This window comes from Heptranchias perlo, chromosome 18, assembly GCF_035084215.1.
Source record: "Heptranchias perlo isolate sHepPer1 chromosome 18, sHepPer1.hap1, whole genome shotgun sequence".
NCBI classification, from domain to species: domain Eukaryota; kingdom Metazoa; phylum Chordata; class Chondrichthyes; order Hexanchiformes; family Hexanchidae; genus Heptranchias; species Heptranchias perlo.
In genome coordinates, this window is record NC_090342.1 from 32,040,043 (window position 1) to 32,328,400 (window position 288,358).

Below are 288,358 nucleotides of genomic sequence, written 5' to 3' on the forward strand. Positions count from 1 at the left end.
TTGCTCTTATTTGAATAGTGCTATGGGATCTTTTATGTCCACCTGAGAGGGCAGATGGGGCCTTGGTTTATCGTCTCATCACAAAGACGGCACCTCCAACAGTGCAGCACTCCCTCTCTCGGGTGAATAAAAGGTGCGGGGAGAGTGGACCTGAGCAGTGAATAAAATGAGCAGGGAGAGTGGACCTGAGCGGTGAATAAAAGGAGCAGAGAGAGTGGACCTGAGCGGTGAATAAAGGGAGCAGGGAGAGTGGACCTGTGCGGTGAATAAAAGGAGCAGAGAGAGTGGACCTGAGTGGTGAATAAAGGGAGCAGAGAGAGTGGACCTGAGCGGTGAATAAAAGGAGCAGGGAGAGTGGACCTGAGTGGTGAATAAAGGGAGCAGGGAGAGTGGACCTGAGCGGTGAATAAAAGGAGCAGGGAGAGTGGACCTGAGTGGTGAATAAAGGGAGCAGGGAGAGTGGACCTGAGCGGTGAATAAAAGGAGCAGGGAGAGTGGACCTGAGCGGTGAATAAAGGGAAGCTGGAGAGTGGACCTGAGCAGTGAATAAAAGGAGCAGGGAGAGTGGACCTGAGCGGTGAATAAAAGGAGCAGAGAGAGTGGACCTGAGCGGTGAATAAAAGGAGCAGAGAGAGTGGACCTGAGCAGTGAATAAAATGAGCAGGGAGAGTGGACCTGAGCGGTGAATAAAGGGAGCAGAGAGAGTGGACCTGAGCGGTGAATAAAAGGAGCAGAGAGAGTGGACCTGAGCGGTGAATAAAAGGAGCAGAGAGAGTGGACCTCAGCGGTGAATAAAAGGAGCAGAGAGAGTGGACCTGAGCGGTGAATAAAAGGAGCAGGGAGAGTGGACCTGAGCGGTGAATAAAAGGAGCAGAGAGAGTGGACCTGAGCGGTGAATAAAAGGAGCAGAGAGAGTGGACCTGAGCGGTGAATAAAAGGAGCAGAGAGAGTGGACCTGAGCGGTGAATAAAGGGAAGATGGAGAGTGGACCTGAGCAGTGAATAAAAGGAGCAGAGAGAGTGGACCTGAGTGGTGAATAAAGGGAGCAGGGAGAGTGGACCTGAGCGGTGAATAAAAGGAGCAGGGAGAGTGGACCTGAGCGGTGAATAAAAGGAGCAGAGAGAGTGGACCTGAGTGGTGAATAAAAGGAGCAGAGAGAGTGGACCTGAGTGGTGAATAAAAGGAGCAGGGAGAGTGGACCTGAGCGGTGAATAAAAGGAGCAGGGAGAGTGGACCTGAGCGGTGAATAAAGGGAGCAGGGAGAGTGGACCTGAGCGGTGAATAAAAGGAGCAGGGAGAGTGGACCTGAGCGGTGAATAAAGGGAGCAGGGAGAGTGGACCTGAGTGGTGAATAAAAGGAGCAGAGAGAGTGGACCTGAGCGGTGAATAAAGGGAGCAGAGAGAGTGGACCTGAGCAGTGAATAAAAGGAGCAGAGAGAGTGGACCTGAGCAGTGAATAAAAGGAGCAGGGAGAGTGGACCTGAGCGGTGAATAAAAGGAGCAGGGAGAGTGGACCTGAGCGGTGAATAAAAGGAGCAGGGAGAGTGGACCTGAGCGGTGAATAAAGGGAGCAGGGAGAGTGGACCTGAGTGGTGAATAAAGGGAGCAGGGAGAGTGGACCTGAGCAGTGAATAAAAGGAGCAGAGAGAGTGGACCTGAGTGGTGAATAAAGGGAGCAGGGAGAGTGGACCTGAGCAGTGAATAAAAGGAGCAGAGAGAGTGGACCTGAGTGGTGAATAAAGGGAAGCTGGAGAGTGGACCTGAGCGGTGAATAAAGGGAGCAGAGAGAGTGGACCTGAGTGGTGAATAAAGGGAGCAGAGAGAGTGGACCTGAGCGGTGAATAAAGGGAGCAGAGAGAGTGGACCTGAGTGGTGAATAAAGGGAGCAGAGAGAGTGGACCTGAGTGGTGAATAAAAGGAGCAGGGAGAGTGGACCTGAGCAGTGAATAAAAGGAGCAGAGAGAGTGGACCTGAGCGGTGAATAAAGGGAGCAGAGAGAGTGGACCTGAGTGGTGAATAAAAGGAGCAGGGAGAGTGGACCTGAGTGGTGAATAAAAGGAGCAGGGAGAGTGGACCTGAGTGGTGAATAAAAGGAGCAGAGAGAGTGGACCTGAGCAGTGAATAAAAGGAGCAGAGAGAGTGGACCTGAGTGGTGAATAAAGGGAGCAGGGAGAGTGGACCTGAGTGGTGAATAAAAGGAGCAGAGAGAGTGGACCTGAGCGGTGAATAAAGGGAGCAGGGAGAGTGGACCTGAGCGGTGAATAAAAGGAGCAGAGAGAGTGGACCTGAGTGGTGAATAAAAGGAGCAGAGAGAGTGGACCTGAGCGGTGAATAAAAGGAGCAGGGAGAGTGGACCTGAGTGGTGAATAAAAGGAGCAGAGAGAGTGGACCTGAGCGGTGAATAAAGGGAGCAGGGAGAGTGGACCTGAGTGGTGAATAAAAGGAGCAGGGAGAGTGGACCTGACCAGTGAATAAAAGGAGCAGAGAGAGTGGACCTGAGCGGTGAATAAAGGGAGCAGGGAGAGTGGACCTGAGCGGTGAATAAAGGGAAGCTGGAGAGTGGACCTGAGCGGTGAATAAAAGGAGCAGAGAGAGTGGACCTGAGTGGTGAATAAAAGGAGCAGGGAGAGTGGACCTGACCAGTGAATAAAAGGAGCAGAGAGAGTGGACCTGACCAGTGAATAAAAGGAGCAGAGAGAGTGGACCTGAGCGGTGAATAAAAGGAGCAGGGAGAGTGGACCTGAGCGGTGAATAAAAGGAGCAGAGAGAGTGGACCTGACCAGTGAATAAAAGGAGCAGAGAGAGTGGACCTGAGCGGTGAATAAAAGGAGCAGGGAGAGTGGACCTGAGCGGTGAATAAAGGGAGCAGGGAGAGTGGACCTGAGTGGTGAATAAAAGGAGCAGAGAGAGTGGACCTGAGCGGTGAATAAAAGGAGCAGAGAGAGTGGACCTGAGCGGTGAATAAAGGGAAGCTGGAGAGTGGACCTGAGCGGTGAATAAAAGGAGCAGGGAGAGTGGACCTGAGCGGTGAATAAAGGGAAGCTGGAGAGTGGACCTGAGCGGTGAATAAAAGGAGCAGAGAGAGTGGACCTGAGTGGTGAATAAAGGGAGCAGGGAGAGTGGACCTGAGTGGTGAATAAAAGGAGCAGAGAGAGTGGACCTGAGTGGTGAATAAAGGGAGCAGAGAGAGTGGACCTGAGCGGTGAATAAAAGGAGCAGAGAGAGTGGACCTGAGTGGTGAATAAAGGGAGCAGGGAGAGTGGACCTGAGCGGTGAATAAAGGGAGCAGAGAGAGTGGACCTGACCAGTGAATAAAAGGAGCAGGGAGAGTGGACCTGAGTGGTGAATAAAAGGAGCAGGGAGAGTGGACCTGTGCGGTGAATAAAAGGAGCAGAGAGAGTGGACCTGAGCGGTGAATAAAAGGAGCAGGGAGAGTGGACCTGTGCGGTGAATAAAAGGAGCAGAGAGAGTGGACCTGAGCGGTGAATAAAAGGAGCAGAGAGAGTGGACCTGAGCGGTGAATAAAAGGAGCAGAGAGAGTGGACCTGAGCGGTGAATAAAAGGAGCAGAGAGAGTGGACCTGAGCGGTGAATAAAAGGAGCAGAGAGAGTGGACCTGAGCGGTGAATAAAAGGAGCAGAGAGAGTGGACCTGTGCGGTGAATAAAAGGAGCAGGGAGAGTGGACCTGAGCGGTGAATAAAAGGAGCAGAGAGAGTGGACCTGAGTGGTGAATAAAAGGAGCAGAGAGAGTGGACCTGAGCGGTGAATAAAAGGAGCAGGGAGAGTGGACCTGAGTGGTGAATAAAGGGAGCAGGGAGAGTGGACCTGAGCGGTGAATAAAGGGAGCAGGGAGAGTGGACCTGACCAGTGAATAAAAGGAGCAGAGAGAGTGGACCTGAGCGGTGAATAAAAGGAGCAGGGAGAGTGGACCTGAGCGGTGAATAAAAGGAGCAGAGAGAGTGGACCTGTGCGGTGAATAAAAGGAGCAGAGAGAGTGGACCTGAGCGGTGAATAAAAGGAGCAGAGAGAGTGGACCTGAGCGGTGAATAAAAGGAGCAGAGAGAGTGGACCTGTGCGGTGAATAAAAGGAGCAGAGAGAGTGGACCTGAGCGGTGAATAAAAGGAGCAGGGAGAGTGGACCTGAGCGGTGAATAAAGGGAGCAGGGAGAGTGGACCTGAGCGGTGAATAAAGGGAGCAGGGAGAGTGGACCTGAGCGGTGAATAAAGGGAGCAGAGAGAGTGGACCTGAGCGGTGAATAAAAGGAGCAGGGAGAGTGGACCTGAGCGGTGAATAAAGGGAGCAGGGAGAGTGGACCTGAGCGGTGAATAAAAGGAGCAGAGAGAGTGGACCTGAGCGGTGAATAAAGGGAGCAGGGAGAGTGGACCTGAGCGGTGAATAAAGGGAGCAGGGAGAGTGGACCTGACCAGTGAATAAAAGGAGCAGGGAGAGTGGACCTGAGCGGTGAATAAAAGGAGCAGAGAGAGTGGACCTGAGCGGTGAATAAAAGGAGCAGAGAGAGTGGACCTGAGCGGTGAATAAAGGGAGCAGGGAGAGTGGACCTGAGCGGTGAATAAAAGGAGCAGGGAGAGTGGACCTGAGCAGTGAATAAAAGGAGCAGAGAGAGTGGACCTGAGCAGTGAATAAAAGGAGCAGAGAGAGTGGACCTGAGCGGTGAATAAAAGGAGCAGAGAGAGTGGACCTGAGTGGTGAATAAAAGGAGCAGGGAGAGTGGACCTGAGTGGTGAATAAAGGGAAGATGGAGAGCAGGGAGAGTGGACCTGAGTGGTGAATAAAGGGAAGATGGAGAGCAGGGAGAGTGGACCTGAGTGGTGAATAAAGGGAAGATGGAGAGCAGGGAGAGTGGACCTGAGCGGTGAATAAAGGGAAGATGGAGAGCAGGGAGAGTGGACCTGAGCGGTGAATAAAAGGAGCAGAAAGAGTGGACCTGAGCGGTGAATAAAAGGAGCAGAAAGAGTGGACCTGAGCGGTGAATAAAGGGAAGATGGAGAGCAGACCTGAGCGGTGAATAAAGGGAAGATGGAGAGCAGGCCTGAGCGGTGAATAAAGGGAAGATGGAGAGCAGGCCTGAGCGGTGAATAAAGGGAAGATGGAGAGTGGACCTGAACGGTGAAATCAAAAAAATCAAGAAAAAGAAAAAAATTGACATCACAGAGGAGCACCGACAGTAAGTGTAAGTATTTAGTTTATTGCGAAGTGCTTTTAGTAGTTATTGTGTTTAATGGTTAGTGTCTTTAGTGGTGGTTAGTGTTTATAGTAGTTAGTCTGTTAGTGTCAGTTAAAAAGCCTTAAAACTAAACAAAGTTAAAAAGAATGGGAAACTAGTTTGAAGTAGATAAATTAATTAGTTTTAAAAGAAACTAAGAATTAACCGAGTCAATTAATTACATAAAAAATTTGACTAATTAAATATATAAAACAAGATTAGATAGGGATGGTAGGGCAGGTGGTGTGTTGTAACTGCAGCATGAGGGAATTGGTGGAGACCAGCGAGATCCCGAGCAACCACATCTGCAGTAAGTGTCTGAAACTCGAGGAACTTTGGCTCAGAGTTGTTGAACGGGAGTCCGAGCTGAAGACATTGCAATGCATCAGGGAGGGACAGAGTTATTTCGATACTTTGATTCAAGAGGCAGTCACACTCCTTAGACTAGGTAGTGGTTTAAATTTGATCAGTGGTCAGGGACAGGAGGATGTGTCTGCGAGTCAGACAGGTATGGGGGCCCAGGGAACCTCAGCCTTTGACCTTGTCCAACAGGTACGAGCTACTTGCTACCTGTATGGATAAGAACAAAGACTGCAGGGAGGATGGGCAAATTGACTATGGCACCATGGTATAGGAGGCCATTCAAGTGGGGGGACTAAAAAGGAATGTGGTAGTGGTAGTGGATAGTATAGTCAGGGGGATAGCTACTGTTCTCTGCAGCCACGATCGGGAGTCTCGAAGGCTGTGTTGCCTGCCCGTGCCAGAGTTAAGGATATCTCCTTACAGCAAGAATAAAATGTGGAGCATGAGGGGGAGGACCCATTTATTGTGGTCCATGTAGGAACCAATGACATAGGTAGAACTAGGAATGAGGTTATGCTGAGGGAGTTTGAGGAGCTAGGGTCCAAATTAATAAGCAGAACCTCAAAGGTAATAATCTCTGGATTACTACCTGAACCATGCGCAAATTGGCATAGGGACAAACAGATCAGAGAGTTAAATGTGTGGCTCAAAGAGTGGTGTGGGAGACAGGGGTTTCGATTCATGGGGCACTGGCACAGTAGTTGGAAAAAAGGGAGCTGTTCAGTTGGGACGGGCTCCACGTAAACCAGGCTGGGATCAGTGTCCTGGTGAATCGAACAACAAGGTTGGTAGATAGGGCTTTAAACTGTAAAGTGGGGGGGGGAGGTAAGAGTTCAGGTGAGGGTAAATTTATCAATTTAAAGAGAAAAGTCAAGGCCATAGAGCAGTGTAGCGATTTGGGTAAAGATAAGTAGTGTCTCAGGAAGGTCAGAGAGTTTAACGGTAATAGTGCATCAGTGAATAAGGTCAAATCAGGGAAAAATAGTAAAAAGTTAAAATTAAAGGTGCTTTATCTGAATGCATGAGGCATTCGTAACAAGATAGCTGAATTAATGGCATAGTGATAAATGGGTTTGATCTAGTAGCCATTACTGAGACATAGTTACAAGGTGACCAAAGTTGGGAACTAAATATTCCAGGGTACTTGACTTTTCGAAAAGACAGACAGACAGAATGGAAAAGTGGGGGTGAAAGGTTGGGGGCGGGGGGTAGCCTTGATAATAAAGGATGTCATAAAGACATTAGTGAGAAAGGATCTTGGCGCGGAAGATCAGGAAGTAGAATCAGTATGGGTGGAGAAAAGAAAAAACATGGAGCAGAAAACACTGGTGGGAGTAGTTTATCGGCCCCCTAACAGTAGTTATACTGTTGGACAGAGTATTAATCAAAAAATAAGAGGCGCTTGTAACAAAGGTAATGCAATAATCGTGTGGGACTTTAATCTTCATATAGACTGGGCAAATCAAATTGGCAAAAGTAGTTTGGAGGACAAGTTCATGGAATGCATTCGAGACAGTTTCCTAGAACAATACGCCATGGAACTAACCAGGGAACAGGCTATTTTCGATCTTGTCTTGTGTAATAAGACAGGGTTAATTAGTAATCTCACAATAAGGGATCCTCTGGGGTAGAGTGATCATAATATGATAGAATTTCACATTGAGTTTGAGATTGATGTACTTAAGTCCGAAACTAAAGTCTTAAACTTAAACAAAGCCAATTACATAGGTATGAGGGACGAGTTGGCTAAGGTAGATCGGGAAATTAGATTAAGAGATACGACAGTAGATAAGCAATGGTGAACATTTAAAGAAATATTTCATAATTCTCAATGAATATACATTCCATTGAGTAATAAAAACTCCAGGGGAAAAGTGATCCATCCATGGCCAACCAAAAAAGTTAAGGATAGTATTAGTTTAAAAGAATAGGATTATAATGATGCCAAGAAGAGTAGTAAGCCTAAGGATTGGGAAAGTTTTAGAAACCAGCAAAGGATGACCAAAAAATTGATAAAGAGGAAGAAAATAGAAAATGAGAGTAAAGAAATATAGAAACAGATTGTAAGACTTCTACAAGTATGTAAAAGGAAGAGAGTAGCAAAAGTAAACATGGGCCCCTTAGAGGCTAAGACAGGAGAAATTATAATGGGGAATAAGGAAATGGCAGAGACATTAAACAAATATTTTGTATCTGTCTTCACAGTAGAAGCCACAAAAAACCATACCAGAAATAATGGGGAACCAAGGATCTAACGAGAGTGAGGAACTTAAAGTAATTAGTATTAGTAAAGAAAACGTACTGGAGAAATTAATGAGACTAAAAGCCAACAATTCCCCAAGATCTGATGGCGAACATCCTAGCATTATAAAAGAGGTGGCTGCAAAGAAAGTGGATCTTTGGTTGTGATCTTCCAAAATTCCCTAGATTCTAGAACAGTCCCAGTGGATTGAAAGGTAGCAAATGTAACCCCGCCATTCAAAAAAGGAGGGAAAGAGAAAACAGGGTACTATAGGCCAGTTAGCCTGACATCAGTAGTCAGGAAAATGCTGGAATCTATTATTAAGGACGTAGTAACGGGATACTTAGAAAATCATAATATAATTAGGCAGAGTCAACGTGGTTTTATGAAAGGGAAATCGTGTTTGACAAATCTATAGAGTTTTTTGAAGATGTAACTCGCAGGGTAGATAAAGGGGAACCAGTGGATGTAGTATATTTGGATTTTCAAAAGGCATTTGATAAAGTGCCAGACGAAAGGTTGTTACTCAAGATAAGGGCTCATGGGGTTGGGGGTGATATATTGGCATGGCTAGAAGATTGGTTAATGGACAGAAAACAGAGAGTAGGAATAAATGGGTCATTTTCAGGTTGGCAGGCTGTAACTAGTGGGGTGCCGCCAAGATCAGCGCTTGGGCCTCAGCTATTTACAATCTATATGAATAACTTAGATGAAGGGACTGTGTGTAATGTATCCAAGATTGCTGATGATACAAAGCTAGGTGGGAACATAAGCTGTGAGAAGGACACAAAGAGTCTGCAAAGGGATATAGACAGGTTAAGTGGGTGGGCAAGAAGGGGGCAGATGGAGTATAATGTGAGGAAATGTGTGGTTATTCATTTTGGTAGGAAGAATAGAAAAACAGAATATTTTTTAAATGGTGAGGAACTATTAAATGATGGTGTTCAGAGAGATTTGGGTGTCCTTGTACATGAAGCACAGAAAGTTAACATGTAATTAGGAAGGCAAATGGCATGTTGGCCTTTATTGCAAGGAGGTTGGAGTACAAGAGTAAGGAAGTCTTGCTGCAATTGTACAGGGCTTTGGTGAGACCATACCTGGAGTACTGTGCACAGTTTTGGTCTCTTTACCTAAGGAAGGATATACTTGCCTTACAGGATGTGCAACGAAGGTGCACTAGATTGATTCCTGGGATGAGTGGGTTGTCCTATGAGGAGAGATTAAGTAGAATGGGCCCATACTCTCTGGAGTTTAGAAGAATGAAAGGTGATCTTATTGAAACATGTAAGACTCTGAGAGGGCTTGACAGGGTAGATGCTGAGAGGTTGTTTCCCCTGGCTGGAGAGTCTAGAACTAGGGGACATAATCTCAGGATAAGGGGTTAGCCATTTAGGACCAAGATGAGGAGAAATTTCTTCACTCAGAGGGTTGTGAATCTTTGGAATTGTCTACCCCAGAGGGCTGTGGATGCTCAGTTGTTGAGTATATTCAAGGCTGAGATCGATAGATTTTTGGACTCTAAGGGAATCAAGGGATATGGGCAGGAAAGTGAAGTTGAGGTTGCAGATCAGCCATGGTTTTATTAAATGGCAGAGCAGGCTTGAAGGGCTGTATGGCCTACTCCTGCTCCTATTTCTTATGTTCTCTTTATGTTCTTATGCTGCTCTGAAGCCTAGGTTATGTGCATAAGTCTCTGGAGTCGGACTGTGAGCCCACAACCTTCTGGCTCAGAGACGAGAATGCGACCACTGAGCCACAGCTAACACTGTGATTAGGTTAGCAACGCCAATCCCAATAAAAGTCCATTCTTGCTGCTTAGCCCTCCTTTGTAGTCAACGCCGATCGCAAAATTGCTGGATCTACACCATTATTTGCGCCGCAGCCAGTTAGACTAAGAAATAATGGCATGGGTGACCTGGTAATGACTGTCAGCCTGGGAGGCCAACAAAGGGACCATTAAAGCTGTCCCGCCTCACCTCAGCAGTCTAGAAGTTGTTCTAAGAATATATTTTAAAAATTAAATCTCTCATTTTTGGCAGTTTATTCTTGCCAGCTTTGTCACCCAGAGTCCTGTTAGTGTCTGAAGGCGAGTACATTAAGGGCCCCCACCTATTTCTATAGTAAAAGCATTAATGTGGCCGATTCACTGAGTATTCCCCTGTTCCTGATTATTATGGTTGACCAGGAGGAAGAGCCATGAGAGCCTAAAGCCGTGGTCCACCTCCCGCAGGGCCACATTAGTGACAACGAAGCTGATAGCGGTCCTCAATTTCTATGGCACCAGTTCCTTCCAGTCAGTACTGGAGACATTTGTAACATCAGCCCAGGAGCTGTGAGGACCTGCATTCAACAGGTGACTGGTGCTATCTCCCGCAGTTTGTCTGACTTCATTAAATAAGACATGTCCCCTGCTCAACAAAGAGGCAGGTCCATCAATTTCTACAGGATTACTGGCATCCTCAGGGTGCAGAAGGCTATCGGTGGGGCCCACACGATGCTGAAGGCTCCACTTAAGTGTCACTTTCATCAACAGGAAGGGATATCACTCGCAGAATGGTCTAATTGCGACCGATGCCCAGCTGAGGATTCCGCATGTAAACTCCGAGCATCAGGGAAGTGCTCAGGCTAGAGATTACTTTTTACAGCCTTTTAAAAAACCTTTTAACTGTGATTAACTTTTTAGAGTTGATTTAAGTTGATTTCAGAAGTTGCAGCTCATATACCTCCAATTGCCACACCTCAATCTAACTTATGGCGTCTGTCCTCAGTTGTTTATAGTGCCATGTGGTTGGTTTGCGGGGTCAGCGATTAGATACATTGTCCACGAGGTCCCTGATTTGCCATTGACTTCGCCGTGGCGTAGATGGATTGGCGTTCCAGCAAATTACGCTGTAAATATACATTGATATGAACAGTGAGCTGAAAAGTCCAAATAACAGCGTGCGTGATTAAACACACCGTTCCAGCAAATTCAGGCCCAATGTCAGTTCATTCTGCTGACGCAGTAACTCTTGCTATCATATCGGTTTGCTGTACTTCAGTGCTACTCAATAAAGTTAAATTTAGATTTTTTTTCCCCCCACTACTATAGTGTTCCCTGCACCTGCCCAATCTGCACCTGGACCTGTGAATAATCATGGAAATTGTTGATCCATATAACTTAAGTGTTTGTGAGATTGGCACCAGCTCTTAACCATTTGCAACTGACATACACCAGCAAAAGAAAATCAGCATCACCATGTAAAATGACATACACCCCATCACCTCCTTTTGGGATGTTATCGCCTCAAAAAGGTCCATGAGTTTGATTCGGCAAGATTCACCTTTCTGAAACCATGTTGGCTGAAGCTATCTAGGAATATAAAAAGAAATACTAAAGTATTCTACAGACACATAAATAACAAAAGGGATAGGGCCTCTAAGGTAAACAATAAATTCACAGATAATGACAGCGAAATGGCAGAAATATTTAATAATTACTTTGCCTCAGTATTTACGAGGAAGACTATCATGATAGGCATGACATTAGAAGAAGAGATCAGAATAGATATAAGAGACATTTAAGATAGAAAAGGGGGAGATAATTGATGAACTAATCAAATTTAGAGAGGATAAAACCCCTGGTCCGGATGAATCGTATCCGTGCATATTAAAAGAAGGTAGGGAAGAGATAGCAGAGGCTCTATTACATATATATATATATAAATTCATTAGAAAAAGGAATAGTGCTAATATGATTCCTGTACATAAAAAGGGAGATAGAACCAGTCCAGGGAACTATAGACCAATTAGCTTAATGTTGGTGGTAGGAAAGATAATAGAATCCTTACTCAAAGATGAAATAGAAAAACATCTAGAAACCAAAAATATAATAAAGAATAGTCAGCACGGATTTCAAAAGGGAAGGTCATGCTTGATCAACCTTATTGAATTCTTTGAAGAAGTAACAGAAAGGGTAGACAAAGTTTATGCAGTAGATGTAATATATTTGGATTTTCAAAAGGCCTTCAATAAGGTACCGCAAATTAGACTCGTGACTAAGGTCAGAGCATGTGGAGTCAGGGGACAAGTAGCAGAATGGATAGCAAGCTGGCAACAAAATAGAGTCCTGTTAGTTTCAGAAAGTAGGGGTTAAAGGTAGTTACTCAGACTGGCAAAAGATGGGACGAGGTGTTCCACAAGGATCTGTGCTGGGACCATTGTTGCTCACCATTTACCCTAACGGTCTGGACTCAGGAATCGGAAGTACAATTTCAAAATTTGCGTACAACACCAAATTTGAGGGTATAGTTAATACTGAAGAGGACTGCGACAAAATACAGGAAGACATTAATAAACTTGCAGAATCGGTGTATAAATGGCAAATTTCAATATAGGTAAGTGTGAGGTATTACATTTTGGTAAGAAGAATAAGGAGGCCACACACTGCTTGGATAATAAGAGTCTAAATGGGGTAGAGGAGCAGAGGGATCTGGGACTACAGATACACATACCACTAAAAGTAGCGATGCAGGTTAATAAGGCCAAGTACTGGGGTTCATTTCTAGAGGGATAGAAAGGATTGAAAAACTGTGAAGTTATGTTGTATAGAACCTTGGTTAGACCACACTCGGAGTACTATGAACAGCTCTAGTCTCCATATTATAAAAAAAATAGAGGCATTGGAGAAGGTACAAAAAAGATTTGCTAGGATGATACCAGAACTGAGAGGTTTTGCCTATCAGGGAAGATTGAGCAGGATGGGGCTCTTTTCTCTAGAAAAGAGTAGACTGAGGGGTGACCTGATTGAGGTCTTTAAGATTATGAAAGGGTTTGATAGGGTAGACTTGGAGAAGATGGTTCCACTTGTCGGGAAGACCAGAACTAAGGGCTAAATATATAAGGTAGTCACTAATAAATTCAATAGGGAATTCAGGAGAAACTTCTTTACCCAAAGAGTGATTAGAATGTGGAATGCTCTACCACAAGGAGTGGTTGAGGCGACTAGCAGAGATGCATTTAAGTGGAAGCTAGATAAACAAATGGGGGAGAAAGGAATAGAAGGATATGCTGATAGGATTAAATGAAGTAGGGAAGGAGGAGGCTTGTGTGGAGTATAAAGACTGGCATGGACCTGTTGGGCCGAATGGCCTGTTTCTGTGCTGTAGATTCTATGTAAATTATTAGGTACAGATGCTCCTCTGTTGTGCTTTTGATTATTGATTCCATTAGTTTTTCAATTACTAAGAGTGTGCTAACACTCCTCAAAATGGCCATCGATAAGAGGAGCAAGAAAATGCATTTATGTAACACATTTCATGACCTCAGGACATCCCACAGTGCTTCACAGCCAATGTCGTACTTTTGAGGTGTAGTCACTGTTATAATGTAGGGAAACGCAGCAGCTGATTTGAACACAGCAAGGACCCTCAAACAACAATGTGATAAATGACCAGATAATCTGATTTGGTGGTGTTGGTTGAGGAATAAATGTTGGCCAGGACACCAAAAGAACACCCTTGCTCTCCTTTAAATAGTGCCGTTGGAATTTGAGAAGGCAGAGCCTTGGTTTAACATCTCATTTGGAAGAAGGCTTCGCTCTCAGTGCAGCACTCCCTCCGTATTGTATTGAAGTTGATTATGTGCTCAAGTCTTTGGAGTAGGGCTTGAACTCATGGCCTGACTCAGAGGCTAGAACTTCCTTGACCTCTTTTATTGCAAAAGTTGTTTTAGTCTGTAGTAATCTGTCAAAGCAAATCACAGCAAAATGAAAAAAAGGAGATTTGAAATCACAAAATATATAACTTTATGATATTTATCTCTCTTTTTCTGGTGTCCCCACTCAATGCACCGAATTTGGACAACTGGCTGACATTTTTCACCAATAATGCTGATAATGAGCCAAAGGGAGGTGTAAAGAAGCATTTATCTCCCACCTGGCACCCCACACCAATGTAGATCATTGATCAGGAATGGGTATTAACCCACATGTTAGCATTCTGTGGCACAGTTTGTGCTCTGATACAGTGTGCCCCATGCTGTATTGTAAAATCTGGTATCTGAATATCTGACTGATGACTAGGTTAAGTACATTAATATCTGAGCAATTAGTAAAATTGATTGAGTCACGCACTTTAATTGTTTCTAATGTAATGTTATTTGTATTGAGGCATAAATCAGTTGTCGTTGCAATATTTTAAACATTTTACTGTGTTTTGTTGCTGCTAAAGAAAATAAAATGTTCTATTTTTTAAGTGAGTGGACCTTCACAAATAATGCTAAAATAAAAGATCAGACAGAATTTAGCAACAGTTGGCACATACCATATGAATAAATGTCACAGCTAAAATAAAAAGACTAATATTTTGAATTGCGGGTATTAAAGGCACTTCAGATGGTTAGACAGCAGTAAATATTTTAATTTACAGCTCAGGGAGGAAAGCTACAAATTCTGATATATTGCATTTTAGTATACCACTGTGATAAGTCAGAGAATCATTGAATCATACAGCACAGAAGGAGGCCGTTCAGCCCATCTTGCCTGTGCCAGATCCTTGAAAGAGCTGTCTAATTAGTCCCACTCCCCTGCTTTCTCCCCATAGCCCTGCAAATTTTTCCTTTTCAAGTATTTATCCAATTCCCTCTTGAAAGTTACTGTTGAATCTGCTTCCAACACTCTTTCAGGCAGTGCATTCCAGATCATACAACTTGTTGCATGATTTTTTTCCCCTCATCTCCCCTCTGAGTGGAGACACTCAATCAGCACAAGTCACAATAATGATAGTTTAGTACCTGAACATGAAGAAACTGAAGCACTTGATCCTGATAAGTTACGGGGCAGTAATGACGAGTGGCCGAGTTGACTGCAAAATACTACACTACACCATGGGACAGAAAACAAGGAAAGCCCAATGCAGAGAGCAGGAGATGGCGTTAACTGTGGCAAAGGTCATGGACAGAATTTTAAAAATGAGGGAAAAGACATATGAGGAAATAATGATTAGGGGCACAAAGCTCGGGTTCTAATATGCTATACATTGTTGGAGGAAATGAACAGTAAGGGAGATAAGAATTTTCCAGATGCAAGTTAAAAAATGAGTTGGAATAACAGCAATATGAAGAGTCCAATGTGCAAATATAGAAAACAGAAAAAAGGGTAGCAGAATTTTTGTTTTCAGGTTCCACACAGGTGTAGTGGTCAAGATGCAGTCAAAGACCATCAGTACTGATTCTGTCAATGAGTCCTGAAAACATGCATTATAGTTTATAAAGCACACTGATACCACCCTGTGTTTGAGGTCTGGTACTGCAACTGAGAGCCACGATTCTTTTTACATTACGCAAGAGTTGCAGGGGCTGCTTCAGACTCTGTTCTAATCACTGGTCTAATGTCGTAATGTTTTAGGACTTCAAATTCATTGTCAGGCCCCTTTACAAGGCAAAGTTGTGTATGACACAGCAGGCAACACCAATTTTTGACACCTGGTCTGTCTGTACTGTAAGAACATAAGAACATAAGAAATAGGAGCAGGAGTAGGCCATCAGGCCCCTTGAGCCTGCTCCGCCATTGAAAAGATCATGGCTGATCTTTTACCTCAACACCATTTTCCTGCACCATCCCCATATCCCTTGATGCCTTTACTATCGATCTTTGTTTTGAATATACTCAATGACTAAGCCTCCAAAGCCCTCTGGGGTAGAGAATTCCAAAGATTCACCACCCTCTGAGTGAAGAAATTTCTCCTCATCTCAGTCCTAAATGACCTACCCCTTATTCTGAGACTGTGACCCCTGGTTCTAGACTCCCCAGCCAGAGGAAACATCCTCCTTGCATCTACCCTGTTGAGCCCTGTAAGAATTTTGAATGTTTCAATGAAATCACCTCTCATTCTTCTAAACTCTAGAGAATACAGGCCTAGTCTACTCAATCTCTCCTCATACAACAATCCCGCCATCCCAGGAATTGGTCTGGTGAACATTCGTTGCACTCCTTCTATGGCAAGTATATCCTTTCTTAGGTAAGGAGACCAAAATTGTACACAATGCTCCAGGTGGGGTCTCACCAAGGCCCTATATAATTGCAAATTGTAAACAATTTTACAACACCAAGTTATAGTCCAGCAATTTTATTTTAAATTCACAAGCTTTCGGAGGCTTCCTCCTTCCTCAGGTGAACGTTGTTGGAAATGAAATCCTCGAAATGAAATCGCATACACAGGATCTGCTCAGACGAGGAGGAACGCGATGGACACCTACAGACGCTGAAAGACGCCCTAGTAAGAACGGGATATGACGCTCGACTCATCGATCGACAGTTCCGACGGGCCACAGCGAAAAATCGCATAGACCTCCTCAGGAGACTAACACGGGATGCAACCGAGTACCCTTTGTCGTCCAGTACTTCCCCGGAGCGGAGAAACTACGCCATGTTCTCCGCAGCCTTCAACATGTCATCAATGACGACGAAAACCTCGCTATGGCCATCCCCACACCTCCACTACTCGCCTTTAAACAGCCACCCAACCTCAAACAGACCATCGTTCGCAGCAAATTACCTAGCTTTCAAGAGAACAGCGTCCACGACACCACACAACCCTGCCACGGTAACCTCTGCAAGACATGCCAGATCATCGACACAGATACCACCATCACACGAGAGGACACCACCCACCAGGTGCATGGTTCATACTCCTGTGACTTGGCCAACGTTGTCTACCTCATACGTTACAGGAAAGGATGCCCCAGAGCATGGTACATTGGCGAGACCATGCAGACGCTGCGACAATGGATGAACGGACACCGCGCAACAATCACCAAACAGGAGGGTTCCCTCCCAGTCGGGGAACACTTCAGCAGTCAAGGACATTCAGCCACCGACCTTCGGGTAAGCGTACTCCAAGGCGGCCTTCGAGACACACGACAACGCAAAATCGTCGAGCAGAAATTGATAGCCAAGTTCCGCACCCATGAGGACGGCCTCAACCGGGATCTTGGGTTCATGTCACGCTACACGTTATCCCACCAGCGAACAAATGTTATCTGTTTTTAATATAACGGGTCAGTTGCTGTCTTTTCTATGTTTCTACCTCTCTATCTCTGTTTTTTTGTTTTTTTTTGGTGATTTGTATATTCTGAGACCTGGCAGGTAACACCTGTCTGTCTGCACACTGATTGCCTTGGCAACGGGCAGTTGAAAAAACTGTCTGTTATCACCAAGCATTGTTCTGTGATTTATAAATGCGATTTCATTTCGAGGATTTCATTTCCAACAACGTTCACCTGAGGAAGGAGGAAGCCTCCGAAAGCTTGTGAATTTAAAATAAAATTGCTGGACTATAACTTGGTGTTGTAAAATTGTTTACAATTGTCAACCCCAGTCCATCACCGGCATCTCCACATCATGACTATATAATTGCAGTAAGACATCTTACTTCTGTTATCAAATCCTCCTGTAATAAAGGCTTTCAGTGACTCCTGTACAAGAACACCCAGGTCCCTTTGAACGTCAACATTTCCCAATCTCTCACCATTTCAAAAATACTCTGCATTTCTGTTTTTCCTACCAAAGTGGATAACTTCACATTTTTCCACATTATATTCCATCTGCCATGTTCTTGCCCACTCACTTAGCCTGTCTATATCCCCTTGAGGCCTCTTTGCATCCTCCTCACAACTCACATTCCCACCTAGTTTTGTGTCATTTAGTAACATTCACCTGACTGGTCCAGGCACCTGAATCTTTAAGGATGTCAGTGGTGTGCAGCACCAATGCCCTTGTAGCTTGGTCCTGCTCATTAATCAAAGTACATTAAGAGATAAATAAAGGGTGGAAAATCGGGAGACCCCCTAACCGGTGTGCAATTCCCCCTGTCCAATTTTCCTCTATCTGCTGTGTCCAGGCGATCCAATATGCCAAGGCACAAGAACAGAACTCTTCACATTGTGGCTATTCCAACTCAAGAATTTTCCAGGTACAGATGAAAAAATGAGTTAAATCTCCCTTGGACTTAATATAATACACAATGTAGTAAATGAAAATGAAAACATCCACTGAATGTTCACTAAAATTAATTTTAGAAATGTCTCCAAGAAGTTTCCCTTAGATAAGTCTGCCGTTGTGTCTGGAGCATAAAGCTTGAATTGGACGTTTTATATGAGCTTTGGTGCTGGAACATCCAGTTGATGTTGACAAATTTGTGTTTGTGAGCAAAAGTTGCATCATGGGAACTGGTGCTGAGCAACGACAGTGTCCAGAGTATAGAATGGCAATCCAAGCTACATAGCAACCAGGTAGAATGGGCCAGAGAATTCTAGCTCCTGTTCAGAAATTCTGTGTGTGTGTGTGTGTGTGTGTGTGTGAGAGAAAGAGAAACGTGCCATGAATGTTCAGCTTTTACCCTGATTCTGAGGAACTACAATGCCCACAGGCTGCAGTGATCTCACCAACTGAAGCTCGCCTCGTCTGGCATCTATGTCCTTCAGGACTCAACCAGCTTGTTCAGTGATAGTACTACTCAGCCATTCTTGGTGGTGGACATTGAAGTCCCCACCTAGAGTACATTCAGTGCTCTTGCGTCCTCCACATGTTGTATAACATTTGTATATCATGGAGGAGTACTGATTCATCAGTTGAGGAGTTGTGGTAGGTGATCAGCTTGACTTGAAGCCACGTGTCTTCATGGGGTCTGGAATCAATGTTGAGGACTCTCAGTGCCACCCCTATTAGACCATGTAGCAAGTACCCCCATCATTGCTGTGTCTATCCTGCTGGTGAGACAGGACATACCCAAGGATTGTAATGAAGGTGTCTGGGATGTTGGCTAATAAATATGATTCTGTGAGTATGATTGTGTCAGACTGTTGTTTGACTAGTCCGTGGGACAGCTCTCTCAACTTGGGCATCTGTCTCCAGATGTTTGTGAGGAGGACTTTTGAGGTTGACTGAGCTGAGATTGCCTGAGCTTTATTCAGATGCCTGAGTCATTGCTGATAGGTCCACCCAATTTTTTTTCATGTCAAAATAAAAAGATGCATCTACCTGAATATATAATAAGATTTTTCTTTGTCACCTACACTTGGTGACAAAGGAGAGGGAGGCAGTCATGAAATTTTGTTGTCGCCTTGAGCCAGACCTTCAGACAAATTCTACAACAGAAATGGTTCTGCTAGTCACTGTCAAGGTGACCATAATCTTGAACTTTTGTGCTACAGATTCTTTCAAGCAAGAAGAGGGAATATATGCTAACTTTTGATGCATAAACTGAGAACAGATGCCTTTTTGCCTTCATTCCTTTGTCCATTGAAAGCAGTTAACAGCACAAGAGAGCGGTGCAATTTTGCCATGTGACAGGCTTCCCAAAGTGCAGCGTATTATTGATGGTATACATGTGGTCATTCAACCCCTACCTCCAACCCCATAGCTTTGATGAACAGAAAGGGGTTTGAGTCCTTTAATATGCAGTTGGTTTGTGACCACATGCACAAAATTATGCCTGTGAATGTCCACTACCCTGGCAGCAGTTATGACACTTTCAAGCTATAACACCTCCATTATTTGAAGGGCTGGGAAGACTGGACAGATGGACACTCACAGACCGAGAGTATTGGGGTCAGTAATGCATTGGGCATAGGTTACCTATATTATCAGGTGTTAAGCACCAAATAGGACAATCCTCCTCAGGGGATGGGATCATAGAATCATAGAATGATACAGCACAGAGTGAGGCCTTTTGGCCCATCGTGCCTGTGCCAGCTCTTTGGAAGAGCTATCCAATTAGTCCCACACCCCTGTCCTTTCCCCATAGCCCTGCAAATTTTTCCCCTTCAAGTATTTATCCAATTCTCTTTTGAAAGTTACTATTGAATCTGCTTCCACCACCCTTTCAGGCAGTGCATTCCAAATCATAACAACTCGTTGCATAAGAAAAATTCTCCTCATCTTGCCTCTGTTTCTTTTGCCATTTGCCTTAAATCTGTATCCTTTGGTTACCGACCCTTCTACCACTGGAAACAGTTTCTCCTTATTTACTCTATAAAAACCCTTCATGATTTTGGACACCTTCATGGGGTAATTTCCATATTTGGGGCAGGCAGCCCGAACTGAATGCAGTAGAAGTGCCCACCCTGACAGTCATCGGAGCTGCTCCAGTGGAAAAAGAAGTGGCCCTTATTAGGCCAACAAGGTGGGGCAAATTTTCTCCTTTCTTGACCCAGAATGGACACCAGAACAGGTCATTAAAGGTAATCAATCACACCTCAGATTGATCGGGGGTGAAATTGGGCTGTGTAGCACCCGTTTTGTAGGCACTACGTGGACACCTAAGTCCCGAAAATGGCGTCCGAGACGCGTGCGCACACTTCTGACAGGAAGTGCATAGGACACCATCTTGCTAAAGGTGTGTGCACGCGCACCTAACGACTGCTGGCAGCATGTAGAGTAGGGAGATTATGACGTCAATCAGTGTGCTACACTGATTTGAAGCAGCCGGTGATATTGTGGAACTCCATACTTCAGCCAATGCACTGCCTTAACCTCGCACAGCTGAACAGGATTTATACAGCACGAAAGACCCCCACCATTGCTATTTAAAGGGATCATGAAGTACTTACAAGTTAGTTTTTGGATTTGTTATTCTGGCTGCTAGTGCAATTGGATGTATTTTTGGAAGTTTCCTATACTTGGTAAAGTTTTAATATTTTATAAAGAGTGATCTGGCTGGCCTTGCAGTACTCTTAGTGGCATTTAAAATATTGTGCTGAAAAATGTTGCTTCCAGACATGGGTGGCCTGCTAGGGCTTCCTCTGGGAATTGAACATGACTGGGAGCGTGACGAGAGGCCACGCAGAGCAGGACAAGCTGATTAAAAAGGAAGGAGAAGGAGAAGGTACAGGGGACTTAGCAGGAGGCCACATCCAAGGAAGGCCTTCAGGGACCAATTCTCTTACCTCAACTTCAGCCACAGCCAGTGCATCAGACATCTATGGTTCACTAAAGAGGTCGTGACTGAAATTTGTCAACTGCTGCAACCACAACTGCAGCCTCAGAGCAGGGCAAGGACAGCATTGCCTGTGGCTGTCAAGGTAACCATGGCTCTTAATTTTTATGGCTCTGACTCCTTTCAGGCTGCTGCTGGAGGTATAAGGAACATCTCACAGTTTGCAGTGCACTGCTGTGTAAGGGAGGTCACTGAGGCTCTGAACGCAATGAGAAACAGGTTCATCTTATTCCCTCTTGCCAGAGACAAGCACAAGGGTTTGCTTGCATTGCAGGCTTCCCCATTGTGCAGGGTGCCATTGACTGTACACACATTGCCATGCGTGTTCTGAACTCGGCCATATTTATGAACAGAAAGGGATTCCACTCCCTCAATCTGCAGCTGGTGTGCAACCACAGGCAGCAAATCATGCAGGTGAATGCCCGCTATCCTGGCAGCAGTCATGATTCTTTCATTCCGCGGCAGTCCTCTGTTCCACCTGTATTTCAACCAGCATGGCAAGTCAAAGGCTGAATACTGAGCGACAAGGGTTATCTCCTCATGAAGTGGCTCATGACTCCGGTCAGGAATGCACGCACACATGCACAGGAGGCCTACAACGTGAGCCATGCTGCCACACGGAACATTATTGAGCACACCATAGGTGTCCTCAAGCGACATTTTTGCTGCCTGGACCACTTTGGAGGAGCCCTGCAGTACTCAGCTGAGCGGGAATCATGTTTTCGTTGTATGCTGCATGCTGCACAACCTGGCCATTATAAGGGAACAATCCTTGCCACCGCCTATCAGGCGAGAACCTGAGCAAGAGGAAGAGGCAGAGGAAGAGGACGAAGAGGCAGAGGAGGAGGAAGAGATGGAGGAGGAAGTGCAGCAGGAAGTGGAGGAAGAGGCAGGGAGGCTACAAGATAGACAGGCCCTGTCTGCCAGGACTCTGTATGATGAGATTATTAATGAGCGATACCAGTAACCTCAATGACACCTCCCCATTTACCAACAGTCCCACACTCCTTACCTTTCCTCTCTCACATGACCATCACATCGTCCTCCTCATGAATACACATTGCTTTCTCCCTCAGCTCATCACAGAAATAAAAACCAACACCAAATGCTAATTCAAATCCACATTTATAAATTAACACATGAAATTATGCAAACAAAATAAGATTATTAACCCACATGCATTCCCTTAGTGCATGTCTTTCACGTGCCCTTACCTGTCCGGGTGCTCCTACGAGGTGCATCCCTAGTGGCTGGAGCATGGGTGGTGGAAAGCTGCTGACCTTGAATTGAGGAGTGTGCAGATGGTCTTGCAGGATGACCTCGAGCAGCTCTGGACCAAGAGGGCCCTGCTTCAGATTGCACCATCTCGGCCTGGGCTACAGCAGCATGGGCTGGCTGGCTGGCTCTCAGGCAACAGCAAGGGAACTGGCGGAGTGGCAGGGGTGGGAGCAGAAGTGCTGTCGTCCTGAGAGAGGACAGCAGGTTCGTGTTCCATGGAGCCACTGCCACTCTCCCGGGAGGGCGCCTCAGCAATCCTGGTGATCTGCTGGAGAACAGATGGCTGGACTGCTGTTTCACCCTGGAACCCAAAGCCACAATATCAGCAGTCTGAGCTCCAAATGCAGCAGTCAGACCTTTGATGGCAGATGTTTGTGCTGCAATGGAAGCTGTGACATCAGTCATCAGACTCTGCATCATGGTGGGTTCCACAGGGTGCTGATGGAGGTGACCACCCGTTCCATGTGGGAAAGGATGGGCTCCAAGTTCCGTGAAAAGCCCTGTGCCAAGTTGGAGCTGGACTTCTCCATGCTCCTTGACATTGTGTGCAGGCTTTCTGGCAGGCTTTCCAATGCACCAAGCATTTGGTTGCGTACACCTATCAGCGTTCTTCTGTAGCCTGGCCCATTGAAGTCATCAACTGACTTCTTTGCAGCAGAACTAGCGTGTGACCTCGCCCTCCAGCGAGCTGGCACCTTCGGTATCCTTTCCCTCTACCCTGGTTCCTGTGCACTTCTGACAAGTGTCTCACTACATGCAGATCCCTCCTTTATCCTAGCCTCTAAAGTACACGCAGTGTCAGTATCTGAGCTGGTGGCTACGAGTGTAAGATCGAGTGACAGTGTGTCTTCATCATCACTGTCTTCTTCCTTTGCCTCCTCTGATGGTGCAGGTTCCAGGTCTTGGGTATCTGAAATGACAAAAGGACACGGGTTGGATTATGGTGGGGGAGAGGAGAAAGTAAGACGTGCATACTTACACCATTTGCAGCTCGTGAGTCGGAAAAGATTGCGAGATGAGGTAGAAGTGGGAAGCGAGAAGGAGGATTAGGTATGCAAAGGCCCTCATTGTCGATCTCTCCAGCACTGCCAGTGGCCACAGCCTCAGCGATGGTCCTTCCAATGATGGACAACACTGTCTCCTCCATGGGAGTTAAGACGTGTAGGCACACTTGTCATCCTCCAATTCTTTCTTGCTGTTAACTTTTATGCGCCACCTTCTCCTGTGAGTGTCCTGCAAGATGTTTGGGTGATGTAGCTGTCATGGTTGAATAGCTGCCAGTGTGTGTGACCTGTGAGTTGTGGGTGTGCAGCTTGCAATAGTGGTAATGTGTGAGCGTGAGATGAAGTATCTGATTTGAACGGTTGAGTACTGATTGAAAGATTGTTGGTAGGTGGGTGATGGGGGGTGTAGTGCAGTGAGCAGTGGATGAGGCTAGTAGTGCAGTTGGTACGATACGCCACTTGAAAGTTGAACTCACTCATCTTGACAACTTGTGTTAAATCATTGAACTTCTTCCTGCACTGCATCCATGTTCTTGGCGCTATGCTCCTGGCATTGACCTCGTCCGCTACTTCCTCCCACTGAGCATATACCTGCCCCCTTGCGGATATAGGATGCCCCTCCTTCTGTCCACCTCTTGCACCAAGGCCTCTAGTGCACCATCCGAGAACCTTGGTGCATGGTCTCTCGCAGGCACAGCCATTCTTCAAAGTATCACAGCGCAGGAATCACTTCTCAAACAACTCCCACCACTTCATGCAGTCGCAGTACACCTCCCCTTTAAGAGGTGCAGGCTGCCTTTAAATAGCGCTAGCCACACCCAATAGTGGGACCCCCCCTTGCTGATGAGTGCAGCCAATCAACAGTGTAGGTAGCGCTGGCTGCACAAAGCAATCATTGAAATCATCAGGCAGCACGAATGTTACGTTTTCGGGGATTATCCAATTTAACCCCCATTTGTCTGCTCCTCCTCTGGAACTTGGCTTGTACCTCAAATGAGGCAGAGCCCCAATAGTTCCAACCCAAATGCCACCTCTCCCAGCAGGTGATGCACCTCTCTATGCCCTCCCTGGCCCCTTAGAGATCAAATTATTTGGAGGGCTGCAAGTGAAAAGACACTTCACATCAGATTATGGCACTAACACATAGCTTATCAGTTGATACTCATGTTATGCTGACAGATTTAGTGTTGCTGATAGTTTTTGATTTGAAGCTGGCTGAAAGTTTAGTGTAAAATCTTTTCAAAGTGTTAGTGACTGAAGTCTGCCCTGGTATGTAAGCGATATTTTTTCGTTTTAAAATTCCATCCCTTGATAATGTTTTTCTGCTTCTTTGGCAGCATACAATAGAAGGCAGCAAGAGGAAGAAGGTAAAGGGTTTCGCAGTTTGATCAGGCGAGCATGGAAGTGCTGCTGCAGTGCTGTACCCGCAGCGGCCAAAAAAGTTTCAAAAACAGCTAGGCACAGTATGTGGCAGCAAATAGCAGAGGACCTGAACTCCAGCTGTACCATACACCGCACATGGATGGAGTGTTGGAAGATGTTCACAGACCTCCTCAGAAGAAGCAAGGTAGGGCACCGGATGATGGCAATTTCTCCAAGGAGAAGGTGATTGTTATGTGCACCTTAATACATTCTGTCCCCCACGATCTATCTCTTCTTTTGCACATGTCCCGAAAGTCTCCTGTCTTCACTCTTCTAAATCTTGTATTAGCACTACTCATTCTCAAGGCGCAAGCAGGTCCACTGCTAAAGTTCCCATATTTTAATGCCTCCCCATCTGCATGAAACACTTTTTCCTCTTATCAGCCCCTCTTCTGACTTGGACTGCTTCAATGTCACTCCTCGGTATGTTATAACCCTTATCCCTGTTTCAATTCTTACAGACGAAAGCATGCCAAAACTGAAGGCAGCACCTGACAACGAGAGGATCGGGCCCTCTGCCTCCAAGGAAGGAGGATTTGGGAAATGGAGAAGCATGTCCCAGCAAGGGGTTAGTATCTCAACGCTGTTTCCAGAATATAGTAACATAACATCCTACCTGAAGGATATCTTTCCAGGGGCACTGCAACATGTGAAATCCTTGCCTATGCCATTTCCAGGATGATCATTCTAAGTTCTTTGTAGTGACTTTGTCCTTTAAGTGTTCTTGCAAGATCTCATCAAGCTTCCATAACTGCTCCCTACTGGGACTCATCTGTCACAAGGCCCTCGAGAAGTAGCAGCCCACCTAGTTTCCAGTCACTACAATGAACTTACATACTCACCAGCTCAGGGACATCTACCCTGGAAGGTTTAGAATAGGAGGACAGCACAAGTGATGAATCACTGAGCACAGGTAGAGAACAGCAGGAGGAAGTGTTTTTTTAAATTTCTGGATCATCAGGAACTCCTTCTGGTGAGCAACCCAAGCCATAGGTTTCTGTGTCATTTTCTCTCCTTTGTGCCCGGCAACTGAGTGTTCCCCAGTTGCAGTGAAGGGGAAAATTAACCTTAATCTCTCTCAGAACAGCCTCAGAACAAATCAACACACATTAAGAAAGCTCACACTCAAAGACTATAAAGTTAGTTTCATAATGTGTCAGTTTTCTTACTTGCCTATGGTGATGACACCATTTCTGTGGGGCAAAATCAAGACTTGGGCAGCCCTATCCATCTCTTCAGTATAATTTTGGAGCCCCTAATGAATGACCTTGTGCTGAACCATCGAGACCCTCTACGACAGTAGCACAGGCCGATTGCAAGAAGCCGACCTGTACAATCCTAGTGCTTAGTAGGAACAAGGCCTACTCCCAGGATATTTCAACTGCTGCCCCTGCACTGGTGATGTACACATGCAATGAACACTTTATATCGCGGGATTTACCCTTTTGTGTCTAAAACCAATTTTCAGAACAGTATGAATCTAGGCACTAACTTTTTAGAAGTGCATATTGTATTGTACATTCATGTTTATCCTTGCTTCTGGCCTGACTGCCCTCTTTATCTCTCTTTTAACCAGCTTTCTTTTTGTTCATTTATGGACCACTTAAAGCCACGTTTTACTGTAAGAAAGACTGTTTTTGGATTTGCCATTGGAGTGATTTCTTTTCCAGCGAAAATATAATTTTGGTACAGACACAATGGGCTAAATTGCTCATTGTTAAGTGGGAAGTTATTTGGGAAGGCCGTTGAAACAGACAGTATAAATGAGGTCAGCATGCAATTAGATGAGTTTTGGAAGAGGAAAGGGATTGAGGGATTTTGTAAGAAGGTAAGTAGGTGGAATTTGCCTATTAAAAAGGAATGTGCTTCTTGATCTTTATCTCTTCCCAAAAATTCTTGTGTTTTCATATAATCCTTTCTGTCCAAAAAAGCTGATCCACACTAATCGATTTATGGTCACATTTTATTATTCATTAGTCACCTGTTTCTGCATCAATCCTCCTCTTTTCACCTCCACTATGCATCGGAGGTCAAAACCCACCACAGCACATATTTTGTAACTTCTGCGAATGGCTTTATTCTTCTGAACGTATCCCCTCATCATTTCCCAGGGTTTAAGTCGGTTGTCCGCAGGGCACTTGACATCTACCGTCCGCTTTGTGTTTGGTTCATTTCTCTAATGTGCTTCTTGTCGGCAACTGCTGTGAACCTGATATTCTGGAATATTTCAGAGAAAGTTTAAGCACACTTTCATGTGAAAATAAGATAACCACTGACAGTAACCATGAAATCAAACAAGCACTAACATCACTGTTAATTATTACTTTCCTTTGTTTCATGATGTGCTTTTCAATAGCTTCTGTGCTAAATAAAAACAGTTTGTTCTGGGATTCTGTTCACATAGTGTTTCAGGCTAGAAAATAGTTAACTAGCTCCTGATGACTAAAATGGGGAGAGACTAAAATGGATTTAAAAGCATTTATTGGACTATGCTGCCCCTTTGGGGTCTTGTTCTGAGCTTCATGTTACTAGAGCCGAAGCTTTCACCTTGATCCCATTTGAAAAATGCACCGATTGCTGATCTGATTAAAAAGTTTGGGAAACATTGTGAGTGTTTGCGTTACTGACTGTGCACTGCAGTTGTAGTGCTGTCTTGTGGAATCTCCACCAGCCCCACCTCTTCTTTCTCTCAGTTCCAATAAGAAGTACATATCGGCTCGCAGTTATTTTGACATCAGTGTTGCTCTACCAATTGTATCTGATTTCTGTGGCTGCAACGGGCTGCAGAACCTGATGTATATATAATTACCAATGTAAAACTATCACACTGTGCAACTGGAAGAAAGATATAGGAATTGGAATGGAAATTCTCTCTCTTTACATTAATTACATTTAAAGTCAAATTAATGTTAAGCCTTTTTCTTTCAATTTAGTCTCCGAGAAAAGAACTTCATGCTACAAACATGATATTGGGGATCGTTTTCCTGATCAGTGCAATGCTCTTCATTGATGCTTCAGGTAATTTCAGCAAGATATCCGGGATCATATGTTTACTCTCTGCTAATTTTTATGAAAAAGTAGATGTGTGTAAATAGGAGTGCAATACTGGTTAGAAAATGATAATGGACTGTTTGTTTCTTCGAACCATCACATTAAGTTGTCTTCTGCCATCCTAAAATGGGTTCACAAAAATTGGCAAAGCAGAAAGGTTAATTGTGAGAAACGTGTGCAGACGTAGGCAGGAGGAGGAGAGGGAGAAGGGAGGGGCGATAAAAATAAAAAGCTAGTTTTGATCTCCAGGGCCCTACGTTTCCTTGGGATGTGATCCCAGCATTTTCAAGGTCATTTTCAAGTGGCAAGACATCTAATTTGCACGGAACAGGCAGACGGAAGTGCCACGACACCTCCAGTGCATGCTCACCATTCGAGGCGGCATTGCCAAGGCCCCACCCCCCCTCCGCCCCCCCCCACCTAAGAGGAGAGGCGATCTGCATTATTTTTAACAAAAATTGGGTGCTTTCTTCAGGTATCGAGGCTACTTCCAGAGGGCCCCACTTCACCAATGTCAAAGCCAGTACACTTCACCTCACTAGACGTACCAGCCTCTACAGCTACATTGGGTTCCGACCAAGCCACCAGAGCAGGAAATCCCTGTGTAGGGAACCTCCATCCCTGACGGCATTTACCTTACAAGGGGTGGGCAGAGGTCCCGTAACTTACAGAGCAAGACAGAGACTCCCCGAAATGATGGGCACCCAACGCAACTGGGTCTCCAATGTTTTCCGGGGGTTCCAGAGTTATGGCAGGAGACCAGTGGACCCCTGAGGCATTTTGTCCCCCACGTCACACCTGGCATTATTCAACTTAACAAACTGAAAGATTTCAAACTATCACTAACTGTCAGCGACAGGAGTCATAAAGGTTAAAGTCAACAAATTATACTACATAATTTTCCAAAAGGATTCTGCGCATAGTATAGACTACTGCTCTTTTGTCTTGTATTAAGCTGAATATAAAAAGTATGCTTCTGCAAATGAGCATTACAGGACAGAAGTGCCGATAATAATGGACCGGATTTTGGTCTGCACTGTGAACGATCGGCGCCCGCTGTTCTGTAGACTTGGACTTGCCCATAGGCTTTTCATGGGCTTTTGCAAGGCAAGGCCCTCTCATTGGGTGCTCAATCCAATGTGGCGCCCTCTCCCGGGGGACTGGGAGAATGGGGCAAACATCTGTCTATCCCCTTTACCAATCAAAATGAAGCATGTTACTAAGCCACACAGAGTCCCAGGAAATATAAGTTGGAATAGTGAATTCAATGTCAAATCAGTTACAGAAAGCAAAATAGAAGGTAAGAAATATTGATTTATAAGACAGAGATAAAAGAGACAGAAAGAAAAAATAAAAATATAAGTTTTTTTAAATGTGCAACAACAATTAAAATCTGAAGGAATGAGACTCCACACTTATAAAAGTTCATTTTCAGTGCCAGAGAGGTTGTTTGGCAGTAATTAAGACTTATCACACTGTTAAAAGTGTGCTTACACTTAAACAAAGTGACGTATTTTTTTTGGAGAGATTACTTCATATCCGTCAGGTCAATGCAAGAACTTCATGCCGTTCCATTCATCTGAATGGTGAGTCAGCCAGCGAGATGTCCTTCCCGTGAAGCTTACGGAGGAGCAGGGCATCTGGTGCAGCAACTTCTGGATTTCCGCATATGCGGTTGCCGAAAGTTGCTCTACCATTTGCACTGAAATAATGGTGAGCGCTGTTATTTTCAGAGCAAAATCCGACCCATTATGCTTGGATTGTAGTCTGTGTGGCAGAGTAACTGCACATTGTGGAGGAATCAGCTTTTGTAAACTTAGAATCATAGAATTATACAGCACAGAAGGAGGCCATTCGGCCCATCATGCCTGTGCCAGCTCCCTGAAAGAGCTATCCAATTAGTCCCACTCCCTGTTCTTTCCCCATAGCCCTGCAAACTTTTCCTTTTTAAACATTTATCCAATTCCCTTTTGAAAGTTACTATTGAATCTGCTTCCACCACCTTTTCAGGCAGTGCATTCCAGATCATAACAACTCACTGAGTAAAAACATTTCTCCTCATCTCTCCTCTGGCTTTTTTGCCAATTATCTTAAATTTGCTGTGCCATATAACGTTGTTAATTTAACTTTTCTGCTTCTGCACTCGCAAGCTCATGAGTTACCACCCATGGAATATTGTGGGTTGTCAAGTACAGAAGCAGAAAACCCCAGCTTATGTTTCTATTTCCCGAAAGCTGTATGCATTGGAATGTATAGAGCATCATCTGCAAGAAAAATAGCTTTACTTGCCTTTTTTTAAAAACAATCCATTGTTCAGGAAATTGGTACGGCCAGAGAGGGCGGAAAGCCTGATTGTTACCTAAATGGGCCAGGCAGTTCAGGCAGAACCCGGACCTGTCCCGGCCCAATGTTCTGGCTAACGTTTATCCCTCAGCTTCACCACCAGAAAAAGAATGGCCAGGAAAATCCAGAACTATTTGCTGCGGCTCTTTAAATTCTGGTGGGGGTTGACGCCATGGGCAGATCTTATACCCACCCCCATTATGTCAAGGAGACATTTTCGGGGGAGTTAACGGGATTCCCGAGAAATTGTGCTCCGTGTGCCACCTTGAAAGGCCAAACAGAACTTATGCTTGCTGAGAACAGGTGTAGGTACATTATGAGTCTAGTGAAGGCCCCGAGCCTTTACTAGAGTAAAGTAATTGATCCCAGACCTGACTCTGAAGACTCCAATGGGAACTGAAGACTTTTTTAGGATGTTTTCTTGAGCCCAGACGTGCCTGGCTGCAACTAGGGTGGAGTGCCTGTGGGCCCCTTTGCCTTCTAGAGAATGCATCAGGGCCAATGCTGCTGAAGTAACCCTTGCTAGTGTGATGTACCTGCCCCAGTTATACAAATGATCACATCCCTGGGATTTGGGACAGGGTCTCTGTCTTTGAATTAGGACAGATAAGGGTTCTGCTCCAATGCTCCTGAACCAACGGAGCAGACCCCCAGGAATTTCTGGGCCATTATGTTTAAAAAGAATATTTCCTTTTTCAGGTCCAGTTGATCGATTACTACATGTAGGGCCTTGTGGGTAAACCTGGATTTTCTCATTTTACTTGGACCCATTAAACACAATAATTTCATCCTCCACTTACATTTATTACATTGCTACAATGGATTACTACATTTTTTTGTCACTTATATTGATTAATTGGCTATTTAGTTGAGTGAGAAATGTTATGGACCATTATTACAGGTGCATTATGATTAGCTAGTTGGTTGGTAATTCTACTGATGAAGCTGTATTGCTAGAAATTGCCATTTAGTCTGTAGGTCATAAAAATATCTGAACATGGGTATTTAGTGTTTATTATGAAAAAATAATGAGATATGGCCACTAGCATTTCAAAGGGGTTTACTTCTGTAAGGTGAAGATCATGATAAGTGGATGGCCTGTTGCTTGTAAACTTCATTTAGATAACAAGACTTATTTAAAGCCACACAAACTCAGTATTTTCTCTATTTAGCATCTAACCTGGGCTGACACTTTGGTGCAGTACTGAGGGAGTGCTGCATTGTTGGAGGTGCTGTACTTCAGATGAGATGATAAAAAGAGGCTCCGTTTACCTGTTCAGGTGGATGTAAAACATCCTATGAAACTATTTGAAGAAGAATAGGGAGCTCTTCCAATGTTCTGGCTAACATTTATCACTCAAGCTTCACCACCAGAAAAAGATTAAAGGTTAAATTTTTATTTACACTAACATAGACAAGATCACTTTAAATTAATGAGTTTTACTTGCCTGCTTGTGGATGTGACTTCTCTTAGAATCATAGAATCATAGAAAGGTTACAGCACGGAAGGAGACCATTTGGCCCATCAAGTCCGTGTCGGCTCAATGCAAGATTGACAGTTTCTGTGGGCCTGGCTTCCATTCCTATGGAGTCAATTGGTACAGAGGAAGGTGCACTGATATCACAGCGCTGAACTAAAAAAAAACTTAAAATGGAGCAAGTGGACATCGGAGACCACAAGGTAAGTATTTTTGTAGTCTTTGTCCACAGGATGTGCGAACAGCCTTGCCATTTCGGTCGGCACGTGTTCCGGCCCATTATCTGAGGAATTGCAAATATAGCTGAACACTGTGCGATCATCAGTGAACATCTTCACTTCTGACCATGTGATGGAGAGGAGGTCATTGATGAGGCAGTTGAAGATAGTTGGGCCTAGGATGCTGCTCTTAGGGACTCCTGCAGCAATGTCCTGGGACTGAGCTGATTGGCCTCAAACAACCACAATCATTCTTCTTTGTGCTAGGTATGACTCCAGCCACTGGAGAGTTTTCCCCATTGACTTCAGTTTTACTCGGGCTCCTTAGTGCCACAGTCAGTCAAATGCTGCCGCGATGTCAAGGGCTGTCTCTCTCACCCCACCTCTAGAATTCAGCTCTTGTGTCCATGTTTGCACCAAGGCTGCAATGCGGTCTGAAGCCGATTGGTCCTGGCAGAACCTAAGCTGAGCATCAGTGAGAAGGTTATTGGTGAGTGAGTGCAGCTTGATGGCACTATTGACCACTGTTTCCATCACTTTACTAATGATTGAGAGTAGTCTGATAGGGTGGTAATTGGCTGGGTTCGATTTGACCTGCTTTTTGTGGACAGGATGTCCTAGAAATTCGATCGGGCTCAAAAGCAGGCATGGAGGCGGTGGGGCGCGCATGTGAATGTTTCTGTTCACGTGGTCCCAGCACGTTAAATTAGTGCTTGGATCTAATTATAATGCATTCGGCATGCAGCCAGCGCTACCCATACAATTTATTGGCTGCACACCTGTTTGGAGGGGCCGGAAATCAAGCGTCTCTGACCCCACTCAAACGCAGCCAGCACCTCTTAAAGGGGAGGTGCACTCTGGCTGCAGATAGGAGTGTTCACTTCTGAGGAAAGAAATGGCAGGAAGAAACAGTGACAGGGCACCCGGATTCTCTGATGTTGCCATGGAGGCCCTGGTCCAGGTAATGGACAGGAGGAGGAAGATCCTGTTCCCCCCAGGGGGTAGAAAGCCTTCCAGGCAACAACTCCACCGCCAGTGAGAAGACATCGCAGAGGACGTCAATGCCAGGAGCTTAGCTCCCAGGACATGGCTGCAATGCCGAAAGAAGTTCAACGACCTCACCAGAGTTGTCAAAGTAAGAATACTGTTCTCCTACTCTCTGGTCACACCTCCATGACCTCCAACCTCACTACTCACAATACTCTCCTCCCCCACTTCCCTTCACTCTCCTTGAATCACTGCATCACACTTCACTCCACCTCCTTCTCCTCATATGCACACACTCAGACTCAGCACTTTTGCAAGCCTCACTTCCCCACATCTCACATCTGACACACTGCATTCCAGTTATTCCACTACAACAGGCACATTCTCTAAGCCTGTCACTAACACAGTCCCTTCTTTCTTGCAGAAGGTCACGCCCAATTTCAGACAGGAGGTTACCAGTGGAGAAGACCGAGCCTGCCTGCACACCCTGTCCCCCCGCGAGAAAATCATGCCAGCCTTGATGGTCAGGGAGAGTCATGGCCGTGGCGACTGGCAATGCTGGAGGAGACGTCGCGCAGGGTTTTCTCAAACCTCTTTTTCCCTTCTTACCTCTAACTCATCCTGATCACTCTGAATGACAAACTGCAGATGCTTTCACCTGACACTTCTCTCTCTGCTCACCCTTTGCACTAAAAGGTAATCCTTGTCCCTCTCTTTAATTTCAGGAGCTTAAGGTGTGGACATACCTCTGCCAGTTGAGAAAGAGGAGGCCAGCCTTCCCGAAGCTGCAGCATCTCTCGATCTGACCCTCGCAAGCACCAACTCAGAGACTGGCACTGTGCACACTTTAGAGGCTAGGCTAGAGACTGCTCTTCACATTGTGACTCACCGGGCACAAGTGTGCAGGACCTAGGGCATAGGGATAGGACATCACAGGTGCCAGATCGCCGGAGGGTGAGATCACATACAAGCTCTGCTGAAGACAACTCAGATGCTGACTACGAGTGCCCAGCCTACTGAAGAAGGCTGTAGGGGCATAGTCCAGGGTTAGGTGCACTGGGCAGCCTGCCAGCGAGTTTGGCACAATGGCTCAGAGCATGGAAAAGTCCAGCTGAAACTTGTGTCAAAGCTTGCTTCGTGCAGAGCATGGAGACCATTCTCTCCAACATGGATCGAGCAGTCAGCTCCATCAACAAAACAGGGGCGCCCGCCTTCCTGGAGCGTCTTCTGACAATTCCCACAGCTGCCATGGGAGCTTGGACAGCTGCCATCTTGGCTTTGGGGTCAGTGTTGACAGGGACCGATGGGCCTTCCTGACCCTCCCTCCCAACCACTGACTTGAGTGCCAGGGACCATTCCTTCAGCCTCCTGCTGCCTGACATCCTGATCCCGCCCGCCATCCTGCAGCCGCTTCTCACTGGGTTCAGGCGGGAGACTGACGGGGACGATGCAGATGAGGCCTGGGAGTTAAAATCTCCCGGGCTTCACACTGCAGAGGACCAGACGGTTTGCTGTCCATCTCAGCTCCTGCCCACACAACACCCAAGTCCCCTCTAGTTAAAATCGGCCCTTTACTGTATGAGAAAAGCCAGAATATGAAAGCTTCAGTTTTGCCAACATTCACAATTATCAAAGGAAGTCCCGTGCAGTAACCAAGTAAGGATAAGACTCCTGATCCAGATGGATTGCATCCACGCATATGAAAAGAAGTTGGGAAGAGATAGCAGAGGCACTATTACATATATATAAAAATTCATTAGAAAAGGGAATAGTGCCAGAGGACTGGTGGACAGCTAATATGACTCCTATATTTATAAAGGAAGATAGAATCAGTCCAGGGAACTATAGACCAATTAGCTTAATGTCGGTGGTAGGAAAGATAATGGAATTCTCACTCAAAGATGTAATAGAAAAATATCTAGAAACCAAAAATATAATAAAGAATAGTCAGCATGGATTTCAAAAGGGAAGGTCATGCTTGACCAACCTTAATGAGGACAAGTAGCAGAATGGATAGCAAGCTGGTTACAAAACAGAAAACAGAGAGTAGGGGTTAAAGGTAGTTAACCAGACTGGCAAAAGGTGGGAAGTGATGTTTCACATGGATCAATGCTGGGACCACTGTTGTTCACTATTTACGTAAACGATTTGGAATCGGGAATCAGAAGTACAATTTCAAAATTTGAGGACAACACCAAATTGGGGGGTATAGTTAATACTGAGGAAGACCGAGAGGAATTTCTTCACTCAAAGGGTTGTGAAACTTTGGAATTCTTTACCCCAGAGGGCTGTGGATGCTGAATCGTTGAGTATATTCAAGGCTGAGATAGATAGATTTTTGGACTCTAAGGGAATCAAGGGATATGGGGATTGGGCAGGAAAGTGGAGATGAGGTTGAAGATCAGCCATGATCTGATTGAATGGTGGAGCAGGTTCGAGGGGCCATATGGCCGACTCCTGCTCTTATTTCTTATGTTCTTTTGTTCTTATGACTGTGACAAAATACAAGAAGACATTAATAAACTTGCAGGATGGGTGTGTAATTGGCAAATGAATTTCAATATAGATAAGTGTGAGGTATTACATTTTGGTAGGAAGAATAAGGTGGCCACATACTGCTTGTATAATAAGAATCTAAATGGGGTAGATGAGCAGAGGGATCTGGGGGTACAGTTACACAAATCACTAAAAGTAGCGACACAGGTTAATAAGGCCATAAAAAAAGCAAGCCAAGCACTGAGGTTCAATTCTAGAGGGATAGAATTGAAAAGCATAGAAGTTATGTTAAACTTGTATAGATCCTTGGTTAGACCACACTCGGAGAACTGTGAACAGCTTTGGTCTCCATATTATAAAAAGGTTATAGAGGCACTGGCGAAGGTGCAAAAAAGATTTACTAGAATGATACCAGAACTGAAAGGTTACACCTATCAGGAAAGATTGAGCAGGCTGGAGCTCTTTTCTCCAGAAAAGGGAAGACTGAGAGATGACCTGATACAGGTCTTTAAGATTATGAAAGGGTAAGAAAATGTTTCCACTTGCGGGGGAGACCAGAACTAGGAGCCATAAATGTAAGATAGTCACTAATCATTAATAGGGAAGTCACTAGAAGGATAGTCACTAGTCACTAGTAGGGAACTCAGGAGAAACTTCTTTACCCAGAGAGTGGTTAGAATATGGAACTCGCTACCACAAGGAGTAGTTGAGGCGAGTAGCGCAGCTGCATTTAAGGGGAAGTTAGATAAACACATGAGGGAGAAAGAAATAGAAGGATATGCTGACAGGGTTAGATGAAGTAGGAGGCTTGTGTGGAGCATAAATACCGGCATGGACCTGTTGGGTAAAATGGCCTGTTTCTTTGCTATATATTCTATATAATTCTATGTAAGAGTCTTGAGGTAATTGAAGAAGAGAAAAATGCTCTTTTAACACAAAGAGAACTGTGCAGTACTTTGGTGAAATTGCTGAGCATCAAGATCATAAACTAGTCACTGACTGCCCTAGAGAAAAGGCAGGACATTTTCAGTGTTGGAGGACAGCTGCCCAACAAGCATGTGAACTCAATGGCCAACACGATATGGACCTGATGGATAGTCTGGTAATCGTGGGACGTTTTGAGAAACAGCACAAAGGTAAGGCATGAACAATACTGTAAAGTAGTCGCACAGATCATGTATGGAACGTATATGGAGAGTCTTGGTTGTTAAACAATTACGGAAAAATTGATCTACTGATACAGCAAAATGTTAACATGGATGCGGTAAGGAAGACAGAAGGAATGAAGATAGCAAACATATTCTAATTACAGGGTAGATTGAATGAATTAGTGTGCCAGGTGCAGACCTATGTGACTGGGGATACACATCATAAATCCAGGTGCAGACCCCACAGTGAAGCGCTGCACTGGGATTGCAGATTTGTAAAATCTACCCTCACATGAAGACCAAGGTTTTCTGGTGCATCTTCAGAGGAGCGGGAATTCCAACTGACAAGTCCTGAGCCCAGCCTATCTTCTGTGGTCAGGCTATTTTGCATAACTGAGATAGGCTCTGTCGGGGGGTTCATGTGGGAGGGTGGATTGGAAAATGACTGTAGCAGAACACGGAGAATTTTTAAAGCATTTTCAAACTGTGGGGCAGGGGAGCTGAATCTCTCCTCCACTGCTCATAGAAATGCTGGAGACAGAGATTCCCTTGTACCCAGCATTACAAAGGCACAAGTGACGGGAAATACATCTAATTGAAGATGTAGTCTCATCATTTTCCACAATCTTTCAATCCTCCTTAGATATGGGAGTGGTGCCAGAGGACTGGAGGATTGCAAATGTTGCACTCCTATTCAAAAAAGGGGAGAGGGATAAATCCAGCAATTATAGGCCAGTTAGCCTAACGCTAGTGATGGGGAAACTTTTAGAGGCAATAATCCAGAACAAAATTAATTGACACTTGGAAAAATATGGGTTAATAAATGAAAGCTAGCACAGATTTGTTAAAGGCAAATCGTGTTTGGCTAACTTGATTGAGTACCACATAACAGACTTGTTAGCAAAATTAAAGCCCATGAGATTAAATGGATAGTGGCAGGGTGGAGATATAATTGACTGAGGGACAGAAGGCAGGGAGTAGTGGTGTGTGATTGTTTTTCAGACTGGAGGGAAATGTGCAATTGTGTCCCCCTGGGGTCGGTGTTGGGACCACTGCTCTTTTTGATATACAGTATATTAATGACCTGGACTTGGGTATTCAGGGCATAATTTCGAAGTTTGCAGATTGCACGAAACTTGGAAATGTAGTAAACAATGAGGAGGATAGTAACAGACTTCAAAAGGACGTAGACAGACTGGTGAAATGGGCAGCCACATGGCAGATGAAATTTAACACAGAGAAGTATGAAGTGCTTCAATTTGGTAGAAGGAATGAGGAGAGGCAATATAAACTAAATGGTACAATTTTAAAGGAGGTGCAGAATCTGGGAGTTTACGTACACAAGTCTTTGCAGGACAAGTTGAGGAGGCTGTTAAAAAGGCATAAAGAATCCTTGGCTTTATAAATAGAGGCATAGAGTACAAAAGCAAAGAAATTATGCTAAACCTTTATAAAACACTCGCTGCATAAATAATGTTTCCTCATGTCGCCTCTGGCTCTTTTGCCACTTACCTTAAATCTGTGACCTTTGGTTACCGACTCTTCTGCCATTGGAAACAGTTTCTCTTTATTTATTCCATCAAAACCCTTCATGATTTTGAACAGTTCTATCAAATCTCCCCTTAACCTTCTCTGCTCCAAGGAGAAAAACCTTAGTTTCTCCAGTCTCTCCAGTATCTGAAATCTTTCAGCCTTGTTACCATTCTAGTAAATCTCCTCTGCACCCTCTCTAAGGCCTTGACATTCTTCCCAAAGTGTGGTGCCCAGAATTGGCCACAATACTCCAGCCGGGGCCGAACCAGTGCATATTAGACACCTATGTCTGTTCCGATGGAAAATGCCAGGAGTGCGGAGCTGTCAGAGCAGCCCTCCAAAGAAATTCCTGCCAGTGTTAAATTGGGCAGCTAGAGTAATTTGAGTGGAAAATCCTGCCTGATATACAATTTTGAGTCTTTTATAGAAACATTTCTCTCTTGTTATCGCTTTTCAACTTTCAAATGCTGCTCCAGCTCCAGCTCGCCCTCTCTCACACACACTCGCTCTCCCTCACTCTCTTTCAATTCTGAGTCATCTGCTGTACGTCTGGATATTTCAACTGCAGCAGCCCTTTTAACTGCAACAACCTGCCCCAATGTTCTTCTTTTCCAGCAGTGATGATCCAGTCAGGAGCAGGATTGTTGATAAAAATCCACTCTGCATATTAAATGACTGCCCCACCCCCCACCCCAAGAAAAATGGAAAGTCCTCCTCCACCATTTTACTGACAATGACTGAGCTGTACCAAATGCTCATACAGAACCTAGAGCCCATCTCTGCTAGAGGCAGTGAAAGTAACTTCAACCTTTATGTCTCAATGTACTTTCAGGTGCACAGGGGGACAGTTGTCTTATCAGCCAATCATGTGTACATCACTTTCTCAAACAAATCACTGATGCACTGTTTTCTTGAATTGGGAAATTCATTACTTTCCTTATGGACATTGTCCATCAGTGAGAGAGGGCTGTCCAATTTTATCAAGTGGCAGGATTTGCACATGTGTAAGTTACCCACTACATATACTTCATCATCTGTGCTCCTTTCCAAAATGCCATCAATTTACTGACTAGTAAAGGGTTTCACTCGCTCAGTGTTCAGCTGGTTAGTGATCATCACGTCATATTGCTTGTGAATGATCCATACCCAGGTAGCTCCATGATTCCTTCATACTGAGGCAGTCCACCATACCACCACACTTCACTGCTGAAAGGCAGGTATCTGGATGGCTCTTTGAAATAGAGGCTATCTTTGCAGCAGTTGCTGATCACCCTGTCTGGTTCCCTCATAGGAACATAGGAACAGGAGTAGGCCATTTAGCCCCTTCAGCCTGTTCCACCATTCAATGAGATCCTGGCTGATCCCTTAGCCCCATATCCCTTAATACCTTTGCTTAACAAAAATCTATCAATCTCAGATTTAAAATTAACGATTGAGCTAGCATCAACTGCTGTTTGCGGAAGAGAATTCCAAACTAGGCGTGTAGAAGTGTTTCCTAACTTCACTCCTGAAAGTCCTGGCTCCAGTTTTTAGGCTATGTCCCCTGTTCCTAGACTCCCCAACCAGCAGAAATAGTTTCTCTTTATCTACCCTATCAGTTCCCCTTAATATCTTGAAAACGTTGATCGAATCACCCTCATATCCCAGGTGAGTACCAATATAACATGGTTCCTGCTGCAACCAGAATTATCACAGAGACAGTTGGGATTCTGAAAGTATGCTTCAGGTGCCTCAACAGATCGAGGGAAGCTCTTCAATACAGTCCTGCTACTGTGTTTCATATCATCATAGTGGTATGTTATGTGCTCCATTATTTGGCACTCTAAGGAACACTCCAGGTTCAGGTTCCTGCCTAAGAAGAGGAAGAGCAAGGAGCACCACATTTTTAAAATTCATTCAGGGAATGTGGGCGTCGCTGGCAAGGCCAGCATTTATTGCCCATCCCTATATGCCCTTGAGAAGGTGGTGGTGAGCCACCTTCTTGAACTGCTGCAGTCCGTGTGGTGAAGGTTCTCCCACAATGCTGTTAGTTCCAGGATTTTGACCCAGCGACGATATATTTCCAAGTTTAAGGTGGTAAATGGGGTGCCAATCAAGCGGGCTGCTTTGTCCTGGATGGTGTTGAGCTTCTTGAGTGTTGTTGGAACTGCACTCATCCAGGCAAGTGGAGAGTATTCCATCACACTCCTGACTTGTGCCTTGTAGATGGTGGAAAGGCTTTGGGGAGTCAGGAGGTGAGTCACTCGCCGCAGAATACCCAGCCTCTGACCTGCTCTTGTACCCACAATATTTATGTGGCTGGTCCAGTTAAGCTTCTAGTCAATGGTGACCCCCAGGATGTTGATGGTGGGGGATTCGGCAATGGTAATGCCGTTGAATGTCAAGGAGAGATGGTTAGACTCTCTCTTGTTGGAGATGGTCATTGCCTGGCACTTGTCTGGCGCAAATGTTACTTGTCACTTATCAGTTCAAGCCTGGATGTTGTTCAGATCTTGCTGCACGTGGGCTCGGACTGCTTCATTATCTGAGGGGTTGCAAATGGAACTGAACACTGAGGAATCATCAGCAAACATCCCCACTTCTGATCTTATGATGAAGGGAAAGTCATTGATGAAGCAGCTGAAGATGGTTGGGCCTAGGATACTGCCCTAAGGAACTCCTGCAGCGATGTCCTGGGGCTGAGATGATTGGCCTTCAACAACCACTATCACTACATGGGTGGAAGGGAAATGCTATGTTGCTGCAGCTAGTTTACTGCTGCAGCAGCAACAGATTTCCCTTCCACCTAAATGCCTGGTGCACTTCCGGCAATAAATCTGGCACAGAGGGAAATCTAGCCCTACATTTACCTGGCATTGTTCTCTCCATTTACATATTTTGTCTAACTCATTTTGCAGATGCAACAATGAGGCATTTTCCCCCACCCTGATGTTGTAAGAGCAAAAAGGTGCAAAGTGATTTTATACTTTAATTTGGGGAAATGGCTTTTTACCTCCACAAGGTTTAATTTTATGTTTAACTTAGTGGGCTCTTTTTCCTAAAGAAACTTCAGGCACTAACCATGGCTTTATGAAGAAAACAATCATTTTTTATACACTAGAAATATTGACATTAGAATTAAACAACATCTTGGGTTTATGCATGACTTAGAATTGCTTTAACAACACCATCTGAAGTCCCAAAATGCATAACCTTTTGGAAATCAAATGTCTATCTTAGATTAATCCCCATAACAAAAGTTATATCCTCATGGTTGGCTCAAGCTTGTTGGGAAGATTCCAAGTACTTTGATGCATTGTAGTGTAGCATAGCCTTCTCTTGACGCCAGGTCATCTGCTTCACAGGTAATCTGTAAGCCTGCATCGAGGCATGAAGCTGTGAGGTAGGGAGCAGTAACGAAGATTACAGGTGAGCTGGTGCCACTAGGAGGCGAAAGGCGAGGTAGGAACAGTTGCGTTGGAGTTGTGTCTCTCTACTCTTTAACTTCTGCCTAGCTTTAAAGTCTTTTAATTTGAACCACACCTCTAGGGCGGTGGCTTGTCAATAATAGGATTGTCCAAATACAACCCACGATTGATTGACATTTCACTTGTTCTCTCTCAATGTCCACGATGTAATCAATGTAAGTAGGCAGTTGTATAAACGAACTCCAGCCGTCATGGAGTTGAGTTCTTGTTACTATGGTCAAGTTACTATGGTGATCTGTCCTTTGCTGTGTTTTTTACGACGTGTAAATTAACAATCCTTTTAACTGTCGTTCAACCTTTTTAAGAGTATGTTTCTTTCAGCATGCTGAAGCCGATTTAATACCAAGTTTTATCAGATGTATTTTTACTACAACACCTATCCCCTAACAAGTACCCACCTCCTACCCTTTAGCCAATTTCTTATCCACGCCCAGGTTTTACCTTGAATCTCCACCATTTCAAATTCAAGCAGCAACCTTTTGTGCGAAAGTTTGTGAAATGATTTTGGGTTAGTCTGGGGATATTATGTGATTTTCTTTTACAGTCTATTTGGGATGTTACAATGTCAGGTTTCACTGTACGCTGACGACACCCAGTTCTACCTCACCACCACCCCTCATGACCCCTCCACTGCCTCTGATTTGTCATGCTGCTTGACGGACATCCAGTATTGGATGAGCAGAAATATCCTTCAACTAAATATTGGGAAGATCGAAGCCATTGTCTTCAAACCGTGCCACAAATTCCGTTCCCTAACCACCGACTCTATCCCTCTCCCTGGCCACTGTCTGAGGCTGAACCAGACCGTTCGCAACCTTGGCATCCTATTTGAACCTTAGATGAGCTTCCGGTCCCATCTCCACCCCTGCCTCAGCTCATCTGCTGCGGAAACCCTCTTCCTTGCCTTTGTTATCTCTGGACTCGACTATTCCAGTGCTCTCATCTCCGGCCTCTCATCTTCCACCATCCATAAACTTGAGCTCATCCAAAACTCTGCTGCCTGTATCCTAACTCGCACCAAGTCCCATTCACCCATCACTCTTGTGCTCACTGACCTACATTGGCGCCCAGTCCGGGAAAGCATCAATTTAAAAATTCTCATCATTGTTTTCAAATCACTGCATGGCCTCGCCCTTTCTTATTCTGTAACCTCCTTCAGCCCTACAACCCTCTGAGATCTCTGCGCTCCTCCAATTTTGGCCTTTTGCGCATCCCCGATTTGAATCGCTCCACCATTGGCAGCTGTGCCTTCAGCTGCTTAGGTCCTAAGCTCTGGAATTCCCTCCCTAAACCTCTCTGCCTCTTTATCTCTCCTCCTTTAAGATGTTCCTTAAAACCAACTCTTCGACCATGCTTTTGGTCACCTGTCTTAATATCTCCTTATGTGGCTTGGTATCACATTTTGTTTGATAACACTCCTGTGAAGTGCCTTGGAACATTTTACTACATTAAAGGCACTATATAAATGCAAGTTGTTGTTGTTGTTGTTGTTGTTGAAAAGTCACGTAAGTTGGTAAGGCAGGATCTTCCCCTGTAAATCCATGTTGACCGCTGTTTACTGGATTATTATCATAGAGGTAATTTTAAACTTACTGCCAAATGGATCACAATGGCCTTTTCCAGTCCTGTCCAATCCTTTGTACCTAGTGATATGAGACTGATGGGTCTGTAGTTACCTGGGTCTGCTTTGTCATCCTTTTTGAAAAAAGGGGGAACCATGTTTCCCTGTTTCTAGTCCAGCAGGAGCTTTCCTGCATCTCACTCATAATCAGCACAAATCTGATCCCTTGACTTTTACCAGCCTAGGATAAATAACACACATCCCTGAGGATTTATTTGTTTTAAGTCTTTGTGACCTGTCTGAGACCTTATTTATGGTGAAGTCATTAATCCTATTTGGATTATGACTAGTTATGGAAGACATGCTACTCATGATTTCGCTTTTAAATATTTAGAGGAAATAATTATTTAGTATATTAACCATTTTATGTTCATTCTTATTTTTAGGCCTTTTGAGATTCTCATCTCTTCTCTGATAACTAACACCGTCTATATTTGCACAAGCTGCATACATCTCGAATTTCAGGATTTTTTCTAAATGCTCTTTGCATTGAAAAGAAAACATTAAGCTTTATAATTTAATATCACATTCTTGATCTAGGTTTGATTGTACAATGGATTATTAAGTATAAAACACCCCATTAAGTAGAGACCACCGTGTTTTCAAACCATTTAATTGATCAACTCCTGCCAGTCATTTGTCAATTAAATTTTAACTACTAATGATAAATAAGCAGAAGTGTACCTGTGTAAATGCATGTGCCTGCGTGCATATGAGTTGTATGTATGTGTCCCTTGAACTCGCTGAATATTGTACTTTCTAGAAGTAATATGAAACATGCTTCAGACTTTATTATTAAATGCTTAATTATGGAATTAATAAATGTTCAATCATGAAATTAATCAAAAAGTTGCATCAATCATATCTATAAATTCTCTTGCAGCTAACATTTTGATTCCCCTTCTAATAGGCAGTTTCTGTTGTCTCTGAGACAGACACTCTGCAGGTGTTTCAAAATGGGACTGTTTAAGTCACATCAGCCTATGTTTTTACCTCAGAACATAAGTGATGATATTTGTGGGGATTTCTGTTTGTGATTATTTCAGCTTGTTTATCTAATTTAACCACAGCTTCCAATATTCAGAACTTACTGGGTGTGTTGAAGAAGCGTCAAACATTACAGGAACTTCATCCAGAGAACAAGAAACTTGTGAATCCTTATCATAATCTTGAAGGAGCACAACATCCATTTAATGAAGAATCACCAAATCCTTATCCTGAAGTAGGACTTTATCATGATTATGGAGACAATCTACAAAGTTACCCTCATCTTTATCCTGGCAGAGCATCTTATCCTTTTCCTGAGGACAAGAAATTAAAGGAATCCTATACTTTTCCTGAAGTAACACATCCTCTTCATCACATGGTGGAATCTCTTCCTGATCCTGAAATTGTCCCATTCCCTGATCCTGAAATAGTCCCTAGCCCAGATCCTGAAATAGTCCCTATCCCAGATCCTGAAATAGTCACTATCCGTAATTATGAAGTACAGCATCAGAATTATCCTGAAGTACTATTTCCGCCTTATGTTAAAGTGACACGTTTGCCTTATCCTGAACGGGCACCTCCGCCTTATCCTGCAGTGATGTCTCAGCCTTCGCCTGCAGGGGTATTTGTGACTTCTCCTGAAGTGGAACGAACACCTTATCCTAAAGAAGCACCTCGGCCTTATCCTAAAGTGGCATCTCCACCTTCACCTAAAGTGAGATCTCCGCCTTCACCTGAAGTGAGATCTCCGTCTTCACCTGAAGTGAGATCTCCGCCTTCACCTGAAGTGAGATCTCCGTCTTCACCTGAAGTGAGATCTCCGCCTTCACCTAAAGTGAGATCTCCGCCTTCACCTGAAGTGAGATCTCCGCCTTCACCTGAAGTGAGATCTCTGCCTTCACCTAAAGTGGCATCACCACCTTCACCTAAAGTGGCATCACCACCTTCACCAAAAGTGAGATCTCCGCCTTCACCTGAAGTGAGATCTCCGCCTTCACCTGAAGTGAGATCTCCGCCTTCACCTGAAGTGAGATCTCCGCCTTCACCTGAAGTGAGATCTCCGCCTTCACCTGAAGTGAGATCTCCGCCTTCACCTGAAGTGAGATCTCCGCCTTCACATGATATGAGATCTCCACCTTCACCTAAAGTAGCTCTTCCGCCTTCACCCAAAGTGGCACCTCCGCCTTTACCTAAAGAGGCACCACCGCCTTTACCTAAAGTGGCACCTCCGCCTTTACCTAAAGTGGCACCTCCGCCTTTACCTAAAGTGGCACCACCACCTTCACCTAAAGAGGCACCACCGCCTTCACCTAAAGAGGCACCACCGCCTTCACCTAAAGAGGCACCACCGCCTTCACCTAAAGAGGCACCACCGCCTTCACCTAAAGAGGCACCACCGCCTTCACCTAAAGAGGCACCTCCGCCTCCACCGAAAGTGGCACCTCCGCCTCCACCTAAAGAGGCACCTCCGCCTCCACCGAAAGTGGCACCTCCGCCTCCACCGAAAGTGGCACCACCGCCTTCACCTAAAGTGGCACCTCCGCCTTCACCTGATGTGGCACCTCCGCCTCCACCGAAAGTGGCACCACCGCCTTCACCTAAAGTGGCACCTCCGCCTTCACCTGATGTGGCACCTCCGCCTTCACCTGATGTGGCACCTTCGCCTTCACCTGAAGTGGCATCTCCGCCTTCACCTGAAGTGACATCTCCGCCTTCACCTAAAGTGACATCTCCGCCTTCACCTAAAGTGACATCTCCGCCTTCACCTAAAGTGGCATCTCCGTCTTCACCTAAAGTGGCATCTCCGTCTTCACCTAAAGTGGCATCTCCGCCTTCAGCTGAAGCAAGATCTCCGTCTTTACCTAAAGTGGCACCTCTGCCTTTACCTAAAGTGGCACCTCTGCCTTCACTTGATGTGGCACCTCCACCTTCACCTGAAGTGGCATCTCCGCCTTCACCAAAAGTGGCACCTCCGCCATCACCTAAAGTGGCATCTCCGCCTTCACCTGAAGTGAGATCTCCGCCTTCACCTAAAGTGGCATCTCCGCCTTCACCTGAAGTGAGATCTCCGCCTTCACCTAAAGAGGCATCTCCGCCTTCACCTGAAGTGAGATCTCCGCCTTCACCAAAAGTGGCACCTCCGCCTTCACCTAAAGTGGCATCTCTGCCTTCACCTGAAGTGGCATCTCCGCCTTCACCTGAAGCGAGATCTCCGTCTTTACCTAAAGTGGCACCTCCGCCTTCACCTGAAGTGAGATCTTCACCTTCACCTAAAGTGGCACCTGGGCCTTCATCTGTAATTATATCTCTACCATATGTTGAAATTATATCTCCACCCTATCCCGAAGTGGTACCTCTGCCTTATCCTAAAAGGTCACCTCCGTTGTCGCCTGAAATGGCACCTCCGCCTTATCCTGAAATGGCACCTCTGTCTTATCCTGAAATGGAACCTGCACCTTATCCTCAAATGAAATCTGCGCCTTATCCTGAAATGGATCTTGCATCTTATCCTGACATGGAACCTTCGCCTTATCCTGACATGGAACCTTCGCCTTATCCTGACATGGAACCTTCGCCTTATCCTGAAATGGAACCTGCACCTTATCCTCAAATGAAATCTGCGCCTTATCCTGAAATGGATCTTGCATCTTATCCTGACATGGAACCTTCGCCTTATCCTGAAATGAAACCTCCGCCTTATCATCAAATGGAACTTGCGCCTTACCCTCAAATGGAACCTGCGCCTTATCATCAAATGGAATCTCCGCCTTATCCTGAAATGGAACCTCCGCCTTATCCTGAAATGGAACCTCCGCCTTATCCTGAAATGGATCTTGAACCTTATCCTGAAATGAATCCTCCGCCTTATCCTGAAATGGATCTTGAACCTTATCCTGAAATGAATCCTCCGCCTTATCCTGAAATGAATCCTCCGCCTTATCCTGAAATGGATCTTGAACCTTATCCTGAAATGGAACCTCCACATTATCCTCAAATGGAACCTTCGCCTTATCCTCAAATGGATCTTGAAACTTTTCTTGAAATGAATCCTCCGCCTTATCCTGAAATGGACCTTGAACCCTATCCTGACATGGAACCTCCGCCTTATCCCAAAATGAAACCTCTGCCTTATCCTGAAATGGAACTTGCACCTTATCCTGAAATGGATCTTGAACCTTATCCTGAAATGGAACCTCCGCCTTATCCTGAAATGGATCTTGAACCTTATCCTGAAATGGAACCTCTGCCTTATCCTGAAATGAATCCTCCGCCTTATCCCGAAATGAATCCTCCGCCTTATCCTCAAATGGAACCTTCGCCTTATCCTGAAACGGAACCTCCATCTTATCCTCAAATAGAACTTGAACCTTATCCTCAAGTGAATCCTCCGCCTTATCCAGAAATGGAATCTCCACCTTATCCTGAAATTAAATCTGCGCCTTTTCCTGAAATTGAACTTGCACCTTATCCTGATGTGGAATCTCCGCCTTATCCTGAAATGGATCTTGAACCTTATTCTGAAATGGAACCTCTGCCTTATCCCGAAATGAAACCTCCGCCTTATCCTCAAATGGAACCTCCACCTTATCCCGAAATGAATCCTCCGCCTTATCCAGAAATGAAACCTCCACCTTATCCTGAAATGAATCCTCCGCCTTATCCAGAAATGAATCCTCCGCCGTATCCAGAAATGAAACCTCCACCTTATCCAGAAATGAATCCTCCGCCTTATCCTCAAATGAAACCTCTGCCTTATCCTGAAATGAAACCTCTGCATTATCCCGAAATGAAATCTCCGCCTTATCCCGAAATGAATCCTCCGCCTTATCCTGAAATGAATCCTCCGCCTTATCCTGAAATGAATCCTCCACCTTATCCTGAAATGAATCCTCCGCCTTATCCCGAAATGAATCCTCCGCCTTATCCCGAAATGAATCCTCCGCCTTATCCTCAAATGAAACCTCCGCCTTATCCCGAAATGAAACCTCTGCCTTATCCTGAAATGAAATCTCCGCCTTATCCCGAAATGAATCCTCCGCCTTATCCTGAAATGAATCCTCCACCTTATCCTGAAATGAATCCTCCGCCTTATCCCGAAATGAATCCTCCGCCTTATCCTGAAATGAATCCTCCGCCTTATCCTCAAATGAAACCTCCGCCTTATCCCGAAATGAAACCTCCGCCTTATCCCGAAATGAAATCTCCGCCTTATCCTGAAATGAATCCTCCGCCTTATCCTGAAATGAATCCCCCGCCTTATCCTGAAATGAATCGTCCGCCTTATCCTGAAATGAATCCTCCGCCTTATCCTGAAATGAATCCTCCGCCTTATCCTGAAATGAATCCTCTGCCTTATCCTGAAATGAATCCTCCGCCTTATCCTGAAATGAATCCTCTGCCTTATCCTGAAATGAATCCTCCGCCTTATCCTGAAATGAATCCTCCGCCTTATCCTCAAATGAATCCTCCACCTTATCCTGAAATGAATCCTCCACATTATCCTGAAATGAATCCTCCGCCTTATCCAGAAATGAATCCTCCGCCTTATCCTGAAATGAATCCTCCGCCTTATCCTGAAATGAATCCTCCGCCTTATCCTGAAATGAATCCTCCGCCTTATCCTGAAATGAATCCTCCGCATTATCCTGAAATGAATCCTCCGCCTTATCCTGAAATGAATCCTCCGCCTTATCCTGAAATGAATCCTCCGCATTATCCTGAAATGAATCCTCCACCTTATCCTGAAATGAATCCTCCGCATTATCCTGAAATGAATCCTCCGCCTTATCCTGAAATGAAATCTCCGCCTTATCCTGAAATGAATCCTCCGCCTTATCCTGAAATGAATCCTCCACCTTATCCTGAAATGAATCCTCCGCCTTATCCTGAAATGAAATCTCCGCCTTATCCAGAAATTAATCCTCCGCCTTATCCTGAAATGAATCCTCCACCTTATCCTGAAATGAATCCTCCGCCTTATCCAGAAATGAATCCTCCGCCTTATCCTGAAATGAATCCTCCACCTTATCCTGAAATGAATCCTCCGCCTTATCCAGAAATGGAACCTGCACATTATCCAGAAATGAATCCTCCGCCTTATCCTGAAATGAATCCTCCACATTATCCAGAAATGAATCCTCCGCCTTATCCTGAAATGAATCCTCCACCTTATCCTGAAATGAATCCTCCGCCTTATCCTGAAATTAATCCTCCGCCTTATCCAGAAATGAATCCTCCGCCTTATCCTGAAATGAATCCTCCACCTTATCCTGAAATGAATCCTCCGCCTTATCCTGAAATTAATCCTCCGCCTTATCCTGAAATGAATCCTCCACCTTATCCAGAAATGAATCCTCCACCTTATCCAGAAATGAATCCTCCGCCGTATCCAGAAATGGAACCTCCACCTTATCCAGAAATGAATCCTCCACATTATCCAGAAATGGAACCTGCACATTATCCTGAAATGAATCCTCCACATTATCCAGAAATGGAACCTGCACATTATCCAGAAATGAATCCTCCACATTATCCAGAAATGAATCCTCCACCTTATCCTGAAATGGAACCAAAGTCTTATCCTGAAATATCTTTTCCATACCTTTCTGCTGAGAACCAGAAACTGGATGAATCTGATCCTAATCTTGACGTAATGCCTGATCCTTATCCAGAAGTACCAACCCAGAGCTACAAACGATCCTGTCTACCTGGATGGACTCATTATAATTACTTATCTTCCTGTTATCAATTCTTCCCCAAGATGAAAATAGCCTGGATAGAAGCTGAGGTAAGACAAAAAATATTTCAATTTAAATTTTTAAAAAATGTATATATTCATTCTTGTGATATGGGCATCGCTGACAAGACCGGCTCTTGAGAAGGTGGTGGTGGGCCTTCTGGAACTGCTGCAGATGGTGTGGAGAAGGTACTCCCACAATACAGTTAGGTAGGGAGTTCCAGGATTTTGACTCAGTGGCAATGAAGGAACGGCTACATATGTATAGTCAGGATGGTGTGTGACTTGGAGGGGAACTTGGAGGTGATGGTGTTCCCATGCATCTGTTGCTCTTGTCCTTCTAGGTGGTGGAGGTCAAGGGTTTTGGAGGCGCTGCCGAAGAAATCTTGGCGAGTTATTGCAGTTCATCCTGTAGATAGTACACACTGCACCCACGTTACACCGATGGTGGAGGGGGTGGATCTTCAGGCTAGTGGAGGAGGTGCCGATCAAGCAGACTGCTTTGTCCTGGATGGTGTTGAACTTCTTGAGTGTTATTGCAGCTGCACCCATCCAGGCAAGTAGAGAGTATTCCATCAAACTCCTGACGTGCCTTGTTGGTAGTGAAGAGGCTTTGGGGAATCAGCAGATGAGCCACTCGCCATAGAATACCCAGCCTTTAACTTGCGCTGGTAACTACAGCTTTTATGTGGGTGGTCCAGTTGAATTTCTAGTCAATGGTGGCCCCCAGGATGTTGATGGTGGGAGACTCAACAATTGTAATTTATTCAGTGGTACAGTTAAGAAAGGGACATAAATTGTTCCATATTCCATTGCCTCTACATAATGATGTATGTATTGATTCAGACATCAAATGCTATGGTGACAAAACATGGCAGTTATGGTGGGTGTCTCACCAGGTCTAAAAATATGTGGCATTAGTGAGGAGGCTTTGGTGAGTTCCCATACTTTAAAAGATTTTAGTTTTGACAAATTTTCTTTTATTTGGTTTTGCAATCTCTCACAGAATGTTAACCTCACTATTAGCAGAGAAGAAATTCCCACCAGGATCCTAACCAATACAATGCTGACAGGTACATGGCAAGTCCTGGGGTGGCTGGTTTGCTGTTTGCTTGGTTAGTTTTCAGTTCACTTACGTGACGATAAAAAAATGATTGAGTTTTCAGAATCACCCTGTTACTGTATTTCCCCCTTCCAATTTCTCTCCTCCTTTCATGCAGCACGGAGTCATGAAATGGTATAATTTCAAAGGCTGTTCTTCATGCATTAGCAACCGACTCACCCATGGGGGCCATCACAGCTGAAGCTAATCATTCTCGAACCCAATGTCTATATAAATGCAATATGTGAAAACAAAGGACAAGACCAGCTGGTCCATCGAGTATGTTCTATACTGTCATGATATAGCCTCTGCACACAATGACCACCCCCCCCCACCCCACCCACCCTTACCCAGCAGCTACACAATTTCCTTGGCGATGCAAAAAAGAACTAGTGAAAAAAGACCTTAGGCCAATTTTGGAATAAAACGCCAGGAAGTTTCACTCTGACCCCCGAAAGCAAATTCCAGGAGACCATGGTGACCAGTCCCCCAATACCAACCTAACTTCAATACGGAATTATGTTGACCACACTCAGTAACTCACCCAGCTCCTTTTTGAATGTTTGCAGCGAATCCACACTCACTGCAGGAGACGACAACTTGTTCCAGAGAGCGACGATTCTTTGCAAAAGGAAGTACCTCTTGACATCTAGCCTAGTTTTAAACTCATGTCACCTAGTTCTCCCCAACCTATCTAATTCAAATAGCCACACTGACCGAATATAATCCTTTCTTTATTGTAAAGACCTCAATCAAATCTCCCCAAAGCCTATGCTTTTCTAGAGTTAAAAGACCTAGTTCTCTAAGCCTATTATAGTAACTAAGGGCCTTTAAACTAGGTATCAGTGTAGTGGCCCTCCTCTGACTGCTTTCCAGGGCCTCTATAATCACTCGCCTTGTGAGGGGAATGAAACGGGACACAGCAGGCGCAATTTTAACTCTCCTCGAACGGTAGGAAAGGAGGGTTGGAGCAGTTCAAATGGAGCAGCTCCTTTTCCGCTAATTCCCTATTTTAATGCTCCTGGTTTTGGCGGCCTTTGAGGCTCCCATCAGACTCTGGCGAGAGCCCAAAGGAACAGTACAATGCTCTTGAGTGGTCACCCACCATGGCCGCTCCATTAGAGAAGCCAGTTAGGCACTCTAAGGCAAGTCCTCCGAGTCCCATAAGGAAAGTCCAGGCCTCTGCTGCCCCAAGCTATCCGCCTCCCCATTATGAGACCCTCGCAACACACACCTCACAATTAAAATCTACCGGGCCTCTGACAAAGACCCCCGCACAGGATTGCTGCCTGCTCCCACTAGCTTCCCACTGGGAGTTTAAATCGGCCCTAATATTCTAGATGAATATTAGACTAACCAAGGCTTTTAAGTCCATTAAAAACATGTTCACATGTACCAGCAGTTCCAGTTATGCCTATAGATGGTGATGCGATAGGCCTTTTCTCTGTTAAATATGTAACATTAGGTTGAAAAGCAGGAGCTGATACTGTAATCTGGTAGTTCTGAATGTTCATCCAGTTCCACACTCTGGTCTCCAGGTGGCTCTGCATCAGTATTTTAGTCCCAAAGGCAACTTTCTCAACTATTATGTTGAAGTGGAATATTGGGATGAAGATAATAAATCTGAATTAAGATTTTTGTATACTATTCACCCCAGACCAACTTCCACCCCACTTAATTCCTTTCCTCGACCTTTGAAAACTGCCACTGCAAAACCCTCCATTCTTTCTGAGCCTTGTGTCCTATATTAAACTTGCAATGTTAATCTTGCAGCTTAGTGGTTTGCTACTTCCCTGGCCATCGTTAGGGATGCGAGTGCAACATCCCGCAATTATTAATAGTCCCAGCTGTTACGAGCCCAAACATCCCCAGCATCACTCTGACCAATTCTTTAGGCTTAAACTTCCCCTCATGCTGTGACTCTTTGCTGATGTTCTCCCCAGTATTCCCCTGGTAGTGGTGGCTTCCACAGCCTATTGTCGGCATCCAGTTTTGGAGTCATAGCACTGTGGCCGATCTCATCTTGACCCAAGTAGCAGAAGCGCAGCACAACCCATTCCTGGCCAATTTGAAACCCTGGCCTTGGAGAGGGGAGGGGACCATTAATCCCCACCCCCCAACCCTCTGCTCTATCTAAGAGGAAAAACCGGCATTCAGAATGGATGGGGAGCTCACCTCAACCTCCTCCTCACCCCGCCCCTCTTAGACTGCACTCTGTGCCTAGTGGAGGGAAGTTGAGCTCATGGCAAACTTCCCCCAATCCTCCTTCGGATGAAGACATTAAAGACGGATGTAAAAGATCCCATGGCAATATTTTGAAGAAGAGCAGAGGCGTTTTTCCCAGTATCCTGCACAATATTTATCCCTCAACCAACATCACTAAAACAAATGATCTGGTCATTATCACCTTGCTGTTTGTGGGAGCTTGCTGTATGCAAATTGGATGCCGTGTTTCCTGCATTACAACAGCGACTACACTTCAAAAGTACTTCATTGGTTGTAAAGTACTTTGGGATGTCCTGAGGTCATGAAAGGCATTATATAAATACATGTCTTTCTTTCTTTTCTTTCCCTTGCTGAGATGATAAGCTGGATTAGGTGGAAGGAAGGGAATCTTACTGGAACCTCCCCCCAAGAACATTTGCTGGTCTCCCTTCCAAACAGATGAGGTAGTTTCCCTGTCTTTGCCTTCCCCACCCCCATCTCCATCCTCCATCCCCTCCACCCGCTCCTGCTCACCTGCTGTACTCTTCTCCTCCTTCCCCTAACTCCCTCTCTCCTCCCTATCCCCTTTCATACATGCCTCCCCTTTTCACTGCCTCTTCCTCCTCCTCTGACCTCGCCCTTTCTCTTTCTCTCCCCTCCAGCTCCCTCTACCCTCCCCTCTTCTTCCCCTCCCCATTCACCACCTCATCATTTCCCTTTCCCTTCCATCCCTCTTCCTTGTCCCCATCCCATCTCTCATTCCCTCCCTCTTCACTCTCGCACTCCCCCTCCCCCTTCCCCTTTTACTTCTCTCCCCCTTTACCTCCCTCCTTCTCCCTCTCATCTATGTCCTCCTTTTCCACCTGGGTCAAATTACTCCCTGCCTTCTAACCCTGCTTGGCATACATATCCCACTATCTGGAACACCATGGGAGATTAACTATTTTTAAAACATTACCTATGTGTTTTAAAGGGCAGATTTCCAACCGTTAAAGAGCCTAGATTCAGGAGACCAACACAGTTTGCTCAGGGATGCGACTTGCTCAATCTTATACAAATAAATTTCATCATGCCACCTTTAATCCAGGGACGCCCTTGATGCACTGCTCTTAGGGTCCACAAAAATAATCTGGGATGTGGCCGCTCCAGGATCCCTGCCCTCCACGATCATGATCCCCGTCTCTCCCGCAACTTATCTTGCTGGTGGCCGCCCCGGCCTTATCTTGAGGCCTCAATCTGGTGAGCTGCAATGGTGCTGGCACTTCCTGTTTGGCACCCCACAGCTCGCCTGCCAAATTTAAATGAGGCAGGGGCCTCAAAATCGTGGGGTCCACTTCACCCTCAGAACAGGCGGTCAACCAACACGCTCTGCTGGTCGGTCGACCAAAGGTCAAAATCGACCCCACTGAGTCAGTATTGCCCTGGATTCATTATATGTTGGCCATTTCAATCTTCATACGACCGAGCCTTAAGATATCTGAAAAGCCTTTGATAAAATGCTGCTAAATAAGATTAAAACAATTTGAATATAAAGTGAAACCTGGAAATATATTTTAAAAATTGGCTGAAGGAAAGAAAGCAGTAGATACTTGTTAGTGAGGGAAGTCTGGGTCATGGGAAAGTCCTGAGTGGAGTGCTCCAAGGTATTCTTTCTTTTTTTTAATTCATTCATGGGATGTGGCGTCGCTGGCGAGGCCAGCATTTATTGCCCATCCCTAATTGCCCTTAAGAAAGGTGGTGGTGAGCCGCCTTCTTGAACCGCTGCAGTCCGTGTGGTGAAGGTTCTCCCACAGTGCTGTTAGGAAGGGAGTTCCAGGAATTTGACCCAGCAACGATGAAGGAACAGCGATATATTTCCAAGTCAGGATGGTGTATGACTTGGAGGGGAACGTGCAGATGATAGTGTTCTCATGTGCCTGCTGCCCTTGTCCTTCTAGGTGGTAGAGGTCTCAGATTTGGGAGGTGCTGTCGAAGAAGCCTTGGCGAGTTGCTGCAGTGCATTTTGTAGATGGTACACACTGCAGCCACAGTGCGCCGGTGGTGAAGGGAGTGAATGTTTAGGGTGGTGGATGGGGTACCAATCAAGTGGGCTGCTTTGTCCTGAATGGTGTCAAGCTTCTTGTGTGCTGTTGGAGCTGCACTCATCCAGGCAAGTGGAGAGTATTCCATCACATTCCTGACATGTGCCTTGTAGATGGTGGAAAGGCTTTGGGGATTCAGGAGGTGAGTCACTCGCCGCAGAATACCCAGCTTCTGACCTGCTCTTGTAGCCACAGTATTTATATGGCTGGTCCAGTTAAGTTTCTGGTCAATGGTGACTCCCAGGATGTTGAGGGTCACCATTGACCAGAGTTTCTAACTGATATCAATGACTTGGATTCAGAGGTCAGGATTCTCCTCCACCATCCTGCCTGAGATCGGGCGTAATTGTGGTGGAGAATGTTGGAAAATGCGGGAATAAGTCCCACCACACCTTCACTGCTCCAACTAGGATTTCCCTCCCCATTCAGGACCTCACTCCTTCACTGCTCACTATGTGCAAGTGATGGCAGGGCACAGGCCCCGGCTACCTAAAGGATGTATCTGTTGTCCGCACTACATACTGTCGATTCCCGGCGCTGCCATGAGGAAGGCCCTGGGAAATGGCATTAATGGTCCTGGGTTCCCCCAGAGGAAGGAAAAGGCCTTGTAGTGCCCTTCTCTCCCTTCCATATGGTCCCCAATTAATTACCAGCGTAGGGCTCTGTCAAGGCATGCAAGACTGCAGTTCCATCAGTCTTCGGGGCATTCCTGCCCCTTTAACTCCATCCTCGCCTCTCCGGATACTGCATGTGGAGACTTGTGCTCCAGAATTAGCCACGCCTCTAGCCAAACTGTTCCAGTACAGCTACAACACTGGCACCTACCCGACAATGTGGAAAATTGCCCAGGTATGTCCTGTCCACAAAAAGCAGGACAAATCCAATCCGGCCAATTACCGCCCCATCAGCCTACTCTCAATCATCAGCAAAGTGATAGAAGGTGTCGTCGACAGTGCATTACCATCGACGAATCCCCCACAATCAACCTCCTGGGGGTCACCATTGACCAGAAACTTAACTGGACCAGCCACATAAATACCCTGTGGCTACAAGAGCAGGTCAGAGGCTGGGTATTCTGCGGCGAGTGACTCACCTCCTGACTCCCCAAAGCCTTTCCACCATCTACAAGGCACAAGTCAGGAGTGTGATGGAATACTCTCCACTTTCCTGGATGAGTGCAGCTCCAACAACACTCAAGAAGCTCGACACCATCCAGGACAAAGCAGCCCGCTTGATTGGCACCCCATCCACCACCCTAAACATTCACTCCCTTCACCACCGGCGCACAGTGGCTGCAGTGTGTACCATCCACAGGATGCACTGCAGCAACTTGCCAAGGCTTCTTCGACAGCGCCTCCCAAACCAGCGACCTCTACCACCTAGAAGGACAAGAGCAGCAGGTACATGGGAACAACACCACCTGCACGTTCCCCTCCAAGTCACACACCATCCCGAATTGGAAATATATCGCCGTTCCTTCATCGTCGCTGGGTCAAAATCCTGGAACTCCCTTCCTAACAGCACTGTGGGAGAACCTTCACCACATGGACTGCAGCGGTTCAAGAAGGTGGCTCACCACCACCTTCTCAAGAGCAATTAGGGATGGGCAATAAATGCCAGCCTCGCCAGCAACGCCCACATCCCATGAATGAATTTTTAAAAATGACAGTCCCGCTGAGGGTGCGTGTGGTTATGTGTTCTGTGTTATTTCCCTCTCTTTTCACTCCCATACTGCCCAGAGAAATAAAGACACTACAAAGATGGTGGTGTAAAGGCCAGTGCAGTGTCCCAGAGCCAGAAGACCAAAATTGATGCCATTGCTTCAGGAAATGTTTAATACCTACAGATCTTTTACAGACTGAGAAGGGACAGCAAATTTTGGAGACAGTTTAAATCTTAGGCACATAACAGTCCATCCAATCTTGGAGAGAGTACTTAAAAATGTTAACAGTTTTGGGGAAAGTAATAGATTTCCTCTGGGAATTCCCTTGTTCCTGTGTTTTTAGGAGGAGGATGATGAGGATATTGAGAGGAGAGGATGGAAGCAAGGAGAATGAGGCATTACAGAAGGCATCAACATGCTACCCATTGATACCCACTCCACAGGATATACAAGCCCAGGAGGTCAAACCATGATTTTTCACAAAGCAGTCCAGATGCAGTTGTGGAGTTATGCCAGCTGCTGACTGTGGACTTGCAGTTCAGATCAACAATGGGCACTGACTTGTAAGTGGCCATTAAGGTGACCACAGCTCTGAATTTTAACACTTCTGGTTCTTTTCAGTCAGCCTTAGGTGACCTCAGTCACATCAAGCAATTCGCTGTGCACTATTGTGTAAAGGCCACAGATACCCCTTTGAAGCTGGCATGTAAATTTGTAATCTTCTAAATAGGCCTTGTTATGCAGAGAGAGTGAGTAGCCACCTTTTGTAGACGAGCAGGATTCAGCCAGCTACAGGTGTCATTGGTGGTCTCCACATGGCATTGTATGCACTGTATGGAAACCCCATCAATTTCATCAATGGGAAGGCAGATCATTCTATTAATGTGCAGCTAGTATGTGATGCTGATCCCATAATTTTACACAATAATGTGTGCTACCCTGGGAGCTGCCATGATTCATTTGTACTTCAGTAATCAACAATTTCTGAGCCAGAGCACTATTTCCAGTTGGTTGAAGGTTGAAGGTTACACCCTGCAGCCTTGGCTAATGACACCTCTCCAAGATCAGCAGCAGAGAACAGGTACAATGAGGCCTTTTCAACCACTTGCATTCTAATAGAGCAGACAATCTGGATTTTATGGTCCCTTTTCAGATGCTTCCATAGATTTCAGGGGGCCCTAAGTTAAAGCCCAGCAAGGCTTTCAAGAATTGTCATGGCATATTGCATGTTTCACAACTATGCCATTCAGAAAGGGTTTGTCCTTCTAGGTGCAGATGGGGAGGAAAAAGGAAGAGGCACCCCATCATTTGATCATGCAGAGGTTGATGAAGATGGAGATGAGGACATTCAGGAGAACTTATTGCCAGCAGCTCGAGATTATCAATAACTGCTTTCAGTAGATTGGACTCATGACATACAGCTAAAACTGTATGAGCCTCCTCATTGTCCAATAATGACCACTGTTCCTCAAATCAGGAAATCTTTGACCATTTTAGGGAGAGGTCCATCCCTCATATTATAATGACAAGGGGAAGAGTTCAGATACACTGACAGAAAATGTACAAGTAGAGAGATCATTTTCCAGTTTACTTATATTAGAGCCTCAGAAGCACCTCCTTCTACTTCTTACCACCATGTCTACCTCTTGTACCTAAAACCTTGCTTACCTATGATCCTACCCTTTTACTCCAACATGGTGCTTCCTGAGTGTCAGGAAGTTGAGAGGTGGTGAGTTGGTCTTTTCAGCTAGGGCTTTAGAGCACTGAGGTGACACTCGCTTCAGTGAAGCTGATGTCCTTGAAGGACCTGCTTCCAGCTTATGCTTGCAATGGTGGCCTGGCATTGCCCCAAAGCTTTCTCATGTGCTGGCATCAATGGGGGCTGCAAGGAGGGAGCCGCTGGATCAATTTTCTAAGAGACAGTGGCATCTTCAATTACCATCCCTGGCAGCCCACTGATGCTGGACAATGGCTCAGTTCGGCTCACGATCGGCGGGTAAACATACTGAATGGTTCCAGTTAAGTCTTGGAAGCCCTGGTGCTGATAAGGACTCAATGAAAGTAGTCGCAGCTGCCATTCCAGAGTCCACAACTGTCCTTAAATCCTCGTCCTGGGACCTTGCAGCTGTAGATCTCTCTCGAACTGCCACATACTCTAGAGTAGTCTTCATGGCACCACAAACTTCCTACATTGTTCTCCAACTGTGGGTAGTCGAGTCCTCCAATTTATCCCCGCCTGCAGCAAATTCATGGAAACCATCTCCACTGCCTGCACGAATTTTATGCTCCTGTATTGTTACCCATTTGAAGAGGATGCCCCTGAGATCTCGGTCCCTAAGCTGCTTGGCTGAGGGCAATTGTTTGTCATCCCTCCTCCCAGGTAAGAATTACTTTCCACTTCCCTCTCCTGCTCAATGGTGTTCTGTGCATCACCCTATAGTATTCCCTCTGACTCACTAAGAACATCCTCCTGAGTGAGTGTATCTCAGCTGGTGCTTAAGTAAGGAGCCAAGATGGTGGGACTGAGGCATGCTTGAAGAGGTGGAGGTGCCAGTCTGCTCTTTAACAATGCTCCAATTACCACTGAGAATTACCTCAAAGGAGAGAAATTGGAGGATGGGGAACACTCATCACTAAAGTTGACAATGGTTATAAGCTCTGAAACCATGGCCCTGAATTTCCTCGTACTTTCTGCTGCTGTGCCGTGGTAACTTTACTGAAAGTGCAGCAGAAACCTTGAAATGACGATGACGAAGTGGGAGCATCTCCAAAGAAATTCCTAGCCCATATAGAACCTTATTGAAACCACAGCTGAACTATTGTGTGCAGTTTTGGAAGGATATTGAGGCAATAGAGAGGGTACAGAGCAGATTCAGTAGGATACTTTTTTTTTTATTCGTTCATGGGATGTGGGCGTCGCTGGCGAGGCCGGCATTTATTGCCCATCCCTAATTGCCCTTGAGAAGGTGGTGGTGAGCCGCCTTCTTGAACCGCTGCAGTCCGTGTGGTGAAAGTTCTCCCACTGTGCTGTTAGGAAGGGAGTTCCAGGATTTTGACCCAGCGACAATGAAGGAACGGCGATATATTTCCAAGTCGGGATGGTGTGTGACTTGGAGGGGAACGTGCAGGTGGTGTTGTTCCCATGTATCTGCTGCTCTTGTCCTTCTAGGTGGTAGAGGTCGCGGGTTTGGGAGGTGCTGTCAAAGAAGCCTTGGCGAGTTGCTGCAGTGCATCCTGTGGATGGTACACACTGCAACCACTGTGCGCCGGTGGTGAAGGGAGTGAATGTTTAGGGTGGTGGATGGGGTGCCAATCAAGCGGGCTGCTTTGTCCTGGATGGTGTCGAGCTTCTTGAGTGTTGTTGGAGCTGCACTCATCCAGGAAAGTGGAGAGTATTCCATCACACTCCTGACTTGTGCCTTGTAGATGGTGGAAAGGCTTTGGAGAGTCAGGAGGTGAGTCACTCGCCTTAGAATACCCAGCCTCTGACCTGCTCTTGTAGCCACAGGGTATTTATATGGCTGGTCCAGTTAAGTTTCTGGTCAATGGTGACCCCCAGGATGTTGATGGTGGGGGATTCGGCGATGGTAATTCCGTGGAATATCAAGGGGAGGTGGTTAGACTCTCTCTTGTTGGAGATGGTCATTGCCTGGCACTTGTCTGGCGCAAATGTTACTTGCCACTTATGAGCCCAAGCCTGGATGTTGTCCAGGTCTTGCTGCACGCGGGCTCGGACTGCTTCATTATCTGAGGGGTTGTGAATGGAACTGAACACTGTGCAATCATCAGCGAACATCCCCATTTCTGACCTTATGATGCAGGGAAGATCATTGATGAAGCAGCTGAAGTTGGTTGGGCCTAGGACACTGCCCTGAGGAACTCCTGCAGCAATGTCCTGGGGCTGAGATGATTGGCCTCCAACAACCACGACCATCTTCCTTTGTGCTAGGTATGACTCCAGCTACTGGAAAGTTTTCCCCCTGATTCCCATTGACTTCAATTTTACTAGGGCTCCTTGGTGCCACACTCGGTCAAATGCTGCCTTGATGTCAAGGGCAGTCACTCTCACCTCACCTCTGGAATTCAGCTCTTTTGTCCATGTTTGGACCAAGGCTGTAATGAGGTCTGGAGCCGAGTGGTCCTGGCGGAACCCAAACTGAGCATCGGTGAGCAGGTTATTGGTGAGTAAGTGCCGCTTGATAGCACTGTCGACGACACCTTCCATCACTTTGCTGATGCTTGAGAGTAGACTGATGGGGCGGTAATTGGCTGGATTGGATTTGTCCTGCTTTTTGTGGACAGGACATACCTGGGCAATTTTCCACATTATCGGGTAGATGCCAGTGTTGGAGCTGTACTGGAACAGTTTGGCTAGAGGCGCAGCTAGTTCTGGAGGACAAGTCTTCAGCACTACAGCCGGAATGTTGTCGGGGCCCATATCCTTTGCTGTATCCAGTGCACTCAGCTGTTTCTCAATATCACGTGGAGTGAATCGAATTGGCTGAAGACTGGCTGCTGTGATATATCAGGAGGAGGCCGAGCTGGATCATTCACTCGGCACTTCTGGTTGCAAACGCTTACAGCCTTGTCTTTTGCACTCATGTGCTGGACTCCGCCATCATTGAGGATGGGGATGTTTACAGAGCCTCCTCCTCCGGTTAGTTGTTTAATTGTCCACCACCATTCACAACTTGATGTGGCAGGACTGCAGAGCTTTGATCTGATCCGTTGGTTGTGGAATCGCTTAGCTCTGTCTGTAGCATGTTGCTTCTGCTGTGTAGCATGCATGTAGTCCTGAGTTGTAGCTTCACCAGATTGGCACCTCATTTTTAGGTATGCCTGGTGCTGCTCCTGGCATGCTCTTCTACACTCCTCATTGAACCAGGGTTGATCCCCTAGCTTATTGGTAATAGTAGTGTGAGGAATATGCCAAGCCATGAGGTTACAGATTGTGCTGGAATATAATTCTGCTGCTGCCCCACAGTGCCTTCTTGGATGTCCAGTTTTGAGCTAGCTTGATCTGTTCTGAATCTATCCCATTTAGCACGGTGGTAGTGCCACACAACATGTTGGATAGTATCCTCAGTGCGAAGACTGGACTTTGTTTCCACGAGGACTGTGCGGTGGTCACTCCTACCAATACTGTCATGGACAGATGCATTTGCTGACAGGTATATTGGTGAGGACGAGGTCAAATAAGTTTTTCCCTCGTGTTGGTTCACTCTCCCCCTACCGCAGGCCCTGTCTGGCAGCTATGTCCTTCAGGAGAAGCCACCCTTAGTGATGGACATTGAAGTCCCCCACCCAGAGTACATTCTGTGCCCTTGCTACCCTCAGTGCTTCCTCCAAGTGGTGTTCAACATGGAGCAGGACTGATTGATCAGTTGAGGGAGGACGGTTGGTGGTCTTCCAGCAGGAGGTTTCCTTGCCCATGTTTGACCTGATGCCATAGAGATTTCATCTCAGGGGTCCAGAGTCAATGTTGAGGACTCCCAGGGCCACTCCCTCCTGACATGTATATCACTGTACCGCCACCTCTGGTCGGTCTGTCCTGCTGGTGGGACAGGACATACCCAGGGATGGTGATGGAAGAGTCTGGGACTGTTGGCTGAAAGGTATGATTCTGTGAGTATGGCTATGTCAGGCTGTTGCTTGACTAGTCTGTGGGACAGCTCTTCCAATTTTGGCACAAGTCCCCAGATGTTAGAGAGGAGGACTTTGCAGGGTTGACTGGGCTTGGTTTGCGTTTGTCGTGTCTGGTGCCTCGTGGTCCGTCCGGTGTTATTCTTATTATGACTTTTTTTAAGCAAGATTTTACAACTGAGTGGTTTGCTGGGCCATTTCAGAGGGCAAATTAAGAATCAACCACATTGCTGTAGGTCTGGAGTCACATATGGGTTTTTACAACAATCCAGTAGTTTCATGGCCACCATTACTGATACTCATATTTTAATTCCAGATTTTATTTAATTAATTGAATTTAAATTCCCCAGCTGCCGTGACGGGATTTGAACGCATGACTACTGGATCACTAGTCCAGTAACATAACCACTGTGCTACCGTATCCTGTGATAGGGAAACATGGGTTCCTTTCGATGGGCTGAAAAGTCTCCCTCATCTATATTTGCCGTAAGACCTTGTGATCAACTAGCTAAAAAAATTGGAGCCAGCTTTTAATCAGAGGCCCAATATTTTTGATACATATCCAGTCTCCAAAATAGACTCTGCAAAAAGTACAAAGTAATCTCAGCAAAATGGTAAGAAAAGTATTTAAAGTTGTATTATATTTTTTAAAAAGTAGAAATGTTACAAATAAAAGTAAAATGAAAATAAAAGGGAGTGAGAATGAACAATAAAGAATGAGGAGGAAAAGGGGAAAAGGCAAACAGATGTAAACGTTGAAAATGTTAGTTTTTTAGTATTTATTTTTGCTGTTTATGGTTAATAATTTGATTTTTACTGCATTATTAATGTTGTATCAGTGTCATAGTCTATGAGCTGCTTCTTTTTTACTGGTCAGCACAGTTAGGCTGGCGTTCCCTGAAACCTTCATCAATTCAAGGGTTAATCATATCACAAGAGCAACAGAATTGAGCAGGATAATTGTGAAAAAAAACAAGCCAAAGATCTGAAACTATTTTCTTTTCTATTGAAGCTATTCTGCCGACGATATATGCCACATGGCCACCTTGCCTCCATACACTGGAACGAACATAACCAGTTCATTCAAAATCTGATAAAGGCTGAGGAGCTATCACAACCCGCCACTTGGATTGGTCTTAGTGATTGCTATGAGGTACAGTTGCCTTAGTTCTTATAGCCTGAATATTACTGTGAGCGATGCTATCAGAGGGCCACTTAAAATGTTCACACCAATTTCTGCTCTCTGCTTTTTTAACAGAGCCTATTACCCATTTAAAATAAACAATACAAATTGCTTGCTTTTTCACAGAATGTAGTCATTAAAATAACAAGATAATTTCTCACACAGGAGGGCCATTTTCTGTGGAGTGATGGATCTCCACTAGATTTCGCAAAATGGAATCATGACCAACCTGATGATGATGTAAAAGGAAATGAGAATTGTGTGCACATCAATTCTGGAGGTACGTTAGCATTTTAGACTGTATTTGAAATGCACCTTCCTGCAAACGATTTCCAGATACAATAGAGGGACTGACTGATCTACTAATGCAATGGGAGTAGGCTTCCTGGTGTGACAGTAGAATGAAGCTCAGAAGTAGCCATGCTGCATGGGTTGACACTTTGTCCATTGTGACTAGAAGTTGCATGTTTCCCATACCTGTTTCCAGTGTCTAAAATGGGTTGCTGAAACTATTAGTTATATAAAACCACCAATGACACTCATCCAGTTTTGATCCAACAAGTATGCCAGGTTGCAGATTGCTCATCCATAATGAGCCTATGGACCTATCACCTATTGGCCCAGCTCAGGATTGGTGCTAAGTGGACAAGTCTTCCCCAATCCCAGCAACACCACAGCAACATTGAAGTTTGTTCCATGGCAGCTGGTATCATCCTTGAGGAGCAGGATGAGCTGGTATTTCAGAAAATTTGTCACAACAGAAAAAGGTCATTTACTGGTGTAGATGATACCAAGTCATCCACACTCACCCACATAAATAACCTACACAGACTTATACATTACAATTACAGGATGTAATAAGTTATGAGCCACAACTAAGGCTACATTTCTCCTTTGGTCACAACAGCAGTAATCCCATTATGTAAACTTACTGTTTCCCTACAGCAACGTATGTAACAGAGAGGACACAAGGAAACATAAGCATAGAATGTCTTTCTGACCTCCTGGTGACAGACATGGGCCTAGAAATTTGATCACACGTGAAAATGGGCGTGCAGGGTGCGGGGCACGCGCTGCACATGCTCGTTCACAGGGACTGCAGGAAATTCAAGCCGGCAGCTTATTATGAGACAAGTGTGCAGCAAGCGCTACCCATGCTACTTATTAGCTACACGCCTGTTTAGGGGGTGGGAAATTGAGCCACTTAAAGTCTCTTAAAGGAAGTGGCAGCCGGAAAGGCTTGAAACTAGGTGATATGGCTGGAAGATCTGCAATTAGGTCCCCAATTCTCAGGTGCAGCATTAGAAGCACATTGTGCAGGTTGTCAGCAGAAGGACAGAGATCTTGTTACCCCGGTTGATGGAAAGTCCTCCAGGCAACACATGCGTCAACAATGGGAAGAGGTAGCTCAAGAAGTCAATGCCTGGAGCTTAGTTTAATGACCTCACCAGGGTTGTCAAGGTAAGAATCCAACCTGTCAGCTCAATTACTGTCTGCTCACACTTGCACTACCTGCAGCCCACTACTCACAACCCTCCCCACCCCTGCTTCCCTTCACTCTCCTACAATCATTGCACCACACTTCACTCCATCTCCTTCTCCTTCTACTCACACACTTTGCACCTCCTAATCTCAGCACTACTGGTTCCCTCGTTGATGCCAGCTGTCCCACGCCAGTATTGGACACCTAGCCACATGTTTTGCACTTAAAAAACGAACGCAACTCGATTGATTTTTTTAGGCCATGGTGTTCATACATCTGGTGATTTCCTCCAGATTTACTTTCTTTGAACTTTTATCAGGAGGTGGTGCCTGACCAGATGTTGCTGCTCTCCTGCCCAGTGCCTGTATCCTGCTCAATACCTGTATTGGTGAAACAGAACATTCTGTCTATTTTCCTGTTATGGCTTTAAGTTTCTGTCGATCACATCTGTTTTGCCAATGAGTTTGCTGTTTATAGGGATCAAGAGGCTCATTTCCTGTTTGTGAAGGTACTAAACTGTGGTAAATTTTGCTACATTGTCACTGGTTCAAAACCATTTACAAAACTTGATGAATATTGACTAGGATGGTGGCTGCTGCATGGAGATTTCAGCAATCCTAAATGTTCATATATTCTTCATATTTTTTTTATTCATTCTCGGGATGTGGGCGTCGCTAGCAAGGCCATCATTTATTGCCCATCCCTAGTTGCCCTTGAGATGGTGGTGGTAAGCCTTCTTCTTGAACCACTGCAGTCCGTGTGGTGATGGTACTCCAACAGTACTGTTAGGCAGTTCCAGGATTTTGACCCAGCGAGGATGAAAGTGATAAATATGTTGGGTAAAGACTCAAATTTCAACACACTGAAACTCGGCTGAAGTTACGGTAGAATCTTAGTTCAGAGTCATCTTGGTTATATCGAGTATTATCGTTAATGGCTGATTGTGCCCTGTACTTTCTGGGTAGTTTTGCTATATTTTTATCTGGCATCAACGACAAAACCATATTTCCGACGGCAGTTGCACAAATCATAATGGATTATTGTTCTGAGTCCACTTTTCCATCGCTTTGGAATCAGCAGTGATGGGAACTCCTTATAACTGCACCGACTTTTTGTTTTACATGGTCGCCTCATGTCCATAACTGGAGTTATTCCTTCAGTAGAAAAGACTCCAGTTTGCACAAAGGACATTCAGGGCTGTTTTGAAATGTTGAAAATATTCTGAACCTGCCCATGTTTTGTCATAAGATCAACCATCCTCCTCTCTTCCCTCTCCACAGACAGTGCTCATTTCGTCCAGTGCTAAAATGTCAGAACATTGCCAGACAGAAACTGTCCTTTAAATCATGAACTTGCCTCCATTAGTGTTAAGTTTGTCCTGTGATAAAGGGAAATGTTTAGCAATGTTTTGGAGCCCCTTCTGGCAACTGCAGGAAAATAGTAATCTTAAATCACAATGTAAAATCTAAACTAATTTTTGTGTACAATATGAAATAAATATTTATATTGACAGAGAAAAACAGATCAAACTGTTTCACACACAGCAATCTGATTCACTGATCAATAATGTTTGTGAGAGAGATTATTGTATCTCAACTTGTTTTTTTTCCCCAGGTGTTAGAGGTGGATGGAGTGATGCAAGCTGTGCAGAAGAACTACCTGTTGTTTGTTCCTACAAGCTTATCTAAAGTCAAAAAAATGTAATGATACTTCATGTACCCTTCAGAAGAATGGATTCACTGCCTTGAATTGTCTTGGAGTGGTAGAGTCGCTGTGTTTATGGTGATTGTAACGATTTAGTCCAGCAGTAAATAATAAAAACAATTGCAAAAGAACCTGTTTGATATTTTCTGAAACACTTAAAATATTCAACTTTCTTCATCTAGTCCTGCATTTAAATTAGTATTTCTATCCATTTGAGATGACTAGAATGTTGTAATTAATCTCTCTCTGTCTCTTTGATGGATTTTGAACACACTCTCTGGATTTTTGGTAGGGTTGCCTCGAAACACTTCCATCCAGTTTATCCTGATGTCATATCAATCCAGACAGTGCCTGGAGAACTTCACTGAAATAAATAAAAAAGCAAAAAGCAAAAAGACCTTGCTGTCACATGACCCCAAATTCCTGTACCCAATAAGGAACCCATTGAATACCATACTAATAAATTGGTTCATTCTCTAGCAATATGTTACACGAGGTATATAAAGTGTTTATCAGGTTACACCATTTTGTCTCCAATGGGTTAATAAATGACGTGGAGATGCCGGTGATGGACTGGGGTTGACAATTGTAAACAATTTTACAACACCAAGTTACAGTCCAACAATTTTATTTTAAAATCCACAAGCTTTCGGAGGCTTCCTCCTTCCTCACCTGAGGAAGGAGGAAGCCTCCGAAAGCTTGTGGATTTTAAAATAAAATTGTTGGACTATAACTTGGTGTTGTAAAATTGTTTACAATTAATAAATGACACCCAACATGGATTTGTTAAAGGCAAATCGTGTCTGACAAACTTGATTGAGTTCTTCGATGAAATAACAGAGATGGTTGATAAAGGTAGTGCAGTTGGTATTGTGCATATGGACTTACAAAACACATTTGGTAAAGTGCCATATAATAGACTTGTTAGCAAAATTGAAGCCCATGAGATTAAAGGGGCAGTGGAAGCGTGGATATGAAATTGGCTAAGAGACAGAATGCAGACTGGAGGGAGTATACAATGGTGTTCCCCAGGGGTTGATGTTGGTACCACTGCTCTTCTTAGGAACGTAGGAACAGGAGTCGGCCATTCAGCCCCTCGTGCCTGCTCCACCATTTGATAAGATCATGGCTGATCTGTGATCTAACTCCATATACCTGCCTTTGGCCCATATCCCTTAATACCTTTGGTTGCCAAAAAGCTATCTATCTCAGATTTAAATTTAGCAATTGAGCTAGTATCAATTGCCGTTTGCGGAAGAGAGTTCCAAACTTCTACCACTCTTTGTGTGTAGAAATGTTTTCTAATCTCACTCCTGATAGGTCTGGCTCCTAGACCTACTCCTAGAATCCCCAATCAGCGGAAATAGTTTCACTCTATCCACCCTATCTGTTCCCCTTAATATCTTATAAACTTTGATCAGATCACCCTTTAACCTTCTAAACTCGAGAGAATACAACCCCAATTTGTGTAATCTCTCCTCGTAACTTAACCCTTGAAGTCCGGGTATCATTCTAGTAAACCTATGCTGCACTCCCTCCAAGGCCAATATGTCCTTCTGAAGGTGCGGTGCCCAGAACTGCTCACAGTACTCCAGGTTCGGTCTAACCAGGGTTTTGTATAGCTGCAGCATAACTTCTGCCCCCTTGTACTCTAGTCCTCTAGATATAAAGGCCAGCATTCCATTAGCCTTCTTGATTATTTTCTGCACCTGTTCATGACACTTCAATGATCTATGTACCTGAACCCCTAAGTCCCTTTGGACATCCACTGTTATTAACTTTTTACTTTTTAGTAAGTACCCTGTTCTATCCTTTTTTGATCCAAAGTGGATAACCTCACATACTTGATATATATTAATGACCTGGACATGGGTATAGCAGGCATAATTTCAAAGTTTGCAGATGACACAAAACTTGGAAATGGAAGAATCAGTGAGGAGGATAGTAGCCAACTTCAGGAGGACTGGTGAAATGGGCAGACACATGGCAGATGAAATTAAATGCAGATTAGTAATGTAGAGACTAGAGAAGCTGGGATTGTTCTCCTTAGAGCAAAGAAGGTTAAGGGGAGATTTAATGAAGGTGTTCAAAATTATGAGGGGTTTTGATAGGGTAGATAGGGCGAAACAATTCCACTGGCAGGAAGGTCAGTAACTAAAGGACACAGATTTAAGATAATTGGCAAAAAAGCCAGGGAGAGATGAGAAGAATTTTTCTTTACACAGCGAGTTGTTAGGAAGTGGAATGCACTGCCTGAAAGGGTAATGGAAGCAGATTCAATAATAAGTTTCAAAGGGGAATTGGATGAATACTTGGAAAGGAAAGAATTGCAGGACCATGGGGAAAGAGCAGGGGAGCAGGACTAATTGGATAGCTCTTTCAAAGAGCCAGCACATGCACAATGGGCTGAATCACCTCCTTCTGTGCTGTATGATTCTATGATTCAATGAAATCCACCCCAAAGAGATCACTGAATGAGAAGATAACGTAAAGGCTCAAAATTAGATAAGTATCCTTCAGCTGCCCTAAAATTCAGTTCCCTTAAGCATTGCTATAACTGCTAAAAACAAATAAAATAATATTGTTTTGTTTCAACTATGAGTACACTTTGACGAGGGGTGAACCTAATGCCCAATCACTGTAAAGTACTGCATGTTACTCTATGAATGAAATAGCTAAGGATGATTTTGAAAGATATGTAGGGGTTTTGTAGACACATTGGCCCTGGTATTTACGAAGAGCTGGGGAGGGTGCGGGGGAGTCCGAAAATGGCCGAAGAAGACGCGGAGGGCCTGCTGAACTTAAAGGACCTCATTATCATTTTCTGATTCGTTTCCCACCAGCAGCTGGCCAAATTGACAGCCTGGCTGGCGGCCAGGAGGAAAAACCAGTGGCAGGAGACCGCAGCCGGGGACCCTTGGGGGCGGTCCCCAGCAATCGGGAGGGAGGAAGGTCGACCATCGCAGCTCGGGGTAGGGGGGGGGGGGAAGGGATTGGCCATCGCAGCAGGAAGGAGAGATTGTCCACGATCGGCATGGGCTGGACCGAAGGCTTCCTTGAGGAGGATGGGGGGAGCAATCCTGATCCTCCTGGTCCACAAGGAGTGTTGGAAACAGCAGTTACCTTGTGGAGCCGGCAGCTCCCGCCTCCCTTTTACTGCTGGCGTCCCGACCCCGGGGAAACCCGCGCAGCAGCAGTGAATTTGAAATCGGGCTTCCAATTGCACTGAGGGAGCCTGATTTAAATATGTTAATGAAGTGTCCCACCTCTCCACGGCTGGGCACTCGGATGCCTCGAAACCTGCCACCGTAAAAAAGGTGGTGGGCGCAAGCGCCCATGTTGGAGATGCGTTCCTCATAGTAAAGTCTTTAATCCCCCCCCCCACGACTCTCTCCCGCCCATTGTGGGAGGTTAATAGCGAGGCCATTGCTCTTCTTATCCAGTTACTACAAGGCACCAATTAACAAAGCAAAGAGAGGCTCTGAAATTCCAAGGGGGTTCTTCCAGTCTCTCCCCATAACTTTAGTGGGAGATGGCGGAACACACAGAGAAATGGTGCAAAAGTTTGAAAACAGACATTTATTGCATTTCTCCAGTAGTTCCACTAGTCACCTGCGGAAATTATAGCAGGAGAATGGGAGAACCTCCTAGGGATTTTCAGGGACAAAATGTTGAACCATATGGCCAAAACCATAGACTACACATCAAAGGAGGTTGTGCTTAAGCTGTAGAGTCTTTCGGATGAGATATTAAACCGAGGCCCCTTCTGTCCTCTCAGGTGGATGTAAAAGATCCCATGGCACTATTTCGAAGAAGAGCAGTGGAGTTCTCCCCATTGTCCTGGTCAATATTTATTCCTCAGCCAATATCACTAAAACAGCTTATCTGGGCATTATCACATTGCAGTTTGTGGGACCTTGCTGTACGAAAATTGGTTTCCTACATTACAACAGTGGCTACACTTCAAAAGTACTTAATTGACTGTAAAGCTTTTTAGGATATCCTGAGGTTGTGAAAGGCACGAGATAAATACAAGTCTTTCTTTTTTTTCTTTCTTTAGCATTCTGGTCAGACTGTACTTTGAGTACAGCACCCAGTTCTAGTCACTAAGGGCTCGAATTTAGCAGGCCTGCGGGTTCCCAGCGGGTGGTCCTCCGGGAGCGTCGAAAACGCGGACGGCTAATCGTGTGCGTCCCCCACGCGATCGCGGGATAATTGGACCGATTAAGCCCTGCTTCCGGGTTCTGCGCTCCCCAGCTGCGTGCCGGCCGGCTGCGCACGCGCAGTACCGTCGACGCGATGTAGGAGCTCCAGTTAAAGGGGCAGTCTCCCAAAGCCCCTCCTGCTACAAGCAAGCGGTTTGAGACGATGGCTCAGCAAAGGGGAAAGGCTGCGCCCCGTTTTTCAGACCTGGCACTGCAGCTGATGCTGGAGGGCGTGAGGAGGAGGAGGGAAACACTCTTCCCAGAAGATGGATGCAAGTTCCCTGCCGCCGCAACCAGGAAGGCATGGGCAGAGGTGGCGGCGGAGGTGAGCAGCAGGGGCAACACCCCAAGGACTTGGGAGCAGTGCCGCAAACGCTTCAATGACCTGACTAGGTCTGGCAAGGTGAGTACACCAACGCACCCTCCCACATCCCGTCCCCACCATCACGCCAAGCAGATCACAACCCTCTCCTGCACAGCCACCACTGCGCTCCATCAGCAATCCTCACAGCCACTCATTCACCATCCTCGCCGTGCACGCAAGTACCCACCGTCCCTGACCCCACCTGAACACTACCACACACCCCAATCCCCATGCAATGGGATGGGCACGTGGCCCACGCTTCCTCCCATCCATCCGCGCCACGCTCAACCCAACCACACCGATGCTCGATGCGTCTCACGATGCAATACGCACCCACTCACACATCTGTGTTTTGCCTTCACAGGAGAAGAGAAGCAAGAACAATAGGGAAAGGGCACGCACCGGAGGTGGGCCGCCGCAAGTGGTGGAGCTCACCGACGCAGAGGTGGAGGCGCTCGACCTCGCCCGCACGCGACATTGCCTGTCGGTGGCCGATGGCGAGTGTGTCGCTGCCGAAACGGCCGGTAAGGGAAAGCTGACACTCAACACCCATGATTGCGAGTTACCGTCTCATCACCTGCCATCAGGCGCACTGTCAAGTTGGTCCACATGCCTCAAAGTGCCCTCTGTTCTCTTGCAGGTCCGTCTTTGGGTGAAGCGATCGTGGAGGGCAATTCCTCAGAGGACATGGCGGTCTCTGAGGGTGCATCGTCACATCAGAGCCAACCATCCACCAGCGCAGAGACACGCACCTCGGTGGGTCCCCCTCGCCAACTAGTTGGGGTAGCACTTGGTGAGTCACCGCGCACGAGTGAGCATGAGCAGACCCTGGTGGCAGGGGCAGCCGCGGAGGGTCCGCGACGGAGGGAGCACTCATCTCCAGGCTCTGCTCAGCCGGACCCAGATGCTGAACCCAGGGGGCCACCAGTGAAAAGGAGAGTCGTCGAGGGCCACCAGCTAATTGCTGAGGTACTGGCAGAGGTGCCGCGCGCATTGTCCACAATAGCGCAGGCGATGGAGGAGTCCACCTCCTGCATGTGGGCATTGGTGGCGCAGGCACAGGAGGGTACCGGCGACACAGTGTCGCAGGTAGGTGCGGGACTGTCTGCGGTGGAGGACAGGCTGGCCTCCCTCGAGCGTCACGCACAGCTCCAGATCGAGTCCATGCAGGCCCTGACAACGTCTGTACGGATTCAGGGTGAGCAACATTCCGACGCCATCAACAGGCTGAGGGATACACTAGGGGTGGCCTTGCAAGACCTCACACATGCCATCCAAACTGCCGTCCAGCAGGGTGGAAGGGGTGATGTGGGCCGAGGCCAAGAGAGGGATGATGGTGACCGGGGACATGGAAGCGGGGACGCCTCTCAAGGCGCCCCCACGTCCCACCCGTCGCCCACCTCTCAACCAGTACCCGCAATGGTGCCTCCTCTCCAGGTGGCCGAGTCTGCCCCTGCCCCGGTGCAGGAGGAGCAGTCTGTGGAGGTGCCGTCATGGGCACCGAAACCCAGGGGCCGTCCGCCAAAAGCATCTACCCGGTCAAGGCAAGAAGACGAGCAACCTGCCACTACCTCTGCTGGAGCCACAGGGGTAGCACCACGTAGGGGTTCCCGGAAAAGAATTGCAAAGGCCTTATAATCACAAAGGGAAAACACCAGGGTGTTTATTATTTCGTACTTTTTTTCTTATATAATGTCACATTCGAGATATTAAATAGTCTATTCTCACCACTCCTGCCACCTCTCGTCCATTCTTCCGCGGCTTGTGCAATAGGTGCGTTCCATGGAGGCCATCATGACGGCGAACACCTGCTGCCACCCATTGGGCACACTGCTGTGGGTGCAGGATTACTGGCAGCACTCTTCAGTGGAGGGGGCTGGTATGGCCGCTCGCATGTGCAGGTGAGGAGATGCGAGCGCCTCGCAGTGTGTGACTCTAGGAGAACCGTTGACGTATGAGTGCCTCCCTGGCCCGGCGACCATCCCGGTGAGTCGCGGCTCGGCGCATGGGTCGTCCAACATCCTCTGGCGCGTCCTCCTCCTCCTCCTCGCCCTCGCCTTCCTCAATGTGGGTGGCGGGTGTGGATGGGGCCTCCTCCAGCGGCACCCCTCTCTGTTGGGCCATGTTGTGCAGGGCACAGCAGACAACTATGATTCGTCCCACTCTGAATGGTGTGTATTGCAGCGCTCCCCCAGAACGATCAAGGCACCTGAAGCGCATCTTGAGAAGCCCTATGGTCTGCTCAATTGTAGACCTGGTAGCAGTGTGGCTGTCATTGTACCGACGCTCCGGCTCGGTGATGGGGTTCCTCAGAGGTGTCATGAGCCACGTGTGGAGGGGATACCCCTTGTCGCCGAGGAGCCAGCCGTTGCCGGCGTTGGGTGCCTGCAGGATGGGCGGGACGGCGGACTCCCTGAGGACGAAGGCATCGTGGCAGCTGCCGGGGTATCTGGCGCACACGTGTAGGAATCTCTGGCGGTGGTCACAGAAGAGCTGGGCGTTCATGGAGTGATACCCCTTCCTGTTGATGAACAGCCCTGGCTCATGCGGAGGTGCCCGTATTGCGATGTGGGTGCAATCGATTACACCCTGCACCCGTGGGAAGCCGGCCATGGCATGGAATCCAACCGCCCTCTCCATCTGGCTGCGCTCGTCCATGGCGAAGTTGATGTAGTGGGAGGCCCTGCGGAACAACCCATCGGTGACCTGCCTTATGCACTTGTGTGCAGAGGACTGACAGACCCCGGTAATGTCCCCGGTGGCACCCTGGAAGGAACCGGATGCGAAGAAGTTGAGGGCAGTGGTGACTTTGACGGCGACAGGTAAGAAGATGCTGCTTGGTCCATCAGGGAGCAGCTCGTCGTTAAGGAGGCTGCAGATGTCGGCGACTACCTGGCGATTGACTCTGAGCCTCCGTATGGACTGCTCCTCGGAGAGGTCCATGAAGCTGAGCCTCGCTCTGTACACCCTGTGCGGAGGGTAGTGCCTCCTGCGATGCATCTCTCTCTGCAGTTGCCCTCCCTCCTGCTGTGCAGGTGGGTGTGCCGCAGCACCGTGTTGGGGGGCCCCACCTCTCCGAGGCGGACGGCGTGGACTGCGAGGCTGCTGGGGCTGGTCATCCTGTTCGTCCTCCGACGATGTCAACGCACCACCCATCTGGCAGGTGTTGGTCTGAGGGGTTGTGCAGGGTAGGTGGGTGGGTCCTCGGACTGGGGCTGCGGTTTCGTGTCGGTCTGTCCTCTGGCTTGGCGGGGGGTGGTGGAGGGCAGGGGTTGCCCTATGTGACGCGGTGGCCTCCTGCGTGGGTGAGGGCTCTCCCCCGTGGAGCGCACCTTGGCACCTGCCACAGGCTGCTGGCTGCAACACGCCTGGTTTGAAAGGTACTGTTTCCCCCAGTGTGGGAAACTGACTGCGTTGAACCTAAAATCCCACACTTCCTCTTTTGACAGCTGCTTCAGCTCATTAACTGACCACAACGAGCAAGTTAAGTACTCTCAAGTGGAACCCCGCTGGCTTTAATTGCCTGCGGGATTCCCACCAGCGGGGCTTGCGCGCGCAGCCCCGCACGTCAGCGCGGTACCCGGAAGTGGCCGGGATTTCTTCGCGATCCGGTCACGTGACCGGATATCGGGATTTTCGGGGCCAACCCGCTGGAAACCCGCCGGAAACGCGATCGGAAAATCGAGCCCTAAGACACGAGTTGGACATTAAAGTTCTGGACACAGTCCAAAGGAGAGTCACCTGACTGATGCCTAGAATCAAAGGATACTGAGTTATGGAGAAAGCTTGGTGTAAATTGGGAAGGACTTTAACCCTACCTGCCCAATGGAAACTGGGCAGGTGGGGAGTTAAAATGCTCTGGGTGACTTACCCGTCGATTTCCCACCTGGTTCGCACGATCCCATTTTAATCTGCTCTTCTGAGCAGGCAGTTATGCAGCTGCCTGAAGCCAGCGGGGTCCTTCTTTAAATGGGGTGGAATTGAACTCCCAGCCGGTTTCCGACGGGAATCTACACTGGCGAGTTAATTTCCCGCCCACCTGGTGGTAGCATGAGAACAAGGCAATTTTAACCAGCAAGCTTTGTTACCACACCATCTGTTCATTTCATGCCCAGTATGGGGAGCAGTTTCTAAAAGTTTGGGTGGTCCATGGCCACCCATCAGCATGCAGATAAGTATGGGAAAGAGGATTTCGGGAAGGTCTTGTGAGAGGGAACAGGTGGGAGCCAAGGCAGGGGAGCCCTAAACTTCACTTATGGGGCCTAAAAAAATTATCTTCCTGGGCTTCTTCTGACCTGCCATAACGGCTTTCCCATTGAGACCTGATTTAATGCTACAGCCGGAGTCTGAAAACATCATCGGCCCCCGATCTGCATATTTAAAGAAGGACAGCACCAATAAGGGAGAAAACAATATAAAGAAGATAAATCTGGAATATTAGTATGACAATCCATCTGACTGGATATGCTTTGTTAAAACCATCCTCCTTTAATGTACAAGATGATCAGGACCTAGATAAAATAATACAATTTGGTTTAACAATACTATTGTCCTTCTCTATGGCTTCAATGCACCTGCCAAGTGTAGACCTTGTTTCCCACACTCCAGAAGTGTGCATTGTGTCTGATCTACACTTGCAGAGGTTAATGGCATGGGACCAACTGTTGTCCCAAATGCATTGATCTTTTGAAAGGATCAAAATATCAAATGAAGGACCAGAATTGTACAGGCTAAAGTAATTAAAATGTTTATCTACAAATTAAATAATACAAGCAAGCAGCAGAATCAGACTACAACTACAGAGAACAAGGCAATAATCAAATACTTGCAGCAAAGTCAATTGTGATCTCAACCCTACTCCAGCAGAGTCTTTCATTGATTTAAAACAGACTTCCCACACACGCCTCCAGCACCATCTTCAAGACTCTACAGTGTCAATGGAATGTACCTCAGTAGCCATAATCCAGTTTATCCTTTGGTGATGGAGCTCCAGCCAGTCTTTGAAAATATAAACATTTATTAACAATCATAATTAACAATGCATCAATATTACACTAGACTAATTAGATACAATATTATGAAACACATCATAGTTTGCCAATGTATAACTCCACATACATTGTCCTTAGTCAAGGCACAGGCATATTTACATGTTTGTGGTCACGGGTGCTTCTAAACGTTTATACATCTGCAGCCAAAATTGAAATATACTCCGGTGTTGTCTCCCATACCATGCATAAATTTACACTTCGACCACCAACCAGATTCCAGTGCCAGATCAAAGACAGCTTTCTTGTGCTCCTATCTGAGCTGGATCCTGTCAGCCAATTTGAATGTTCCAGAAAAAAATGGCAAGATCTATATTTAAGCTTTATTGCATTCCTTTAAGACCCCCCTTCCAACTACCTCTTTGGCCAAGCTTTTGGGCACCCCTCCTAATATCTTCCTCTTTGACTCGTCATCCCTTTTTGTCTCATTACGCCTCTGTGAAGCACCTTGACATGACTGCAGTTCGACACGTGTGCTGCCAGGATTTCCAGACATCACCTGCCTCTTTAAGCAGCGATTTGTACATTGCAGCTGCACTGGATTTCCCTCACACTCGGTGGCGACCAGCTGCCATTCAGCCCAAACTCAATATCAAACAACCCCGCCTCGGGGAAAATAGGATTGTGTTACCGCGGGCCAAACTGCTAGGTGGAAGCCCTGTGCCATTATAGTTCCGGGGAATAAACACAGCTGGAGGATAATCAGTTCCGTATGTGGCTTATTTCCCTAATGTGTTTCTTGTATGAACCTGATACTCTGGAACATTTCAAAGAAAGTTTAAACACTCTTTCATGTTGACAATAAGATGACAACTAACAGTAACCATGAAATCAAAATATACACTAACATCACTGTTAATTATCACTTTCCTTTGTTTCATTATGTTCTTTTCAATAGCTTCTGTGCTAAACAAAAACAATTTGTCCTGGGATTCGGTTCATATAGTTTCAGGCTAGAAAATAGTTAACTAGCTACAGATGACTAGAATGGGGAGAGATCACAATCAGCATGGATTTAGAAACATCTATTGGATTATGTTGCCCCTTTGTTTTGGTGGTCTGGAGGTAACCAGAGCCCAAGCTTTCACCTCAATCACATTTCAAAGATTCATTGAATTATGCCTTAAGTTTGGGACACATTAGTGACTGTCTCCATAGCTGACTGAGCATTACAGTTAGTGTTATCTTGTGGAATCTCCATCAGCCTCAGCTATCTTTCTGTGCCAATCATAAGCTATCAAAAACTTATTGGTCATCAGTGATATTGACATCATTGCTGATCCAACCAATTGTACTGAATTCCTTTGGTTCCAAAGGGTTACAGAGTCTGCCACATGCATAAATATCAAATCGCAAAGCTCAAAATTATCACATTGGAAAAGGGGAAGGAGGAATCCAGGGGAAATTCAGCAAGGGAAGTTCCCTCTCATTACTTCAGAAATGTAAAATTATCTTAATATTAACATTAAACCTTTTTCTTTCACTTTAGGCTACCTGAAAGGAGCTTCACTCGACAGACATGATTCTGGGGGCCAATTTTGCTGCAAAGTGCATTAATTTTCATTGATGCTGCAGGTAATTTCAACTAGATATTTAAGACCAAATTTTCCTCTATTAGTTAATTGAGAGGAAAAGGTAGTGATGTAATGCTAGTGGAAAGCAGCATCAGAATATTCATCGGTTTCTACCGCTGCTTCGGGCTGTGGTCCTCATCTAAATCGGGTTCATGGAAAATAGTAAGAAAACAATCCTCGTTGAAGGCCAATCTCATACACAATTAGATGGGTGGAAGGGGAGGAGAAAAAAATGAGGAGTATTGAATTCCACATCACTCCTGGTATTTGTCAGTTTAAGGATGGAAAGGTTTCAAAGTATCACCACAGCTTTAAGAAAATAGAGTCACATTATTTAAATCCACAAGTTTGAGCAGTACAACAACTCCATATCTATTCCTTCTACATAAATAAAAACAATTAATCTCATTTATAGATTGCTGTTATTCCTTCCTTTAATGTGATCAATAAACCAGCAGGCAACGGCAATAGAAATAGCTAAAAGGCAAAACAAGCAAGGTAAAGCAGATGGAAGGTCCAGGTTAGCAGCTCCATTCTGATGACAGTTGTAAGGACCATGTGGGGGCTTAATGCAAGAGACTGGCAATGGGCAATGAGGCTCTATGCACCAGGCTCCCTTCCTCAACTGGCTGTTCTTACATTGGTGGCTCTTGAACATCATCTTGCATAGCTTCTTATTGTTCCTCAGCAAATTCCAGGGCGAGGTCTTGGTTGACAACAATATTGTGCAACATGCAGCAGAATACTGCAATTCTACCAACCCTCTTTTGGCATATTGTAAATCCTACCCTGATTGGTCAAAGCATCTGAATTATTGCTTGAACACCCCAAATGCCTGTTTGCTGAGTCTCCTGCGCTCTGTTGAAGTATAGGAGTTGTGTCGAGGTATCAAAAACCATCACTGAAGCAGGCAACCAAGTTCTCCCAGGAGCCAACCTGCAGCCTTGTTTCTTTTGGAGGAGCTGGGGCATGCGAGACTGTTTTAGAATGGTGTCATGATACCGTTCACATAAGTGACTTTCTGGTGATGGTTACATGGCATTTGAAATTCATAGAGTTCAGAGAGCAGTGGTCTTTCTTGTTGAGATACACCACGACATTGTGAATAAGTGCACAAATGGCTACATTGTGTTGTCTTAGCTCCTCTCCCATGCCTTAGGGAAGCCACAACCCTTCGAGAAATGAGTCTCTCAGTCTTGCTGCTGTGTTTTCATACTGTGTGTTGGTGCCAAAAAACCACAGGGCCACGATCCCGACAATTATGCCAGGATCACGCTGGATGGACCTGCTCTGACAGCCTTTTCAGTCATATAATGATAGGCGATCTAGATGTTCTCCCACCCGCCAATGGCAGTCTAATTAGGGGACGCCCCCTAACCACAGGAATTCTCCAGAGCCAATGGTACAGGTTCTTGAGGGACACAATCCTGTTGTAATTGCCAGGATCACTGACCCATGTATTTTTGGAGCCATTGTCATTTACTTTGAATCATAAACATTTCTGGGTTCTACTTGTGATTATTTCAGCTTGTTTATCTGATTTAACTACTGTTTTTAACAAGCAGAACAACAGAAGTGCATTGAGGAAAAGACAAATGTTACGTCAATTTGATCCTGGGAATGAAGAATAAATGGTTCCTTATCCTGAAGCAGTTCATGATCATCAAAAGAATGAACGTTTTTGTATGCCTGACTGGGAAGATGAGTTATCGTCCTGTTACAAATTCTTCAACAAAAAACTATCCTGGAAAAAAGCTGAGGTAAGACCCACGGGGCTGAAATTCCTGCAGATGGGAGGGTTATTGGTGGGTCAGGATTTCTTCCTATCTACATGACACTACAGCCAACCTGATGAAGTGTCCTACTGAGGGCCTCATTAGGTATTTAGGGCGGGTCTTCCTTTGCTATCCCACCTGATTTGGGGCAGGACAGCAGCGGAACCAGTGGGAAAAAGGGGGACGTGAATCTTACCATTGCCTCCCCACTCCAACCTGGATTTCCTTTTCTCTTCAGCCACCACAACCTCATCCACCACATGTAAATGGTGGTGGGGAGCAAGGCCCAGCAAGCTGTCCCATTTCTCTGCTTCCTGACACTGTTTCCGCCACCCCGAGGGATTGCTAGGGGAGGAGTAATGAAATAAATAAATAACTAGACTAACTAAGTAAATAAACAAATAAAAACTAGAAATGACAGTGCACAGTATGCGTCGGGGTTGCAGTATGTGGCAGTTTGTGGACAGCAAGATTGTCCCTGATTGCCATATCTGCAGTAAATGTCTCTGCCTTGAGATACTCCGGCTTCGAGTCTTCGAGCTGGAGTGCGAGTTACAGACACACCGACACACAAGGAAGGGGGAGGAATATCTGGACAGTTTTCTCCAGAATCCAGTCACACATCAGAGGAAAGCATAGGCACAGGAGGGGGAAGAGTGTGACTGGTAGTCAGCAGGGTAGTGGGAACAGAGTGGAGATGGAGGAGGAGGTCCCACACACACTAGTCCTGTCCAACAGGTACAATGCACTTGATACCTGTGAGGATAAGGAAAAAGACTGTGGGAAGGACAGCCAGAATGCTGACCAAGGCATCCTGAAGCAGAAGGTTGTCCAAGGGGAAGAGATGCAGAGTGGAAAGATGGTAGTTATAGGAGATTCGATAATTAGAGGGATAGATACGATTCTTTACACTCAGGATCGACAGTCCAGAAGGGTACGTTGCCTACCTGATGCTAGGGTAAGGGACATCTTGAAATGGCTGGAAAAGAATCTGGAAAGGGAGGGGGAGGGTCCAGTTGTCGTGATCCATGTCGGAACCAACGACACAGGAAAGAATAGGGCAGAGGTCCTGCTAAGGGAGTATCAGCAGTTAGGAACTAAATTGAAAAGCTGGACCTCCAGGGTAGTAATCTCAGGATTATTACCAGAGCCACGTGCAAATTTGCACAGGGACAAACAGATCAGGGAAGTAAACACGTAGCTGAAGGATTGGTGTGGGAAAGAGGGGTTCATTTTCATAGGACACTGGCACCAGTACTGGGACAGGAAGGAGCTCTATCATAGTCAGAGTAGGAATGACAGGATAGCTAAGATGAATACGTGGCTTGAGAGATGGTGCAAGAGGGAGGGATTCAAATTCCTGGGCCATTGGAACCGGTTCTGGGGGAGGTGGGACCAGTACAAATTGGACGGTCTGCATCTGGGCAGGACTGGAACCAATGTCCTAGGGGGAGTGTTTGCTAGTGCTGTTGGGGAGGGTTTAAACTAATGTGGCAGGGGGATGGGAACCGATGCAGGAAGTCAGTGGGAAATAAAGTGGTGACAGAAACAAAAGGCAGTAAGGGAGAGTGTACAGAACATGACCGGACAGATGGTCTGAGAAAGCAGGGCAAAGACCAAGGGAAGACTAGATTAAACTGCATTTATTTCAATGCAAGAAGTCTGATGGGCAAGGCAGATGAACTCAGGGCATGGATGGGTACATGGGACTGGGATGTTATAGCTATTACTGAAACATGGCTAAGGGAGGGGCAGGACTGGCAGCTCAATGTTCCAGGGTACAGATGCTATAGGAAAGATAGAGCAGGAGGTAAGAGAGGAGGGGGAGTTGCGTTCTTGATTAGGGAGAACATCACGGCAGTAGTGAGAGGGGATATATCCGAGGGTTCGCCCACTGAGTCCATATGGGTAGAACTGAAAAATAAGAAGGGAGAGATCACTTTGATAGGATTGTACTACAGACCCCCAAATAGTCAACGGGAAATTGAGGAGCAAATATGTAAGGAGATTACAGACAGCTGCAAGAAAAATAGGGTGGTAATAGTAGGGGACTTTAACTTTCCCAACATTGACTGGGACAGCCATAGCATTAGGGGCTTGGATGGAGAGAAATTTGTTGAGTGTATTCAGGAGGAATTTCTCATTCAGTATGTGGATGGCCCGACTAGAGAGGGGGCAAAACTTGACCTCCTCTTGGGAAATAAGGAAGGGCAGGTGACAGAAGTGTTAGTGAGGGATCACTTTGGGACCAGTGATCATAATTCCATTAGTTTTAAGATAGCTATGGAGAAGGATAGGTCTGGCCCAAAAGTTAAAATTCTAAATTGGGGAAAGGCCAATTTTGATGGTATTAGACAGGAACTTTCAGAAGTTGATTGGGAGAGTCTGTTGGCAGGCAAAGGGACGTCTGGTAAGTGGGAGGCTTTCAAAAGTGTGTTAACCAGGGTTCAGTGTAAGCACATTCCTTATAAAGTGAAGGGCAAGGCTGGTAGAAGTAGGGAACCTTGGATGACTCGGGAGATTGAGGCACAAGTCAAAAATAAGAAGGAGGCATATGACATGCATAGGCAGCTGGGATCAAGTGGATCCCTTGAAGAGTATAGAGATTGCCGGAGTAGAGTTAAGAGAGAAATCAGGAGGGCAAAAAGGGGATATGAGATTGCTTTGGCAGATCAGGCAAAGGTGAATCCAAAGAGCTTCTACAAATACATAAAGGGCAAAAGGGTAACTAGGGAGAGAGTAGGGCCTCTTAAGGATCAACAAGGTCATCTATGTGCGGAACCACAAGAGATGGGTGAGATCCTGAATGAATATTTCACATCGGTATTTACGGTTGAGAAAGGCATGGATGTTAGGGAACTTGGGGAAATAAATAGTGATGTCTTGAGGAGTGTACATATTACAGAGAGGGAGGTGCTGGAAGTCTTAACGCGCATCAAGGTAGATAAATCTCCGGGACCTGATGAAATGTATCCCAGGACGTTATGGGAGGTTAGGGAGGAAATTGCGGGTCCCCTAGCAGAGATATTTGAATCATCCACCGCTACAGGTGAGGTGCCTGAAGATTGGAGGGTAGCAAATGTTGTGCCTTTGTTTAAGAAGGGCGGCAGGGAAAAGCCTGGGAACTACAGACCAGTGAGCCTGACATCTGTAGTGGGTAAGTTGTTAGAGGGTATTCTGAGGGACAGAATCTACAGGCATTTGGAGAGGCAGGGACTAATTAGGAACAGTCAGCATGGTTTTGTGAGAGGAAAATCATGTCTCACGAATTTGATTGAGTTTTTTGAAGGGGTAACCAAGAAGATAGATGAGGGCTGTGCAGTAGACGTGGTCTACATGGACTTCAGCAAAGCATTTGACAAGGTACCGCATGGTAGGTTGTTACATAAGGTTAAATCTCATGGGATCCAAGGTGAGGTAGCCAATTGGATACAAAATTGGCTTGACGACAGAAGACAGAGGGTGGTTGTCGAGGGTTGTTTTTCAAACTGGATGCCTGTGTCCAGCGGTGTGCCTCAGGGATCGGTGCTGGGTCCGCTGTTATTTGTTATTTATATTAATGATTTGGATGAGAATTTAGGAGGCATGGTTAGTAAGTTTGCAGATGACACCAAGATTGGTGGCATTGTGGACAGTGAAGAAGGTTATCTAGGATTGCAACGGGATCTTGATAAATTGGGCCAGTGGGCCGATGAATGGCAGATGGAGTTTAATTTAGATAAATGTGAGGTGATGCATTTTGGTAGATCGAATCGGGCCAGGACCTACTCCGTTAATGGTAGGGCGTTGGGGAGAGTTATAGAACAAAGAGATCTAGGAGTACAGATTCATAGCTCCTTGAAAGTGGAGTCACAGGTGGATAGGGTGGTGAAGAAGGCATTCAGCATGCTTGGTTTCATTGGTCAGAACATTGAATGCAGGAGTTGGGATGTCTTGTTGAAGTTGTACAGGGCATTGGTGAGGCCACACTTGGAGTACTGTGTACAGTTCTGGTCACCCTATTATAGAAAGGATATTATTAAACTAGAAAGAGTGCAGAAAAGATTTACTAGGATGCTACCGGGACTTGATGGTTTGACTTACAGGGAGAGGTTAGACAGACTGGGACTTTATTCCCTGGAGAGTAGGAGGTTAAGGGGTGATCTTATAGAAGTCTATAAAATAATGAGGGGCATAGATAAGGTCGATAGTCAAAATCTTTTCCCAAAGGTAGGGGAGTCTATAACGAGGGGGCACAGATTTAAGGTGAGAGGGGAGAGATACAAAAGGATCCAGAGGGGCAATTTTTTCACTCAAAGGGTGGTGAGTGTCTGGAACGAGCTGCCAGAGGCAGTAGTAGAGGCGGGTACAATTTTGTCTTTTAAAAAGCATTTGGACAGTTACATGGGGAAGATGGGTATCGAGGGATATGGGCCAAGTGCAGGCAATTGGGACTAGCTTAGTGGTATAAACTGGGCGACATGGACATGTTGGGCCGAAGGGCCTGTTTCCATGTTGTAACTTCTATGATTCTTCTATGATTCTTCTATCATTGGAATGGGCTGCACCTGAACCAGGCTGGGATCAAGGACCTAGCGAAAAGGATAAATTGGGTGGTTAATAAGACTTTAAACCAATTGGGGGGGGGGGGGGGGGAGGAGGATGGTGGGGGAGGGTTCAGGCAAAAATATTAGTAAAAAATATGGAGCAAGAGTAAGAAAAAGGGACCAGAGTAAAGTCCAGGCCAGTGTTGTAGAAACCATAAATACTCCAGGTCTGGGAAACAATAAAATAACTGAAATAAACACAGCAGGAGTGATAAATAAGAAAAATGATAAGGTAAAAGTGTAAAAGTAAAAGGAACAACTACAAAAGATTTAAACTGCCTGTACAGCAATGTACACAGTGTTCAAAATAAAATAGGGGAACTGGAGGCAATAATCCGAAGCGAGGAACCGGATGCAGAAGGAATAATTGAAACATGGCTACATAAAGGACAGGACTGGCAATTAAATATTGCAGGTTATAACTTAATCAGGAAGGATAGGGAAGGAAGAAGAGGGGTGGAGTAATCTACTAATTAGGGATAACTTAATGGCAGTAGAAAAAAGGGACATAACTAACAGAAGGATAGAGACAGAATCCACATAAGAACATAAGAAACAGGAGCAGGAGTAGGCCATGTGGCCCCTCGAGCCTGCTCCGCCATTCAATAAGATCATGACTGATCTTCTACCACAACTCCACTTTCCCACCCTATTCCCATGTTCCTTGATTCAATTAGTGTCCAAAAATCTATCGATCTCAATCTTGAATATATTCAACGATTGAGCATCCACAGCCCTTTGGGGTAAAGATTTCCAAAGATTCACAACTTTTCAATGAAGACATTTTTCCTTATCTCGGTCCTAAATGGCCGACCCCTTATCTTGAGACTATAACTCCTGGTTCTAGACTCTCCAGCCAGGAAAAAAGCCTTTCAGCATTTACCCTGTCAAGCCCTCAAAGAATTTTATACTTTTCAATGAGATCACCTCTCATTCTTCTGAATTCCAGAGAATAGAGGCCCATTCTATTCAATCTCTCTTCATAGGACAACCTTCTCATCCCAGGTATCAATCTTGTGAACCTTCATTGCACCGCCTCTAAGGCAAGTATATCCTTCCTTAGGTATGGAGACCAACACTGTACACAATACTCCAGGTGTGGTCTCACCAGAGCCCTGTTTAATTGCAACAAGACTTCCTTACTCTTATACTCCAACCCCCTTGCAATAAAGGCTAATATACCATTTGCCTTTCTAATTGCTTGCTGAACCTGAATGTTAACTTCCTGAGATTCATGTAAAAAGACATCCAAGTCCCTCTGAATGCCAACATTTCTTAATCTCTCACTTCTTAAAAAATATTCTGCTTTTCTATTCTTCCTACCAAAGTGGATAATTTCACATTTCCCCACATTATACTCCATCTGCCCCCTTCTTGCCCACTCACTTAACCTGTCTATATTCCTTGGCAGCCTCTTTGTGTCCTCCTCACAGCTTATTTTCCCACCTAGCTTTGTATCGTCAGCAAACTTGGATACATTACACACAGTCCCCTCATCTGAGTCATTGATATATGTTGTAAATAGCTGAGGCCCAAGCACTGATCCTTGCAGTAACCCCACTAGTTACAACCTGCCAATCCGAAAATGACCCGTTTATCCCTATTCTCTGTTTTCTGTCTGTTAACCAATCCTCAATCCATGCTAATATATTACCCCAATCCCATGAGTCCTAATCTTGTGTAACAATCTCTTGTGTAGCACCTTATCGAATGCCTTTTGAAAATCCAAATATACTACATCCACTGGTTCCCCCTTAACTACCCTATGAGTTACACCCTCAAAAAACTCTATAATAGATTTGTCAAATATGATTTCCCTTTCATAAAATCGTGTTGACTCTGCCTAATCATATTATGATTTTCTAAGTGTCCTGTTACCACGTCCCTAATAATAGATTCTAGCATTTTCCCTTCTAATGATGTCAGGCTAACCGGCCTATAGTTCCCGGTTTTCTCTCTCCTTCCTTTCTTGAACAGTGGGGTTACATTTGCTACCTTCCAATCCACGGGGACCTTTCCAGAATCTAAGGAATTCTGGAAGATCAAAACCAATGCACCCACTATCTCTGCAGCCACCTCTTTTAAAACCCTAGGATGTAGACCATTAGGTCCAGGGGATTTGTCGGCTTTTAGTCCTATTAATTTCTACAGTACCTTTTCTATACTAATCTTAATTATTTTAAGTTCCGCACTCTCATTAGACCCTTGGTTCCCCTTTATTTCCGGTATATCTCTGCCATTTCCTTATTCTCCATTAGAATTTCTCCTGTCTCAGCCTCTAAGGGACTCACATTTACTTTTGCTAATCTCTTCCTTTTTACATTCTTGTAGAAGCTCTTACAGTCTATTTTTATATTTCTTGCTAGTTTACTCTCATATTCCATTTTCTCTTTCTTTATCAGTTTCTTGGTCATCCTTTGCTGATTTCTAAAACCCTCCCAATCCTCAGGCTTACTACTCTTTTTGGCAACATTGTAAGCATCTTCTTTTAATCTAATACTATCCTTAACTTCTCTAGTTAGCCACAGTTGGATCACTTTTCCCATGGAGTCTTCATTCCTCAGTGCAATGTATATTCGTTGAGAATTATGAATTATTTCTTTAAATGTTCACCATTGCTTATCTACCATCATATCTTTTAAGCAATGAGCTAAGTAAACGAGGTTAACATTGTCCAGAGATTCAGCCAGCAGCGACTCCCTGCCAGGTGTAAGCAGCCATTGGACGAGGGCAGCATGGAGATCCACCCATCTTCTGCGATCCGGGCCTTCAGGTGGCAACTAGAAGAAGCATGAGGCTAGCTGCCCATAGGGAATACCATGCCTGCTCCTGAGTACCCCTGACGTTGGGTGGGGAGTGGGTGAAGAGGTCGAAAATCTGTCGATGCTCCAACCCTGTGAAAATCAGTCAGGCGCAAGTGCAGGTATCTGTAGGTAGAATGCAAAAAAAAAAACTGCTTAAAAAATGATTTCCTACCTGTGGAAATCTGTTTTTAAAGATCTTCAGCCTCGTCTCTGTCAAGAACTCTTCGCTTTCGCCCCTTGACAACTGATTCTGACAGCTGCTCCACCTCATTGAACTGAGTGTAACTTGCCCCGGGCGCAGCAGCTGTGTAAAGGCTGGATAGTCGGGGTCCTTCACCAGGCGGCTGCATGTAAATGAGGCCAGTGGCAACTCACTGGTTGCATCTTCGAACAGTTTCAGGATCGCGAGGAAATTTGGGCAGAGCTGTTTAAAGCTGCACAAACAAAGGAATCGGCTTCCTTGCGAGTTTCCTCGCTGGAAATATTGCCAGCGCCATTTCAACGCCGCTAAATACCAGGAACGGCGAAGAAATTCACCTCCACAGTATTCACCTATCTGGTGATCTCCTCCACATTTGCTTTCTTGTATGTGAATTGGGAGGTGGGAAATGTGCCAGAGCAAATGATGCATTTCTCCTGCTTCTGTATACCTATGTTAGCCCCCCTGGCCAATACTTAAAACACAACTTTCTGGTCTATTTTTAAGTCATGGCTTTAAGCTACAGTTGTTAACATCTGTTTTGCCAACGAGTTTGCCTGTTACAGGGACCGAGAGGCTCATTTCCTGCTTGTTATGTACTAAGCTATGATTATCTCTGCTGTGCTGTGACTGCTACAAAACCATTTACTAAACTGGAAGAATATTGAGTAGCACAGGGCTGCTCCATGGAAATCTCAGCAATTCTATTTATTTTTCATGTTTCATGATAACTATGTCCGTTAGAGGCTCAAATTTCCAACTCACAGCAACTTGGCCAAAGATACAGTACAATCTTCACTGAAAATACCTCAATAGTATTGACTTATGGACTTTGTGGCCTGTACTTTCTACATAGTTTTTGCTAAAGTTTTAACTCACATCAACCTGGCAAAACCTTTTTCTGCTGTTAAAATATCAGAACATTGCCAGATAGAAACTGTCCTTTAAATCATGAACTTGCCTCCATTAGTGTTAAATTTGTCCTATGAGAAAGGGAAGTGTTTAGCAATGTTTCAGAGCTCCTTCTGGCAACTACAGGAAAATAGGAATCTTAAATCTCAATGTAAAATCTACATGAATGTTCATGTACAAAATGAAATAAATATTTATACTGAAAGGGAAAGGGCCCATAGCCTTTGCTGTATCCAGTGCACTCAGCCATTTCTTGATATCACGTGGAGTGAATCGAATTGGCTGAAGACTGGCTTCTGTGATGGTGGGGATATCGGGGGGAGGCCGAGATGGATCATCCACTCGGCACTTCTGGCTGCAGTGATTTTTGTCACTGAATCTCCTTACAAAGTCATGTCCATTGAAGTCATGGTTTTTGGGAACAAGGCTGAACATACAGAAGCAGCAGAAAGCTGTGCGAGGAAAGAACTTGGGTCCCTGCATTCATTGAGCACAATGATGGGCAGGAGGATATTTGGCATAACCCAGCAGCCTTTAAAGCTTATATGTGTTCCCCTTGGAATGCCAAACAGTGCAACCTCAAACCTACCTTATACAGCAGTGCATCCACTTCACCAATCATCAAATAGTGAGTTTGGTTTTGCTGGAAAATTAAAGGATACAGCCACTTAAAGGTAAGTCTTTATTGTACTGTTGCAAAAATAAAGAACATATAAGTGCTAGCCCACCCTGTGGGTCATCTCACTCAGCTTAAAAGAACAATCTCTCTGCACCCAGGACCCAAGTTCTTTCCTCGCACAGCTTTCTGCTGCTTCTGTATGTTCAGCCTTGTTCCCAAAAACCATGACTTCAATGGACATGACTTTGTAAGGAGATTCAGTGACAAACATCACTGGGGCTCTGCGACAGTTCTACCTTCCACCTTTTAAGGGATTCTGCATCTGTTGCAAACAATTCCAAAATCATCTAAAATGCCTCCCTCCAACACTGGAGATGTTAGCCAGCATTTGAAGCCTTTCGCTGTGGGTTTCAGTGAGGGTTGTGACCCAGATATAGAAGATCACACTTTAATTTATAAGCACAGTATGCTCCTGCATTAAATTTTAAAGAAAGGATTCATTTGTGCTGAATTTCAATTCATCATGTTCAGTCTCAAGATCAAAACCAGAGCCCAGGGACAAAATCAGTATGATAGATCAAAGGTCCTGCAAACACTTCTCCTGAAGGCACTGACTTGCAGTTGTGGTCAATCACTGATACCAGCAACCCTTCAGTGCCTCAAATATCCTTTCATCTCAGATGAGCATCAACAGCATGTTTTGCCAAGATACTATCCTCAACACATTCCACCAGATGTCACCAGTCATTAGAAATAGATCCCTAGCTTATTTCCCTCACCAACATCGCCCCACCCCCACCCCGGCCCCACCCCTGATTCTTCATTTTCCAAACACAGGACTACCACAGTGACATATGTCATGACAACTGTTGCCAGAGGAGTATTCAGCACTTAGACCAGACCAAAGACCTTCTTGGTGTCTATCACTCAATACTATGTGAGATGGTGCATTCAGGGCAATGGTGCTACCACAGTTCTCCTTCCCGCACTAATCACTGGGGTCCTTTAGATATAAAAGGCCAATTTACTATAACCTGGGCCTATAGCAAATGTGATACTGGAGATTCACGTAAGAAAGACTCTCTCAAGATTAGTACAAACTCATCTTTTGCAGGGCCATTTAAGACAAGACAGACCAGACATTCAACAGAAACAAAAAAACAGAAACACTCAACATGTCGGTAAGCATCTGTGGAGAGAATGAATGCACGATCCTTTCATGGGCAGACCCTTCAGAAAAGGAAAAAATTGGAGGGAGGGTTTATTAGATGAACCACATTTTTAAAAAAAGATAGAATGATCTGTTGAATTTTAAAAATAGGATATGGCCAAATTTTTTTTTTATTCGTTCATGGGATGTGGGCGTCGCTGGAGAAGTCGGCATTTATTGCCCATCCCTAATTGCCCTTGAGAAGGTGGTGGTGAGCGGCCTTCTTGAACTGCTGCAGTCCGTGTGGTGAAGGTTCTCCCACAGTGCTGTTAGGAAGGGAGTTCCAGGATTTTGACCCAGCGACGATGAAGGAACGGCGATATATTTCCAAGTCGGGATGGTGCGTGACTTGGAGGGGAACGTGCAAATGGTGTTGTTCCCATGTGCCTGCTGCCCTTGTCCTTCTAAGTGCTAGGGGTCGCGGGTTTGGGAGGTGCTGTCGAAGAAGCCTTGGCAAGTTGCTGCAGTGCATCCTGTAGATGGTACACACTGCAGCCGCTGTGCGCCGGTGGTGAAGGGAGTGAATGTTTAGGGTGGTGGATGGGGTCCCAATCAAGCGGGCTGCTTTGTCCTGGATGGTGTCGAGCTTCTTGAGTGTTGTTGGAGCTGCACTCATCCAGGCAAGTGGAGAGTATTCCATCACACTCCTGACTTGTGCCTTGTAGATGGTGGAAAAGCTTTGGGGAGTCAGGAGGTGAGTCACTTGCCGCAGAATACCCAGCCTCTGACCTGTTCTTGTAGCCACAGTATTTATAGGGCAGGTCCAGTTAAGTTTCTGGTCAATGGTGTCCCCCAGGATGTTGATGGTGGGGGATTCGGCGGTGGTACTGTCATTGAATGTCAAGGGGAGGTGGTTAGACTTTTTTGTTGGAGATGGTCATTGCCTGGCACTTGTCTGGCGCAAATGTTACTTGCCACTTATGAGCCCAAGCCTGGATGTTGTCCAGGTCTTGCTGCATGCAGGCTCGGACTGCTTCATTATCTGAGGGGTTGCGAATGGAACTGAACACTGTGCAATCATCAGCGAACATCCCCATTTCTGACCTTATGGTGGAGAGAAGGTCATTGATGAAGCAGCTGAAGGTGGTTGGGCCCAGGACACTGCCCTGAGGAATTCCTGCAGCAATGCCCTGGGGCTGAGATGATTGGCCTCCAACAACCACTACCATCTTCCTTTGTGATAGGTATGACTCCAGCCACTGGAGAGTTTTCCCCCTGATTCCCATTTACTTCAATTTTACTAGGGCTCCTTGGTGCCACACTCGGTCAAATGCTGCCTTGATGTCAGTCACTCTCACCTCACCTCTGGAATTCACCTCTTTTGTCCATGTTTGGACCAAGGCCTTTGGTTATAATATCATGAGACTATAGGAGGCAAGAGAAATAAAATTAGACATTTCAAAAACTGAACAGCTGATGCAGTGGCGGGACATGGAGGAAGAGGCTGGAAAAAATAGAAGCACAAAAAAAACTGGTGAAATGGAGCAGGATCCAATGTCCCAGGAGCCTGAATGAAGGAAACAGTAGGACAACACCAAGGGGGCAGACCATCCTGCCGACACAGTTCTGAATGAGGGGCCCTCTCCAAGCACCAACCTGTCCCATCTTCCCTCCTACCTGCATAAACACCAGCACGCTCATCCCAACACTTCTCGATGAAGAGAAAGTGGGAGCTACAGTTAAAGGTCTGGTTAATCAATTATTAAGGTCAGATGGCAGCAAAGTGCCCAATAGAAAAGCAAAGTGCTCTTTCTGCAGCTTACATTGAGCTTCATTGGCACAGTGTAGAAGGCCAAAAACAGAAGTTAGATGGGACGGTGAAGTGAAGTGGCAAATTACAGGTTGCTAGTTATAGCACTTGCAGATAGAATAAATGAGTGACTGAATCTGTGTTCAATCTCCTAAACAGAGGAGACCACACCATGAGCAATGAATACAGTATACTAGGTTGGAAGAAGTATATGTAAACTGCCATCTCACCCAGAAGAAGCGTTTGAGGCACTAGGCAGTGGTGTAGCAGAAGGTGAATGAATGTGCATTGTATCTCCTGTGCTGGAATAGAAGAGCAGGTGGTAGGGATGGTGGAAGTCAACAAGGTGTCATTGAGGCAAATGTTTCTTTACAAAGTGGGAGGATAAGAATTATATGGGGCTGTGTTGAAAGTGGCAAAATATTAACTATCAAATGTAGAGGCTGGTGGGGACAAGGGGGATCCCACCATGAAGGGGGGAGGGGGGGTGGAGAGCAGGGTTGATGGTAGATGCACAGGTAATGGGCATACCTGCCCAAGGTTTCTGTCTACCACAGTGGAGGGGAATTCTTGCCCATGGAGAAAGGATGATATTTCAGATGTTCTAGTGCTGAAGGTGGCAGCAGAGCTCCTGCCAGCCTTCCCGTACCTCACGCAAGTGGCTATTTAACATATGTGACCCAGACTGGATATTGGTAGGTTATTCGATCATGGAGGGTATGACAGCTGATCTTACCCCCACTGAACGTTCACACACATACATTTTCCTGAAAGAGTTATTGGCTAGCAATTAGGATTGGGAACCTTTTTGATTCCTCTTCCCATCTCAACTATGGCGCCCAAATTGCAGTCCTGGTGGAGATCAACTAACTCAACATAGACCAGGAATCAAACCTAAGAGCTTCTGCTGTGTCAGATTTGGAGCAGTGCCTTTTCCGATTAGGTCATTGGGGGAACTATGGGAGGAATCTTCAACATACTTTCATGCGAATGGATAACAAGATGGCAACCTGACAATGACGATAAAATCAAAAATACACTAACATCGCTGTTAAGTATTACCTGCCTTTGTTTCATGATGTGCTTTTTAATGGTTGCTGTGCTGAACACAAACAGTTTGTTCTGGGAATCTGTTCACATAGTGTTTCAGGCTAGAAAATAGTTAACTAGCTCCTGATGACTAGAATGTGGTAAGATCACAATCAGAGTGAATTTAAAAACATTTATTGGGCTATGCTGCTCCTTTGTTTTGGAGTCTTGTTTTGAGCCCAATCTTTCACCTTGATCCCATTTCAGAGGACAGAGGCAGCAGGAGGCCAGGGCGATTTTGACTGCCCGGGTCTCCTTTAAATGCCACTGATTCATTTCGCACCTGGAATTGGAGTGGTTGCTGGCTGGCAAAGGTCAGATGACCAAGGGCTGCATGCCGGCCTCCAGGTTAGTGGTGGGGAGGGGGTTTCGGGAGAGCCTAGTGGGTGGGAAAGGAGGGGGGCCAAGTCCTTGTAGGGCCTGAAGAAATATTCCTGCTTCTCCTAGGTCCATAAAGGAAAGTTTTAGACTTTACCAGAGGGCATTTACTGTCTTCAGACGAGCTGCAGGCCTGATTCTGCCTAACGAGAAGGCCTAGCTTCCCTGCTCAGGCCCAGTTAAAATTGCATCGAGGTCCTATTGACATACTTCGTAGAAGTAGTAGAGTGAGTAAATCTTCTTTTTAAAGACAGCATTTGGGCAATTAATTATCTGAAGCAACTGATTGTGTTTGGATGCACATTACAATCTTCATTACTTTTGGCACCTTGATCTGCAATGTGTTGGTAGAGCAACTTGTGAGCCTGTCTAGTCGGCAAGTCATGGATGTGAAAATTGGCAGAATGATTTCAATGTTAAAGAATGCTAATGTGACTAAACTTTATTTTGTAATGTACAGTAAATATACGGAGGGCATTTGTGCCTGTCAGTTGCAGTACCATATTTCTAACACTAGGTGGCAATAATACACCTTCTAACTGGAATAACAAGCATATTTTTCACATCCTGTGTTACAGCCAGTTGGCAACAATTCGACCATTGTGTTTGTGTTTCCTTTCCTTACTTATCTACTGATTGGACAGTAAAAAAGATGAGGTGATATCCTCATCATCCCTTAAGCCATTAGAATATTTTGTGAGTTTGTGTAATTAATGTACAAGAAAGTATATCAAAAACTATTTATTTTACTTTTTCATTTTAGATTTGGATGCTTCAGATTGGCAAAAGTATTCCCCCTCATCAATGCAACATACTGTATGGTCTTCGACCTGAAACTCTGTTTCTTTCTCCACAGTTGCTGCCTGACTTGCTGAGTATTTCCAGCATTTTCTGTTTTTATTTCAGATTCCCAGAGTCCGCAGTATTTTGCTTTTGATTCAGTGTTTAATTCACGGCCACTTCTCTTCCAGAAATGCCCACCTTGAAGAAGTTCAGCTCTTCTCTCCGACGGGATTTCCGTTTGTCTCTTTTACCTTGTTCACCTTCATTGCTTTCTGTTTCCCTTCTCCTACTTGATCAGGTATCTACTAAAACTCACTTTCACACCCACATCTCTCTCTTCAGCAACTGTCTCCGGCTCCGACTTATTCCATGTGGATTCCAATTTAAATTCTACCCTTCATGTTTTGGATCTGCCCGTGATCACAGATATCTCCATGATATTCAGCGTTCCTCGAACCACTGCTCTCGCCGCTTCCTGAGATCCACGCCACGCACTGCTGCATGCACGCTCTCAACCTCTCTCTTCAGCAGCACCGACACACTCTATTTCAGAGTTGTCCTGTTCTGCAGGCCCATTTCATCCTTCACCTCATCGAGCGCTTTAACAAAAAACTTTTTTTCTTCCTGAACGCCAACTCTCAAACATCTCCTCCTACCTCCCCGTTGACCATGACCCCACACTGAACATCAAGCCATAGTTTCCCAGACTGTCACTGACCTCATCTCTTCTGGAGATCATCCCTTCACGGCCTTCAACCTCATAGTCCCCCAACACTGCAGAGTCCGCTTCGACCTCCTTACCAAGCACAAAAAGTACTGCCCCTGTAGTCCCATCGATTCAGCCTGTTCTTGCCCCACAGAACTTATTTCTTCCTATCTCGACTCTATTTTTTCTCCCCTTGTCCAGTCTCTTTCGATCTACATCCACGATTCTTCCGACCCTCTCCACCACTTTAACAGTTTCCAGTTTCCCAGCCCTAACCATCACTTTTTCACCACGGACGTCCAGTCCCTCTACACCTCCATCCTCCACCAGGATGGCCTGCAGGCCCTCCGCTTCTTCCTTGAGGCCCAACCAGTCCCCCTGCACCACCGCCTGGCTGAACTTGATCTTACGTTGAACAATTTCTCCTTTGACTCCACTCACTTCCTCTAAATAAAAGGTGCCGTTATGGGAACCTGTATGGGTCCTATCTATGCCTGCCTTTTTGTGGGATACGTGGAACATTCTTTGCTCCAGTCCTAGTCAGGTTCTGTCCCTCACCTCTTTTCCGGTATATTGATGACTGTAATGGTGCCGTTTCCTGCTCTCGCCCCAAACTGGAAAATTTCATCAACTTTGCTTCCAATTTCCACCCTTCCCTCACCTTCACATGGTCCATCTCCAACTCTTCCTTTCCCTTCCTCGACTTCTCTATCTCCCTTTCTGGGGATAGGCTGTCAACCAATATCTACTATAAGCCCACACTTCCTCCCACCCCGCTTCCTGTAAGGACTCTATTCCATTCTCCCAGTTTCTCCATCTCCGTCTCATCTGTTCTGATGATGCCACCTTCCACACCAGTGTTTCTGAAATGTCTTCCTTTTTCCTCAACTGAGGATTCCCCTCCACAGTAAATGACAGGGTCCTCGACCGTGTCCATCCCATTTCCTGCACTTCTGCCCTCACCCCTTCCCCTCCCTCCCAGAACCACAATAGGATCCCCCTTGTCCTCACCTTCCATCCCACCAGCCTCCACATTCAATGGATCATCCTCTGCCATTTCCGCCACCTCCAGCGCAATCCCACCACCAAACACATTTTCCCCTTCCCTCCGTTTTCTGCATTCCGAAGGGGCCGTTCCCTCCGCGACTCCCTGGTCCACTCTTCCATCACCCCTAACACCCGCTCTCCTTCCCACGGCATCTTCCCGTGTGAGCGCAGGAGATGCTACACTTGCCCTTTCACCTCCTCCTTTCCCACTGTCCAGGGCCCTAAACACTCCTTCCAGGTGAATCAGAGATTTACTTGAACTTCTTTCAATTTAGTATACTGTAATCGCTGCTCTCAATTAGCCAAACACAGATTGGGTGATCGCTTTGCTGAACACCTCTGCTCAGTCCGCAAGTGTGAGCCTGACCTGCCGGTCACTTGCCATTTTAATTCTCCTTCCCACTCCCGCTATGACCTCTGTGTCCTCAGCCTCTTACGCTGTTCCAATGAAGTTCAAAGGAAGCTCGAGGAACAGCACCTCATCTTTCGATTAGGCACTTTACAACCTTCCGAACTCAAAATTGATTTCAATAACTTCAGATCATAACCACTGCTCCCATTTTTTTCGGACTGGAAGGTGCTGGTAATGGTTCTGCTGTTGCCATTTACAGCTCCTCTAGACCCATCTTTTGTTTCTTTACTTGTCCCATTACCACCCTCCTTGCCTTGCACCATCATCCCTTTTGTCATTTAATCACTCCTGCCCTCCACCCTATCACAGATTTTCCCTTTTGTTCTTTCTTCCCCTCGTCTTCCCCCCCCCTGCCACCCACACCAACCACACAACTTGGCCTGGGTCTATACTTGCTTAAAATCTGTTAAATCTTTAATTTCTTCCAGTTCTAACGAAATGTCATCGACCTGAAACGTTAACTCTGTTTCTTTCTCCACAGATGCTGCCTAGTTTGCTGAGTATTTCCAGATTTCCAGCATTTTCTGATTTTATAGTCTGTGTGCAATTTATACATTAAATACCATGGTAAGAAATCATGTTAGTAAAGGGAAAAATTCTACCCTCTGTTAGGGGAATCGAGAACATGAGGACAGAATCATAGAATTCAAGCAAAGCCGGTTAAAAGAGAATCCTTGAAAGTGAAAAATGTCTTCACATAAAAGATTTTAAGAATGTTTAAAGCATTCTCCCTGAGGCCAAAGATGCAGAATCAATGGAGTTGATTAAAAGGGAGACAAATAGTTCAGAAGTAACAGTATTAGGACATATGGCGAAAAGGAAGGGCATTTGTATTTAAAAGATTAAGTAGCTCAAGTTAACAAAATGATGGAGTACGCTCGATGGACTGAATCACCTAATCACGTTCCTATGTTCCTGAATAACAAAAGGTCCAAAGATCTAAAGGAATATTTGTGTCATGTTTGTATTAATTAAAGGACTAAAAACATTACATAAACTAAAATGTGTTTGTTAAGGGCTCCTCCCTTTATGACCGCAGTGGAACTCACGCCGATTGCAAACTTTGCGATCCCCCCCTTCCTCACTTACTTTGCCGTATCCATGGGTCCCCGGTGACAGCCTGACCTCATGCCAACACCCGCCAGTACTGAGGTCATTCCCGCTGGCTTTGGGCAGGCAAATGCGGCCCGGGAGCTAAAATCTCTCGGGCCTCACACTCTAGGGGCTGGGCGGAGTGCCGTCCATTTCAGCTCCTGTACCCCCGATTCACCCCCACCACATTAAAATTGGGGCTCTTCTCTCCTACCTTCAAATAGAGGACAAATTGTCAATCCAGTACCCATTCCAGAGCATCACTGTGCATATGCAAATGAGCTGACTCAGGAAATTCTGGCAGACTCAGCTGGGCCAGAGCAACTCCAGAATTATTGGAGTAAATCTGGCTCAACTCACTGCATGCAATTTTAAGGCCACGTAAGAACATAAGAAATAGGAGCAGGAGTAGGCCATACTGCCCCTCGAACCTGCTCCGCCATTCAATCAGATCATGGCTGATCTTCTACCTCAACTCCACTTTCCTGCCTAATCCCTATATCCCTTGATTCCCTTAGTGTCCAAAAATCTATCGATCTCTGTCTTGAATATACTCAATGACTGAGCATCCACAGCCCTCTGGGGTAGAGAATTCCAAAGATTCACAACCCTCTGAGTGAAGAAATTTTTCCTCATCTTGGTCCTAAATGGCTGACATCTTATCTTGAGACTATGACCCTCAGTTCTAGATTCCCCAGCCAGGGGAAGGTGCCTCTCAGCATCTACCCTCTAAGGATTTTAAACTTTTCAATGAGATCACCTAGAATCATAGAAAATTTACGGCACAGGAGGCCATTCAGCCCATCGTGTCCGCACCGGCTGAGAAACGAGCCACCCAGCCTAACCTCACTTTCCCGCATTTGGTCCGTAGCCCTGCAGGTCACGGCTCTTCAGGTGCACATCCAGGTATTTTTTAAATGAGTTGAAGGTTTCTGCCTCTACCACCCTCTCAGGCAGTGAGTTCCAGACCCCCACCACCCTCTGGGTGAAAAAAATTCTCCTCATTTCTGCTTTAATCCTTCTACCAAACACTTTAAATCTATGCCCCCTGGTTATTGACCCCTCCACTAAGGGAAGTAGGTCCTTCCTATCCACTCTATCTAGGCCCTTCATAATTTTGTACACCTCAATCAAATCACCCCTCAGCCTCCTCTGTTCCAAGGAAAACAACCCCAGCCTATCCAATCTGTCATCATAGCTAAAATTTTCCAGTCCTGGCAACATCGTCATAAATCTCCTCTGCACCCTCTCTAGTGCAATTACATCCTTCCTGTAATGTGGTGACCAGAACTGTGCACAGTACTCAAGCTGTGGCCTAACTAGTGTTTTATACAGTTCTAGCATAACCTCACTGCTCTTATATTCTATGCCTCGCCTAATAAAGGAAAGCATTCCATATGCCTTCTTAACCACCTTATCTACCTGTCCTGCTACCTCCAGGGATCTCATTCTTCTAATCTCCAGAGAATATAGGCCTATTCTGCTCAATCTTTTCTCATAGGACAACCCTCATCCCAGGAATCAATCTAGCAAACCTTCGTTGCACCCTCTCTAAGTATATCTTTCCTTAGGTAAGGAGACCAAAACTGTACACAGCACTCCAGGTGTGGTCGTACCAGAGCCCTATATAATTACAACAAGACCTCCTTACTCTTATACTCGCAATAAAGGCCAACATACCATTTGCCCTCCTAAGTGCTTGCTGTACCTGCATGTTAACTTTCTGTGATTCGTGTACAAGGACACCCAAATCCCTCTGAATACCAACATTTCTTAATCTCTCACCTTTTAAAAAATATTCTGCTATTCTATTCTTCCTACCAAAGTGGATAATTTCACATTTCCCCACATTATACTCCATCTGCCACCTTCTCGCCCACTCACTTAACCTGTCTCTATCCCTTTGCAGCCTCTTTGCATCCTCTTCACAGCTTATTTTCAGACCAGGCACCAGTCTATGTCTCAGTGTGTTGGTTGAGTTTGCACCAAACTGACAACATGCAGCCAGTTGCTTTAACACTGCGACATACAATCAATGAACTCCCTCTCTAACCCGATTTTAACTCGGTAGGAGTCGGGGGTTCAAGAGCTGAAGTGTAAGGTGAATTGCTCAGCCCTCCAGTGACATCACCACTGGAGTCAAAATTTGTGGGGGGGGTCAGGTCGCACCGGGGGCTCATGAAAATGGTCCCCAGCAAGGTAAGTAAGGAATGGGGGTTGACGATGGGGTTTTGGGGGGGGGAATAGCCCAGGGCAGGGGAGGTCCAAGGTATTCTCTCCTGCTCCTCCTGGCCCACGAGGAACCTTTAAAAAAATTTTAAAAATTAAACTTATCTGGGCCTCCTGTGGCCAGGATCCTAGGGGTTTGAGCTCATGCAGCCTTTAGTCAGGCCTGCAGTTAAAGTGGTGCACGCATCCTGATCATGTCATCAGGATGTGACTTTGCTAATTGCTGCCCTGTCGAAGTTCAGCTGACCCCGTACAAGTCCAAAATTGAACTTGGGATCAGTAGCTGTATTGAACATACCTAAGGAGTCGCACGACACCAGGTTATAGTCCAACAGCTTTATTTGAAATCACAAGCTTTCGGAGCTTTGCTCCTTCGTCAGGTGAAGTGAACATACCTGAATGTGTTACTCTGCGCTCCTGACACTTAAATGGTTTGAGAAAATAAAAATACTGCATTCAAAACTGCATTTGGCACACAATACGGTCATGTGTCATCGCACAAATACTCCCAGATAGAAAGTAAATGCCAGCAAGTAAATGTATGCTCAAACAATAACAATGTGTGTGGGGGGAGGCAGGGTCTATTAGTGTAAGTGTCAGGGTGTGCCTGTGACCTCTGCCGCTGACCTAGAGGTTTTAAAAAAAAAATTATTTTCCCTTCTGTCTCCTTTTTTTCTCTCTCTCAATCCAATCTTTCTTTCCCTCTCTTTATTTCTCTTCCTGTATCTAATTTGACTCTAATTCACCCTATTTCCTTCTCCGTTGTTCACTCTGTTTCTCTATCCTTAAATTTTATTGGTTAAGGAGGTAGACTGTCGGTCCTGTCGTTCACCAAGGTCCCGGACGTCCCATTGACTGCGCACTTCCAGCAAAAACACGGCGCAAAAATTTTCCAAGCTGAATGGTGAGGAAAAGATCCAACTCACCACGAGATGTCCCGTTCCAGCAAATTCTGGGCCATTAATCTTGATATTCAAATATGCTTTAATTTTGATGCCTTAATTTTACTCTGTTCTGTCCAACTAAGTGCTTATGCTGGGTGATAATTAATATTTACCGTGTATAATCAAACAACAGATATTAAAATGTCCCTTTTAAGTTTATATTTTATTGAAACATAAACATTTCAGTTGAATAAAGCAAATGTCTAACAAGTTGAATAAAAGCAGTAAAGGGAAAAGCCTTCACAAACCATTAGTTTCTATATTTAGGTAGCACACAATGGGGGAGCAGTGGTTTTATTATTTAACAATATTCCAAATAATGTCAAATCTCAGGACCCCATAGTTGCTGTGATGTGTCTGGGTAGGAAAGAACCATGTGCCAAGTGGATATTCTTCAAATATCACTGCCAAGTCATTCATACCACACTATTTTTGTGTGGCTGCATACTTTAAAGCCCTTTCGAAAAACATCCTCTCATTTTGCATTGACAGGTTTATTGTGTGCATATGGTGGGTAAATGTGGAGCAATACTCCAAAAGCATCTCTGGTGCAGTGCTCCATTTAAGCAGTGTGTACTGTCTCAGAAGTGTCCCACCATCAATCTTGAGAGCAATCAGCCAGGAATACACAGCATTTTTGGTCTCTCATGGCCCTTGGCTCAATTCACAGGACATAGGTCCCATTGTTTCCAATCACTGGATAAATGCAGTATAAATTGAACCATAATCAGCCGCTTTGTGGCATTGGACACATGGGACTTTGGCCTGCAGTAAAACCCAATGATTGCTTGAAATTTCCTAATAGCTTCAATTAGCAAGAAATCGAGTCATATATGCACTGGGGTGGAGGGGTGAATTGATAGCAGCAGAACAATTTGTATCCTGCTGGTCTTCTCTATTGGTGACCTTCATCAAGACAAAGGATGAATTGTGTTTTACATGAATCCAAATGTGTTTTCCCTCTGCTTCTGTACAGACGCCCCTATGCTAATACTGTCTAAGCAGTGGTTGTGATGTGATGTGTAATATAGCATTTTAATACTTTACAGATAACCATAAAGTTCAGACTGTAGCAAGTCATTTTACTGGGATCCTTAGGGCTAGCAGAGAGAAGAGACTTTCATCCCATCAGTGTAGGTGGATTCAAAGCAGCATTGATGCCTGCTGCACCATCCAGTCTCCACAGTAAAGCTATTCAAGTTTTTGCACCAGAGCCAGTTTCAGGAATGGGCATTTTGTCACTTGTAGTGCTGCTCTCTACCCTTCATCTCTGGGCTTCTAACTCTGTGATTGGCAGGAATCCAGGAAGGGAAGTGTTGAGCCTGTAGGTTTAGTGCACAAACCATGCATTTTGGAGATTGACATGGCCTCTGAAAGCTTGAAAATCTTCACAATGAAAAATGTTGGAAAGAGTTTATTTTCATCAGATCAGCTTTTTAAGTGGAAATAAATAAATGCAGAGTTACTGGGGGTGTGATGCTTTAACTAGGAAGCACAAAGTAAGAACTGACAGTAAGCTTACATCCCCTGCACTACACAATGATTAAGCTGAAGTTGCAACAAGACCACAAGACCAGTGTAAACAAAGTAAGCCTGCTTCTAATTTCAGAAAAATGACTTTATATTCATCTTCTACTCACAATGCAGCTGATTTACGTCTTTGGCCCAAATTTTCCACCCTGAATTGAATTAATACATTGACCTTCACTGATGGGAACCATGGTTTCATTTCTGGCGGCAGTAATTTTAAATATTTAAACAAACAAGTCACATTATCCAGGGCAAAACAGCCAATGTGTATTAGGGCAACCACTGGACCACTAGGGTTGGGGGGGGGGGGGGAGGGAAGGAGAGGATGGGAGGGGATGTTTCCCCCCATTATATGCCCTCTTCCTCCAGCACCAAATCCTGGACTTTCCCTGATTTCCCATCCCCAATTTGTTACCTCTCTTCGGGTATAAACTCAAATTTATGTTTTCTATTGTTAAAACAATTTGTTGACTGCTTTGGCCCCTTGTGACTAATGCTGGGAGGATCCTGTGGTAACCCTTAGGACTTTGGCTGCAATGCGTTCCCAGTGTTCTTCGTTCATGCTGTAACCCAGCACTTACATCTGCTGCAATACAGAACATTTCTCAGAAGGATTTTTTTCTTTTTTTTTTAAACACACATTTTCTTTAAAAATATAAGAACAGCTGCAAACTTTATAGAAGCTGAGTGACAATTCTGTGCTTTTTTTCTTTTTAGGAAGACAAAAACTAATTTGAAAATATTCACTAATTACTAAAGCAGTAAATTCTCTATTATGAATACAGTCATTCTATTTTACATCTTCACTTCACACAATTCCCGTAAACAACGCACTCAAAAACTTTCCAATAAAAGTGCTTTCAATTGCAAAGCTCTGCTCCATAAACAAAGAGGACTCCTGAAACATTATGGAAAAACTACTAACCATACTCAAGTTGGACATCATTTTAGTGACTTCTTCAATATTTAATATTAATGGGGTCTGCTGCCTTAGAAGTCTTAGTTGATTGATGAAATGTACACAAAATCTCTAGGGTTTCACTGCACAGGGTCTCACTCCCCATACACAGGCTGGGTGTTCATCAAAATTGTCACAGAATCCCTAAATGTTACAAAGATAGGGAGATAACTAAACACTGAAGATATCTTAGTCCTGCCTTGCTTCTATCTTTTAATGCCTTGAAACTGTTGAGCAGAGTCATGTTAGGACAGGACTCTTTAGGTAGAATTTGCCACACAATGACATTGTGAAGTCCTCTCCATAAATTAGAATCCCAGCTCACACTCAACTATCCATTTACATATATTATAGTGGATAATTTGTAATATTTTGAGTTTTACAATTTTGAAGTCACAAGACGTGCATCAGATACTTAAGGAGTCATTTCTTCACACTTACATCATTGGGGGTAATTTCCTGAGTATGCGCTGGTGGTGGGAACCTCCTTTACAAGCAAGTGCATATCAGGAAAATCACAGGCAATGCACCTGCGATTTCCCATTATGAGTTGTCAGGGTTCCTCCCCACCGATGCATATTCAAAAAATGCGGGCTGTTAACTGGTGAGCTAGATGGCCAGCATATGTAATGAATGTCGTCTCAGCACAAAGAAGGGAATTTAAAGAATATCTGTTTTATAAAAAAGAGTGGATGGATATGGATTTGGAAGAAGGAAACACAAAAACTCTCAGATCAGGTCCAGAAATAGGGCTTGGATGATGCGGCAAGCTGGATTGGCTTTTTCTCTTTCATACATTAATACATCCTTGTGCCTCAAAGCATAAGTCAAATTCCAGTGGTAGGTTCCACAGGGCTCCACCTCCCTGAAAAGTAACAAATGGAGTCAAAAGTCTGTGATGGAAAAGGGGTAAGAACATAAGACGGAGAAAAGCCACTGACCCCATCAAGTCCACTACTTGAAGAAGAGCTTCTGTAATTCTACAATCCATAGAAAAGTCGAGCAAAAAGAGGCCATTCAGTCCAACAAGCTTATTCCACCCAGAGGCCGTGTATGGTTATTTCTATGATGGACTCCCCCTGCACCATCTGTTTATCCCTTACATTAAGGAACACTAAGTTCTTTTCCTCTCCTCTGAAAAGAAAAGTCAAGCAGTGCGTTAATATCTTTATAACCCTTAATCTTCCTTTTCGACAGATATCGAACCAGCTCCCTTTTAAAAGTGTAATGAACCTCAAATCAACAGCCTTCACTGGAAGTCTGTTCCATATGTTCACTATTCTGTGAGAAAAAAGGTGGGTTTTTTTTCTCCCTGACATCTAAAGATAATCAAGCAAAAATACCAGGTCATCGGTCTGCATTATTTAAACCCGATGGGTTGTTTACCACAGATGATATTCCTGTGGTACCAACACAACTGAAACCATAATGTTCCACAGAGTACTTAAATCCTTCAATCACATTATTAACCAGGTGTTCCCTCATGCCCTCTCCTTTTGAGAGGAGGTAATAGGTATGTAGAGGGAATTGGCAATAAATCCTAAACTATGATGAAGAATTTAACCAAAGAACCACAGAACTCAAGCACTGTCTTTTTAAACTAGTAACAGGAAATCCTGTGAAAGTACCAATGTGAAATATTCTAAAATTATATAATATCCCACAAGAATAATTTAAAATACGTTTTCCTCCTGTTCTTATAAATACTACACACGCTAATAAATAATGTCTTAAATGTAGTCAGATGCCCTGAAGGTGATTCTCGAGCACATAGCCTATCCTATCATACACTGAACCATGAACTCAAAAATACTGCAAAATATGCTGTATTGATTATATATTAAAACTGTTTTGATGCCATTTGTTGAGAGACTGAATTGTGATTCAATGAAAAGTGTGCATTATTGGACCAAATATCACACCTTTTCTCAAAGCTATCTACGTGACAATCCACTTAATAGAGACCACTTTCATCCTAGTATTTTTTTTATAACACTACAGAATCATTTGTAAAGTCAAATCCGAGCAGTGCTAGTTTGAGAAAAATATACTCCAAAAGAATACTGGGAGCAAAAAGAAACACAATAAATACTTCCATAAGGAACATCATGCCCCTCTGATAGAGTATTACTTTTCTCAATGTGTGTGGATACCACTATGAAAATCATATGCATTACAAAGTTCCTGGCCTCCCCTGCAGAATCTCTATTCCCATTCTCTTGTTTCACCCCACTGTTCTTTGAAACACAGTGCAACCTTTTAAAGTCATTGAACCTTTTTTTCATCAGGAGTCACTCTACTATTGCATTAAGTATATTGCTGCACTGATAAATGAGGTACTCTTAACTCTGATCAAAATGGTGTTTTATGACAAAAGAAAATATAAAATTCCTGAAGACCTATTCTAAATTGAAGTGATCTATAAATTCAGATACGTTTAAAAACAGAGCTGTGCGTGAAAACTCAATATAAAATCTTACTCTGCTTTCTTTAATCTACCAAAAGCTTATTAACAGCAATGTTAATTATGGCCAACGCAATCTGTAAATCTGGATTATCTATAGTAAAATGGAAATGCTTCCATCAAGCTGCCTTTATATTAGATAATTTACTTTACATTTGTAACCTAGAAATTAAGTTATTAAAGCTGTGCCCTTGTTGTCCAAAGATACACAATTTTCATCAATCAAATGTTCATCAAATCACCAGTTGCACTAGAAAATTATTAGTCAGTACTTGGAAAGTCATTTTGTGTGTGTTTCTGTCTTCAAGCCAGAATAAGTCTATTTTTCATTTCTCAGGTACATCAGTTACTCTGCTGAGGGATGACTGATGAATCCTGGGTTCTTATCCCCTAAATGTTCTATACAGTGACAGCATATATCATGCACAGACTGGTAATGAAATGGGTTTAAAACACCCTGTGTCATTAGTTAATCAAACACAAACAGATCATTGAATAGTAGATGAAGTGTGAAATGGTGATGAAGAACAAGAAGCCCAGAGCATTGGGCTCAGAGAAGAGCAGCCAAGTTAATAGTCCAGACACGACTGACTCAGACTTCAGCAAGTTTACCAGTCTCAGGCAAATCATCTGGTGAATGGAGGGAAAGAAGTGAGGAAGCACTTCACACACCATTCAAGCACATCTTCTGATAGATCAACCAAGTAATAGCATTGAAGTTATCCACAGGAATGACCATGAACAAAGATTGTCCTGCCTTCTTGATTGACGCACCTACACAGAATTTTGGGCAAAGGTGATTGGAGGTTAGGGGAGAGATAACTTGGGATGGAGAACATTGAAAAAATAAAACATTATTTACACAATATTTACAACTTGACAGGCCACTAGAGGTCTGAGTCACTGTGCCAAGAATAGGACAAAGATGCTACTTGAATGAGTCAGTCATAGGGAAAGGACTGATGGACTTGTCATTACAGAATTATGTTAGATAAGGGCCTGTGAAATAAAAACCGACTTAATCTGGCTTCAATATTGTCTTGTGTAAGATTGACTACACTAAGCTTCGTGATCCACTGGAATATCTACGTCTGTGTACAAAAGGATTGGGAGGACAATACTGGTGGGGGTGGTTGTAGGGTGGGGGTGGAGGTGGCAGAGGGGGCTGATGAGTGGCTTTTACAGGTGTTCCTTGAAGCCTGCTTTCCTTTGATTTGCGAGGTGTAGAGCTAGTGGAGTTGGTGTCTGTTCCCATGTGGTGAGTGGGGGTTTCATTCTGAGGGGTATCCAGCTTGTCCGGTTTAACAGGGAGGACGATGACGTTCACAATCTGCTGGCACTGGAGAAGCGTTTCAGGGAGATGATCCACGGCTCCTGTTACTGCTGAGTTTTCTTGCTTGATGTTAAGGAGGGTGCTTTGCTGGACTGCGCACTCCTGGTTCCCCACTGAATTGTGCTGGTAGGCTTGAAGCCTGTTGTGAATTGACACCTAGGTTAGAAACATTCAACACATTGTTACTTTGTATGTTAATGTATATTCCGTGATATCACTACACTGCACTTGTTTTTAGTAACTAGTGGTCAGGAGACAGAGGGCACTAATTGTTCTGCACTGTGCTCCAGCATAACAGTGAGCATTAGCAGTTGTTTCAGAAGAGATGGTCTGACTTCATGAATTCACTCATTATAACTCATGAATATTCGAAAATATATTTATAAGTTTGTGTTTATTCTCTGAAAAATTGGAGTGTTTGTATTCATCAAGTTACCTGTCAGCACTGAGGAAAGGATAGCTCTTTCACCTTTTGCACCCACTACAAGCATTGAGCACTCCCAAATCAGATACCTTATAGCTTAGATACAGAGTAAAGGGGGACGAATTTCCACGGAGGTTCTCCCGATCATCTGCCGTAACTTCAGTGGAAGAGCCGCAAAAACCCTGAAAAGAACAGTATAAACACCTTTCTTCAAGGGTTTCGCCAGCTCTTCCCCAAAGTCGATTGGGAGAATCCCCGTGAAAATTCACCGCAAAGGTCTCTATATATTGCCCTAGTGACTTTATCCTTCCCTCCCAACTTTAGTGCTGCTTCTCCTATTACACCAATGTGGCAGTTCTACGTCCCCCATTAGCCATTCTTGTGGCATTTCTGAGTGAGGTTGATAATTTAGTAAAAAATAGTGCTGAATTAGGTGCAGCTTTCTGCAGTGGACTCACACACATTAGGAAGTGAGTTGAGACTGCTCAGAACCTTTGGGTTCTAACAACTGACAGAGACTTTAGTCCCATCAGACCAGGTTAAATTCAAAGCTGAGTTGAGAATTAAGAGAAAACTGTGCAAGTTGCACCTAATCCTCTGGTTATAAATTGCCATTTATGAAAAGGATTCTCAGATATCTTTGATAGTTTTGGCCCTCTGTTACCTATTCATACATTTGCACACTTCAGAATAACAGTCTGGGATATCTAAAAATTTGCCTGACAATAATTTATAACATGAAAGCTGCAATTGCTGCTGAAAACATTTATAATTTTCATGTTCAGTGCTGAAGGATTTTAACCACCTAAAAGTGTGTTTTTTTTTAAATAGTTTTATATTTCTGAACTAGATTCTGAGGTAATGAACAAATGCATTTTGTTTACCACTAGGATCCAGCCTGTGTGATTGACAGGAGTTACAGGTGCAGGACAGAGGCAGACTCATCGGTGAACAGTCCTGCATTTGTGTTGCAAACTGTGAAAACCTCCCAAAACAGACCACAGTATAAGTGAGACCTCCTGTCAGTAAAGTGCTTCAACAATAATCTTGAAGAGGCTGATGTTTATTTTTGAGAGTATTACAATTTTAAAATATGCTTATTTGGGGTAGTTTTACTAAATTATGCTACCAATGTGGAGCCTAAAATGAACAGATTGAAAATCATATGTGCTCCCAATGTGCAAGGTTTTGTAAAATTAGACCTTTATTGTACTTTAAATTAGATTTCTTTTGAGACATGATATTTTATCAGATTATAACCACTCCGATTTTAACTCGTGGGACGTTTTGAACAGGATAAGTTCAAAACTCACTCGCTGCCGCAGAAAACAAGCCTAAGGTATTTTAACTCCCAGGCTTCATTAGAATCTCATGGACAAGTTTCTCACACGATTTGCTGACCCTCCTCAAAGTGAGGTTGCACTGCCTTCTGGTTCCTGGATATATTTTGCTGTACAGAGAAGGAGAATAGAAAGGTTGAAGAAACAAGCCCCAAGTTCTCTATGCCTCCCTGGAGGCCCCGCTGGAGGAGGGTCAGGGTGAGGAAAGAAGTTCTCTTTCCAACCAGTGGCAGGTGGATCCCAAAACACCAGGTCCACCAGGCATGGCAAGACATTGGGCAGATAGTCAGGTCCAGGAGCATCAACTCCAGGACCTGGATCCAGTGCAGGAAGCGCTTCAACGACCTCTCAATGGTAGCAAGGGTGAGTACAACTCTTCATTTCTCCATCTCTCTCAACAACATACGGCAACAGTCCTTTACCCCCTGCTCCACCACTCTTAACAATTCCCTCCCATCCATCACACCCTTCACCATTGAGGTAGTCACCGAAAGTGCTACTCTATCAACTGCTCCCTTGCCTGTCTAGCTGCATTGTGTTTTCCCTGTTCTCCATTTGGTGGTTCTCCCTCGCCTTCATCCAATTCGTCCTCTTCTGACGATGCCTCTTCTTTTTGCTGTGCCTCCTCAAACTCCAATCCTCTTTGCATTGCCAGGTTGTGCAGAATGCAGCAAACTACAATGATGCGACCCACTTTGTCTATGTAGGGAGCCCCCAGAGTGATCAGGGTATCTGAATATTTGCTTCAAAATGCCAATGGTACGCTCTATGATGTTCCTGGTGGTCCCACGGCTCTCATTGTATCTGTGTTGCTCAGGCGTGGTGAAGTTGCGGAGTGGTATCATCAGTCAGGAGAGATGGGGATATCCCTTGTCCCCTTACAGGAATCCTCTGATGATGCTGGATGGGTGAAAAACTGGGGGGATGAATGAGTGTTGCAGGATGAAGGTGTCCTGGCAGCTGCCGGTAAAACTGGCGCAGACTTGCATTACATTTCTGTGATGATCACACACCAGTTGAACATTGATGGAGTGGAAGCCCTTCTTGTTAACATAAGTTGCTGGCTCATCTTCTGGCGCCCTGATAGCTACATTAGTCCAGTCTATTATGCCCTGGTCAGGAGGGAAGCCAGCCAGTGTTGCAAATCCCAGAACTCTCTTATTCTGGCTGTTGTCATTTATCGCAAAGGTAAAGTACTGGTTTGCTCTAGCAAGGAGGGCACTGGCGACCTGTTTGTTGCAGCTGTACACTGCAAACTGGGAGATGTAGGTGATGTCCCCTGTAGTAACCTGGAAGGTCCTGCTGCAACAGGCTGCATAGGTCAGCATAGGCAACCTCCTCCTGCACTGCTCCTCAGAGATATCCAAGAAAATAACTCTTGGCCTTCAGATCCTGTGGGCTGGGTCTGTGGCCTTCTCTGAGCAGCTCCCCCTCATCTGACTGGGTTGGAAATGACACAGATCCTAATGACCCAACTGTCTGCAAGTGAGTGCAATCGAGGCCGCGGAAGCGTGAGGGAAGAACGAGGCAGGGGAGGCCCAAGCTTTCCTTGTGGGGTCAAGAGGAGCACTCATGCTTGGTATTGGCAGCAGTAGGCCCGGTCCATTCTGAGGGCTAGGCCTTATTACTATGCCATCGTCAGTCTGCCTGCTCCAAACGGGCTTGGGCTGGCACAATATCGGGCAGCCTAGAGGCCATCCCAGCCAGCAGCAAGGTAGGTCTAGAGGACGGAAGGCGATCGCGGAGGTGGGGGAGCCCAAAGTGGTAGCAGTCCACATTATTCTTGTGGTGCCTGGAGGAACATTCCCGCTCCTTCTGGCCCCACAGAAATAATTTATCACTTACATTTTAGGTTGTACCGCCCGGGAAAATTGGGCAGAGCTTGCATAGTACATGCTCCACCTTGTTGTCTCCCAAAATGGAAATCGGGGTCCAATGTATGTCACAGGACCCCAATTTGTATATTAAAAGGGCCAACCCTATGAAACAAATAAGATGCTCAGGCCGTCCAGTGGTAGGCCCCTTTTAGGATGGTGTCGACCATAATGGGGCGGTAAGCTTTTCCCCACAATTTTCAGGGTCTAATGCCCCATTTCCACCTGGCAGAGCCACTGAAAATCTCCCCCTGTATCTCTCATACGGTGGGTGTGTAAAGTCAGCGCACAAAGAGGGAGTCCTTGAAATTACATGTTCAAAAATCAGGTGTCATTTTTTTCCCAACATCATAGCAATTTTATAAATTGTTGCTATTTGCAAAAATGAATTCCCTCAATCCCCTCACTCCCACTTAATTTAAAATGGCACATTGCTGCCATAATCTTGGGATATAAAAAGGTGGAGAAAAAGGAACCATTTTGAATTTGCAAATGCTGGATGACAAAGCACCAGAATGAACATCCAAAACAGAGAAGCTGTGCAATCCCTTTGCTGTGTATTTACAGGTCTCAGTGAATCGTGTCTAGCTAAAATATTGGTCTTCATTTTCCAGGAGCAGCACAGTGATTTATAACATTTAAACAGATCTTCACGCCTGCTCAACATGGTCAGTCCCATCAGTTAATGTCACAGGTCACTTTGTATTACAGACTTCCCATTTTTATTCCTGCTCAGTTGACAGAACAGGTCACAATTTTGTCTTGCCATAACAATGTGATTTTCACTCTCAGTTTAGTAAGGTACTGATTCAACTGATCCAACTGATTCAAAGGAGTAATGCCAGTGGAGAGTGCAATGCCCCTGTCAGAAATACAGTTTTATTACTTATATTTATTAACAAGAAAAAAAATATGGAAACTATTTAGAAAGTCTGGGTAGAACAGGTATAGGAGCAATATTTCCGTGTGGGTTCTCCCAAACTCCCGCCATAACTTCAGCGGAAACCCCAGAGAAATGGTATAAACAGCCATTTATGCTGTTGCTGAGGGATTTCTATTGATCTTCCACTGACGTTTGGCAGAAGATTGGGAGAATCCCAGCAGAACTTTTACCTCATAGCATCTATTGTTGTGCCATCTTCTTGCTGCTCCAATATGATAGCTCTATGGTAATTTCTTTTTTACGAACACAAAACACGACGGCTCAAAAAACATTGAAATATATATGAGATACTTTAGTGACAATTAGCTCCCAGCGGGGAGTTGCGCTCACAGGGAGGAGAGGTTGGGAGATCAGGGTTTCGTGCTGTAGCCCTGTCTTGATCTGCCCTCGGTTTAAGTGCAGCTTCCCGACTAAGGATATGGGATCTCAAAATTAGAGCTGTAATCACATTACTTGCACGTGATTCTTGTGATGAAAATTGCTCACATCTCCTGAAACTCTTCTCTCTTCCCAAACCAAAAAAATGTTCATACAGACAGACTCCATTTGACGCACTGTATGCAGTTCTGGTCATCAAGTTGTAAGAAGGATATTATTGGATATGGAAAAACGATAGCAGGGATCAACAACAATAGCCCTGATTTTAACTCGGGGCAGGGGCCGAGGTGGGCAACAAACCATTCTGAACTTGGCAGCATGACACCCAGGAATTTGTAACTCCAGGACCTCAACTGCATTCCCCTGGTCAGAAATTGGCAGGAAGTGGTAGCTGGCCGGAGGACGGGAATTGAATGTTGGGTAGTAGGAGGCCGCCACCTCTCCAGTCCCCAGCACTCAGTAAGTTGGGGGGGGTGGGGGGGGGTTTCGGGAAGGCCTCACAATCAGAGGGGGGAAAACCCGAGGCAGGGGACGCCGAAATTTTTCTCTTGAAACCCGGAGGAAAACTCCTGCTCCTCCTGACCCCACAAGGAAAGTAAAAAGACTTGCCTTTTTTGGCCTCTTCTGGCCCCGACTCTTCTTCCCACTAGGTTCACCTGGCGGGAAAGCTATAACTGCATCTTTGCTCAAGCCCGTGGTTAAAAAATAGCGGTTGGGCCCCAATGATGTCATCGGAGCCCGATGTGCATATTTAGAGAAGGACGCATGTGACTTGCAGTGGGTGTCCTTCTCGCCTGTTCAAAAGAGCAGGTTAAAATTGTAGTCTGCAGAATTGGTTTCTGCCGGGTGAGCAGGGTTAAAATCGCCCTTAAGTTCTAGATACCAGGGATCATTAAGATATAAGGAAAGACTGAGGTTGTTTTATTTGTAATAAAGGAAGCCTTGTGGTGATTTAATTCAAGATTATGAGTGGTATTAACAAAATTGATCCATGCAAATTGTTGTCAATGGTGAAAGGTTTAATATCAGGGAACACAAGTTATCGACGGAGAAACTGGGAGTCAGAAGGAAAGTCAGGCAGAACCTTTTCGACATAAATAATTATGGGAATAGGTTCCCGGAAAGGCCACTGAAGTGGACAGTATAATTAGGATCAAGAAACAAGCAGATGTGTTTCTGGAGAGAAAAGGCATTCAGGAATATGTTGAGAGGATGGGGAGGTGAGATAATGGGCCCGATATTAGGAGGGAGGCGTGGGTAACGCGCCCAGTGAAATCGGGGTGCTCCACACGTGATCGCAGCCTAATTGAAGGCACTTGCCTTGGCTTCCAGGTTTCCTGTTGCAGACCTGCGCCCCGGGCGCACTGCGCACCCGCATCACAGGCTGTCAGCAGGAGGAGCCCTGTTTAAAGGGGCAGTCCTCCAATGCTCCTCCTGCAGCAAAGTACCAAAATTATAGAATGGAGCAGGCCAGAGGCAAGGCTGCTCCAAGGTTCTCGGACTCCTCACTCCAGGTGCTGCTCGATGGGGTGAGGAGGAGGAGGGAAACGTTTTTCCCATCAGATGGGAGGAAGTGGTCTGCCTCTGCCTCGAAGAAGGCCTGGCTCGAGGTGGCAGAGGAGGTCAGCAGCAGCAGCAAAGTCAGCCGGACTTGGGTCCAGTACAGGAAGCACTTTAATGACCTAACTAGGTCAGCCAAAGTGAGTATACTTACGCATTCTCCCACACTCCATCTTCCACATCACCTCCACCACCACACAACTCCTTCTGCACTGCCATCACAACGCTCTCGCATCACTCCTCACATCCACTCAACCATCATCCTCACCTTGCCTGCACTTTCTCACCACCCCAGTTCCCATTCGAACACTACCACGTAACCCAATCCTCATACAATCTCATGGCTATGTCTCACATGCACCATCCCATGCATCTCCCTCACAGTCACCCTCACCCACACCAATGCATGCAGTGGGTCACTATGCAACCATCACTCAATCTCTGTGTTTTGCTTTGATAGGAGAAGAGATGCCAGAATGCCCAGGAGAGGGCAAGGACCGGAGGAGCCCCGCCACACCAGGTGGTCCTAACGCTCGCGGAGCAGCAGACAATAGAAATAAGCCGGACGCTGGAGTGCCTGTCTGTGGCGGACGCCGAGACTGGAAGCGCACAAGCGGCTGGTGACAGAAATCTAACACTCAGCACTCATGATAGCAAATGATCTTATCACTTGGCATCTGCAGCACCTCAACATCTGTCCACATGCTTAATATTGCTTTCTGTTCTCTTCCAGGGCCATCTGCGACTGCCATGACTGCGGAGGGCAATTCCTCAGAGGACCTGCCGGCCTCTGAGGGGGCATCGTCACATCTGAGCCTGCCATCCACCAGCGCAGATACACACACCTCGGGGTGGGTCCCCATCCTCAGTTATTTGGGCTTGCACATGGTGAGTCTCCACGCACATGTGAGCACGAGCAGACCCTGGTGGCAGGTGGTGGAGAGTCCGCGTCGGTGGGAGCACTCTTCTCCAGGCTCTGCTCAGCTGGACCCAGATGCTGAACCCTGGGGGTCAGCCATGAAAAGGAGAGTCATCAAGGGCCAGCAGCACATTGCCGAGGTACTGGAAGAGTTGCCACGCGCACTCTCCACAATCGCGCAGAGGATGGAGGAGTCCAACTCCTGCATGAGTGGAATACTGTCACAGGGACGTGAAGGCATCTCTAAGTTGGTGTCACGGGTAGGTGCGGGAATGTCTGCGATGGAGGGAAGGCTAGCCTCCATTGTGCTTCAAGCACGGCTCAACAATGAGTCCATTCAGACCCTGACAACGGCCATTCAGATTCAGGGTGAGCAACATTCTGCCGCCTTAAACAGGCTGACAGATACATTACAACTGGCCTTTCAAGGCTTCACACAAGTCCTCCAAACTGTCATCCAGCAGGGTGGAAGGAGTGATGTGGGCCTGGCCCAGGAAAGGGATGATGGCAAAAGGGGACATGGAAGTGGGGACGCCACTCAAAGCGCTCCCATGTCTCACCCGTTGCCCCCCTCTCAACCAGTACCCGCAATGCTGCCTCCTCTCCAGGTGGCCGAGTCTGTCCCTGCACAGGTGCAGGTAGAGGGGCCCTCACGGGCACCGAAACCCAGAGGGCGTCCGGGCAAAGCATCTCATCGGTCAGGGCATGGAGAAGAGCAACCTGCCACTACCTCTATTGAAGCCACAGGGGTAGCACCACATAGGGGTTCCCGTAAACGTAAGGCTAAGGTTTTGTGAGCATAAAGGGAATGCACAAGGATGTATGACAGAATGTCATGTTTTTCATTTAGTTTTGTTTGTTTTGCCAACCACATTAAAATTTGTTATCACCACTACTGCCACGTCTTTGCGAATCTTGTCTGGTTTGTGCAATAATTCCCTTTCCTGAGGATCACCATGAAGACCCACAACTGATGCCACCCATTGGGTCACTGCAGAGTGGGTGTAGGTGTATTTGCAGGGCTCTTTTGTGCAGACGGCTGAGAGACGCTGGCACCCTTGAAGGATGCGGATGAGAAGTTGTTGAGGGCAGTGGTGACTTTGACAGCGACAGGTAAGAAGATGGTGCTCGGGCCAGCTGGGAGCAGCTCGGCATCAAGGAGGTTGCAGATGTCCACGACTACATGTCGAGTGACTCTGAGCCTCCGTGTGCACTGCTCCTCAGAGAGGTCCAGGAAGCAGAGCCTCGGTCTTTTAGACCCTGTGGCGAGGATAGTGCCCTCTGCGACGCATCTCTCTCCGCCTTTGCCCTCCCTCCTGCTGTGCAGGTAGATGTGTCACAGAACTGTGTTATGGAGCTCCACATGTCAGAGGTGGACAGCGTGGCCGGCGAGGCTGGTGATGCTGTTCGTCCTCCGAGGAGGTCATGACTGCAGCTACGGCGGCCCCCATCCGGAAGATGTATGTTTGAGGGGGTCCGCGAGGTAGGTAAATGTGTCTGCACACCGGGGTTGAGGTTCCAAGTTGGTGAATTTCAGTGTTAGGAGGAGGGTGGTGCAGGCCAAACTTTGTCCAAAGTGACAGAGTGGCCTCCTGCAATGAGTGAGGTTCTCCCCCCCACCTGTCAAATGGACCTTTGCAGCTGCCACAGGCTGGTGGCTGCAACACGTCCATTTCAACTGGGAGTGTTTCCCCCAGTACGGGAAACACGCTCAGTTGATATGAAAATCCCACCCCTCCTAAAATATTCTATCAATCAGGTCTGCAAACGACCTGAACTTTCTAACTAATTGGTTTAAGTGCGATCCCGCCGGCTTTAATTGCCAGTGGGAGTCCCTCATGCGGGGGCTGCGCGCGCATCTAAGCGCATCATTGGGGAACCCGGAAGTGGGCGGGTTGAAGCCGGGCTCCGGACCCACCCCAGGAATCCCCAATTTTAACAGCCCCCCCGCCACGAACGCACCCACTCGGCCATCCGAAAATTGACCCCAATTTGTTGAAAGGTGATGGATTTGATGGATTAATATCCTTTTCTTGTTCTTGAATAGGCTTACCCTTATATTCACTGCCCCTCTAATGGACAAAGGCCCTCTATGTTAGCACGACAATGCACCTCGACATTAAACTCAGGAGAGTTGTCCGTCTGCATCATTTATGTCATTCTTTCATGACAAAACGAATGTCAATTTTTAAAATCTGTTTAAAAATACAAGTAATTCAAAGCTTCTTACTTTACTTTTTTTGTTTCATTGAGTGAAACTGAAAGCCCTCAAACACATTAATTACTGGCTTAATGATAAGACATACCCTGAACCAGCAGTTAAAATGTATGGAGCAATTTAAACAAAAATGGAACATATTTGTAGATGCCAGTGGCAGTGTAAATATTCTGCTCCTGGGTGGTAATGATGCATTTGTGACAATGTATATGGAATATGTTTTTACTATTCCCTGGCAGAGAATCAATACTGAAGGTACCAGACCAAAACTTGCCTCGTGTGATAATTTTTTAAAAAACGAATAATTTTTGTTCAATTCTGCTTCTATTTTTTTCATTCTATCTCCAACAACTGTTGATGGGTGTCAATCTATCATGTATGTTGACTATTTGAAATATACAGGATTGACCTAATGTACCATATAGAGCAGGATATGCAGACAAGCCTTCATGGCATGGTCTCTCCAACTTTATCTTCATTTTATTGGTGAAACGAATTTTTACGCTCATCATGGTGGGAGATGTTTATAATGGTAAGAGGAACAATTTTTCACTCTTTGCCTCCAGTATTAGGATTGTGCCTACTCCCCACATCTGAGAGAAGTCAACCCCACTCCACCAATGGAATATTACTGGAGAAAATATGATCTTCAAATAAATCCCTGCATTCCGATAGCTCATAAGGTTTAAAAAAAAGAGTAAAAATCAAAAATTCAAAAACTTGAATTTGGCATCTTAAATATTATTGCCAAAATTATATGCATTTCTCGGTTCAAATAAAGATATTGTCTCCGATATTAGCGGGGAGGCAGGATGACAGCGGCGGGGTGAAGGTGCGTGTGACAAACCCGCATGAACCAAACTTACCGTTTCTGACGCGATCGCACGTTGATTGATAGTGGTTAACGTCCTCTCCGGGTTTCGCGTCCAGCAGCTAGCCTGATTGACAGGCTGGCTGCCGTCAGGAGCTGCAACGCGAGGGGTGGGGGCGCGGGAAAGAGAGAGAGCCAGATGTCGTCCGGCGCTGGACTGGAAGACCGGGGGGAGGGGGGGGGGGAGAATAGAAGATCCGGCGGTGGACTGGAAGACCCAGGGGTGGGGGGGTGGGGGAGAATGGAAGATCCGGGGGGGGGAGGGAGGACATCGGGAGGGTGAAGAGGGGGACATTGGAACGGGAGACACTGGACATCGGAGCAGGTTTCAAAGGTAAGTGCATTTAGTGTTTTCACTTCATTGCATGTTTTTTTATTTAATTTATTTTGTTTCTTGTTCCCTGATCCGGCCCTTCACGGCGTGAATCAGAAGCGGTGGGCAAGCCGTCCGGGTAAGTTAAAAATCTTTCTAATCCCTTCATCTGTCACAGGTAAAGTGCCTTAAATACCTCAGGTACATTTGGCTCTTTAACTGTCACCCCACCAGCTTTAATTGCCGGCGGGACTTCTGGTTTCGGGTCGTCCGCGCGCACACAGGTGGGTCCCCTGGGAAACTCGTAAGCTGGCGGGTTGGAGCCAGCTTCCGAACACGAATGGGATTTGTGCGATTTTCAGAGCTCCCCCACCCCCCAACGCACCCGCATTTGCCTCCTAAAATCACCCCCATTGATACGATAATGCAAGGAACATCAGTTGAACCAATTACTGAGAACCTAAATTGTAAAAGTAAAATTGAAATTAAACTTTCACGATTTTAATGGTTTGCACATTATAGGTTTGTGAGGATATTAATTCCTTTGAAGTTTATCTTTCAAAGATTATGTTAGAATTTAAAAGATTTACTCTTAGTATTTGGTTTAGTGATCAATTTGTAAAGGTCTCTTGTTATTACAATTTGCTGTGGAAACAGTCCAACTCCTTCATTTATGGAACTGGAATCCCATTCTCTGTGGTGAATCGCTCTACTCACCTATCTCAGAGAATTGACTCAGCTAAATGGGCAATATTCTATGTTTAAAGAAGTAGAGCCAATGACAAATTCTGTTAGGCAACAATTTGAGCTGATAGCCAGTCTATTGGGAATCAAAGTGACATGAATTATGATTTATCTTTTCTTTTTTGTGTATGTCTTTTCTGTTTTTAACCAGTTAGTGTTGCTGAGATCACTGGGGGAAGTATTTTGGAGGAGTTACTACATCAAGCAGTACAAGGGAGTTGGACTAACATAGACGCAATTGAAATGACATAGTTGCTGGAGCACCCTGAGTAATAGCTGGATCTCTGCTGATATTGAGCATAACTTCCTCAAAATTTTCTTGCTCAGCAACTTTCCCAGCTAGACGTCCTTCTCCAAAATGGTCTCAATTGTATTCACTGTTGCAGTAAAAATGTTCAAATAAAAAAAGATAAAGAACATTTTGTTACCATTCACAATAATTCTTCATAACTGATGAATTATAAAAGGGGACCTGATGGTGAGACTCACTTTTTTCTGCAGAAGTTTATTGGTATAGAAAAGATAAATCTGGGACACACTTTCAAATTAAACAGTGACAGTAGGACGAAGGGATACAGGTTAACACTAACGCAAGGTAAATTTAGGATTGATGTCAGGAAGTCCTTCACACGAGGAGTGATCAATGCATTGAACAGATTTCTGGGTATGTAGTGAGAACAGAATCCTGGAATAATTTAAGAAACAGTTGGATGCAGTGATAGGGTGACTGTAGGTATTTTCTGGATGGATGAATTTGGGTGAGCCAAATGACCCTCCTCATCTACGTTTATCTTGTGCTCCTATAATGTTTATCCTGTGCACATTAAGTTATTCTCTGGTGGATTTGTAGATTGGAGATAACATTACTCTTTTGGGAGCTTGGGTGGAGTTTTCAGGTGGGCTGAATTCCTGGAATAGCCAGGAGTGGGAGTCTCTGAATAATTAATTCAAAATGATGCCCCAGCAAGCTTACATTGCTGTCGGTGCTGAATGTGTTGAGTGGCCACCACTAATCATGATGTAATGATGTAATTGCATCACTGACCACATCATTGCATACTTTTCCTTTTAAGAAAGCAGTAAAGTGTCTTGGAAGGCAAGATGCTGTGTCTTTAAATGGGGTAAGATCCCATCCAAGTGATTCTTAGGGGATCTTATTCTAGTTCCAGTAAATTCAGAGGTCTCATGGACTTTCATGCATTAAGTTATCAAATTAGTGCCAATCTGGCAGAACAGTAGGAGTAGGTTCTAGCTTTACTAATGTCATACCTGATATGAACTGGATCAAGGTTGCACAAAAAAAGAAAAAAGTCTTGATACGATCCATATCAAAACAGGTCCATGTTATACTTGTTTCTGTCAAGCACGTGTACAGCTATTCACAAATGTACATGTGACCCACTTTCCCCCAAACACACACACACACACACACACACACACTATGTTCATAAAGGTTTTAAGCCATTAGATGAGAAAATGTTATGTAGGTGACTCAGCATAAAATTCAGCAGGACATTGCAGCTTTAAAAAAAAGCAATTGATTAAATTGTATTTTTTCCTTGCTTTCTCAAACATAATTTCTTGTATCTCTCTACTCATCAGATCCAGTTTCAAAATGTAGGTAAATATAACAAAAAGCACTACTTCCAAATTGAAAAAAAACAATAAATTTTTTAAGAGGTAATGCTCTACTATTGTCCTGCATTCAGGATAAAAATAATCACACTAGGAGAAAGATAGGAGTGTGCTGGGGAGGAAAGAAAGAAGGTGAGAGAGATAAAAACATCTTAGAATGAGGCTGGCAAGTGTTGGGATAGTGAGAAAGAACAAGGACAAAGAAAGAGACCATTGGGGTACAAGGAACTGGCAGCGAGACAAACAACTGTAAGTTTGAGAAGAGAAGAACAAGATGAGAGCATGGCTGAGAACATCGGGTAAAGGAAAGACAAGCTGAGAGAGATAGGAGATTATTGATCAATAAAAATAACAAGATAGAGTCTGGAGAAAATTGGGGAAGACACAAGTAAACTGGCAGAGAGATGGCTAAAATTAGCAAGGAGAAGTCAGACAGGGAAAGATGGGAAAACATCAGAACTGAGAGAAACAAGCAAGCAGAAAGGCAGGACAGTGATAAAAAGTAAAGCTACAAGTTGAGTGACCAACTGGTGGAAAAGGGGCAGTCAAGCTGAGAGGAGAGATAGAAAAGCAGAAAGATACATGCCGGAATAAAAATAAGCTGAGGGAGAGACATTGAGATACAGAAACAACATGAAAATACGATAGCTAATGCTCAGAGCGCAGAAAGAAGCTGGGCAAGATACAGGAACAAGTTGTAAAGGAGAGAAAATGTTTGACAGATATGTGATAATTATTGATGAGGAAAGAAAAAATAATTTGAGACAGGAGAGCACTGGAGAGAAGAGGAAGTAGATGGAAAACATATGAGTAAGTTGTAGAAGAAAGATAAAAGGTGGAAGATACTTGAAAATTATAGCTGAGGCAAGAAAGAAAATCAGCCTCTGGTTGGACAACATTGAGGAGGAGATAAATAAGGTGGTCAATAGCACCGAGAGAAGACAAAAAACTTGAGAGACAGCAAAATATTAGAAAGAGGACATTAGAGCACACTGGAGATAAGAGAAACAAGCTGGAAAGATTAAAAAAACATTGGGGTGTAAAGAATGCATTGAACAGCATAGGGTAGGGCAAGACCAAGCTCAGAAAGTAATGCAGATCTTTTTGAGGAAAAACAAGCTGATACCATTTGCATCTCTCCTGTCAAATGGTAAAATGTAAGAGAGCACTGTGAAGGAGAGAAGGAGGCTGAAAGACAGAACCTGAAACATTAGGAGAGATGGAGAAATAAGATGAAGCAGAAACTGAAGAAAGCTGTTGATAAGAGAATAAGGTTAGAGGAGATAGAGAACATTTAAAAACATAAGAAAAGGAAGGACAGAGGGATATTAATAGATTAAGTGAATGGGCAGAACTGTGGCAAATGGATTTCAGTACAGGCAAGTGTGAGGTCATCCACTTTGGACCTAAAAAGAATAGATTTGAGTGCTTTCTAAATGGTGAAAAGCTCGAAACAGTGGAGGTCCAAAGAGACTTAGGGGTCCATGTACAGATCATTAAAATGTCACGGACAGGTACAGGAAATAATCAAAAAGGCTAATGGAATGCTGGTCTTTAGATCTAGAGGACTAGAATACAAGGGGATAGAAGTTATGCTACAGCTATACAAAGCCCTGGTTAGACCACACAGTGTTTAGTTTTGAGCACTGCATCTTAGGAAGGATATATTGGCCTTGGAGGAAGTGCAGCGTAGATTTACTAAAATCATACCTGGACTGCAAGGGTTAAATTACAAGGAGAAATTACACAAACTAGGGTAGTTTTCTCCTAGAATGTAGAAGATTAGGGGTAATTTGATCAAAGTTTTCAAGATATTAAGGGGAACTAATAGGATAGATAGACAGAAATTATTTCCGCTGGATGGGGAGTCTAGGACCAGGGGTCATAGCCTAAAAATTAGAGCCAGGACTTTCAGGAGTGAAGTCAGGAAACACTTCGACACGCATAAAATATTAAATATTTTAATAAAATATTAAATATCTTCAACACTTCCCAATTTAAAAAAAATCTTGGTTTCATTTAAAATAAAGTTAAGAGGCATTGGAGTTTCTCTTACACCTGCCAAAACTTTTCTAAAGTTTCAGTCACTGTTTTATTTTGTCACGGCGGTAGAAGTTTGGAACTCTCTTCCGCAAATGGCAGTTGATGATAGTTCAGGTGTTAATTTTAAATCTGAGCTTGATAGATTTTTGTTAACCAAGGGTATTAAGGGATATGGGGCTAAGGCCGGTATATGGAGTTAGGTCACAAATCAGCCATGATCTCAATGAATGGCGGAACAAGCTCAAGGGGCTAAATGTCCAATTCCTGTTCCTATCTTCCTATGAAAAGGCAATTTCAGCCAATGAAGCTAATCCCCCTAGTGTAGTAATTCCCCAATCTTAGAATTCAACTGCAATTTGACTGTTTCTGTTGCTCGTTATCTTTCCTACCGGGACAAAATTAATTGGCACTTGGAAAAGTATAGGCTATTAAATGAAAGTCAGCACAGATTTGTCAAAGGCAAATCATGTTTGACTAATCTAATTGAATTCTATGATGAAGTAACGGAGAGGGTTGATGATGGTAGTGAGGTTAATGTTGTATGTATAGACTTTCAAAATAGACTTGATAAAGTACCACATAATAGACTTGTTAGCAAAATTGAAGCCCATTAAGGGTTTAAAGGGCAGTGGCTGCCTGGTATCCGGTAGAAAGCAGAGAGTAGTGGTGAACAGTTGTTTTTCAGACTGGAGGGAAGTACACAGTGGTGTCCCCCAGGAGTCAGCTTTGGGGCCACTGCTCTTTTTGATATATATTAATGACCTGGACTTGGGTACAGGGCATAATTTCAAAGTTTGCAGAAGACACAAAACTCGGAAATGTTGTAAGCAATGTAGAGGATAGTAACATACTTCAGGAGGACCTAGGCAGATTGGTGAAATGGGCAGAAAAATGGCAGATTAAATTTAACGCAAAGAAATGTGAAGTGATTCAATTTTGTAGGAAGAATGAGGAGAGGCAAAATAAACTAAATGGTACAATTTTAAAGGGGGTGCAGGAACAGAGAGACCTGGGGCTTTATGTACACAAGTCTTTGAAGGTGGCAGGGCAAGTTGAGAAGGCTGTTAAAAAGGCATCTGGGATCCTTGGCTTTATTAATAGAGACAGAGGGAGTCATTTTAACCCCGCAGATCAGGCAGGGGAAAGGCGGGGAGGGGGGTTAAAAATGTAAAAATGGGAAACCCGACCCCAACCCGCCTCCAACGGTTTTAACGGAAGCGGGTTGGGTTGGGGGGGGGGGGGGGGGGCTGGTGACTAACCTGCTCTCCAGAGGCAGGTCCCTAATTTAAATATTTAATGAGGCTGCGTGCCTCAGATTTTGCCTATGTTTCAGGTTTAACGCTGGCCGATCGGGTTACCCAGGCCTTGGGAAACCCGGCAGCTGAAGAGAGATGAGAATGGTGGGATCCAATAGGTAAGTGTCTTTCCGGCACTGCTTGTGGACCAGGAGGAGCAGAAGTGTTTCCCCCCAGCCCACAGGCAAACCTGCTTCCAACTCCACGATCAGACCCTTACGATCAGACCCCCCCCCCCCACCAACCCCACAATTGGACCTCCCCCTCGCCAACAATCGGAACTTCCCACTCCATCGTCCGACCCCCAACTCCCCTGAATTCTTGAACCCCCCCCCCCCCCCCCCACCTCCGAAGTTCACTCCGGCCAATCTCTCCGGGCCCAACCCCCCCATGATGTCCCACCCATCAACCCACAATCTCTCCCTCCCTCCCTCCTCTCCGCTCCTCGGCTGTGGCCTGGTGCCGCAGGACTAGCCACCCGACTGCCAGCCTCCCAATCTGGCTGGCTGCAGCCAGGAAACGGAGTCCAAAAATACTAATCAGGACCTACCGTTAAATTTGGCAGGACCTCCGGGAAACCCGTACTTCTGGGTTTCCTGGCCTCTCACCCCACCCTGCTCCCCCGTAAATATCGGGGCCATACAGTGCAAAAACAAGGAAATTATGCGAAACCTTTATCAAACACTCGTTAGGCCCCAACTGGATTATTGTGGCCAATTCTGCGCACCACACTTCAGGAAGGATGTCAAGGACTTAGAGAGGATTTATTAGAATAGTACCAGAGATGAAAGACTTCAGCTATGTGGAGAGACTAGAGAAAAACTGAGGTTGTTCTTCTTACAGCAAAGAAGGTTAAGAGGAGATTTGATAGAGATGTTCAAAATCATGAACGGTTTTGATAGAGCAAATAAGGAAAAACTGTTTCCAGTGGCAGAAGGGTCAATAACCAAAGGACACAGATTTAAGGTAATTGGCAAAAGAACCAGAGGAGACCTGAGATAAAAAAATTTACGCAGCAGGTTGTTATGATCTGGAATGCACTGCCTGAAAGGGCAGAGGAAGCAGATTCAATAATAACTTTCAAAAGGGAGTTGGACAAGTACTTGAAGAGGAAAAATTTGATGGACTATGGGGAAAGAGCAGGGGAGTGAAACTAACTGGATAGCTCTTTCAAAGAGCCGGCACAGGCACGATGGGCCAAATGGCCTCCTTCTGTGCTACATCATTCTATGACTCTATGATTCTATTCTGCTTGGCTAATTATTCAAAGAGTGAACAATGTTTGGAATAAAGAAAGGATTTCCTGATATGCATTTAATTCTAATTTAATTTTAATCGCTAATTTAAATTTATGTTCCACTCCCTTGATTAATTTGAAGTAATGATGTGGATTTACCTTATCTATGCCATTCAATATTTTATATAATTCAAAATATCCCCATTAGTTACAGAAAAATAAGTTAAGGTAGGTCAGATATGAAGATAATTAAAACAAGTTGGAAAAAGGAAGAAGATATTTAATAAGAATAAAATAAGTTGGGAAAGTGATTTGACAACGTTATTGAAGATATAACAAACTGAGAGATGACAAATATTGTGAAGACAGAAACATGCTCAGAGAGGTGATAATTCAGGGAATGACATGCACATGCTGGTGTAGAAAAAGATTTGTGGAGGAGAAAAACAATAGAGAGGAGGCCTTTGATGCAAGTTCTAAAGGAGAGAAACAAGCTGGAGGAGAAATTGATAACTTTGAGGAGGGGAGAAACAAGTTATGAAAGATAAACAGCATTAGGGAGAAGAAAATAAAACTAATGGGAAATGTTGAACACAGGAGAGAGCAAGAACAAGCTGAGTGAGGAAAATAAACAGACACAGTGATCATTGGGGCAGAGATAAGACAGATAAGCTAAGGAAATGAGTGTTAGAGAGGAAATAAAAAATACTTAAAGTGGAAATATAGTGACTTGGAAAGAAATAATAGAGTGCTGGAAAGGGGAGAAGCCACCTGGGGGATAGAGGGGAAAGTGAGGCAGAGGTGGGAATATTTGGCAAGTTTTAGAGATGACAGAAAGAAGGTGGGAAGGATAGTCACTTAGAAGAAAAACAAGTCAGGAGAGAAACAGAGCATTCTGGAGGATTGAATTTGAAAGCAGTGGGGAGAAAAGAAAGAAGCTGAGAACATGAGTCACCAAACTCCCTCAGTTATTTTAGTCAGACCATCTCTCCAGATTAATTATCAGCACTCATTGTTCAATAATATCATTAGAAAGACAGAAATGAACAAAGGATGCCAACATTAATGCAAATTCTTTGTGTGATGATGATACTCCTTGCTTTAATTATCTCAGGATTTCAAATTGTACAGACCTAAATCTAGGGGTGTGTCAATGAAGGAGTTAAAGGGCAATGTCAGGTCTGTGTATTTTATATTAACGGTAGGCAACTATGAAGCAAAAACACAGGCCTATTCCAAAGCAGGAGCTTCTTACCTCCACAGCGTTGTTTGTGGTCTTGTTTTCTCCAGACTCTTTTTTGCCTTTAAAACAAAGAATACATTTTTTGACGTGAGTTGGGGTGTAGCTGTCTGTAGTGCTGAATTCTGGCTGAGCTGTGGTAGTCCAGTCCTTGTCAAGCTGCACCACTAAATATTAAAGGCGATGCGTTCCAGTGAGCTGCCTCACAATTCTTTAGTGTTATTGAGGGGAAAATCGTTAAACTTACTCGTAGCTCTCATTCCCCACTTGTTCTCGTATTTTATGGTTCCATTTCAGTGACATCCTGAATGGGAACATTGTCTACAGCCCAGTGTTCCTATTCACGACATTACTGGTGTAGCACTTCATGGCATCACATCACAGAGGTCCTACATAAAATGTCTTCTCTCAGGCTACCCCTAAGCAATAATTGTAAAGAGTAAAATATGGTAACAAGGGATGATTGGTAGAAACACAGTGTATAGACATCACCCTTCATAATATTTAAAGAGTATTGACAATTCAGTAAAATAACCTTTCCTGCACCAAAATTAATAGTTCTCATACTATTTCAAGCTGTTCTTTTTAACATTGAAACTCAGTCAACAATATTGGAATCTAAAAAATATACACAATTTGAAAGTGACTCAGTGTTACAAGCACCCATTTCACACTACTGGTGTGGTTTTGCAAGTTAAGCAATGGTTTCTATTTGTAACAGGCTTCATTGGAGATAAAAAGGCTCCACGGATGACTTGAATGGCAAAACCATGTGCTGGTATTATGTCGAGTCACAGTTCAGAGGTTTTTGTTGACAGAGGCAGTGCTGGGAAAACTGAGACTATCCCTATTGTTCTACCACATGCCTGTGTGCTTAGATATAAAGATATAGTGGAAATGACCTGAATACCTAATATAAAAGTCAAAGAGTACTGGAGAAAGAACGGAGCTAAAAATAGTTCCCACTGCTTTAGTTTATGGCTAGCAATAGAACGAAAAAAAAATCCATGCTTAATCATATTGATTTCCCTGCCCATTATTCCTTTAATGCTCTATTTTAGGAACTAAAGCTTTGGTTGTGCAATGTCTGAGTGATGGAGCAAGTTACAAATTAAAGCCTGTAAGCAATTGTCATGTCATAAAATAAAGATAGAACTTGCATTTATACAGTGCCTTTCAAGACATCAGGACACCACAAAGAGCTTTAAAAACCAATGAAGTACTTTTGAGGTGTAGTCAACATTGTAATATAGAGAAATGTGGCAGCCAATTTGCACACAGCAAAGTCCCACAAGCAGCAATGAGATAAATGATCAGATAATCTGTTGAGGAATGCTGGCTAAGGAATAAATGTTGGCCAGGACACCGAGAGAACTCCCCTGTTCTTCTTCAAATGGTGCCATGTGATCTTGTACGTCCACCTAAGAGGGCAGATTGGGCCTCGGTTGAACGTCTCATCTGAGATACAGTACCTCCAACAGTACTGTACTGAAACGCCAGCCTGGATTATGTGCTCAAATATCTGGAATGGCGCTTGAACCGTGACCTTCTGACTCAGAGGCGAAGTAATCAGATGACAGTTAAAGTCTAGTAATTCTATGTTGATTGTCATGCAATTATGTCAAAATACAGTTTTCTCATTGCCACTGGATAGTGTTTACTGACATTTTTGCAGAGGTAGACCACTGCACAGCCCTTATTCTTACACAATGATTGTATCATATGAAATAATGACTGGTATTGTTTAATAGCCTCTGCGCACATTCCTGGATCTCTTTTTTTTATTCATTCATGGAATGTGGGCGTCGCTGGCAAGGCCAGCATTTTTTGCCCATCCCTAGTTGCCCTTGAGAAGGTGGTGGTGAGCAGCCTTCTTGAACCGCTGCAGTCCGTGTGGTGAAGGTTCACCCACAGTGCTGTCAGGTAGGGAGTTCCAGGATTTTGACCCAGCGACGATGAAGGAACGGCGATATATATCCAAGTTGGGATGGTGTGTGACTTGGAGGGGAATGTGCAGGTGGTGTTGTTCCCATGTGCCTGCTGCCCTTGTCCTTCTAGGTGATAGAGGTAGCAGGTTTGGGAGGTGCTGTCGAAGAAGCCTTGGCGAGTTGCTGCAGTGCATCCTGTGGATGGTACACAATACAGCCACGGTGTGCCGATGGTGAGGGGAGTTAATGTTTAGGGTGGTGGATGGGGTGCCAATCAAGCAGGTTGCTTTGTCCTGGATGGTGTCGAGCTTCTTGAGTGTTGTTGGAGCTGCACTCATCCAGGCAAGTGGAGAGTATGCCATCACACTCCTGACTTGTGCCTTGTAGATGGTGGAAAGGCTTTGGGGAGTCAGGAGGTGAGTCACTCGCTGCAGAATACCCAGCCTCTGACCTGCTCTTGTAGCCACAGTATTTATATGGCTGGTCCAGTTAAGCTTCTGGTCAATGGTGACCCCCAGGATGTTGATGGTGGGGGATTCGGCAATGGTAATGCCGTTGAATGTCAAGGGGAGGTGGTTAGTCTCTCTCTTGTTGGAGATGGTCATTGCCTGGCACTTGTTACTTGCCGCTTATCAGTCCAAGCCTGGATGTTCTCCAGGTCTTGCTGCGTGCAGGCATGGACTGCTTCATTATCTGAGGGGTTGTGAATGGAACTGAACACTGTGCAATCATCAGGGAACATCCCCATTTCTGACCTTATGATGGAGGGAAGATCATCGATGAAGCAGCTGAAGATGGTTGGGCCATGGACACTGCCCTGAGGAACTCCTGCAGCAATGTCCTGGGGCTGGGATGATTGGCCTCCAAAAATCACTACCATCTTCCTTTGTGCTAGGTATGGCTCCAGGCACTGCAGAGTTTTCCCCCTGATTCCCATTGACTTCAAATTTACTAGGGCTCATTGGTGCCACACTCAGTCAAATGCTGCCTTGATGTCAAGGGCAGTCACTCTCACCTCACCTGAGGGTCAAAGGTGTAAATAGAGTGTCTTGTTCATGGCACTATTAGCATTTCTTTATCTTTGACCATCATGGCCTCATTATTAAGCTATGAATGGAACGAATATGTACAGGAGTATTTGCCTTCATGCTTTTTTTCATTGATCACAGGACACACAATACTTGACAGCAGAAGGGCTGCATTCTAGAATTCACTGAAAGTGCTCTCAAGAAACTTTTGGCAGGAATGCAGTGTTTTTTTTTGCCTTAGTTTTGTGGAATGAGATACCAATTTTAGTTGAGACATTAAAAGACAGCTCAGAGTACAGAAACATCCCCACAACAAGGAAGAGAAGTTCATAGGTCACGACACGTCACCGCACCGCCACCCCCCCACCTCCCCTGTACAGCTTCTGTTAGCCACCAACCATTCAACTCTGGACAGGACCTGGAAGCAGTTGGGCTATCCATTCCCTGTCTAGGATGGATCTGTTATTTAAGAACCTAAAGGGGGGGGGCGGGGGGAATGAAACAGGACCCTGTGCTAAAAAGAAATCATTAAAAAGTGGAACGTTTAGCCAAGGGCTGTTCAAAGTGCAATAATCTACAATGTGTGAGAAGGTAAAAAATTACTTTCAGTAAAATATAGGAAGATCACCAGACACCAATTTTCAAAGTGAAAATATAAACAAAAAGAAGAAATAAAGATTGGAGAAGGTGAGATGAGAACACCAACATTATGAGGTAACAAGTATTTTTCAGTCACAGCTGGAAAGGGAATTCCTCATGGCCCGTTAGGAAGTAGAACCAGACAGCAGTAAGATGGAAGATGTTTTCAGCTCCAACTCCTCTCTCTTCCTTGGACATCAGATGTATACTCAGGTAACAAGCAGGTAGGAGCCGGAAAAAAATATAGCCAGTGCTCAGGAGTCCTTCCTGTCTGTGTAAAAGTCATTCTGAGGATTTGCCTGTATTAACTTTAGCTGATATGTCAGTTTTTGGATATCTGTCTAAATATTCTGGGCCCAAACCATTGCACTAAAGTGGCTCTCACACCTACTCTTCACAATGAGGAAATTTTCCAGAAAACAGTACAATTCCGTGGACGTACAAGAGCTGACAGCTTGCAATATACACAAATCATCATACTAACAGCAAAAACTATTTAGGATATATGGGCCCTGATATTTGCAGGGAGGTGGCAGGATTAGGGGCGGTGGGGGGTTGTAGCAGCCAGGAATCCCAGAAATGCAGGTTTCCCGTAGGTCCTGCCAAATTTAACGGCAGGATCTCATTTAAATTTTTTGTCTCCGTTTCCCGGCCAGCAGTCAGCCAGATTGAGAAACTGGCTGTCGGGCAGGAAAGCCTGCGGCAAAGGCCGCAGCCGGGGAGCGGAGAGGAGGGAGGGATGGAGAGATCGTGGGTTGGGGGAGGGACATTGTGGAGACCCATGGAGGACATCAGGTGGGGGAGGTGGCAGGGAGAAGATCCCAGGCCTGGGAGGACGTTGGGGGGTCCTGGGAGAAGATCATGGGCCGGGGAGGGCATCGCAGGCCGGGAAGAAGATCGAGGGGGGGCCGGGAAGAAGATTGTGGTGGGGGGTGGGGAGAAGATCGTGGGCCACATGAAAGATTATTGTTCAAGATAAAGAATCACTGGATTGGGGGTAATACTCTGGCATGGGTGGAGGATTGGTTATCTAACAGGAAGCAGAGAGTTGGGATAAATGGTTCATTCTCGGACTGGCAACCAGTAGCCAGTGGTGTTCCGCAGGGGTCGGTGCTGGGTCCCCAACTCTTTACAATCTATATTAACGATTTGGAGGAGGGGACCAAGTGTAACGTATCAAAGTTTGCAGATGATACAAAGATGGGAGGGAAAGTGGAGAGTGAGGAGGACATAAAAAACCTACAAGGGGATATAGACAGGCTGGGTGAGTGGGCGGAGATTTGGCAGATGCAATACAATATTGGAAAATGTGAGGTTATGCACTTTGGCAGGAAAAATCAGAGAGCAAGTTATTATCTTAAAGGCGAGAAACTGGAAAGTACTGCAGTACAAAGGGATCTGGGGGTCCTAGTGCAAGAAGATCAAAAAGTTAGTATGCAGGTGCAGCAGGTGATCAAGAAGGCCAATGGAATTTTGCCGTTTATTGCTCGGGGATAGAATATAAAAACAGGGAGGTATTGCTGCAGTTATATAAGGTATTGGTGAGACCGCACCTGGAATACTGCATACAGTTTTGGTCTCCATACTTAAGAAAAGACATACTTGCTCTCGAGGCAGTACAAAGAAGGTTCACTCGGTTAATTCCAGGGATGAGGGGGCAGACATATGAGAAGAGGTTGAGTAGATTGGGACTCTACTCATTGGAGTTCAGAAGAATGAGAGGCGATCTTATTGAAACATATAAGATTGAGAAGGGGCTTGATCGGGTGGATGCGGTAAGGATGTTCTCAAGGATGGGTGAAACTAGAACTAGGGGGCATAATCTTAGAATAAGGGGCTGCTCTTTCAAAACTGAGATGAGGAGAAACTTCTTCACTCAGAGGGTGGTAGGTCTGTGGAATTTGCTGCCCCAGGAAGCTGTGGAAGCTACATCATTAAATAAATTTAAAACAGAAATCGACAGTTTCCTAGAAGTAAAGGGAATTAGGGGTTACGGGGAGCGGGCAGGAAGTTGGACATGAATTTAGATTTGAGATTAGGATCAGATCAGCCATGATCTTATTGAATGGCGGAGCAGGCTCGAGGGGCCGATTGGCCTACTCCTGCTCCTATTTCTTATGTTCTTATGACATCGGGGGAGGGGCATCAGATCGTGCGGAGGAGGGTCCGATCGTGGGGGTCAGATCGCAGTGGGGGGAGGAAATCGGCCGATCGCAGGGAGGGAAGCAGGTTTGCTTAGGGGGCCAGGTGGGGGAGCACTCCTGCTCCTCCAGGCCCAGAAGCAGTGCTGGAAAGGCACTTACCTGCCGAATACAGCCGTTCTCACCTCCCTTCAGCTGTTGGGTTTCCCATGGCCCGGGAATCCCAGCCTGCAGGTGTAAAAAATAAAATTTAAGTTAAAGTACACAGAGAATAAAGGAGAGGATGACAAAAGGAAGTACTAAGAGGTTAGGAAAGAAGTCAATAAAACAATTAGGAAAGCAAAGAGGAACTATGAGATTACATTATCAAGGAATATAAAAAGAGATAGTAAAGTATTCTACAGACACATAAATAATAAAAGAAAAATCAGAATGGGTACAGGACCACTAAGGGATGCATAAGATAAACTCACAGGTGACGACAGCAAAATGGCAGAAAGATGGAATTGTTACTTTGCTTCTGTATTTAATAGGGAGACTAATAAGGTGGGCAGGACATTAAGAAGAGGACGAAAAAGATATTAAAACATTTAAGATAGAAAGGGGGGAGATCATTGATAAATTAATCAAATTAAGGAAGGATAAGACCCCTGGTCCGGATGGACTGCATCCGTGAATATTAAACGAAGTTAGGGAGGTTTTAGCAGAGGCACTATTACACATATATAATAATTCACTAGAAAAGGGGAAAGTGCCAGAGGACTGGCAGACAGCTAATGTTATTCCTACATTAATAATTAGCAGTATTTAATTCTTCCACTGAGAAAGAAGAAAATTGCAACTGCCACTGATGACAGTTTTGCTGCACTGTATGTTCCCAGTGTTTCAAAGATGTAATAGAAAAACATCTAGAAACTGAAAATAATAATGAAGGGTAGTCAGCACAGATTTCAGAAGGGAAAATCATGCTTGACCAACCTTATTGAATTCTTTGAAGAAGTAACAGAAAGAGGTGATAAGGGTAATGCAGTAGATGTAATATTTTTGGATCTTTAAAAGGCCTTCAATAAGGTAATGCATTGTAGACTCTGACTAAGGTTAGAACATGTGGAGTCAGGGAACAGGAAGCAGAATGGATAGCAAGATGGCTACAAAACAGAAAACAGAGAGTAGGGGAAAGTCTGCAAGTTTTCCCAGACTTGCAAAAGGTGGGAAGTGCTGCTCCGCAGGGATCAGTGCTGGGGCCACTTTTGTTCACAATTTACATTAATGATTTAGATTTGGGAATCGGAAGTACAATTTTAAAATTTCAAAGTTTGCGGACGACACCAAATTGGAGGGTGTAGTTAATACAAAGGAAGAATGCGTCAAAATGCAAGAGGTCATTAATAACCTTGCAGAATGAGTGTGTAGTTAGCAAATGAATTTCAATATAGATAAGTGTGAGGTGGTGCATTTTAGCATGGAAGAATAAGGAGGCCACATACTGCTTGGATAATAAGAGTCTAAACGGGATAGAGCAGCAAAGGGATCTAGGGGAACAGATACACAAATCAAGAAAAGTAGCGACGCAGGTTAATAAGACCGTAAAAAAGGCAAATCAAGCACTACGGTTCATTTCTAGAGGGGAAGAATTGAAAAGCAAAGAAGCTATGTTAAATTTGTATAGAACCTTGGTTAGACCACACTTGAAGTATTGTGCACGGTTCTGGTCTCCATATTACACAAAGGATGTAGAGGCATTGGAGAGGGTGCAAAAAAGATTCAAAAGGATGATACCAGAACTGAGAGGATAGGCTGAATAAGCTGGGGCTCTTTTCTTTAGAAAAGAGAAGGCTGAGGGGTGACCCAATAGAGGTCTTTCAGATAACAATAGGGTTTGATAGAGTAGACATAGAGAAAATGTTTCCACTCGTGGGGGAGTCCAAAACTAAAGATCATAAATATAAAATAGTCGCTAATAAATCCAATGGGGAATTCAGGAGAAACTTCTTTACCCAAAGAGTGGTAAGAATGTGGAACGCACTACCACAAGTAGTAGTTGAGGCAATTGGCATAGATGCATTTAAGGGGAAGCTAGATAAGCACATGAGGGAGAAAGGAATAGAAGGGTATCCTGATGGGGTTAGATGAAGTAGGGAGGGAGGAGGGAGGTAAAATATTAGCATGGATTGAGGATTGGTTAACTGACAGAAAACAGAGAGTAGGAATAAATGCATCATTTTTGGATTGGCAGGTTGTAACTAGTGAGGTGCCGCAAGGATCAGTGCTTGGGCCTCAGCTGTTTACAATATACATCAATGACTTAGATGAGGGGACCGAGTGTAATGTATGTAAGTTTGCTGTCGATACAAAGCTAGGTAGTAAAGTAAATCAACGGATATGGGGATAGTGCAGGAAAATGGCATTGAGGTAGAAAATCAGCCATGATCTTGTTGACTAGCGGATCAGGCTCGAGGGGCCGATGGCCTACTCCTGCTCCTATTTCTTATGTTCTTATGTTCTAAACTGTGAGGAGGACACAAAGGGGCTGCAAAGGGATATAGACAGATTAAATGAGTGGGTGAGAAGGTGGCAGATAGAGTATAACGTGGGGAAATGTGAAATTATCCACTTTGGTAGGAAGAATAGAAAAGCAGAATATTTTTTAAATGGTGAGAAACTAGTAAATGTTGATATTCAGAGGGATTTGGGTGTCCTTGTACATGAATCACAGAAAGTTAACATGCAGGTACAGCAAACAATTAGGAAAGCAAATGTATGTTAGCCTTTATTGCAAGGGGGATGGAGTATAAGAGTAAGGGGGTCTTGCTGCAATAATTTAGAGCTCTGATGAGACCACATCTGGAGTACTGTGTACAGTTTTGGTCTCCTTACCTAAGGAAGGATATATTTGCCTTAGAGGGGGTACAACAAAGGTTCACTAGATTGATTCCTGGGATGAGAGAGTTGTCCTATGAGAAGAGATTGAGTAGAATGGGTCTATATTCTCTGGAGTTTAGAAGAATGAGAGGTGATCTCATTGAAACATATAAAATTCTTAGAGGGCTTTACAGGGTAGATGCTGAGAGGCTGTTTCCCCTAACTGAAGAGTCTAGAACTAGGAGTCATATTCTCACGGTAAGTGGTCGGCCATTTAGGACCAAGATGAGGAAAAATTTCTTCACTCAAAGGGTTGTGAATCTTTGGAATTCTTTACCCCAGAGGGCTGTGGATGCTCAGTCATTGAGTATATTCAAAACTGAGATCGATTAGATTTTTGGACAATAAGGGAATCAAGGGATATGGGGATATGGCAGGAAAGTAGAGTTGAGGTCAAAGATCAGCCATGATCTTATTGAATGGCGGAGCAGGCCTACTACTGCTCCTATTTATTATGTTTTTAGGAGGCTCGTGTGGAGCATAAATGCTGGCATAGACCAGTTGGGCTGAATGGCCTGTTTCTGTGCTGTAATTTCGATGGAACTCGATGTAAATGGAGGCATGCAGCCTCCCTAAAATATTTTAGTGATCGACCTGCCTCCTGAGAACGGGTTGGTTGCCCGCCCCCCAATCCGCCTCCATTTAAAACCGGAAGAGGGCGGGTTGGAAGAGGGTTGGGGTCGGGTTTCCCATTTCTTCATTTTTAACCCGACCCGCCTCCTCCCCCACCTGCCCTGGGGTGTTAAAATTACCCCAAAGAGGATTCTAGAAACTAGTACCAGAATCTACAAAGTGCAAATAGAATTACAAGGTTTCAATCTAATTGGTAGCAGCAGACAGCACTTAAGTGGTTTGTGAATATCATCTAATCCTCACGATTTATCTCTCAATTGAATTTGTTATTTTATGTATCAAGCCTATTTTAATTGGTTAGTTTGCTTACCAGAGGGTGCACAGATGCACTGTCGTAAGATTGAGTTGATGAAACATAAGCAAAAGGATGATAGAGCTGATTGCAATAGGATTGACCTTAAGGTAAATAGCATCAGGGGCTAAGTGCTGCAGCATTATGTGTATTTTCTGCCAGACATTTACCAACTTTCTTTTACACTTATAAAAGAAAAAAGAAAGAACATGCATTTATATAGCGTCTTTCATGACCTCAGGATGTCCCAAAGCGCTTTAGGGAAAGGCCTCAGGTTCAGCCTTTATTTCTGTGCTGAGTTATCTCATTTCAGCAGGTGCAGGAGTGGGACATTACAATTGACCCCAAGATCTCCAAGCTATGGAGATGGTGAAATCACCCTAGTTCGTCTTAATTACTATCCAGTGACCCTTGTTAGAAAGTCCATGTCTGTGCATGGAAGATGAGGACAGGATCAGGCTAGGCTCTGATGTCCACCACAATCAAACAGTCCGCAAACACTCATTTATTAAGCTCACAAATGAGGAATGACCATTTGGATGAGGTAAGACGGGACTGCTGGCTCTTGTGAATGAGTGCCTAACATAAGTCAACCCCTTCAGGAGCAGAGGTGAAACAAACTGGGAGAAAGATGGAAGCAGACAGGTCTACCATTTAAAAACACATTTATTTTCAGGTATGGAAGTGACAGATTCAAAAGGAAAACTTTAATCCAAATACTAAAAACAGAAAGGCAGATTATTATCTGAATGGTGATAGATTGGGAAAAGGGGAGGTGCAACGAGACCTGGGTGTCCTTGTACACCAGTCGCTGAAAGCGAGCATTCAGGTGCAGCAAGCAGTTAGGAAGGCGAATGGCATGTTGGCTTTTATTGCAAGAGGATTTGAGTACAGGAGCAGGGATGTCTTACTGCAGTTATACAGGGCCTTGGTGAGACCACATCTGGAGTTATTGTGTGCAGTTTGGTCTCCTCATCTGAGGAAGGATGTCCTTGCCATGGAGGGAGTGCAACGAAGGTTTACCAGACTGATTCCCGGGATGGCAGGACTGAAGTATGAGGAGAGATTGGGTCGACTAGGCCTATATTCACTAGAGTTTAGAAGAATGAGAGATGATCTCATTAAAACATATAAAATTCTAACAGGACTAGACAGACTAGATGCAGGGAGGATGTTCCCGATGGCTGGGGAGTCCAGAACCAGGGGTCACAGTCTCAGAATACGGGGTATGCCATTTAGAACCGAGATGAGGAGAAATTTCTTCACTCAGAGGGTGGTGAACCTGTGGAATTCTCTACCACAGAAGGCAGTGGAGGCCAAGTCATTAGATGTATTCAAGAAGGAGATAGATATATTTCTTAATGCTAAAGGGATCAAGGGATATGGGGAAAAAGCGGGAACAGAGTACTGAGTTAGACGATCAGCCATTAACTTTTTGAATGGCGGAGCAAGCCCGAAGGGCTGAATGGCCTACTCTTGTTCCTATTTTCTATGTTTCTACTTACATAGAATTTACAGCATAGAAACAGGCCATTCGGCCCAACAGATCTATGCAATGTCCACACAAGTCTTCTCCCACCTTACTTCATCTAGCCCTAGCAACACACCTTCTATTCTTTTCTCCCTCTTGTACTTATCTAGCTTCCCCTGAAATGAATCTATGCTATCTGCCTCAACCACTTCATGTGGTAGCGAGTTCCACATTCCCATCACTCTCTGAGTAAAGAAATTTCTCCTGAAATCCTTATTGGATTTATTAGTGACTATCTTATATTTATGGCCCCTATATACTGTCCTATTGAAACCATTCAAACATGCAACTATTAAATATTGTGCAGCAGACTTGTATTGGACTGATTACTCTTTGACAAGTATTTATGTCTTGCAAGCCAAATAATTCCTGAGCCAAGAAAATGCACCTTAACACTGAATAATGTTGATTAGTCACAAGCCCAATTGGAAGAAGGGTAGATCACAATTTGTGTTTGCCTGGTATGATCACCATTGACTTCATTGTTATTTTCAAGCTCACCAAAATATTTTGGGTGAGCTCCAGGCATTAAAAACACCTCTCTTTGGGAGTTCACCATTTGGGGGTGGGAAATAGCATGCTGCTGTAGGATTTAAAGTATTGTAGTGGTTTACAAAAATACATAACTGTTTCTTTCAAAGAAAGAAGGACTGAGATTGCATAATGGCTGCCTGGACCACAGGTTTGTGGATTGGGCAATGGAAATACTGCTAAAGTAAGGTAGAGAAGAACAGTACCCTTTCACACTGACCACTGCAACATTCAAAAGAAAGCTGCCCAGGGTCAATGCCAGGGCAGTGGGTACCCAATTCTACCACCTCTGTTTGGTCAGGTACTGCCAGGAGAAGTTTAATGACCTTACAAAGTCAGCCGAGTTAACAGAAGCCAACAACGCCTTCCACTATTACACTGTATGAAGTATATCTGCCACTTACAATGACCTCCCCGTCACACTTTGTTAAAGTACTTTAATAGCTTATTATTAATTTCTGTGAGACTTCTCTGCATGAAGCCTGTCACAGTCATTCACTACCAGCTCCCAGGCAGGTTCCCTGGCGGAGGCCAGAGACGCCGCCTAAAGTATGGAAAACAGTCTGACCCCAAATAAATTGCCCGGGGCCAAGATTGGAACGTTGGAATGGGCAGAACTACAGCCCAAACCAAAATGTGCCAGAATTCTGTGCCAGGAAAAAAATCCCAGCTGTAAGTTAACATCATTCCTTAACCCATTCTTGCTGTGGTGCAAAATGTTTTGATACCGTTTTTATATGTTTATCTGATTTTTTAAATTAAAATAATGAATTGATAGTGCACAGTAAGGTGTCTTGCTTTACCACTGCATCAATGCCCCTTTTAGCTGCAGTGTGGTCCCTGTTGTTTACTTGTACTAGCTATATTTCAAAACTGTCAAAAAGTCATTTTTGTACAACATACCCCCCCTAATATGTTTGGTTTTGTGAGTGGGTTCCACTCAATTTCCTGGGGAATTAAACTGTTCAGAGCAACCTTTGAGAAAAAATGTACCCAATCATTTCAGTTAATATTGCTGTCATTGTGTGAAATTGAACTCACCACTTGTATAGTTTATCGATTCTATAAACTAAAAGGACCTGCCAACCAGGTGATAAATCTTTCTTAACCCTCAGAGACTGCAGTTACACAATGGGCAATATTGGAGTACTCACTTCAATCCACCAGTGAGAAAGATCAAATAAGCTACGTCTGGAATAGATAGGGGATTCTTTTGTTTTTCTTGATATATTCTGTGTTCTTGCCAATGTTTATCCTCTAACCAACGCCACCAAAACTGATTAACTGGTCATTTATCTTATTACTGTTTGTGGAACCTTGTGCACAAATTGAATGCTGCATTTGCCTATATAACAACAGTGACCACACTTTAAAAAGTAATTCATTGGCTATGACATGCTATGGAATGCCCTGAGGATATGGAAGGCACTGTATAAAGGCAAGTTCTTTTAATTTTTCTATGCAGATTTTTTTATCCTTCAAGTTTTCCTACTTTCTGGAAGTGCTGATTGATATTGGGGTATTGTTCCATGAATGCCTGCAGCCCTCCTCGAGTGGCCATTCTTCATGTCTGAGCCTAGATTGTGAGTATTGTCAGGTTAGTCAGCTGTGAGGAGCAACACAACTGAGCCTAATCCTGTCCTCAGCCAGCATTCCCATGTAAGCACCTTTGACCATGGTGCATGGATAACAATTAGGTTGGAGCCTGGCTGAATATTCCTTTCTCCAGCACAGGAACATAGATGCCCCATCACTGTTACAGCTGAGATCGGATACCTTAGCCAATACTAGGGATTCAACAGGGACCTTCCTGGTGCAGTACTACGCCATGTGGTGCATTTACTCACTGAGCAGCTTTGAGTGGAGAATTTTTAATATTTGTTGCAAGTTTTATCAAATTATTTTAGTTGTTTAAGTAGAGATTATTGCAAATGCAGAGTGTATTAACAATCGTTAGCTGTGTCTCATCTCTGGAGGATACTGGCTGCCAACTTTTGAAAAAAATGTGCTGAAAACCATTAAAGTATTGAATTGACGGGGCTCCCTTGATTATCTTGGCTCTGTATTACTTCTCTCCTCAACAAGTCAAGGAGCTCATGAATATTGAGCTCTGTATCAATTTTTTAAAATGAAAGTAGAAAGCACCCAACAGTGCAGATTTACAGCTGGAGAGAAATAATCCCATTTGTGATTTTATGTACACTTTCCATATATAAAATGAATGTGATGGGCAAACTCTGATATTTTCATATTTTTCTTTGCTTTCCAGGTGAAGTATATCAGTGCATGGGTTGAAATACTTTCCCTGACCATGATTCAGTGTTAGCATCAAGCATGCCCAAGTAAAGTTACTTCTATTCTGCCCACTAACAGAGAAAAGCAAGCATTCTTCCATTTCTTCTGTAAAAGAGGAATTTCATCGTCCAGGTGTCTTCTTAACCTCAACCTCAAAAGAGTACCTATCCCCCACTGCACCAGTCTAAAATTTCCATTTCCCAAACTAGACAACTTTGTGGCCTTTGCGAGTCTGACATTTCAGTTCCAATTGGTGTAGAATCATAGTTTGGGACTTGATTTCATACCTAAGAAGAACTGGGTTGAGACCCCACCTTAAACCAATGTGACAAAGAACCCTTGTAGCCAGCAGAGAGAGAACGTCATCCCAATTCAACCGAGGGCTAGAGGTGAAAGGACAAAGATCCATTTACTTCACCAGCTACTGCCCCCAAACTGCTTTTAGAAAGGATTTGATATTTTTTAAAATCTTTTTATCAGGTCACAGGATTAAAACCTATTCTAGCTCAAAGCTGAAATATTTCCCATTCTGAGCCATTCCTGTTGAGGACATTTTCCAGATGGCAGACACTCGTGTCTAAAAAGAGGCAAGAGGCTTGTCACATGTATTGCATAATATATGAGTATTAAAGAAATCCTCCATGCATTTAGTAGTTTCCATCATACCTCAACTAAAAATAAAACCCCAATATGGTTAATCATTTGTGTGTTATATAAGTACAGAAGTCAGCGAGGCACTATAGAATACAATACAGAATATGGAATGAATCCCATTCACAGGAAAACTGACTTCATTACCATCAAGCCTAATGAAGCCTTTCTCCTCCTTTGCAGCAAATGTGTGTGCCGTAGCAGAGCTTTAGCACTTCGAAAGTATGAAAAAAGACATCGTACAATGTGGATTAACCTTGGCAGAGTTCATCATGCACAGCTCTAAATGCAGAGTTAATACCATTAACCCTGATAGAAATGGAACTGTATTAATTATTCTGAAACAGTATTGAATAATGAATGAATTCAGGATTGTGGCTGCTTTCTATGCACTGCAACAGGTTTGGACTTTCAGGGACCCATGCACAATTACAGACACCTGCCTCCAACCACCCTTGTCAGATTGCAGCAATCAATCATACATATCAGTACTATGGAGAGGTTCCATTTCCAGGCCCTCTGAGCACCATGCAGGATTTTAACCCTACCATTAAACTAAGAGACCCTTGTCTCTAGGCATTTTTTAGAAGACTATTTAGATAAATATTTCTTTGTATTACTGACTGTTTCTGTTTTGAAGCTCCTTTAACAATTTGCACCCATTGCAAGCATCACTGAGAAATTCCTGCTCCCAGGCTCCTTAGCAATCTCCAGCAAGTTAATTTTACTAGTGTAACTGTGAAACTCCTGTTTGCAGGGCTCCTTAGCAACCTGCAGTAACTTAACTTTACTAACATTAAACTAAGAGATCCGTATCTGTCTGCAGTAATCAATCTTAACAATATTCATGAAATGGTCTGACTCTAACCAACAGTGTGAAACTATTGAACCTCCCAGGAAAACCTCCTGTCTGCAGAAGTTGTCTCCTAACTTGCAGCCATTTACTAGCAAAACTGAAAGAGCAATTAATTAATCTGTTCAAAACTAAAGAGGTTCATATATCAACATACTCTTAGCCTTCTGTTCTTAAATATTACCAGAATAATTGGGAAAGTACTTCTCGAGACCCATAACCTAATGGATCCCACCAACTGAATGGAGTAACACCAGCATATAAGCATCCTCACTAGGCTACAACCAGCAAAGCCTACCAGCAAAATGAATGACTTCAGTCTCCAAGCAGATTCTATAGCCTGTAAACCTTATCAGCAGTACAATGTAACTCTGCTCTCCATGCATGCACCAATAACCATCCCATGAACCTTACCAGCAGAACTCATAGACTCTTGCTTCTGATAGTACAACAGGTTGTTTAATTAAGAGCAATCAACTGCATTGATCTAGTACTATCTGTTTATGGATCTGATAAAAGACGATTACTTGCCTGATAAGACAACAAGAATAATGGCTGTATTCTTGGTATGGGTTGAAAGAAAACAGAATTCATATTCAGCCTGAGGATTTGTGAGGGGTAGGTCGTGTCTGACTAAACTAACTGAGTTTTTTGATGCAGTCACTAGCATGGTGGATATGTGGGTATCTATGGATGTTGTCTACATGGATTTTCAGAAGGCATCTGATAAGGTTCCGCACAAGAGATTATTAGCAAAGACGAAAAGCGCGTGGAATTGAAGGTAACCTTGTGACATGGGCTGATGATTGGTTTGGAGGTAGGAGATAGAGAATCAGGATAAGGGAACGTTCTCTGATTGGTGAGATGTGACAAATGGTGTTCCGCAGGGATCTGTATGGGGGCCTCAACTTTTCACCATGTGTGTTAAGGACTTGGATGAAGGAATAGAGGTTTGTCTTTCCAATTTTGTGGATGACACTGTTAGGAGGCGCAATAAGTTGTGTAGATAGGAGCAGGAAATTACTTGGGAGTGGGACATGGACAGACTAGTGAGTGAGCAAAACTATGGCAGATGGTGTTCAATGTGGGGAAGTGTGAGGCTGTCCACTTTGGATCAGAGAAAGACAAATTGGTATGTCTTCTTAATGATGAGAGATTAGGAACTGCGGAGAAGCAAAGGGATTTACGTGTCCATGTACACAAATCACTGAAAGTTAGTGCACAGGTACAAAAGTAATCAAAAAGGCTAATGGAATGTTGGCCTTTATCTCAAGAGGGCTGGAATGCAAAAGTGCGGAAGTGATGTTTCAGTTGGACAGAGCCTTGATCAGACCCCATCTGGAGTAGGGCATTCAGTTTTGGGCACCACACCTCAGGAAAGATATATTGGCCTTGGAGGGGGTACAGCACAGAGTCACCAGAATGGTACCAGGGCTTAAAAGGCTAAATTATGAGGTCATGTTGCATAAATTTGGTTTGTATTTCCTTGAGTTTAGAAGGTTGAGGTGTGATCTAATCAAGGTATTTAAATTCCTAAAGGGTTCTTTTTAGGGTAGATACAGAGAAACTATTTCCTCAGATGGGGAAATCCAGAAGGGGGCATAATCTTAAAATTAGAGCTAGGCCATTTGGGAGTGAAATCAGGAAGCAGTTCTTTACACAAAGGGTAGTGGAAATCAGGAACACTTGCCCCCAAAAGGCTGAGAATGCTGGGTCAATTGACATTTTCAAGACTGAGATCCTGGTGCTAAATGGGACCTGTTTAGCAAGTTTAGCCATTTTAGCAAGGAGTTGAGTCATTCAGACCAGGAAAGTCATCCGACCAGAACCCGTCCCGTTCCCACTGAGTGGGTTAGGTTAAAATTGTGGCTGATATGTCCTATCACCTCACTGAACCTTCCACTAGCTATATAGGAGCATAGGAACCGGAGTACTCCATTCAGCCTCTCGAGCCTGTTCCGCCATTCAATTAGATCATGGCTGATCTGTATCTTAACTCCATCTATTAGCAGCTAATGTAAAAGGGAACCCAAAAGTCTTTTGTAAACTTATAAATAGTAAAAGAGTAGTCAAAGAAAGGGTGGGGCCGATTAAGCAGAGAGTATGGCTGAGGTACTAAACGAATACTTCGCATCAGTCTTCACTAGAGAAGAGGATGCTGCCAATGTAGCAGTAAAGGAGGAGGTAGTAGAAATATTGGATTGGATAAAAATAAAGAGGAGGTACTTAAAGGTTTGGCAGTACTCAAAGTAGAAAAGTTACCCAGTGCAGATGAGATGTATCCCAGATTACTGAGGAAGTAAGGATGGAAATTACAGAGGTTCTGGCCACAATCTTCCAATCCTCCTTAGATATGGGGGCAGTGCCAGAGGATGTGAGGATTGCAAATGATACAACCATGTTCAAAAAAGGGGAGAGGGTTAAACCCGTCAATTACAGGCCAGTCAGTCTAAGGTAGGTGATGGGGAAACCATTAGAGACAATGGGCCCGATATTACCATGGCGGCGGGGGGGTCGATTGGGCACGTGGGTAACGCACCCAGTGAAATCAGTCTGCTTCAGTGCAATCGCAGGCTGATTGGAGCCACTTACCTCTTGTTCCGGGTTCCCCGCTGCTAAGCTGCGCGGCGGGCGGACTGCGCATGCGCAGTAAGGTCCGTCAGGTGGAGGAGCTCTATTTAAAGGGGCAGTCCTACACTGATTGATGCTGCAAGAAATAGGAAAAATTACAGCATGGAGCAGCCCAGGGGGAAGGCTGCTCCCAGGTTAATGATGCCTCACTCCAGCTCTTATTGGATGGGGTGAGGAGGAGGGGGAGGACAGAGATCATCCCCCCGGCGGGCGGGAGGACGCGGCCTGCCTCTGACACCAAGAAGGCCTGGCTCGAGTTGGCAGAGGAGGTCACCTGCACAACCAACATATCGCGCACCTGCATACAGTGCAGGAGGCGCTGCAATGACCAAAGTAGGTCAGCCAAAGTGAGTACACTTACTCATTCCCCTACACTCCGTCTGCCACAGCAACGCCCCCACCCCACATCTCCTTCTGCACTGCCAACACTACTCTGTCACATCACCCCTCACACCCACTCAAACCTCATCCTCATCTTACCTGCACTTACTCACCTCGCCAGTACTCATCCCGCCACTACCACTCAACCCAATCCTCATACAATCTCATAGCTCTATCTCATACTCACCCTCTCATGCATCTCTTTCACGGTCAGCCTCACTCAACTTGCCACTACCTGTGCTGCAGCCACAGGGCATGCATCACATATGTGCAGTAGGAAGCGTAAGGCAAATGTGTCGTGAGCATGAGGGGGATGCACAAGGGTGTTTGAGGGTTTGTCATGGTTTTTACTTATATTTAATTTCTGATCAACTCACATTACATATTATATTGGCACCACTACTGCCACGTCTTTGCGAATCTTGTCTGGTTTGTGCAATAATGCCCTATCCTGAGGATCACTATGAAGACCCACAACTGATGCCACCCATTGGGTCACTGCAGAGTGGGTGTAGGTGTACTTGCAGGGCTCTTTTGTGCAGACGACTGAGAGACGTCGGCGATGTCCCCGGTGGCACCCTGGAAGGATGCGGAGGAGAAGTTTGTGAGGGCAGTGGTGACTTTGACACTGACGGGTAAGAAGGTGGTGCTCGGGCCAGCCAGGAGCAGCTCGGCATGAAGGAGGCTGCAGATGTCCACAACTACATGTCGAGTGACTCTGAGCCTCCGTGTGCACTGCTGCTCAGAGAGGTCCAGGAAGCTGAGCCTCAGTCTGTGGACCCTGTGGCAAGGGTAGTGCCCTCTGCGACGCATCTCTCTCTGCCATTGCCCTCCCTCCTGCTGTGCAGGTGGATGTTTCACAGCACTGTGTTGTGGAGCTCCACGTATCAGAGGTGGACGGCGTGGCCGGCGAGGCTGGTGATGCTGTTCGCCCTCCGAGGAGGTCATGACTGCAGCTACGTCGGCCCCCATCCAGAAGATGTACATCTGAGGGGGTCCGCAAGGTAGGTACATGTGTCTGGACACCGGGGTAAGTGTGCTATTTGGTGAATTTTATTGTTAGGAGGAGGGTGGTGGAGGCCAAACTTTGTCCAAAGTGACAGAGTGGCCTCCTGCAATGAGTGAGGGTCTCCCCCCACCCCCGCCACCTGTCGAATGGACCTTTGCAGCTGCCACAGGCCGATGGCTGCAACACGTCCATTTGAACTGGGAGTGTTTCCCCCAGTACGGGCAACAGTCCCAGTTGTTTGCAAAATCCCACCCCTCCTAAAATATCATGTTAATCAGGTCTCTAAATGACCTGAAATACCTAAATAAATACCTTAAGTGGCATCCCGCCGGCTTTAATTGCCTGCGGGAGTCCTACATGCGGGGGCTCCGCGCGCATGTCAGCGCGTCAGTGGGGAACCCGGAAATGGGGCGGGTTGGAGCCGGGCTCCGGACCTGCCCCGGGGAATCCCCGATTTTTGTAGCCCCCCCACCAGGAACACACCCGATCACGGGTGTTAAAATCGAGGCAATAATTTGGGACAAAATTAATTGGCACTTGGAAAAATATGGGCTAATAATTGGAAGTCAGCACGGATTTGTTAAAGGAAATTTCTGTTTGACTAACTTGATTGAGTTCTTTGATGAAGTAACGGAGAGGATTGATGAGGGTCCTGCGTTTGATGTTGTGTATATAGACTTTCAAAAGGCATTTGATAAAATACCATATAAAAGACTTGTAAACAAAATTAAAGTTCATGGGATTAAAGGGACAGTGGTAGTGTGGATTTAAAATTGGCTAAGGGACAGAAAGCAGAGAGTAGTGGTGAACGGTTATTTTTCAAACTGGAGGGAAGTATACAGTGGTGTTCCCCAAAAGTTGGTATTAGGACCTGGACTTGGGTAAACAGGGTATAATTTCAAAGTTTGCAGATGTTGCGAAACTTGAAAATGTGGTAAACAATGTAGAGGATAGTAACAGACTTCAGGAGGATATCGACGGACTGGTGAAATCGGCAGACACATGGAATTGTCAGATGAAATTCAATACAGAGAAGTGTGAAGTGATATATTTTGGTAGGCAGAATGAGGAGAGGTAATATAAACTAAATGGTACAATTTTAAAGGGGGTGCAGGAACAGAGAGACCTGGGGTGTATGTACTCAAATCTTTGAAGGTGGCAGGACAAGTTAAGAAGGCTGTTAAAAAAGGGTGTGGGATCCTGGACTTCATTAATAGAGGTATAGAATACAAAACCAGAGTATTGTGTTCAATTCTGGGCACCACACTTTAGGAAGGATGCCAAGGCCTTAGAGAAGGTGCAGAAGAGATTTACTAGAATGGTACCAGGGATGAGGGACTTCAGTTAGGTGGAGAGACTGGAGAAGTTGGGTTTATTCTCCTTAGAGCAGAGAAGGTTAAGAGAAGATTTGATAGAGGTGTTCAAAGTCATGAAGGGTTTTGATAGAGTAAATAAGGAGAAACTGTTTCCAGTGGCAGAAGGGTCGGTAAACAGAGGACACAGATTTAAGCTGATTGGCAAAAGAACCAGAGGTGACATGAGGAAACATTGTTTACCCAGCAAGTTGTTGTGATCTGAAATGAAAGGGTGGTGGAAGCAGATTCAATAGTAACTTTCAAAAGGGAACTGGATAAATAGGGAAAAATTTACAGGGCTATGTGGAAAGAGCAGGGGAGTGGGACTAATTGGATAGCTCTACCAAAGAGTCGGCACAGAGACGATGGGCCAAATGGCCTCCTTCTGTGCTGTAAGATACCATGATACTATGGGCATGATTTTGACCCTGAGCCGGGACGTAAGGATGTCTTTTTTTTGTCGGTTTTCCATCCGACTGGCCGGCCTGATTGACAGGCTGGTCTCAGTCGGATGGGAGAGCAGTCGGGGAGAGAACGTGAAAAGGTAAGTCTTCAGGTAAGTCTTTGATTGTATGGATGTGGGGGTGGAGCCATGGGGGGGGCATGGGTGGGCATGGGGACATGGGTGGGGATGGGGTGCCGGGGCACCGGTGGGCATGGAGGCACCGATGGTCATTGCGGAGGTCTGCGATCGTTATGTGCCGGGATCAGGGGTTATTGCGGGGGTCACAACCGTTTGGGGGGCAGTTGGAGATTGGGGGGGGACCGTGATCGTTGTGGGGAGATCGGACATTGGGGGGGAAGGGGCCCGCAACCGTTGGGGGAGGGTCAGAGATTGGGGGAGGGTCCGCGATCGTTGAGGTGGGAGTCGCTGCAGGTACACTTGTTGGGCCTGGGGGAAGCACTCCTTCTCCTCCAGGCCCACAGGCTGTGCCAGAAAGGCACTCATCTGCAGTTTTTGGCCTTGTCATGGCGTGAAGGAGAAGGCCCGGGAATCCCGGCCTCCAGGGGTTGAAATTGCAAAATCTGTAAAAATGGAGGCCTACCGCCTCCTTGAAAGGTTTTAGAAACCAACCCGCCTCCTGGGAGCAGGTTGGTTGCCCGCCCCTCGTCCCGCCCTAGTGAAAACCAGAAATAGGTGAGTTGGGGGTGGGTCTGAAATGGGTGCCATTTTCAATGCCCCCCCTCCGCCCCCAACCAACCCATTTTTCATTGTTAAAATCATGCCCTATGACTATGATCCAATCGCCTTGGTTCGATACCTCTTAATTCCCTTGCCTAATAAAACTCTATCAATCTCAGTTTTGGAATTTTGAATTTGCCTAGCCTCAAAAGCTTTTTGGGAGAGAGATTCCAGATTTCCACTAGTCTTTGTGTGAAGAAGTGCTTCCTGACATCACCCCTGAATGGCCTAGCTCCAGCTTTAAGATTATTCTCACTTGTTCTGGACCCCTCCACCAGAGGAAATAGTTTCTCTCTATCTACCCTATCAAATCTCTTAATCATCTTAAACACCTCAATTATATCATCCCTTAATGTTCTATACTCCAGGGAACACAAGCCTAGTCTATGCAACCTGTCCTCTTAATTTAAGCCTTTTAAGCCTCGGTATCATTCTAGTGAATCTGCGCTCCACACCCTGCAAGGCCAATATATCCTTCCTGAGGTGCAGTGCCCAGAACTGAACGCAGTACTCCAGTTAGGGTCTAACTAGAGCTTTATACAACTGTTGCATAACTTCCACTGCTTTGTATTCCAGCCCCCTGGAGATGAAGGCTAACATTCCATTAGCCTTTTAAATTATTTTTTGTGACATCCATAGACTCTCCCTTATCTCCTCAAAAAATTCAACTAGGCTCGATAGGCATGACTGACCCTTTACAACTCCATGCTGGCTCTCTCTGATCAGTTCATATTTGTCCAAGTGCTCAGTCACTCCGTCCCTAATAACAGATCCTAGTACATTTGCAAAAACCTTTAATGTTGTCCTTGATATCCCTTGTAAGATTTTTATCACGCATTCCCTTTTTACAGCTCTTACTTCCTTTGTATCCATTTACTGATCTTTATATCTCTCTCAATCCGAGGGATATGCACCATTCTTTGCATTTGTAAAAGCCCTTTCTTTTAGTTTTATACAACAAAACACCTCTTTTGTTGACCAAGGTTGTTTAATTACACAAGGAGAGCTCTTGCCCTTTATGGGTATGCACAGGTCTTGTATTGTACAGTAACATCTGTAACCTTTCTGCATTCAACTTTGCATTAATTTTTTTTAAGAATACCAATGTGAAAAGAAAATGTTGAATACAGCTTTTGGGTTATTAGTTTAACTATTTGTTCTTAGTTTCAGCATTATAACACACCGTCATTTCAGAAACACTTAAGTCAATAGGGAAACAGTAAAGTCCTCAACTGCAGTCAATATTTGTATAATTAAACATAGAATAATAGATACTTGAAAGTGATTACAAAGCTCTAATACAGTTGAATGGTTCAAGTGGTTTATGCATAAAATAATGTGTGCTCAGAAGTAAATTAAAGGCTGGAATCTAATTGAAGGGTTCGATGGTTTATACAGAGAATAACAGCAAATAACTTGGGACTGAGTTACAGGCTGGAATATAATTGAGGGACTGAAATCACATCGATAAGCTACAGAACACTCTGACATAATTGCTGCAAGTTATGAAAAAATAATTTTTGTTAAGTGCTAAAAAAAATCTATTGTCACTATGAGGTAGATTTTCGTCTTTAGTTCCTAATTGTTAAACATAACCTGGTAGCACTGCAGAGAGGAAAATCAGGTGGGGAGAATCATAGGCTCATAAGGGAGCCCCTTAACCTTCCTTCCATTAATTTAAATGGAAGAAAAAGCAAGTCCACTAATGATGTGGGCTCCACCCTGTCAGATTTTCCTCTCTGTGCTGCACCCAGATGATACTTCATGTCCAAATCACTAAAGATGAAAAAAGACCCCAATGTATTGTATATTATAATCATGTAAATCTATCTGTAAAAATTTAACTGTATCAATTATTTTTCATAAATACATTACAAATACTATCAAACACCTGGATTTGAACTGCCAGCAGCTTTCTAGCAGGAGACTGAGCAGGCGAGTTAATTTTCCACCCGTGGCAGAATGACACCTGGGCGATTTTAATGGCTAGGCCTCATTTAAATCCTGCCAGTCGACTTCTCACTTGGGGCAGGAAATCGGCAGGAAGCAGTGGAAATTCGTACGCCCCGGAGGCCGCCCACGGAGGCTTTGGCACATCTTGATCACTTGGATTAAGGAATTATTTGAATTCTTCACTGTGTCACAGCCTTGTAGTAGACAACGATAGTGTGTGTGTATATGTGTGTGTGTGTGTGTGTGTGAGAGAGAGAAGCAGAATCAGAATCAGAGAGAAATCGGTCATGAAAAGATAGAGGAGTACAGATTGAGATAGAAAGAGAAGTACTGAACAGAGAGGGAGTGAAACATTGAACAAAATAGGAAGATAAATGGTGACAAAAAGAGCAAGTGCAAGAATGAGAGTGAGAGATACAGAGAAAGGCAAATTAATAAAAATGCAGAGAAACTGAGAAGGCAAATGAATAAGAATGAAGAGATAGAAATAGAACAAGAGTAAGGGAAAAGTGAATGAAAGAACATGCAATAGAGGGACACATTTTTTTTTACATGACTTGACTTCAGCCAAAACATGTAACCAATAGAGATAAATACATAACAATTTGCTTTAGGCAATTACAAGAGCTATACCCATTGGAATTTGGACATGGTTTACATTTCAGTAATGACTCTTTAAGGCCTATGGTATAACAGCTTCCACTCTCACTGGGAGACAAGGCTACAACATGAAATTCCTGTCCATATGTCGCATTGCAACTTCACGCAGTTGCAGTTTGTGTACATGAGATGAATACATTTCGAGTTCTCAGATCACCACTTTTCAGCTTTAACATAAACTAGTTACACTAATTCAACGAGCTAACCAATGAGTTGTTGCTGATATCATTGTAGTTGACTTTGTGTCCCTCAAGTATAAAACAAAGCAGCCTGACCTGATGGAGATCCTGGTTTGGTTCGGATGTCAAGCTGAGCTCCATTATTCTTTGTGGAAGGGGTTTTTGCCCCCTGTTGCTTTTCCAGCTCCCCTGGAGTGGGAATTTAAAATGAACCATAAATTTGATATTCATTTAAATACAATCATTTACTCATAATTTTCAAAAAATGCTACTTTTGCAATTGTTTGTACCTTTTCCTTGATGCCCAAAGTCATTACTTTGGAAAAATCCATCCCTGATAACTGATATTTCTTCAGGAACTGGATTTTCCTCTTGATTAATAGTAATGGGTTAAATCCAGCCTGTCAGACTGCATTGCAATTTATTTTTCTATACTACATGCTATGCAGCAGATGAAAATACGTAAATAACCAATCACTAAAGCTTTTGATTACAAACTTATACCAGCGGGAATGAGAACACAGGCATGCAGTAAATAGAGGCCAGGTTGCAATAAGTGCAATCTGTTAGAACCCTCAGCTGCCGCTCGATCTATTGCCCATTGGCATTTAAACAAGGCTGAAGTCCTGTCCCAATGGGGACAGAACAGCAGTTATGTGGGAGATCAGATGCAAACAGAGTGAAAAAAATAATTGGGATGGCTTTTCAAAAATGGAAAATTAAATGAGTGACAATTTTGCTTCTACTCTTCTGCCCTCACCCCACAATCATTTTATTTTCAACTCTACTACTAAGGTATTAAAGGGGAACAGTCTTAATAAAAAGTGCTGAATGAGCCTTTTTCTACATCAGGGTGAGGAAGAGCGTAGTGTCTTTTCAATCATAATAATTTAATATGCAAGTCACTCAATGTATTTCAAAATAATTTACACCAGTGTACCATATTTGTACAAATAAATTAATGAAGGTTTGTGCAGTGAAGTTAGAATTGTTGCTTTTATTGAATTAAAAGATCACAGCAGCTTGTTTCCTTGATTTAATAAGCAGTATTGTTTGCTTTGCTATGAAAAAAATGGTTTTGGTTCACAGTATAGTTTTGAATGATCAATGCTGATATGTAAAGTGCTTATATCTTCCAGGATATGAGCCACCGTATTTCTGGCATTTTTTTTGTTCATTTGTCTCACTGGGTGTATTTGATTACATGTACTTCAAAAAGAAGTATGGTTCTTGACACCTGAAAGGTTAAGAGCAGGAGTTTGAAACTGGCAAGAATCCTGCTGAAATGTGTTGCCTGTTCAGAATGAAATTTCAATATTACATCCCACTTGAGGAAAACAGTAGGAAGAATTTGAACTGAAGATTTACAAGGGGAGGCCTGAAACAAGCCGAATTTACTGTTTGGAAATAAGACTTTAACATTTATCAGAAACTCGTTCTCAATACAAAATGTATTCATAAAGGTAACTGATCTATTGTAGACATTCTTAATGTTTGTACGTTTCTGGAGAAGGGTCATTTTCTGACTTCACGGTGCGAGGGGGAGCCTCACCTGCCAAGAGTGCATTATGGGAATTCAGGCATGCACTGTGCACGATTTTGTAAGCATTTAGAATAATGATCGGAGAATCATGTGCAGCGTGTGCCTGAATTTCCGATATGTGCTCCCAGTGGACGAGGCAAAGTCGGAAAAGTACCCCTATAATGGACGTATAATATTTGACACTTTCTGTGCTTCATATTACTATTTTATTGTAAATAAAGATACTATTGTCCTTAGCCTGTCTACCTCTGGTCTGTGTGGCAATAGCCAGCATTTTGAAAAGAGTTTGGTCCTACAGTAAATCCTGAAAGCAAATTACATCGAGCACTCAGGCGTGCATTTATGTGAGAATAAAGTATAGATTCAGCTTCTCGATTATTGGAACAAAGTGTACTCACAGGAACTGCTGTTAGAACTAAGAGACAGAAAGCGACTAGATACAAACCAAAAACGGTAACATTTTGCCAAATACCTTTATATCAAAATGGTGTCCCTTCAGGAACAATGCCAATACCAGCAAAAATAAATGTTCATTTTAATGTGAAATCTTCTCAAAAATTTATCAATAAGAGGAAAACTTGGTTACACATTGACATTCCCCATCAGGCGTCAGACACAGATCACACAATGACACACTGGTTTGTTTCCGTAACAAAATCTCTTTTTACGTGGACAGGCCATTAGCCTGACTCACAACTCCTTTACCAGGAGAACCAGCTAGCTGCAATGGGGAGGTCCCCACTCCACTCCAATCCCATTGGACACGAGTAGCCCGCTGGATGTCAACCCAGTATTCAGAGGCCCGAGCTCTTGTTTCCACTCCCTAGGGCAGTCTGGAGTGGGGCTCGAATCCATAAACTTCCAACTCAGAAGCAGGAATGCTACCACTGAGTTAAGGTCCACTCCCAAGTTTACACTGCAAAGTTACCCAAATTGAGTCACCTCGCAGATTCATTCTGCTGCTCATCCCAAGAAGATTTCATCATTAATATAATCTTAATCTGAATCTTAACCTTTCCCATTACCTCTTCAATTTGTAACATTATCCAGAGGAAAGTTGTTTGGAAGAAGGAATTTGTGTTTTAAGGTACTGGACCTTAAAAGGGATCCATTCATTGTCAGGAATGAGAAGCTATGTTGCAGCTACACAATTTGATTTTAAACAGAAAAAACATGTTTGGCTAACATTTCCATTTACTAAACAAACAAGGCAATGACATACATTGCAATGGGATTCCTCATTCATATTGTAGTCAGGCATTTTGAAGCAATTTACCTCACCTCAATGTGTGTTTGTAAAACAAACTACAAAAATTAACCCAAAGGCTTTTTTTGTGAAGGCAGTGCCTTTTGATAAGTGTTAAATGCCCTGGTCTTTTACCCTTTAATTTACACATTCTGTTCTATATGACCCACACTTCTGGTGGTCTTTCACTTTTGAATATAAAGACAAACGGAGGTCAGCAAATTCAGTGACACCTTGGTTTTCATTTTTGCTAAGCTTTTCCTCACAGAAACTTATCACTTTAGAGCCTTCCGGCATTTCTCACATACGGAAAATGAAGTTGAAATTTAGGGATATATTGGTACAATATGGGCAGGGTTTATCGTGGGAAATTAAAAGCTTCACACACTTGCACATACAATTCTAGGGATAAAAGTTTAGACAGGTTTTACCATGATCATATGACGAACGCAGTTTGCTGTTTTTTTAATCACGTTTCTGTTTTTGACATGAGATGACACCTTGAGTACGTCGCTGACACACAACTGAAAATTTCCGACTGAAGATCTGCCCAACGATAACAGCTCAGTCTATGATTCATTGGTACTGTAAATATTATTGGATTCCAAATATACTTCTTAAACATTACAACCTTACCACAGAACAGTGGTAAGACACAAGCCTCACATCAACACTATCTTGTAAATGTTCAACATGGCAACTACTAATTTCCAGAGGGAAGTAAAACTAATCTCTTAGGAACAAGTGAGAAGAATTAAAGGTCCTTCAGTAATTTGGAATGACCCTCCCTCATTAGACAGTAAGTGAAAGAAAAATTTTATTTTTATTTTTTCGAAAAGTTTAGACTAATTTGGCAGGGGGATGGGCACCAGGATGTAGCATTGGAAAGGAGAAGCAAGGTGCACAAAGGATTGGGAGAGAAAGATAGCACTAGAGCAAGAAATAGTATGGTAGTAGATGGGACCAGACTAAGAGAAAGAACAAGAAAGTTTAAGATAGGTTTACAGTGCATGTGTGTAAACGCACAAAGTGTGGTAAACAAGGTTGGCGAGCTGCAGGTGGAATTAGACACATGGGAATATGATGTTGCGGCGATAACGGAGACCTGGCTCAAAAAAGGGCAGGATTGGGTACGAAATATTCCTGGATACAAGGGGCTCGATTTTCGCACCCGCGATCGGGTGTGTTCCTGGTGGGGGGGCTGCGAAAATCGGGGATTCCCGGGACGGGTCGGGAGCCCGGCTCTAACCCGCCCCATTTCCGGGTTCCCCACTGACGCGCTGACATGCGCACACAGCCCCCGCATGTGGGACTCCCGCTGGCAATTAAAGCCGGCGGGGTGCCACTTAAAGTACTTGAACAGGTACTTCAGGTTGTTTACAGACCTGATTGACCTGTTATTTTAGCAGGCATCAGATTTCCCGTACTGGGGGAAACACTCCCAGTTCAAATGGACGCGTTGCAGCCATCAGCCTGTGGCAGCTGCAAAGGTCCATTTGACAGGTGGGGGGGGGTGGTGGGAGGCGCTCACTCATTGCAGGAGGCCACTCTGTCACTTTGGACAAAGTTTGGCCTCCACCACCCTCCTCCTAACAACAAAATTCACCAACTTGCACACTTACCCCGGTGTCCAGACACATTTACCTACCTTGCGGACCCCCTCAGATGTACATCTTCCAGATGGGGGCCGCCGTAGCTGCAGTCATGACCTCCTCGGAGGGCGAACAGCATCACCAGCCTCACCAGCCTCGCCATCCACGCCGTCCACCTCTGACACGTGGAGCTCCACAACACAGAGCTGTGACACATCCACCTGCACAGCAGGAGGGAGGGCAACCGCAGAGAGAGATGCGTCGCAGAGGGCACTACCCTCACCACAGGGTCCACAGACCGAGGCTCAGCTTCCTGGACCTCTCTGAGCAGCAGTGCACACGGAGGCTCAGAGTCACTCGACATGTAGTCGTGGATATCTGCAGCCTCCTTCATGCCGAGCTGCTCCCGGCTGGCACCACTGCCCTCAACAACTTCTCCTCCGCATCCTTCCAGGGTGCCACCGGGGACATTGCACAAAAGAGCCCTGCAAATACACCTACACCCACTCTGCAGTGACACAATGGGTGGCATCAGGTGTGGGTCTTCATTGTGATCCTCAGGAAAGGGCATTATTGCACAAACCAGACAAGATTCGCAAAGACGTGGCAGTAGTGATGCCAATATAATATGTAATGTGAGTTGATCAGAAATTAAATATAAGTAAAAACCATGACAAACCCTCAAACACCCTTGTGCATCCCCTTCATGCTCACGACACGTTTGCCTTACGCTTCCTACTGCACATATGTGATGCATGCCCTGTGGCTGCAGCACAGGTAGTGGCAGGTTGAGTGAGGCTGACTGTGAAATAGATGCATGAGAGGGTGAGTATGAGATAGAGCCATGAGATTGTACGAGGATTGGGTTGAATGGTAGTGGTGGGATGAGTACTGGCGAGGTGAGTAAGTGCAGGTAAGATGAGGATGATGTTTGAGTGGGTGTGAGGGGTGATGTGACAGAGTTGTGTTGGCAATGCAGGAGGAGATGTGGGGTGGGGGCGGTGATGTGGCAGATGGAGTGCAGGGGAATGAGTAAGTGTACTCACTCTGGCTGACCTACTTAGGTCATTGCAGCGCCTCCTGCACTGTATGCAGGTGCGCGATATGTTGGTGGTGCAGGTGACCTCCTCTGCCACCTCAAGCCAGGCCTTCTTGGTGGCAGAGGCAGGCCGCTTCCTCCTGCCCGCCGGGGGGAAGGTCTCTGTCCTACCCTTCCTCCTCACCGCATCCAATAAGAGCTGGAGTGAGGCATCATTAACCTGGGAGCAGCCTTCGCCCTGGGCTGCTCCATGCTGTAATTTTTCCTATTTCTTGCAGCATCAGTCAGTGGAGGACTTCCCCTTTAAATAGAGCTCCTCCAGCTGACAGACCTTACTGCACATGCGCAGTCCGCCCGCCGCGCAGCTTAGCAGCGGGGAACCCGGAATATCAGGTAAGTGGATCCAATCAGCCTGCGATTGCGCGCGGAGCAGACTGATTTCATCGGGCGAGTTACCCACGCGCCCGATTGACCCCCCGCCGTCATGGTAATATCGAGCCCAAGGTGTTCAGGAAAGATAGGGAAGGGAAGAAAAGGGGGTGGGGGTGTTGGCGGCATTGATTAAGTTGAATATTGCAGTGCTGGCGAGAGAGGATGTCCTGGAGGGGTCAAGGACAGAGTCTATTTGGTTAGAGTTAAGAAACAATAGAGGTGCCATTACACTATTGGGTGTATTCTATAAACAACCAACTAGTAGGAAGGAGGTAGAGGAGCAAATTTGCAGGGAAATTACAAGAGAGGTGCAAAAGCCATAGCATTGTAATAACGGGGAACTTCAACTATCCTAATATAGACTGTGATAACAATAATAATATAAGGTGCACAGAGGAGGAGGAATTTTTGAAGTGTTTTCAGGAGAACTTTCTTGACCAGTATGTTTCCAGCCCAACGAGGAAGGAGACATTGCTGGATTTGGTTCTGGGGAATGAGGTGGACCAAGTGGAGCAAGGGTCAATGGGGGAACATTTAGGGAACAGTGATCATAGTATCATAAGGTTTAGAATAGCTATGGAAAAGGACATGGGCCACTCTGAAGTAAAAATACTCAATTGGAGGAGGGCCAATTTCAGTGGGATGAGAACAGATCTGGCACGGGTAAATTGGAATCAAAGATTGGCAGACAAAACTGTAATTGAACAGTGGGCGGCCTTTAAGAAGGAGATGGTTCCGGTACATTCTAGGTACATTCTCACAAAGGAGAAAGGTAGGGCAAATAAAGCCAGAGCTTCCTGGATGACAAAAGAGATAGAGAGTAAGATGAAGCAGAAAAAAGGGGTGTATGACAGATGTCAGGTTGATAACACAAGTGAGAACCAGGCAGAATATAGAAAAGTCAGAAGGGAAGTGAAAAAGAGTAGATTGGTGGCAAACATAAAAGGGAATCCAAAAGTCTTCTATAGGCATGTAAACAGTAAACGGGTAGTAAGAGGAGGGGTAGGGCTGGTCAGGGACCAAAAAGATCTACTCATGGAGGCAGAGAGCATGGCCGAGGTATTAAATGAGTACTTTGCATCTGTCTTTACCAAGGAAGAAGATGCTGCCAGAGTCTCAGTAAAGGAAGATGTAGTTGAGATACTGGATGGGCTAAAAATTGATAAGGCTAGCTGTACTTAAGTAGATAAGTCACACGGTCTGGATGGGGTGCATCCTAGGTTGCTGAGCGAGGTAAGGGCGGAAATTGCAGAGGTACTGGCCATAATCTTCCAAACATCCTTAGATACAGGGGTGGTGCCAGAGGACTGGAGAATTGCAAATGTTACATCCTTGTTCAAAAAAGGGTGTAAGGATAAACCCAAGAACTACAGGCCAGTCAGTTTAACCTTGGTGGTGGGGAAACTTTTAGAAACGATAATCCGGGACAGAATTAGCAGTCACTTGGACAAGTGATTAGGGAAAGCCAGCACGGATTTGTTAAAGGCAAATCATGTTTAACTAACTTGATAGAGTTTTTTGATGAGGTAACAGAGAGGGTAGATGAGGTTAATGCGGTTGATATGGTGTATATGGACTTTCAAAAGGCATTTGAGAAAGTGCCGCATAATAGGCTTGTCATCAAGTTTGAAGCCCATGGAATAAAGGGGGCATGGATACAAAATTGGCTAAGTAACAGGAAACAGAAAGTAGTGGTGATTGGTTGCTTTTCGGACTGGAGGGAGGTATACAGTGGTGTTCCCCAAGGATCGGTACTAGGACCACTGCTTTTCTTGATATATATTAATGACTTGGACTTGGGTGTACAGGGTACCATTTCCAAATATACAGATGACACAAAACTTGGAAGTTTGGTGAACAGTGAGGAGGACAGTGATAGACTTCAAGAGGATAGAGACAAGCTGGTGAAATGGGCGGACACATGGCAGATGAAATTTAACGCAGAAAAATGCGAAGTGATACATTTCAGTAGAAAGAACGAGGAGAGGCAATATAAACTAGAGGGCAGAATTCTAAAAGGGTTACAGGAACAGAGAGATCTGGGGGTATATGTGCACAAATCATTGAAGGTGGCAGGGCAGGTTGAGAAAGCGGTTAAAAAAGCATATGGGATCCTGGGTTTTATAAATAGAGGCATAGAGTACAAAAGTATGGAAGTCATGATGAACCTTTATAAAACATTGGTTCGACCACAACTGGAGTATTGTGTCCAGTTCTGGGCACCGTACGTTAGGAAAGATGTAAAAGTCTTAGAGAGGGTGCAGAAAAGATTTACTCGAATGATTCCAGGGATGAGGGACTTTAGTTACGTGGATAGACTGGAGAAGCTGGGGTTGTTCGCCTTGGAACAGAGAAGATTGAGAGGAGATTTGATAGAGATATTTAAAATCATGAAAGATCTAGACAGAATAAATAGAGAGAAATAGTCCCATTGGTGGAAGTGTCAAGAACCAGAGGACATAGATTTAATGTGATTGGCAAAAGAACCCAAAGGTGACATGAGGAAAAACTTTTTTACGCAGTGAGTGGTTAGGATCTGGAATGTACTGCCGTGGTGGAGGCAGATTGAAACATGGCTTTCAAAAGGGTACTGCATAAGTACTTGAAAGGAAAAATTTGCAGGGCTACGAGAATAGGGCAGGGGAGTGGGACTAGCTGGATTGCTCTTGCATAGAGCCGGCACGGACTCGATGGGCCGAATGGCCTCCTTCTGTGCTGTAACCTTCCTATGATTCTATGATTCAATAAGTTCTTACACAGTGCTTGTATAAGCAGATCTGTTAAGTCTCAATCATTTTGAGTGAGGTTCATTCATTTTGATTTAAAAATTTAACAGCTCCATCTCATAGGAACATAGGAACAGAATTAGGCCATTCAACCTCTCAAGCCTATTCCACCATTCTATTTGATCATGGCTCAGCTGTACCTCAACTCCATTTGCCCGTCTTTGCTCCATATCCCTTGATACCCTTACCTAACAAAAATTTATCAATCTCAGTCTTGAAAATTTCAATCGACCCAGCATCCACAGCCATTTGAGGTAGAGAGTTCCAGGTTTCCATTATCCTTAGTGTGAAAAAGCACTTCATCATTTGACTTGTAAATGGCCTAGCTCTAATTTTAAGATTGTGCCCCCTTGTTCTGAATTCCCCACTGGAGGAAACAGTTTCTCTGTATCTACCCTAGAATTTTAAACACCTCAATTAGATCATCCCTCTACCGTCTAAACTCAAGGGATTCAAGTTGATGCAACCTGTCCTCATAATTTAATTCTTTAAGCTCTGGTACAATTCTGGTGAATCTGCACTGTGCCCCCTTCAAGACCAATATATCATTCCTGGGGTTCGGTGCCCAAAACTGAACACAGTTAACCAGGTGGGGTCTGACCAAAGGTCTGTACAACCTAAGCATTCCACTTTTGTATTCCAACCACATTGAGACAAAGGTCAACATTCCTTTAGCTTTTTTTGATTACTTTCTGTACTTGTGCTCTAGCTTTTAGTGATCTGTGCACATACACACTTAAGTCCCTTTGTTCCTCCACAGCTCCTAGTCTCTCAACATTGAAAAAATATTCCGATCTGTCTTTCTTGAATCTAAAGTGGATAACCCCACATTGAATTCTATCTGTAATTATATATATGGTGAAAAGTTGAGGCCCCAGTACTGGGGAACACCACTTGTCACATCCCACCAATCAGAGAATGTTCCCTATATCACTACTCCCTGCCTCCTTCCTCCCATGTCACAAGATTATCATATGCTGTCATTTTTATAATAATCTCTTATCAAATGCCTTCTGGAAGTCCACTTAGACAATATCCATATACACTCCCCTATCCACCATGCTAGTATCCTCCTCAAAATTCTCACTTTTTTGGTTGTACGTTGATGACATGCAGCGCTACCTCACCACCACCTCCCTTGACTCCTCCACTGTCTCTGATTTGTCGCGCTGCTTATCCGGCATCCGGTACTGGATGAGCAAAAATTTCCTCCAACAAAATATTGGGAAGACCGAAGTCTTTGTTTTCGGTCCCCATCACAAACTCCGTTCCCTGGCCAGTGACTCCATCTCTCTCCCTCACCTCTGAGGCTGAACCAGACCGTTCGCAACCTCGGCATCCTATTTGACCCTGAGATGAGTTTTCAACCACATATCGGCTCTATCAACATTCCCGCCTACTACCACCTCCTTAACATCGCCCGTCTCCATCCCTGCTTCAGCTCATCTGCTGCTGAAACCCTCATCCACGTTTTTGTTACCTCTAGACTGAACTATTGTAATGCTCTCCTGGCCGGCCTCCCATCTTCCGCCCTCCATAAACTTGAGTTTATCCAAAACTCTGCTGCTCGTATCCTAACTCGCACCAAGTCCCATTCACCCATCACTCATGTGCTCACTGACCTACATTGGCTCCCGGTCCGGGAAGGCCTCAATTTTAAAATTCTCATCCTTGTTTTTAAGTCCCTCCACAGCCTCACCCCTCCTTATCTCTGTAACCTCCTCCAGCCCTACAATCCTCTGAGATTTCCGCATTCCTCCAATTCTTGCCTCTTGTGTATCCCCGATTTTAATCGCTCCACCATTGGCAGCCTAGGCCCTAAGCTCTGAAATTCCCTCCGTCTCTCTATCTCTCTCTCCTCCTTTAACATGTTCCTTAAAACGTACCTCTTTGACCAAGCTTTTGGTCCCCTGTCCTAATATCTCCTTATGTAGCTCAGTGTCAAATTTTGTTTGAAAATCGCTCCTATGAAGCACCTTGGCACGTTTTACAACGTTAAAGGTGCTAAATAAATGCAAGTTGTTGTTTTGTTTTAAATCGCACTCCTAACATTTCTTTGCTGTCATCAGCTTTTGTACAAACAGGATGCAACATAAAAGCTATTACGTTACAATGCCGACTTCAGTTATGAGGATGAACTAGATGACTTTGCTTCTCTTGTGTACCACATTTCATCACTTTCATGTTCTTTATTAAGGTCAGACTGTTGGAAATCTCGACAAAAATGACTGTTGTAGAATTCAAAGAAGCCAATGTTTGATTTTATTCATTGTCTGAGTTCAAAGCTGGAGACACCCGAGGCACCATAACTATATGTGTGACAACACAGGTGTTTTAAATTGTAGGAAACTGAATATTAGCTCGAAATATATGGGGGATATAGCTTTCACACTACAAGCAGCTTACTTTGGGGCTAGTTTTACCAAAGGAGAGACTTATAACTTCTGGTTGATACAGATGCAAAGGAAATAAAAAAGTAATAAGTTTTGAAATACCGGTAAAATATTCTTCTAACCATGGAAATATTCCATCTATTATACTTCCTAATATGCTTTAAAAAGATAATAAAAATGAGTTTTATATAAAAGTTTGATAACAGTGCAATGTTATCAAACTGTATTGTATTGATGGACAATATTTTGGGGGAAGGAGGGCTCCACAGTGATAAGGCTTTTCAGGGTCTGTTCTGTTTGTGATAACTCTGTACTGTCAATATATGCAGTGGCACTGTGCTTTGTGAGAAGTGCCATGGCATCTGCAGTGTGCTTATTATCATTTTTATTTTCCAGCTGTGAACAATTCTCCACCACCCACTTCGATGAGGGATTGTGAAAATAGCAGCAACAGATTGGTAATAAAAATGACATCATCCTTGATCAATTGGGAGCAAGATTTACCAAGGCCATGGGATGCTATTAAATCCCTGAAAGATGTCAGCAGCCTGTATTTCAAGCAACCTTGCTGTCTGTAGTCAATCAAATGAATCTATGGGAATTTTGTAAAATAGCCAAAAAACTTTTAAACACTGCAGTATTTAAAAAAATATATCCATTATTCAGTGCTCAGTGAAAAAATATGATTACAATGACATATTGGCCCAGAAATTGCTTAAAAAAAGAACGGTGAGCTCAACAGCGTTCATCGTTGTTAGTGGCAAAATTGAAGAGCAAGTTCCGGCGTTCGCACACACGCAACGAAATGCGGAAATCGGAACTTGCTCCTCCTGGTTCGCTGGCGATATGACAGCTTTGAATTAAAGGGATATCACCAGCTGGAATCAGTGGAATCAATGGACCGGCGCCAATTTGCTCATCTGCCCAGCTGGAAAGTAACTAATATCGCCACAAAACAGGTACACTTAAAAATATCAGGTCTAAACTAAGTTTTAACAGTGCAGTATGTCTTAACAACTGCCAAACAACTAAAAATTAACTATTAAAAATGTGGAGTCTTATTATTCCTTATTTTAATAGTTTTTGGTCATAAAATTAAAAAAACATTTTTTTAAAGAGACAGAAGGAAAGATACTTTTCCCTTCCGCTTCTTTTATTTAACTCGATTATTTCTTACCCTCTCTTTTTTTCCCACTGCCTATAACTGTTTTTACAATGATTTTAATGTTGTACCTTTCACTTCCTGGATTTTACGTTCCAGTCTGCAGAAATTCTTCGCAGCGTGTCAAAAATGCTGCAATCTGATTGGTCGAGGGGAGAGTGTGATCCTCTCGCTTCTCCCATGGGTCCTAGCTTCTCTGGAGTTAACGCTGGGCTCTTCTCTGCTTCCTATTAGAGGACGTGCACCCAGTAAAGACCACGGTAAGTTAGTGGGTTAGTATAAATCTATGAAATGGCGAGCATGGTTGGTTCGCCCCTCCAAGCAATTTCTGGGCCAATAATAATGAGGGTATTGGACTTTCCTTTGAAGAAATGCAGCCACTCAGCTCCCTCCTGCATTATAGAACTGCAGGAACAATGGAGTTGAGAGTTCCCAAGACCAATAGTTATGATCACTACATATTTGCACGGACAAGGTCTTTTTGTTTTAACCAATTGTGCCCAGACGACAGGTTATTGTATTTGCAGCAGTAACAGACGCACAGAAACGCAGCTACTCACAATCAATTCGAATTTGCTCCATCTCGGTAACCTCCGCTATTGACTCCTTCAGCTCCTCGACAAACTTCTGGAGCTCCTCGGAATTTTGTGCACAGAAACTGAGTGCCTGCTTCTTCTCAGAGCCAGAAACAGATGAGACAAGGGTGATCCCGTGAGGATAAACTAACAAAGAAAACAGTCAGCTATTAGCACAGGTAAATGTAAACTCTATCACATTCTTTTTCCTAGTTGCCTCTGTGCATCTTCTGAGTAGGAGGGCATATGAATGCATCAGAAACAATTAACCTTGATTTGTACCACAAGAAACTGGATATAAAATTAATTCCACTGAAAGAGGATGTCCAGGGAAGTACATTTTGTTCATATACTTTCATGAATGCAGCATTACGTAGGGGGAGGTAAGATCAAGTGTAATCTTCAGGTGAAGTGGGAACAGAGTGTAGGGGATAAATGCGCCAGGGCATGCTGAGATAATTCAGTTCCCATTTTAAATTCACACATTGTGGCCTAGAAATTGTTTTGCGCCAAAACGGGTAGGCCCGAGCCACACCCGATATTGGGTCTCGGGCCTCATTTACATGAGGTGGTGAGCTGCAGAAATCTGCTGGGTGTTCCCAGGCATCACGACAGCGAAGAGGATTTCGATTTTGGGTCACTCCATCGCTGGCAGCGGCTCTCAGGTAGGTCCTGGGAGATGAAGGAAGGGGAGCGATCAGGAGGGAGGGGGCGGCCAGGAGAGTGGGGGGAAGTGATCGGGAGGGATGGAGATGTCCAGGAATGGGGGGAAGCGATTGAGAGTGCGGAAGAAGCGATCTGGAGGGAGGGGGATGACTGGGAGAGTTGGGGAAGCAATCGGGAGGAAGGAGCACTCCTGCACCTCCCGTCTCCACATTCAGATAAATATATAAAAGTATCGATTTGGTGGTGGCCTCCCTTCAAGGACCACTGGTTAAACCGCATGTAGACCACGTTTTCCTGAACGCCGCTGGCCAGGTGTCGGTTGCATTCAGGGCAGCCCAATCCTGCATAGGGGACCTCAAAGAGGCATGAGGCTCTCTACTTGCATGAGTTTCTGATCGCTAGAGTGGCAGAATCAAGGTACGGGGCAGAACATTCCAAGATACAGCCGTAGAAGTGTGACTGCAGGAGATGCTATAGAGAAGAGTGGATCTTTTTTGCAGTGGAGGGAATCTTTACTCAAGAGTATTGCTGAAGGACGGAGGCTGCAGAGAGAATTACTGTTGCTTCATTAATGCTCCAAACCAGGGAGCAGGTGGAGAAGAAATTTTCTGGGCTACACAATCTTGCCTAGATAATTGAGCTCACACTTTGCATAACTTAACAACGTGTTTCACAATGCATCTTAATAACACTTCACTGTAAGCTTGTGGTAACATCATGGAGGAGAAAATGCCCAGCTCTCTAGCAATTGTTCATGTACTTTCCAAATGCATCAGTGTGTGTATGTTTTACCAGAACATTCTGCCTTGCTGCCAATTCAATGTGTTTGCAGTGTGGCTCATGAAATGTGGCAAAATACAAACACACTGACGAACATGTTCACACGCACATAAGTTGACTAGACAGCGAGGCACATCTTCTCTCATGATCCTTATTCCAACATATGTCCCTTTTCTATCTGCTTGTATTAAGGCATTGGGCTGGATTCTTTTCCATGGTGGGTTTACAGCTTAAAGTGCACTTCCACCCGTAGTAGTGGCCTGCTCTCACCCAGTCACATTTTCCTGCATCAATTTAGTTTTAATATTGTGGGTGGGCTTCCAGTGCTATTTGTACCCTCTATCGGCAGCTTGGGAGGGAAGGAATTCCAATGCTACTGCAGCATTGATGTGGCTGATGAAGATTACAGGGCTGATTTCTAGATTGAGATTTTCTTGGCTAAAATAAGACAAAGGAGGGTAAAAATCTTTGGTACAGAGGGAAGGAAGCCAACCAAAAAAGAGGTGGCCTTGACTGTGACTGCCACCCCAAGCTACCCGCGTATGGCTACTCTGTGCTGAAAGAAGTCCAATAACCTCACCATGTTAGTCAAGGTAAAAGGAAGAAGTCACACCTTGAACCAATGCAGTCTTATAAGTATGTTTCACATTTCCACCTGCCTTGTCCTCCCTGTGTTGAACACATATACTATTTATCTGAAATGTCCATTAGGTGCCACAAGACCCTTCACATGGCTTCACGACTGCTTCATTCCCCTAAAATGTTCCAGGAGAAATCAGTGACATTTTCCACCTCATATTTCTCGGATTTCTCCTCTTGTTCATATTGACTGACACTGTGCAATCCAATGTAGTACATGCAGGCTGGAAACAGAAGTGGCATCTGGCACCCACCCACAGATACCCAGACTTCCACGTATATAGACCAAGGTGGTCATATCTGAACCTCACCACTCAGCAATGCTTGAGAAGGCTGCGCTTCCTTCATGTGGCAATAACAAAGTTGTGCCATCTGCCTGTCTTGGACCTGAATATCCTATTACCAGAATCAATATGTTGCCAGTGGCAGTAGAAGTAACTATGCCACTGAACTTTTATGCCACTGACTACTTTCAGGTAGCATCTGGGAGCATTTGTAATATCAACCAATTTGCTGTTCACCACTGCATCAAGCAGGTAACTGTGTGAGCAGCACAGTTCATCTTTCCTATAGGCCCAGCACATCAATGGGAGAGCGGCGTCAATTCTTACAGAGTGCAGATTTTCCCAAGTGCAAGGTTCTTGCCCCATATGCATACTCAACAGTTCCAAGGTAGGAAATGAGAGGCTGGGGATTGGGGGTCTCGTCACCTGTGGCAGTTCTGTGTCCTTGGTTGTGAGCTACTTTATCTTTCAAGAAGATAATAGAGAATGTGGACGCCCTCTGCTTGCCTTCTTTTGGTGTGAGAGAACATTCCTTAATGGAGGTAATAACAGGTGCAGGAAATGAAAAAAATATATATCATGTGAGATTTTTCACTGCTTCCTTTCATCCTGAGTGAAAGGCCTCCTTGCATAACTCTTCCTGATCTCCTTTTCTTCCTCCTCATAGCAAAGGCAATAGGGGATCACTAAGGGAAATATTATAGTTTTCTGTGGTGAATGAGTTACAATGAAGATATAAAGTGTAACAGTGCCAGGAGAAATGCTGAATTGCTTAATATCTCTGGTTATGTTGACTAATGGGCCTAGGTGAAACAATAGATCCTTGTTGTATCAGTTTAAAATAGACTGTGAGTTGTGACAAACTGTTACATCTGGCTTTACTATATTTTCTTCAATGTCTACAGCCACACAGTATTTTCTAGGCTTATATATGCACACTTTCTTGACTTGTTGAAGCAGAGTACATTTTCTTCAATAACATTTTTGAAGTGAATTCTCATTTAATTTAATATTCAATCCTCAGATTTAGACGAAGATTGTATTGGTCAACAAGTGTTAGGCTTTATGTTCATGATTCTCAACATGGTGAGTTCTTTTGGGAACGAGCACACCCAGTAAAGGCAGGTTACCTTCTCTCAACAGGGACAGATAGAAGGAAAGAGCACACCCAGTAAAGGCAGGCTACCTTCTCTCATCAGGGACAGATAGAAGGAAAGAGCACACCCAGTAAAGGCAGGCTACCTTCTCTCATCAGGGACAGATAGAAGGAAAGAGCACACCCAGTAAAGGCAGGTTACCTTCTCTCATCAGGGACAGATAGGAGGAAAGAGCACACCCAGCAAAGGCAGGTTACCTTCTCTCAACAGGGACAGATAGAAGGAAAGAGCACACCCAGTAAAGGCAGGTTACCTTCTCTCAACAGGGACAGATAGGAGGAAAGAGCACACCCAGTAAAGGCAGGCTACCTTCTCTCAAATGGGACAGATAGAAGGAAAGAGCACACCCAGTAAAGGCAGGTTACCTTCTCTCAAATGGGACAGATAGAAGGAAAGAGCACACCCAGTAAAGGCAGGCTACCTTCTCTCAAATGGGACAGATAGAAGGAAAGAGCACACCCAGTAAAGGCAGGCTACCTTCTCTCAAATGGGACAGATAGAAGGAAAGAGCACACCCAGTAAAGGCAGGTTACCTTCTCTCAACAGGGACAGATAGAAGGAAAGAGCACACCCAGTAAAGGCAGGTTATCTTCTCTCAACAAGGACAGATAGAAGGAAAGAGCACACCCAGTAAAGGCAGGCTACCTTCTTTCAACAGGGACAGATAGAAGGAAAGAGCGCACCCAGTAAAGGCAGGTTACCTTCTCTCAACAGGGACAGATAGAAGGAAAGAGCACACCCAGCAAAGGCAGGTTACCTTCTCTCAACAGGGACAGATAGAAGGAAAGAGCACACCCAGTAAAGGCAGGTTATCTTCTCTCAACAAGGACAGATAGAAGGAAAGAGCACACCCAGTAAAGGCAGGCTACCTTCTCTCATCAGGGACAGATAGAAGGAAAGAGCGCACCCAGTAAAGGCAGGTTACCTTCTTTCAACAGGGACAGATAGAAGGAAAGAGCACACCCAGTAAAGGCAGGCTACCTTCTTTCAACAGGGACAGATAGAAGGAAAGAGCGCACCCAGTAAAGGCAGGTTACCTTCTCTCAACAGGGACAGATAGAAGGAAAGAGCGCACCCAGTAAAGGCAGGCTACCTTCTCTCAAATGGGACAGATAGAAGGAAAGAGCACACCCAGTAAAGGCAGGTTACCTTCTCTCAACAGGGACAGATAGAAGGAAAGAGCACACCCAGTAAAGGCAGGTTACCTTCTCTCAACAGGGACAGATAGAAGGAAAGAGCGCACCCAGTAAAGGCAGGTTACCTTCTTTCAACAGGGACAGATAGAAGGAAAGAGCGCACCCAGTAAAGGCAGGTTACCTTCTTTCAACAGGGACAGATAGAAGGAAAGAGCGCACCCAGTAAAGGCAGGTTACCTTCTCTCAACAGGGACAGATAGAAGGAAAGAGCACACCCAGTAAAGGCAGGCTACCTTCTTTCAACAGGGACAGATAGAAGGAAGGAGCGCACCCAGTAAAGGCAGGCTACCTTCTTTCAACAGGGACAGATAGAAGGAAAGAGCGCACCCAGTAAAGGCAGGTTACCTTCTTTCAACAGGGACAGATAGAAGGAAAGAGCGCACCCAGTAAAGGCAGGCTACCTTCTTTCAACAGGGACAGATAGAAGGAAAGAGCGCACCCAGTAAAGGCAGGTTACCTTCTCTCAACAGGGACAGATAGAAGGAAAGAGCACACCCAGTAAAGGCAGGTTACCTTCTCTCAACAGGGACAGATAGAAATGCAGGTGGTGAGAAAAAAATGGGGAAAATTTTGACTTTTGTCGATAGTGTAAAACGGACAATATCAGATTGGCCACACTTTATATATCGCTCCCATTTTCATTTCCATTGAAGTCAAATCAGGAGAGGTGTACAATGGGTGGCTGATCCGATATTGCCCGTTTTAGTCTATCACCAAATGTTAAATTATCCTCGATAACTTTAATATTGAGGAAAGGGAAATAAATAAGAGTATCTGGTACTATTACCTTAATACAGCGATTTTAGGCCTAGAGGCAGGGATCTGCAATCTAACAAAAAAAACACCTGAAGAATTCAGAAACACTTACACTCAGTCTCAAAGAGATGAATCTGCATTCCCAGAAGGCCAATGGACTTGCAGAAAGTGTATGTAGCAGAACTTTTCTTTTTTGCACACAATTTAAGTATCTGTAAGTAATAGATTATAAAATTAAATCAGCACTTTAAATTAAATCATGTGTAAGGAGACATCTCAAGGAGCTTAATATTGGAAGGAATTTGGCATCCCAAATACTGTAGCAAGTGAGTTACAAGGGTCTACCCTGGGTGATTTACCAAGCACAGGTGAGCAGGAGCAAAGACAGGGAGAAAGAACAGCACAGAACACAGGTCTGTAGAGGGCGAGCTCACTTGTCTCGAGCACAGGTAAGGACTTCCAGAGCCATGCCTTTAAAAGCAGACTGCTAGGTGTGCACCAGCAATTGCTTGGTGCATTGGACTGCCTGTTAGAGAGCTTCCACACCATGTTGGACAGTATGGAGGAGTGCACTTCCAACTTGTGTGGGATCATCGTACATGACATCGAGGCAATGCAGTCAACCTATGGAACGTGTGGTCAGCTCTATGCATGCTGCAGTGGGGTCCTCAGTTACGGAGCCTGTGTGACAGCTCTCACAATTTTGATGAAAGCTCACATTTGCTGCCATTCAGGCTCTGGATTCCAACATCTTCACAAGCTTGCTTCAGCATGCTGATCGTGTGCTCTATCAGGGCTCTGATGGAGGCAAGGCTTTGATTGTACCTCATTTCAGCATCTGTGCATGACTACCTGATAGGAGTCATAAGCCATGTGTACAGGAAATAGCCCATGTCCCCAAGTAGTCAGTCTCTGGTCTGGGTGCATGAGAGGATGAATTAAGGACTGGTGGAGGATGAAAGCATCATGACAACTGCCAGGATATGTGGCACAGATCTGCATGGTGCCTGCATGTCGCCCTGCATGTCATTGCATACCGGTTGCACATTCAGCGAGTGGAAACCCTTCATGTTCATGTATAGTTTGTTGGAGGCTATATGTGTGCAGGCGACGATGCCTGCGCATCCGTCACCTGCTTGATTCAGGCATACTCAGCAGGTTGACTAATGTTGCTAATGTCACCTGCTGCAGCCTGGACTATCCCATGGGGCATAAAAATATTAGGACCTAGTTTCTCACTCTTGATTGCTATACAGTGACTCCCACATTTAAGCTCACAAATAAAGTACAGCCATTTGGACAAGGTACCAAAGGATTTTGGCATTTACAGAAATGCATCCAACTCCAAGTGGAGAGGAGGGAAAAAATGGTGTAGTTTCATGCTAAAAATTGAAAGCAATCCTTTCAATTTTTATCTGATATCTACAGTTACAACACATTGTCAAACTGTAATGAATAGCTGATGCATTTTCATGCCTGTAGTATTTGTTTTTTTAAGAACTGTAGGCATCAACATTCATTACTATGCACTAATAAAGAGATTCTTACCACAACAAGGTCATTAAACAGAAAGACTTCTCGCTGATGAGCTGCCTGCTTCTGTGCTTTGTTGATGTCCATGATCTCAAAGAGTCGGCTGCAACAAACCAACCGTCGGTGGGGGACGGAAAGGGCCTAAGAAAACCGCCAAACAATGAGTGATTTCTGAAGGCAGTGATGAGTATTATCTTACATTATTTTACTTCAGTGGTTATCAGCTGACTGGCTCTTGTTCAGGCAATCAGAAAAAATAGTTTCTGCTCCTCACGTTCCATTTCTCAGTCATCTTTAAGCCTTAACATTGAACCATCATCCCAATTATTGAAACCTTGGATTTTTGTAGAAAACAAAAATAAATGCTTGTAAATTAGTTTAATCTGTTCCCACAGTGAAGGAATTCCAAATTAAAAAGAGTTACATTTTTGATTTTGGTTCTCCCCGATTCTTAGTCCATATCAGAAATTTCCGAGCTACAGATCTCTTAGGTAATATCTTCACGTAGAGTCGATTTCCATTATCAAATACAATCCAAGCAGAATTCTGATTCATACATGGAATTCTCAAAGACCAAATTCTCTCCTGTTATTTAGAACAATTTCCCATTTACTTTCATTGCATAGAATTCCAATGAATCCCATTCCTTCACATTGTATGTTTCAGTGGACCAAATTAATCCCATTCCCCCATTATACGGGATTCCAATCAACAGAAACACTTTCTATTTTCAAAACTGAAGTCAATTCAAGTAGTACAAACTACTTTCCATTCATTTTTCACTATATCGAATTCCAATGAATCAAACCACTTCCCATTTTCTTTGATTATAAAGGATTTTAGTCAAATAAATTATCTGATATTCACTCCAATTGCATTAAACTTTCATGTACCAAGCTGTGTAAAATATACAATATTCATCAAGCAACTATTTGTGCTTCAACATCTGTATTGAGCTGTTGAACAATTGATCAAAATGCGAGCCTTGGCTCAGTGGTTGCACTCCTGCCTCTCAGTCAGAAGATTGTTTTTTCAAGCCCAAGTCCACAGACTTAGAATCATAGAAGTTTACAACATGGAAACAGGCCCTTCGGCCCAACATGTCCATGTCGCCCAGTTTATACCACTAATTGTATATATACCAATTGCCTGCACTATACCAATTGCCTGCACTTGGCCCATATCCCTCTATACCCATCTTACCCATGTAACTGTCCAAATGCTTTTTAAAAGACAAAATTGTACCCGCCTCCACTACTGCCTCTGGCAGCTCGTTCCAGACACTCACCACCCTTTGAGTGAAAAAATTGCCCCTCTGGACCCTTTTGTATCTCTCCCCTCTCACCTTAAATCTATGCCCCCTCGTTATAGACTCCCGTTATAGACTTAAGCACATAATCTGATACTTCAGTGCAACACTGAGGGAGAGCTGCACTGTCGGACGTTCCGTCTTTTGGATGAGATGTTAGAGTCCTCTCAAGTGAAGGTAAAAGATCATACAGCATTATTTGAAGAAGAGAAGGATGTTCTCCCAGTGTTCTGGCCAATATTTATCCCTCAATCTACACCATTAATAATTATCTCATTGCTGTGTTATGTGACCTTGCTGTGGGTAATTTGGCTACCACAGTTCCCTACAACAATGACTACATTTCAAAGTATTTCATTGGCTGTGGACTACTTTGGGATATCCTGAGAACGTGGAAGAGTCTATGTAAATGCAAGTTCTTTCTTTCTTTCATATTAATTATCAAACTATTTATTTACAGCTGCAGTTTATAGAAATCGTAATCCAAATATAATTCTGATTCAACCATAAAATGCGTCTGCCAATTACTTGGATTCAAATGTAAATATATTTTTTCACTTAAATATCTCACTCCTTGCACTATTCCAAAAGCTGTTGAGTGTAATGTTCAGTACTGACTCAACTTTGCCTATCAGCATTATAGACTGTACTGCACATTCTGCAGCATTACCACCAACAGCTGGTGTTTGTCAACACAACAATAATCACTAACCTCCAAAAAAGTAATTCATTAAACAAAGCACTTTGAACATTTTGATAACATAGTAAGCTGCAGGATAAGTGCAAGTGTTTCTTTCTTATTTTCTAAAGTGGGATTTCTGGCTGTTATATGGACCGATTGCCATCCATAAAAGTTGATGTAGGACTGATTTATTGTCTGGTAAGCAAGTAGGATGTGTTAGCTGTCTTTACATGGGACATGAAATGTTTTGAATAGTTGATCCTTTTTGGGTTTCAGAGTTGAAACCGGCACTGGACTGCAATGGTCTGGGTCAAATCCCACAGGTATAATTTGGTTCACGGGCGTTAGAAGAATAATGATCTCAGCTGCACTGTTTAGTGTCTGAATGGGAGATTTGTAAATCTTGTGACAGAATTGGAGAAGCCAAAACTACTGGTTGAAATTGCATTAAGGTTTGTGGAATCTTAATATTTATTTTTTATAAATCACAAATCCCTTTGAGTACTGAAATAAAATATTCCAGTCTGCACTTTAAACTTCAACAAAAGTCATTTACTTCCAACTTATACAAATGTGTTTTTGTTTTCATTTTTTGGACACCTTAGGGTAAAGTTGCAAGGCCCTGCCACCAGCGAAAAGCTTCTTTAGATCTGAACTCAGGTCAGAGATAGAATTACAATTTAATGAGACTCCACGGCAGCAGTGGAGCCTCACAATTTCTGTCAGCATCAAGAACTCCAGGCCAGGTGGGTAAATGCAGGATACAACTCTATCTACTCTACTCCAACGCCCAAAGACCACCCCCAACTTATACAAATGTGGCGTTTGATCACCACATCCTTACAGCCGTCTCAGGTGATATTAATGCTGATTAGTTGTGAATGATAGGTGGCTTGGAACTGTGAACTCATGCCCTAGAATATAAGTTGAGACTGCCTAAAATGCATTTTATTTAGAATCCTTACAGCCATCAGGGAATCAGAGAAATTATCATAGAAATTACAGCAGAGAAGGAAACCTGTTCTGGTGCTAACTCTTCAAACGGAGCTATCTATTCTAATCCAATTTCCCCTGCCATTTCCTGATACTGTTTCATTTTTTTTATATTCAAATACTTATCCAATTCCCTTTTATATTATAGTTTCTGTTTCATTAGCCATTTGTAGTAAAGCAGTCCATGTTCTAATAATTTTCTGTGGGAAAACATTTCTTCCAACTTTGTCCTTTGTTCTTCTAGTGCTAATCGTCCACGTTAACATTTTACCAACCAGTGGAAATAATTTTTCACTATTCACCTTCCTAAAACCTTTCATAAAGCTCCAGTAGATCCCCACTTGACTTTCTCTGTTCCAGTGAAAAAGACCCTGGCCCTGAAATTCCATGGGGATTCTTCCAACCTTCTGCTACAACTTCAGGGGGAGATCAAGGGAGCCCTGAGCAAAATAGCACAAATGGCTTAAAATGGCCATCTTTGCCTTTTCTCCAGGGGTTACGGCCGTTTCCCGCCACAGTTACAGTGCAAATTTGGAAGAACGCCTACGAAATTTTCAAGCTCCCATTTTTTGAGCCTTTCTTCATAACTATAATCTCTAATTTCATTCTAGTGAATCTTCACTATACCCTTTACACGGTTCTAATAACCCTCTGCTAATTGGATGGCCAGAATTGCACCCAGTATTCCAGCTGTGGCCTAGCCGATGTCTTATAGAAATTCAACATTATTTCCTTTCTTTGAATAGTCAATGTCCATATGTATAAAACCTGGAATCCCATTTGCCTCTTATGGCTTTTTCCACTTGCATTTCCATCTTTAAAGATCTACAGTGCTGATATTCTGTGGGGCTTCTCTCGATCTCCTGGTATAACACTGGCGGGAGATTGGTGAAATTCCGACAGTGCAGTTTTTCTGGAGGTTCGGTTGGTCTCCCGCTGGAGTTACAGCTGAAAATTGGTAAAACGCCCATGGAATTTCAAGCCGCATGTATTTGCCACCTTATATCACTCTGTTGCTCCACTCTATTAAGAATCTTACTATTCAGGGAATATTTCCCATTCAGTTTTTTTCCCCCAAAATGTACCCCACATTTTTCTGCAATAAACTGCATCTGGCAGTTCAATTCGGGGAAAGGGAAGATCCTCATTCCATCAGTCTGAGCCAGAGTTAAATCTGTCTACGGTGCACTGCATGTAGATTGCATCTCCAATGGGGACTCTGCCACAAAGTCTGACTTATCCATCACCCTCAAAATGGCCACTGGATGGCATGTCTGAGCCTTGCAGCAGCTTCCCTGCCGACTGGATTAGAATGTGCTGACATGTTGCTCAACAGCCATTTTGAGGGGCAAAGTAAACTTAATGGCAGTATTCACTGCAGACAGGACAAATGCTGATAATACCCAGCAAGGAACTATTTTGTGAAGGATTAGGAAATGAAATACGTTGAGGCAAGTGAGTAAAACAAGTGAGTGCAGTTTATTCGAATTTCAGAGTGCAGTTTGTAATATTGCTCAAAGGATAATTTGAACTATAAATATATATATTTCTTTTCTTTCATGTATCTTAGTTCGTGGCAATGTCATTGTATGGAAAATCATAAGCAGTTATTGTGTACTTGGAAAATTACCCTCACAAAGTCAATAATAAAAATTATGAGAGCCATTAATGTCTGCTGAACACTGTGAGCAACCCAATAAGTTGCTGGTTGAATATCTGACTCCTGACCATAAGATTATGAATTCATGTCCCAGTGTCACCCATCACTCTAAGCGGCAGATTTTGACTTTGCGTGACAGTGTAAATTGAGTGACAGCAAATCGGCTCCAATGGAAATAAAAATCAGGAGAGATGTAAAACGGGCTGCTGATTCGCTATCTCCCCTTTTACACTATTGCACAAAGTCAAAATCTACCACAACCCTTTTTCTTCAATTGGATGCACTTCTTCAGCTCTCACACTGACTGCCCGAAGGATTGCCACACAGGAGTCAGACATTTCATCTTAAGGATTAAAGAGAAAACTCTCAGCCAGCCACATAGCAAGGGTTTTGAAAAAGCCATTAACCAGATCATTGTGGCTATGCAGGATGTATAGAATTAAGATACCTATTAAGGGAATGAAAAATAAAGTCTGGGACAAGTAAACTTTTATTACACAGCTATTATTTCTGCAGTTATAACTGAGACGTAAGTAGTCAACAAAATTCAGTGAACTTACTGCTTTCATCCCCACGATTGATTTTTCTACTTTGGTTACATATGTCACATGATCTTCATTGGATTTTAATTCCTTCTGTTGAATTCGTTCATAAATACCAACAACCATCTCACGTGGAATGTCCGCTCCATCATCCACACCTGATTGGAGAAAGGGAAGGGGTGAGAAGGCAGAAACAGGAGTTAAATAAGAGAGTGACCCAGGAATTGCTTTTAAAATGACGGTAAGTCTAACAGCGCTCGCCATTATTAGTGGCGAAATTGAAGAGCAAGTTCCGGTGACCGTGCATGTGCAGTCAAACGCGGAAATCCGGAACTTGCTCCTCCTGGTTCGCCAGCAATCTAACAGTTTTGCATTGAAGGGATATCACTGGCTGCAATCAATAGAATCAATGGACCAGCGCCAACTTTCTCTCCTGCCCAGCTGGAAACTAACTAATCTCGCCACAAAACAGGTACGCTCAGTTATATCAGGTCTGAACTAACTTTTAATGATGTGGTAAGTCTTAATGACTGCAAAACAACTAAAAATTAACTTTTAAAAATGTGAAGTCTCATTACTCCTAATTTTAATAGTTTTTGGACATTTAAAATTCTTTTTTATAAATTTTTTTTTTTTTAATTTCATTTTTTAAAAACTTTTTCTTTCTGTCTCTTTTATCTGAGCCTTTTAATCTTATCCTCTCTTTACTTTGCTTTCTCTATGTCATTTGATGATACCTTATCGGGCACATACGGGTTTTTAGTTTGCTTGGTTTGTCTATGAACTGCATTTCCTGGTTCTCAGTGTGGCTTGCTTCAAGCTGATTGCTTGAGCGGAGAGATCGATCCTTTCGCCTCTCCCACAGGTCCGAGGTTCTCGGGAGTTAACGCTGGACTGTTTTAAGCTCACCATTCAAAGAAGTTGCCGTACAAAAGCCATAAGTTTGTGCGTGAGTATGAATCAATGAAGCCGCAAGCGCCATTCGTTCGCCGCTCGGAGCAATTTGCGGGCCAATGAGTTGACCTGATATTTAAAAACAAAAATGCTTCCCATGTACAGACATGTAAAATAACCGATACAGTTCTGGTGCAGCATTTAAAATCCAGCAGCTAGTTAAAGGTCAACATCATTTCTCAGGAGGATGGCAGAAGGAGCAGAAGCCTTAGGGATGTCAGCAGCTGGAAGGGCCCCTAGATTTTCCAATGAATCTCTGGTGGTGCTCTTGCACATCCCCGATTTTCAATGCTCCATCATTGCCGGTCGTGCCTTCAGCTGCCTAGGCCCTAAGCTCTGGAATTCCCCCCCAAACCTCTGCACCTCGCTACCTCTCTCTCCTCCTTTAAGGCCTTCCTTAAAATGATTCTGTGGGCCTGTTTATACCAGCACACATGGATGGCACGTGTTATCTTATTGGCGCACAGACAAACAAAGTACGGGTAAATTCCATTAAATCAGAGACTGCAATGAGGCTTGCAACCTGGAGCAGTCTCCTGCTCCCTCAATGCTGCCCAGCTGGAAAATACACAGGCAGCGCAAGGCCCCTGCACCCTGATTTCCCACCCCTCCCCCACCATTAATGTAATAACATAATAACACCATTAATGTAGTAAAACATCTCAAGGTGCTTCCCAGATGCACCACATGCATCTGCACCACCAGCACATTGGCGCAGAAAATATACTCTTCAGTGTCAAATCAGGGGCAGTTCGGTGCGGTGGAGTGGCACCTAATCGGCACTGGGGTTGTCTAAACTGGATTCAAACCCAAGTGCTAGAGGAGAAAGAACATTTTATTAACTCTCTGCATCACCAGCAAATAATATTTTCATACCGGCGCATATGTTCTCTAAAAATGTAACTTATACACAGATGCGGCTTGAATATAATTAATTTGTTCCGCTTAATTTTGTAGGTTTCGTTTTTATACTGCAATGATTTTTATTTTCAATTGTCAGTACACACTCCAATGCCCAGAAAGAAGCAAGTTATTTATTCTAGTGGAACACTGAAAAACAATTTCTATAGCATCAGTGTAATGTTTCCATTATTAGCTCAGTTAACGTTTGCTCGCTGCACTCACCTCGTAAATTACGGATGAAGTCTTCCAGCATCATTTTCCGATCAGGTTTGATGTTGGGGCTGTACATGTCTGTGTTAAGCAAAATGATAGCAAAGGCTAGGATGAAGATGGTGTCCGGATTGTGGAACTGTTGAACCACTTCAGGGTTGCACATGCAATAACGCTGACTGGAAAAAAACACACAGAATTGTTAATAATAATCGGAATCACACACTGATGAGCGATTTACTCTCTAGCATTGCTGACAATGGACCAGAAGCCTATAAGATTCAGCTCAGACTTTGTAGTAAAATTGACAGTATTGGATAAGGCAATCCTTCACTATAGGATACAATTCACCAGAGGGATTCATTACACTGAAGCATTGTGCTGGTTTTTGCCCTTGGTTTAATTAGGATCTTGATAATTTCTCCAGCTAGTCAATGAAGCTCCCATTGTACTTATCATAAGGAGAAGGGGGATAACTCAATGGCCCAGTTGACATTCGTCCAAGAAACCCTTCTACAAAGACACAATATCTTTCTAATATAAATGATCTATTGCACTTTATTACACTGAGCCAGTTGAACACATTAGTGCTGCTACATATAGATGTCTCATGGACAGATTCATTTGTCAGCAATATGCATTATTGAGCTTCTTACATTAACCAAAAACAAGCTGATCTGCTGGGGCTTCCAAACCCTCAGGTTGTGTGGAAAGACGATCATAAATCTTGTGAAAAGTTGTTGCCGTCAAGGAAACCATCATTCAATTTTTCCTACATTGCTGAAAAATCCAGACTAAACCTAGCATTTAAAAAATATTAGTCGATCTCTTCTGGTGTTTTAACAGGAAGTCAAGACCAAGTCCAATATTCAAACCAAGAAAGTTGGGTGGAGGGATAACTGGACCCAAGTGGGAGAAGGAGGTTCAGGGGAAGGGTTAGGATAGATGGGAATGGAAGGGGGAATAGAGGAGGGATAAGAGAGAGGGGAAGGGAGAGAGGTAGAGGCAATGAGAGGAGGAGAGGGGAAAGGGGCGGAAGGTGGAGGAGAGGGTGCAATAGGACTATGAAGAGGTGGGTGGCACTGGGCGGAGGGGAGATGAGGAGGGGAAAAGGTGGACAGGGAGAGGGAGCAAGAAGGGGAAAGGAGAGGGACAGTGGGTGGAGGAGAGAGGACATTAGGGTTAGAGATGGAGAAGGGTTGGGTGGTACTGAACCAGAGCCAAATTTCCTCGCAGTGTGAGGAGGAAGGGGAGATGGGGAGTTGCACTAGGCTCGGCCTCAATTCCACCTCCTTAGGGGGATGGAGAACACTTTTTCTTTGTGAGGACCGAGCCCTGCTGGGAGGTGCTGCTGATGTGCTTCTGGGTGAAAGAGCCACAAGTTGTTTCTCAGTGAGTAGGGGATGGAAATTTGCTTCTCATTGGATAGGAATATTACTGTTCACGGTGTCCAAATTTGTTCTAAGCAAGGTGAGAAAGGCAAGTCTCAGCTCAGCAGGGGAGGGGGTAATTTGTTCTTAGCGGTGAGGAAGGAGCTTGGCCTCAGTGCGGTGGGGTGGAGGGAGGGACAGTTTGTCCTCAGTGGGAGGTAAAATGATCAAATTTCTGCTAAGTGGGGAGAGGGGGTTAGTACCTGGATATCTGTTCAGTGGAAGGTGTTGTTGGATTTCTCAGTAGGGAGCGGGTTTGTGTACTGATACCCATCCAATGCAGTGGCCTGTTTTCTGCTCAGTTGAGGGAAGAGGGGTTATAATTTAGGCTTAGTGGTTGGGGGTGCTATCTGCTGTCCATTTGCTCCTGAGTCGGGGAAGGGTTGGTGTGATTGCTCAGTTGGGGTGGAACCAGATTTCTGTTCGGTGATGGGGAGATTGCTGTGCCATGATTTCTGCTCTTGGGTGGGGTGGGGCGTTCCATGGTTTCTACTTGGGGGAGAGGGGGGTGGGAATTGTCCTGAGATTTCTACTCAGTGTGGGGGAGGGGCATTCATTCTGTGCAGTGGAGGGTGGGGGGGAGTTGTTCTGATTTCTGTTCAATGGAAAGGAGTCGACTGTCTGCTGAGTGGGGTGGAGGTTGTTCATTGGTGGGACTGCTTCTTGGCCTGCATATTCCTTTCATATTCCAGGACTTCCTGAACAGATGGGGGGGGCGGGGGGGACTTGATCGTGTGCATTGGGCACTCACATTCCCCTGGCGATGTAGTATTTATTGCACACCCCTAGGTGCCCTGAGGGCAACCACATGGTGTGGAATTGGAGTCACATATAGGTCAGACCAGGTAAGCACAGAAAGGACAATAGTGAACCACTTGAGTTTTTACAATAAGCTAGCAGCTTTCATAGTCATTTTTTCTGGTGTTAGCCCACAAATTATCAGATTTTTTAGGCGTTTAATTTCACAACTCTCCTTGGCGGGATTTGAACTCACACCCTCTGGGTTGCTAATCTAGTACCATAACCACAAAGCTACCTTACCCATGGGAGGATCCTTTTTGCATTGAGGTTGGAGCGATTGCATCAAAAAATTGAAGGAGCATTCCTGGCGTTTGCTGGCGAACCAGGTAGTGGCTCTGGAGAGGGTCAGCAAATATCTTGTCAGAAGCTGTGGCTTCGGCTCCGTGTTGGCCTTCAAATAAGCCATTTTGACAAAGGGGGGAAAACAATTTAACAAACACAGTATCCATCAGTGTTGGGTTGCCAACTCTGATTGGACATATTCCTGGAAGTTTCATCACATAACCTCCCGTCCCAACAAGTCCATCCTCACAGGAAACCAACGTCGCACATTAATTGGAAAATGAACAGATCCCGATTGGATGATTCTTGACTGTCAGTCTAACAGCCTCTTTTCCCCATAATATTTTTATACCTAGTAAACAAAAGTATTCAAACAAAATGAAAAGAAAAACACATTTTTAAAAAATTCTGCTATGATTTTTCTTCTGGGTTGCTCACAGCAGTGTCCTGGAAATTAATCTTCAATTCCTGGAGAGAGTTGGCAACCCTAATCAGCGAGTGAATAAAAGTTACAGCATTCCGCAACAATTTCTGAAGCTAAAAACACTTTTTATTCGAAAGGCCAAAAATAAAGATCTTTTTTGACGAAGAGCGAAGAGCAGTCTGTCCCTTTAAAATAGTTAGCATTTAAATAGCAGCTCTGGAATCAGCAGCATCAGGTTTTTGTGAGAACAGTTTGCCTTTAACGGCACCCAGTGCCGGAGGAAGAAATCTGAGTGCACAGGTCTCTGACACTCAGTTGCATGTAAATTACATTGCTGCACCCTCCCCAGGCACAGTGCGATGCAATCACCTGAAAAGCCATATAGCAAAGCTGCAATGCTATTCAGGTACAAAACGAAGGCAAGGATTAGCACCCATTTTTTGCTGTGCATAGTATTCATTTCTCAGGCACTGTTAGGATGCTAAACCCAGGGTAACTGCCTCTATTTATGTCAAGCACAGTTAGACCATTCAGGCTGCGGCCTACCGCTCCTATGCTCAGAATGAGGGACCTGGCAGAATGCAGAGGACAGCACTGTGATTTTCTGTCAAAATCTATTCAGCTCACCAACAATTATCACTGTAAAACTGACATCACTGAATTATGCCTTGAGATTTGCTTCCACATTGCTGCAAGAACTGTATTAATCCCTGAAGCCTACTTTTAAAGGACCGCATTTTAAGCCAAGATTTTGTCTAATTCATATTCATGGAATCATTTTCTGTAAAGTAGATGCGGTAACAGAAAAAAAATGAATTCTGCGTAAGTCTCTAATTTTTGCAATTCATGAACAGGATGCAGATTTAAACAGAAGATCAATATCTTTTCTCTCAGCAGCCTGGCCTACACTAATCTGATTAATTATTAATTGAAAAGAGCCTGATTAAGGGTCATTATCCAGTTGCCGGTGTCAATATCATCATTCTAACTTCTTTAAACTGTCCTAAACTGCCCTGTTACTGTAATTATTATAGATGAGCCTCAAACTGAATTCCAAATTTGAATTGGATCAGTTAATCCAAGTTACCAAATACTGAACTCAGATCTTTTGGATTTGCCATCCCTTTCTTTAAACGCTAGTATTTGTATCGTAGGAAAAGAAAATTGTCTCAGTGCTACCATTTTAACTATTTGATCACTATTCTCCACTATTATGATTGTTGTAATCTGTAAGTGGAGCTATATTGACAAAACAATTTCTTTGACTGTTTTATTTTTTACAAGTTAAATATAAAATCTCCCTGCCAAACTGTAGTCCAGTTAGCGCTGTCTACTTCTTGGTAACCTCTTTTTTACAAGCTAACAGGACAACCCCATGCTGAAGAGACCACTAATAAATACAGGACAGTTTGTCCAAATTAAAATAACCATCAGTAAAACTTTCAAGTTACAATTGAGTATTTCCTGTTTACAAAACATTTGACAACCTGCAGCGGTCACCAGTCACAGAAGGCTTCCAGCATAGGCCCCAAAATGGCAGGCAGGAAGTGTGCCGACCGCCATATTGGGTCAGGACAAACAAGAAGCTTCCTTTACCCATCCTGAAGCAGGCGTTAGACCCTTTGCATATGCACATTGCGGGCTGCACTCAGGGAAACCATCCCTACGGAACGCCAGCAACGAAGAAGGTAAGTATCTTACCTGAACGTGGTGCCAGGAGCAGCAGAAGTGCTACTCCTGTCCCAACATTAAAGGACCCGCCTGATTGCTGCCACTCCCGACCGCCCCCCCACCCCCCACATTACCGCCGCTCAGAACCCCCGATCCTTCCCTCACCCAGTCCCGACCCCTGATCATCCTATCCCCGCAGCTCCGACCCCCAATCGCGGACCCCCAGCCTCGACCACTGATGGTGAACTCCTGGGCCCCCGATCGTGGACTCCAGGCCCCCGACCGGACCCTGACCCAACTCCCAGACCCACTTACCTGAGGGCCGCTGCTAGGTTTTCTTCGTACTTCCTCCTGTCTTCTCTGGCGGGCTGCTGGGCCACGCCACCTCTATTACAATGAGGTCCGAGGCCCAATATCTCAGGAGCCTAGCATCTCACCATTCTGGCACAGGGTACATACCCTTTGCACCCCCCCAGCCCCCAAGCGCCCAAATGGGTGCTCCCAAATTTCTAGGCCCATGTCTATGTAGACTAGAAAAATGAGCAAGGTGACAGGTAGACATCAAAATCACTATCATCTGGTTGGAAAACAAGAGCAGAAAGATTATGAGCAGGCAGATCATCAAGATATTTACAAATGAGAATGAAAACTGAGTAAATTATTACAGTTATTGTAAAAGTTTCGAAGCCACTTCAAAAGCCTACTCCCATTTTACCTGCAATCACTCGTTGAAGAGCAATCATTCTCATTACCTAAATGCTTCGATGAGTCGCTCAACCTTCTGTGCCTCTCCCTGCACGCGAATGTGCGCCTGGAACTTCCGCAGTGCTTCATCCAATTCCATGTTAGAAAAATCCATCTCATCGACAACACAACTAGAATGAAACAGAAGAAATACAGTCAGTTGTTTCCTCCCTTTGGGTAGTAAATTTCATGTTATGTTTTTTAAAATAGGCCATGGGTTTTGGATAGCACAGTGGATTAGCCTGCATCTCATCAGTCACATTTTAAATTCTTTGGAGTAAATTTTCTTCTTCATCGCATAGGCAATAATCACCTGCCCATTGGAACCCATCCAGTTTTCATTCCATTGCAATCCCCATAGCAATTATGGATACCAGGAACACATGGCATACCTAGCACATAGCATTGCTGAGGTGGAAATGAGGGAAAAATGCCATATAATATTTCCTGCATTATCTGTCTCATTATAGTATGGCCATCCTTATTTGGACAGAATTATTGTACACATGACGTTACTTCAAGTGGGAAATCACCAAAGTTGGGTGGCAGGAAACTGGCTAACTGGCTCCCCATCCGATATTCCAATGAAACAGAAGAGGAAATACAGACCTACTGACCCCTTGCTGGCAAATATTTACATGGGCATTAGGCGTCCTTGGATACCTCACCCAAGTGACCATTCTTCCAGCGTGAGACTTAGCAGCGAGTTTGGACAGGCTATTTGTCTATTCACAACCAAGGCTGATCCCGTTCTCACTCAACATGCAAACAGACACAATTCCACCCTAGTTGCGGGATAATAATGATTTTCCAGATTGATTTTCCCCCTCCCTACCTCAGGAGCGCTGAGGACAATTGTAGCATCCCTACCTCTGTCCTGGCTGAGATCAGCTATCTGGCACAGACCAGGAATCAGGCATGGCACCTCTTTGATCTGTATGGCTGAGCTACCCACTGTCGTAACCAGCTCAGCTACTTCTCTTTATCTTCAAAAGAGAAGAATAAGAGCTGTCGAAGAAAAAGGGTAGTCAAGGGTAATGTGGGCCCCTTAAAAAACAGATGCGTGTAATATTGCAAATGAAAATAAAGAAATGGCAGACGTGTTGAATAATTACTTTGTGTCAGTCTTCACAGTAGAGGAAGAGGATAATATACCTGGCATTCCAGGGAAACTAATAATGAATCGAGGACTGGAACTCACTAAAGTTAACATAAACAAGAAAACAGTATTAGAAAAAATAATGGCACTAAATACTGACGAATCCCAAAGACCTGATGGTTTCCACCCCAGGAAATAGGTGAGGAAATTGCAGATGGTTTAGCCATAATCTTCCAAAGCTCTCTCGATTCAGGAATAGTCCCTTTAGATTGGAAAATTGCAAATGTAACTCCATTATTTAAGAAAGGTGAAAGAGAGAGAAACCAGTAAATTATAGACCTGTAAGTCTAACATCTGTTGTGGGGAAGTTAATGAATATATAATTAAGGACAGCGTGGCTGAGCACTTAGAGAAATTTGAGCTGATTAGAGAGAGCCAACATTGATTTGTAATGGGTGGGTCATGTCTAAAGAATCTAATTTAATTTTTTAAGGAAGTAACTAAAGTAATAGACAGAGGAATGTTTATGGATGTAGTTTATATAGACTTCCAGAAGGCATTCAATAAGATTCCACGTAAGAGACTGTTAGCTAATATTAAAACACATGGAATTGAAGGCAAATTATTGACCTGGTTAGGAGATTGGTTAGGCAGTAGAAGACAGAGAGTAGTTATGTACTTGAATTGGAAGGAGGTGACTAGTGGTGTCCCGCAAGGAACTGTGCTGGGGCCTCAACTATTCATTATATTTATTAATGACTTAGATAACACAATAGAGAGCCATAAATCCAAGTTTGCCGATGACACAAAGATTGGCAGCATAGTAAGTAATGTAGATGGGACCATAAAATTACAAAGAGATAGTGATAGATTAAGTGAGTGGGCAAAACTGTGGCGAATGGATTTCAAAGCAGGTAGGTGTGAGGTCATCCATTTTGGATCAAAAAAGGATAGATCCGAGTATTTTTTAAATGGTGAAAAGCTGGAACAGTGGCGGACCAAATTGATTTAGGGGTCCATGTACACAGATCACTAAAATGTAGTAGCCAGGTACAAAAAATAATCAAAAAGGCTAATGGAATGTTAGCCCTTATAACTAGAGAGCTAGAATATAAAGGGGAGGAAGTTTTGCTACGGCTATACAAAGCCCTGGTTAGACCACATCTGGCATACTGTACAGTTCTGGGCACCATACCTTAGAAAGGATATAACGGCCATGGAAGGAGTAGAGCGAAGATTCACCAGTATGTTAGCAGGGCTCCAAGGGTTAGATTATGAAAAGACAGTACATAAACTAGCCTTGTATTCCCTGGAATATAAAAGGTTAAGAGGTGATTTGATCGCGGTTGTTAGGATTTTGAAAGGAATTGATAGGGTAGATAGTGAGAAACTTTTTCCGCTGGTGGGGGAGTCTAGGACAAGGGGACATAACCTTAAAATCAGAGCCATTCAAGCGAGAAGTTAGGAAACACTTCTTCATGTAAAGGGTGGTAGAAGTGTGGAACTCTCTCCCACAAAAAGCAGTAGATGCGAGATCAATTAATAATTTTAAATCTGAGATCAATAGATTTTTGCTAGCCAAGGGTATTAAGGGATATGGAGCCAAGGCAGGTGGATGGAGTTAGGATACAGATCAGCCATTGAATGGAGGAACAGGCTTAAGGGGCTGAATGGCCTACTCCTGTTCCTATGCTGTCATCTAAGAAAAGCAGCAGAAAACTAATACCATGAGAAATGTCTGCTGTCTGCTTTGTGCTATAAATAATATGAAATGCCTTTCAGTAAGTTACACAATAATCCAATCTCAGGGTTCAAATGATGCATAGAAACTGCTTTTACTGCACTCTTCACAGTTTACAATGCCTCGAAGACCCTGTGGAATGGTGCCTGCCATGTGAAGGGAAAGAGGAAGCAGGAAAAAAAAAACACCTATTTGTTCTCTCCTTCTGCAGCATCACTCAATGACAAGGTGTTCTCTGCAGTTCTAAATGACTTCATCCTCAGAGGATTCTCTGTGCTCACAATGCTTTTAATTTTCTCAGACAGGCTTTGAGAGTGCATAATTTGTTAATAGCATAATTAATAGCATAATTATTATATATAAGCCTAAATTTTCTGAGTCTGACCCAGCAGCAAGATATCTTGCCCATTGCGGAACGTGCCTGACATTTTCCAATACATGCTGATGACAGGTGATGAACCTTGTCATCTGCTCACACCGAGAAAATTTACCCCATAGTTTTCTCAATGTCTTTCTTCTGTTATGGCAGCTTAAAGGATCTTCTGAACTGGAAGCAAAATTATCAATAAAGAACACTTATCAGGGCTGATTCTGCATTCAGGCCAAAGAAATGGTCTGCGCTCCTAACACTGTGGGAGTAATCACACCAGATCCTGCAGGGTCGGCTAATCTGAATATCTGCCTATGCTCCCTACACGTTTATTCATGTGCAAGGGGTGCTGGATCCCCTTGAGGAGACAGGAATCTGAAGTTCAGCAGCAGTTAAAGGGCTGCTGCACTTAAATCAGTGCTCTATCGTTTTCAGTAGAGGCTAATTTTGCTTGATAAAGAAGATGGCCAGAAGAGTCCTGAACATTTTCCCCTTCACTGAAGAAAACCTGGAGATCCTGATGGAGGTGGAGACATAAATGAAAGTGGCCATTTTTGTGGCAGAGGGAAACTCTAATAGAGACACTGTGCAATAAGCATGTCAAGAAGTGACGAACAGAGTGAATGCATAGGAGCAAATGGGAAAAAAGAGCTAACGACTGAGGAAGAGTATCAAAGTAAATTTCCCACTTGATGCCTACTGAAAAGGAAGGAATGTCTCTATTGTGTTTGCACCGAGTAGCCAAACCACGGCATGATACCACATCAGCAGACTAGCCTTAAAAGCACTGGCTCCAGTTCTTACATCTAACACACCGTCGCTACCATGTCAGTTAAAATTCAGCTCCAACTAGGTGACAGACAAAGGCCAGGGCTTGACTTTCACTCATTGACCTGTTGCATGTTTGTTCACCTATCCACTATGGCGCTGCCCACAACATTCACAAGAGGACACAGTCGACCAATCCACTACCACCCATTTTGTGCTCCTGCTGAACTTAAATTTCACCTCCAAAGTCTCTTCTAAAGGACATTGCTTTTCATTTCACAGTGCTCCCCAACGCTGTTATCAATATTTTTTTTAATTTTATATTATAGGAAAAACATTTATTTAACAGCGTGAGAGGCCATTGACAATGTCTACCATAGCACTAATATATATAATAAACTCTAGCCCTGTGTTGGAGGTGCTCAATAAATAATTTAGGAGAAATGCCAAGGTAAGTGTACCCACCCCTGTACACATGGTCACTATTTAGTCATAGAATATATGGGGAAAAAAATTAAGTATTAAGTTGCTACATCCTCAGTAAGATAGCATGCAAAGCTTGAAGATATCCTTTGCCTCTTTAGCCGAAAAGCTGTCGGATGCAATTCTGGTGAGGCGCACGAAAACCTTTCACAAAGCAGCTCAAAGCTCAGTTTAAATAATTATTGCCGTCACAAACTACATGCATGTTGCTTTGCAATGCGCTTGCATAGGGAAGGAGGTGGACTGGACACAGCGGTGGTGTCTTGGGTTCTAAGGCAGTTGTTAACATCATAAATATTGTGTGTTTCCACACCAAAGGACCACACAACCACAGAGAGAGGGGACCAGGGCAGGTTTTGGTCCAGCAATGTTGAAGTAGCTGTCACAATTTAAGGTGGATTCTCTGGCCCTTTTTGGCTGTGAATCTATGGAGGGAGTTGGCAAGGGCAAATTTGGAAGCATGGTCTCAACAATTATCCTCTATTTATTATTATCCTGCCCACACACATGACTTAGGAGTGTTTGATGCTGACACTGGGGGGCAGTTTTAAACTAACCCACCTGTCGGGAAACTGGCGGGCTGGTTTTACACCCCGCCCAATTTTACTCTCTATTGAGTTTTTAAAATTATAAATTGCACACTTTATTGAAATTATAATTTCTGAAAATAATATTTTTTGGGGGGGGCGGGGAGGGAGTAGGGCTTGAAACCATCCAGGACTGTGTCAGTGAGAGATTAATTGGTTCCCTCCCACCCTAGCTTAAACCACCACATGGAATATTGTGCTTACTTGCACTGTCTGGGGTGGAATACGATTTTGTGGTTCATACTTACACCCGCATCATGGGAGAGCACAGCTCAATGAGAAAGACAAACCTGCAGTCCATTCAGCTCGGGAAGCCAATGAAAAATCAAATGTTATCCTTGAGATCACTTTGGCTTAATCCAATCTCCGTGACCCGCTTACCCTCCATCTGCAGGATTGCTCTGGTGCACTGAGGCCTCGGCTTACAGCAAAAAGCTCATTGTAATGAGCTGCTGACTCCAACTCATGAAAAATTTAATAAATGAGAAAAGGCAGTGAGCTGAAAATCACCAACAGCTGGCAAAAAGAAGACCACCAGGCAATTAAAGGCAAATGGCACAGTTTCTACCTACATTCATAAAAGTTATTCTACTTTGTAGCTGCATCTTCGCTACTTAGACAGAATTACAGATCTAAGCTTGATTTTATTTCAGCATTACTAAGCCCTAGTCTTGTGTTGCTATTTAAACGATTCATGCTGGTAACTTCCTACTAAAAGCTGCCTGTAATACTAATGCAAAAATATTATTGTTTTGAAGTCCTATGTCATTAAACCCATAGGGATTTAATTTCGTCTGGTAATGCACTGCTTAATGTGTTCGCATAAAATTCCTTTGTGTTCACTTTTAATGCAGTTGATAACCTATTTAAATAACCATATTAATGACCGGGTTAACATCACACACAAAGAACATTCATGCGAACATATTAGCCCTGAATTTCCTCGGACTTTCAGCCACTTTGCTGGAAGTACGACGGAATCCCCGTTTATGCATCTAAACAGTGTTTCTGCCACACTTCTGGAGAAGTTACACCAGTGCAGCAGCAGAAAGTCCAAGGAAATTCAGGGCCCTAAAGTAAAATATTTCCTGAGGAAGTGAAATCTCCTAAAAATTAATGGCAGCACAATGGGGAAGAAAATAAGCGACATCCAAAAAAAACAGGCATCATCAATTATCGCAATGTTTTTTGTGGGCTGAAATTAGTGCTCAGTAAGGTAAACAATATCATGACGGGAGTGAAATACTTTTTTTAAATCGAAGGAAAAATTTTCCGACTTTACTCTTCCAACTGGGAACTTGGCGCAACAGCAGCTCATATTGCAAATTTGGCCACAGCTGCATATGATCTTCCGACTGTTTATATTAATGGACAGAGAATCGTGCACAGTATGCACCAGAATTGTCAATTTGCATCACAGTGCATCAAGCTGGGGTGTGCAAAGTTGGAAAATGATTCCTCTAAAGGAAGCAGATGCACAACAAAACTTCCTTTACTCTTATTAAACTATGTGCCCTAATTCCAACCTCAGAACAGGGTCTCCTTGTTGCACTGTATGAATTTTTCCAATTCCCATACTGGACATTCTTACATATTAACTACAGAAAATTGACAGTTTTGGTGAGTGAACAAATAATTTGTAAATAAAAATGTACAATTCAACAATTAATTTTTGTTAACTCCAATACTGCCAGCACTGTCTCTTGAACTCAGTGGAGAAATAGAATAGTTGTCTTATTTTCCCGCTGGAGTTATGGCAGGAGATGGCGGAACTACCAAGGAAATTCGGTCCCAATGATTACAGGTCAACTCTAATCTGTGCATTCTGCAAATATCATTGCAGAGGTTGCAAAAGAATTCCTTTCATTTTTGCCCCTTACAACCAGCAGAGAGAGACTCATCCTATCAGCCTGATTTATATTCAAATCCAGATTGTAAAGGTGATTGATGTACGGAGTCGTACAACACCAGGTTATAGTCCAACAGCTTTATTTGAAATCACAAGCTTTCGGAGCTTTGCTCCTTCGTCAGGTGAGTGAAGGGTTCCATAAAGGCACAGCATATATAGTCAGAGAACAATGCCTGGTGATTACAGATAATCTTTCCAACTGCCCGTTATCACACCTCGGCAGAGAGGTAATCACAGCAATCAAAGGAGTGGATGGTGTTCAGACAGGGGAACATTACATCCAAGACTACTGAATACACAAGGGGTCAGATCACAAAGACTGAGAAAGAGAGAGAGAGAGACCCGAAAGGCAGAGAGAGAGACAGAATGACCAGTTGTATTAAAAAGATAACTTTTTTTTGCTGGTGGGGTTACATTTAGCGTGACATGAACCCAAGATCCCGGTTGAGGCCATCCTCATGGGTGCGGAACTTGGCTATCAATTTCTGCTCGACGATTTTGCGTTGTCATGTGTCTTGAAGGCCGCCTTGGAGAACGCTTACCCGAAGATCGGAGGCTGAATGTCCTTGACTGCTGAAGCGTTCCCCGACTGGGAGGGAACCCTCCTGTCTGGCGATTGTTGTGCGGTGTCCGTTCATCCGTTGTTGCAGTGTCTGCATGGTCTCACCGATGTACCATGCTCCGGACACCGCACAACAATCGCCAGACAGGAGGGTTCCCTCCCAGTCGGGGAACACTTCAGCAGTCAAGGACATTCAGCCTCCGGTCTTCGGGTAAGCGTTCTCCAAGGCGGCCTTCGAGACACATGACAACACAAAATCGTCGAGCAGAAATTGATAGCCAAGTTCCGCACCCATGAGGACGGCCTCAACCAGGATCTTGGGTTCATGTTACACTACATGTAACCCCACCAGCGAAAATAAGTTATCTGTTTTTAATACAACTGGTAATTCTCTCTCTCTCTCTCTGCCTTTCGGGTCTCTCTCTCTCTCTGTCTTTGTGATCTGACCCCTTGTGTATTCAGTATTCTTGGATGTAATGTTTCCCTGACTAACCTGTCTGAACACCATCCACTCCTTTGATTGCTGTGATTATCTCTCTGCCGAGGTGTGATAACGGGCAGTTGGAAAGATTATCTGTAATCACCAGGCATTGTTCTCTGACTATATATGCTGTGCCTTTATGGAACCCTTCACTCACCTGATGAAGGAGCAAAGCTCCGAAAGCTTGTGATTTCAAATAAAGCTGTTGGACTATAACCTGGTGTTGTGCGACTCCTTACATTTGTCCACCCCAGTCCATCACCAGCATCTCCACATAAGGGTGATTGGACAGTGTTCTAACCCATTGTTCCATCAAGTATCTCCACATTGTCAATTTAAATGTAACAAAGTTCTGTGGAGAAGGCAGGGAGGAAACATGGTTACAGCCAGCTCGTACCACAGTTCTGTCTTTTAATAGTTGACAGCAGAGATTCAACAGTAAATTCTTCATATAGCTTCATATGAAGGTTCATGATCCCCATGTGGTGAGTTTCGGACCTTACCCATGCTCACTGGAGAAGACAGGGAAAAGTTAGAGGGTGGATCAACCTACCCCCATCACTTATTGGTTATTGGTTTAAAAATGGCATAAGCAGGGAGTCATGGCACACAAGGTAGGGGGAAAGAAAACACCTACAGAGGCGAAAGAAAACAACTTGCAAAAGACAGACACAAACAAAATGAAATCAAAGTGGAATAAAAGAGGCCTTCATCTTTGAAACTCTCCAAAGATGTTGCTGTGGTAAAAATAGAAGCAGGCTTGTGTTTCTGCTTCTGTCTTTGATAATGCAAACTGGCAGCTCTGTTTGCAACTAAGTCAGAATCTCCTGGAGGCAACCGCACCTTTGAACAACCAGTGCTAATACAGAACATATTATTGTGCCTTGGTTGAGTTTTTAACAACCTCCACACTGAGAGAGTGTTTACTAAATCAGACCTGACATTCCCTCAGCTTGCTCATTAATCAGTATTAGCTCTGGTGAACAGATCATTAAGGACTTGGTTAGGCCCCAAACTGCCCAGATGACAATGAAAACCAGGCCTCTTGGCCTACTTTGTTTTTTAAAAGTTGGTCAAACTCACAGTGAACGATTAATTTGTTTAAATTGCTCTTAACCTTGACATTCTAAAGCGGTTCTGCCGGTCTTCTGCTGTATCTTTAGTGGGAGGCTCGGTGAATTTCCATGGAATTTCAGGGCCCTTGTGCTTAACTGTTGTTCCTCGATTGTTTGTATAATTTTTCAATATCATTATTTACACATTTCCTCAAATTAAATTTGCTGCAGCTGCTCGGTATCGTTGTATGCTTTCTCCATTTTTCTGCTTCAGATTTTGTCTGATAACACTCCTATAAAGTGTTTTGGGATTTTTACTATGTTAAAGGCACTATATAAATACAAGTTGTTGTTGCTTTTATTGAATGAGTAGAACATAGAACAAAATTCCAGTTGTATCACCGTAGAGTGGAGGATCAGGTGGGATACATAGAGAATGGCAGATAGCTGTCAGAGTGATATGAAGCTGTAAGTCAGTTCTAAAGACAGCATTAACTGTAAAAGCAAAAGCCAAGCAGCTTTGTCAGCAGAATTACTGCTGCATTCAGAAAGGCAGATATTTGGTTTCTATTGTAAGTTATTTTCAAATCTTTCCCCATTAACCCTACTATCGCATAGGTCTATCTATCTCAGCTCTACTGGGCTGAGGGCATATAACTGTAGGCAGCAGGCTGGATATTAACTCCGAGGCAGCGAGAGAGCGGAAGGGGAGGATTTGCGGACGGAAAATCCGGAAGTAAGGGTTTCCCACAGGTCCTGCCTATTTTTACCTATTTTAAATTTCTTCAACAGGTTTCTCGCCCGACAGCCAGCCTGGTTGACAAGCTGACTGCCTGTCAGGCGGAAAGGCAGATGGAGAGAGATCAGGATCTTCAATGTTTGGATCAGGGAGTGTTCAAGATCTTTAGTGTTTGGATCAGGAAGTGTTCAGGATCTTTAGTGTTTGGATCAGGGAGTGTTCAGGATCCACAGTGTTTGGACCAGGGAGTGTTTAGGATCTACAGTGTTTGTATCAGGGAGTGTTTAGGATCTACAGTGTTTGGATCAGGGAATGTTTAGGATCTACAGTGTTTGGATCAGGGAGTGTTTAGGATCCACAGTGTTTGTATCAGGGAGTGTTTAGGATCTACAGTGTTTGGATCAGGGAATGTTTAGGATCTACAGTGTTTGGATCAAGGAGTGTTTAGGATCTACAGTGTTTGGATCAGGGAGTGTTTAGAATCTACAGTGTTTGGACCAGGGAGTGTTTAGGATCTACAGTGTTTGGATCAGGGAGTGTTTAGGATCTACAGTGTTTGGATCAGGGAATGTTTAGGATCTACAGTGTTTGGATCAGGGAGTGTTCAAGATCTTTAGTGTTTGGATCAGGGAGTGTTCAGGATCTACAGTGTTTGGATCAGGGAATGTTTAGGATCCACAGTGTTTGGACCAGGGAGTGTTTAGGATCTACAGTGTTTGTATCAGGGAGTGTTTAGGATCTACAGTGTTTGGATCAGGGAATGTTTAGGATCTACAGTGTTTGGATCAGGGAGTGTTTAGGATCCACAGTGTTTGGATCAGGGAGTGTTTAGGATCTACAGTGTTTGGATCAGGGAATGTTTAGGATCTACAGTGTTTGGATCAAGGAGTGTTTAGGATCTACAGTGTTTGGATCAGGGAGTGTTTAGAATCTACAGTGTTTGGATCAGGGAGTGTTTAGGATCTACAGTGTTTGGATCAGGGAATGTTTAGGATCTACAGTGTTTGGATCAGGGAGTGTTTAGGATCTACAGTGTTTGGATCAGGGAGTGTTTAGGATCTACAGTGTTTGGATCAGGGAGTGTTTAGGATCTACAGTGTTTGGATCAGGGAGTGTTTAGGATCTACAGTGTTTGGATCAGGGGGTGTTTAGGATCTACAGTGTTTGGATCAGGGAGTGTTTAGGATCTACAGTGTTTGGATCAGGGAGTGTTTAGGATCTACAGTGTTTGGATCGGGGAGTGTTTAGGATCTACAGTATTTGGATCAGGGAGTGTTTAGGATCTACAGTGTTTGGATCAGGGAGTGTTTAGGATCTACAGTGTTTGGATCGGGGAGTGTTCAGGATCATCAGTGTTTGGACCCACGGAGGTTGGGGAGAAATCAGGATCTTCTGGGTTTGAATCACAGGAGTCCGATCACGGTGTGGGGGGGGGGGTCAGACATTGCGGGGTAGGGGGTGAGTCAGTCATGACGGGGGGGTGGGGAGATTCAGTCAGCGGGGGGGCGGGGCGACTCGGACATCGCAGGTGGGTAGGGAGAGTCGGACATCGCGGGGGGGTTGGGAGAGTAGAGTCGGACATCGCGGGGGGGTGGGGAGAGTAGAGTCGGACATCACGGGGGGGGTGGGGCGAGTGGGAGAGTCGGCCAATCGCGGGGGTCCCTTCGTGGGGGGTTTAAAAGGTAAGTTTGGTGGGCTGTGGGGAAGTATTTCTGCTCCTTCTGGCCCACAAGCAGTGCAATAAAGGCACTTACCTCATGGATCTGGCCCTTCGCGCCTCCTTTCATCTGCCGGAATTCCCGTGACCCGGGAATCCCGGCCTGCAGGTGTTAAAAATAAAACTTGAGTTAAATTGGAGACATGCAGCTGCCTTAAAATATTTTAGCGACTGACCCACCTCCTAAGAGTGGGTTGGTTGCCCCCTCCCCCTGCCGATGACCTGCCTCTGCTAAAACCGGAAGTGGGTGGGAAGGATGCCTGGTGGCCAGTGTTGCTAAGGGGTTGAGAGATTTCAAAATTGATATTCCAAGGTTGCCTTACTGCAATCGGTCATTGAGGGAAACCAGCCTATCTTCAGATGCACAGCTGGCCCACTTACCCTGCAGCAAAGAACCACTGCAAGTTTCTTTTCCCTCACCTGAGGTGGGAGCCCTAGTTGTGCCATGAATGTCATGGCTATCCGCCCAAAATATGTAAATGATCTGATGCCAGGCTCAGAGGAGCATTCGTTGGCACAGTAAAAGTTCCGATGCACCGCAGATCTATTCCCGAAAGTTCTCCAGCAGATTTTCTGGCCAAGTATATGCAAAAGAGTAAAATCCAAGTTAGAATAAAAATAGGACAGTAAATGGGGGGAAAAGGATAACTGGATAAGCACAGAAGCCCAGAAAATCCTTGGGAAACAATCCAGTGGTTTTGCTGGGATCGTGCCCACTGCTGCTCCCCCTTCCTTCTTACACATGGATTCCTTCACTTTCTCTCCACCCTCACATTGGTGTCCATGAAGATGCACTGTACCTTTCAGTGCCTACCTTGCCCAGCACCACCTCTTTCAGCTGTCTAGGAAAACCCAGTGCTAACACCTTGGATGACCAGCAAAGGCTGCTTGTCAATCAGTTGTTATGTAGATATGCTTCTAACACTATTATTCTTATGATATTCCTATCATTGGTATGATAGAAGAAACTGGCTTCTGGACCTCACACTTGAACTTTTCCAACACCTCATCTGGCACCCCATCACTCAGTCTCACTCCGTCCAACACCAGCATGGATCCATTCACCGCAGAGATTTAGACAGCCAGTTTGAGGGCAGCACACTGAGTGATCCACCTCCTCTTTGGACTGGTTTACTGATGAAATTGAGTTAAAAGCATATACATGGCAACTGTTAGCAAGGGAAGCACCATGGAAGCCAACTCTATTAAATTACACACTGTGGGCGTGAAATTGGGCCATGTCGTGCCTGTTGTTTCGGCGCTACACGGCCTCTCCGACATCCAAGATGGCGTCATGGATGCGCATGCACGTTTCCTGTGTGACGTGCGCCAGACGCCATCTTGGTATAGGAGTTTGCGCAGATAACGAATGCTGAAATCATGTAAAGTAGGGAGGAAATGGCTTCAATCAGTGCGCAACGCAGATTTGAAGTGATAGACAACATTTTGGGACTTAACGCTCAACTCAATGCACAGTCTTAACCCCGACCATCTGAACATGTCTTAGAGCGCCTGGAGGACCCCCCACCGGCGCTATTTAAAGGGACCATGCAGGATTTACAGGTTAATGGCTGGATTATTGCCTCTGGCTGCCGAGACATTAGTAAGTTTTTGGAGGTCTCATACACATGAATACTAGGACGCGGGGACTTGGTCTAACATTTAGAGCCAGGACATGCAGGAGTGAAGTTAGGAAATGCTTCTACATGCACTGTCTGGAGGGCCTCCTGCCCCTGCACCCCCCCCCCCACCCCCGCCACTGCGGATATAGGATGTCTGTCCTTCTGTCCACCTCTTGCACCAAGGCCTCTAGTGCATCAGCAGAGAACCTTGGTGCATGCACTCTCGCAGGCCTGGTACAAACTCAGATCAGCAGATTGGTGAGGTCTGGTGTGCAGATTGGAGGATGTGGGATTTAGTAGTACGCAACCTTTATTCAATGTTTTAACATAACTCATCAGTGTGTAAACATAGGGATGGGATCAGCATCTGTGTTTTACGTGTGTGATGTCTGATCTCTTCAGACTCCATGCAGACTGTTATTTTCAGCAAATAACAGGTACCGGCTACCTTTAAGAGGTTTCTAAGAAAATCCTCCCTTTAAGAAATTGAGCTCCCTCTGGTAGTGGAAAGTGCAAATTGAATTGTTTCCACTTGCAAGGCCTGGAAAGGAACGCTGATTGCAGGTAAGTGCTCCCTTGGGTCCAAACTTGCGTCTTGCCTGCTCAGGGTCGGTCGGGCGCAGGGTGTTAGCATATCGCTCTAAAACCGCCAAAAACAGACCCTTATCGAATTTTTCACCCTATATGTTTATTAAAAATCTGGCAGCGCTGAAGTTCATGTAGTGCAGGCATGTTATGTTCCTCCAAAGGTTAGCTAGCATGTTTCACTAGGTCCCATGAATGAGACATTTTTGAGTTGCGTGGAAATCTAAGGCATTGTAGCCAAAAGTATATTTGTAGCAGGCATGGGGAAGATGTAGTCAGGAATGTTAATGATGTGGGCACATTTCCAGATTGAGAGAAGGCATCCTGAATAAAAGCTTGCTGAATGGCTTTTGCAGCCAGCATAAGGTTCTGCTCTTCAGTCTCTTCAGGCTCCTCCTGCTCCCTTTCATTGCTCCCCACCCCCCGTCCCTTTACTGCATCCAGGGCTCTTTTTACAATGGGGTCTCCATGATGATGCCTCTTTGTAGAGCAAAGTTGTGCAGCATGCAACAACAACAATCCTTGAGACCTTAGTCAGGCTGTATTACAGGACTTCTCCAGAGCTATTAAGGTACCTGAAGCACATGCTAATATTTTGCATTATGATTACTTTGGTGGATGCCAGCATCTCATTTCAGCTGTGCTCAACTGGTGTCCTGGGATACTGCATAGGTCTCAGAACCATGGCTCTAGAGGATAGCCTTGCTCACCCAAAGCCATCCTGAAACTTGCCTTTATGTGTCCAGTATTGATGGAATGGTGAACCGTCTTAAAATGAAGGCATCATGACAGCAACCTGGGAAGCGAGCACTAACTTGCATGGTGCGGTACTGATAGTTGAAAATGATCTATGCATCTCTGCATTAAGTGAGTGGAATCCTCTCCTATTCATGTAGGTAATGGTACTGTGCGAGGGAGCACGTACGGCCACATGAGTACAATCTATAACCTTCTGGATCTTTGGGAATCCTGCTACTCTAAGATTACATAGCACAGCTCTCTCTGCTTTTACATCTTGTCCATGGGGAAGGAGAAAATATTGTTTACTCAAGAAAATAAGGCATTGGTCACTCAATTATTACATCTATGCACAAATGATTGGTTTTGTGTTGCTGATGTCTGCAGTAGCAGCCTGAAATAATCTTGAAGTATAAAAGTTAAGGGCCTTGACAGTTACTAGCAGTGCTGTGCCTGTGGAGAAGTTTGGCTGCAGGGTTGCTTGGAGCCTGTGGCATAACTCTGTCACAGCATTTGAAACTCGCAGCCTCTATAGGTGACGTCTCTGACAAATGTAGATATGAACACAATAGCGCTTCTCTCACTTGAAGTCTGGCCAAAGTAAAAATTGCTCCCTAAGAATCTGGAAGAGGTCAGGAAAAGGAAAAAGCATAGGGGGAAGCCATAGATAGTGCAAGAAGGTGGACAAAAGAGAAAATTATATGTGTTCCTCAAAAGTAGAAATCGCAGTCCCATATGATTTCCATATGTGGATCGCAACCTAAAATATCCGAGTCCAAGTCAGCAGCAAAGTATCTCGCCCGCCATCAGCATGTATGGGCAAATCACAAGTGCGCTGACTGCAATTTTTCGATATGCACTGGTGATGAGTTAATTCAGTGACCTTGTGTAATTCTGACCTTCTAATGAATACATTTATCTGTTTGACAACTATATCATAGAATCATAGGATGGCTACAATACAGAAGGAGGCCATTCAACCCATCTCGCACATGCCAGCTCTTTGTAAGTGCATTCCAGTTAGTCCCATTCCCTCGCCCTGCAAATCTTTTCCCTTCAAGTATTTATTCAATTCCTTTTTGAAAGCCACGATTGAATTTGCTTCCACCATCCTTTCAGGCAGTGCATTCCAGATCATAACTACTCGCTGCATAAAAAAGTTTTTTCCTCATGTCGCCTTTGGTTCTTTTGCCGATCACCTTAAATCTGTGTCCTCTGGTTACCGACCCTTCCGCCAATGGGAACAGTTTCTCTTTATTTACTTTATCTAAACCCTTCATGATTTTGAACACTTTTATCAAATCTTCTCTCAACCTTTTCTCCCCTAAAAAGAACAACCCCAGCTTCCCCAGTCTATTCATGTAACTGAAGTCCCTCATCCCTAGAACCATTCTCGTAAATCTTTTCTGCACCCTCTCCAAGGACTTCACATCCTTCCTAAAGTGCACTGCACAGAATTAGACACAATACTCCAGCTGTGGCTGAACCAGTGTTTTATAAAGGTTCAACATAACCTCCTTGCTTTTGCACTCAATGCCTCTATTTATAAAGCCAGGATCTGTGTGCTTTTTTTAAAAACTAGTTTCTCAACCTGTCCTGTCACCTTCAAAGATTTGTGCACATACACCTCCAGGTCTCTCTGCTCCTGCACCCCTTTAGAATATTACCATTTAGTTTATATTGCCTCTCCTCATTCTTCCTGATAAAATGTATCACTTTGCACTTCTCTGTATTAAATTTCATCTGCCATGTGCCTGCCCATTCCACCAGTCAGTCTATGTCCTCATGAAGTCTATTACTATCCTCCTCACTGTTTACTACACTTCCAAGTTTTATGTCATCTGCAAATTTTGAAATTGTGCCCTGTACACCCAAGTCCAAGTCATTAATATATATCAAAAAAAGCAGTGGTCCTAGTACCGACCCCTGGGGAACACCAATGTACACCTCCCTCCAGTCCAAAAAACAACCATTCACCACTATTCTGATTCCTGTCACTTAGCCAATTTTGTATCCATGCTGCCACTGCCCCTTTTATTCCATGGGTTTCAATTTTGCTGACAAGCCTATTATGTGGCACTTTATCAAACGCCTTTTGAAAGTCCATATACACAACATCAACTGCATTGCCCTCATCCACTCTCACTGATCCCGCATCAAAAAACTTAATCAAGTTAGTTAAACATGATTTGCCTTTAACAAATCCGTGCTGGCTTTCCTTTAATAATCCACACTTGTCCAAGTGACTATTAACTTTGTCCCAGCTTATCGTTTCTAAAAGTTTTCCCACCACCAAGATTAAACGGACTGGCCTGTAGTTGCCGGGTTTATCCTTACATCCTTTTTTGAAAAAGGGTGTAACATTTGCAATTCTCCAGTCCTCTGGCACCACTCCCATATCTATAGAGGATTGGTAAAGTCCACGCTCTCTCCCACACACACCTCTGGGGAGAGCAGTGAGTAGTAAAGTCCACACTCTCTCCCACACACACCACTGGGGAGAGCAGTGAGTAGTAAAGTCCACACTCTCTCCCACACACACCACTGGGGAGAGCAGTGAGTAGTAAAGTCCACACTCTCTCCCACACACACCACTGGGGAGAGCAGTGAGTAGTAAAGTCCGCACTCTCTCCCCACACACCCCTGGGGAGAGCATTGTAAAGTCTACAATCTCGTCCCCCCTCACCAAGGTTAAACTGACTGGCCTGTAGTTGCCGGGTTTATCCATACACTCTTTTTTGAACAAGGGTGTAACATTTGCAATTCTCCAGTCCTCTGGCACCACCCCCGTATCTAAGGAGGATTAGAAGATTATGGGCAGCACCTCTGCAATTTCCACCCTTACTTCCATCAGCAACCTAGGATGCATCCCATCTGGACCGGGTGACTTAACTATTTTAAGTACAGCCAGCCTTTCTAGAACTCCTCCTTATCAATTTTTAGCCCATCCAGTATCTCAACTACCTCCTCTTTTACTGTAACTTTGGCAGCATCTTCTTAGAATCATAAACCTTTGAAAGTTACACCACAGAAGGAGGCCATTCAGCCCATCGTGTCCGTGCTGGTCGAAAAAGAGCTATCCAGCTTAATCCCACTTTCCAACACTTGGTCCATAGTCCTGTAGGTTACAGCACTTCAAGTGCACATCCAAGTAATTTTTAAATGAGTTGAGCGTTTCTGCCTCTACCACCCTATCAGGCACCCTCTGGGTGAAAAAATTTCTCCTCAGCTCCCCTCTAATCCTTCTACCAATTACTTTAAATCTATGCCCCCGGTTACTGACCCCTCTGCTAAAGGAAGTAGGTCCACCCTATCCACTCTATCTAGTCCAGTCATCATTTTATACACCTCAATTAAATCTCCCCTCAGCCTCCTTTGTTCCAAAGAAAACAACCCCAGCCAATCCAATCTATCCTCATAGCTAAAATTCTCCAGCCCTTGCAACATCCTCGTAAATGTCCTTTCTACCCTCTCTAGTGCAATCACATCTTTCCTGTAATGTGGTGACCTGAATTGTACGCAGTACTCAAGCTGTGGCCTAACCAATGCCTTATACAGTACTAGGCATAACCTCCCTGCTTTTATATTCTACGCCTCAGCTAATAAAGGAAAGTATCCCGTATGCCTTTATAACCAGCTTATCTACCTGTCCTGCTACCTTCAGGGATCTGTGGACATGCACTCCAAGGTCCCTTTGTTTCTCTACCCCTCTCAGTATCCTCCCATTTATTGTGTACTCCCTTGCCTTGTTTGCCCTCCCCAAGTGCATTACCTCACACTCCTCTGAATTGAATTCCATTTGCCACTTTTCTGCCCACCCGACCAGTCCATTGATATCTTCCTGCAGCCTATAGCTTTCCTCCTCACTATCAAACACACGGCCAATTTTTGTATCATCTGCAAACTTCTTGATCAAGCCCCCCTCATTCAAGTCCGAATCATTAATATATACCACAAAATGCAGGGGACCTAGTACTGAGCCTTGTGGGACCCCACTGGAAACAGCCTTCCAGTCGCAAAAACACCCGTCAACCATTACCCTTTGCTTCCTGCCACTGAGCCAATTTTGGATCCAACTAGCCACTTTCCCTTGGATCCCATGGGCTTTTACTTTTTTGACCAATCTGCCATGTGGGACCTTGTCAAAAGTCTTGCTAGAATCCATGTACACTACATCAAACGTGTTACCCTCATCGACCGTCCTTGTTACCTGCTCAAAAAATTCAGTCAAGTTAGTCAGATACGACCTTCCCTTAACAAATCCATTCTGACTGCCCCTGATTAACCCATGCCTTTCTAAATGACGATTTATGCTGTCCCTCAGAATCGATTCCAATAATTTGCCCACCACCGAGGTTAGACTGATTGGCCTATAATTACTTGGTCTATCTCTTTCTCCCTTTTTAAACAACGGTACAACATTAGCAGTCCTCCAATCCTCCGGCACCATGCCTATAGCCAGAGAAGATTGGAAAACAATGGTCAGAGCCTCTGCTATTTCCTCCCTCTTAGCAGCCTGGGGTACATTTCATCCGGGCCTGGAGATTTATCTACTTTCAAAGATACTAAACCCCTTAACACTTCCTCTCTCACTATGTTTATCCCATCCAATATCTCACACTCCTCCTCCTTAACTACAATCTCTGCATCATCCCCCTCTTTTGTGAAGACAGCCGCAAAGTATTCATTAAGAACCATATCCACATCTTCTGCCTCCACACATAGGTTACCTTTTTGGTCTCTAATAGGCCCTACTCTTTCCTTAGTTACCCTTTTGCTCTTTATGTATTTATAAAACATTTTTGGGTTTTCCTCAATTTTACTTGCCAGTAGTTTTTCATGCTCTCTCTTTGCTTTCCTAATTTCCTTTTTAATTTCACTCCTGCACTTTCTATATTCCTCTAGGCTTTCTGCAGTATTGAGCTCTTGGTGTCTGACATAAGCTTCCCTTTTTTGCCTTATCTTACCCTGATTGCTCCTGGTCATCCAGGAGGCCTTAGATTTGGCAGTCCCACCCTTTTTCTTTGTGGGAACATGTTTATTCTGAACCCCTTGAATCTTCCCCTTGAATGCCTCCCACTGCTCTGACACTGATTTACCTTCAAGTAGCTGTTTCCAGCCCACTTTTGCTAAATCACTTCTCAGCTTAGTAAAATTGGCCTTTCCCCAATTTAGAATTTTTACTCCTGTTCTATCTCTGTCCTTTTCCATAACTATGCCAAATCTAACTGAATTATGATCACTACCACCCAAATGCTCTCCCACTGATATTCCTTCCACCTGCCCAGCTTTTGATGATCCTTCTAACATATTATCCCTCCTCACAGCTGTAATGATTTCTTTAATCAATATTGCCACCCCTCTCCTTTTTTAATCCCCCTCTCTATCTCATCTGAAAACCCTGTAACCAGGAATGCTGAGCTGCCTGTTTAAGCCATGTTTCTGTAATAGCTAAGATATCATACTTCCACGTGTCTATCTGTGCCCTTGCTCATCTGCCTTATTCACAATACTCCTTGCATTGAGGTATGTACCATTAAGCACTGCCGAACTCCTTTGTTGTCTAGTTTCTAACCTTTGTTTCCTCTGCCTTCTAAACTCACTTACTAATTTTCTGCCTTCCATTTCCAGCTTTGCTTCTCTCCCTTCTGAATCTACGTTCAGGTTCGCATCCCCTGCCAAGCTAGTTTAAACCCTCCCCAACAGCACTAGAAAACCTCCCCGTGAGGATATTGGTCCTGGTCCTGGCCCTGTTAAGGTGCAACCCGTCCGGCCTGTACAGGTCCCACCTCCCCCAGACCCGGTCCCAATGCCCCAGGAATCTAAAGCCCTCCCTCCTGCGCCATCTCTCCAGCCACGCATTCTTCTTTATCCTCCTATTTCTGTACTTGCTAGCGCTAGGTAAAGACAGATGTATCATAAGCTTTAGATTCATTATAGAGAAGGACAAGGAGCAATCTAGAGTAAAAATATTTAATTGGAGGAGGGCCAATTTTATTGGGTTGAGAACGGATGTGGCCTGGGTAAATTGGAATCAAAGATTGGCAAGCAAAACTTTTTAATCGAATAATGGGCGGCCTTTAAAGAGGAGATGGTTCGGGTACAGTCTAGGTACATTCCCATGTGTGGGAAAGGTGGGGCAATCAAAGCCAGAGCTCCCTGGATGACGAAAGAGATGCAAAGTACTCATTTAATACCTCAGGCATGCCCTCTGCCTCCATGCATAGATCTCCTTTTTGGTCCCTAATCAGCCCCACCCCTTCTCTTACTACCCTTTTACTATTTATATGCCTATCAAAGACTTTTGGATTCCCTTTTATGTTAGCCACCAGTCTATTCTCAATCTCTTTCTTTGCCCTCTTATTTCCTGCCAATCTTTGATTCCAATTTACACAGGCTACATCCGTTCTCAACCCAATAAAATTGGCCCTCCTCCAATTAAATATTTTTAAACTAGATTGCTCCTTGTCCTTTTCTATAATTAATCTAAAGCTTATGATACTACGATCACTGTTCCCTAAATGTTCCCCCACTGACACTTGTTCCACTTGGCCCACCTCATTCCCCAGAACCAGATCCAGCAATGCCTCCTTCCTCATTGGGCCAGAAACATACTGATCAAGAAAATTCTCCTGAACACACTTCACAAAATTCCTTCCCCTCATTGCCCTTTACACTGTTATTATCCCAGTCTATATTAGGATAGTTGAAGTCCTCCATTATCACTACTCTATAGTTCTTGCACCTCTATGTAATTTCCCTGCAAATTTGCTCCTCTATATCCTTCCGACTAGTTGGTGGCCTATAGAATACACCTAGTAGTGTAGTGGTGCCTCTATTGTTTCTTAACTCTAACCAAATAGATTCTGTCCTTGTGGACTTTCTATATTCAGACAGGTTCTCACTTGTATTATCAACCTGACATCTGTCATACGCCCCCTTTTTCTGCTTCATCTTACTCTATCTTTTTCGTCAGTTATGTTTACCTTTTCTGCACATGTAAGGATACAAGACAGCTTATCTTAGATCCTCAGGCCTGCTGTGGGACCATCCCCGCTCTCCCCCCACCTTCTCACCAGTACCACGAGACAATAAATCTTTTGAATGCTGAGCAAATGATACCTAATGTAAACCAAGGGTAAAAGTCATGGAAGAGCTAAGATGTAATAGGCTTTTAGCTAAGAGATAAAAACAAGATCAGTAATGCAAAGTTAGGTAGATCGAGGGTTGGCCACCCTGCCACTGATCTCAGCAACTGTAATGTGAGGTCCCCGGAGCCTTTGCACTGATGCGTGTGTTGTCTGTGAGAATCATTTCCTCTAATAAATCTATAAGTGAAGACTCTTACAAGCTCTCTCCAAGGCAGACTGTAGGGGAGTCTGGACTGCTGCTTGGGATACTGCTGCCATCTCAGCCATGGCACAACAACACACTCATTCACAGGGGGCAGAACATTTGAATAAACATAAAGACCACCAACATGCAATTTACAGCTTCCAGCACACATACATCAATTCAAAAACTTACCATTCTTCATCAGAAGGTGCCCAGATAATAATCCTGCCCTATTACCTACGAAAAAAAAATTCTTCTGGCTCTACTCTGGGGCTGTAACTGTACCTGCCTTTTTAATGGTGCCAGTGCCTTTAAGTTTCAGGATGCACCCAGAATTCCTCTTCTATTTATGGCTGTGGCCGAAAGTGCACCCATGTGGTGCCTCCTTCAATTAAATTAGGCTCAAGAGGAAGTTTGGGTGCTCAGCTCCTGGTCCCTGCAGAGTGCACTTCCAGTGCGCTCTGCATTAACTCTGTTTCCTGAAGATCTAGCAGAGGAAGATCAGCCCTATGATGTATAGCCACTTTAAACAAGACACACTCCCTTTAAGTGCAGTGTTTAAGTGGAATTGCTTGATGTATTGCTCCAATGAAAATTTGTAAGAAGTCCCCATCTCCACATTCCAGCACTCTGTGAAAGTGCTGTGATAGTATTTTGCTTTTGTTCCAGCAGCAATTTTTATACTTTAAAAAATTTTTTACAAGCCTCTTGTGTCTCTCCCCAGGAACAAATCATGTGGCACACTGCGCTTCAGATAGATGCAGCACCAGCAAAAGAAAATCTATCAGCATACTCATACTGCCACTGGTCCTTGTAATAGCAAATTTAACTATTTATGAAGACTGCAATGCTTTGATGGGTCATGGGACTGAACTTTGTCAGCAAGAAGTTACTTGTGTAATTTGTTGGCCGATCTTTGAAGGTTGGGTTGTACTAATGACCTCTTGGTCTCTGAGCTGTTAAATAGGGGTGGGAGGAAGCAACATCTAGTCATCACTCACTCCAAAACATCTCTGTTGAATTGCTTCTTGCTGTTGCCAAGAAATTCCCCAATCATCTGGCGGCTCAGCCCTTTCCGCTGCAGCAGAAAGTGGGCAACTCCGATCGCCGTGTCAGGGATGAATCCACGAGCGATCAGGAACTGAATTCCTTTGTCAGGATTTCTGTAAAAGAAAGGAAAATAGAAAATGAAAATGATATTGAAGACATCTAAGAGAAGCCAGTGTACAGGGATTACGAGGCGTCCCAATATTACATTGAGTGGCCGATTTTCTGAATGCTCACTACAGGCGGGGAGCTGCACCTACTGGCCACACAGATCAGGAAATCGCAGGCACACTACAACAACAATGACTTGCATATATATAGTTCCAGATTTCCACTAGCCTTTGTGTGAAGAAGTACTTCCTGACAACCCCCCTGTATGGCCTAGTTCTAATTTTAAGGTTATGCTCCCTTGTTCTGGACTCCCCCACCAGAGGAAATAGTTTCTCTCCAGCTACACTATCAAATCCTTTAATCATCTTTAACACTTCAATTAGATCATCCCTTAATCTTCTATACTCAAGGGAATAAAGCCTAGTCTATGCAACCTGCCTCATAATTTAACCCTTTTAGCCTTGGTATCATTCTCGTTGCACCCCCACCAAAGCCAATATATCCTTCCTGAGGTGCGGTGCCCAGAACTGAACGCAGTACTCCAGATGAAGTCTAACCAGAGCTTTATACAACTGTAGCATAACTTCCACCCCTTTGTATTCCAGCCCCTTTGAAATAAAGGCTAACATTCCATTAGCCGTTTTAGGAAAAGCAATGTGTGAATTTGGACAGTTGGTATTCCGTTCAGACATTTTGGATTGGGAGAAAGGCCCTCAAAATCCATGATCCCACTCTGTTGCTGTAACAATGGCAGATTGGGATTTCCCATTCGCTGGCCAGTTACATCCCTGACCCTATCAGAATTCCTACTATTAGCACAACTGGATTGCCTGCTCAGTGGGCAGTGAGGAAACTGTGGCATTGGCCAGTTGCTACAGCCCAGTGCAGGCAGGTCCAGTGAAGAAGTATGAAACCATCACGGATTGGTCCTTTTACAGAAAGGCCGTTTTTTCTCCCTGTGACCGACTGCCATGAGGAAACCAGCTTGTTTGAATTTGGTGGGTCCTGCTTACAAGTACTATACATCTGCTTCATGCACTGTGTCTGGTTATATTTATATGTAAAATATCCTCAGGTTCCCAGAGGGAGTGGAGAAAGGTGAAATAAAATTAAAGTATCCTGTTGCTTTGAATTAGGCAATTGAATTTGATTTTTTTCTGAGATTGTAATAGGATTTTTATAGCGTTAAAGTTAACCCCTATCCTGCCAAATAAAGACAAATATTAAAACCAACAATGTAACTCTGACCTGTGAAATAAAGTGGAATTCTGCACAGTTACACAGTGACTAACCCTTACTAACTAGGTACTCCATACAGTTACACAATAAGTAACTTTTTGCCTATTGACTAAACAACAGATCTCTCCAGTTAGTAAAACAATCCTGTAGCTAACATATAGGATGCAAATTTATGCTTTTTTTCCTTTTTTATGGCATTAAAATGGCAATCAATCCCATTTGAATCTGGGCCCGTCGGTGAGGAAGCAACTACAAAAAATATATGTGAAGCTCCCTGTCTTTGGCCAGACTGTCCTGTGGCAGAATTTATGGGCAGAATACAGCATGGTGGCAGCAGAGGAGCTGGAAATTGGGGCAGATGTTGCCTCATCTGGGTATTCACCCCCTGACAGCTGCAACATTAAGGGATCTGAGCTGGGCCCTCGCCCCAACGTACTATTCCCAAGGGTATTAAGGGATATGGGGCTAAGGCGGGTGTATGGAGTTAGGTCGCAGGTCCACCATGATCTCATTGAATGGTGTAACAGGCTCAAGGGGCTAAATGCCACTGCCACTTGCTGCCACCTGATATGCGGCACCTTCTCCTGCAAGAAAGTGGGACGTGTGTCTGGGTGATGTGCCTTTCATGGTTGAATAGCTGCCAGTGTATGTGGCCTATGAGTTGTGGGTGTGCGGCTTGCAACAGTGATAATGTGTAAGGATGAGAGGAAGCATCTGATTGGAAGAGTTGAGTACTGATGGAAAGAGTTTATTGGTATGTGGAGGATGGGGGTGTAGTGCGTGGTGCAGTTGGTAGGAGACGCCACTTGACAGTTGACCTCACTCCCCTTGACCACTCGTGTCAAAGCATTGAACTTCTTCCTGCACTGCATCCATGTTCATGGTGCTATGCGCCTGGCATTGACTTCATCCCCCGCTGCCTCCCACTGCCTTCTGGGCATTTGTCTGGAGGGCCTCTTGCCCCCCACCCCCCGCCCTGCGGATATTGGATGCCCTCCTTCTGTCCACCTCTTGCACCAAGGCCTCTAGTGCATCAGCAGAGAATCTTGGTGCATGCACTCTTGCAGGTCTGGTACAAACTCATATCAGCAGATTGAAGAGGTCTGGTGTGCAGATTGGAGGATGTGGGATTTAGTAGTGCGCAACCTTTATTCAATGTTTTAACGTAACTCATCAGTTTGTAAACATAGGGACGGGACCTGCATCTGTGTTTTACGTGTGCAATGTCTGATCTCCGTTCAGACAGCAGACTGTTATTTTCAACAAGTAACAGGTACCGACTACCTTTAAGAGATTTAAAGAGACATCCTCCCTTTAAGAGATTGGGGCTCCCCCTGCTGGTGGAAAGTGTAAATTGCATTGAATCGTCATGTCAACGCTAATTTCCAATGCTGCTTGAAGGTAAGTCCTCAGGCCGGACGAAGTTCTCGTCCTGCCTGCGCAGGGGCCATCGGGCGCGGGTTAATAGTGGATCGTGCTATCCGTGCCCGAAAATAGGCCCTATCCAATTTCCCCCCATAATTTATATAAGTTAAGAACAAACTTGGACCAAATTTGTAAAATATTTAATGCCATAGACTAATGTTCTTTAGGAACCGGATTGAAGCTGCCCAAATCAATCTCATTAATACTCAGTGAAGTGAGGTTACTATCACCTTCTCAGTCTGGGCTGGGTTAAAATCCAAGTTCCAGGGTGACAGAGTAGTTGTCTAACCCACTGCATTACCCAGTTCTGTTGCAGATTGCCTTTAAAAGATACTCAGCTGTGTGCCAGTGAAACTCACTACACATATTAATTAGGATTGTCAGAGTTCAATTTACTTTTAAGACCCAATTTTGCAATTTTGGATTGTGGTGTTCTCACACCACAATAGCAAATTCAACTACAAGCCTATTTATTCAAGCTAAGTTCACTATTTCAGAATTGCCCATTATTGATACTTGAAGCTGAGGCTTCAGATGAGTCAAAATTAAATCTCTGAAAGAACACACAATGAAAAGCCAACTTAAGATTCCTAATACTGATTGCAACGTGTGTAGGTTTCACTTTACTCCTCTCCAATGTTGGCAGTATATCTCCCACCATTAAAATGTGCAGTAACACTGGAGTTGATGAGGTTTCTTTCTTTCTTTGTATTCTATTTGCACTATCAACATTTACTAATGTAAACTTACAATACGGATGACAATTTATTACTGCCAGTTTGTGCTGTATTTGCACAACTGATTAGGCAGTGTATGACCACAAGGAGTGTACATACAGACCAGGCTTCACAGTGGTTTCAATTTTTGCAGAGGTGAGCGCGGATTCATTTATGTATAAATTCCTATGCTTATATTTCTTTGTCAGTGCCAATTGTTACGAAATGGTTTTGGATGGCCCTTGTACAGTGCTGCCACAAATATGCTGAGCTGGGCCCTTGCCCCAACGTACTATTCCCAAGCACCCTGGCTGTCTCAAACATATGGAGTTGTTTCCCACGCTATGAGCTGCCACCTGCACTACCTGCCCTCAATCAAGCTGAATTGCCTTTAACCATACTGAACTACCCTGGCCCTTTAGCCCCACTGAAATGCCTATGAATTTCAATGACTTGCCTCTCATTGTGCTCAGCTATATCTCTTCCCAATGACCTCCTTCCCATCCTGTTGAAATGCTTTCTATACCACAGACCTGCCTCCCATCCCACTGAGCTCTCTAAGACATCAGAGCTGCCTCCTACCCACTGACCTTCTCTAATCATACCAAACTACTTCCAGCCCCACTAGGTTGTCTCCGAATCATCTAATCTTTCTCCAACGCCTGCCTTTTTCAAAAGCTGTAATTTGAATATTCTTTTTTCTTAATAATTGAATCATAATACTGGTTTTGTGTCTGTACAGTGAGTGGTAATTTGATTGAAAAATATAGCCTGAGGTGTCATCCTTCAGTTAAGTGGCTTGTCCTTAATTATAACTCCCACACAGCTATTATTTCTTAAATGTTTTACTCAATTTAAATGGCCATACTCAACAGCAGAGTCCTGATATGAAGCTTCAAGGCCAGGTTCTCGCCAGGCCTGGTCTGAATTTGAACTGCCATAGTCCTGGAATGCAATGCTAGAATAATGGACCTCAAAGCAATGTCAGATCAATGTCAGATGCAGCACTGCTCCAGGAGAAAGGATCAGTGTCCAAATTGAACAGCCTGTCAATATAATAAAAATATAAAGAATGTTGATGTTCTGCCAGCAGGTGCCACTAGCATCTATACCATTAAAAGTTTTGGCCTTGATATTAACCCCCCACCCCATCCCATGATGGGTGGGAGAGGGTTGGGGATGGCGGGGGTTAAAATTTTAAAATGGGGAATGGATCCCCAAACTGCCGCTTACGTGGCTGCCAGCATTTTTACGGCGGCAGGTAGCATGCTGTGCGAGTGTCCCACCTTGGAGAGGTTAGACATTATTAACATATTTAAATCAGGCTCCCACAGTGGCCGGTAGCATTCCCAGCAGGGGTAGGAGGAGGAAAATCAAGATTGGGGTGTGGAGGCAGTGTAGTTCTCACAAACTGAATTTGCTTGCTGTTTCTGTCATTATACCACTTGATCCAGGCCTAGGATTCCAAGGGGTTGAGAAAACAAGGTAAGAAAAAAAGTTTTTAAAAATAGAAGGTCCAAATTAGTTAGGATAGGATACATTAGTTAGGAATTAAGTAAAAGGAAATGCAAACATTAAAATTGAAGAAAGAGAATAAAGGAAAACTGGGATAGCAGAATTTTTCATTTTTATTTACAATTTTTTAGTAATTTTAGTTGTACAGAGATACTATTATAGCAATAAGCTACTAATGGCATCTAAGCAGCTTTATTTCTGTAATATTAGTATTTCTTTCAGTGTCATGGTGTTTAAGTTGAAAATAAAAACATTGCTGGAATTTCTTTCAAACTGCTAGTAGTCTGAGGGTGAAGACAAAGAAACAGAACAATTCAAATGGCAGAAACCTATTTCAAACTCAGGCTCTGGAATACGGTGTTAATTAGTCCATTTACTGCTGGAGAGATGACAAGAAATGAATTATTAAACAGACCATTAAGCAGGATGCACAGACAAAACACAGCAGGGACTAAAAAAACCAGTTAGAGTCCTAATGTTGGCAACTCTGTGATGGCTGAGAATTGTAGACTAGTTTACCACTGCCCCTTCTTGCTATGGCAATTCTGAATTTTGGGAGAAGAAATATTGGGGAGAAAGCCATCCAAGTGGTTGTCATAATGTTGTCTGAATGGCAAGCTACAGGGAGAAATCCAAATGTGACTGAATACAATTTCAAACTCAGATCTGTTTTTGTTTTATTTCTTACCATTTGACAATAGCCACCAGAACTGGGCAAGAGTGTAGGGAAAGAGGTTTACAGGGCTCATCAAAAAGCTAGCTCAGACTATCAGCCACAGTTAATCTTGATGTGGAGATGCCGGTGATGGACTGGGGTTGACAATTGTAAACAATTTTACAACACCAAGTTATAGTCCAGCAATTTTATTTTAAATTCACAAGCTTTCGGAGGCTTCCTCCTTCCTCAGGTAAATGTACAACAGTTAATCTTGGAGAGGGTGTGAGAAAGAACCACACAGCTGACAGAACAACAGGAAAGCTGGAGAGGACTGCTGGCATTGTACCCTAGCCCTTGTTTTACATGACCGACAAGCAGATTTGTGCTTCCTACATTATTAGTATGTAGATGATGCAAATCATTTCACAAGTCAGACTATTTATATTGTATGTATAGTTTATATTCTATGGAAACTTAGCTGGTTTCATTTGTATTGTGTAATATGAAAGAGCATAAGAAACATAGGACAAGAAAAAACAATCAGCATATCAAGATCGTTCTTTACACAAACTATGTACCAGTTAGATACAGAGTAAAGCCCTTCTGTACTATTCCATCAAATACCCCCAAGCCAGATATAGCATTGAATAGATGCAAAGCAGAGTTGGCACTGTGAATTTTCTCTTTTCTACAGTAACTATTCTTCTGCCCATTCTGAGTGAGATTGTCCAAACTCAATTCATCTTGCATCTGACAGAGAAGAGAGAAACATGCCATCAATCAGGCCTGCATTCAAGCCCAGTTCTCAGAGATGAAAGGACAATGTTCTAACTCACTGCAAAACTGGTTCCTGATGCAAAACCTAATGGTATATTGACCACAAGCCATGAGTATTTTTCATAGTAGATTGCAAAAATATTCCCAGTATAAGATAATATATAGAACAATGGAATGCTGAGAGTAATTACAAGCACAGAATCTAATAATTGAGGGGATCAAATGGTTTCCATATGGAATAATGGGTCCCTAAGGATGAGTTCAAGACTTTAATCTAATTGAGAGATTCAGATGGCTTATTATAGAGAAAAACTAACACCAGTCATTTTTCTTTCTTCTTTGTTTCTGACTGCAGCCTGTTGCAGCTCTTTTTTGCTCCGCTGACTGGTCCACATCTGTCCCAAACAATGAGTGGAATAAAGGGGAAGAACTGCATTGGTTGATATGTGTCATGAGGCGATAAATGAGTTCTACGGGTCAGTTTTTCTTAGTGAAATCATAAAGATATTTTAAAAAGAATGTGGTTCTGAATTTCGTGAAAATAGCCTATTAGGATAAATTCCTTCAATTAAAGTTCAAGTTGCATTATCGGGTGAGCGAAATACTTAATTTAGATCAGCTACAAAGCAACAAGCATCTTTTAAAAAAATTCTCGCACCAACTCACAGAGATTAGCGTAGACTGAGCCATCTTTTATGTCTTGAGTAAAGTAGCATTGATATGGAGAGGAGTTTGCTTTATATATCTGCTATTTCTTTAATAAAAGGGAAGATAAAGAAAACAACCAAAAGCTGAACAAGAGTGTGGCATTTGAAATGAAACTATATTTGCAGAGTCCATTTACAAAAATAAGCCATCAATACTGTAGCAGTTCAGTGATGATTGTGTCATACTTGCACTAAGTAATGCTTCGTCAAATTGATTGCATTAGACAGGTCTATTTGTTGCTTATTTTCTTTTATTAAGTTGCTTTCTATTTGAGCAGTACTTCTGTGCCTGAAATCTGAATATGTTAATACCACTGTGCACTTGTTTGCCAAATGAATCTTTTTATTTGCACTGTACCCTGGTAATCCATTTGCATGTTAAGCAGGTGGTAAGAGAGCTTCAAAAGGTGAATTGACACAAGGTCTAAAAGAATGGTGACAATCTATTAGAATTGAATAATAAAGGCTTAGTATGACAAGATAAAACCAGACTGGGGGCCATTTTCCAAGTATATGCTAACAAAAGGAACACTCGCCCGTCACCAGCACATAACAGAAAATTGTCAGTGCCCACATATTTCTGCCCATTGACTTCAGAGGATGGAAAATTGTGTTTGTAAAAAAATATTATTTTTTTAAAACACAATTTTTTATTGCCCCTATGATTTTTCTCCTGGGTTGCTCACAGCAGTGTCCTGGAGAGTAATCTTTAATTCCTGGAGACTCCAGGGCACTCCTGGAGGGTTGGCAACCCTATTCATTACCTATTAGACAATGTATAAAGTAACCGTATATCATTCCCATGCAATTCTTCATTGCATAGGCAGGCAGCATTAGTCTGTGAGAGCTCTCAGCTTAGCTAGTTTATAATCAGTAGCTGGAAAATTTGAAAGCAATTAGTAGATAGCATGAACAGCTAGCTCTTTGATAAGAATTTGACATATGGGTCATCAATTGTTTAAAGATCAGGTAGTTTGCCTTTGGAAGAAGGATTTCTGCAAACAAGAATTTACTTGTTAGTATATATTTCACTTGCTATGGCTTCATTTTCATCAAGTCTAGAATTAGTGGACATTACTCTTCACTCTTAGGTTTATAAATAGCACTGATAATGGTTATGACCTATATAGGTGTTGTCAACATCAATGGCAGGTGTTCCAGCATTTCATTTTATTCCTAGATGGTCCTATATTAACAATCTGGAAAAAACAGGCTTTCTTTGTGAACAACTTCACTCATTGACTGCCCTTCTGTGTCCCATATGCTTATTTTTGAGATTCTTTTATCTAAATGTTGGCTGTAACTCTCCACAGATTAAAGTCCCGGGAAGAGACAAGAAGAAGCACAAGAGATTCTTGAGCAGTATTTCCCCTTGTTATAATAAATGATTCAAATGCTGAAATTAGCCCTTAAAACATTTTCTAGAGTCTCAACTGTATCACCTCTGATCAGAAACTCCTTATCATCTGTGACCCCTGCTTTACATGGATCAACAACATGCTGACACTCAGTAATAAAGGGCAATTGCCCAATGTATCAGAGGGTCATCGATGCCCATTTAACAGTTGAAGGGATTCGCAAAATTTCACATGTTCCTCCCACCCCGAAGATTTATTGGAGTTATTAAAGAAACCCTGGTGTGACTGTTTTAAAAAATCCAAGGTCTCTCAAAATGGCTGCAGTCAGACACATGGCCGAGGACCGGCAGATTTGAAATTGCATTCTCAACAACTTGGCAGGCTTCGTGTCTCAGACAGGTTTCTTTAAACAATGCAGCTGCATTCTAGCCCTGAGGCAAGCTATCAACATGGCCGGCCAACACATCAAAATTCGAGCAGGAAGTGATCGCAGGACAAAAGGTGAACCATCAAGGTACATTCGGAACAATGGTAAAGCAGTTAGCGAACAGATCGATACAGGAAATGGCCATTAATGTAAATGGGCCAGAGATGGGGTCCTTTGTCTTACGTTTCGTGCTTAAATCAAACAATGAAGCAAGCTGATAAGGTATGAAAAAAACCTGTTACCAAGAGGGTATAACTGGGGCTGCCCAGTATCTCTCACTAGCTGTTCTCTTCGCCTCCTGGCTCAGGGTCCTGCTGTCTGCTAGCAACTAAGAAGGAAGGCCATCCAGAAAAAACCTCGCAAACGCAGCAGGAGGCCAGGCCTTTTTCATCTGTTTCACCGCTGAGCATTAATTTTCTGGCCGCCACAAGACAACCTAGCATAAGTGTAAGGTTGGGGGTTAAGGGATATTGCTAAACTTGTGATTTTAGAATTTTCCCTCGATGTGTCCGTTTCTTTCAACCCGATAAGTGTAAGACTGTATTACATCCATAGCGATTTCTTTATCTTCTGTATTATACTGTTTACCTTGTAGTTTTAGTTTTCTTATTAATAAACATTGGTTTTCCTTGTACCAATCCACTGGTCTGTTTGTCTGTCTTTGTTACCACTCGATAAGTCCTCAGCTCAGAATCAGGAAGGGGTAAGCGATTCGCAACCGCACTGCGGGCAGGGCAGCTCAGGAAAACATAACTGGCTGACCTATTATAAGCCCGAGAAACAGTAAAAAAAAGAAACCCCTTACACAGTACCCCAGTATGAGTCACAACAGTACCTTCAGCAGGGAAGGGAAATAAAAGGGAGAAAATAGGCAAAAGATGATTTTAGCTCATTTTCAGTTTTTTTTTCCAAAAAATGACTTAATTTCAGGCTCAGCTGATCTAGTTGTCAAATTCTACTCCAACATTATCATGTTAGACACATAACAAATAGATTCGTCAGAGGTTATTATTGCTATATTCCTTTTGTTCATCTGAATCCAGACCACATATATTTGTGTGTCTGTCTAAAATTATTCTGATTTGCCTCAGAAACAAGTTACCACAGAGCTTCCATGTGGCCAATCATAATTTGTGAATTATCATAACAATGTAGGAGAAAATCTGATTTGCATGCTAATAAGTTGTAGTCCCAATGCAGGCATAAAGCTTATATTCAGATCCTTAGTGTGCACAGCAGCATCTTCAATCAACATTTTGTGCAGAAAGAGAATTTTGTTTTATTTTATGGCCATTTTACTAAACAGGGCTTTAGTTTACAATTACCCCTTCAAAGTCATACTAAACGATGCTGGAAACACTCAGCAGGGCAGATCATTTCAAATGGTTACAGGTTACATGCAAACTTCAATGATGTTATGATAATTCACAAATTATGATTGGCCAAAATTGGGTCATTTGTAGTGAAGCTTGTAGTCATTTTTTTGGCATATTGTGCTTGGAATCTACTTCTATAGAACAGTGTGAGAATTTTGATCTATCCAATTTGATTATCAGATCTTACAGGAATAGTTTGCTTACAGTCACAGTCCCACTACTCTACCAGAGAGAGGCATATAGTTCATCTACAAATATTAGGGGTTCCCTTGTAGAATACTTACCTAAAGGGGAAGTGTGGTCTACCAGATTGTCCATAATGCTTCAATTTTAGAAGGGGAGAGCTCGATACACTTACTGGTATCTTTCAACTCTTGTTACCAGGGTGGACTCTGATTACAGGCTGTGCCGAAGCAGACTTTTCACAGAGAACTACCTCCCATGTGACAACAAGTTGTACACCAGTTACATTATGGATCAGGAGTGCTGCCGTTGGCCCACTGTTCCTACTCAAGGTGTCACTTGGGCATAATGCCACGGCATCACATCAGGGGGAGGACTTTAAAAAATGTATACTTGAATTTGGTGTAAACCGTAAACACAGTAAAAAGAGACAACTGAGAAGAACCAGTATAATAAATAGCTCCCTTTTTAACATTCTGATTAAAGGGAAATTCAGTAGAATATCCTTCCGCTTTAAATGTGTAGCTCTTAGGGTTGACACAAAATTACACTAATTAAAAGAGGAAAAATAACATAAGGCAGTTTTATGGCAATAAAACAAGCAGAAATTGCATCCCATTGATGAAAATAGGAAAATGCATAGTGGGATCAGAACTTGTATTCAACATAAAATCTTAAAAGATAGTAATTCACTTAAATTTTACCAAGTGTATAAGAAAGAAAGGAAAAAAGGAAAGGTTGAAAAGTAAACAAACAAAACAGAAATAGACAAGGAGGCTGACAATCCACGGGGTGTCATTCGTTGTAAGTTGATCCCACCAGAGTATGCAGGGTCAATGGGAGTTTCCCCAATTTAAATAATCTTGCTGGGTGCCTGTGCCTCTATGGGCACCTGTCATAGCAGAAGGGAGGAAACAGTGGCAGAATCCCATCACTACGACATGTCAGGTCTTCCAGCCTTTTGACTGGGGCCTATCAACTCCCTTGTTAATGGGGGGGCCGGTTTCTGAATAATGCCAGACTGAATCTCGGGGGGGGGCAGGACAAGACCCTGGCCTGGACCCCCCCTCCACCCCTCCCCCCCCCCCAGGTAAACCCCACTTCCACTGCAGGCAAGGTGAGTACGCCTTCTTTCTCTTGCCAAACTGGCCACCAGATGAATTCCCAGACAAGGACCGAGGAAAATCCCAGCCTAGGAGGCCCCTCCCAGCCACAGCCCCTCTGAAGCGATGACCTTATTTGAGACTAATGCAGCTTCTGCCCCAAACGAGGCCTAAAGTAACTGGCAGTGAAGACTGGGACTGGATACACCAGGTCTCAGCCTAATTCCCAGGACTTCCATTGCACTCCGGCCTGACTTAAAGCAGAGGTGTGCCAGAAAGCACATGGAAATTCTGGGTCATAAATTAAAAAGAAAAGCAACAACATCTGAGTTTTTGTAACAAAGTACTGTACAAATCATATCACAAAAAGCTCACTTCTGCAGGCAGTATTTCAGTTTTATGAAAAGGGAGGTTGTAGACATCTTCCCTCTGCAGAAGTCCCCATGCTTGGACAATATTATGGCACATGGGCTTCTCTAGATAAGGTCTTGCATTCTGCTGCTGTTGTTTACTTACATGTTGAAAAGATTGAGGCCGATCCGGTAGAGACGTTTGCGGATGATGTCAGTGGAAAGTGTTGGTGACTTGCAGCTGCTTGGATTCTCACAGTGGTACCTGGGCATGCTCAATATCATGGCGTGCAGTGCCTCTTTTGAAGAGACCTCTGATGGGGACTTGGCGGAGATGGAAGTTGTACTGCTGCTGCTGAGTTGCTCCGCATTGTCCAAGCGACTGGTTTCCAACTGATTAGCCTGCATGATCCCATTGTTATGATCGATTTGAATCTTTTGCACGGTGATCTGACTCTGTCCCATCAACCCTCCTCCCAGTCCGTTTGAGTTGATATTGACATTCAGTTCCGTGAAAGGGTGATTGTTTTGAATGATTGTCTGTTCCTGTTCTGAAGAAGCAGTTTGGGATCCTTTGTCCTCCTCTTCCCCTGGACTGTGATCATCTTTCATAGCAGCACTCTGCTCTGATTCTGACTGAGCATTCTCACAGTTTGCCATAGCAACCGATGCAGATTCCAGCAGTGAAGAAACCGACATGTTTTTGTTTTCAATGTGGAAGGTGACATCCCTGAAAGCCATCATAAGTGTACTGCCACTTCTTGCAAGGCCATCCTCCAGCTTGTCATCACTGCTCTCTTGTCCTGTTTTCCCCATCTCGCCTCCTGCTCCCTCCTGCATTGATGTGCTGCTGAAAGTCTCTGTGAATTGATAAGTACTGCCATCTTGCAGTGAACACATTGTCTTCAAGCTCCATGAGCTGAGAGCATCATCAATTGACTTAGCCAGTGACTTAACCTGCTCTGTGAAGGAGTCTTCCAGCTCGGTCAGAGCCCCACTGATACTAGCAGGTAAGGACGGCGACCGCACCAGGGGGATTCCTGCAAAGTTATACCCTTCCATTAAACTCTCGGCATTCTGTAACCTGACCTTCCGCAGAGAAATGCGCCTGGGCATGCGGCTTTCCAGCAAGGAATTCCGAATCTTTTCAAAGTTCTTGCTGAGTTGGTACTGACGGAAAGCTGTCTGGATGGTGCAGGCAGCCCGGCGAGATACCAAATGGCCTCCATATTTGTGTTCCAGCATTTCAATCTGAAACAGGAGAGATATGGGACATCAAATGCCATTCTGACTGTAGCTATCCACATATAAAGACACTAAACTTAAATAAGGAGGATACTGCTCATTTGTATTAAAATCAATACACGGTATCTTCATTCTACAGTAACTGTAGAATGGGTAATGCCTCAGAACTCCCACCTTAGAGTACAAACTCTTAGTCTTTTACATACTTTCATTCATCTTACCTGGGAAAGGGGGAGAAGAATCCTCCAGGTCACCTCTTCACAGAGAAAACTGGCTTCCCTATGAAACTATAACTAAACTATGCTGCTACACTGTTGTATTGTAATGCTAGAACACTCTATAGCTGCACTGTAACTCTCCATATTTGTAATGTAGCATGACAGCACACTACTACTCACTAGATCTCTCCATAGTTGTCGAGCCCATCAACTCTCCTACATGGGGCAATGCGATCCCCAGCCTGATTTAAGATTGCAATTTCCTGCATGGAGGAATCGCATTCTGAAACCATCAGTATTTCCCAGCATTTCTCTTGCTTTCTTTCAAAAGCTAATGAGAGACAGCAGTGAAGTGAAAAAGAGAAATAGAGGGACAAAGAACAAGGGATAAAATGAAATCAGGAAAGAGCGGGTGAAAGAGGAGAGTAAAATATAATTTATTAAAGAATACAATACATTCAAAGTGTCAGCTCGACTCAGTGGTAGCATTCTGTCCTCCGAGTCAGAAAGGTCATGGGCTCAGATCTCATTCCAGGACTTGAGTACAAATCTAGGCTGATACTTCAATATAATATGAGGGAATACTACTGGTTGGAGGTTACAGTCTTTTGGATGAGATGTTAAACTGAAGCCCCATCTGCCTGTTCAGATAGTTGTAAAAGATCTTATGGCACTATTTGAAAAAGAACAGGGGAATTGTCCGAGCCAACATTCATCCCTCAACCAACAACACCAAAACAGATTAACTGATTATTCATCTCATTGCTGTTTGTGAGGCCTTGCTGTATGCAATTTGGCTGCTACAATTGCCTGCATAACAACAATGACTAAACTTCAAAAATAATTCATTTCCTTTGAAGCAGCCTGAACATGAAAGATGTAATATAAATGCAAGTTCTTTCTTTCTAATGCTATGGACCATCATCATAACTCATGCAATCACACATGGTGCTGCTTTTATCCCTGTTTCGTGCCTCAGGTATACAGTTTACAAATCATATCTGGAATTTTTGTTAGCTGCTATGACAGGTATACTGTGATGCTCCAGAACTCTACTTTAACATATGGTAAAGGAAGAAAGAAAGATTTGCATTTATATAGTGCCATTCACAACCTCAGGGCATCCCAAAGCCTTACAGCCAATGAAATACTTTTTTGAAGTGAAGTCACTGTTGCAATGTAGGAAACGCGGCAGTCAATTTGCGCACAGCAAGGTCCCACGAACTGCAATGAGATAATAACCAGATAATCTATTTCTACTGGGGAGAACTCTCCTGCTCTTCTTTGAATAATGCCGTGGGATCTTTTACGTCCACCTGAGAGGGCAAACGGGGCCTCGGTTTAACGTCTCATCCGAAAGATGGCACATCTGGCAGTGCAACACTCCCTCAGTACTGCACTGGTACTCCATCACTGTGCTGCAGCACTCAACAGCTATACTATAAAGTTTATTGCTCATAGTAAACAACTAGCTCTGTTACCGATAAGCCAGAATTCCCTGAAAATCTTTGTAATGCAGAGGCAGAGATAAACTCTCACTGATGTCATCTTTTCTGGAACAAACAGCAAGAAGAAGCAATGGCACCTTCACGTTCCTTCCCCTCCCCGAATTGTGGCGAAGAACTGCATTTACAGGCTGGATTCCTACACAAAATCACAGAGTTCAGAACAAGTGGACTTATGTTTGTGACTAAACTACTGAAGAAAATTGTTCCCAATGGCTCATTTGGTGGACTTTAGCCAAAAAATCTGCAGTCCTTTGATCCTGGCATAAGTGCACAGATCGGCCTGCCTGGAAGCTCCACCACTGACCCTGCCAGAGTATACAGGATCGAGGGATGTTTCCTCATTTCAATATTCTTGTTGGGCGCCTGTGTCAATATTGGTGCATCGCGGGCATCTGCCAGAGCAGGGAAAGACAACAGAAGTGGTGCTGGCCAACTGCTTGTCCTCACACTGGCAGCCGCACAATTTTACAGGGGACCATTTCCTCACCCATGCTTGCTGCGTTTTTTGTGGTCCAAGCCAGGGCCCACATCTGCTGGTAAGGAGGCCGGTACGCCTCTTTCACCTGGTGTACTGGTCGCACGGTAGGTCCCCGGCCAGAGCCAAGGAAACTCCCAGCCTGGAAGACCTCTACCCACTCCCCCCACCACCCACCCCCAGCCACACCCCCTCTGATGTAGGGGACCATGTTTAGAGCTGGGGGAGGTTCCACCCCAAACAAGAATCAGCAGAAACTAGCAGCAGAGGCTAGGACTTGGCACATCCAGATTCCAGCCTGATTCATGGGCTTTCAACTGCACTCCCACCCAGCTGGCAGCAGCAGTGCGTTGAAAGACCCACACATTTTCAGGACTCATGTAATTGAGCCATACAGACTGTGCTGAATTAGAGATCTCAGTTGACATGGCAGGAGTGGGCTATCATTAGCCTCTGGTGGCCCAGGCTCAGGAGAGTAAAACCAGCCACTGTTCAGCGATCCCTGTTGGAATCTACATGTGTGTGGACAACAGGTGAGGAATAGACTCAGCTATGATGTCACTCATGGTCAAACTAGCCAACCATCACCAAGCAGCTAGGCTCGCATATGAAGAAGAGCCAGGAAGGCAGCTGGCATTCATGGAACTGGATCATGGAGGGAGTGCCTTCAGGAGAGGGGAGAAAATGAGCAAAAATAAACTACTGAAACTAAAAACAAAGTTAAAGGTAGGGCATCGTGCACAAGTGCCAGAAAGACACTTACATGCCCTTCACAGTGCAACAATGGCCTGGAATTCGCTGCAACGGTGATATTGGTGACGAACGCCGTAAGTTAGAACATTGTGCTCCCCGACTGTCCAATGACAAAATTATTCCAAAATATGCTGGAGAATGGATTAGAATGCACCACAATGAGCATAGCGGCGAATCAGAAGCAACGCAGCTGATGGATAGTCCCTCTAGATGAATTATGGCTAAAGGATTTAAAGCAGGGTCATTTGAAAACTTTAAGTAAGCATAAAAGTGACCTCAGCCTTTTGGGCAAAAAAAATCTAGCAGCAAAAGGCTTGAAAAACATTAGCCAGATACCCTGTCCTGGCTTAAAAATAACAGGAGACTTAGCAGTTATAGGCGTCCCTTCATCTACAGGTCCATATTTTTTATATTGTGTAACAGAACATATAACACTACAAAATGATCAATAAATCCGCCCCCTCCCACCCCTTCAAATTGGTTTGTTGATTTCTGCAGGAATGTATCTTTTTTAAAATTTATATGCAGCGGCAAATTACTAAAAGATATAAACAGGAATAAATATTGAATTATCTAAGCTGGCAAAACCACACTAACAAAATGTGAGCAGTTTATAGCGAATATTTAGAGTGAAAGTATAAGTTTTGTTTAGTTTTAGACATGTCATTACTAACTGTATAAAAGGTTGAGGCTTAAGCAACACAATTCTTTTTTTCTCTCCCTCTCTTTTTTTCTTAAACTCTCTTCTTTCTTGTGCTAAAATGGATCTGCTGCAACTTAGTCCTGGCTTGGTGTCTCGGTTCATGCGTTTTGTGAATCTTGAACGGGAAAATTTGTTTCCGCTCCTACAGTATATAGTCCTACTATTGAAATAACAGTACTGTATAGTCGCAAATTGTCCCTGACAACCCCTTTAAACCCACAAAAATTGACATCCCGTTTAAACTGATAATGGTAATGTATTTTTTACCCCACCAAACATCATATTAAAATACAGCCGAATTAATGAGAATGAATGAACAGGTCGTAGGGGTTGAGGCTTATTGGGGCATTCTCTCCAGATCAAAAATAATTGCACCTTCTGCAGTGTTACCATATTTTAAATATTTTATGTTCTTTTATTGCTTAAACAAAAACGAAATATATCTGATTTTAAAAGTCATCAGTGAACAGAGTACTGATTTTTTTTAAAGGAAAAGTAATTGATTTATTCAGTTGATTCTAGAAAGGGATGTATGTAATTAAAGGTTAAACTCACAGTGGAGTGTAACTAATGGAGATGAACTAACAATAGATGTCTGAATTAGAAAGCCCACTAGTGCCATTCTTTAACAGTCTAAGTGGCAGCAGCAACCACAGTGGCTATAGTTCAGCAAACTCACCATTGCCATTGATTTTAAAGTGGGGGGGGGCAGAGCTGTGAAAATGAGCTCTTCAACTTTTTTGGCGAGGGAACCGGCAGAGCTGTCCAGGAGTCTCAGGAAATTATGATGTGGCATACGTAGAGGCATGACTCACTTACACCATAATTTCCTAGGGCTTTTGCAGTGTGAAACGGGCCCTACAACGTAGATACGCCATTACAATGGTGGGAGTCACCATCAAATTCTTAGCCAATGTTTTAGGCACATGGATAACATCATCATGTTGCATGTTTAACAACAGAAACAAAAATATTGAGAAAAAAAATGTTACAGATCAACAGTGTCTTTCAAAATGAGGTATCATGCTGGTTCAATCGATGGGAGAAAGTCTCCTACAGTTCTGTACATTTTTCCTGCTCCTGCTTAATAATGTTCATCACTGAACATTCATCATTCCAGAAGATGAAAAATATATCCAAACTTTGATGGTTAAAAATGACAGGAGCTGGAAAGTAATTCCTATGACATTCCTCAATCAGAATGACTGCTAAACTGTACAAAATTCCACAGGAGAAAGAAGAAGCAAATTACAATAACATGATGATTACTCATCATGAGAAAAACAACAGAAGCACTTTTCTAAATACCTTCACCTGTTACATCTCTCACCACCTTCAGCATCCACCTTAAAACCCACCTCTTCAACAAAACTTTTGGCCACCTCCCCTCGTCTCCCTCCCATCCTACTTGGGTCTGATCGCAAACTGTGAAGCACCTTGGGAAGTTTTGTTATGTTAAAGAGGCTATAAAATTGCGGACTCCTCTACACTGGGGAGACCTAGTGGGGTGATCGCTTTGCTGAACACCTCTGCTCTGTCTGCAATGTGACCCTGATCTTCCGATCGCTTGCCATTTTAATTCCCTGTCCCACACCCACTCTGACCTCTCTGTCATCGGCCTCCTACACTGTTCCAATGAAGCTCAACGGAAGCTTGAGGAACAGCACCTCACCTTTCGATTGGGCACTTTACAACCTTCCGGACTCAACATTGATTTCAATAACTTCAAATCATAACCACAACTCCCATTTTTTGTGTGTGTGGGGCTGCAGATGCTGGTAATGGTTCTGCTGCTGCCATATACAGCTCCTCTAGACCCATCTTTTGTTCCTTAACTTGCCCCATTACCATCCTCCTTGCCTTGCACCCCATCATCACTTTTGTCATTTAATCACTTTTGCCCTCCACCCTATCACAGACCTTTCCTTTTATTCTTTCCTCCCCTCCTTTCCCTGGCTCTGTACTTGCTTAAAAACTGCTAGCTCTTTAACTTCTTCCAATCCCGATGGAAGGTCTTCGACCTGAAACGTTAACTCTGTTTCTTTCTCCACAGATGCTGCCTGACTTGCTGAGCTTCTCCAACATTTTCTGTTTTTATTTCAGATTTCCAGCATCCGCAGCATTTTACTTCTGATAAAATTGCAAGTCGTTGTTATTGAGTGATATTACGCCAATAATCTCATCAACAGATTCAGATGACCTCTAATTGGGAGATTGAAGATTGCATGGTTTATCACCTTCCTCTGAACTCCTAATTAAGTTATTGATGTTGCTTGAGACTTAATAACCTTATAATGATGTCCTGTGGTTCTGTGTTCATACTTTAAGTTAAAAGTCTTGCTTGCATATGCATTATCCTGTTCCTCTCAACATTTTGAAGACCTGGATTACAATTCCTCTCTTCTGCTCTTTCCACCATGTAAACAGAATGTAATGTTCTTCTTCACAGCCTGACAGGGAAAGATATGGCAATGGAATCAGACCAGCTCAATGAGATCACAATTTCATCTCCCCTGTGTCACAAAAACTCAGCATTTTATTGTGGATGTAAAAAGAGTAGTTCACCTTGTACAATGTGCCCCATTTATTGCCTTTTTGCTCCTTAGAGAAACAAAACCCAGAGCAGCAGTTTGAGTGACATTGAGCCCCATAATCCTTGAGCTTGAGAGATGAGCAATTTCACAGTTTAATTTTTCCATAAAGCTACTGCTGAATGGTTTACTTGATTTATATTGCATTTGATAAGGTTAAGAAACTAAACTTTTAAAGAGTACAGGGTAGCGCAATGCAATCTTTCACTAACCTTTTGCCTCTGTGACTTGGGTTCAAATCCAGCCCAGCAGATGGGATGAAAGTCTTCTCTTCCTGCTGGCTACATGAAATGAGTTTTGTACAGTTTCACCCTAGGTCTTAGTAAATGTAGGAAATGTCACACTGACTCAGTACACAATGCTTTGATAAGGTTGGAGTCAAAGCACATTGGGGTAATAATTTTCCAGTTGCCAAGTGAATTCTAAATGTGAAGTCATAAACATGTCCTAAAAGAATTACTGACAGAGGAAATCTTCACAAATGCATTTGCAATATCACTATACATGGCACCCAGAAGATTTATTACCCCATTGTTGGAGCAGAGCTTTACTCTGCCACTGGGCATACTCTCCCTGAGAGTTCTTGATCGTGACACTAATAAGTGTATGGATTTCTGTCCCAAAGCAAGAGGGGGGTCAGGGTAGGACTTCTGATTGCCATCCTGAGCCCACCATGATCTTGACCCATCATCCTGGTTGGGGCTCATGTCTGTGCAGGGCAGGTTCTAGGCGGGATCCCCACCACCAAAAAGGAGCCCACCACTGCCAATGTGGAAAATACAGGCGATGCCACAGTGGGACTGCTGCTGCAGCACCAGAAGAGAGGAGGGAAGTAGCTTAAACAGGGCAGAAAAGCCCTAAAGATTGTAGATTGATTTTTGTCTAAGGTCTGACTGGGTGGCAGACTAAAAATGTAAGCAGTTAGGGCCTAAGGAGATGAAAAGGTGCCTCAGCAGGCCTTTTACCACTGCCCTAGGGACTATCCTCTCCTGGTGGTCAGCAGGATCAGTGGAAGAATATAGGGAAATTGGCTGGGTTTCCATGTCCCGTCTTTCCGCTATCATTTACCTGTGAGAGGCAGTGAAGGGGTGGCTAATGGTCTTCCCTGCTGGGGCAGGGGGAGGAAAATTTAGGTCAAGGCAGGAATGCGACAGTCGGCCCTTCCACCCGATTTTCCAACATTTTCTGGCGCAATACAGCCCGATTTCGGTCAGTATAATGGAGGAAAACCCAGGCACAGAAGTCTCCATCACTATTAGTTATGCCTGATTATGTAGATCTAACCAAGGGGAAAAATGGGTGGCGATCCATTATGCCAAATTTACATCCATTTAGTGCATTGTCCAATTTTCCAGATGGGTTTTATACTGGTGCCAGAAGTGTCCACCAGTTTGCAGTTAATTATGTTAAAATTAACCACTTATTAAGATGTCAGTGCAGTTTCCCAGCATTTACTCTGACACAGTGCTCAGTCATCTATCCACCCACATCAAATGGATGTCAAAGGCTGCTGCGAAAATACATTTAAAGAGTCATATAGTAAGACGTGAAGCAGCATTTTCAGGTTAGTTTGTTTTTTTTTTGTTTCTTTCCTTTTTCTGCTAAGTTGGTCAGAAGGCTTTGTGCCAATTGTTCTGGCACTGCCGTCTTTTTGGTACAGTCCACACTGCTCATAGCAGGCACGCTGACGTTAATGTGATTAGCTCGCTATACGCGTTGGAAGGTGTATTGTCTTTTAGAGACACTGAGAGAAGGGGAACAAAGTAGAAAATAAATGGCTGACTGGATTCCAATTCTGCCCCCACGGTTATTGTTAACTAAATTCAACGTGGTACAAGATCAACAGATGGTTTGTCCGGGATTTAAACCAAGGGTTTTCCATTGTTCCCAAATTACCGACTGAAGAATCAGGAGCTGGTAAAATGCAGGAAGGACAGGATTTCTTAAATCTCTGCAACAGTTACTGATAACTGAACCGTGGGTGGGATTCGAGTTCAGAACGGGTGATTGTTAACTGTGAGAGAGATCACGGGCACAAAACAGACGCAGAAACAGAATGATGCATGGCGGGATTTAAATACAAACATAATAACGAGGTATGAAGAACTTAATGAACTAACCGAAATAGCCAACGCGCTTAACATGTTATAACTGGCGCCTCTGTAATTGACTCCAATGGTACTGGCAAATGGTTAGAGCTATTTATCTGATATATGCAGCTGTCCATGATAAGCACGAACGATGTAAGTGGAGGGGACTGTATATCCACAATACTAGGACAATGGGGCAAACCAATACCATGCCTAACATGGACCAAGAGCTTGTTCACATTATGTAAATAAAACTGTTGCAAAACAGGTGGGGTCAGCAGATTAATGATCGGGTTACCAACACAACTGATTAGAAATCTGATCCCAAATGTAAATGGGATCCAGAGAGATAGGCACAATCCAATTTATTACTGTGAAAGACACAATATAAATGGGCCTGCAGAAACAGGCTTCACTATGGCAACAGTGCAGCTTGTTATAGTCTCTTCCAATCTCTCAGGGAGTAAATGAATTGCACAATATGGTAGTAAATCATATAGATCAGAAAGGACACAAGTTCATTTACTGGTTTGTGCTCAATTAGCTGATCTCAGTTGGGTGGCAGTCAGGGAAATACAATGAACCAAGGTTAGCCACAAAAAATGAGCCAGGATTCCTGGATCTAATTGTTTCCCAGTGGAAAGTATACATGTGTGGAAGTTGAATGAAGTCAGGATTTGGCTTGGCTGGGAGGAACTTTATAGTCAAATAGGCTGCCAACAAAGTTTAGACCATAAGAGTAGCTAATTGAGCAAAGTACAAGGTGGGCTGATTGTAACCATTGAACCATCTCCTATAATGAGACATCATTGTCTGTGACAAAAATGAAGCGTTTTTATGTCTAATTGTGGCTTGGTATTGGTTCCTTTAATTCAGTCATAGTCCAGAGAAAGAGACATGGGAAGAAAAAGTTGGAAATTTAAGTGGAAGGAAAGCAGAATTTTAATATAAATGGAAGCCACAGGGATGGTCTAACTGTAGATTAGCCCTTATTAAGGAGAGAAACACATAGAATCATTGAATCATAAAAAGATTACAGCATGGAAGGAGGCCATTCGGCCCATCGGGTCTGCGCTGGCTCTATGTAAGAGCAATCCAGCGAGTTCCACTCCCCCGCCCTTACCCCATAGCCCTGCAATTTTTTTCCTTTCAAGTTCTTATCCAGTTCCCTTTTGAAGGCCATGATTGAATCTGCCTCCACCACCCCCTCGGGCAGTGCATTCCAGATCCTAACAACTTGCCATGTAAAAAAGTTTTTCCTCATGTCACCTTCGGTTCTTTTGCCAATCACCTTAAATCTATGTCCTCTGGTCCTTCACCCTTCCACCAATGGGAACAGTTTCTCTCTATCTACTCTGTGTAGACCCTTCATGATTTTGAGTACCTCTATCAAATCTTCTCGCAACCTTCTCTGTTCCAAGGAGAACAACCCCAGCTTCTCCAGTCAATCCACGTAACTAAAGTCCCTCATCCCTAGAATCATTCTAGTAAACCTCTTCTGCACCCTTTCTAAGGACTTCACATTTTTCCTGAAGTGCGGTGCCTGGAACTGAACACAATACTCCAGTTGTGGCCGAACCAGTGTTTTATAAAAGTTCATTATGACTTCCATACTTTTGTACAAGGTGCCACATAAAAGATTATTGCTCAAGATAAAGAATCACTGGATTGGGGGTAATATTTTGGCATGGGTGGAGGATTGGTTATCTAACAGGAAGCAGAGAGTTGGGATAAATGGTTCATTCTCGGACTGGCAACCAGTAGCCAGTGGTGTTCCGCAGGGGTCCGTGCTGGGTCCCCAACTCTTTACAATCTATATTAACGACTTGGAGGAGGGGACCGAGTGCAACATATCGAAGTTTGCAGATGATACAAAGATGGGAGGGAAAGTAGAGAGTGAGGAGGACATAAAAAACCTGCAGGGGGATATCGACAGGCTGGGTGAGTGGGCGGAGATTTGGCAGATGAAATACAATATTGGAAAATGTGAGGTTATGCACTTTGGCAGGAAAAACCAGAGAGCAAGTTATTTTCTTGATAGTAAGGGACTGGAAAGTACTGCAGTACAAAGGGATCTGGGGGTCCTAGTGCAAGAAAATCAAAAAGTTGGTATGCAGGTGCAGCAGGTGATCAAGAAGGCCAACGGAATGTTGGCGTTTATCGCTAGGGGGATAGAATATAAAAACAGGGAGGTATTGCTGCAGTTATATAAGGTATTGGTGAGACCGCACCTGGAATACTGAATACAGTTTTGGTCTCCATACTTAAGAAAAGACATACTTGCTCTCGAGGCAGTACAAAGAAGGTTCACTCGGTTAATCCCGGGGATGAGGGGGCGGACATATGAGGAGAGGTTGAGTAGATTGGGACTCTACTCATTGGAGTTCAGAAGAATGAGAGGCGATCTTATTGAAACATGTAAGATTGTGAAGAGGCTTGATCGGGTGGATGCGGTGAGGATGTTCCCAAGGTTGGGTGAAACTAGAACTAGGGGGCATAATCTTAGAATAAGGGGCTGCTCCTTCAAAACTGAGATGAGGAGAAACTTCTTCACTCAGAGGGTGGTAGGTCTGTGGAATTTGCTGCCCCAGGAAGCTGTGGAAGCTACATCATTGAATAAATTCAAAGCAGAAATAGACAGTTTCCTAGAAGTGAAGGGAATTAGGGGTTACAGGGAGCGGGCAGGAAATTGGACATGAATTTAGATTTGACGTTAGGGTCAGATCAGCCATGATCTTATTAAATGGCGGAGCAGGCTTGAGGGGCCGATTGGCCTACTTCTGCTCCTATTTCTAATGTTCTTATGTACTATATGGCCCAATTATAGGCGGGGAGGTGGGATGGCAGCAGGGGTGGTGAGGGGGGGCAATTGGACGCGTGGGTAACCCTCCCAGTAAAATCCCTCTGTTCCCCATGCAATCGCGGGTAAATTGGAGTCACTTAACGTGGCTTCCGGGTTTGCCGTCGGATACCTGCGCAGCGAGCGGACTGCGCACCTGCATCACAGGCTGTCATCTGGAGGAGCCCTATTTAAAGGGGCAGTTCTCCAATGGCTGCTCCTAGAGCAAACACCGAAATAACACAATGGAGCAGCCCTGGGGAAAGGCTGCTTCTAGATTCAGTGATGCCTCACTCCAGGTACTACTGGATGAGGAGGAGGAGGGATGTATTTTACACGGCGGACGGGAGCAAGTGACCTGCCTCTGCCACCAAGAAGGCCTGGCTCGAGGTGGCAGAGGAGGCCACCAGCAGCAGCAACATCTCCCGCACTTGGATCCAGTGCAGGAAGCGCTTCAATGACATAACTAGGTCAGTCAAAGTGAGTACACTTACTCATTCTCCTACATTCCGTCTTCCACATCACCACCCCCACCCCCCAACTCATTCTGCACTGCCAACACTACTCTACCACATCACTCCTCACACCCACTCAAAGCTCATCCTCAATTTACCTGCGCTTACTCACCACTTCCTCATCTCCCCAGGACTCACCCCACCACTACCACTCAACCCAATCCTCATACAATGTCATGGCTCTGTCTCATATTCACCCTCTGATGTATCTATTTCACGGTCAGCCGCACCCAAACCAATGCATTCAGTGGTTGGCCACGTTACCGTCACTCGCTCACACCTCTCTACTTTCTCCCCTTATAGGAGAAGAGAGCCCAGAATGCACGGGAGAGGGCTAGGACCGGAGGGGGGCTGCAACAGCTAATCGTCCTCACAGATGTGGAGCAGGAGATGCTGGAGGTGAGCCGCACCCTCGAGTGCCTGTCCATCGGGGACGCCGAGACTGGCACCCGACAAACGTCTGGTGACAGAACTTTAACATTCAGGACACACAATATCAATTGATGTTAACATGCCTTGCCATCTTCAGCACCGCAACATCTGTCATCATGCTTAATATTGCCTTCTGTTCTCTTACAGGGCCTTCAGCAACCGTTGTAATGGCAGAGGGCGATTCCTCAGAGGACCTGCCGGCACATCTGAGCGAGCCATCCATCAGCTCCACCCCATCCTCAGTTAGTTGGGGTCGCACATGGTGAGTCAGCGCACATGGTGAGTCAGCACACATGGTGAGTCAGCACGTACGAGAGCATGAGCAGACACTGGTGGCAGGGGCAGCTGTGGAGAGTCTGCATTGGTGGGAGCACTCCTCTCCAGACTCTGGTCAGCTGGACACAGATGCTGAACCCTGGGGGCCATCCATTAAAAGGAGAATGATCGAACGGCAGCAGCACAGTTGCGAGGTGCTGGAACAGGTGCCTCGTGCACTCTCCACAATCACGCAGAGGATGGAGAAGTCCAACTCCTACATGAGTAAGGGAGGGCATCTCTGAGATTCTGTCACAGGGACATGAGGGCATCTCTGAGATGGTGTTGTGGGTAAGTGCAGGAATGTCTGCGATGGAGGGAAGGTTAGCCTCCATGGAACTTCAAGCACGGCTCACAAATGAGTCCATTCAGGCCCTGACAACGGCCCTTCGGACTCAAGGTGAACAACATTCTGCCGCCTTAAACAGGCAGGCAGATACTCTAGCACTGGCCTTACAAGGCTTCACACATGTCCACCAAACTGTCGTCCAACAGAGTGGTAGGAGTGGTGTGGGCCTGGCCCAGGGGAGGGATGATGGCGAAAGGGGACATGGAAGTGGGGACGCCACTCAAAGCGCTCCCACGTCTCGCCCGTTGCCCCCCTCTCAACCAGTACCCGCAATGCTGCCTCCTCTCCAGGTGGCCGAGTCTGCAGGTGGAGCAGTCTTTGGAGGGGCCCTCACAGGCACCGAAACCCAGAGGGCGTAGGCCCAAAGCATCTAATCGGTCAGGGCATGAACAAGAGCAACCTGCCATTACCTCTGCTGCAACCTCAGGAGATGCACCACGAAGAAGTAGTCGGAAGCAAAAGGCGAAGGGTTTGTAAGCACAAAGGGGATGCACAAGGGTGTTTGATGGTTGGTCATGTTTTTTATTTATATTTGCTTTTTGTTAAATGCACATTAAATATTATTATTGTCGCCACTACTCCCACGTCTTGGCCATTTTTGACTGGCTTCTGTAATAAGGCCCTTTCACGAGGTTCACCATGAACGGCCACACTTGATGCCACCCATTGGGTCACTCTACAGTGGGTGTAAGTGTAGTTGCAGGACTGTTTTGTGCAGGGAGGGGTGGGGGGGGGTGGAGCTGGTGTGGCCGCTGCTCTGTCCAGGTGGCGAGGACTGGACTCTTCACACTGTTTGATGTTAGGAGAACCGTTCACATATCAGTGACTCCCTGTCCTCACGATCAGCCAGGTGAGCCGCTATTCTGCCCATGGGTTGCTCATGCTCCTCCTCCTCCTCCTCAATGTTGGTGGCAGATGTGGATGGGGCCTCCTCCAGCGGCACCCCTCTCTGTTGTGCCATGATGTGTAGGGCACAACACACGACTATAATGCGTCCCACTCTGTCTGGTGCGTATTGAAGCGCTCCCCCAGAACGATCAAGGCACCTGAAGCACATCTTGAGCAGCCCTATAGCATGCTCAATTGTAGACCTGTGGCGATGTGGCTGTCATTATATCGACACTGTTGCTCGGTGGTGGGGTTCCTCAGAGGTGTCATGAGCCACGTGTGCAGGGGGTATCCCTTGTCCCCGAGGAACCAGCCCTTAAGGGTGTTCGGTGCGTGGAAGAGGGGTGGGATGTTGGACTCGCGGAGGATGAAGGAATTGTGGCAGCTGCCAGGGAATCTGGCGCACACGTGAAGGAATCTCTTGCAGTGGTCACAGATGAGCTGAGCGTTGATGGAGTGATAGCCCTTCCTGTTAATGAACAGTCCTGGCTCGTATGGAGGTGCTCGTATTGCTATAAGGGTGCAATCGATTGCACCCTGCACCCGTGGGAAGCCAGCCACAGCGTGGAATCCCACTGCCCTCTCCGTCTGGCTGAGGTTGTCCATGGGGAAGTTGACTTAGTGCGAGGCCCTGCAAAACAAGCTGTCGGCGAACTGCCTTATGCACTTGTGTGCAGAAGACTGAGAGATCCCGGAAATGTCTCCGGTGGCACCCTGGAAGGATCCGGAGGCAAAGAAGTTGAGGGCAGTGACTTTGTAAGGAGATGCTGCTCGGCCCAGCCGGGAACAGCTCAGCATGAAGGAGATTGCAGATGTCTGCGACTACCTGCCGATTGACTCTGAGGCTCCGTATGCACTGCTCCTCAGAGAGGTCCAGGAAGCTGAGACTCGGTCTGTAGACCCTGTTGCAAGGGTACTGCCTCCTGTGACGTCGCTCTCTCTGTTGTTGCTCTTGTGCAGGTGCTTGTGGCGCAGCACTGTGTTGTGGAACTCCACGTGGCGGAGGTGGATGGCATGCCTGGCAAGGCTGGTGATGTTGCTCGTCCTTGGATGAAGTGATGAATGCAGCCATGGCGCCCCCCCGCCCCTCCCCATCCTAACGGTGTGAGTTTGAGGGGGTCCACAAAGTAGGTAAATGTGTTTGCACAGCAGAGTTTTGGGTGGAAAGTAAGAATTTTGAGTAAAAACACAAAGACCTTGCAGCCAAAACTTTGTCTGAAGTGACAGAGTGCCCTGCTGCAATAAATTAGGTTTTCTCCCCACCTGTCAAATAATCATTTGCATCTCCCACTGGCTACTGGCTGAAACACGTCTGCTAGAATAGGGAGTGTTTCCCACAGCACGGGAAACATGCTGAGGATCCTTCAAAATTGCACCCCTGCCAAAATGTTTACTCAATGAGGTCTCTCAAGTACCTTAACTATTTGTCAAGATATGTAAATCATCCCCCCGCCGGCTTTAATTGCCGGTGGGAGTCCCGCATTCAGGAGATGCGCGCACACCCGAACACGTCACTGGGAACTCAGAAGTCAGTGGGGTTGGAGCTGGGCTCAGAAACACCCCCGGATTTATACAGTTTTAGGAGCCCCCCCTACCCAACGCACCCGCTCTGCCATCCGAAAATCGGCACCTATGCCTCTATTTATAAAGCCCAGGATCCCGTATGCATGTACATATACCCCCAGATCTCTCTGTTCCTGTACCCCCCTTTTAGTGTTGTGTCCTCTAGTTTATATTGCCTCTCCTCGTTCTTTATACCGAAATGTATCACTTCGCATTTTTCTGTGTTAAATTTCATCTGCCACGTGTCCGCCCATGCCACCAGCCTGTCTATATCCTCTTGAAGTCAATCACTATCCTCTTCACTGTTTACTACACTTCCAAGTTTTGTGTCATCTACAAAATTTGAAATTGTGCCCGGTACACCCAAATTCAAATCATTAATATATATCAAGAAAAGCAGTGGTCCCAGCACTGACCCCTGGGGAACACCACTGTACACCTCCCTCCAGTCCGAAAAACAACCGTTCACCACTACTCTCTGTTTCCTGTCCCTTAGCCAGTTCTATATCCATGTTACTACTGCCCCCTTTATTCCATGGGCCGCAATCTTGCTGATAAGCCTACCATGCGGCACTTAATCAAACGCCTTTTGAAAATCCATATACATCACATCAACTACATTGCCCTCATCTACCCTCTCTGTTACCCCATCAAAAAACTCTATCAAGTTTGTTAAACACAATCCGTGCTGGCTTTCCCTAATCAATCCACCCTCGTCCAAGTGACTGTTAATTCTGGCCCGGATTATCGTTTCTAAAAGTTTCCCCACCACTGAGGTTAAATTGACTGGCCTGTAGTTGCTGGGCTTATCCTATACCCTTTTTTGAACAAGGGTATAACATTTGCAATTCTCTAGTCCTCTGGCACCACCCCCATATTTACGGATGTTTGGAAGATTATGGTCAACATCTCTGCAATTTCCACCCTTACTTCTCTCAGCAACCTTGGATGCATCCCAGCCAGACCGGGTGACTTATCTAAATTAAGTACAGCTAGCCTTTCTAGTGCCTCTTTATCAATTTTTAGCCCATCCAGTATCTCAAATATATCTTCCTTTACTGAGATTCTGGCAGCATCTTCCTCCTTGGTAAAGACAGATGCAAAGTACTCATTTAGTACCTCAGCCATCCCCATCTGCCTCCATGAGTAGATCTCCTTTATGGTCCCTAATCAGCCCCGCCCCTCCTTTACTACCCATTTACTGTTTACATGCCTGCAGAAGACTTTTGGATTCCCTTTCATGTTGGCCGCCAGTCTATTCTCATACTCTCTATTTGTCCCTCTTATTTCCTTTTTTACTTCCCCCTCTGAACTTTCTATATTCTGCCTGGTTCTCACTTGTGTTATCAACCTGACATCTGTCATATGCCCCTTTTTTCTGTTTCATCTTACTCTATCTCTTTTGTCATCCAGGGAGCTCTGGCTTTAGTTGCCTATTTTTCTGCCTCGTGGGAATGTGCCTAGACTGTACCCGAACCGTCTTCTCTTTAAAGGCCATCTACTATTCAGTTACAGTTTTGCCTGCCAATCTTTGATTCCAATTTACCCGGGCCAGATCTGTTCTCATCCAATTGAAATTGGCCCTCCTCCAATTGAGTACTTTTAGTTTAGAGTGGTCCGTGTCCTGTTCCATAGCTATTCTACACCTTATGATACTATGATCGCTGCTCCTTAAATGCTCTCCCACTGACACTTGCTCCACCTCATTCCCTAGAACCAAGTCCAACAATGCCTCCTTCTTCGAACTAGATGAGAAAGTTATCTTGAATACATTTCAAAAATTCCTCCCCCTCTTTGCCCATATATTGTAATTGTTATCACAGTCTATATTAGGATAAATGTAAGGAGTCGCACAACACCAGGTTATAGTCCAACAGCTTTATTTGAAATCACAAGCTTTCGGAGCTTTGCTCCTTTGTCAGGTGAGTGATGAAGGAGCAAAGAATCACCGGCATCTCCACATCACATCTATATTAGGATAGTTGAAGTCTCCATTTTTCACTACTCTATAGCTTTTGCAACTCTCTGTAATTTCTTTGCAAATTTGCTCCTCTATATCCTTCCCACTAGTTGGCGGCCTATAGAATACACCCAGTAGTGTAATGGCACCTCTATTGTTCCTTAACTCTAACCAAATAGATTCTGACCTTGACCCCTCCAGGATATCCTCTCTCTCCAGTACTGCAATATTCTCCTTAATCAATATTGCCGCCCCACTCCTTTCTTTCCTTCCCTATCTTTCCTGAACAACTTGTATCCAGGAATATTTAGCATCCAATCGTGCCCTTTTTTTGATCCAGGTCTCCATTATCGCCACAACATTGTATTCCCATGTAGCTATTTGCGCCTGCAGCTCACCAACCTTGTTTACCACGCTTCGTGTGTTTACACACATGCACTACACACCAGGTCTTAGACTTTCTTTTAATCTCTCTTAGTCTGATCCCACCTAATACTGTACTATTACTTGCTTTAGTGCTATTTTATCCCCCGATTCTTTGTGCCCCTTGTTTCTCCTTTCCATTGCTACATCCTGGTACCCATCCCCCTGCCAAATTGGTTTAAACCCTCCCCCACAGCACTAGCGAACCTCCCCGCGAGGACATTGGTCCCAGCTCCATTGAGATGCAACCCGACCTGTACAGGTCCCACCTCCCCCAGACCTGGTCCCAATGCCCCAGGAATCTGAAGCCCTCCCTCCTGCACCATCTCTCCAGCCACGCATTCATCTGCTCTATCCTCCTTTCTCTATACTCACTAGCGTGTGGCACTGGGAGTAATCCGGAGATTACTACCTTTGAGGTCCTGCTTCTTAATCTCTTCCCTAACTCCTTAAAATCTGCCTACAGAACCTCATCCCTCTTTCTACCTATGTCGTTGGTACCAATAAGGACCACGACCTCTGGCTGGTCACCCTCCGCCCCCCCCGCCCCTCGCCCACCCCCCAGAATGTTCTGCAGCCGCTCAGTGACATTCTTGACCCTGGCACCAGGGAGGCAACATACCATCCTGGAATCACGTCTACGGCCGCAGAAATACCTGTCTGCTCCCCTAACTATAGAGTCCCCTGTCACTATTGCTCTCCTAACCTTTCTCCTCCCCACCCCCCCCCACCCCGCCCATGTACAGCTGAGCCATCCATGGTGATGTGGACTTGGCTCTGGCTGCACTCCGCAGAGGAACCCTCTCCCTCACCAGTATTCAGAACTGCATACTGGTTAGAGAGTGAGATGCCTCAGGGGACTCCTGCACTACATGCCTGGTCCTCCTTGTCGGTCTGGCAGTCACCCAGTCCCTCTCTGCCTGCACTCTCTTAAGCTGCGGGGTGACTACCTCCTCAAACGTGCTATCCACATGGCTCTCAACCTCGCGGATGCACTGCAATGACGCCAGCTGCTGCTCAAGCTCCAAAATCCGGAGGTCGGGCTCCTCCAGCTGACGACACTTCCTGCACCTGTGGTTGTCCAGGACACCAGGACACATACACACAGGCTGGCCTCACCAGAAGGCTGGCTTCTCTAAAATACAAATTCTTTATGATCCCATTTATTATCTCTCGAGGCAGTGCATGTACCAATCAGGAAGATTGCAGTATTACTGGAGAAGTAAAGATTTTCTGCAACGCTTTCACAGCATAAAGATGACAAAGTAACTCGTTAAATTATACTCAACCATAATATCTTGTGCACTCCTACATTTTGTAAAGCTATCAGCAACTCTTACAAAGCTATTGATATTTTACAAGAACACCAAAACAATAACATATTGACATTTTTAGACAATGTGTGTCATCATTCTGGGTGTCCAGCTTATCACTGCACTGTTTCTTTATTTTACTTCCAGGCCTTGGTTTTCAGTTTCTGTTACTGCTTCTGATTTCTGTCCATTTTTGCTTTTTTTGTTTGTTAATTGTAGTGATCATCCAATGTGTTGGATGTAAGTGCTGGGAAAAGAATACTTTGCAATTGCAGGCACTCAGTGTTAGCATCAAGCACTCCCAGGCCAGGTATACCACAGCAGGGCTGACGTCAGGGTTTTGGTGAAGTGCATGATGGAGATCGTCGCCCATGTTATATGTCACTGCCTGGGATTGCAAGTGAAAAATAGAATGACAATCTGTCCAGTTAAATCCCTGCATCTCACTCTCAAGCAAACAACAACCCAAAGGTTGAGTGGTCAACAGCAGGGTGGATTCGGATGAGGGAAGGGGAATGGGAGAAAGTTTAAAAAATTCTATATACATCTGCCTCTACATCTAATCACCATGAGGTGCAAAACGTGGGGGAGAAGGAGATGGAAAAATTTGTTCAGCAATTCAAATGAATTTAATTTAATTAACTTTTGTTTTATTCGTTCATGGGATGTGGGCGTCGCTGGCGAGGCCAGCATTTATTGCCCTTGAGAAGGTGGTGGTGAGCCGCCTTCTTGAACCGCTGCAGTCCGTGTGGTGAAGGTTCTCCCACAGTGCTGTTAGGAAGGGAGTTCCAGGATCTTGACCCAGCGACGATGAAGGAACGGCGATATATTTCCAAGTCGGGATGGTGTGTGACTTGGAGGGGAATGTGCAGGTGGTGTTGTTCCCATGTGCCTGCTGCTCTTGTCCTTCTAGGTGATAGAGGTCGCGGGTTTGGGAGGTGCTGGCGAAGAAATCTTGGTGAGTTGCTGCAGTGCATCCTGTGGATGGTACACACTGCAGCCACAGTGCGCCGGTAGTAAAGGGAGTGAATGTTTAGGGTGGTGGATGGGGTGCCAATCAAGCGGGCTGCTTTGTCCTGGATGGTGTCGAGCTTCTTGAGTGTTGTTGGAGCTGCACTCATCCAGGCAAGTGGAAAGTATTCCATCACACTCCTGACTTGTGCCTTGTAGATGGTGGAAAGGCTTTGGGGAGTCAGGAGGTGAGTCAGCCTCTGACCTGCTCTTGTAGCCACAGTATTTATATGGCTGGTCCAGTTAAGTTTCTGGTCAATGGTGACCCCCAGAATGTTGATGGTGGGGGATTCAACAATGGTAATGCTGTTGAATGTCAAGGGGAGGTGGTTAGACTCTCTCTTGTTGGAGATGGTCATTGCCTGGTACTTGTCTGGCACGAATGTTACTTGCCACTTATCAGCCCAAGCCTGGATGTTGTCCAGGTCTTGCTGCATGCGGGCACAGGCTGCTTCATTATCTGTGGGATTGCGAATGGAACTGAACACTGTGCAATCATCAGCGAACATCCCCATTTCTGACCTTATGATTGAGGGAAGGTGATTGATGAAGCAGCTGAAGATGGTTGGGCCTAGGACACTGCCTTAAGGAACTCCTGCAGCAATGTCCTGGGGCTGAGATGATTGGCCTCAAACAACCACTACCATCTTCCTTTGTACTAGGTATGACTCCAGCCACTGGAGAGTTTTCCCCCTGATTCCCATTGACTTCAATTTTACTAGAGCTCCTTGGTGCCATACTCGGTCAAATGCGGCCTTGATGTCAAGGACAGTCACTCTCACCTCACCTCTGGAATTCAGCTCTTTTGTCCATGTTTGGACTAAGGCTGTAATGAGGTCTGGAGCCGAGTGGTCCTGGCGGAACCCAAACTGAGCGTAGGTGAGCAGGTTATTAATGAGTAAGTGACGCTTGATAGCACTGTCGACGACACCTTCCATCTCTTTGCTGATGATCGAGAGTAAACTGATGGGGCGGTAATTGGTCGGATTGGATTTGTCCTGCTTTTTGTGGACAGGACATACCTGGGCAATTTTCCACAATGTCGGGTAGATGCCAGTGTTTTAGCTGTACTGGAACAGTTTGGCTAGAGGCGTAGCTAGTTCTGGAGCACAAGTCTTCAGCACTACAGCCGGCATGTTGTCAAGGCCCATAGCCTTTGCTGTATCCAATGCACTCAGCCGTTTCTCGATATCACGTGGAGTGAGTCAAATTGGCTGAAGGCTGGCTTCTGTGATGGTGGGGATATCGGGAGGAGGCCGAGATGGATCATCCACTCGGCACTTCTGGCTGAAGATGGTTGCAAACGCTTCAGCCTTGTCTTTTGCACTCATGTGCTGGACTCCTCCATCATTGAGGATGGGGATGTTTACAGAGCCTCCTCCTCCTGATAGTTGTTTAATTGTCCACCACCATTCACGACTGGATGTGGCAGGACTGCAGAGCTTTGATCTGATCTGTTGGTTGTGGAATCGCTTAGCTCTGTCTATAGCATGTTGCTTCCACTGTTTAGCATGCATGTAGTCCTGAGTTGTAGCTTCACCAGGTTGGCACCTCATTTTTAGGTACGCCTGGTGCTGCTCGTGGCATACTCTTCTACACTCCTCATTGAACCAGGGTTGGTCCCCTGGCGTGTTGGTAATGGTAGAGTGAGGAATATGCCAGGCCATGAGGTTACAGATTGTGCTGGAATAAAAGTCTGCAGCTGCTGATGGCCTACAGCACCTCATGGATTCTCAGTTTTGAGCTACTAGATCTGTTCTGAACCTATCCCATTTAGCACCGTGGTCGTGCCACACAACACGTTGGATGGTGTCCTCAGTGCGAAGACGGGACTTCATCTCCACAAGGACTGTGCGGTGGTCACTCCTACCAATACTGTCATGGACAGATGAATTTGCGACAGGTAGATTGGTGAGGACGAGGTTAAGTAAGTTTTTCCCTCATGTTGGTTCGCTCACCATCTGCCGCAGGCCCAGTCTGGCAGCTATGTCCTTCAGGACTCGGCCAGCTCGGTCAGTAGTGGTGCTACCGAGCCACTCTTGGTGATGGACACTGAAGTCCCCCACCCAGAGTACATTCTGTGCCCTTGCCACCCTCAGTGCTTCCTTCGAGTGGTGTTCAACATGGAGGAGGACTGATTCATCAGCTGAGGGAGGGCGGTAGGTGGTAATCAGCAGGAGGTTACCTTGCCTATGTTTGATCTGATGCCATGAGATTTCATGGGGTCCAGAGTCAATGTTGAGGACTCCCAGGGCCACTCCCTCCTGACTGTATATCACTGTACCGCCACCTCTGGTCGGTCTGTCCTGCGGTGAGACAGGACATACCCAGGGATGGTGATGGAAGAGTCTGGGACATTGGCTGAAAGGTATGATTCTGTGAGTATGGCCTATGTCAGGCTGTTGCTTGACTAGTCTGTGGGACAGCTCTCCCAATTTTGGCACAAGTCCCCAGATGTTAGTGAGGAGGACTTTGCAGGGTCGACTGGCTTGGTTTGCCTTTGTAGTGTCCGGGGCCTAGTGGTCCGATGCCGGGTGGTCCGTCCGGTTTTATTCTTATGATGACTTTTTTTTGACGAGATTGTACAACTGAGTGGCTTGCTAGGCCATTTCAGACGTCAATTAAGAATCAACCACATTGCTGTGGGTCTGGAGTCACATGTAGGCCAGACGGGGTAAGGACGGCAGTTTTCCTTCCCTAAAGGACATTAGTGAACTGAAATATAAGTTTTTATATAATTGTAGAGGTTTATGAATTCAGTGAATCAGAGTTAAAAAAGTGAAATTTGTGAAATACAGTAACATTAATTTATTTGAATGGGTTGCAACATTCCATTTCAAAATGCATTGAAAACATGTAGTTCAGGCCCTGTCTATGGAAAAAAACATTTTAAAAGTATCAGCACCTACCTGCAGTAGTTTTTATATCTGTAGCTGGTGTTGTGATAGGCCATTAACATGTTAAATATGTCACATAATGTTAGATTGAAATGCAGGAACTGATACAGCAGTCGGACTTCATGCAGTTCTGCACTCTGGCCTCCAGATGGCTCTACACTAGCATGTTCGTCCCAACAACAATTCTCACAAGCATTATTTCAAAATGAAATGTTGTGATTGTGATAATTAATCTGAATCAAGGTTAAAGCAAACTATTCATCTTGCATTTACTTCCAGTTTGCTTATAGAATCATAGAAAGGTTATAGCACGGAAGGAGGCCATTCAGCCCATCAAGTCTGCGCCGGCTCTATGCAAGCGCAATCCAGCTAGTCCCACTCCCCCACCCTATCCCCGTAGCCCTGCAAATTTTTGCCTTTCAACTACTTATCCAGTTCCCTTTATCCTCATGTCACCTTTGGTTCTTTTGCCAATCACCTTAAATCTATGCCCTCTGGTTCTTCACCCTTCCACCAATGGGAACAGTTTCTCTCTATCTACTCTGTCTAGACCCTTCATGATTTTGAATGCCTCTATCAAATCTCCTCGCAACCTTCTCTGTTCCAGCTTCTCCAGTCTATCCACGTAACTAAAGTCCCTCATCCCTGGAATCATTCTAGTAAATCTTTTCTGCATCCTATGGCCTTCACATCTCTCCTAAAGTGCGGTGCCCAGAACTGGACACAATACTCCAGCTGTGGCCGAACCAGTGTTTTATAAAGGTTCATCATGACTGCCTTACTTTTGTGCTCTATGCCTTTATTTATAAAGCCCAGGATGCCATATGCTTTTTTAACCGCTTTCTCAACCTGCCCTGCCACCTTCAACGATTTGTGTACATATATCCCCAGATCTCTCTGTTCCTGTACCCCTTTTAGAATTGTGCCCTTTAGTTTGTATTGCCTCTCCTCATTTTTCTGCGTTAAATTTCATTTCCCACGTTCCATTTCCTTCTACCAACCTTAGAAAATGGACTCTTCTGAAACTCAATTCCAGCCTGAGAGCTTGTGCCCTGTTTCTAAATTGTCCTGTTGATCTTAGAGTTTACTAGTCTGCAAATTCCCCCTGTCTGTCATTGGACAGGCCAGCAGAACATCCCAAGCTCATCAACAGCCTCTGCCTATATAACCCCAAACCAACCCAGCAACCCTCCGACCAATTATCTTGACAGCAGGTTTGCAGACAGAAAGGGGAGCTCACCTTCCCATGCCAGCTGAGATGGGAATCGGGCCCTGCAAATGCGATGAGAAGCTCATACTTCCCCACCACTAAGAAGGAAATCTAGCCCTGCAGATGACAAGGGGACACCACCCACCTCCACATGATTAAGGAATTCCAGACCTGTAGATGGGAAGAGAAGCTATAGTCCTCCCCTGGCAGAAAAGAAAACCGGGAAGGAAAGGGGAGATCATTTCAACCTTGCTCCCCAACCTTTACTCAGTTGATATTGCACCCATACCACCCCCCCACCCCACAAACTGAGGATGCTTCCTTGACTTTGCTCCTTTATACCCATCCCTCATCCCTCTCCTCTCCCCATCCTTTCCCCTTTTCCCCCTTCCTCCATCCTCCTCCTCCCCTCCCCCCTCAATAATGGACGGACAATCATGAGCCTGCAAACCAAGTAAAGGAATTTCCGATTCCCAAATTTCTGATACGTGCTCCAAGCAAAATTCTGTTTGAGAGTGTTAAACATGAAAATTTGACCCTTTATAAACTATGCAATAACTGAGCAGGAATTGTTTGATCGGACAGCATAAAAGAAGTTCCATGCTGCCTATAACCTATGCAATGCCTGAATTGGGCAAGCCTGAGGAAGCAGTATAAGGGGAACTTGACTTTTCATCCAACCCAAGCTCTACTTGAATTGAGAGCACCTTAAATTGTGAGCATCTAGACTGGACAGCACCTTGCCCTATCTAATCTGGGAATAGGTGAAGCAAACTGTAGTGCCAAGAGTGGAAAGTGCTCCATTCTCCAGCACTGTTATTTCTCACCTTGAGGAAAACAAAATTTCATCAAAACTTATCAATTTAAGTGCTGTGGCATCTCAGTTCACATCTCTCAGGCATTCAGCCTATACTGCAGAGAAACTCTTGTGCTCCAACCAACCCTTCTTCTCAGTTTTCCAATTTGCTGTCAGTTTTGCTATTTTACTATAAATAACAATATAAAATTAAAGAATTATATTCAAAAGGATAAAACAAATGGTTTTAAAATAGGGACTGAATTACATTTGTACACCCTGGTCCAATTATCCTCTACCTTTTAACCTCACTTCACCTGACGACTGCATTTGATCTTGACTCCCTGCTTGCAATGCCACATTAAAAATATTATTGATTGTGAAGTATAATTAACTAGAATGTGTCATTTATAATGTAAAAAAAAACAAAATGAAATGATGCCCCTGAATCCCCCTAGAAATTTGTGCCTTCAGGCTTTGACGTATTCATGTTTTTTTTTCTTTCAATGCCAGTGAAGAAATATTGGGTATAGCTACAGCTTAAGTTACAAAGCCCATGTAACTACTTGTTTTCATGTGTCATAGGCTTATACTCAGGGCTGATTGTGAATATCATCTTTTTGGGGCTGTTAGCTTTTTACTAGTTTTCTGGTTTGGTACATATGCAGAGTAAACCCAGCTTCAGCTGTATAGAAGCATTTTATTGAGAGAACTTGCAGATAAGCCTGGTAGGGGAGATGCAAGGCCATTTCTGACTTATTTCACAATGCCTTTTTCATTAAAATTAATTGGCACTGCCCTTATCATTTGTTCTTTACCAGACCAAATCCAGCTTCACACTGAATGCAGCTTATCCCCTGAGAATATGCTTGAAAAGTTGGAGGAAGTTTTATCAAAGCCTTTACTGAGACAGCTTATTTGCATCATTTTAGTATGCACTGAGGGAAGAAGTGACATTCACTGAGAATTGACAGACATTCAAAGACCAATGGGCAGACATTTCAACAGAGAGATAAAGAAGAACAGTGAGATACTAAGAGGTTGGTAGACATTCAGCAGTGTGGGTCTCTGGAGAATGTGATAGCCAATGACTGGAAAGAGACATTCAGACGCAAGAGTAAATTCACTGATCCCATGTTTCCAGCAGGGAGCCACGGACAAAGGGGAGCAGGGTTGCAGAATTAGACCTCCCTCTGAGATGTGCTCTGCGTTAGGAGGGTTAGAGAGACAGACAGATATTTGGACAAAGAAAAGGGAAAATATGCAGAAAGAGACTGAGATATTTTTATCAGTAAGATTGACAGACATTTAGACAGATAGATACAGTGAAAGATGGATATTCAGTCAGAAAGATAACATAGAGACGGATAAGTATTCTGATGGAGAGATGGATAGACATTTAGACATGATTCACCACTAAATCCGCTTTCCTCCAGGGTTTGATGATCTAATGATTTTTTTTCAACTGGAGTGCAGTCAATAACTAATCTCATTTCGGCTAGTTACTGCAAATTGTGCAAAAGTGGTTTTCTGCACCAAAGCTTTCCTCAGAATAATTTTCCTAAATCATTAAGAAGTAACTAAAGCAGTGTGCAATGGAGCACAATCATAAGTACACAAATTTTAGGGTAACTTTTACAAAGCACCAACTGCAGTGCAGATTGCAGGTACAGATTGTAGTGTAACTGGGTGCACAGATTATCATACCTGGTTCTCAATATGCCCCATTTCATGGAACAATTTTTTTTTAAATTTAGGCTGAATTGCTGACCAACATGTGGAGCCTCATTAAACCTGCAATTCCTATATAAATTAATCCCACACTGCAATTCAAGACTTTCCCTGAGAACGTAAGGCATCAACTCAACTGAGCACAGAATCTTTCCTGGGTGACACAGTTCCAAAGAGTCCAGAGCATGGTAGAATGGCACTCATGTACTGTGCAAACCTTTGAGTTCTACCATCTTCTGAAAGACGTGGTGCATTGCAGAGGGGGGGGGGGCTATACTGGCAAACAAGGCTATCCTCCTCAAGCCTGCCTCATGCAGCAGCCATCAAATAGGAGGTTGGGGGTTGCACCACCCTGTCATTTGCTCACAGACTACATTTAATGCCTGCACTTTGGGTGTCCTTTCATTGCATTTTCATCTGGCACTTCTTGCCCCTAGCCTTGGCCTTCATAAAGGCTGAAACAACGCTTGCTCCATATGCAACTATTTATCTTAAGTGGGCACATTCTTTAAATTTGAGCAGATAGCCAGATTTTCTGCATCTCTCTGCAGGCTACTTCCTAGCACAAGTCCAAAATTAAGCAGGAGCTCATACTAATTATTTAAATAAGCTCACTCCTGAACATTGTGAACAGTCAGTTCAGTACGATGTTAGTGAGCTTAGCTTTGTTCTAACAGCTACTCATTGCTGGATCCACTTTGTGAGGATCACAAAATTGGCACTAGTGCTACTGAAAATTGCCTGTGGTAATCAACAGATATTCAGAATACCTTGTCTAACTCCAAAAATACAGAAAAAACATTTCACTCACAAACATTTTTCTAATTCTTGCATGCATAGCAGGTGAAACTTATGCCTGGTACTATTCATTTGAAATATCTTTCAATAGCAACTCACGGATATGCTTAATGCATTTGTCTGGCACTGGATGAATTTAATGGGGTAGAAATTGATATGCATTGCGGCCATTTTTCAGGTGTAAAACAGGCTTAAAGCATACTAATTTAACAGTGGGACGGCCAGCGCCCAATCTGTGAGGCGTTGGTCCCACTGCCAAATTCGCAGATGCGTAAAACAGGCGTTAGGCACTAATTTATAAATTCAAGAGACCTAACGCCTGTTATAGGACCCCTTTGACAAAAGGGTCACCAATGAGCAGGGCAGGCATAGAGCCCTAATAACAAACAAAAAATCCCATCAGACTCAAACTGATGCCAGAGTCTTTGCAGTTCCCAACCCACTGCTGTAAAAGTAGCCAAGGATTCTTGACATCTTTAACTCTTACTGTCTTTTGCCTTCTTGTTGAAAACAAAACATAACAAAGTGAGGTTAGAACTTCAATATTATCTCTCAGCTCTGAAGTTTTTTTTTACAGTTCGGCTGATAAGAGATTGCTAACTGCAAGCTAACACAAAAGTGTCAGTGAGTGGGCGTAATAAGGCTCCTGCCTATGCAGTGCCTTACGGCTGAAGTTCTCAATATGTACCATTAGCTCCTTTGAAATTTTAAGCAACAAGTTTAAACTCTGGGTGTCCTGGCTGAGAGTCACAAGATCCAGATATCTTAAACATTCATTCTCTCCACCACTGGCGCACCGTGTCTGCAGTGTGTACCATCTACAAGATGCAAAGCAGCAACTCGCCAAGGCTTCTTCGACAGCATCTTCTAAACTCGCGACCTCTACTACCTAGAAGGACAAGGGCAGCAGGTGCATGGGAACACCACCACCTGCACGTTCCCCTCCAAGTCACACACCATCCCGACTTGGAAATATATCGCCGTTCCTTCATCGTCGCTGGGTCAAAATCCTGGAAATCCCCACCTAACAGCACTGTGGGAGTACCTTAACCACACGGACTACAGCGGTTCAAGAAGGCGGCTCACCACCACCTTCTTAAGGGCAATTAGGGATGGGCAATAAATGCTGGCCTTGCCAGTGATGCCCACATCCCATGAATGAATAAAAAGAGAGATATGGATCGCAAGATGGATCCAGAAAAAATCTATAGTACCCCATCATAGCATCCACCATTGGCTGCCATGCCTTCAGCTGCCTCCATCATAAACTCTGGAGTTTCCTCCCTAATCCGCTCTCTCCTCCTTTAAGACGCTCCTTAAAACCTACCTCTTTGACCAAGCTTTTGGTCATCTGTCCTAATAGCTCCTTATGTGGCTCAGTGGCAATTTTTGTTTGATAACGCTCCTGTGACGCACCTTTGGACGTTTTACTACGTTAAAGGCACCACATAAATGCAAATTGTTGTTGTTGTTGTTAAATGATTCTAGAGTTTTTGCCTCCACTACTCTAACTAAAAATCAGTTTTTAACATTGATGATTCTTTATGTGATGAAATTCTTCACATCACCCCAAATTTACCTTTTACTAGTTAGAACTTTTGCCCACCTTGTCCAGTTACAGATTTAGCTTGAAGTAAGGTTCTCGATTTATCATTCCTGTACCCTTTGCTAATTTATATCCCATTATGAATACCCACGTTGGCCACCAACTTTCAAGGTTTACGATGCCAAGAGCTGGAATTTCCTCCATTATACTACTTGAAACTGAACGGTATAGAGGAGGAAAATAAAGGAACATTGACAGAGAGACCCACTGCCAGGTCTCCACCCTTACCACCGCTGACCTGGATTTCCCTTCCTCCCCCGCCACAGGGAAGTAGGTCACACAAGCCTACACCAACCCACTGCATGTGAATGAAGGTGGGGAGGCAGGGCAAGGAAAATGGATCGAGGTCACAGCTGGCCGGGGTGTGAGGAAACCGCCCTGGAAGAAAAATTAACCCCAAGTTTCTTCAATCTTTGCATACAGCTCAGTCTTTTGACACTATAGGACCGATTCTACAAATGAGTGCTCGTGCCGAGGAGCCTCACCCGCCATCTGAGGATATCAGGAATTCCTGGGCACGTCGTCCATGATTTTCTGTTCATTATTTTGGGAAAAAAAAAAATCTAGGACAGTGCCCCCATGATTGCCCAATATGTGTGGCTGGCAGGCAAGACTCCCAGCTGGTAAAGCATTTTCGTAAAATCGGCTCTTAGGGATCTGTCTTGTGGCTCTTCTCTGCACTGCCTCCAGGACGTAATTGTCTCCATTCTTCAGATCATAACCACAGCTCCCACTTTCTCAGACAGCAGGTGCTGGTAATGGTGCTGCTGTTGCCATTTACACCTCCTCTGGCCCCATCTTGTGTTTCTTTACTTGTCCCATTACCACCCCTTTTGCCTTGCACCATCACCCCTTTTGTCATTTGCTCAACCCCTGCCCTCCACCCTATCACAGACCTTCCCTTTTGTTAATGCTGCCCCCTCCCTTTTTCCCTGGCTCTGTATTTGCTTATAAACTGTTAAATCTCTAACCTCCAGTTCTCATGAAATGTCACTGACCTGAAACATTAACTGTTTCTTTCTCCACAAATGCTGCCTGACTTGCTGAGTGTTTCCAGCATTTTCTGTTTTTATTTCAGATTTCCAGCATCCGCAATATTTTGCTTTTGCTTGAATGTCTCCATTGTGTCTAGATAACCAAAACTGGACACAGTTCTTAAGGTGTGGTCTGACCAGAGCACTGTCCAGTTTACATTCTCTTTGCATCATTCTATTTGTTTTGCTGATTGTTGCTCCACAATGACTGGATATGTGAAGCTTTGAACCTACTAACACCCCTAGGTCTCTTTCAACTTCTCTAGCTACTTCAACACTGTTCATAGAGGATGTATGTGACCAAGATTTCTTCTTCCAAAGCACAATATTTTATACATCCACCTTGAATTTCATCCACCACTAATCTACTTACAGATTTGAACAAGTTTATTTTGTAAGTTTTTGTTTTCACATTCAACTGCTCACCTTCCTCCCCCAGTTCGTATCATCCCTGAATTAACCAATTTGCGACAGGTTTCTGAATCCAGTCATTAATGTAAATCAGAAACAGCAGTGTTCTTCAGACAAAATAAATGGCGAATCAAAGGACAAAAGAAAGTGGAAGACTGAGGAAAAGAATCATGTGACTGTGAGTAAAGATTTCAGGCAATAATTATTCATTTTATAACATGGTTCAGTCAACAACGTCAAGAAAATGGTGAAAGTACAAAAGATTGTGCCAATATAGGAAGGTCAAATTAGGAAATATTGTAAATCGGCAATGGAAGTTAAATAGATAGTTTTAAATTAATTATTTAGCACTCATGTTCAATAGTTCCAAAGATCAGATGGAATAAAAGGCATAATTAAACAGACATGAATTTATTTAGGACAAAATATACGCATGACCAAACACATTGTGCACACATATCTTCAGTACTAGAGCTGCCATATGGTAACCACCTAAAGCCTTGCCGTAGGCTTTTCAACAATCTGTTGGAACAACTAAGTTCCATTGATAATAATCCATGCATCCAAGAACAAGAGATAAAAACCTCCCCCCCCCCCCACCCCCCCGCAACATGCCATTATTTTTCCATTCGTTGCCACAATAAACCTGCGCAAAACAAAGAACAGATTTCTTCCAAATTTTCTGTAAATTGGGCCTCAGCAGGACAGTGACCTCACTTGATATGTCCAACCCACAAACACCTGCTGATTGTTTCCAGTTCCTGCAGCCTTCGCACCACTGCAATATATCTGCACATATTCCGGGGATAAAGAATATGGCCCTCATTCCCTACCACCACAGACAGTAGGGAACAGCCCCAATTATCCAAAACATTCTCTACTAATCCGAACTCCTTTTATAACAAACCAGCTCACCAATCTTAATTTGCTTTGACTTCTTACCAAATACGATGCAACTTGATTAAAAATAACCACAAAATCTTCTTCAAAACTTGCTGGTGCCGATTTCCATCTGCTTTGCACCCTATGAATGCTTATTTCCTGGCACAAAAGCAGGGGAAAAAAGGGTGGAGATCCATTACTGTTGGCATCCACCCACCCCACCCCACTTTACACCACATACATTTCCAGGAGTGATGTTTGGTGGAGACAAAATTGTTTGAAGACCCAGTGAAAGAGGGCCTTTATGACTATACTCAGCACTCTCAAAGTGGAGGATCTGAGAAGTCCCATCAGCAACCTCCTTTCAGTTGCAAACAGGTGAGAATTTTTTTTAATTTCAGGGCCAGTACAGAAGGTCACCATGGCTGGAGACCATCTGACTGCTGTGATAGGTTTGAAGTTTCCCCCGGTTTTGGGTGCATGTCCTTTCTAAGGGGCATTCTATGCTCTAGGGGGATGTCCAGGACATGGTAAAGATCTGAACCAGAAATATGAGTGATTTCAGGTCCATTTGGAGAAGCGCTACCCACAATGCACCACCAAAGTTGGGTTCAGATTGTGGAGGGGGGGGGGATGCGCAACAAAATTGGCCCCTTATATTCAAAGGCAAAAGATTTAATCCAATTTGCCAAATTATCCACTTTGGTAGGAAGAATAGATAAGCAGAATATTTTTTAAAAGGTGAGAGACTAAGAAATGTTGGTATTCAGAGGGATTTGGGTGTCCATGTACACGAATCACAAAGTTAACATGCAGGTACAGCAGGCAATTAGGAAGGCAAATGGTAGGTTAGCCTTTATTGCAAGGGGGTTGGAGTGTAAGAGTAAGGAGATCTTGCTGCAATTATATAGGACTCTGGTGAGACCACACCTAGAGTACTGTGTACAGTTTTGGTCTCCTTACCTAAGGAAGGATATACTTGCCTTAGAGGGGGTGCAACGATGGTTCATTAGATTGATTCCGGGGATGAGAGGGTTGTCCTGTGAGGAGAGATTGAGTAGAATGGGCCTATATTCTCTGGAGTTTAGAAGAATGAGAGGTGATCTCATTGGAACATATAAAATTCTTAGAGGGCTTGACAGGGTAGATGCTGAGAGGCTGTTTCCCCTGGCTGGAGAATCTTGAACTACGGATCATAATCGCAAGATAAAGGGTTGGCCACATAGGACTAAGATGAGGAGAAATTTCTTCATTCAGAGGGTTGTAAATCTTTGGAATTCTCTACCCCAGAACGCTGTGGATGCTCAGTCATTGAGCATATTCAAGACTGAGATCGATAGATTTTTGGACACTAAGGGGATAGGGCGTGAAAGTGGAGTTGAGGTAGAAGATCAACCATGATCTTATTGAATGGCAGAGCAGGATTGAGGGGCCGTATGGCCTACTCCTGCTCCTATTCCTTGTGTTCTTATAAATGGCCATAAAACAATTGGGTAATGTTTGTCTTTAGTACTCCTTTGCACACTGCTAGCGCATTTCAGGAATAAGGGTGCATTGCCCCTACGCTTTCCATTTACTTTGGTTTATTCTGCAGGCCATAGCATTGATTGGCTATGCAAGACCTGAACAAGATGTGAACTGGCTACCCAATCAAGCTGGCATGTGACCACGTTCTACCCTTATGTGTTTGTTCTGACTTTGACTGACAGTTCTGTATCCAGAGGCAACTCAGGCTGGAAATAAATATGACCAGATTTCACTATTGCTCTACTTCACCTGATTCAACCATTTAGTTTGATGTTGCACTGTTGACCTGGAACTTTATGGTGCTTAGAGTCTACATATGGCCTACAGCTTCAAGTAAAGAACTCTGGAAAAGGGCTAAGAATTTCAAAGTGGTTTATCATGTTGAACTCAGTAAGCAGCTTAATGTACGAGTGAAAGTTACATTATGTATCACTATCTAACTTGATTTGTTCTTGCTTCTGTAAAAAATTATATCTTACAATAAATTTGAATTAGTTTTGCTTGAGATTTATACTCAGGCCCTCTGGTTGTACATTCACAGTCCAAAGTTAAATAGCCTGATTACATCAACATTATCCATCTATCTTAATTTTTAAAAACTTAGATCATGATAAGGTGCCTCATAAGAGTCTTGTCACAAAAAATAAGATGCATCATTTTAAAGGGAATATAGTTACATGGTGGATGTCATTTCTATCGATATTTAAAGGGATCATCAGTAAATCACTGATTAGTTTATTTGGTCTGCTTTTGAGCATTTTGGGAGTTTTGGCTGCTGGAATTGACAGTAATCGTTTGTGAAAGTAATTTGGCAAGTCAGCAGAATATGTGGACGCTGGGTCAATTGAAATTTTCAAGATTGAGATCGATAGATTTTTGTTAGGTAAGGGTATCAAAAGATATGGAACAAAGGCAGGTATATGGAGTTGAGGTACTGATCAGCCATGATCTAATTGAATGGCGGAACAGGATGAAATGCCTACTCCTGTTCCTATGTTCCTATAGAATTCTATTAATCATTGTTACCCAGCCACAGCATTTTTCATTTGTCAATACCTTTTGCTTACAATTTCTAAGCCAACTTTCAAACATTAATTCCGTGAAGTTTAATGTTCTTTATAAGCTTCACATATGGAACTTGCTCAAATACCTTTGAAAAATCCAAATAATTTACATCTGCTAGTCTGACTTCTACTAATTTAATTACCCCCGCAAAGAATTCAAGGTTGCAACACTCATTCTCTCAGGTCCAATCATGACATTGTCATTAAACCTGCTGACAAGGTCGGTGCTGTTGTTGTTTCACGAGCAGATCTCTACCTTGCGGAGGCTGAACGCCAACTCTCCGACACCTCCTCCTACCTCCCCCTGGACCATGACCCCACTGCCAAACATCAAGCCATAGTATTCCAGACCGTCACTGCCCTCATCTCCTCTGAAGAGCTTCCCTCCACGGCCTCCAACCTCATAGACCCTCCCCCGCACAGCCCGCTTCTACCTCCTTCCCAAGATCCACAAACAGGACCGCCCCGGTAGACCCATCGTTTCAGTCTGTTCTTGCCCCACGGAACTTATTCCTTCCTATCTCGACTCTATTTCTTCTCCTCTGTCCAGTCTCTTCCGACCTACATCCACAACTCTTCTGACGCCCTCCACCACTTTAACATTTTCCAGTTCCCACCCCTAGCCATCTCCTTTTCACCATGGATGTCCAGTGCTTCTACACGTCTATCCCCCACCAGGATGGCCTCCGCTTCTTCCTTGAACAGAGGCCCAACCAGTCCCCATCCACCACCACCTTCCTCCACCTGGCTGAACTTGTTCTTACATTGAACAACTTCTCCTTTGACTCCATTCACTTCTTCCAAATAAAAGATGTCACTATGGGAACCCTTAAGGTTTCCCAGCGATGCCTGCCTTTTTGTGGGATACGTGGAACACCTACTCAGGTCCCCTCCCTCACCCCTTTTTCCAGTGACAACTGTATCGGTGCCGTTTCCTGCTCCCACCCTGAACTGGAAAATTTTCTACAAATTTGCTTCCAATTTCCACCCTTCCCTCACCTTCACATAGTCCATCACTGACTCTTTCTTTCCCTTCCGCGCTCCATTTCTGGGGATAGGCTGTCAACCAATATCTACTATAAGCCCAGCAACTCCCACGGCCACTTGATTACACTTCCTCCCACCCCGCTTCCTGTAAAGACTCTATTCCCTTCTCCCAGTTTCTCAGTCTCTGTTCAGCCGATGCCACCTTCCATACCAGTGCTTCCGATATGTCTTCCTTTTTCCTCAACCAAGGATTCTCCTCTAGAGTAGATGACAGGGCCCTCGACTGTGTCCATCCCATTTCCCATACTTCTGCCCTTACCCCTTCCCCTCCCTCCCAGAACCGTGATAGTGTCCCCCTTGTCCTCACCTTCCACCCCAGCAGCCTCCACATGCAATGTATCATCTTCCACCATTTCCGTCACCTCAAGCGCGATGCCACCACCAAACAAATCTTCCCCTCCCCTCCCCTTTCTGCATTCCGAAGGGATCGTTCCCTCCGCGACACCCTGGTCCACTCTTCCATCACCCTCAACTCCTGATCTCCTTCCCACAGCATCTTCCTGTGCGAGCGCAGAAGACTCTCCTTCCAGGTGAAAGGACAATTTACTTGTACTTCTTTCAATTTAGTATACCGTATTCACTGCTCACGATGCAGTCTCCACTATATTGGGGAGATCAGTCGCAGATTGGGTGATTGCTTTGCTGAACATCTCTGCTCAGTCCCCAAGCATGACCCTGAACTTCCAGTTGCTTGCCATTTTAATTCTCCGACCCACTTCCACTCTGACCTCGGCCTCTCACAGTGTTCCAATGAAGCTCAACAAAAGCTCGGGGAACAGCACCTCCTCTTTCAATTAGACACTTTACAACCTTACGAACTCAACACTCATTTCAATAACATCAGATCATAACCACTGCTCCCATTTTTTTGGACAGCAGGTGCTAGTAATGGATCTGCTGGTGCCATTTACAGCTCCTCTAGACCCATCTTTTGTTTCTTTACTTGTCCCATTACCACCCTCCTTGCCTTGCACCATCATCCCTTTTGTCATTTAATCACTCATGCCCTCCACGCTATCAGAGACATTCCCTTTTGTTCTTTCCTCCCCTCCCCTTCCTCCACCCCCCTCCTTTCCCTGGCTCTGTACTTGCTTAAAAACTGTTAAATCTTCAACTTCTTCCAGTCCTGATGAAAGGTCATCGACCTGAAACGTTAACTCTGTTTTATCCTACACAAATGCTGCCTGACTTGCTGAGTATTTCCAGCATTTTCTGTTTTTATTTCAGATTTCCAGCATCCACAGTATTTTGCTTTTGATTAGTGAGGCACCATCTGGTACTTTTAAATCCTTTGGATAAATATTTATATAATCCAAATAAAATGCTTTCTTGTATTTCCCTCCTAAATACATTTGGCTAACTGCTGTATGGTTAACTGATCCATATTTCATTCCTTTGTTCACTATCAGGATAGAAATTGATATCCTCCGATTCCAGAGCTGATGGAACTCGGAAAAATATTGACTAGAGTCTGACCTTTCTTTCTCTCTCATTTATTTAAAGATTCCATGATGCAAGCCATCTGGTCTAGCTATCCTGCTGATATGTAATAAGTTGTGTTTCATCTTAACACATGCTTTGCTGCAGTTGACATATGTAATAGATTTCTGAGCTAAAATTATTGGGTCTGGAGTTTGACCATAATCCCTGTTTTTATCTTGGGGAGGGGCCTCCAGATAGACCCGCTGGGTTTATGTCCGACCAAACCATCAGGATAATGTTTTGTCTGTGTGCCGTGCAATGGTACATCAGGGGGAAGAGTGGAAGAACACCGCAGAATTTTTGGGCCACTATGTGTTACATGGTGTAATACTCCTGTCATCAAAAATAGCGTATCCTCTGACTCACTGGTAGCAACGGCAGAGGAGGTCCTTTATATTAAGAGTAACTTTCTCTCGTCCAGCTTCTATTACAATAGCACTGATCCAGTGAACAATTTTATCTTGTTTTGATTGATATTTCTAAATATTTGTTGGAAGATTATCATTCTCAAACTTCAGATTTATATGGATAAACCTATTACTGTGGTGTTCCATTCTGAGGGGTATTAAGATGCTACGTTGTTAACTTGGGCCATGAGATTCCAGGGTTCTATTCTGCCAGCACAAGTGTGGTGGAGCAGAACCCCATCCACCCATGCACAAGGCTGTGGACCCTGTCCAAAACTGCAGGAATGGAATCACTTCCATGAATGGGATGGGCTGACGGATGGGAGGCAAATGGACCGGGAACCTGGGGCAGAGTCTTTCAAGGGTGGACGATCCGCTCCACCAGATTACTGCCCAGACAGTGAAGATGTTAATCTAGTCCACAGTACCTGGAGGCTATTACAGTCCTAACTTAAAGGGCATAAGTGCAAAGCTTATAAGCAAGGTGACTCACAGCCCTCACCACACCCCCCAACCCCAACCACAGACTAGTGGATATTGTGGAATAGATTTCCAATTGCACCACAGCTCCTCAGTACCATCACTCCACAACCCAACAATAGCTCAAGGCAGCAATTGTGCAGTACTGTAACCTTCCATACCACAACATTGCAACCATATGTTACTGATACCACAGCTTTGCAACCACAGCACAGCACTGTAGTGCTGGAGCTCTGAAATCCTACAGCACTGCAACCATAAACAAACTCCTCTGGGCAGTAACTGTGTACATAAGAACATAAGAAATAGGAGCAGGAGTAGGCCAATCGGCCCCTCGAGCCTGCTCCGCCATTCAATAAGATCATGGCTGATCTGATCCTAATCTCAAATCTAAATTCATGTCCAATTTCCTGCCCGCTCCCCGTAACCCCTAATTCTCTTTACTTCTAGGAAACTGTCTATTTCTTCCACAGCTTCCTGGGGCAGCAAATTCCACAGATCTACTACCCTCTGAGTGAAGAAGTTTCTCCTCATCTCAGTTTTGAAAGAGCAGCCCCTTATTCTAAAATTATGCCCCCTCGTTCTAGTTTCACCCATCCTTGGGAACATCCTTACCGCATCCACCCGATCAAGCCCCTTCACAATCTTATATGTTTCAATAAGATCGCCTCCCATTCTTCTGAACTCCAATGAGTAGAGTCCCAATCTACTCAACCTCTCCTCATATGTCCGCCCCCTCATCCCTGGGATTAACCGAGTGAACCTTCTTTGTACTGCCTCGAGAGCAAGTATGTCTTTTCTTAAGTATGGAGACCAAAACTGTATGCAGTATTCCAGGTGCGGTCTCACCAATACCTTATATAACTGCAGCAATACGTCCCTGTTTTTATATTCTATCCCCAGCTCTCTAACGAATAGCACTGCCAACACAATAACAGCCTAACAGCACCATGACCTCACAATAGCACAATACCTAGGTGAGACCTTGCTATAGCATGGTACCCAGGTAATGGTGTGACTTCACTGTAGCACAGTATCCATGGTTACCTGTATATGTCAAATGTTCTAAGAACATAGGAACAGGAGAAGGCCATTCAGCCCCTCGTGCTTGCTCTGCTATTTGATAAGATCTGTGACCTAGCTCCATATACCTGCCTTTGGCCCATATCCCTTAATACCTTTGGTTGCCAAAAAGCTATCTATCGCAGATTTAAATTTAGCAATTGAGTTAGTATCAATTGCCGTTTGCGGAAGAGAGTTCCAAACTTCTACCACCCTTTGTGTGTAGAAATGTTTTCTAATCTCGCTCCTGAAAGGTCTGGCTTTAATTTTCAGTCTGTGCCCCCTACTCCTAAAATCCCCAACCAGCGGAAATAGTTTCTCTCTATCCACCCTATCCGTTCCCCTTAATATCTTATAAACTTCGATCAGATCACCCCTTAACCTTCGAAACTCCAGAGAATACAACCCCAATTTGTGTAATCTCTCCTTGTAACTTAACCCTTGAAGTCTGGGTATCATTCTTTTTTTATTTCTTTTTTTTTGTTTCTTTTTTTTAAGCCCCCTCCAGCCCTACAACAACCTCAAAACACTGCGCTCCTCCAATACTGGCCTTCTTGTACTCCTCTCCCCCCCCCCCGACTCCACTCCCTTCACCCCCACTGTGCTCTAACAGCTTGTGTATATCTCAGTGCCAGCTTTTGTGCAGACAGGAAATTCAGAGGTTCTTTTTCTAATATATATATATGACTAAAGTTTATAGAGTGGGTCATATAGTTTATGTCTGTTTTTGTACTGAATGCACAATGTAGGTGCGGTCATTAACAGGCAGTACAATCCTGTCAGTCACTGATGGGGTGGAATCATTTAGCAATAGATAATTACAGCTGACAGGCATGAAATCCCTCAACCTGTATATCATATAGTGCAAAAACTATACAAGTTATATTTTAAAAACAAAATCAGAATAAACAGAAAATATACACAAGATCTAGAATAACATTAGATGAACTGGTGCATAACCGGCCTAAGCCTATCCCTCATGAATTAAGAACTAATTATTATTGGTTGAATGCAAATAGGTATTTTCACACTCCACCAATCACTTATCATTTTCTAAGATTACTAATGAGCAGTTTTCAGAAGATATTTACCAGGAGCTCACCAGTTTGAACATTGACAAATCAAGGATTAGACCTTTAATCAATTTCATTTAAAATTTTAAAATATTTTTGTGATCATCAAAGGGGATATCCAGGAAGTGCTGGCTTTTCTTTAAGTGCAATTTTGGTGCCCATCAAGGTGACAGTCGCCAGTGAGAGAAAATTTAATGTTTTTTCACTTTTTCCATTCTGTCAACACCAAGCACCCGGATCAGGATAGCATGGGCAAATTGCAGATTAAAGCTCCCCCTACTCTGTCTCAATAGTGTGTCTGAACCCCAGCCTCAGAAGAACGCCCCACCGCACCAAAGTGACATGTTCCATTTCCCACAACAGCCACATCCTGGCCTTTCAGAGCGAGAGTGTTAGTTTATTGTTAATTTGTTGGTAATTCTGCATAGTTTTGTGCTGTGGTCTCACCCCTGCCAGGAAATGGGTGGAGTCTAATTCAAACTACTTCATTTCACCTTATAACCTATAGAGAAATGCATAGTGCACTAGAAAGGTCCGACTGTGATTTGGGGGGGTCACTTTATATGGTTCTATTTGGCAAACAAAAGGCAGCTAATTGGAAATATTTCTATTTGAAAGCCCTTAGCTGAATCAAAGATTAAATAAAATCCTATGACTCAGCAAAATCACCAAAAGCACAGAAATAAAGGGCACCAATTCAAAAGACATCATCATCATCACTGAAGAAGAACAGCTCATGTCATTTTTGCCATAACAATGTGTAAGAGACGCAGTGATGTCTTTGCTCAACTTTAAGATACTGTGACGTGTCACAGTGTTTGGCAATAACAGGAGAAGAAACTTTTGCCAGACACTGTTATAAAACGGTGCCTCTTTTAAACGTTTCTTGTCTTTTTTACTTTTCTAACAAAGCTTGTCTGGAAAAAGCCAAAGGTAGTCACAGGGTTCGTTCTAATTATCGGATTTTATTTTTACTTTGTACCCAGCTTAAACCTTCTTATCCTGGCACCATGCACCTTCATATTTTTGTATTACAGGTATAGTGTGCCAGATGTTTGCAATACCTGCTTATTTTTGAGATCCAATGACAACTCATAATCAGAGGCTGGTAAATGTGAGCATGCCGCTGTCCCTTTGTTAAGCTGCATTCTCATTGGGGAGGCAGTGTGGTGCAGACTTGCTTTCTGCACCATCGTGTTGGAGACAGGAATCACGCGGCATGCCTTTCCCTCCTTGGCGTCAGCTGACGAGCATTTCACTTGGTAAGAAACGGGATCCACGCCAGATCCATCAGAATCGATTCCAGTAGGAATGTTGATTTCACATTCACCTGGGATCTTCACAGGACCGTCTGCCTCAGAGTTAATGGATTTGCCTCCAGGAGAGATGGTTTCATTACTGCAAAAATAAGGTGAGACACATGCTGTTAGCAACAGGCATCATTTAGTGGCAGGCTGCAGTCTCTTTACCATCTCCTGCACTGATTTACATAGAAAAATCAATTTATAATTACAGCAGACAGTTGGAAAGCAGCAAAACGTGAAGTGGCAAATGAAGAAAGGTTAGATTCGAACTCAAACACAAAGTTTGAACATGTGACACTGCACAGGGGGTAATTTTAACCTAACTCACGTGGCGGGAAACTGATGGGGTCAGATTGGCCACCCATTTTACAACCCGCCCGATTTTACTTACCAGCAACATCAATGGAAAATAAAATCAGGCGGGGGTAAAATAGGCTGATCCGATCCCAGTTTCCCGTCAGATAGGTTAGGTTAAAATTACCCCCACGGTCTGAGTGAAGGATCAGAGACAAATGGAGTTTGAAATTATTAACAACTAAAGCTAATGATAGTGTATGGGGAGGTTTGTTGCTGTTGATCTATTTACACTGTCTCTCTCACTCTGTATCTTTCACTGAAATTCTGTCTTGTTTGTCTTTCATTGTAATTATATAACTATAGTTCAGCACTCACAGCTTCTATTATCTTTATAATAAGGAGACCAATTTTGTGATGTTTGGCATCCATGGTGAAGCTGCACATCAGGTGCCAGCAACTAAACTCGGGGCACTGAGACTTGGGTCAGCTCAGCATGAGCTTAATGTGACCTGGATGCACCTGTGGCACTGAACGTTTACACAGGCTCATTCCCAAAAAAGGTGCAAATTAAGCCTAGGCCCCAAAATGCATAGAAAATACATAGAAGTTACAACCCAGAAACAGGCCATTGGGCCCAACCAGTCCGTGTCGGCATTTACCCTCCATGTGAACAAATAGTTCTAAGCACATTTACCCACCCTATTCCCATATCACTTCAATCCCTTTTCCTTCATCAACCGATCCAATCTGATGTTAAATGTTGACATATTTTCTGTCTCAACCACTTTTTGTAAAGAAGTTTCCCTCGCTCTCTGTTATAAAAGCCTTAAATTTAATCTTGTATTTATGGCCCCTCGCTTTTGACTTCTCAAATACTGGGAACGGGCTGCTTCTATTTAGCGTGTCATGATCTTTCATAATTTTAAGCATTTCTATCATAATCTACATTGTTCTAATGAAAAAAGCCATGGGCATGATTTTGACTCCGAGCCGGGAAGGGGGCGAGGGGGTCAAACTGCGGTCGGGAACCCGGAAGTACAGGTTTCCCGGACATCCTTACAATTTTGACGTAAGGACGACTTTTTTTTTTGTCGGTTTGCAGTCTGACTGAACGGCCTGATTGACAGGCTGACCTCAGTCGGACGGGAGACCATCCAGGGAGTGCAAGTTTTCAGGTAAGTCTTTGTTTGTATGGATGGGAGGGGCATGGGGGGGCATGGATTGGCATGGGAGTGTCAGTCATGTGGGGGGGGAGTGATCGGGGGTCAATCATGGGGGAGGTATCAGGATCGGGGGTCATCGCGGGGCTCCGCGATCGTGGGGGGGTGGAAATCGGAGTCAGGGGTCTGCGATCATTGGTGGTGGGGATCGGGGTCGGGGGGTCTGCGATTGGGGATCAGGGTCGGGGGTCTGTGATCGTTGTGGGGGGTTGGGATCGGGGTCGGGGGCCCGCGATCGTTGGGGGAGGTCGTTGCAGGTAGGCTTGTTGGGCCTGGGAGAAGCACTCCTGCTCCTCCGGGCCCACAAGCTGTGCCAGAAAGGAACCTACCTGTTAGTCTCGGGCCTCCTCACCTCCTTTCATGAGTCGTGAGATAGAAGGCCCGAGAATCCCAGTCCCCCAGTGTTGAAACCGGAAACTATCGGAAAATGGAGGCCTGAAGCCACCATGAAAGGTTTTAAGTCCTGACCTGCCTCCTGGGAGCAGGTTGGTAGCCCACCCCTCGTCCCGCCCTGGTGAAAACCAGAAATGGGCGGGTTGGAGATGGGTTGTGGGCGGGCCTGAAATGGTTGCAATTTCAAATGCCCCGTCCTCAACCCACCTGTTTTTCACTTTTAAAATCGTACCCCATGTCTTTCTTTGTACTTGTATTTCCTCTTGCCCGGTAGCATCCTAGTGAAACTATGTTGCACCCTCTCTAAAATCTCAACATCACTTGTATAGTGTCGAGTCCAATACTCCACACAGATTGTAACTGAGGTCTAATTAAGGTTTTATATGTGCAATCTGAAAGTCTGAACAGCACATGGAAGGCCCCTTCCCTCATACTGGGACTCTGCCTCCTAAAGTAGCTGCAATGTTTTTTAATCTTGTTGCAAACAGCTGCTGCTTTTGTTTTGAACCATTTCACTGCTTCTTTACTGTTCAGTTGTTTTGCTTAAATCAAATTTCTGAGAGCTTCTTAAAGCTGCACCCCATTTGATATTTGAGACTATTTCCCCAGGAAACTGTCATTGTGTGCTGTCTATATAAGAGCTATGGCTATCCCTCTGGGTATCCTTCTCTATTTGCAGGTTCTGGAGGAGGATCAGAGGAAGCATACAAGACAGATGCCTTTGCATCTTTGACAATTAAGCAGGACCATTCTTATGTTGTCATCTATGATTACAGGATTAGGCTATTGTAACTTGAGATGCGCAAAGAAACTTGCATGCATGGCTATGATTCCCCAATGAGGCAGTGGCAGGGCTTTGCAAACTCCCTGCAGCCAGAAGTGGAAACCAATTCCAGGATAGGGACACCTTTGGCAGTGCCTGTCAAGGTAATCACTGCCTGTCAAGGTAATCACTGCCTTGGATTTTTATGCTAGTGGATCTTCCCAAGCAACAGCAGGAGATTGTCAAATTGCACAGCCTGCATTTCACATTTACATCATGTTAGATGACAGATGCCTTGTTTGCCTAAGTCAGTGAATTCATCAATTTCCCCATAGAAAAAAAGACAGCAACACAACAGTGCCCTGCAATTTTACCATCTGGCTACATTCCACAAAATACAGGAGACTTGGTAGCGCACATGTGGCCATACCAACCCTTATCCCAATACAGCTCCTTTCATGAACAGAAAGGGGATCCACTCTGTGAATGTCCAATAGGTCTACAATCATAGGTACAGAACAATACATGTGAATGCCCCATACCCAGCTAATTGCCATGATTCCTTTATTTTATGCCAAATAAAGTGCCACCATTATTTCAGGCCCTGGGTAAATTGGATTGATGACTATTGGGGAACCAAGACAATCCACTGCCACAGTAGCTGCCTACTCTACTGAGATATTCAAGGACAATAACAGAAGAATGATATAATGAGGTATATTCTGCCATTCTCAGAGCAGATTATTGGTAAAGATTCAGATACGTGGACTGATCAGGGACAGTGCAGCAGTTAACCCAGCCACTTAGTCAAGAGGGCCTTTCTGTGGAACAGACAGAAGATAGGCAGCAGCAACAAGTGGCAAATGGGGACCCTGAACAGAAACAAAAGTTCGAGGAACTACTCACTTAGCAAAAGCCATAATGCAGACTCTTATAGAGGACACATCAAAGATGATTCAATAATCAACTGTTCACAGGGAGCATATCTTGGGAAATTATGGGTGTACAACCTGTGATTTTCTGACCATTAATTCTAATGGGAAAAAAAATCACAGGGTATTCGCCCACATGCTGCCTGCGAGTGCCAGTCTCTACTGGCAATACCAGATAACAGAATGCTCCCTATTTAGGTAAGTGCCTGAAACAACAAAAGCACACTAGTCCTGCCAATGAATCAATGCCCGTACTTGCCTCAGCCACACATCTAAAATCTATGAACACAACAGCACTTTTGTCCAACAATCTTAATCATACCAAAAGAACTGTCACATGACAATTATCAGTCATCTCATCTTTTATTGACTCTTATAGGATATGGTTCAAGTGTGCCCAGCGTGTTTTCCCCAGTGTTTCCCCTTTAGCCTCTATATGGTGTGTATCTTCTACCTCCTAATTATGTGTTCCTTCTAACTATTACCCCATTAGGGGAAGAAAGTGAGTTGGATAGCTGTTAGCTGTCAGTGTTTAACTCTAGACATTGTGCACAACCATTGCCCTTTGCACACAGTCCGTTGAACTTGTGGTCCAGATCGGGCATGACAGATCACAACGTGAAATTCAGAACCCTATCGCCTATTTTCCGGGCACAAAATGGGCAGCCGTAAGTTGAATTTCTCCTCTATAATTTCTTGCATCTCAAGCATACATCAAATCTTTCGTCTGTGTTAAAACTATCAAGTTGATGAGCCTGTCATCAACATCGTGGCTGTTGAAGCATCAGTCAATAATTTTCTGCATCATAAGTTAAATTTCTGTAGTTCAACACTAGTAAACCCAAAGCCATCCTGTTCACTCCCTGCCAGAAACTCCATGCACTAGTCCCTGATTCCATCCCCCTTGCTGGATGTCATCTCAAACACAGCCCGATGGTACACAACCTTAGTGTCCTCCTCCACCTGGAGCTGAGCTTCAAACCCCACATCCAGTCTATTATCAAGAATACCTATTTCCACCTCTGGAATATCATCGGACTCCATACCTAACTCACTACCACCACTGTTTCAATACTCATTCATATATTTGGCAACTAGGTGCTCTTATCTAACATTGTCCTTACTGCCTTTCTGAACTTCACCCTACCCAAACTCAAACTCATATCAAGCCCCACTATCTGAATCACATTCCATTCACTTATCGTCCTTGCCAACCTCGTGCATCAACACATCAACTTCAAAATGGTCAACCTCATCCTCATCTACAAATCCCTCATGGTTTTGTTCATCCCTACTTCTGCAACCTCCCCTAACCTTAAATCCCAGTGCATACCCCTGTTCTTCCATCTCTGGTCTACTGTGCATACTTCACTGCCTGTGCTCTCCATTAGTGGCAGAGATTTCAGTCATCTTGCCCCACATTCTGGAATATTTCTTAAACCCCTTTGAAGCTTCCTTAAAACCTACCTCTTCAACAAAGTCTTCAGCCAGCTCTCCTAATTTCCCTCCTACTCCTGATTGGATCTGACCCACCTGCTTTCTTATCCCGATGACTACAATTTCCAGGCGCGGCCCCACCAAGACTTTAATTTCCAAAAGCAACCACATGGCCAGGGTACTAACAAATATGCAAAGCATGGCACGTCTTTACATGAACTGTTCCCTCCCAATCTCTCCATGCATTTTCCATGACTTGCTCAATCCTAATATCACCGTGTAATTTCTGTAGCCCACTCCCTCACCTCCATCCCCTCACCTCACTACCAATTTCTCCATGTGGCAGTTCAAATATTGCAGGAAATGGGGGAAAGTATCGCATAAACAAACAGGAGAGAGGTAAAATGGAAGAGTAAAAAAAGAGAAAGGGAAAGTGAAAAGATCTGTGAAGGAGGAGAGATGGAAGAAAGTGAAGGAGGTGAGGAAATAAGAAGCGAAGAAGGAAAGAGGAGAGCGTGGGGTATTCAGACATGTAGGAGTCCATCTTCACTAAACAAATGTCCTATTCCATTTATTTTAGTGTTGTAGTCAAGGGGACAGAAGAGAATAGCGCAACAGGGAGTACTGCAGAAAGTGAGAAATGGGAAGGGGAAAGAGACCTTTCCGAGGAAGTAAAGGAAAGAAAAAAAGCCACTTTAAAAGGTAAGCGAACAGAAGGAGATGGAGCCTGTGGAGGGGGCAAAGAGAAAGTGAGAGATTGGCAGTATGTTGAGTTGAAAGGTGGAAGAGAGAGAGAGAGAGAGAGAGAGAATGACCCAACTCAGGGCTGGGAAAGATCAAGAGAGATAGAGATACCCTGTTGAGTGGGGAGAGGATGAGAAAAGAGGGAGAGAAACACTGTTGTGAGTATTGGAGAGAAAGAACCTGTTGAAGCTGGAAGACTTTGTTGAAGCAACAGGAATAAAGAGACAGAGAGAGAGAGACTCTAAAGCCAATTTTACAAAGATGTGTTGCTGGCAGGGAATCTTCCTTCTGGCCATACATATTGGAGAATTATAGATGAGCTGTCCACAACTTTCCATCCACACTGGTGAGGACATGTTGCGAAAATGGTAACATTGGGTTGTGGTGGCACAAGATTTCCAGTTTCGGCAATGTAGTGGGCGGGTGATGCCAGATTTTATGGTGGGAATCCAGCTTTTTAATTTGGATAGGTTGCTGGTACATGAAAGGCTTGTTTAGAGAATCCAGCTTGTAACACACTTGGCTAGGGAGTGCAAATTATTACAAGGCAGTAACTCTTATAGGGTTGCAACTTGCATTACAAGGTAAATTGTGGTGGTGGAAGAAAAATGGACTAAGTGTTCACAATGGCACAGTGCAGATATATTCCCTTTGGTTCTGAAGAGTTAGAGGTAGACCAAAGGAAGCTGGACCTATTTGAGTGAAAGCTCTGCCTCCTGTCCATTTGGTGTTTCCTTTCCACAAGAAAAAGAATCACGCGTTGCCTCTTGAAAAAATAGCATTTGTCACTTACTTGATACATGTGCATACTGCCTGATGTGGGAGATGTTCCCTGTGTTGGAAAGATCCGGTAACACGAAAGCTTTATGCTTTGATAACCTTCACTTCTACAGGAAGATTCATCTCTGCTCCAGATATTCTCTGCAGGTCATCCTGCAGCAGATCGTGCAACTCTGTGACAGCCAGTCTTGTGAAATGGAAGCAGTGAAGGCAGTTCTCCTCTGACATGTCCAGGTATGTGTGGAGGAGTATATAAACACAGGTCTCAAGATAATAATGGGTGCATAATGCCTCCTGGTGTCATTGCATCTATATTTATTGTTCCCACATAAACTTGTTTTCCTCGTTTAAACCATGTGAACTCCCAAAGGATTCCTATCCTCATTGTTTCAGTGCTATTTAAATGGCATCAGCAACCAAGAATAATGAAGGAAAGTATTGACAGACAAAAATGACAAGGGAGAGTCCAACCACCTCCCCATGACATTCAATGGCATTACCATCGCCGAATCCCCCACCATCAACATCCTGGGCGTCACCATTGACCAGAAACGTAACTGGACCAGCCATATAAATACTGTGGCTACGAGAGCAGGTCAGAGGCTGGGTATTCTGCGGCGAGTGACTCACCTCCTGAATCCCCAAAGCCTTTCCACCATTCACAAGGCACAAGTCAGGAGTGTAATGGAATACTCTCCGCTTGCCTGGATGAGTGCAGCTCCAACAACACCCAAGAAGCTCGAAACGATCCAGGACAAAGCAGCCCGCTTGATTGGCACCCCATCCACCACCCTAAACATTCACTCCCTTCACCACCGGCGCACTGTGGCTGCAGTGTGTACCATCCACAGGATGCACTGCAGCAACTCGCCAAGGCTTCTTCGACTGCACCTCCCAAACCCGCAACCTCTACCACCTAGAAGGACAAGGGCAGCAGGCACATGGGAACAACACCCCCTGCACATTCCCCTCCAAGTCACACACCATCCCGACTTGGAAATATATTGCCGTTCCTTCACGTCGCTGGGTCAAAATCCTGGAACTCCCTTCCCAACAGCACTGTGGGAGAACTGTCACCACACGGACTGCAGCGGTTCAAGAACGCGGCTCACCACCACCTTCTCGAGGGCAATTAGGGATGGGCAATAAATGCTGGCCTCGCCAGCGACGCCCACATCCCATGAATGAATTTTTTAAAATCCCAAAAATGCAAAAATAGCAGACTAACCTACCCAAGAAATACATGAAGTAAAATGCAACAAAATATAATTGCCAATGCAAAATAAAAATACATTTTGAGCAAATGAAACAATAATCTCCCTTTAAGGAACCTAATGATGTGAGATGAGCACTGTGGGCCCAAAGTCATGAAATTCTGTGAAGGACATAACATTAAATGTTATTTTAAATCAATGAGGCTCTTGCTTGGCAGTTGCACAGCCTCCTTCTAGTCCCAAAACCATGTGTTGCAAAGTGCGGAGTGCAGCAATTCATGCGTTTGATGTCAGGGCCTAATTTTCTGACTCACACCTGAGAGACTCTGTGCTGCCGGCAAAGCCTTGTAAATTTTTCTCTCATGCATACATACATAGATACTGAGATAAAGTTACATATGTAGAGATAGAGATACATTGATAGAGATAAATATATAGAGACAGAGATACATACATCGATATAGAGATATAGTTACTTATGTAGAGGTAGAGATACATAGATACAGAGATAGAGATACACTGATACAGAGATAGAGATAAATACTTAGAGATAGAGATAGAAATATATACATACAGAGATAGAGATACATACATAGATGGAGATAGATCTAGACAGATATATATGTATACACATATATATAAATGATTTGAACCCATTAGATTGATTACTGTTTTGTAATAATCTATCCAAGTTATCAATATATAAACCAACTGAAACCTTTTTAGATTACAGCCTTGTAATCACTCCCAGACGTCCACTTTTCAATTCATAAATCAATCATTCATTTCAATAGGAACTGCTTATTTACATAAATAGTTTCTGTTACTGACAATACATAATTACGGCAGATATTCTATGCTATCTTTGTTTTGCAGTTCTTCTGCTAATATAAACACCTTGACAGTCAAGCCTGAATGATCAAGTCAGTCCTGTTCATTGTTGTTGTACTTCTTCTTAGTCAGAGATACTTGCATATTTGATTCTTGCCTTCTTAACCAGAGCCCATTACTTTCCCATGGATGCCAACAGCCAGAATGAGAGAGCTCTGGGATTTGCAGCAGTGGCAGCTTCCTTTGTGTACAGGGCATCGTTGACTGTACGCATATAGCTATCAGGACACCAGAGGATGGGCCAGGAGCTTTTCTCAACAGGAAGGGCTATCATTCTACCAATGCCCATCTCGGGGAAGTTTGGCTTGGTGGGCTAGGGGAAGGGAGGGATGCGGCAGAGGCAGCTGAATGGATGGGCTCAATATCATCTCTTTGCAGGAGAAGTTGCCACAAAATGCTTGGGAAAGCGCCTGAAAGGGCGTGGAAATTTAGAGCCAAGATGTTCCATGGACCTCTCAGCAGGCTGCACTTAAGGGTATCGCCAGTACAGGCAATAGCTAGAAAATGGTTTAATCTGGCATTTGCCAGGCAAAACCAATGGCAAAATTCAGCCTGATAAAAAAATCAAGCCTAAATATTGTATCTAGAGTTTTTGGGTTGGGAGGAAATTTGTTCAATTGCTAAACTCTGAGCTTTGCTTTCCTCCAACTCTGGCCTCTTTCACATCCCCCATTCGTTTTGCCCCACCATTGGCGGTCATACCTTCAGTCGTCTAGGCCTTTGAGCTCTGGAATTCCCTCCCATAATTTCTCTACCTCCCTCTCCTCCTTTAAGGCCCTCCTTAAACCTCACCTCTTTGACCTGACCAAGCATTTAGTTACCCCTCCTAATACCTCCTTTCCTTGGCTTGGTGTCATTTTTTGTCAGATTACACTTCTGGTGAAGCACCTAGAGACATTTTCCTACAAAGGCACTATTTAAATGCAAGTTGTAGTTGTAGGCCCTGTTTTACTGCTCTGTTATAAATTTCAGCTATGCCTTTGGAACTGAATCCTGACTTTGTACTTTGTGCTGGTTCTTGTTGTAGTGACACTGGGACTACACTGCCAACATGATGTGGCATCGTTCAACTGGACATTCTGGTACCTGACTAATTCCGAGACTAAAACCTTGGGTTGTAGCTTTCAGTCTTAGTATCTGATCGCTTAAAGAAGGGAAAATTCAGCTTGTGTGAATGAACAATAAGATTACATCCTCAATCTCATGTGGAAAGCATACTGGGGACAAGATTCAAGTTGTGCTATATTTATTGAAGCTAATTCAGACGAGAAGAAACTCATAGTGCTGTGCTGCTAATTTTTTGGGGGGTAGTGTTGCAATATGCAATTATTCAGATGAATATTTAAATATACTTCAGATGTATTTATGTATCAGTATCACTTGGACAGAACTGGCCACTAGTTGGTTCTTAGTGGCTGTTCTCTGAAAACAATGAAAGCTATTTGTAAAAGATAAAGTAGTATTTAGGCATCATACTAATCATTATTTCCAATAGTATTCCACCCTTTACAACAACAAGGTGAGCTACTCTGCTCCTTACTTTAACACCAGGGGTCAGCCAGACTCCTCACCAGAGTGTAAGTTATCTCTCTTCCCCATTGTACCACTATAGAGCAGACAACCATTCATTGCAAGATAAGCTAACCTTGCTGTCATGTTTTGACCATTTATTCACGAATGGATTTGGGATTGAGTTATGTTTAAGTGCTGTGTTTTAAAAAACTAAACAAAGTGAATTCGCACAGGTTTAAAAAGCCACAGGCTGAGGTGGAAGGGAGCTTGAGATGGCACTGGAGAGATCGTCACAATAACTGAGGACAGCAAGCAATTCATTATCTCATTTCAGATGGCCAACAAATATTCAAACCCATTTGTTGAGGACAATTCTATTCATGTGGGACTGGCATAAAGTTTCTGCTGAGGAAAACACAAGTGTCAGAATTAACAAAAAGGGAAACCCTATGAATAGGAGTCAGTCAGGCTTTTAAACAAGAGATTGAGCTTCAGGTTTGGTTAAAATGCCGGAGGTCAGCTGTTACAGTTAGAAGTTGTCTAAAAACAAAGGTAATGACAAAAACAAGTAAGTCAGTCCACAAAAGTGACAGGGCATGTGGTTTATTACTTTCCCCCATTTTTTGAGGTGAGAAGTGAGATTGAGTGAAATGGAGTTTGCTTTGACTGTTGGCCTGGATTTTCCTCAACAAACCCCAGGAAGGTTGAGGTGGGACTTCTACCCACTGTAGCAAGCCCGCCATGACCATGTTTAATTTTCCTGGGATGGGGTCATTGGTTATGTAGGGTCAGCCCAGCCAGTATCCCCACCAGCAAGAGGGAGCCCACTGCTACCGCGGGAGAAAATGCCAGGATCACTGCTTCAGCACCTACGTAGGGGACCATTGAAAGGAGGCAGAAGAGCCCGAAGATCAGCGTTCAATTTTTCATTTAGGCCTTGTCCCAACCACTACTCTGCTGGCAGTGAGATCAGCGGTGGAAGGCAGGGACGTAGGTTAGTTTGCCAGGTCCCGCTTCCCTGCCATCATTTACATGCAATGGGGCAGTGAAGGGGTGGCTGGCAGTCCACCTCACAGGGGCGGGGGGAAGGAAAATGTAGGTAAGGACAGGGGGGCAGCGGTAGGCCTCTCCGCCCGATGTTCCTGCTGTTTCTATTGCTGTTTTGCCTGGTTTGGGGTGGAACATGGAGGGAAAATTCAGGGCTTACTCTGCACATTTATTGTTGTCTGTAAAATAAAGCAGCTTAATGATTCGTGTCTGGCCTTGTCTTACTATGTTTCTCAGTCCGTCTTCAGACAGATGGAAGAAGTGCACGAAGGCTCATGTGAAAGACTGGGGGCGCTAAATTGGGCTGTGTAGCGCCCGTTGTTTCGGCATTACACGGCCTCTCCGACAACCAAGATGGTGTCTTGGATGCGCACGCATGTTTCCTGCGTGACGTGCGCCAGTCGCCATCTTGGTATAGGAGTTAGTGCAGGCGCAGATAACGAATGTTAGAATCATGTAAAGTAGGGAGAATATGGCTTCAATCAGTGTGCAACGCTGATTTAAAGTGATAGACACCATTTTAGGACTTAACGCTCAACTCAAAGCACAGTCTTAACCCCAACCATCTGATAATGTCTTAGAGTGCCTGGCGGACCCCCCCCCAGCGCTAATTAAAGGGATCATGCAGGATTTACAGGTTAGTGGCTGGATTATTGCTTCTTGCTGCCGAGACATTTGTAACTGTTTTTGGAGGTCCCCTAGACTGCAACAATAGGAGGTGGGGACATAGCCTAACATTTAGAGCCAGGATGTGCAGGAGTGAAGTTAGAAAATGCTTCTACATGCAAAGCGTGAGAGACGTTTGGAACGCTCTTCTGCAGACGGTAGTTGATGCTAGCTCACTTGTGAATGTTAAATCTGAGATTGATAGATGCCTCCTGATATGCGCCACCTTCTCCTGCAAGAAAGCAGGACATGTGTCTGGGTGATGTGCCTGTCATGTTTGAATAGCTGCCAGTGTGTGTGGCCTGTGAGTTTTGGCTGGGCGGCTTGAAACGGTGGTAATGTGTAAGGGTGAGAGGAAGCATCTGATTGGAAGAGTTGAGTACTGATGGAAAGAGTTTGTTGGTATGTGGAGGATGGGGGTGTAGTGCGTGGTGCAGTTGGTAGGAGACACCACTTGACAGTTGACCTCACTCCCCTTGACCACTCATGTCAAAACATTGAACTTCTTACTGCACTGCATCCATGTTCATGATGCTGTGCGCCTGGCTTTGACTTCGTCCCCCGCTGTCTCCCACTGCCTTTTGAATATATGTCTGGAGGGCCTCTTGCACCCCCCACTGCGGATATAGAATGTCCCTCCTTCTGTCCTCCTCTTACATCCAAGGTCTCGAGTGCATCAGCAGAGAACCTTGGTGCATGAACTCTCGTAGGCCTGGTACCAACTCAGATCAGCAGATTGGTGAGGTCTGGCGTGCAGATTGGAGGATTGTGGGATTTAATAGTGTGCAACCTTTATTCAATGTTTTAACATAACTCATCAGTATGTAAACATAGGGATGGGACCTGCATCTGTGTTTTACGTGTGCGATGTCTGATCTCCGTGCAGACAGTAGACTGTTATTTTCATCAAATAACAGGTACCAGCTACCTTTAAGAGATTTCTAAGAAACATTCTCCCTTTAGGATATTGAGCTCCCTCTGGTGGTGGAAAGTGCAAATTGCGTTGATTTCACGTGCAAGACCTGGAAAGGAACGCTGGTTGCAAGTAAGTCCTCGGGTGGGTCGAAACTTGCGTCCTGCCTGCATAGGGTCCATCGGGCGCAGGGTACTAGCGTATCATGCTATCCCTGCCTGAAATGGACTCTTATCCAATTTTTCCCCCACAATATCCAGTTCAGATCACAAGGAGGTCCTTCAGGCTCACTCCTGAAAGTAAGGCGCTGAAGTTGCTTGCAGGAGTCACCAGCACCACTTTATGTGAGAGAATGTCTAAAGCAGATAAAAAAAACTTTTAACATTCGACTTGCACTGTATAAGAAAGAAGAACTTGCATTTATGTTGTACCTCATTATGTCCTCAGGACATCCCAAAGTGCTTCACAATTAATTACTTTTTTGAAGTGCAGGAACTGTTGTTATGTAAACAAACGTAACCAATTTACACACAGTAAGAGCCGATGATTCACAAAGTAAATGACAAGTTAACCTATTTTTAGTGATATTTGTTGAGGGAGATATTGGCCAGGATACCAGAAACACCTCCCTGTTCTTTGAGTAGTATTATGGAATCTTTTACATCCACCAGAGCAGGCAGGCAGTGACTCGATTTAATGTCTCATCCAAAAGACAGTATCTCTGCCTATATAGTACTCCCTCAGTACTGTACTGACGTGTCAGCCAAGATTATGTGCTCATATCCTGAAGTGGGGCTTGAACTCACAACTTTCTAACTCAGAGGGGAGAATTGCATAGAATGTACGGCACAGAAACAGGCCAGTCGGCCCAACAGGTCCATGCCGGTGTTTATGATGTTCTACACGAGCTTCCTCCCTCCCTACTTCATCTAACCCTATAAGCATATCTTTCTATTCCTTTCTCCCTCACGTGTTTATCTAGCTTCCCCCTAAATGCATCTATGCTAGTTGCCTTAACTACTCCTTGTGGTAACGAGTTCCACATGCTAACCACTCTCTGGGTAAAGAAGTTTCTCCTAAATTCCCTATTGGATTTATTAGTGACTATCTTATATTTATGGCCCCTAGTTCTGGTCTCCCCCGCAAGTGGAAACATCTTCTCTACGTCTACCCTATCAAACCCCATTATAATCTTAAAGACCTCTATCAGGCCACCCCTCAGTCTTCTCTTTACTAGAGAAAAGAGCTCCAGCCTGCTCAATCTTTCTTGATAGGTATAACCTCTCAGTTCCGGTATTATCCTAGTAAATCTTTTTTGTATCTTCTCCAGTGCTTCTATATCCTTTTTATAATATGGAGACCAGAGCTGTTCACAGTACTCTAAGTATTATCTTACCAAGGTTCTATACAATTTTAAAATAACTTCGCTGCTTTTCAATTCTATCCCTCTAGAAATGAACCCCAGTGCTTGGCTTGCTTTTTTTATGGCCTTATTAACCTGTGTCGCCACTTTTAGTGATTCTGTATCTGTACCCCCAGATCCCTCTGCTCCTCTACCCCATTTAGACTCTTGTTATCTAAGCAGTATGTGGCCTCCTTATTCTTCCTACCAAAATGTACCACCTCACACTTATCTATATTGAAATTCATTTGCCAATTACAAGCCCATTCTGCAAGTTTATTAACGTCTTCTTGTATGTTGTTGCAGTCCTGCCCAGTACTAACTATATCCCACAACTGACTCAAAGAATATCATCAGGTTCTGGGGATAACCCATCCCACGAGGTAAGTTTTCCCTCTGAAACAGCAGAAAGAGGAATCTTTCATCCCATCAGCGGGAGCTGGATTAAAACCCAGATCCTGGAGGCAAAAGGAGAGTGTTCTAATTCACTGTGATATGCAGTCCCCTCACCCAGACTCTGAAATGATTTGCTTGGAAATTGTGCACAATGCTTAAAATCAAGTGGCAGAGAAGAAAAATCCAGTTTTATTTGTTTTTAAATTTTCACAAATTTGTGCCTTGCGGTAAAACATACCTCCTCAAAAGGTGGCAACGTGCATGTTTATCAGTGGAAAAAATGAAATAATTCAAACTGAAGATGATATCGCTGGACTTCGCAGATATTCACAGAAAGGATCTTTAGAATGAATATTAGGGGAAATAAATGAAATTCAATATTGAAAAGGATAATAGCAAATTAATTTTGCAACACTCCAAAACTCTACTGAATTCCACCCATGTGGGCGAAACAATGCCGCTGTAATCAGTTTCTATCGTAGACCCGGTTATTCTCTGACAGATGGTGAGGAACATTCCAGCAACAAGTCCTTTCAGTCTTTAATCAAAGTGCTCAGAGCACTGAACAGTGCCAGGATTGATAACGTGAGAGGAAGGGAGTGAAATCAGTACAACTGGCTCAAAACAATAAGTTTATGGTGGAGCCAGAATATTAACTAACTGAGGAGGTTTATATCCTACAGTAGCAATACTTAAAAGGACACTGTCTTTATGAAAAAGTGGTTTGCAAACCTTTTTTCTTTGTTTCTTTACAAATGTGCCACATATGCTCCCAACTCTCAATGTATTCATCCCTTTCTCTATGTTAAAATGGCAGATTTCAGAAAGTTCTTGTTAAATTCACAATAGAAATGCTTCTAATAAATTATTAGCCTTATATCTGTCGATAAATTACTTCATTCCATTAGCCCCTGGACTTTTCTCCCTCTAATTTTCTTGCCTCATCTGAAGATACTGAATCAGCATAAATATTCGGAACATGAGTAGGCCATTCAGCCCCTTGAGCTTGTTCCACCATTCATTTAGATCCTGACTGATCTGTACCTCAACTCTATTTACCCACCTTGGTTTCATATCCCTTGATACCCTTAACTAATAAAAATCTATCACTATCAGTCTTGAAAATTTCAATTGAACCAGCATCCACAGCCTTTTGAGGAGCGAGTTCCAGATTTCCACTATCCTTTGTGAAAAGTGCTTCCTGATTTCAACAAAAATAACTTACATTTATATTGCATCTTTAACATAGTAAAGCGCCCCAAGGTGCTTTACTTTCACTCCTGAATGGCCTAGCTCTAATTTTTAGATTATGCCCTCTTGTTCTAGATTCCCCAACCAGAGGAAATAGTTTCTCTGTATCTACCCTATCAAATCCCTTAATTATTTTAAATACCCTGGGGTACCAGAACTACTCACGACAACCCGCCATTGCCTCAATAAATGGTAAATTTCATATTTGATCTTCAGTGGTGAGAGTTAACCAGACATCGTAGCCAAGCCTGATCCTGTTCTCACTTGACATCCAGACACAAGCATTTTCCAGTTGGGGTCATTTTCAGCAGCAGAAATTCCAATTAATTTTCCTTCATCTATCGATTAGAATCATAAGGGCAACTGTACAACTCCCAACCTTGTCCTAGTTAAGATCAACTAGGACCAAGGAGTGAACTTAGGGCTTTCCTGACCTATATGGTTCAGTACCACACCACCCAGCATTTACCCACTGAGCCACAGGGCAGCTCTGTAGACCAAAATTCTTGATACATCTATCTCAATGCACTTCCTATTTACATCCTAAGACTTTCAGGCTGAGCTTAAGCAATGGCAAGACATAAAAATTGCATAAAATGAAAACAAGTGGACTGGAATGTTGAGCTGGACGGAATAATGCCCTATCTGTATCTTTAGCCCCCTCCCCTGCCAGGTGAGAGCTTGGGCATTCTCTCAAACCAGTTCCAAGATGAACCTTTATAGAACACTGGTTCTGCCACAACTGGAGTATTGTGTCCAATTCTGGGCACTGCACTTTAGGAAGAATGTAAAGGCCTTAGAGAGGGCACAGAAAATATTTACTAGAATGATTCCAGGGATGAAGGACTTCAGTTATGTGGATAGACTGGAGAAGTTAGGGTTGTCCGCCTGAGAGCAGAGAAGGTTGAGAGGAGATTTGATAGAGGCATACAGAATCATGAGGGGTCTAGACAAGAGTAGATAGAGAGAAACTCTTTCCATTGGCGGAAGGGTCGAGAACCAGAGGACACAGATTTAAGATAATTGGCAAAAGAACCAAAGGCAACATGAGGAAAAACCTTTTTACGCAGTGAGTGGTTATGATCTGGAATGCGCTGCCTGAAAGGGTGGTGGAGGCAGATTCAATCGTGGCTTTCAAAAGGGAATTGGATATGTACTTGAAGGGAAAAAATCTGCAGGGCTAGGGGGACAGGGTGGGAGTGTGGGACTAACTGGATTGCTCTTGAAGAGAGCCGGCACGAGCTGGATGGGCCAAATGGTCTCCTTCTGTGCTGTAACTATTCTATGATTCAATTCTATGATTCTAGGATGCAAATTTGCAGCACAAAAGAATCCATAAATGAGTACAAATTGGAAAGGCTGGTATGGAGAAGTGTTGTAAACGAGGAGCAGGAATGCTTTTCGGATATCGACATTAGTGTACTTCACTGGGGAAGGGTGGAAGGAGCTTTACTTTTATGCCTTAACTGTATCATATTTGACTTGACAATACTTGACACTGATACAGAACACCTAAACTGGAAGAAAAGTTCCATTCTCCAGCACTAATATCCTTCATCTTAATCAGCACAAAATTCACAGAAGAATTTGATGCAAGTAACAGCAGGGTGAATTGTGTTGGTGATGAAGGAAGTACTGTTCACTTGTCTGACATTTCTGATGCAGCAGCAATACAAATGTTACACATCACTGAGAGGATATACTTATCAGGAAAGACTAAACAGGCTGGGGCTCTTTTCTCTAGAAAAGAGAAGGCTGAGGGATGACCTGATAGAGGTCTTTAAGATTATGAAAGGGTTTGATAGGATAGACGTAGAGAAAATGTTTCCACTTGTCGGGCAGTCCAAAACTAATGGTCATAAGTATAAAATGGTCGCTAAGAAATCCAATAGGGAATTCAGGAGAAACTTCTTTACCCAAAGAGTGGTAAGAATGTGGAACGTGCTACAACATGGAGTTATTGTGGCAAATAGCATAGATACATTGAAGGGGGTGCTAGATAAGCACAGGTAGGAGTAAGGAATAGAAGGGTATGTTGATAGGGTTAGACGAAGTAGGGAGGGAGGATGCTCATGTGGAGCACAAATGCCGGTAAAGACCAGTTGGGCCGATTGGCCTGTTTCTGTGCGGTAGTTTCGATGTAACATCAATGTCATTGTAACTCTTGTGCAAACAGTATATGTCCCTTCTACAAATAATGTGCAGTTCTGTTATAGTGTGTGTGTGTGTGTGCGTGTGTGCGTGTGTGTGTGTGCACGCACTTGGATGCGCATAGCTTGTGCATAATGACCATGAAATTCCACTTGCTGGTCTTCTGCCATAACTCCAGCAGGAGACTATCGCTCCTTCCCACCTCCACACCCACGCCCACACCCACCCCCCCGCCGAGTAATTTTGGCCCCACGTCCTGCAGAGAAGGGGGGGTGGGGAAGGAGATGGGGAGGTCCCAGAAAGACTCTTATCATGTCCCAGATGCCTGGTGTACTATTACATACAGAATTTAAATGAAGACATGATGATCTGTAGACCTAACCTCGAAACCCTTTCTGCCCATATCATTGCCATAGATGGGGTCTCCCTTGAGTAACAGTTAGCTTAATCACAACAGCCAGATTCCCTGAACACAACAGATTAGTTTCATAGCAAGCCATGGAGAACATGATGGCGCAATAGAAGAGAAGCAATTAAAATTTAATTTCCATTCCCAGGTCTCAATGGAGCTCTCTGCCTGACTGTAAGCAGAGAACCAAAAGAACACATTTGAACTGAAGGACACAGCTTTTGTTATGTTATCAACTTGAAACTGCCTGCTTGACTTTTGATTATGATGGGACTCAGATTGTTGGATTCTGACAGCAATGTCTGTCTCATTGTAGAGTCAGTCTCGTCAGCAGACAACCTCAAAGAAGACTAATGGGATGGAGTTAAAAAGAACTAGTATGTTATACAGCCCTTAAAAGACAGTATGCAACATATGCTTTGTAATCGCCTTGTTGTATATTTATATTCTACTGTGTCATGTGGAATTTTCCAGGGAGGACTGCACTGTTATTTAAATTGATACAAACTCATAGCAGTTAGAAGTTAATCCATAGCTGGATGGAAACAATTTTCAACTCTGGCATAATGTCAGTATACATGCAGGCCCTGTAGAGGTCTAAAAAGAACTACTGGTATCTTCCAAGAGATTCCAAGCAAATTAGGATGGTAGTAAACTAACAATGCCCTCATTGCTGCCATGAAACCTCTGCTCTGCATCATTAGATGTCAAAGATCCAAACTCTACTGTAGACTTTAAATGTGTCTGGCAAAGTTTCACTATTTCAGCCACAAGTCAGGCCACTTCAGCTCTTTGTATTTCAGACTGCCTGAGTCAGCTCAGCTCTGAGTCACCTCACCTAAGCTCTAAAAGTCACTCACTTCAGTAAGGATTTCCTATCATCAAGGTACACCTCTTTTCTAGTGGAACCATTCCAGTAAATGGTGTTTATGACCCATATTGTCCACTACTACATTTCTCTTGCCTTATAGTCTACTCTGAAATAGACTCATCAGCTTTGTGTCTAAGCCTTTCAGAAGCCCACTCCCTGAGATAGTCTTCAGCTCCTCTATTTTCTGTGCCTGCTATCCACTATTCATAACAGGACAAACTACTGTCTTTTCACTTTTAGGTTTTTGTATGTACTGTCTGCATCCGGGCCCTCATCTCCCCACCTGAAAGTGGATCCTGTAATGTTCCCGCTCAAATCAAACTCCTGCAGAGTCCGATCAATCTCTTTGTTCTGCAGTCAGGAAACAACAGTAAGTTTCCTTCACACTCATCTGCAAATGTAACAAAAACAATGCTAGCAAACTTTAGGTTATAAACTGTCCAGAATTAATCTGGAATCTTATATTGCTTAAAAAATTACTATGGTAGACAATGATATCAGCTGATCCCATAAGAAACAGTTTTATTATTTCTACATCTCTGTAGTAGTAGTGTAGTAGGATGTATCTGCTACCATTCTGTTCCAAGCTTCAGCCTGCTGGCAAAGTCACAGCTTTAAATGATTATATTCTTCCACAAAAATTATTCTTTCACAGAATTGTTGAAGTACAGGGCATTCTGTTAATTCATTGGCTGAGGACTGGCAATCATATTTTCTGCTTTGACCACTCGTTGGTCGCTATATTGCCCACGATATCCTCTCTCATTGATGAGGCGAGGACTAGTGTTTCTCCTTTCCTATTATCTGTCTTCAATCCATGTGGAATTGGTGCCAACGAAATAGTTATTACTCTTCTCATAAGTCCACTCTATCCCTGGTAATTCCTCTTCTATTTGTGCACAATAATATTCAGAGGTTGATAAGGCTCCTGGTGCAAACATGTTCAGTTTTCAGTCACCTCCATGTTCCCGCAGCAGAATGGCTCCCAATCCAAATCACAATTCACCCACTGTGGATGAGCTGTGATATGGGCTTGTTCAAGGTCAACTTGTATCTTGCCTTCCTCCTCAGTAGATGTGATTATTCTTCCCACAACAATAACTTGCATTTATATAGTGCCTTTAATATAGGAAAATATTCCATGGCGCTTCACAGGAACATAATAAGACAAAAATTGACACCGCGCCAAAGAAGCAGATATTAGGATAGGTGACAATAAGCATGGTCAAAGAAGCAAGTTTTAAGGAGCGGCTCAAAGGAGGAGAGAGAGGTAGAGAGACAGAAAGGTTTAAGGAGGGAATTCCAGAGCTTAGGGCCTAGATGGCTGAAAGCACGGCCACCAATGGTAGGGCGAAGGGAGTGGGGGATGCACAATAGTCCAGAGTTGGAGGAACACAGAATTGAATCATTGATTTACCGGGAGCCAATGTAGGTAAGCGAGCACAGGAGTAATAGGTGAGTGGGAGTTGGTGCAGGTTAGAATATTTGTAGCAGAGTTTTGGATGAGCTCAAGTTTATGGAAGGTGGAAGATGGGAGGCCAGACAGGAGAGAATTAGAATTATCGAGTCTGGACATAACAAAAGCATGGATGAGGGTTTCATCAGCAGATAAGCTGAGGCAGGGGTGGAGATGGGCGATGCTACAGAGGTGGAAGTAGGCAGTCTTGTGAGGGAGGGGATATGGGGTCGAAAGCTCAGCTCAGGTTCAAATAGGATGCCGAGGTTGCGAACAGTTTGGTTCAGCACGAGCCAGGGAGGCAGATATAATCGTAGGCAAAGGAACAGAGTTTGCAGTGGGGCCAAAGACAATGGCTTTGGTCTTCCCAATGTTTAATTGGAGGAACTTCGGGCTCATCCAAGACTGGATGTCAGAAAAGCAGTCTGACAACATAGATGCAGTGGCGGGGTCGAGAGAGGTGTGATGAGGTAGAGCTGCGTGACGTCAACATACATGTGGAACCTAACATCATGTATTCGGATGATGTAGGGGCAACATGTAAATGAGAAATAGGAGGGGTCCAAGGATAGATCCGTGGGGGACACCAGAGGCAACATTGTTGGGGTGAGAAGAGAAGCTGTTGCAGGAGATTCTCTGTCTACAACTGGATACATAAGAGTGGAACCAGGCAAGAACAGTCCCATGCAGCTGGACAATGAAGGAGAGGCATTGGAGGAGAATGGTGTGGCCAACCGTGTCAAAGGCTGCAGATGTCGAGAAGGATGAGGGATAATGCACCATGGTCACAGTCACAGAGAATTTCATTTGTGACCTGGATTAGGACCGTTTCATTGCTGTGCCAGGGGCGGAAACCTGATTGCATTGGTTCAAATATGTAGTTGCAGGAAAGGTGGACACGGATTTAGGAGGCAACAACGCATTCAAGGACTTGAGAGGAAAGGGAGATTGGAGATGGGCGGTAGTTTGCAAGGACAGAGGGCTCAAGGGTGGATTTTTTGAAGAGGCAGTGATGACTGCAGTTTTGAAATGGAGATGGACAGTACCTGAGAGAAGGAAACCACTTATAATGTCAACAAGCATAGGGCCAGGGAGGGAAGTTCGGTGGTCAGCAGTTCAATGGGAATAGGGTCAAGACAGTAGGTGGTGGGTCTCATGGACAAGATGAGCTCAGAGAGGGCATAAGAACATAAGAAATAGGGGCAGGAGTAGGCCATACTGCCCCTTGAGCCTGCTCCATCATTCAATAAGATCATGGCTGATCTCAACTCCAAATCGACCTCAACTCCACTCTCCCGCCCGCTCCCCATATCGTCCAAAAATCTATCGATCTCAGTCTTGAATATATTCAACGACTGAGCATCCACAGCCTTATGGAGTAGAGAATTCCAAAGATTCAGAACCCTCTGAGTGAAGAAATTTCTTCTCATCTCAGTCCTAAATGGCCGACCCCTTAACCTGAGACTATGCCCCCATCCAGGGGAAACAGCCTCTTAGCATCTACCCTGTCATGCCCTCTCAGACTCTTAAATGTTTCAATGAGATCACCTCTCATTCTTCTAAACTCCAGAGATTATAGGCCCCTTCCACTCAATCTCTCCTCATAGGACAACCCTCTTATCCCAGAAATCTAGTGAACCTTCATTGCACCACCTCTAAGGCAAGTATATCCTTCCTTAGGTAAAAAGACCAAAACTGTACGCAGTACTCCAGGTGAGGTCTCACCAAAACCCTGTACAATTGCAGCAAGACTTCCTTACTCTTGTACTCCAACCCCCTTGCAATAAAGGCCAACATACCATTTGCCTTCCTAATTGCTTGCTGTACCTGCATGCTAACTTTTTGAGTTTCTTGTACAAGGACACCCAAGTCTCTCTGGACACCAACATTTAATAGTTTCTCACCATTTAAAAAATATTCTGTATTTCTATTCTTCCTACCAAAGTGAATAACCTCACATTTCCCCACATTATACTCCATCTGCCACCTTCTTGCCCATTCATTTAACTTGTCTATAATCCCTTTGCAGACTCTTTGTGTCCTCCTCACAGCTTACTTTTCCACCTAGCTTTGTATCATCAGCAAACTTGGATACATTACACTTGGTACCTTCATCTAAGTCATTAATATAGACTGTAACTAATTGAGGCCCAAGCACTGATCCTTGAGGCACCCCACTAGCTATAGCCTGCCAACCTGAAAATGACCCGTTTATTCCTACACTCTGTTTTCTGTCCGTTAACCAATCCTCTATCCATGCTAATATATTACCCCCAACATCAAGGGGGAGATAGGAGAGAAACTAGAGAAAGATGAGGGTTCAGGACTAGGGCAGGATGGAACCGTAGCGGAAACCGTGGTTTAGTGGGAGAAGAGACCGGAGGAATGCAGCAGAGGCAGCTTAACGAATGGCCTCAATCTTAGAGACAAAGTCCACGAGCTGCTTGTACTTGTTGGAGGTGAGGGTGGAGGGGGCAGGGGAGAGGGGCTTAAGGAGATGGTTGGTAGTGGAGAAAAGAAGCCGGGGGTTATCTTTGCATTCCAGGATGATCTTGGAGTAGTGTGCAGTTTTGGGAAAGGACAGCAGGGCCCGATAGTGCTTTAGGTGGTCCAGACAGATATGGCAATGAATGGCTAAACCTGTTGCACAGCATATATGTTCAAGTCTGAGTCCCTTGGACTTAATGGAGCTAAGATGGGGACTGTACCAGGGCAAACAACCAGGGAGTGAGAGAGTAAAGATTTTGCTGGGGACAAGGGCATCAATCGTAAAATAATAAATCTGTGAACTCAAGTGTACTCTTCTTCTGGATGGCTTTAGTTTTCTCTAAGTCAGTCTATATTCCTTCAGTTGAATGACTATGACCTAGAAACATCAGTTTATCTTTCCTAGACTCACATACATCTAGGTTTGAAATGACTCCAGAATCTTGTACTGTGCAACAACCTACCCACTTGCTTGCTTTGGTGATTGCATAGATCATTTCAAATGTCATCCGTGGACATATTATGCCTTATTTGCCTTCAAGTATTGCAGACATTCAGTTTCAGAAATTCTGAAGTAACAATTAAATTCCATAGGGCTTCTTTTCAAATAATATCTACCAAATGAAGTTATAAACTGATTAGTTTGGTCACTGCTTCTGGCAGAATTCTGTACTGGCATCTAATTTTGTAAGCAACTTTGGCTCCCTAAGCATTCTCAGGGTCAACACCTTTCTTTATTCACAGTAAATCCTTAAGTTTGGTGAGGATAACATAGATTTTCACTGCTGATTCATCTTGGGTTTAGGACCATAACCACATACCAGACTGTAGCGACTTCTCTCCTGCAAATGATGTCCATGCATTCCAATTAGCCAAGTTTCTGTTTGTTCTGGAAGATCAATGATGGAAGCATTTACCTCAGGCTTCTAAATCAGATCCCATATGGTTGATCAAGATTTCTCAGACTTAGGCTACTGAACAACATTTGGTATTTTTTAAACTGGCATCTGGCTTTCTACTCACTGCTCACTATTGTGACAAGTCCTAGTTTCTCAATAACTTTTTTTGACTAGAGGTATGTTTAGCTTCTTTACTACTTATATCTCCTTCCTGTTTCTTTTTGACAATGTCGCTGGCACACTCCTACATCTCCTCGCTACTTCCTTTGACAATGTCCCTGGCACACTCCTACATCTCCTCCCTACCTCCTTTGACAATGTCCCTGGCACACTCCTACATCTCCTCGCTACTTCCTTTGACAATGTCCCTGGCACACTCCTACATCTCCTCCCTACCTCCTTTGACAATGTCCCTGGCACACTCCTACATCTCCTCGCTACCTCCTTTGACAATGTCCCTGGCACACTCCTACATCTCCTCGCTACCTCTTTTGACAATGTCCCTGGCACACTCCTACATCTGCTCCCTACCCCCTTTTGACAATATCCCTGGCACACTCATAAAGCATCCAACCACAACCAGCTAGTGTCCATCAGTATTTTTATTTTCTATCGAAGTTTCCTATGTTGAGGAAAAATTTTACTAAATACCTATCATCAGCAAAATTGAGTGATTGCCTTATGCTTCACTTGGAGGGTTTCCATTACTGCAGAATATTGGGCAAGAAAAATGCAGGTAAGATCAAAAACAATGCCAGGAACAATGCAAACCTGCATACTGGTATTATACGAATATGAAATTCAAAGTTAAAGAGCTACGGTAACATATCTTATGACATCTCCACCCTGAGTCAGGTTATTAAAAAGTAGGTGGCAGCATTCCTCAAAGGTTCAGCTGAGTAAATATGCCACCTGGCGCTACACTGAGCCATACAGTTCAGGAAGGTCTCAGATTTGAGCTTTCACCTGTGTTGAGTTAACTGATCTCAGGTAGAATGGCAATATGGCACTACAGTCGACCCTGCAAACTCCTCCTCACGAACATCTGGGGACTTGTGCTAAAATTGGGAGAGCTGTCCCACAGACTAATCAAGCAACAGCCTGACATAGCCATGCTCACAGAATCATACCTTTCAGCCAGTGTCCCAGACTCTTCCATCACCATCCCTGGGTATGTCCTGTCCCACCGGCAAGACAGACCAACCAGAGGTGGCAGTACAGTGATATACAGTCAGGAGGGAGTGGCCTTGGGAGTCCTCAACATTGACTCCGAACCCCATAAAATCTCATGGCATCAGGTCAAACATGGGCAAGGAAACCTCCTGCTGATTACCACCTACCGTCCTCCCTCAGCTGATGAATCAGTCCTCCTTCATATTGAGCACTGAAGGTAGCAAGGGTACAGAATGTACTCTGGGTGGGGGACTTCAATGTCCATCACCAAGAGTGGCTCGGTAGCCCCTCTAATGACTGAGCTGGCAGAGTCCTGAAGGACATACCTGCCAGACTGGGCCTGCAGCAGGTGGTGAGTGAACCAACACGAGGGAAAAAACTACTTAACCTCGTCCTCACCAATCTACCTGTCGCAGATGCATCTGTCCACGGACAGTATTGGTAGGAGTGACCACCACACAGTCCTCGTGGAGACAAAGTCCCATCTTCGCACCGAGGACACCATCCAACGTGTTGTGTGGCACTATCACCATGCTAAATGGGACAGATTCAGAACATATCCAGCAGCTCAAAACTGGGCATCCATGAGACACTGTGGGCCATCAGCAGCAGCAGAACTGTATTCCAGCAAAATCTGTAACCTCATGGCCTAGCATATTCCTCACTCTACCATTACCAACAAGCCAGGGGATCAACCCTGGTTCAATGAGGAGTGTAGAAGAGCATGCCACGAGCAGCACCAGGTGTACCTAAAAATGAGGTGCCACCTGGTGAAGCTACAACTCAGGACTACATGCATGCTAAACAGTGGAAGCAACATGCTACAGACAGAGCTAAGCGATTCCACAACCAACGGATCAGATCAAAGCTCTGCAGTCCTGCCACATCCAGTCGTGAATGGTGGTGGACAATTAAACAACTTACGGGAGGAGGAGACTCTGTAAACATCCCCATCCTCAATGATGGCGGAGTCCAGCACGTGAGTGCAAAAGACAAGACTGAAGCATTTGCAACCGTCTTCAGCCAGAAGTGCAGAGTGGATGATCCATCTCGGCCTGCCGATATCCACACCATCACAGAAGCCAATCTTCAGCAAATTCAATTCACTCCACGTGATATCAAGAAACGGCTGAGTACACTGGATACAGCAAAGGCTATGTGCCACGACAACATCCTGACTGTAGTGCTGAAGACTTGTACTCCAGAACTAGCCACGCCTCTAGCCAAACTGTTCCAGTACAGCTAAAACACTGGCAACTACCCGACAATGTGGAAAATTGCCCAGGTATGTCCTGTCCACAAGGAACAGGACAAATCCAATCCGGCCAATTACCGCCCCATCAGTCTACTCTCAATCATCAGCAAAGCGATGGAAGGTGTCGTCGACAGTGCTATCAAGCAGCACTTACCCACCAATAACCTGCTCACCGATGCTCAGTTTGGTTCCGCCAGGACCACTCGGCTCCAGACCTCATTACAGTCTTGGTCCAAACATGGACAAAAGAGCTGAATTCCAGAGGTGAGGTGAAAGCGACTGCCCTTGACATCAAGGCAGCATTTGACCAAGTTTGGCACCAAGAAGCCCGAGTAAAATTGAAGTCAATGGGAATCGGGGAAAACTCTCCAGTGGCTGGAGTCATACCTAGCACAAAGGAAGATGGTAGTGGTTGTTTGAGGCCAATCATCTCAGCCCCAGGACATTGCTGTAGGAGTTCCTCTGGAGTCCAACCACCTTCAGCTGCTTTATCAATGACCATCACTCCATCATAAGGTCAGAAATGGGGATGTTTGCTGATGATTGCACAGTGTTCAGTTCCATTTGCAACCCCTCAGATAATGAAGCAGTCCATGCCCGCATGCAGCAAGACCTGGACAACATCCAGGCTTGGGCTCATAAGTGGCAAGTATCATTCGCGCCAGACAAGTGCCAGGCAATGACCATCTCCAACAAGAGAGAGTCTAACCACCTCCCCTTGACATTCAATGGCATTACCATCGCCGAATCCCCCTCCATCAACATCCGGGGGGTCACCATTGACCAGAAACTTAACTGGACCAGCCACATACATACTGTGGCTACAAGAGCAGGTCAGAGGCTGGGTATTCTGTGGCGAGTGACTCACCTCCTGACTCCCCAAAGCCTTTCCACCATCTACAAGGCACAAGTCAGGAGTGTGATGGAATACTCTCCACTTGCCTGGATGAGTGCAGCTCCAACAACACTCAAGAAGCTCAACACCATCCAGGACAAAGCAGCCCGCTTGATTGGCACCCCATCCACCACATTAAACATTCACTCCCTCCACCATCGGTGCACTGTGGCTGCAGTGTGCACCATCCACAGGATGCACTGCAGCAACTCGCCAAGACTTCTTCAACAGCACCTCCCAAACCCACGACCTCTACCACCTAGAAGGACAAGGACAGCAGGCACGTGGGAACAACACCACATGCACGTTCCCCTCCAAGTCACACACCATCCTGACTTGGAAATATATCGCCGTTCCTTCATCGTCGCTGGGTCAAAATCCTGGAACTCCCTTCCTAACAGCGCTGTGGGAGAACCTTCACCACACAGACTGCAGCCGCCCAAGAAGGCGGCTCACCACCAACTTCTCAAGGGCAATTAGGGATGGGCAATAAATGCTGACCTCGCCAGTGACGCCCACATCCCATGAATGAATAAAAATAAATAAATCTCAGTGTCACGGTGCTAAGGAGGGGAAAAGTTAGCCAGGGTTCCTACTCCCAATTAGTATCTGGTGAGTGTTGTTGAAAAATGCACAGGTATACATGTAGCTCAGCTGTGATGTCCCACATAGTTGAACAGCCTGCCAGCACTCACTATCTAGTATCACAACTGAAAATTGACCCCTTGGACTGTAACATCATAGGAGAGGAAGAGAAAAAAAAGCGCAATTTTTTTTTAAAGCTTTTTTAAACATACTCTTGTGCTCTCTGACCTCGTTCAAAACTATTTTTGTGCACATTCTCTCACTCATTCTTCTTCTCTCTCTTCTCACTGAATGTGATGCCTTGTGGCCTGAGGGATGTGTATCGATAACCAGCTTCAGCAACGTGTACCTTCTGTCCTATATCATCATGTCTCTTCATGACTGTTGATGTACGACACATATGGCTGAGGCAATTACTTGATTCAGACCGCATTGCAAACCTGCATACCAGCAAAGCTTGATTATCTGAATGGTCAGGATGGTGCCCAGCATAGTCCATCAGTTTATTCTGCAACATGAGTTCTGGGCTGTAAGCCAGCAATAATTTACTCTTCTTGTATCTCAGTGAACTGTTTCTGTTTATATCCAACTTCATCCACACTTGGTAACGAAGGGGAAAAGGGGTTGTGATGAGTGTGAAGGTAGGACTTGTGTCCAGTATTTCCTCTGAAC

The 288,358-nt window shown here is 44.3% G+C and overlaps 1 protein-coding gene across 1 annotated transcript; it reads right to left on the reverse strand.

The window, feature by feature from the left end:
• Positions 1–106,370: 106,370 nt before the first annotated feature.
• On the reverse strand, positions 106,371–218,896 carry LOC137334725 (IQ motif and SEC7 domain-containing protein 3-like). Its single transcript, XM_067999634.1, has 11 exons — positions 217,812–218,896; positions 205,655–205,816; positions 182,871–182,993; positions 177,523–177,689; positions 175,462–175,601; positions 170,273–170,398; positions 168,837–168,936; positions 163,232–163,393; positions 150,575–150,667; positions 125,699–125,745; positions 106,371–106,805 (listed from the first exon to the last, which is right to left on the reverse strand). Exons 1-11 carry the CDS (start codon positions 218,888–218,890, stop codon positions 106,371–106,373), a joined length of 2,634 nt encoding a protein of 877 aa, XP_067855735.1. The 5' UTR covers positions 218,891–218,896.
• Positions 218,897–288,358: the final 69,462 nt, after the last annotated feature.

Bases quoted from the DNA above. Each gene is read 5' to 3' on its own strand.
- LOC137334725 (XM_067999634.1), bottom strand. From the start codon at position 218,890: ATGCTGGAACACAAATATGGAGGCCATTTGGTATCTCGCCGGGCTGCC. The intron at 205,817-217,811 runs GTAAGTAAACAA...TTTCTTTTACAG, and splicing joins GGCCTCAATCTTTTCAACAT to AAATCCTGACAAAGGAATTC. The intron at 163,394-168,836 runs GTAAGTGTTTCT...TTTCTTTGTTAG, and splicing joins TCATCTCTTTGAGACTGAGT to TTTATCCTCACGGGATCACC.